Consider the following 288358-nt stretch of genomic DNA (forward strand, 5'->3'; position numbering starts at 1 on the left):
TCTTCTTGGTTTACAGTATTAAAAGTTATAATTGCGATCAGGATCTAATCCCTGAGTGACGTGAGCAGGGCTTCACAGCAAGTTGGTGGTAAAGCTGATTCCCAGTCCTGACTCCCCTTCTGGCATTCGTCTTGTGCTTGCTCATATTCAACAACAAACCAGTTTCATTCCGCAAATCTCACTGTCTAGCTAGCAAAATGTCAAGGTACAACACCAGTACTTCCCTTTTAGCCCACACTCTATAATGAGTACTGGACCCTGAAAATGAAATAATTGGTGATGAGATGCACCTTAGAAGAAAATAGGAATTTCCTTCAGATTTAACAAGCCACTGAGTAGCTGCAGTAAACAAAGGAACAAGTGCAGCTGGCAAATGTGCGTTGCTGTGTGGTTTATTATAATGAGGAGGAACAGCATACACAGCTGCTTTGGGCTGTAGTCTTTGTCCATTAACGCCTTTGGTACCTCAGCGAGTACCCAGTGGGACCATGGCGAGTCTGCAGTGCAGTAGCCTGCTTCTCTTCTTCTCTTCAGCATGCAAGGAAACCTTCCTGCCTTGTGCACCTGTGCTCTGAGCAAGCCAAAAGAGGGGCAGGCTCAGAAAAAAAAAAAAAAAAAAAAAAAGAGAGAAATAAAAAGAACCTTCCCTGCAGGTTTTTGCTTGTACTCTTGACATTTACAGAGTAGTACGTTCTGGTATTTATTTTAATATTAAAAAAGTTCTCCTGCAAAAGAGTCTTGTCATTGCTTGACAGACGTGTGCATCGCCAGTAGATAAGAATACATCTACAGAACTGATTTGAAATGCATCTTTGAAATATTTTAATAGCCTATTGATTTTTTCCACATTAACCTATCCTGAAAAGAGAGCGAAAAGTGTGGGGGCTGACTAAAGTCTGCTTGCTATGCAGAATTTAGAAGCAATTCAATGCCTTCAAGTTTCTTGCATTTCTGTTACCCTTTAAATGTGTCCTCCAAAGTTACCGTGACAGAAAGGTATTTGCATTTATACCCTATTTCAGCTTTTACACCATAGAAACTATCTGATATGTTTTCTGCTTTCTCCCAGCTGGCTTACATTTACATTCCCTGTGTTTCTTGAAATGTACCATTGTGGATCTCTATTTTTCATTATGACAGAGGGAAGGAAGCTGATCCCTCAAAGTCAGATTCTGCGTTTGAGCAAAAAGCTGGCAATTGTCACACTTCCTCAATTCACCAGGTCTTTGGCATGGTGGCAGAGCAATTCTGAGCACTGCCTCACAAACATACATTATTTCCCAGTGCCTCATCAGCTGCATCACACACAGAATACAAATTAATGGTAAATGCCAATCAATGCTGGTTTATGGTTCCCCATGCTGCCATTGTTGTTCCTCTGTGCTCTTATTGGATTTTCATGTCCAACTGCATGTTCACCCACATTTTGCCTCATTCCCTTTGCATGAATGAGTAATGAAGGCATTTCTATTTTTGAATCTGGCAGCTCTGCTACGCACTGACTCCTGTGTAAAAGTTCCATGGGAAAAATTGAAGAGTGGCTGTGTAAGTCTTTTTTTTTTTTTTTTTTTAATGATTACAGTTCTATCTGTGCAATATATAACTAGCTTATCCTATGGACAAAAAGTCATTTATTTATGCAGAGGTAATGCACTGAGTTGATTAAGTTTTGCCCCAAATCTATTACCATGAATTATATTTAAATTCTCATCGCTTCTTCCCCCCTCTTCAAGGTAACGAAGTAGAATCTATGAATACATAAAGGGAAGATATTAAAACAGGTTAGTCAGCAATTATTCAGGAAAAAAAATCTCTCAGCTAGTCTTATTCTTTTATAACCTTTCTATGCAACCATTGTTTGTTAAAAGTGATAAAAAGTAGCTGAGCTAAATTTATTTCATTCTGAGAACTGTATAAATCTTCTTTCATTATACAGCACGTCTCAAGTAGCAGGCAGGTACATAAAAAAAAAAAAAAAGTTATTTGCTGATTCCCTTTAATACCATTCTCTTAGATATTTGAGTTTATAGTCAATGGTACTTATCCTGACCCTTGACGATCTTACTGACACTTATGGCCTCCAGTGGACTGAATGTCAGTGCAAAACATAGATGTCCTATAGCTGTTTTCTAAGCACTGTACATGCACCCTCACTGTAAGGCTGAGCTCTGAGACCACACTTATCTGCAGTTTCACCAATCATAAAAATCTTTATTTTAAAACAAGTCAGACATCTGATGAGGTAAACATTATTTTATTTGGATTTTGATCAGGGTCTGGATCACATATTCATGAATCACCCACATTTAAGCTATTGAACTCATGAAAATTGCATGGAAGTCAATAAAAAAGAGGCAAGAAATCTTCACTTCTGAAGAACTGCTTTACATAGAAAAAGTTGTTTAAGGCTGGAACTTCTGTAGAGGGGGAGAAAACATTTCTTGTAATCAAAGGAACAGTCACAGAGATCTGTTTGTATCCAGTCTAGATTAATCCTGCCTGGACTCCACTGGCAGAAATGCAGATCAGTTGGACGGTGTGTTATGAAACTTTGTTGTTTCCTACGAAGAACAAAAGATTCTGTGCAAATCCTTAACCTGCCATTTCTGAAGGTGTGAAGGTAGTTCTTCTCAAACCAGTGCTGAGTGTCAGCAGAGTGAATTTGAGTTGCATTAAGAATAGAGAGAACTACTGTTCTTATTGAAAACAAGACCTCAAAGGTGACTCCCAGAAATACAATCACTCCAAGAGCAACTAGTTCAAACATCATAAAAAGTCAATGCACATTTTCAGTTGTGAAAAATTAAGTTTTTAAGCACCAGGAAAACAGCTTTCCTCAGGAACTGTTCTGGAAAAACTGCAACCAGAGAGATCCTCATTTACAACAACTGTTCAGGATGGAATGTATTTAAATTGCCCACACAGCAAATTTGCAGTCCTGGAGCTATACAAAATTATTCAGCCCTTTTAATCTTTAATTCTTTATCTCAAAGGGTTGCCTATTCTATTTTGAAATTATTTTTTGCAGCTAAGAAGGAAAGAAGCTTGTTGGGCTGAATCAGTAACTCAGATGATTTCTGCATGTAAATGTTCAACGTATATTTTTCTGATGCATGCTGCCCTAGCCATTTCCTGGAACTGTGGCTGGAAACAGCCCTTTTATTGCTCATTTCTCACTGCTAAAACTCAATGAAATTCAATTATCACAAAAACAGTCAGTAGGCTTCAGTTTTGCGTGTCCTGTTACTTTTTAAATTTGGAGTGCCTCCCGATTGCTGTCACAGCTATTGCATTGTCTAAATCAATTGCCATGGCATGCTCACTAAATTGAGAAATGTTGTTGAGAATGCATAAGAGGTCTCAAGCATCAACAGAACCAGGTACAAACAGGGAGAAAATAAAAGGTAGGGGAATTTTTCATCTGCTACAAAACTTTATTCCTCTGTCTGATTTCCTTTGAGGATTCACCAAGGGGCAAATAATAGTTCACCCCTTCTGCCTGCATGTTTGTTTCAAAACTTCTTAAGCAGACAAAAGTACTGCTAAAGCAGTGATTCAAAGAGAGATGGTTACAAGTGGAAATTCTATGGCTTTAGGCCTGCAATTTCTTTTTCAAACTCAAATATTGTGCTATTTTTTCCCCGAGTATATTTACAGAGAGATGTACTCAAGGCCAGATTGTGTCTTGCATATTCAGGTGTTTATGGAAAGGCAAAAACTACAAGAGGTTGGCCACGTGCTCAGGGACTATTTCCACTCTATTAAAGGGTTGGGATAGCTGGGCAAAAAGCTCCATTCTTTCAATATACTTTTATCTAAAGGTGGAGTAAAACATTTCAATTCACCGAAGACATTGCTCTTCAGCCTAGCAGCCATGGAAGTGCTCTCTGTTCCTTTATATGAGCAAGCCCAAAGAGGGCACAAACTGCCTGGCCAAAATCACAAGCTGTTGTTGCGATTTATCAACTTTAAGAGCATATAAGGGATTCCAAGAAGCCCAGGGCATTTGAAACTAGAATTCAGTTTCCACAGTTACACACACATATGACTTTGGCTCAGTCACACAGTGGAAAATGTACACAGATGTAATTAAGAGAATTTGTTAAAACCTACAAGAGATGGCGACCTTGTGTATCTTGGAGAGAAATGACCTAGGCTTCTTCTGTACAGCTGAGAGGAAAACAAACACAATTGCTCTCGTCTAAGAATATAAATCCAGTGTAAATCAGATGAATTGAACCCAAAGAAGGCTCATTTCTCTCCAGTGACTGTGAAGGGCAACTCTTCAACTAGCTCAGAAAAAAAATAAAGATGCAATGGCTATGCAGACCAGACAAAAAAAAAAAAAAAAAAAAGACATCCCCCCCTTGCCAATAAACAAAAAACCAACAACAGTGAATTACCTAACTGAAATCTTGTTAAATTGGAATTTAATTGAAATATTTCACAAGATTTCAAGATTATTGACTGTTCATCTATATCCTTCATGCTTGTCTGGAAAATCGCAAGTTTGGGTTTTGAGGTTTTATCATCACATATAAATATATAGATTGCAGGTGAATTTGTTCCTGTTAAAACTGAGTCCATATAGCACTTTATTCTCTGTAAGCAAATCCACAGCCCCATCTCTGAAGAGCAACAGGCCTCCCTCATACCCTCACATCTATGAATTCCTAACTGAGGTTTAACTAATGCTTTTCTTTGAAAAACTCCAGCTCCACCATGAGTTAGAGAAAGGATGTGGCTAGGAGGTGTAAGAGTGAAGAGGTGGTTATGTCAGGCAGAAGCCTTTTGTCTTCTATACTTTTGGTCATCTAGGTCCCCCCAAAGAAGACTAATCACTCTTGCTCAGTGTGTTTTTACCAGTTTTGCCTTTCTGTATCTAATAGATTCATTTACCTGAGCATGTTCCCTTCCTGACATTTCCAGAGTTTAGCAGGATTTTCAATGCAGTTGCAGCTGTGGGCTGCTGCAGGCAGGATGCAAGTAAGGGCAAGGACACCCTGTCCCTTATATTGTCAGCCTTTAGGGCTGTTGGCTTTAGGAGGATCCTGCCTGATTTAAATTCAGAGGGACATGAGTAGCACTTGAAGAGGGTAGATAGGGACAGGTATCTTAGATTGAGGGAGTAAGAAAGGAAGCTGGGACTGGCAACTGAGGTGGAGGGAGGAGTGTCCAAAAGAGTGGAGATATGGATCCCAGTTTGTAGGTGTGAAGCTGAGGCAGAGATCGACTGAGAAGTTGGAGTGGAAAGGTTGGAGTAGGAATCAGAGAGAATGACTGTTGATGTGTGGAAATAAAAAAAGCAGCAGGTGGAAATAAGATGAGGTAAGACATCCTTTATGAAGGAAAGGAGACTTAAAATGGTTACATGAGGAGAACAGGAACCGGACGCCATGGAGGACAAGTGACATGAGGAGTGTCAGAGGCAAAATGGCTTACACTGCAAGAAAATTGAAAGGAAGCTCTTGCTGACAAGACCATATTCCTCTGTCATAGTATGAAGCTTGCAATAGTCAAGTCTCACCTTTCCTCTTGTATCAGAACTTTAAATTTCCCCTTATTTTCTAGTTATGGTCTAAGAAGTCTGCTATAATACCCTGCGTTTGAAGAAGTGTCTCTGCAATAGATTTAATAATCCTAATGATGCTGGTGAGTTGATATATGATCACGCAAAGGACATGGAACACACAAAAATCTTAAAAGACCTTTATTTTGGTTGCAAAGTCAACTGCTCAGATTTTAGGAAACGTCAGGATTGAGATTGCCTGAGAAAGTCTCATTATTTTCAATTGACAAGGCAGTCTGGCCTTGATTACTAGTGATTTCTTCTGCAAGGTTCCTGCATAATATAGCATGCTGAGTAGATTTGCTCTGATATGGGTTAAGGTCATTCAAGGAAAGACAATTGTTTTCTCTAGGATTCCTTCTTTAGAAGATGAAATATTAGAATGTGGTAGTTTGTGAATTACACAAATGGTAAGAGGAAAAGCAAGAAGTTAGGCCTCAATTAAAGCAAATTAATTCTTCCAGGACAACTGGACTTGATCCCTGATTCTGAGGGACAGAGTTCCTGACTAAGTCTGGAAAATTCACGTAAAACAAAATTAGTCCTGGACCTTACTACCCATGATTTTCTGATATTGAATACTCAATATTAGTTAAAGGTTTTACTCTTAATACTTTCGTGTTTGTCTTCTCAGTTGCTAAAATATTGATAGCCTCAAACCTCACATGGCAGACCTTAGAAAATCATTCACAGCATAATTCACTCTCACAAACTATAACAGTAATTGCCCTTGAGAAGACCAAGATGAAAATAAGCTTAAGAAAAGGGTTTGAATCATGAGTGGTAAACAGAGTGCGGGTTGTAAAACACATGATGAAGAGAAAATATAAGATTGAATAGCCATCATTAAGCAGCATTTGTTTCAGAGGACTGAAAAATATTATATTAAAAATACAATTTGTGCAATATTAATTAATAATAAAAGAGGCTGATTTAAGGCTACACTGGAATTTCTTAACTTTTCCAAACTTGCAACCTTAGTAGTGAACTTTTAGCCTTGTTGTGTGTTCTTTGGAAACTTGGTATTTTTAATATTTAAAATATAAATTTTAAATTACACAAAATAATTTAGTCATGTATCCTATCTATTTTTTTTACCTTCCTGTGCCAAAATCACTTTTAATTTTGTAAAGAATAAAACAGCCAAAGCAGTTGTTGTGTTCCCAGGTGGGATTAATCCAATATCTGTGGATTAATTTGCTTTTTCAGTAAAATAGCTCAAGTATAGCCCCGAACCAATGTAGCTCTTCTGCTTTTTTATTTGTGCCCAGTGCATTCATTTCTAGATTGCGTTGTGCTGTACAGTATAGAAACAGGCTGAACACATAAATTCTGATTCTTAGACACTTTCTAGGAAAACGGGGAAAATAGCGCATTTCTAATTCTCCTTTATTCCAGGCTCAAGAGTCTCTAGTCTTGTGTTAACAGTAGCCATGTCTCTATCCTCACTAACCCTTATAGTGGGGTGGCCAAGTGAGGTGTGGGAGCTGGTGGGGAGAGTTGGACCAGAAATCAGCAAGAAATCTCAGGCAGGGAAGCTGCACCTCCCTGCTTCATCTCTGTAGTGAGGCAAAAGAGTCTTTGGGGTACAATCTGCCTGCTGGTGCGAGTGCAATCCTAGTGCACTGGTAGGGTGAAAGAAAAACCCACTGTTTCTAGATACTAGGAAGAATTCACTCTGACTGCTTAGGTTTTTAGCAGCAGTTTCTAAAACCAGTGGTAAGCCCTGGGGTTGGGAATGAACGCTAAGCTATTTCTGTGAGTACTTGTAAATAACCTTAGTGGGTGTCCATGTAATGCCTTGTGTAATCAACTGTGTAGAAGTCTCAAGTTTTGTCTTCCAGTCCTTCTGGCTTTACAGAGGTTCAGGTCTGGAGCAGTGTGTATAAACCTTCTCAGCAATCACACAGGGTGACAGATTTTCCCTGAGAGGCAGGTGGTGTAATGAGCATCACTAGTCTATCATCTCCCAGAGGGTCAAAAGGATAGAGATTCAGCAAAAATGTGCACTCTAGGACTTGTGGAGTTTAAAAAGATAGATACCCTATTTTTTGAGAAGTTAGATGTGTAAAGCTTACAGGCATGACTCTTATTAAAGCTTATTTCAATATCCATCTCTCTAACAACTTTCAGTCTAAGCCTAAATGCTGGTACTTTCTGCTACCTTCCCTTCCCTCTCCCCTGTTACCCTGGTGCTGTGTCTGCTCCACATCCCCCACCAGAGATGGAGCTGTAACACTGCAAGCCCCTCCTTGTACCTGCATGTAGCCCTGGTTCGTATCGGTTGCACATGATTTTCACAAAGTCAGAAGGAAAAGGACAAGGCTCAGAGTGATAGATGGGAAGGTTGTGAAGAAACAGAATTCCTTTAATGAACTGCAAGTCTTTATAGGCCAATTTCTCAAATAGGCTTGTGCACTGTTGCATGTACTGGTTGGAAAATGTGTCCTAATTAATTTTTTTCTGTGCCTGTTAGTGACTGCTTGTAATTAAAAGGGGAATAACTCACAGAGGTAGTCTTCTGGTGTGTGCATATATGCATTCCTGTTTGAATCACTATGCACAAGACCTGGCAACTAAAAGTGCCTGGAAGCCTAAAATGTCACGTCATGTTTGTTTTGTTAAGCGTAGTAAAAATGGTGGCAGACTTGGAAAGCAAAGGTTGTCGAGTGCTCAAAGTGAGCACCTTATTTTGTGAGGATATTTCCTATCTCTTTAAAACCCTATGAGTATTCAAAGTTGAGAGATTACTGCTGTAAAAAGATTTGATGTTTGTTAGTATTCTGACTAAGGGAAGATGTCTTTTATGGGGGCTTGTGTCTTTTTGATGATTTTACATCTTTATCTGCTGGAACCTAAATAGTGAAGTAGGTATTTTGGGAGAGCATGCCATTAGTATTGCCAGGGGTCTGCACTGTGGCAGCAGCTGCAGAAAAAACCTGTCTCGAATCCACATCGTATCAGCATCCAGTCCTAGGTAACAATGCGAATACAGCGCTTTCTTAACATCTGCACGTGGTCAAGAGCTTGTGACCTTTATTTCCAGACACAGATCTAGCCTCTACTATCCCTGCTTGAGATTAAATCATTTTTTGTTTACTCCATATGTTCAAAGACTAAAGCTCTACTCTTTAAATAGTACGGTTACAGTCATTGCTTTGCTAGCAGGTGCAAGAAGCACTGGGTCATTATTCTGAACATATCCTCCTGCACCTGCTTTGGGGCGTACGGCAGTCCTGGCTGCCCCTTACACAGCTGTGCAAAGGATATAGCACAAACTAGGCTATAGGATCCTTCTCAGTACTGGAGTTCGTATGCCTTAGTGAGAATGTACAGGTATAAGAAACGAATCTCACCACAAATGCACTGAATCTAAATAGGTCAGATACACTTAAATATTTCACAAATAATTGCTGTCATAAAAGTCTGCATCTGCTATGCTACTGTGTTTCTACTGTTTTACTTGGATTACAGGGAAAGACAAAGGAAAAAAAAATGAAGCAGTTTTATGTAGGTTTTTTTAAACTTTGCAAACAACCCCCAGAATGACCACATACAGGTAGCAGATTAATAATAAAGTTACTTATTTGGGTTAGCATGACTGTTTCTTCTATAGTTTAGCAAGCTGACAGCTGCATAATATGCAGAGGGGCCCTCCCTTATTTAGGAGTTTCCAGTGTTAATGGCTAGCTACAGTAACTGGGATGTAAATGACCCTGAATGATTACCATTAGGGTTTTGGAGAACCCTGGGCAAAGGAGCTCTTACCAGATGAGTTAACTTCTAGCATTTACAGGCACGTGGCACCTTGGGGAAAGTGAGTCCTTTTATCTGGCACGCTGGAGGGCAGCTGAAAGGAATCAGACCTCCTTTGTACAACTGCAAGTGCCCTGTTGTGCAAAGCCGATGAGCTGAAAGGAAGAGAGCAAGAAAGGGCTAACAAACACTGCAGAGAAGCTCCATTGTTAACTACTTGTCCATCCAGTGCTTTGAAAGGGCATCTACGTAGGGGAACTATATACACTACTCAGCCTTGAGGATTACATCACCCCACACTGCTTTCCTTTGTGTCCCAGCTGTATTTCTCACCTTCACGGCAATTCAGATCCTATTAGAAGGTGTATTTTGAACATTATTGCCCTCAGTCAGTGAGTGTCTGCTTGCTACTTGTTGGACAGCTTCAAGATGCATGTGTCAGTACTTACAATGGCATTTTTTTCTAGTAAATTGTCCTATACAAAGTGTTCTCATGCATCTAAATTACATATGCTTGTAAGGTACTCTTGGAAGGGATTAATTTTATGAATGGGGGATAATGGCATTTAACTTGTGTGTTATCCCAAGGGTCTCTAATGTAACAAGGAAACTGCTGATTGATGTAACTTGTCCTGGAGCAAAACAACTCAGTTATGTAGGTGTCTAGAGCTCAGCAAAATCACAAGAGATCCTAACGCTGCATATTTTGGCTTCAGTTCACAAGCAGTAAGCCTTTTTTTTTTTTTTTTTTGGCATGAAAAGTGCAAAAAAATCTATTTGATGCTTTTTATAGAATACTTTTCTTGAAACTTATGGTAGATACATGTCTCTTGTAGTTTATGTGTTGTCTAGTGACAACTGAATATGCATCTACTTAGTCAGGAGGTCAAGTCTCCTTCCTCTAGCTACCTAATACAGGTAACAATCAATGAGACTGCTAACACCTCCAAAAGTTACCAGTGTTTTCTCTACAAAAGGGTCATCCAGAAGTGCTAATTTAGGTGTAAATTAAAATTTCTGAATAAGAAGTAAGCATACGTGTTGCTTTTGGACCCTTTGAAAGAGGCAAATAGAGAGAGATGTGTGTGTCTCATTCCTGATGCGAAGATGTAAAGACCTGTCTTTGCGACCAGTCCTGTGCTATCATCTGTCTGTTCCCATCCCATCCAACACAGCGGCCTTCTGATGGCTGCTTCCTCCATGGTGTCAGGTACCGAGCCACTCAGTTTGTCACCCTATATTTGTAAAAAGTACATGAAATCTTTTTTTGATCCCAGTTCTTTCTTTGATTTGTCTACTCCACGCTCTACCGATAGATGCTTCAGTATACGCTTCTCCCTCAGTGTCCCCCTCCGTGAAGCTAATAAAAACTGAGGACTCTATTGCAGACTCCACAAGGAAGAAGTCTGCTGCAAGATCTCATGCGTGGTCAGAGAAACATTAAATGAGCAATGCATCCCTTGAATTCTCAGCACCTCGTTATGGCAGAGATTCCTGTACCTCCAGTTCTGCTTTTTGAATTCCCTTGTTTCAGCCCCAGGCTCCAGAGAGTGCTGGCAAAGCTAATGAAAGGAAGGGCAGAGGGATGTATGCTAAAGCATAGTAACACTCTATTCTGCAATTCTTTATAGACTACCCTGCAGCACTAGGGAAGCTAAGCAAGGACTAAAGTACCAAGTGATAGGAAAGTAAACTATAATAGGAATGGGTCTCTGATAACCAGAGTTTCAGCTAAGAAATCACTGCAGTATGCAGAATGGTCAATAACAGACAGAGAAACTTCTGTGCTTAAGAAAATTGCAACCAGCAGTTGCACAATGTTTAGATGGCTTCTGAAAATCAAAGAATAGTATTTATTTTTTCAGGATATAGTATCTAGTCCTTAACTGTTAGGCTAGTCAGTACATCTCTGCTGCTGCTAAAACTATGTTGGCTTTAGTTTCTGTTTTTCCTTTCCTAGAGTCACTAGTACCAGTGAGCTGGCATGCTAGTCAAACTGCCTCCATACCTAAACTGAAAGACAATTCCTTTGCGGTACCTTGCTGAATCTTTAAAGTTTAATTGACAGCTTCTCTTGCTGTAACATGTCTTTAGTTGCTAAACTGTGTGTGTTTCCTTGATCCATCTGGTTCTCAGACCTGACTCCCAACAGCCAATAAACCATGAAAAACAGAAAAAAACCCCAAAGGTTACAAATTCCTCATACTAGAGGGAGACAGACTCAATTAGATTGCACCTGCAGTCTGATCCTAGTGTTGCAACTAGCTTAATCTATTTTCTTCTTTTACAAAATCTTAGAGGGGTGAACAAATAGAAGTTTTGCTATCAACTAGTTAGTAATTCCCAATGAAAAACAATCTAATCAGTTTAATCTCTTTATCTTTCTTTATCAATTCTTTATCAACTTTTATCAATTAAAAGTTCCTGAGTGCTTTTGCTGGTAGAAATTATTTCCAAATATAATTCAGCTCTTGACAATGAATAGTCTTAACTCAGCTGTGTCAATAATGAATGGTAGATCAGCAAAATAATAGGCTACCACTATAGTATCTTGATTACCTAGGCATGCAAATCCTTCTTTTTCAAATATCTTGCTTAATTTTTGAAATTTTTATTTCTGGATATTTGTGGAAGTAAAGCCTGGTGAATTAAAAGTTAGCAAAAAAATAAGCAGAGAAAAAATCATAAGACTAGAAGAAATGAATTAATAACAAAACCAAGTTAATTTTTATTTTGTGTTCCTTCATCTGCTTTTCTAGATCCAGGTACCTGCATATCTGACAACAGCAGAGAAAATACAATGTTATGGGCTGGTACAGTTACTACTGTAATTGAAATATATACCTTAGGACCTGGAAGTCTTCATTCCAGTGACTAGTACATGCTAAATAGAGTATTGTTACATTTTTTCTGGCTTGCTATCCCAATTTTTTTAGCTAGAGATGCTAACAACTGCTACGTTTTCATTGTTTAAACAGGCTCAAAGAAGTGTATTTGCTCCTGTTAATAATATACAAGAAACCACACTGCAGACATTTTGGTACAGGCTGACCATCACTTTGGTGTTCATCGGGGCTTTAGCACAGAGGGACTCTGATCTGTGACTGGAGCTTCTAGGCACTCTTGTGAAGAGGAAATTCAGATGGTAACTGCTCAGCGATAATAATTTGGGACTGAAGAATGACCTGGTTTATCAAGCAAGGAAGTCTGACTGCAGAACCAGGTTAAACAGGCTGGAAGCAGGAATGCCAGAGGGGGAACAATTCTGTACAAGGGAGCATAAACTCCCTTGCAGGTAGGGTGGGAAATCAGTGCTGGTCATAATGATGTGATTGGTGCTGGTGCAAGTGTGCGTAAGGAATTGGCTCGTGCCGCATCTTTGCAGCCTGCCTGTAGAACCACGTATGACGGTGGGGCTCTGCCCAATGCATTGATCGTTAAATTTCTTTATACTCAAGCACAAACGTGTGCTTAGCTTACCTCAAGGGGTACAACGAAAGTTCCCCAACCATTTGATATCAGAAGTGGGATTGCTGCACACTGGCAACCAGACTGGAATCAGAGGGGACACCCAACATGGTGCCACCACAAGAGCTAAGAGATCCTTGCTTAAAAAACTCACTTGCCCATGGCCCTCTCCCCTACCGTGTTCCCTGACTGGCCATCACATTAGCAGTGAACAAACCCTATGTTACTTTAGTTTCTGTTTGCAATGTAAAGATCAGGGAGGAAATTAAGGGGATGAGTGTTTGATATTTTGTGAACTGAATTCTGGTAAGTTTTGTGTTCTGATCTCTGAGGATGTTTGAGCCTGCTGAAAGCTCTGATCACTCTCCAGAGTAATTTCTATGGGTTATGAAGAGTCCTTTGTGGGCCCAGGCTAATAGGAAAATGGCTTTTGTTTAGCCAAATGAGTCTAGGCCCTGAAAACGTTTTGCTTTGAGAGGATAAATTTGAAGCTCTATCTTCTCGAGGATGCCCAAACTTCTTCTATCCCTTTGCCATGAATAGGCCTTAGCTTTGTATTCCCTCACTGAAAACAAGTTTGCAAAGCAGGTCAAGGTTCCTCCTGTCTGAATCTGAAAGACCTCTAAGGTTTCATGTGCCACAATTATGGTGCATGACCACATATGGACCAACCTGCCCACCAGTGGAACGGCTGTATCTGTGCCAAACCAGAATGGCAATTTCCAAGTGAGGGAACCTTTGACTTGAATAAGTTAACTTAACCTTTACCATTGCCTAGAAGACAATAAACTGAAGCAAATGGATGCTTATTGTGTAGGACAAGGAGATGAACAATCACTGGCAGAAATCCATTATAGCTAGCTTACAGGATAATAACACAAAAATGGAAGAACAAATTGAAAAGATGAAATCAGGTGAAAATAAAAGTAAGGGTCCTTCTAAAACTTCAGCTGCAGCCCCTAAATTTCTGTACTCAAGCTTACCATCCAGTTCTACTACACCAGTCCTACCCCCATGTCCTGATTGTCCTGAAGATCTCTTGGACACTTGGAAGCCCCCAAATGCAATTCCTCCACCTGTAGCCCAACTGGCAGTTCCAGTTCAAAACCTAGCTGAGGCAGATATCCTCTTTGGAGGCCTGCCAAGAGGACACACTCCATCTACTGTGTGCCTCGGCCAACCAATAAAGGACACAAAGCATCCCAAAAGAAATTGCAATTCTGTAAGCAAGACATTGAGTATCTGTGTCATACAACTTCAGAAGGGAAATGCCAAGCAACTCCAGAATTTCTGCTGTTTTGTCAATTTGATCCAAACCTCACCCTCCTTACGGACAGCTCTTTCATGAGGCAAACTAGTTGCAGAATGTGTTGTTTGCTCCCAGTTCAAATGTTTTCCTTCTCTACAGTTTCAAATGCACAACATGCTGAACTTGTTTTTCCCTTGCAATGGGAAAAAGTGTAAATGTCGATACTGATTCATGGTATGCATTTACTGTTTGTCATTCTACAAGTCAGATCTGGAAACACTGAGGATTTATTACTTGCTCTGGAGCTTGCTTTTCTCATGGACCCCTCATCTTGGAGTTACTATGTGCTATTATGCTCGCTACTACTATCTCTGTGATGCATTGTTCTTCTCACACAGGTGCATTAGATGAAGTAAACCTTGGCAGTGCATATGCTGATGCTGCTGCCAAGCAAGTTGCCCTTGAAGGTTCTCCAGCAACATTTTAAATATTGCAGCTCTTAACCCTGACCTCTCTGTTTCTATCGCATTTCTGAACAAATTATAAGAGCTCGCTTCAGAAGGAAAGAGCTCGTGGTTTCACTCTGGCTGTGCGTTACGCTTGGATCATATGTGGAGATCTCATGATGGCAGACCCATAGCTCTCTTCTTTTTGATTCCTACACTTGCATGTGCAGCCCACTTGATTGGCCACTTGTCCAAACGGGGGTTCCATTCTGCAGTGTCTTCACAGGTCCAAGATTTGCTTGCTGTATCAACTGATGTGCTGTGCCATGACCTGAAACTTGGAGACTGGGTCCTGTTAAAGGACTTCAAATGAAACATGTTCTGTCACCACATTGGGCTGGTCCACTCCAAGTGCTTCGAACAAACCACACAGTGGTGAAGGCTGCAAAAAAAGAGTGCCTGGATCCATGTGTCCCATTGTTGTAGGACGATGTCACCCAAAGACCTCTGGGATTCTCTGAAACAACAGAGTCAGGCAAGGTCAGAAGCCGAACCACTGCTGAAGGGGTATCTCATCCTGACAAAAAACATCTCCATCAGAGAAGAGCAACAGAGCTGGAGAACTCTATGACAAGAACTGTGGTTACAGGAGAAAGCTCTGTGTGACAGTGCTGGTACCCTCTCTCCAGAATTACTGCAAACATTAGCAGTACCAAGGTACAATCTGAGACTGAGAAAGCTGAAAGTGAAGTCTGAGACAACGCAGCTTGGAACAGTTGCCTGCAGAGGCAAGTCAAACAATACTTGTGTGACTGTGTGTATACATGCACACATATGTATATGTATGGACCCTCTAGATCAAGAGGAGTTGTGTTGTACTATACTGCTTGCTATATTACTAATAGGAAGCATTTTGGTTCAGGTTTTAGAATCTATAACTCCTGTTAGACAAAATAGAGAGATGACAAGTTTAAAAGTTTTATGCATTTTCCTGCTGATTACTATAGCAAAGACTGGCTGGGAAAAAAATCACTTGTTAAATTATCCCAAGTCTGGGCAAATTCCACTAACCTTACAAACTGTTGGCTGTGTACTTATCTACCCTCCCAGGGAGCGTTGGCATTGCCTCTGTTTGCTTTCCTGCTGAGGACTCCCACTAAAGCTTCTTGGAATTGTAACTCGAGAAATCAATGGGCAGGGTTCCCATGAAGCCCTGAACCATTGACTGCTGGACACTTCCTGTATGTCCTAGTGGACTAAATGCATCACTTTGCATGAATATTGAAGGAGAAGGAGAAGACCTAGGAAAAGTTTATAGGTGTGAGAGAACATTCAGTTGCATATGGAATCCTGCATGTATAGATTTTACCATCTAAGGAGGGAGATTCAGGTGGAAGCATACATACGATTATTCACTGGAGTGTAATACTACTAATTGTGTAATTGGCATTCCTTATGATATTTCTGATTGCATGCCCATGTACCAGCATTATTATCTGCTGAAAGACATTGTATATTTCCCTGGGCTTGTAAATCATACAGGATTATACTGGATATGCAGCCATCGTGCCCGCAAAGACCTGCCACTAAAGAGCACAGGCACCTGCACCCTGGGATGGCTACTCACACATGTTGACGTACACTATCCTCTCTCTGCAGAGTTGGCTCACGACTTACTAAGGAGCACTTAACCCTTTAGTGTGTCAAGACCCAGGTGGAAGGTATTCCGAGCTCTATTTCCAACTCGACATAACTGAGCTTGAGGCTGCCATCATAAACATATCCCAGACTATAGAGTCTATCAGCAACACCACAATAAATGCAGTTTTGGCCTTACAAGAAGTAGTATCAGGAATATGGAAAGTAGCACTCCGGAATCAATTGGCATTAGTTGTGGTGTTGGCCTCATCAGATGATGTGTGTGTACTGATAAATGCCACCTGCTGTACTTATAGTGATTGATCTGGCCATATAGCCACTGACATTTCTGCTATAAGGAAAAAATTTGCAAGACCTCCACAAAGTAGAGGAATGGGAATGGAAAGGGGGCTGGTGACCACGGTTGCCAGACACTGGAGGATGGTTTGGGAATATTTTTAGGTTGATCTTGAAGTGAGCCATTATTCTATTACTAATCATTATAATAGTTTATGTACTGGTGCAATTGATTCTATGTTCCCTGAAAATGGACTGTAAACAAATGAAGAAGGGAACAAAAGGAATAACCCAAAGTGAGGCAAAACCAGTATTTATGTGAATGTAAATAGATATAGAAGCATAAGGAGGAATTTGAAAGAGTTGCAATAACGAATGTGTGTGAGTAATAACTACTCATAAAAGGGAGGAATGAAGGGGAAATTCAAACAGTAATAGCTCAGTCATAATAATTTAGGACTGAAGAACTACTCAGTTTAGCAGGCAAGAAGGTCTGAGTGCAGAACCAGGTTACACTGGCTGGAAGTGGCAATGCTGGAGGGGAAACAATTCTGTACAAGGGAGCTTAAATTCCCTTGTGGATAGGATGAGAAGTGCCGTAGTATTAACTTGTATCAGTATGATTGGTGCTGGTGCAAATGTACATAAGGAATTGGCTCATGCCACATCTTTGCAGCCTTCCAGTCGAACCATGTATGGCGGTGGGGCTCTGCCAAATGCATTGCTTGTTAAATCTCTTTATATTCAAGCATGAACATGTGTTTAATTTGCCTCAAGGGGTGTGACAAAAAAATCCCCGGCATTTGCAATAAAAATTAAAAAAACCCAAACCAACTCTATTATATATTGCTGATTGACCTGGAAATGATTCTTTGATAAGCTTTAGAGAGCTCCTTCCTCTGAATGATGGTGAAGTTTGATCAGTATCAAACTCTCTAAGACTAAGCTGATGTTGTCATAGGGCTGAGCACCAAGCAATACTTTTGGGGCCAAATTTCCAGATATCGCACTCAAAGCTGTAATGAGTATGGAAAGTTGTGATGAGAATGGTTTATTGAAAGGCTACAATAAAAGTCTGTTCCCAGGCCTTACAGAGCCACTGTCCACTGCACATCCTCAAGCTGTCTTGATAATTCTTTATCTGCTCTCATTGCTCTAAGTTTATCTTATTCCATATGGCAGAAAAGAAAGTCTGTGTAGTCTGTATGAGTCCTTAACACCACGCAGTCTCACTGCTTTGGCACATACAAGGTGCCATGTTCTGTCAGTTTTCTGGGGTGCACCCCCAAAAGAGTGATTGCTGAGGAAATCTTCCTGCACCACAGAAATATCACAGGCCGGGCTCTCAGTCTCACAATCTGAGTCTTCCCCATAACAGTGAATGGAGAGTCTTCTGGGTGGACTGTCATGACTGAAATGGCTGTACCCCCTTTCTACATCCTCCTCCAGTCTGTCTCATTGACTTTCAGATATTTTATCCCATTTCCTTTCTCTTGGAGCCTGTGCTCTATCAGTGCTGCTAAAAATCAAGTCTGGGACTATTAACCCAAATGTACCTAATATAACAAGCTGCATGCGTGCCTCAAGGCGACACTTTGAACAGCCTTCCATCCTCAACACACTTGTATGCCCCATTGTCCTTTACAGCTCACACCTACCCACAGTTTTTTACCTGTTTCATCATACTCCTATGCTTCTCATATTTTTATCCCAACAGTCATAAAGTTTGTTCTGTCCACCACCACTTTTCTGAACAGCTATAAAGATTGCTAGCACCTACTGTGCAAGAACACACAGTTACAGAAACCTCAAACAGAAAGGGCATGTATCAGGATTCAAAATACTCCCATGCTGCATAAATCTGCTGCCCATGCTGTTGTCTTCCTTCAACTCCCCACTCTTTTCTTCTCGTCCCCAGAGTCTTACTGATCAGCCACTTACTTGTGAACCTGGTCAGAGCACAGCTCTCAGAACCACATAAAAAGTTCATAGCAAATATGCTTGCTCTCTTCTTTTGCCCTGCTCTCATTGCTAGGCTCAAGCTGCTTTCATAAACTTTCTAGACAAGCACAGACAGGACATCATCTGTGAACTAAAAGAAAGCTAAAAAGACAGAGAAAAGGGCTCCATAGCTAGGAATTAGTTCTGCAGGCAGTTGGTCATGATTTAACCTCTCTTTCTCTTTCCTGAGAGACTATTCTCGCTGCTCTCTCTAAAAATGGCAGACAGGTTATTTTCCAGAATCCATTTCAATGTTCTCAATCCCAGGTCCAAAGAACCCTTAGATTCCCCATTGCATAAATTGCAGTAATTCTGAAGAGAGAAGCTCTTGTCTGTGTCAATAGCCATTCTTCCAAACAAATGCTTCCAAGACAAAAGAAACAGTGTAATCTTCAGAAGTGCTCTTGATCCTGTAAAGAGTCTGGGAGCATCTTCTTTTCTGCCTTGAATAGCTGGAGTTCAAAGGATCTGCAGATGATTCATTCACTGTGTTCAATACATGTATTTGTCTGAGAAAAAGCTGAGCTGGACCACCTCCAAATTAAGCTCTACAACAGGTCCAGCCTTCAGAAAGGAAGAGCCTTTGATGCTAGCTCTCTGTGGACAATTCTGTCTAGAACTGCCTAAATTCCTGGTCAGACAGTCCACTAATTTGATTTAGAGATCAAATTCGAAGGATTTTTCTTTTTAATTGGGTTCTGTATTTTTCAGCACAATTTCTGGTCTCAGAAGGACAACTACTATAGGGGCCTCTAACAAATGCAGAAAACCTTCTTAGACTTCACCTCTTCTTTTCTTTTTTTTTTTTTGTTTTTCTTTTGTTTGTTTGTTGGGGTATTCCAGGATGAGCCAGGAGACAGGTGCTTTGCAGTATCTTGTGTGACATCTGGAATGTTAGATGGAATTAATGTCAGGGGAGTAGTGCTTGGGGGTTGCTTTCTATTTTTGCCCATAGCTTTAATGTATTATAAGAAAAAGAAATTGTACTGGAAAGAGACAAGGTATCATGTTTGTTTACTCAAATGCAAGTCCAGATGGGGAGGTCTTCCTGATGTCTTGAACTGTATCTGTTACCTCCAACCGGATAGCCAGTAGCCCAGGTATGCTAAGTTAGCAAATGGTTCTCTATAACTATGTGTGGACAACTGAGCTGAGCCTGTAATATTAATAATGTATAAATACAAATGTGCCAATACTTTATAGATTATTTAAAAACATGTGGTTTAGCCATAATTTTAGTAATGGGTTACTCTCTTTATATGGTAAAAAGAGAAATCCCTACTTTCTATCCATGTCATGCACACTGACAACTACATACACATACTAATAATTTTCTCTTGTCTTTTATCCTCCAGCTCTCATCTTCAATGACTGCAAAAAAGTTCCGAGGCCTCAATGTGAATGAAGCTCATATAAGGTAAAGAATATTTTGCCAGTGTTACACTGGCTCCTGGGATGACAGTAATATTATTCTTCTCCCAGAATTATAGTGTATTCATTGTAGACTGTATCAGAATGGGAATGGCATGAAAAAAATATCACTATCCAACTTCTGCATGCCAGCAACAATTCCTACTCTGGACAAAGGTTAGAGGTTGACACAATGGTCAGATACCTCAGATTTCATACAATTTTTGAGATGTCTCTTCTGGTGATTTATATATCCAGACTGATTCTTTGACACAGGTTTTTAATTTTATCACTTTTATAATAGTTCTGATATCCATAGTTGAAGAGAAATCTTAAATCAAATTATTACTCAATGTTTTTAATTAATTTGCTGGTTCTACCTTTTTGGAATAAGTGCTTTTACTGAAGACATGGTGCTTGCAAGAATACAATTTAATCCATATGCTCATCTCCAGAGTGAGAATCACAAAAGTGAAAGCTCATCCTTCTTAATGACTGCTGTCTATTTAGCTCTTCATAGTGGTTAGTATTTAAACAATTTGAAATGCCTTCACATCCAAGGCAAGAACCATGGTCTAGAGCTTGCAGTCATGGTGCAAGTTCTGACAGTGACTTGCTTCATGACCTCACACAAGTCACTCTGGTTATGGCAGCAGGAGCAGCAGTGTTTCCCAGGCTCTGTACCTGCACGTGTTCACTAATTATGTTCTGGGTAAAAAACTGGAAAAAGATTTATATGTTTACATCCCTCTCACGCAGCCTCCTCTATCCCACACCTGTCTTCCACATGGTGCTGGTGTCCATTGAAAGGAACTTTTGTTAGACAGTCCAGATAAAATCAAGGTTGACCCTGGCCTTGTCCCAGCTGTGGACATAATACCAATATGCCATAAAGTGCTGTCATTCACACTTTGTTCAAGTGCAGCATTAAATTGGAATCAAACCTCTCGTCTGTAAAATGGTAATGATCTACATTGTCAGGATAACATGTGTTTGTCACAATTCAGGTTTTCTCCTTGTGTGTGTACAGCTATATACAGCATAGGACCACCAGTAAGTTTTACTAATTTGATATTAATTCCATTTTGATATTAATATCACTCATTTAAGAATATTAAGATTTTTTTGACATTTGATTCAAAAGAATACATTAAAAATTATGCACTTTTCTCAAAAACATCTCTATTATAAACAAAAAATTGCCAACTCAAAGTCGTTTAAAGAGGAAATTCCAAATTACGACTTTTTTCATCTCTCAAAGAAAGAAGATATTTTGCTCTTTTTTTTTCTTGTGGGCCTCTTAATAATTACACAGCATGAAGGTAAGAAAAACAGTTTTAAATAACTAAAAGCTATTCTTCCATTTCTATTATCCCGCCTTTTTCATATTCCATTTAGTGTTAACATGTTTCAGCATTGGATCTCACAACCATGAATAACCTCATTGCTTTTAATGTAACAGTACTCTCTACTTATAAATAAAAGAAAAGGTTTATTTTATTTACAAGTTACACAGAGGAAAATCCCATTTGATGAACAACATCTTAGAAACTCAAATGTAGACCACATATTCATATCCCTTAGTCCAAAAAATTCATGTCGTTTAGACCAGCAAATTATTTTTTCTTTCTCCTCTTCTTTGTTTTTCTTTAATAGGGATATATGTCCAATATGAGTAACCCACTATAAAGCATATTAAATTTTTGTTACTTCTTCATGTATCTCTCTTCACAGGTAGTGAATACACATCACACTAACTGAAGGTGTAATACAATTACCTTACTATTGTACATTTTCTATATATGCACATTGAATTTTTGTCCTAGATAGCTGTATTATGTATTACTGTTGAGCTATCTTTTGTCATTTTATTCAGAAATAATTGACATTTCCATTCAAAAAATCTTAAAAAAAACAACCCACAAAACATGACAGAAAATAGAGGTAAGCAATGAACAAACTGAACACAGGTATTCAGATACCTCATACTTTTGTCATTACATGCTTCACTGTTTTTTGTATTGAGATGTCATCGAATCATAGAATTGTTTAGGTTGGAAAAGACCATGAAGTTCAACTGTTAACCTAACATTGACAAGTCCACCACTAAACCATGTCCCTAAGCACCACATCTACACGTCTTTTAAATACCTCCAGGGATGGTGACTCAACAGCTTCCCTGGGCAGCCTGTTCCAATGATTGACAACCCTCTTGGTGAAGAATTTTTTCCTAATATCCAATCTAAACCTCCCCTGGCGCAACTTGAGGCTGTTTCGTCTTGTCCTATCACTTATTACTTGGGAGGAGAGACCAACACCCACCTCACCACAACCTCCTTTCAGGTAGTTGTAGAGAGCGATAAGGGTTCCCATCAGCCTCCTCTTCTCCAGGCTAAACAACCCCAGCTCCCTCAGCCGCTCCTCATAAGACTTGTGCTCTAGACCCTTCACCAGCTTCATTGCCCTTCTCTGGACATGCTCCAGCACCTCAATTTCTTTCTTGTAGTGAGGGGCCCAAAACTGAACACAGTACTTGAGGTACAGCCTCACCAGAGCTGAGTACAGGGGCACAATCACATCCCTACTCCTGCTGGCCACACCACCTGGGCGCACTGCTGGCTCATATTCAGCCAGCTGTAGACCAACACCCCTGGGTCCTTTTCCAGCAGGCAGATTTCCAGCCACTCTTCCCCAAGCCTGTAGCATTGCATGGGGTTGTTGTGACCCAAGTGCAGGACCCAGCGCTTGGCTTTGCTGAATCTCATGTAGTTGCCTCGGCTCATCGGTACAGCCTGTCCAGATCCCTCTGTAGACCCTTCCTACCCTCAAGCAGATCAACACTCCCACTCAACTTGGCGTTGCCTACAAACTTACTGAGGGTGCACTCGATCCCCTCATCCAGATCTTTGATAACGATATTAAACAGAACTGGCCCCAGTACTGAGCCCTGGGGAACACCACTTGTGACCGGCCACCAATTGGATTTAACTCCATTCACCACCACACTTTGGGCCCAGACATCCAGCCAGTTTTTAACCCAGCAAAGAGTCCATTAAGTGTGCTCCTCAGTCCCTGTCACCATATTAATAGAGTCTTAAACAAATACTTTCATGCAATATTGGTAGAAAATATTGTTCTTATTCAACAGATGGGTATTTCAATCAGTAGAACTCCTATTTCACAGCATAGAGAACCTTAAGGCTTAACCACGTAAGAGAGACCTAGACTTCTCAATGCCGATTTTGATACACAATCACATCATTTTCTTACCACTAGGACTGTCAAATCCCTTTTGAATATCTAGCTGTATTTTGTGGACATCTGAATAAGTCTCTAAAGGCCAAAATGCTTGGAGCATCCCTGAGAAGCATGTTCCCCAATCATCTTGCCTTTGGGTGAGATATGACAGGTATTCTTAGGGCATTTCTGCCACAATTAATCTTGTACGATAAAGATCTGGGGACTTACTTACAAAAAAGATGTCTCATTATGGCAAGTAGCCTGAGATGAGGATATTCAGCTGGTAAGGAAAGACCTGCGGTCAGATCTCTGGTCTTCTGAGTTTGGAACAGTATCCTGAACTCAAATTTCCCTCAAATAAGGGTGCATTTGTCACCAGGGGCTGTGGCCTGGTGTGGGTCCTGCTGCCTGAACCTCTTCTGCTTTGTATGAACAACTGCACACTCTTCAGGGCACAGGGTCTAGAACTTGTTTCACATAGTCACTATGGATGGGGCTGCCCATTTGGGAGGAAGGAAGAGATTTTAGCAGTATGGATATGAGGTGACCTGGGCCATGTCATTTTTCCCAGGGCCAGAGAACAGGCTCTGGTCCATTTTAGTAGAACAGATTTAATCATGACAAGTAGCATTGGAGGAAAATTGCTTTCCCTAATTTCAGGGCTATGAGTGCATGTTACAAATGGATAAAATAAAACCAAGCACTCAACACTGGTAATTTAATCGGGGCTTCCAAAAGCAACAAATGGAACTGGAAAACCAGTTGTTAATGTAAAAAGTAGACTTCAAAGTGAAAAGATGTGGGGAAGGCATTGGCTAAGAGGACTTGCAGTCTATTTTTAACCATGCCACTGATTTTCTGTCACATTTTTGGCAAGTCACCTATTCTTCCTGAAAAAATAACAAAAAGGAGTTAGTAGACCAATTTCAGTTGTATATCAGTGCTGATTTTCTGTAGAAATTGCATGCTTTATTAGAATTTCTACCTTTATTATTCTCCTCCTCACTGTTCCCAGTCCCAGTCTGCAAAATTGTGATACCACTTTAGTGTCCTGCAGGAATGTTGTGTTTCAAAATCCACTAATACTGTGCGGACATCAATTATTATGGTGATAAACAGGGAAAAAAATAATAAATACAACAATTTAAAAAGATGGTCTAGCCAAGAGGCTAGAGATAAAAAGCTTATGTCACTAAACATTTGCAGTACCAGACTGTCGTGTCTAGTAAGCTGTCATTTCTAGGAAAAAAACAGAAAGAAAAAGGGGTGAAAAGGACACATGCAGGAAATGCAACAGATCCCTTTGCCCTTCCCTTTGCTATCCATTTAACATGTGAAAGATGTGAATAAACTAACATGACTAGTAAAACAAGTACTGAAGTGACTTCAATATTAAAGGTAGCAAAACAGGTGGGATGTTCCAATAGAACAAAAAACTACAGAATAAAGAGTGGGGAGGGAATGCTTAAATTCACTAAAGTTTAAAATATTTTATTTTAATTAAAACAATAAGTACATTATTGCCAACCTTTTCTTTCGGTGAAACGTGTTGGTTTCTGGTTTTGATCCCAAATAAACTACGCTATATCAGAATCCTCAGAGAGATGAAATAGAATTTTTAGACTAAAAAAAGAATACGGAATCACATTTGTTTAAAACCCTATTGATCTCTAAATCAGCCCCATTTTAGAACTGAAAGGAGGAAAATCTGCACAGCAGCACATTCTGTTATGCCAAGTGTGTGTGTGCATTGCTCATATTTCTCCAGTTCACATCCTTTATCATTGAACAGCTAATACCTGAAAACCTCTCATAGTGCGAGAATACTCTTAACATAAATTTACTGACAGAGCATGGAAGTTGTGTGCGACTAAATGAGTTGCCAGTGTTCGCCCAGGCAGTGTGAAGTCACCTACTTAGCAGGAAATTGAATCCTGGTATTCAGATTTCCAAGCTAGTGGCCTAACCTAATACTGGGTCCCCTAATTCTGGAATTATCCTTCCTTATTTCATCTTATACAGGGAAACAGCATGCTTTCCTTTTCTCGTTTGTACTGCAAAGAAGAAGATCAGTTCTCTGCCTTTCCGTGTAGAGATGTGATGGATACAGAGCTCATCAATTCTAGTCTGTGTATTTTACACTATGTGTGAAAGGCAAACACTATGGATACAGAGCTCTTTAATTCTAGGATATATATTTCATATTATGTGTAAAGGATTTTTCTAATGAAGAATTAAAAACATATGTATTGTCCCACTCTAGCAGGGTCCCAATCAACTGCAGCATGTCTTAAGTAACTTTTACAGTAATGGAAATGTGCTGTCATACGGGGGACTTACATTTTGTGGTCTGCTGAATAACATGAAACCAGTGAGGAACCCTTACACAGTTGCAGTCTTGTCTTAATCAAGACACAGCAGGAAGATACTGAAATACAGCAAAATTTAACTAGAGGTTGTCACTGTTGCCCTCTTAGGAAGACAGACCACCCTAGAAAGAAGTCATAGCATCGAGAGAGGGGAGTTAGTTTGGAAACCTGTGTGCTTCTTAGGTATCAGTGATTTCTACTCTGGACTTGCTGAAAGTGGTGAAAGTGCTGACTCCGTGTCCACGTGGGTTAGCTGACTAGATTAGCTAACAGTGGCCTTATGCTTTGCAAATAATTAAGATAAAGTTGTGCTGATTTTACTGTTTATGACTCCTCTCGGTTCAAATCTATGTTCTAAAAATTGCTTACATTTTAAACAAAAAGAATTTGCTCAGGGAGGTTGGAGATACCCTTAGAGATATTCAAAAGCTATCTGCATATGGTCCTGGACAACTGGTTCCAGGTGTCCCTGCTGGAGCAGGGGATTAGATCAGATAACCTCCAGCAGCACCTTCTAACCTCAACCATTCTGTGATTCTGTGAATTACCAGAATAATTCTTAATCATGTCTCTGTATATATAGCTTCAATTCATCAAGCATTATGTATTCTTTGAGTCCAGAACCACATGAAAGCTTGAAGCTCAATAATAGAAAACATACAATATTTCCAGCGAGGCATTCAGCTAGGAGGGGTTTTCGATTGCTACTTAAATAAAGATGAAGAAATATCAATGTTTGCGATGGGTTGACCTTGGCTAGCTGCCAGATGACCATCAAGCTCCTCTATCACTTCCCCTTTTCAACAGGATAGGGGAAGAAAAATAGGATGAAAAGCTTGTGAGTCCAGATAAGGACAGTGGGATCACTCAGCAATTACCATCACGGGTAAAACAGACTCAACTTGGGGAAATTATTTTAATTTATTACCAATTAAACAGAGCAGGATAATGAGAAATAAAAACAAATCTAAAAAACACCTTCCTCTCACCCCTCCTTTCTTCCTGTGCTCAACTTCACTCCTGATTTTCTCTACCTCCTGCCTCTGAGTGGTGCAGGGGGATGTGGAATGGGGGTTGCAGTCAGTTCATCACAGATTGTTTCTGTTGTTCTTTCTGCCTCATGTTCTTCCCCTGCTTCATTGCGGGGTCCCTCCATGGGAAACAGTCCTTCTCAAACTCCAACCTGGGTCCTTCCACAAGCTGCAGTTCCTCAAGAACTGCTCCAGCAAGGGTCCTTTCTGTGGGGTGCAGTCCTTCAGGAGCAGACTGCTCCAGTGTGTGTCCCCCATGGGATCACAAGTCCTGACAGAAAACCTACTCTGGCACAAGCTTCCCACAGGGTCACAGCCTCCTTCAGGGCACATCCAACTGCCCTGGTGTGGGGTCCTCCACGGGCTGCAGGTGGATATCTGGTCCACCATGAACCTCCATGGGCTGCAGGGGGACAGCCTGCCTCACCATGGTCTTCTCCACGGGCTGCAGGGGAATCTCTGCTCCGGCGCCTGGAGCACCTCCTCCCCCTCCTTCTGCACTGACCTTGGTGTCTGCAGAGTTGTTCCTCTCACATCTTCTCACTCCTCTCTCACAGCTGCTGTTACACAGCTTTTTTTAACCCTTTCTTAAATATGTTATCACAGAGGTGCTACCAACATTGCTGATTGGCTCAACTTTGGCCAGCAGTGGGTCTGTCTAGGAGCTGGCTGGAACTGGCTCTGTCTGACATGGTGGCAGCTCCTGGCATATTCTCACAGAATCCACACCTGTAGCCCCTCCACTACCAAAACCTTGCCATGTGAACCCAATACAACATTGAAAATTAAATTTGATCAACAAGTTATGAAAACTATGCCAAAAATAATTGCTCAAAAGCTCAGCCAAGCAGCTGCCCATAAGGGTGGGAAAATTAGGTAAGAAAGATAAAGGCAAATCAACAGAAAAAGATGTCACATAAGCTTAGATCAGATGAAGTCAGTCATATGACAATGAAAAGGAAGGTACAAGAGAGGGAGACTGAGCATACTAACATGACATATAGAAAGACATGTTTAGACACAGTAAGTAACATGATCCAGTGAAGTCACAAAATTTTGTAGAATACTGAATACATCTATGATTTACCAATATTTTTTAAATTGACCTGCAGATGATTGACAACCATCATGTACACTCAACAAAAATAATATAGATATAGGTATTCTAAACAGAATAACTATAGAAAAATGGAGAAAAAAAAAATTGTATTAATAATTTTATTTGAACCACATTCTAAGTTCACATGGAACAACATGTCAGGGATTTATGATGCAATTACTTTTAACATTTGTCTGGGAGAAACATAGAATGTGAACTTTTACAGTTTGAAATATGTACAGAAGAAAAGTACATTTTTCTGGCTAGGTTTAGGGGTTTTTGTTTTGTTCGTTGGTTGGTTTTGTTGTTGGTTTTGTTTTGGTTTGGTTTTTTGAGCAAAACAAATTCCAGTATCAAAAGGTTCCCATTTACTGTGTAACGACTGCAGCAGTTTTTCATGCCATGTTTCTATAACTCATCTGCAATGTTACTGTTATCTAAAAGTGAGACCAAAACACAACTCTTAAAGCTATTTTGTGCTTTTAAAACTTGATATTTTTTGAAATGTAAATCCCTGTCCAAGCTAAGTTCTGCAAACTAATGTTAAGTAGGATAGATGTCCAAGATACTGAATACAGGAAATCTAAAATAGATTTTACATTCTAGGAATGAGTCCATCTCTTTTATACTATAAAATATTTCAGGATACTTTCAGTATTGCAATCTCTCTGTAGCAGCAAAATCCTTTCTATTCCACTCTGCAGGTCTAAAGTAGCTGGAGTTTTTCCTTATACTGCCTTATAAATCTCAGCATGAAAGAACAGGTGGATTAATTCAACTTAATGGAAATAAAATGACATCTTTCATGACACAGATACATTTTGAGACTTGTCACAGTTGGTCCTGGAAGGTAATGCAAAGATTAATATAATGGGGTGCCACATGAGATGCACTCTAAAAAGGAAGTTCTCCTTCTGCACAATGCATCTTTAAAAGTATGCATTCAAGGAACTTTTTTAAATCTCTGCTTTATGACTGCAGAGTTTCCTTTAGGTGGAACGGAGGCTTGGGACTTTTCTATGAACCCTTATCTCTTGTGCTGTGTACTGGGCTGCATGATGACACGTTGTCTGGAGGATAACTGTAGGACTTGTACTGCCATAATGGATCATAGTATGCAGTCAGATTGTTTAGCCTACTTGATAAGTGTGCGGTGTTCTTTGAAGTGTCTTAGCCGGGTTTGTCCCAGTTAACATCACATGCCAGATAAAATTTTACAGAGTGATGCAAGTAAACTGAAACTTACAGACTCTTTAAAAACTACATTTTAGTGCTTGTGGAGTGTGTTTCAAAAGCCTAAAATAGTCCCTGGGTAGTATCACTTTCCCTGAACTTTGCTTTCAGCATGTCTATTTTCTGAAGTCATTTCCATCAGGATATTCAGATTACACAGCATTAATCCATAAATGTCATTTAGCATTATACTCCACCCTGGTAAAACAGTAATTAAGAAAGATGATACTAGTTTGTTATCCTCAGCTTGTCTGCAAGACAAATGATAGTGTTGAGTATTAGTTACTGTTATCTGCTCAATAAGTAAAAATTTCAATGATTTGAACAAAAGCCACATATTAAGAATGTTAATTTACTTTTTAAGTCAAGGGGGAGAAAACAGACTCTACTATGAAAATACAAAAAGATACAATTATTAAAAACATTTTTTACTGAGGGTAAAGTATATAGTGCAGTACTTCTCTGACAATTTTACTAAATGAGCTAACCATTTTGTCTCTGAAGTGCTTTATAATTTCCATAGTTTGCAATTTTCTATTAAACTGCAAAATTTTTATGTTGATACCTGAATCAGTTTTATCTTTAAATACTATTTTAATACTCTTAAAATATCTATGGAAAAATGTGTATTATAATACACTAGTTTCTATTAAAGGAAAAGCTCTGCTTCGAGCCACTTTATGTCCTGGTTTGTATTTCAAGGACAAATCAAGCAATTTTAGCCACATTGCACCTATTTGCTGATAGTTTTGGTATTTTGATCCCTCTCTGAGTGAACATTTACAGTCTTACTATTCTCATCTAGGGCTCCAGTTTCAATGCTGCAGATATAACAGCTGCAGGTTTTTTATAACCATATTAACAAGAGAGGCCTTACTGTATTGTAGTCTCACCCAAAAAAAGAGAAACATATATAAATATAGTCCAGAAGCCTGTGACTAGCTGTTGGTCAAAACTGCTCTCAAACACTTATGTACGTGGAGTTACACAGACTATTTTATTAAAAGAGCTCCAAGGTTTCTGTTTTGAATGATAGCATTGGTGCTTCAGTTCTAGCAATCAGGAAATGCCTGGGCCTTTCTTGGTTTGTCCCCATTAGTACAGGGAAAAAGAGTAACACGAGTCACATATTTTGTGGGGGCCATTTCCATTCTGGAACTGATATTAATGTTCTTTCACTCCAAACTTTGGGGGCAAAGTACAACGTGTTTCTTTGCCCACAGTCCAGTCACCTCTTCCTTCCATCTCACCCCATGCTCCCAAGTGTTCATTGTCTCGGAAAATCACATGGTTCCTTTTCTCCTCTTCTTACGGCCTCTTCGTTTTCTGATTACTTTTCTGTCTCTGACAGATCTAACACACACATGTGGAAGTCTCTGGTACTAAGAATTAACAATGGCCTCTGGTGGCCAGCTACAAGCTAAGTGGACCCATCCAGAAATGAGTAACTGATTTCCATGCTGCAGCTTGTGGAGATGGTAATCCAAGGAAGAGATGGTCAGAGACACAGCAAACATAAACGGGACAGTCAGCAGAAGATGCTCATACTGGAAGGTACATGATACCTAAGCTTGTATTAGTAAATGAGTTTCTAGCTTATTGGTATTCTGTGGGCTGAGGGTACGCGCATGAGGCGTTGTCCATAGTGTTGCAGCGTTACCGCAGTCTCTGGCGTAGTTCTGGCTTAGGTCAAATTGCATTTTAGGCAGATGACACCTGGTGCCAAGTTATGGGATGGTGGGGAACAGACACCATTGCTAACTGGTAGTTTGGATGCTGGTTCGAGAGCTTGCTGGATGGATGTCACCTGTATCAAAAAGGAGTGTCTGAGCAGTTGTATTTACAGGCACAGATGTAGCTTATGACTCCCTGTGCAGTCAAGGTCCAATGCAATAAGTTGGCAGCTGTTCCGTCCTTCCAAGCAAAGGGCATACAAGCAGATATATAAGATGCAAAATCTGTAGAGACCTGAGATCAGCCCATAGCTGGGGAAAAAAAATAATAAAAAAAATTAAAAAAATAACTAGAACAGCCAAGACCTTGGGAAAAATGTCTGGAGATCTATTTCCTGCTCAGGAGTCTCCAGCTGACAACCAGCATATGAAGTATGCCTTGTTTTAAGGCATTGAATTGTAGCCTGCTGTTTCATGAGATATTGTGTTGTTACAGCTAATCAGTCAGTTCTCTAGCCTTTGTGTTTACCACCATCCTTGCCCATACAGCCCAGCATGGGTTAAGAGAGTAAGGAGGTATTAGCCTGCACTGCCTCAGCTGCTCCTATTTTTAATTTCTTCTCCACCTTGCCTAAATGAATTGTGAATCCCATGCTTGTCATTTTTAATGAGGTCTGTGATTGACCTTGTGATTGATAATAGTGATTAGCATTTTCTGACATAACAATACATTAAATCCTGGACAATTCATACAAGCCATACAACCTCAATCCTATTTAGTGTAGAATTTAACTCATTTTTCCACTTTAGAGACTGTTTTCTCATTTGCTATAAAATATATTATTGTTTCTTTTCTGATGCATTCCCTATCCTTATGTATAAAACTTAGCAAAATTTGTGTGGTTTTTAGTATGCAATTTACACTATAAGCTAAAATACACTATGTCTTTTGGCAAAACATTTTGCGCTCATTTGTTTTCCAATTAAGTGCTAAATAAATACTTTTGTATCATACAAAAAAAAAATCTTTTCGCTTTAAACATTTGCTCATGAATCATTTTTTTTAAACTATCAATCCTTTAAATGTCCCCTCCTGTCCATTTTCATAGCTACCAAGGATAGGATGCACTCTCTCTAGTTATCAAAAAGTAGTCTAAATCAAGCTTTGTCCATCCATAATCAGTGGAGAAAGACAGGCAACTCCAGAGGGTGATTCATTCTCTCCTAAAATAAAGGGGATGAATCACCCTCTGGAACTGCCTTCTCTTTACCCTTGATTGCAGAGGGAATCTTGATGACTGCTTTATAAAAAGACATGATTATGCAGTCATTTTAAATGAACATAAATTTAGGTTGTCAAAAGTGTGGTCCCACCTTGCTCCATTGTCTCTGCTTATTTCCGTATCCTTTTTGGTGTCATGGGAGTGAGAGCTGGTAAATGATTGGTTATAAAACTGGATATGGATATGGATAAGGATATGGATTTTTTTTTTTTTTTTTTCTGGACAAAGTTAGGTTTCATCCAGTTATATTCCCTGGTTTGGCTCCCATGGTGATTGCAAAGACTTAGAACTGTTTCTGAGAGCCATAACTGGTACTGCTCACTTCAAAGCTTTGGAAAACCACTGTCTTAGATTAAAGTGGCTATCTAACCAAAGTTTACACAAATACATTCAGGCGAAATGAATCTTTTAATTGAAACTCCATTCTGTTGCCTAAACATAGGTGCCTAGTGCCAGTCGAGACCATTTTTGATAACTTTAGAAACTTTATTTTAATTTAGGATTTAGACCTTAATTTACTTTTAAAGGTGGAATTGCAGCTACAGCTTCCACCAGGGAATCTGTGAGGGGAATGTGTCCCGAAAGCTGTAGACTTAAAATACAGGAAAAAAGCTGATGCCAATTTAATTTTCTTTAACATATCCCCCCAAGCAGTATGGACACAAAGGCTCCGATGAACCCTTCCATAATAAGTACTGCAGCCCTGACTCAGGGATCAATCTCTTTACACTTCTTACATGGCTCGAGGTTGCATATCATTTATTTTCCTTCCTGTCTGGTAACGCACTTGTTTTGGGTTTGTCTTCTGTCTCTTTCAATGATTAATGATAGCATCTTTTCAGTGTTTGACACAAAACAAATCCTCAAGAGGCAGACTGGAAGGAAGGAATTGCCACAAAGGACATCTGGAATCTCAGCCCATATCTACACATATAAATGCAGTGGTGCCTGGCCTCTTCCATACTTTTAAACTCGGTTTCCAAAACAGGATGGCTGCGGGCAGGGCTCTCCCGCTAGGAGTGATCCCTGGCTCCTACCACCTCTGAGGAGTGGTTTGTAAGTGCTGCCGTGGGGTCAAGAAAGAGGCCCAGGCATCAGGTACCTTTCCAGTAATTAAATGGTGTAGGTAATCAAGTTCCAGTTTCTGAACAGGACACTGAGTTAGCTGTACAGCCATAGCCTTAGAAATCTAGGGAAAAATCCTTGTCCATCATGGGGAAGCAGGAGAATGACTATTCAACTAGCAAGGGGAATTTGGTCTTTCATTTTTTCAGAAACTGGGAATGAGAAAACTTCAAGAACATTTAAGAATTTTTTTTTTTCTCAGAATCCATTTTTTTTAATACTACCTGCAACATGTTGCGTAAATACACTTCTTTTTTATCCCCTCAGATGAGTGCATTAAAAATGAAACTCCAGGTTGAAATTATTTGGGTTCTTTCTTAATATCTCTTTCAGACATACACACACTGAATCAGATGGATTTAATTCAAACTTTTCTGAGCGCTGAAAACCTTACACTAAATAATAAATATTTTATACTGTTAAAATAATGTGACGCTTCAAACATGGATTTTCTTTGGCTGAATAGGTTTGAGATACAGAAACTTAAAAAACATTTGGATGGTCCTCTCCTTATGTGACCAGCTATGCCTTCCTGAGGTGGAGGAGCTCACCCCAGTGCCACTGTAGCTATGTTCATTGATAAACTGCTGTCTGAAAGTACAAGCTGCAGGGTGATAGAGGCTCCTAACGCAACAAAAGGTGCTCCACTCCTTCCTCCCACCAAAACCTCTCCTGAAAAGAGCACATTTCTCTGGTAGCATCACTCTCTTCTTCCAAAACTGACAAGATCCGTGCTAAAGCAGAGCTGCAAAGACTTTCTCCTTTGTGCAATTAGCAGCAGAAAGCAAATCACCACACATGGTTCTGGAAGGAAAACACCCTTCCTTCCCCCCCCTTCTCCTCAACACCTCCATGGTGTTAGCTCTGTCTGCATTTGGGTTTTGACTCTTTCAGGTCTGAAAGGAAGAGGACCCAATAATAGAAACTTTCACCGGGAAGCTCAAGACATATAACGAAACAGCAAGTAAAGAGGCCAGGGCTGTAAGTGGGACTCGGGCACTTCTTCAGGTGCCTCATTCTGGCCCTCACTTGTCACATTCATTCACAAAATCCTGCTCTGCTGTTGTTGAATCTCACAGAGCATACAGTCCCTTGACTTCTAGCTTTGTGCTAGAAAAGTTCCCATGGCATTTACCTTTTGCTGCATAATCACCTAGTGCCTAATTGTGCGGCTTACACCTTTGCTGTTACAGGACTAATTAGATTTGCATCCCTCTGCCTGTCTCACCTATAAAACTTATGCAGTCCTTATGTTGTCAGCTGAGCTGAACACAGATCCTTTTTATTCCTAGAGCACAACTATTTTGTGCAAACCCACAGTAATAAAAAAAATTACAATGCCTATCTTTCCTCTAGAGACAAAGTTGGGAAACTTTCTGCTTAAAGCTGAAAACTTTAAAAGCAAACAAGCAAAAAATAAATTTGCAAAAAAGGAAAAAAGATTTTTTTTTTAAATTAAAACCCCAAAATACATAGAGAATGACAGCAAAAATTGTTTGCCTATTGGAAAAGTTAATTAGCTTCTGTTCAGAAAAATCTCTTCTATTTTTTCAAAGACGCAAGCACAATTCTTGGATTAGATAAGAACAATAGAGGAGTAAGCCCCCTCTCATCTATTCTTATCTGCAAAGACAGAGATTCTGATAGCTATTCCATCACATTTTAAAATATTATTGGCAGCAAGAATACAGAGAGCAGTTCTCAATGTAGCATCAGAAGTATGGTTTTGCCTGATGGAGCTGTGGAGGCGTGCCCTGTTCGATGAGACTTCATTTTTTGAAAAAAGTTGTCTGACAAGAAAATCCCATCAGAGCATATTCACCCGCAGGAGTCCTTCTTACAAAGCCTTCTTCTTGGGAGACGACAGGCAGAATTTCCCGTGGCCTGCAGAAATTAGCACATGAGGAGGGCAACGTGGCGCATGTAAGACCTTTCCCTTGCTGCCTGGGTGTAGGTACAGCTTAGCAGATTGTGCGAAGGTTTCCAGATTTGCAGCCTGAACTTTGCCGATTGTTCTGCAGCCTTAATCTAGATTTAAGCAAATAGTGCTCAGGAAAGGGAAGCTGACTTCCCACAAACCTGAGAGGCAGCATGAAGGATGTAAAAAAATCAATTTCTTATAGATTAAGTGGCAAGTACTGAATATATATTCTTATTCTGTGGAGAGTTTAGGAGCATGATGAACCAGGACCCTAAAAGTAGGCTTGGGGAAAAGCATCCCTAAACATGCTGACTGAAGAGTTGCTTGCAACTTGCACGTTGGGGATCAGAGACAGTCTCATAAGTAAAACTATCACCCTGTGTTGTTGGTTCAGGAAACTGTTCTCTACCAACCTACTACTGCTGTGACAAATTACAATCATCTTGATCAGCTTGAGGTTTTGAGGTTTTGGGGTTTTTTGTTTGTTTGTTTGTTTGTTTGTTTGTTTGTTTAATTAGCTCTGTTTAAGTAATAAGCTCTGGAACAGTGGCTGTTATTTACATATGTTTAAAGTTATCAGTCATAAACATACATATGGGTATCAAGAGTTGGGGTTTTTCATTTTATTTTTGATTTTTAATTTTGATAATATCAGAAGCTATTTCTAGGAAGGTTTTATCTGAACCTCTACAGGAAAAGAAAGAAAGAATAGTGTTACAAAAATATCTATTTCCCAGCTGGGTGAAAGATATCTAGAACAAGACCAAGACTTACATAATTGAAATATTTGAAGACCAAAAAAATCCTGGCAGGGATATAATAATTACTTTTCACTGAAGGGAACCCAGAGGGCTTGAGCAGATTTGGAAGGCTAAGTTTAGCAGCTATATGCATACATCTTACAGCAGGATCAAGACCTTTAGTACCAAAATCCTGAGAGCTTCGGCAAAGGGGAAATGTTAATGGCAGAAAAATTTTATAAAACCAGCAATACAGGTACAGTCTGTGAGTACTATAATGCTCTAGGTTCATCAATGTTGTGCCTTTTCAATAATTGCTTATGGAAAAAAGAATGCTGGAGCTCACTCAAAGCACATATATTAATTGTTCTGCTTTTAATTGTGATCTGAAAGTTAACACATACATTTATGTAAATCTCATCTCTGTTTCATGGATTTCACGTTTGCTCTTTGAATCTGTTCTCCACTGCTACAGCTCTGTTCAGCAGAGCCTCCCTGCCTCTTTCAGGGATGACACCAGCCTTTCTACCTAACAGCTACATAAAAAAGATTATATCACTTTAAATTAGCTTCTATAAAGTAATTATTTGATAACTGCAAAGCAGAAGAAATTAATTCCTTATCTTTGGCTATTTTGGATCTCCAGGTATTGTAAAAATAATCTTTGACTATTGTTCACTACTATTTCCAACCACACTTATCAGTAGAATTTCAGCTTTTAGCAGTCACTACTGGGGGATACAAAGGAAATAATATGATACAGTTAGAGGAAAGCAAACCTCTTACAGAAGAGAATGTGTGCTGCCACAAAGGCATCAGAGCTGTCTGCTAATCTCATAGTAAATGTGGCATGGGAAATAGAGCTTTCCTAAGTACGCTAGTCCCTACCACTTTGATGAAAGAAGACTTTCCATTAGCTGTCAGTAGATTAGATTTTCTGGAGGAAATGGCCAAAAGTCCATTGATGCCGGCAGAGCTAAATACAGCCCTTTAATACCAATACAGACTACATTGTCTTTCTAGTTTCCTACCTCATACATAATTCATACCATGGTTTGTAAACTGACCAACTCTTTTTACAACTATACTAGCAAGTATATATTTGCTTATTTGCTTAGGTCATTTTCATAAGGAAAAGAGACTTACTTACATACTTATGTGAGTAGTTATGCAAGTACTTACATAATTATAGGCTAATCTTTATGTGTTAGTGCCCTTAGAATACGTTTTTAATCATTTGGATGATTTTCACAAATTTCCAAGAGAAGAAGAGATTTCCAAGATAGTTATTTAGTGCAATTTTTGTGAAAAGCTAGGGAAGAACAAGGAGAAGTATGCCATAAACTTTTGTTTGGAGGTATACAGCTGCACCTAACATCAGCATGCACAGAAATCTAGACTAAGTATAGCATGCATTATGCCTTTCGCAGTAGGGTGTATTTGAACTTAGTGAAATACAGAGGAATTTTTGAAATTTTCTGAAATAGGAAAATCTGAGTGAATTCTACACCAGACTAAAAGCCCTGCACAATGTCATTGAAAAATAAATATTGTATCTGAATTTTATTTTTCTTTTGCCAGTTAGGAATAATCTTTTCAAATTACATATAATTTTTCAAAAAAAAAATTATCTTTTTTTAATATAAATTATTAAGCTACACCTATAAGACCTTTAACATGTCTCCTCAATCATTCAGAAGTGTCAAAATTGTTCACATCTTTATTAATCGAAGGAGACCAGTGAAATAATTAAAGAATCAGAAAGATAGTATTTCTTCCATAAAACAAGGGATAAACTCTTCTGGCAACATTAGCTAGCACTAGAGTTAGCTAAGATCACTGAAATAATATTTTTTCTTTTCCTTTTTCATCTGGTATCTTTGGGTTTTCTTGCATCTATCTGATTTTTAGTAAGTTCTGGAAAGTTGACAGAAAAACGTTCTGAAAAGTCTGTTGTTTTTTTTTAAAATGAGTGTGCAAAAGTTGTTTTGGCTTCATAGAAGGAAGCATGATGTGAAGTTTTTCTATGTTGCACAACTTTCAAGCTGCCACCTTTAAACAGTTTTTCATAAGATCATGCTTTGCAGAATTTGAAGGCTTTGAAGTCCTCTTAATAAACACCCATAACTTTATTAGTATTTGATTTTGAAACTTCAGTAATTGTATACTGTTCTTTTTTTGAAATTTTGAAACTTTTATTGCCCAGAATATCTATAGTGAGACCTTTTCTCTGCAGGAAGGAATGACAAAATTATCAGAAATAACTAATTTTTTTCTATAAGTATTTGCCATGTTTCCCTAGTGTATTACTATTCTTACAACTTTAGATATAAAATTAAAATCAAATTCATTCCCGATGGTTATCAAGGGACTCCTTAAACTGGACAGCATGTGAATGTCTTTTCTTGTCCCAATTCCTACTTGGAATTTAGAATTGCTTATACAGGTACAGCATTTGCATATGAAGTCATCATATAAGACAAATCTCAAGCTTGAATATTTCATAAATCTTAATTTGCATCAGATAAAAAGGGACCGGTATATCTACAATAACAAAGTTGAGGAAGTTTCTTGACATTTTGAAATCAAAACATCTATACTTAAGCTGAAAAAAGTGATGAAGGATACTATGAGCACCAAAGATTGAAGACTGAAGTGAACCTGATTTCATCACTGTCTCTTTCTTCATACTTTGGCAGATTGTTATTTCCATCACACAAATTTCCTAATTAACTTTCTGTATTTTAATGGCTTTATAACTTCATTTATTACATACATGAACTGCTTCTGAAATCAGGCGATGTGGGTGAGCATATACTTGGGTGTATAAATGCCACTTGGGCTTTTAAAGTAGGATTTAAGTGAAAGTTAGATGGCTTAGCCTAAGAAATAAATTCAGAAAGCTCGTGCTTGATGGGTTTTATCACACTGGAGATGACTGGATTCATATAATTCCCTCCCTTTGATCTGAGACTGAATTAGAGGCCTAATTATGAGACTCTCCAGAAGAGCATGGGCAGGTTGGTGCCTGGCTTCTTCCTAACTTCCAACATAATTCAGGAAGAAGTCCTAACCTCCTGAATGTCACCTAGCTGTCAGTCTGACCACACCTAGTGCAGCTGGGTGCCACTGCGCTCAGCACAAAGCAAGCTGACGAGAGAGGCAAAGGAGGCAATGTTTTCTGCTAATGGCCAATTGGTGTGAGTACTTTATACAGGAGTGAAACCTCACTTCATTATTCTATGATTCTAAAATGCAGAGTGGAGTCAAACTCATGTCTGTCATTTACTGGAGGATTATCTTGACCTTGAAACTGTGCCATAGTGTAGATAAATTTAAAACTGATCGCCTGTAAGATCACAGAATCATAGAATCATTTAGATTGGAAAAAACCTTTAAGATCATCAAGTCCAACCATTAATCTAACACTGCCAAGTCCACCACTAAACCATGTCCCTAAGCACCACATCTACAAGTCTTTTAAACACTTTCAGGGATGGTGACTCAACAGCTTCCCTGGGCAGCCTGTTCCAATGATTGACAACCCTCTTGGTGAAGAATTTTTTCCTAATATCCAATCTAAACCTCCCCTGGCGCAACTTGAGGCTGTTTCGTCTTGTCCTATCACTTGTTACTTGGGAGGAGAGACCAACACCCACCTCACCACAACCTCCTTTCAGGTAGTTGTAGAGAGCGATAAGGGTTCCCATCAGCCTCCTCTTCTCCAGGCTAAACAACCCCAGTTCCCTCAGCCGCTCCTCATAAGACTTGTGCTCTAGACCCTTCACCAGCTTCATTGCCCTTCTCTGGACACACTCCAGCACCTCAATTTCTTTCTTGTAGTGAGGGATCCAAAACTGAACACAGTACTTGAGGTGTGGTCTCACCAGTGCCGAGTACAGGGGGATTATCAGTTCCCTACTCCTGCTGGCCACACATACAAGCTATGATGCTGTTGGCCTTCTTGGCCACCTGGGCACACTACTGGCTCATATTCAGCCAGCTGTAGACCAACACCCCTGGGTCCTTTTCCAGCAGGCAGATTTCCAGCCATTCTTCCCCAAGCCTGTAGCTGAATCCCCACAACATGGGGTTGTTGTGACCCAAGTGCAGGACTTGGCACTTGGCCTTGCTGAATCTCATGTAGTTGCCTCGGCTCATCAGTACAGCCTGTCCAGATCCCTCTGTAGACCCTTCCTACCCTCAAGCAGATCAACACTCCCACTCAACTTGGCATTGCCTACAAACTTACTGAGGGTGCACTCGATCCCCTCATCCAGATCTTTGATAACGATATTAAACAGAACTGGCCCCAGTACTGAGCCCTGAGGAACACCACTTGTGACCGGCCACCAATTGGATTTAACTCCATTCACCACCACACTTTGGGCCCAGACATCCAGCCAGTTTTTAACCCAGTGAAGAATACAAGCCATGAGTAGCCAGTTTCTCCAAGAGAATGCTGTGGGAAAAGGTGTCAAAAGCTGTACTAAAGTCTAGGTAGACAATATCCACAGCCTTTCCCTCATCCACTAAGCAGGTCACCTTGTCATAGAAGGAGATCAGGTTAGTCAAGTAGGACCTACCTTCCATAAACCCATGCTGACTGGGCCTGATCACCTGGTTGTCCTATATGTGCCACCTGATGGCATTCAAGATGATCTGCTCCATAACCTTTCCCGGCATTGAGGTCAGACTGTAGTTTCCTGCATCCTCCTTCTGGCCCTTCTTGTAGATGGGCGTCACGTTTGCTAACCTCCAGTCAACTGGGACCCCCCTGTTTAGCCAGGACTCCTGATAAATGATTGAAAGTGGCTTGGTTAGCACTTCCACCAGATCCCTCAGTACCCTTGGGTGGATCCCATCTGGCCCCATAGACCTGTGTATGTTTAAGTGGTGTAGCAGGTCACTAACCATTTCCCCTTGGATTATGGAGGCTTCATTTGGCTCCTCATATTTATGTTCCAGCTCAGGGGGCTGGGTACCCGGAGAACAACTGGTCTTACTGCTAAAGACTGAGGCAAAGAAAGCATTAAGTACCTCAGCCTTTCCTCAGCCTTTGTCGTTGTGTTTCTCCCTGCATCCAATAAAGGATGGAGAACCTGCTTAGCCCTCCTTTTGGTGCTCATGTATTTATAGAAACTTTTAAAATTGTCTTTTATGGCAATAGCCAGATTAAGTTCTAGTTGGGCTTTGGCCCTTCTAATTTTCTCCCTGCATAACCTCACGACATCCTTGTAGTCCCCCTGAGTTGCCTGCCCTTTCTTCCAAAGGCCACAAACTCTCTTTTTTCTCCTGAGTTCCAGCCAAAGCTCTCTGTTCAACCAGGCTAGTCTTCTTCCCCACCAGCTTGTCTTTCGGCACATGGGGACGTCCTGTTCCTGTGTCTGTAAGATTTTCTTCTTGAAGATCATCCAGCCTTCCTGGACTACTTTGCCCTTCAGGACTGTCTCCCAAGGGACTGTGTCAACCAGTCTCCTAAACAGGCCAAAATCTGCCCTCCAGAAGTCCAAGGTAGCAGTTCTGCAGACCCCCCTCCTTACTTCTCTGAAAATCAAAAACTCTGTCATTTCATGCTCACTACGCCCAAGACGACCTCCAATCGTTGCATCACCCACAAGTCCTTCTCTGTTTGCAAGCAACAGGTACAGTGGAGCACCTTCCCTAGCTGGCTCGCTGACCAGCTGTGTCGGGAAGTTATCTTCCACACACTCCAGGAACCTCCTAGACTATTTCCTCTCTGATGTATTGTTTTTCCAGCAGACATCTGGTAAGTTGAAGTCCTGCATGAGAACAAGGGCTAGTGATCGTAAGACTTCTCCCTGCAGCTTATAGAATATTTCAGATGGTATTGGGAGAAGCACTCTGTAATTTAATGATGAGGACATTCAGAGGCAGAAAGAAGGAAAGGAGAGGAGGCAGCCCAGGAATCTGTTTCCTACATTCAGAAATATTTTTCCAATTTGATCCCTGCTAGTACAATATACCCCCGACCATCAGAACGTGGTGTAGAAAGTCTGACTGTGGTAGATGACCAATCTAGGCTCCAGGTTAATTGCCTTCACTATTGAAAAAAGTGTGTTTGATAGGTATGAATTTGTTTAGCTTCAGTTTCCAGCCATATATAATTCTACTGATAAATCAAGAAGCCTTTCAATGTCATTTTTTCCCCACATGCGTGCTTACACACGGTGGCTGTTAGTCATTATCTTTTTTGATAGGTTAAATAAACTGATCTCTGTGAGACTTTTACTGCATGACATGTTTTCAAATATTCTCATGGTACTTTACTAAACCCTGACCATTTCTCAACATTTGTCTTGAATTGTGGATGTTAGAAATGATCAATGTATGCCCATATTGGCCTATCCCATACAAATGTTAAGGTAGTATAACCCCTTTATTCCTATTCAGTATGTGTCCCTTTCTCTTGTTCTGTAGGCCAAACATCATGCTGTGAGTTAATATTTGCTGATTATTCACCATTACCACCAAATCTTCCAGGACCTAAAGATATAACTTGTGTGTTTTGACTTTAAATGTCTGAATTAGTAATTGTCCAGCTCACTAAAGGCACAATTTCAATGGGAATTATGTTTTTAACTTATCTTATTGCTTATTAAAATCTCACTTGGTGCTTATTGGCCCCCTTTTTACCAAAACCACTTTGAAACTCTGGCATATATTTCCATAATAGAGTTAATACCTTTTAATTTCCTTAAGTGAGATTTGAGGTGCATGTTGTAATAAAAAAAAAAAGGAGAAAATTATATTTAACATTTTTAAACCTGCTTTCTACATCCTCAATAAATCGAGGCTAGCAAGACTAATTCACAGGAGTGTTGTATCCAAATGTAATAGAAAATTCCCAGAACTCAGAAGCAGAAGCTGTTCATTCTTTTGTTTACTGCTCCTTGCAGATACTTATGCTCTTTGCTGTCAACAGGTTATTATGACCTTATTGAGTTGTGAATATCTGATAGAAGAGGACAACCTCATTCAGTACTAGAAGAAGCAATTTGAAACACAGTGTCCATTAAAATCAATAATTCATAAAAAATTAATGGTATTAAAAATCTAAATAAAAATCCAGAAAGTTTTTAATCATTAAGCCAAAGCAAAAACATTTGTTCATGTGCTATTGACAAAGTAAACTTTTAAGTGCTTTTGATGGCATTTTAAAATATTGATAGTATTATAGATTGAGGTGGTGTATGAGGAGCCTTACAGGAATAGACCAGTTTATTATCCTCAGGTTCTTTTGTTGTGGATAAGCTAATGGTATGAAAGAAAAAAATGTTTGCATTCTCTTAATATGGGTGGATATTGAATGTAGAAAGAACAAGTTGTACTGTCTCTGAGATAACCATCTAAAGGGATAAACATCTATATTCTGCGCTTTTTCAACTTTCCAAGTGGCTCTCAGTGGCATCCCAAAATACTGTATGGTGTTGTGGTCTTTGAGAGTATAAGAACTCTTTCCATTCAGGAGCGCCAAAAGGCAGAAAGTAGTGAAAGTACCATATCACCTTCTACCACTAATTCAGAGTTAATAAAAAGCTGCCGTGCTCTACAAATACCACTGTCTCTTGTTGAGTACAAGCTGGTAAGCACAGCCACAGACTTGATATGAGGAATGAATTGGTGAAACTTTTATTCAGAAGTTCTTTAAGGTTGAGGCAGAGAGAGAAGAAAAGGAAGGAGTGGAGGGAGTGACTCATTTAGTGATGCTTTCTGCAGTCAGTTGATTAAAAACCTCCCCTCAGAACTGGGAAACAAGGGGTCAGGTGCTTGCCTGAACTAAGTAAAGCATAGCTGAGGTTGGTCTTTTCAGCATATGTTATTACTATTAGCAATTGACTGTTTTGGAATAGATTTCTGATTTTTGAGAAAGAATCGCAGTCTTCATAATGTACCAGTCTGGAAAGGCAGCATTTTCTTGAAATTCATGAAGTTTAACGGATGAAACAACACTTCTAGCTCTGTAACCCATATTTCTGAGGTAGAAAGAAATCACTCTGTTCTTCAGAAATATATCCTCTGTCTCAGAGAATTCAGTCCTCCTGTATCTGTTCAGTCATATTAGCACCCACTATCCAGTAAAAGAAAAGACTGGTCTACATTCATTTTAGGGAGAAAAGAAGTATTATTGCTTTTATTGCGATATTTAATAAGAATATTTTTTATTAGAATGAATCAGAACTCTCAAATGGGCTAAAGCCAAATGAAAGTGATAAGCATGCTATTTATGAATTTTAAATATGGAAATATTGTTTAAATACTTAGTTCTTGTCTAAATAGTGTTAAAAACTTAATATTTTTGTGCAATAACATTGAATGGTCTTTGCTATTAAAGTTTAAAAGACAGATTGTCAAAAGCAATCAGCAACTCCTGGTTTGATATCAATATGAGAAGACAGATTGTCCAAAAAGTTCATTTCCATTTAAACATATAAATGAACCAGAGAGATATTCTTAAGTATTCAACTCTCAGCATGTCCCACTGAGAAGAATGGATCTGTTGAACACATGCTCTTAAGAACAGAACTGCTTCATTTAGGTGCCTAAATGGGAGCTGAATTCTTTTGACGGTTCTACAGGAATAAGAAAGTCTCACAGTCCAAAACATTGTCCTCTTATAAAGGAGACACATTCATGGTAAGATTCTCAGATCAGTATGTTAACTTACTTCACTCATAATTACTTGTATCCTGCTTATATAAAACTAGGTGATAAAATATGTAATAAAGAAAAAAAAAACCACCAAACATGGTTTTAGATTTTCCCAAAATGTTTTTTTCCATCTAAAGTGAATTTCCTCTACAGTGACCCAATCTGCTGGGCCCTGTGGTTGGATTTCTAAGGATATCTGCAATAGATTGAGTTATAATCTCAGGGATACAAAAATCTTTCTTTCTTCTTAAGAGTGCACCTTCTGAGATTTATAAATATGTATATGCAATTCCCTATTGAACCTCTGTGGATTTACTGGAAACTGTTTACCTCCTTGAATATACCTTTGTAGCTTCATAGATTTTTAGAGCAAAATGATCCTAGTCTAATGGCTTGTATATTACCCATAGAAACATTTCTCCAAGTCACTACTGCCTTGGACACATTTATTTGGAGTTTGTTCCAGGCAAGATCTCAGTGGCCCAGAGCTGTGTTACATCTTTGTGCCTTTAAAAGTATGAGTGGCAGGTCCTGTACAGGAACAGGGGTATTACATGTATGTGACTGACAGCAAAACAGCCATAAAACATTTCTCCCTCCTGAGTGGAGGGAGCAGGAGAGCCTCAGAGAGTTTTAAGGCTATGCACAGAAATGCTAGATTTCTTCTGTTTCCCCCATATTCCATCTTGGAAATACTGAAAACCTTCATTGTCTCAGAGAACTGTTTTTGTCTTCAGTTACTCACTAAAATCTGCCTTGAGGAAGGGGATGGAGAATTTGTCTTGAGCATCTGCATTTGGATTGCCCCAGCTGGTGAGGTAACTTGCAATAATGATACAAATGATTTCTACATGTCCATTTGCTTTGATTTTTCACATTACGCCCATCTTCCCATATCAGGAAGGCATCGCTAACAAGCACTAATTGGATTTGGCTCTGGACTGAATGGGAAGACAGACAAGTTATGTCAGTAATTCTAGCTTATTCTGAGCACTTCTTAACTGAGCTCAAAGAAAAAAATAGAAGTTCCCAACACAGTGTTCCATTTACCCAGATCACCTCTTGCTTAGCTTTTTCAAGCATAAATCTCTGTGGGTGAAAATGCATATTTTAAAATCACAGAGAACTACACAAACCTTTTTAGGAAATTATACATGAACCATTATGACAAATAAAATCATTATGAAAGTAAGGTTGAGGATATGCATTTTTAAAAGAACAGTAAAAAATTAAGAAAGAGAAATAAGGTTGATTGGGAAAGTCTCCGTTTGTGCATTAATTTAAAATAATTCCATGCGGCCTAACACTTTTTAGAAAATTTTCCCTATCTTCCCATTGCTTTATCAGGTAAAGGAGGAAAATAGTGGAGAAAATTTTCAAGATTAGACTGTATATTTCACAACTGTATAAATGAAATCTTTCTTTGATATTTTCTTTGACTTTTTTGGTGCTGCTAACATCAGATGTATATACCATGAACAGTCACGAAACACACAGACAACTGAATTAAAAATAATGAGACCTTAAAATTTTTTGATGTACCTTTCTTTGAGGTTTGGTTGGGGTTTTTTTACTTTTTCTATTTTATTGTTGTCACATCATTAAGATTTTACTCAGAACGTGGTGGACTAGAAATCTACGAAATGTTAACAGGTACTTGCCTGTGGGAGCTGTTGCGTAAGATAATATGAGAAGCACGCTGAATCAAAACATTTAAGATCACTCTTAATTGTTTCTAGAAATACCACTAATGCATTTTGCCTATGGAGCTGTCCACCAGTCTCTCTGATTTGTACAGGTTGACTAGGTCCCTTCTCACAAACCCAAATGCAGCCCGTGGCATTTGGATCCCCTGCCTCTCTCTCCTATGTCTACCTAAAGAGATGCCTGATTGATTGGGAAGGGAAAGGGTGGGTGAGCTAGCCTAGCTAAAGTCATACCACTGGATTTTTAAACCATGTGCAAATTGATTGATAAGAAGGTACAATGAAAAGGTAGTGGAGAGAAACGAGGGATGCCACAGGTAGTGGAGCACAGGCTGTCCTGAGCTAACATTAGCTGACATGGCAAACCCACACAGAGCAGCAGCGCAGGTGTGAGTATATACCACTCCAGGACAGGAGCTGGCTCACGCAGAACCAGCTTGGGTTATCAGCCCATGGAGCAAAATTAAACTACAGCCTAGCTTATCCACCCACAGACAACTGACAGTTGGCTATAGGTTTTCTGGTAAATATAATTATGGAAAGAAAAGGGAAAATCCTCAGGAAATGCATCCCGCGGGTTTCTTTCACAGCTGAGTGAAGCGGAGGCTGCCTTCTCTAAGCTCTCCCCGTTACAAGTGGAAAGCAAAAAATGGAAACCTGGATAGAGCTCTGAAATGTTATAGCTCAGCAAATCACGCTTTCTTCCAGGTGTGAAAAATCAGACCCAGTTTTTCTAAGAGACAGTTACAAATACTTATTGCATGATTTTTGATAGTGCTTGTTATCTACCAAATGATCATTTTCCAAGTCTCACTGGAGTGACTGGGATTTTTCAGGTTGTCTTCAGTGAGCTTCGGATCAGGACCATACAGAAAGGCCATAAAGAGAGAAGTTCATGAGTGTACAGATAACAGATGTGAAAAATACTTTTCAGTAATCTTCTTAGCAATCATTTTCAAACCCCTGAAGTTCTTTCATTTTTACCTTGTCATTGGCCTCTGTCTTCTCTCTCTCTCATCTTTTCCTTGGTTTTCCAGAGCTTAACCTCCAATATTTTAAGGATTTTCTATGTGAAACACCTTTCTCATGGAACTTGAAATTCAGCTTTATGCATGTTTAACAACGTTAAACCATTCAGTCAGCACCTGTGTACTTGTTTGCACAATCAATTACTTCATTTTTTAGTACTTTTCTACTGTTTCGTGGATAGACTACTTAGTTTTATAGGCAAAAAAATCAATTCACTCATGTGTGACTCACATCTCAATATGCATCAGCTTAAAAGTAATCTCTTGACCTCTTCCAAAAAAGACAGCACTTTTCACAGGTTAAACCTTTCTCAAAATTCTGGGTAGTTTATTTATTCTTAATAACAGCTAAATAAATTCCCAGACCTTTTATCATTCACTTTGGGTGACATTAATCCCTATGCAGAGTCTCAGGACCAGGATACACTGAAATTGCTCTAGTGCCAACGACACATGGACAAATGTGCAGTCTTTCACTTTCTCATCCACATATTCCTGTTCCTCAGAGCATATGGTCTTAAAACAACTTTATCTACTCAGTTCCCTCTGCTACTCTACTTCCATGTGCCAGGTCTCCTACCACGTGTTCCTAACTAACACTATATTGACTTTTCTTCCCTTTTGCAAACAAGAAAGAGCTGTGTTTAGGGTGGTTGAATGTGGTCTCATTAGTGTTCCTCACTTGCTGTTCAGTGCTACACAGTTTTGCTCTGATGTTGCTCCAGTGCCCCTGAAACAGTCCTGCTGAGCTAGGAAAAGACAAACCCCAAGACTACCAGTCTTCTTCAAGGATCTTGTCAAAGGAGAAAGCACTTCATCCCATCTTGCCTGTTTTTCTGGCAACAGCAACCATACCCTTTGCTTGCAAGTGGCCGTACCGCTGTTCTCTCTACCAATGTGATGATTTTTTTCTGCTGATTTGGGTAGCCTTAATCTGACCTCCCTTCTCTTTTCCCTCTGGTGCCAATTACTTCAAGCATTTTTGGAATGGACTCTGCTGGAAAACATATGCCAACTAGGAAAACAATGATGCTTCCAACTACTTTCCCCACATGCTTCTAATACAAGCAGGTATTTGTTCTGTTCTAGTTCCCGGGTTGATCTGTGCTTGGCACTGTTAGCATTGCCATTAGCACCTGCTTGACCACATGAGACATTCAGCTAGGTAATATCTGAGAGAGTCTGAGCTAATTTACATTGAAAACACCAGTTTCTTCTTTACTACTACTAGATTAAACACTGAATCATTTGCAAACCTATGGCCTAATTCTACACCATGGAACTCAGCGAAAGCTTTGTCATTGCAAGAAATAGGTCAAGCCCCATAGCCATCCCTTATAAAGTATTTATAGATGTATGGACTACATAAAGCATGTTTCTCCTATGTTTGCTTCCAAGTTCTTGCACAGCCATGTTTTTTATTGAGGGATTTTTCTTTTATTGTGTGTTCATCTTTCTGTTTCCTTTGTGGAACCATTACGTCCACTCTCTGCTTGTTGTCTATTGAATTTTTGTTTGAGATTTGTAAAAGTACTCAGACTGAGAATTTTTCTTTAAATATTGTATTCCAAGTCACTTCAGTATCTCTCTCAGCCATGGAAATGAACACAGAAAGCTGAAATATTTGCCAGTATGTGACTTAATCTTTTCAGGAATATGATATTTACTTAGTGTAATCTTTATTAAAGCGAGAGAGGTGGAAACACATGCGTTAGGCAGGTCAAGCCAAGTTACAGCTAAACTGTTTCTGCCTGCTTCTGCCTGCTTCTGCCTGCTTATGCTTTGTGAATGAATTCGTTTCTCACAGTCATATGTTCCAAGAAATCCTTAGATTCCAGGCACTCATACTTTTTGTGCAGGGCTACCTAAGTATTTATCTGAAAAGACAAATGCTGAGAACCTTTGGGATAGACTTGAAAAGTATGCTTGCCCTCCCTGTTCGGTAGAGAAATCGATTAGTGCAGCTTGATGTCTGTCAACTCTTCCCCTCCTGGTCTACTGCATCCTTCCAATTTATGCTATATTTTGAAAATATTTCCTGACTGATCATTTTCAGGAATAGCTTCAAAGCTTGGAACATTTAAGGGGCAATGTCTATGCTATGTATTTTTCTTCTAACACTGCATTTTCCTTTATTATACCCTTGTATATTGCTTTCATGTGTCTTCTGTTGCACAGAATCTAGCACCTATGTTCAGAATGGGCAGAGCCTCAGAAGATCTAGCTTTCAAATCCAAGCATGAATGAGAAAATGAAGGTTAGTATTAGACAAGATGTTAAGGTGAATCACATCTTCTTTAATTCACACTTTTCCTTCATCTAGACATTTATCTCTTGGGATCTGTAGTTGTGCTCACCTTGGATATCATAGCAAGGGAGAGATTTTACTGCTGCTGCCAGGCTTTTCATCACCAGTATGATTGCTCCAGCTCACCTGCATGTGTGGCCACAGGGGAGCTTTCAGCTCAGGCACAATACACTTATTTCATGATAAGAGGAAAAACTACATTGCACTTCAGCTCCTTACAGAATTATTCTTCTTCCATTATATTATCTGGTTAAAACATTGCACAGAAGAAGGTTTACACATTATAGTTTGAGGTACTAGTTGATGTAGTATATCTGGGTTCAGGACCTTACTGCTATGGTTAGGGAGTGGGGTGTGAGGGCAATATCTAAGGACAATACCCTAACTATCCAACCATAAGCTCTGATGTACTGTGAGGCACAGACTCTCCCTCCCTCCTTCTGAAGTCTGAGTGCCTGGTGACCAGGAAGGCTGGAATTATGAAGAGCGGTGGAGTCCCCACAACATCGAAATCTGAGTCACTGGTGACCAGGAAGGTGGTTTGTATCATCTCCACACTGAAGGTGGCCTTGAATCCTTGGTGAATGCTGTAACTGCAAGACTGTTATGTAGAAGATGGATATAACAATGTGATGTTTATCTTCATAGGATACTCAGTGGGATTTATGTATATTTTATTTACATTATATGACAATGCATTCAAAACAGCATTGTGAAAGAATAGTGGTCAGGACACATGTTTGTTTTCCCAGAAAAGGGACTTCTGAAAATGTGGGCATAAGTATAAATTCTGGTTAGAGAATTTCTGGATTGTGAAAGAAGGTGCCTTTCGAATTTATTGTGTCCAGGTTAGGCAGTTATGTAAAATAGGTAGACTGAGTAACATTCTGGGACGTATGAGGCTTTGGGTATCAGAATACCCCTTTTACTTCCAATTTCATAAACATAAATATAATTGCTGTTTTCTTACTAGCAATTTTTAGCTCTAATTTGAATTTATATGTCAAGAGAGTAATATTAGGAAAATCTGGCAAATATAGGACACTTTGATCCTTGATGCTGTCCTCTGAACATTTAAAATCTGTTGCAGGGTTTCTCACATAGACTGGAATTGCACACAGTGTTCAAGATATAGGAGAGCCATGGATTTATACAGTGATGTGATTATAGTCTTGTTTCAGCATGTTAAATTCCTCCTAAAAGCTCTTTGGCTTTGATATTTCAAATTCTAAGTAAGAATGTGGTGTGGAGAAGAGGTAGATTCTGTCGGATGAGTTGGCAAAACCCTTCAGATCTTCTTTTTTGAAAACATTTAGTATCGTTTTAGGAATGTATTTTGAAAATAATTTATTTTTGTGACAATGTCTTGTACTCTATGAAAAAGTAATAGGGTTTTAACAAAAATTTATTACCAAGCAACAATATTTATTCTACCATGAAAATGTTTATTGTATAAAACTCATCATGAAATGACAGAGCTTAGTATACTGATGATATGATATTAAAAAACATTAAAAAATTTAATTGGAATAATAGAATTTATTTGGAATCAAGAACATAATGGGATTCTTTTGTACGGCAGATACCAGATAAGAATTTAGATCTCCAGCTGGAGTGAGTGAAATTTTTGTCACTGACGAGTTCCTGATTATTGATTATTATAAGACATAATATGTGAGATCTGTTAATGGAAGAAAACACTGCAGAGAGAAACTCAAGCCAGGTAATCCCTTGTCCATAACCACTGTCTAAGAGGTGAAGCCCCCTCGTCGGAGAGGCAGGGAGTCACTTGGCTCAACCTTATTTAAACTTTCCTAACGCTGAAGTGAACAGAAGTTATAGCAAGTTTGTTTCTACTCTAAATCTGTTTTGATGCTTGTCCACTGCTTGTAACCCTCCGACCCAGATCGACAGTTGAGCTGGATACTCATCTGTTCTTGACTGATTACATTGCAAAGGTACCCAGGAGTGGATACCATCTATCGAATCTATTTATGGTATGCAGGAATGGTTGTCATCTATGCCCAAAAAAGCAGATTGTAACAGTAACCCTCAGGGATTGGGTTCTGCTACCAAATCCATGGGATCAGAGCACTGCAGAGGATTTGAGGAAAGGCTACACTTCCCTCTCAACAATGTCTATACCTAAGCAAAGTACACTTACATGTGTAGAAGCTTGCTGAATATCCAACAGAGGCATTGGGCAGTAGAATGTTAGTAGAAAAAGTACAAACTTTTTAAGAAATAAATTATCAATGGAAACTTGAAATTTGGGCTTAACCAAAATCAGTTGTAAACTGATGATGAGTTCAGCAAGCACTTTTGGCAGGCAAAAAAGGAAGAGAGAAAAAAATTTTGTGAAAGTTGCAACATTTAATTTTGACATTTTAACAAATATGTTGAAATTAATATACCAACATTTAATTCTAATAAGAGAGTAGAGGACAAAAAAATCAAATGGTTCATTTGGAATCTGATTTTAAAAAATTGTTCACCTTAAAGGAACAATAAAGAAGAAAAAAAGGCTTTATTTCTACAACAAAAACTAAAGAATTAAAAGGGCATGTTGGTCCCAAACAATTGTAATTTTTTCATTCAGCCACTGGGCTGCAAAATCAGTTATTCAGATCAGTTTATTTGCCAGTGTTCTGAGAACTTTCTAGCTGCCTGTTGGTTTTCATGTGAAAACTGCAATGTTGATTTTAACTTATAAAGCACCGAGAATTTTTTCTCTCTTCTCATGCTGTCAGCTTGAGCCACATTCCTGTCATTATCATGAAAGCTTGATCCTTCTCTTTGCAAAATATATGGGATGTAATATAAAAGGCCTTTTTTTTTTTTTTTCTTTAGGATGCTTTGTTCATTAGTGTTCTAAATCATTAATTTCTTTACCATCACGGCATGTTTCAAAGCCTGTCTGTCTGCATGAATGTTGGCATGGACGTAAGGCAGATGAAAATTAGATTTGTATGATTAGCAATTATAAAAAGAAGCTTTAAGATTTATTTGGTTGTAGCTCTTTTTATCAAATTATATCTGCAAAAAAAGAATCACTGTGTTATTATATTTTTTGCCTTATACTATTACCTTATACTTTCCTTTTAATTCTAACCAAAGTTTATGTAAACTTTGAATCATTCTTTTCAGTGAGTAATTTAGGCAAAAATCTGAGCTGGTAAAAGCAAATTCTAAAATTATCTGAGTACTGTTCAAAAAGTAATAATAAAGCCTTTGTATTTTGAGTATTTCTAATAAATGTTTTCCTCAGGACACGAGGTCTTGAATGTGCTCTCTATGGCAGAGAGGTGGACCTTCAAGAAGGCCATCAAACTAAGATGACTGAACTTTGAAATACTTGTTACATGACTCAATTCCAGAAGGATGACCAGAAAAAAAAACCACCAGTGGAAATGGGACAGCCATTGGCACAGGCACTGAGGACCAAGCTCTATCTGAGGACACTTGCCAAGTAAAGAAAGACTGCCTGTAAAGACATTGATCTTTCATCAAATGGAACAGACCAAGAGGTAGATGAAACATAGGGGTGTTAAGTGGAATAACATAATTTTTACTCTTTTTTTTCATCCTTTATCTGTCTCAGAGTCCAACGACAGAGCAAACATTGCTCTTCAGTCTATGGTGTTGTAAGTTGTTGTATCTGTCTATTACATGATCTCAGTCAACATTTTTGGCTGTAGATTCAGATGAAGAAAAAAATTAGTCTAATTTACAGCAGTGCTGGGTAACCATAGCTTCTGTTGAGAGCTTGAGGTGACATATTTTATCACTGTAAAACCAGGACAGAAGAGGACAACATATAAATGGAATGTGTTGCTCACCTTTCACTGTCTAGTGGCTACCTCAAAGTGTGAAATTATTGATGGTTGTCTTATCAGGAACTTAAGGGGATGTCATCATTTAGTTATGTTCCAGTAAAAAATTCTTAAACTCCCCTCAGAAACATCTCTGTGAAACTTCTCCTTTCATTTTTGAGGAAAATGAGTCATAGTTTTGAGAGAGTTTGATTAAGGTCACCTAGGTACCTTAAATAATGACTATAATTTAGAATTTCTTTCTCCCATCTTTATGTCAGTATTTTTCTAAATGTATTGTAGACTATGCATTTTAAAGATAGGTGTTTGATGTCCCTGTTCTGATCATATAGGGGAATGAGGTAAGTCTTAGGACAAATATATGCTCTCAGTTAAACCATTATGAATTGGACTGATTTGGGTAGAACTGCAAGTTTACATTGATGTAATTGAAAGGAGAACTTGTCAGTTTTGCACAGAATGGACTTCTGCATTGTATGTTATCAGTGACAAGGACTTGGCCTGGTTCATATTCCCATATCTGTAATGTAATGATGTTCAGAAACAGCCATAACTAACCAAGTGCAATTTTGTTAATCTAGTTATGAAAGCTAGGCATCTGAACATTCGTAATGAGATGGAGCATGGGAAAGAATGTCACATTGCTGTATTTTCAGTAATTCTGTTTCTCTTACTTAAAGTGTATAAATTATGGGAAGAAGAATGTTCAGGTCAAATAGCAGATATGCAGAATCCTAGAATCCTAGAATCCTAGAATCACAGAATGGTTTGGGTTGGAAGGGACCTCAGAGATCATCTAGTTCCAACCTCCATTGCCATGGGCAGGGACACCCTCCACTAGACCAGGCTGCCCAAAGCCCCATCCAACCTGGCCTTGAACACTTCCAGGGAGGGGGCATCCATGACTAACAAAAATAGAATAAACAATAGAATACAAGAAGTGTTTGTCCAGGTATATGGAGGGGTAATCTATGTAATTACATTCAGGATATTTTATTTAGATATTTTTTTCTCTTCTAAATAGATTTAAATTTCCTTTGGAGACAATATTTCTAATACTGATAACCACAGGAGTACATCCTTCAGACTATGTGGGTCATCATATTGATTGTGGCTATAATTGTAACTGGGAGAGACAGAAAAAACACAATAAAGAATATACTTCCTTAAGATAAAGGGATATTTTTCTGGTGTTGGGATGTAAATAATATTCTGATTATGTTCAGAATAAAAATAATTTAAATGAAAATTATTATTTGAGATGTTTTAAAGCTTTTACTCTAGGGTCCTCAATTACACAGCTATTGTTGATTTAAATTGCTTGGGTTTTTGTTTTTTTCATTTTGTTTCAGGGAAAGAGTGCTTATATTCCTCCATACTTTTAGCCTTTGGATAAATAATCACCTTTAAAATATATCTCAATTACATTTATTTAGGAAAGCTAATTAATTACGGAATCTCCAGAGTAAAAAATAAATGGGAACTAGGGGAAAAAAGAGCAATTAAAAATTACATGGTATTCTGTTTCTATAAACCATACGTGTGTAGAGAAATTTACTAAATGTGATGTGACACTCATCAATGTACCCTTCACATGTTGACCTCAATTGAAGAATGCCTGAAATTGGAGAAATGGTTCAAAAGCATGAAGGAAGCTATGGTGAAAATGTCATGCTGAATCCTTTCTGTAGAAGTCTTTCTTAAGCAGGAAAATGTTGATTGAAGAATATTGTTAGTTCTTGCATGAACTGATGATAAATCAAGTGAAAGGTTGTGCCCAACTTTAGACATTGACCAAAGGAAGGATCAGGGACAACTTCACAGACTCCACCTTCCTTGCTTTGTGGAACACTGTTACTTCACCTGTCTTCTAGGAGTACTACCTGTGCCCAGCCTGTCTTGTAGGAGTACTATCGGTGACCAGCCAGGCAGTGTGACAGCAATCATGGAAAATCACACAGAATGGTTGGGGTTGGAAGGGATGTCTAGGAAGGTCCAACCTTCCTGCTCAAGCAGGGCCACCTAGAACCAGTCGCCCAGGACCATGTCCAGCTAGGTTTTGAATATCTCCAATGACAGAGACTCTACAATCTCTCTGGGAATCTTCTGCTAGTGGCCAGTCACCTTCACAGTGAAAAAACTGTTTCCTGATGTTCAGACAGGACCTCCTGTGTTTTAGTTTGTGCCCATTGCCTCTTGTCATATCACTGAAAAGAGCCAAGCTCTGTCTGTTTTACACCCTTCCCTTCAGGTATTTATATACATTGATGTAATCCCCCCTGAGCCTTCTCTTCTCTAGGCTAAACGATCCCAACTCTCTCAGCCTTTCCTTATGAGAAATATTCCAGGAAGATGCAAGGAAATAAAAATCTAAGTTTTCTCCTTCTTTCTCTCTGATCCATCTTCTATCTTGTTGCTTGTGCACAAATTTATCAGGCATGTTGCTTCTTCTACATCATTTTTTTAAAAATCTAAACAGATTTTCTCTAAGCTGAAATTGTTGCAGAAGTGCTACTGACATGTCTTCCAAGTTCTTCACATCTGTAACCTCTACCCTTTCATCTAAAATCCCATTAAATTGTTCTTTCCTTTAAACATTGTTCTGTTTCTGATGGATGGCTTAAGGGTCTGTGGATTTCTGCAGTGTGTTACTAGTCTCTAGGAAATGTGTTATGATGATTCAACACTTCCAGGGAGAGATTCTTTTCTTCCCAGTGTCTCGTAACTGTGCATTCCCAATGCGTCATCAGTCCCTAACATCCAAAAGATGCCTTCCCTGCCATTCCATTTAATCCTGAATCACCTGAATTCTGCTGTGACTCTTTACTTGAGCATACTGTGTTAGGTACACATCAGTCCTCTGGTCATAGTTCTTGCCTGAGTGTCTTCCCCAGAGCCTGCTCCCACAAAATGCAATTATGAGGTACCATAATGTGGGTAGAATTAGTGAAACCAAATGTTGTATCAAGCCAAGAAAACATGAACATGCATGTGGAAGGAATCTTAGATGTTCAAAGACATTGAATGTTATATTGAGAAGGTTGTGGGAAAAGAAGAGCTTGACTGGTCAGTTTCTAAGGTTCCTAGGAAAATAAACTAAACACAACCATCTGCTGTTGTTGGGCAGACACTGAGAAAGCTATGATCATTTTTTTTCTTTGACAATTTGAACCTGTCATCTTTGCAATGCTTGGGAACTGTTAAAAGTGCTAAGCAATTTTTGTTTCACAGCTATGTTTCTTTCTGAAGACTCACCGCAATGGAGATCTAGGTACTCTGCTTAACTGCTCAGATCTGGGGTGTTACTTAGTTGTTCAACTTAGTTTGCCACAAATGCCATGCTGCATTATGCTATGATGATATTTTAAGGGTTTTGAGACTTCTGATAACTGTCTACCAAATATGAAAATACCTATTCATATCTTTTTGACTTGTATGTTTTGAATTGCTTTAGTTTCTGTCTGTATATTACTATGGCTCCTAAAAGGTAAACATACATAAACAAGGGATCACCTCTGATCAACTTCAACCTCTCTAAACTCAACTTAAAATCAACCTTCCAAAGTCTATTTATAATTTGTTGCAATGTAATAACGTGGTTCCAGACATATTTTTTCTTGGAATCTCTATCTTTTAAAACAACAGCAGCTTCAGGTACAACTGAGATGGCTGCCAATCCCTTTAGTGTTTGATCCAGTGTACTTTGGAAGATCTGTGTGACACTAATTATGTCTGCAAGCATAACCAACTACTGGCCTCTATGATAATGTGGCAACAGTTCCCAGGAGGGTCATTCATTTAATTCAATATTCTAGAACTGATTTTAATACAAGAAAAAGGAGGATATTTGCACTAGTATAATGAACTTTGCATTTCTCATGCCTATGGACTACCTAATTGGAGGAAGATGAGGCTATTTTGTAATCTTTGCATTCCTCGTTGTCTTCAGATTGCTGGAAGGAACCATCTCTGTCTGTATTTGAGGATGGTCTTGTTTTGTATTCTGACCAGTCGAGTGGTTTGTATCGCTCTGCTTCCCTACAGCGAGTGGTGCTTCTGTCTGTCAGCTACTCCAAACAGCATTGTCTCTTGGTTTATGGTGTCTTATTGACAGCCTGCGTTTTTCCGCTGGCCTCAGATGGTTTTAGCGTACAGCATTATAACACCGTCATATTTCTCTGCTTATCAGTGTTGCTAGGATTACATCAGGGCTGGCTCCACAATCCATCTGGAATCAAATTGGTCATTGATCTAATATTGCAGTTTATCAGTGTTTCTCGGATTACATTGCAGATGACTCTGTACACCAGCTGGAATTCAATTGGTCGTTAATCTAATAGCATCATTTCAAATGTGGCAGTTGAATGGTTGCCTCCTCCTGCAGTTTCTGTGCAATGGATGTCTCTGCATTTGCTAGAGTCAAACTGCAGATATCTTCTTCAAAGGAGATCTCTGTCTCCTTTTTTTGTTTGGTTGGTTTTTTCATTTCAGAAGTCACTTTAGGAAAAAAAGTGGTTTGGTTTCAAAAACTTAAGGTCATGACTCAAAGGCAAGACATTGTTCTGCCCCTTCTTTCCATGTTATTTCCCAGTGTAATAATTACACTGAGACAAACCTTTTATTTCATCTAATATTAATAATTCAGAAGTGACCTTCTAAAATAAAATTTTAAAACCTGTTGTCGGGGGAAGAGATAGGCATTTTTAGAAAACTGTTAGTTCCACTTGATTGAGATTGAAATGATTGACCAGTAGAGGAACCTGTTTTCTCCACTAACTAGAGATGACCAGTTTAGAGTATGCCTAATTTTTAGGTGGCTAAAATTTGATGCAATGAATTCTCTATTCTGTTTCCTTGGTTCGTTTCATTTATTGTAAATCACAAGCTGCTTTGGTTTGTTGCTCTTGCTGGACAGTTCAGTCTGCTCTGCTCTGGCAAAGCATTCTCTGTTTCTCAGGAATACCTTCCATCAGCTGGAGTCTCTTGTCCCACAAGAGAAAAACTATTTCTTAGAAAATAGATTTTTTTTAGTGAGTTATCTGTGGATGTCATAGATCTCCAATTTGTAATGTATCTACTCTGTCTTGTGCGTCTTGGTTTCAAGTAAAATCTTCCAGCTCTGCGGTTTTGCTCTGTCTGGGATCAGTTGTTATCTAATACCTTCATCAACTGTTTCAGTATCCCCTACATTATTTCAGACACCAGTTTCTCATGTTCTTCCACCCCACCCCCACTCCCCCTATAAAGGACCTTGCCTTCATTTTCTCATTTTTATTCGCTGCACTGAATTGTTTACACATTTGGGCATGGTATTCAGCATACAAAGTCGGCTTTTCTTGGAGCTCAGGTTGTGGCATTCTCTTTGCTTCCTCTGCTTCTGGACGCTGCCTTGTCTGTGTGTTTGTCGTAACGTCCTGTTGAGGCTGTCAGTACGACAAGTTCCACTGTGCTCCTAAAGCCGAACTAGTTCCTTTTTCAGACAAAGTGCTGGAGAACAGTTTAAACTGCGGCTGCCTTTGCCGCCCCATCCACACACTGTGTGCTTCCTCTAGACTCTTTCTTCCTGACAGCTGTGCTTCTGCATCAGCGCTCCAGACTACAGCTGAAATCTCTTGCCCTTGCGGGTAAGCAAAGGCTCTGGCACTCTGCTCTGCACTGGGGGAGAACAGAAACACAGGTCTAGTAATCTGTCGAACCATTCCAAGTATGTTCATGAGGCAAGAATACACAGCATAAAAACAAGGCTGAACACGGATTTATGTTGCATAGTTTCTATTTACAGGTGAAGCCTTATCAAAATGACATTATTTAGCCAATTAGTCCAATGGACTAGAATTTTGTATTTCCAAGTGAAATGGCAGATCTGTCTCCTTAATTTTTTCTGTGCTTAATTTCTCCTACTATAGGAATCCAGAAGAAAGAAAATGAACTAAAATTCTCTCCTCTGTCTTAGTAAAGGAACCGAAAACATACATTTTTTTTTGCATACGAAGATAATGTTTTACATCATCTCAGTATCTCAAGCCATCTCTTCCTCCGGCTGACAAAGCAGTGTCTTTTGGGAATGATATTGAATCTTTAAAAAATCTGGTGTTGCAATAAATAACAGTGGCATATATTCATTTACAGTCTTTACATTTTAATATTTTTTCTGTAGTTTAAGTTTGTTGCTGTGCTCAGGGAAAATGTTCTAATTATTAATAGATCACACTGACTTTCCCCTCTTATTCAAGTGCTTTTCTAACCTTTTCATAAGTGTATTATTGCCTAGTATAAAGTTTTAATATTAGCCAGACGGAGAGAAATATTTATCTTGGTCTTTTATGCCTCATCTATTTTTATTTTTCTATTTATTGTTCACTGTTCATTAGAAAGTGTTATTTATCTCTACTGTGGGAAACCTTCCCAGTACACCAATGGATATGGTAATCATCACTATTGGGAATCCACAGAAAAAAAATTAAGTCTAAAACTGTTAACATTTTCCATTTGATTTTTTTGGTTGTTGTTTTTAAACAATACCTTTAATTTATCTTCAATGATAATATACATTTGATACTGGAGGATTCAGACCTCCCTTCAAATACAAAAGCTTCAGAAGGGTAATGAGGATAATTCCACCTGTGTGAATCCAGTGTAATCTTCTTATTGCTAAAGTGGGTAAACAGGACTTGAATCAATATGAAAATTAGAGTCTGGCTACATCACTGTTTTCCTTGACTAGGAGACAAGTTAACAGGTGAGCTTGTTAAAAGATGAGTACCACTGTGGAACAGTAAGAATGAAATACTGATCCAATAATGGTAAAGTTAAAACTTTTAAAACCCACAGTGGTTTAAAGACATAAATTTTTAACCAAGCTGATAACTGTTCCAAAAAGGAACAGAGTCTAGTCTACACTGGGAGTTGGGTAAATGTATATATTTTGACAGATTTGGTCTCCTGTCACCAAAGACCATGCCGACAGCTGAACATCTCTTTCAGTATCCACAAATGACTCAGCACAGAGGTGGGAACTATCACCTCTGCTAAGCCAACACAAAAAGATAGAATAAATCAGCCTGGGCATTTTGAAATACATCACTACTTCACGAAGACTGCTTCAAAGTACAGGCGGAAGCTGAGTCAAGACCCTCCTGAAAAATTAGGTGCATGTGTTTCTGACTATCGTTTTCTCATTCTGTGTTGCTGCAAAGCACCCTCTGTCCTGTAGAAGAGGACCGGAGGAGGACAGGGAGGTAGGCAAGAGAGTCAGGTTTGTCCATTTTCTTTTGGAAACCTGAAAGGTAATCAGGGCTCCTGAAGAACTGCAATCCCTCCTCACCTGCCACCAGCAGCAGAGTGCTCAGACACATGTCCTAATGAGAATCTCATTCCTTTCAGAGAACCCCATCTCATTTGTTTGCTGGCTTCTTTATAGCACGTACCTGAACATAGAAGTTCACTGTGGAACACCACCACAATCCAGGGTAACTCCAAAACAAGTTATTGTCCTTAAAAATAGAACTATTTCAAAATAATCCAAGTGATGCATTGCATACAGTGGTGGAAGGAGCTCCATCTAAATGGCAAAGGAAGGGACTTACAAAGCTGCAACCTCACTGCATGGCAAGGAGAACAACCTCCACGTGTCTCTCTTCCCCTAGTCAGCCTTCCCTCGGCATGTGTTGCTGCCACATTATGCCGTGCAGATACTAAGGTAAAAATGGGCAAAGCTAAGCATGTTTGGAGATGTCTTTGAAAAGTAACTGGAAATGGGAATCTGTTTGCTTATTCATGTGCTTAATGTTGCATGGAGCTGCCACTTAGATCATGGCCTAATATCTTGGACCTTGTGTAACTGTTTAACTCAATAGAAGTAAAGTAGAGTCTGATTAACCCTTTATTCTCTTCTGAGCCTAGGACACTTCTTTATCAGCACAACTTATAGAAAGAAAATGAAAGAAACAATTTATTCCAATGGCAATTCTAGCTCTGGTGAAACTCCCTGATTTTTTTTTTTATTTAAAGGCAGCTATTTTGCTATGAGAGGGTTCCACTCTGTTATTTTCAAATGAAAAACATTCGAAACTGAAATAAATTAACATTGGCATATGAACAGCTTGGGGAACAAAAACAAACCAAATGAAAAAGACCAAGGCAGCCTGCTATGCGAAAAGAGGGGGGAAAAAAAAAAAATCAAGAAATCCATTTGCAGAAGTAAAAGCATTAAAGGCAGCAAAATAATCAGGCTAATGGAAAAAAACCAGATGAATGGAGTATTAGTGGATGATGAGGATGTAATTCACAAGTAAGATGAAATTGTTAAAAGAGTGGATCAATATACATAAACCCTAACATCGCAAAGTAGGCTAACCTCAAAATATTGAATATATCAAAAGAAACAGGAAACTGTCTAGAAGAAAAAAAAAAAAAAAAAAAGATGGAGGAGTTAACACAGCCAAAAGAGGATACTGTTAATGAGAAGACATAGTGAAAAAAATGCTGTTATTGTGAAAAGGACTAAGTTACGAAAGATTTCTTCTTTTTTTCTTTTTTTTTTTTTTTTTTTAGTTCATAATGCACAAATTTCAGCCTTTTCTTCTAAGATTAAAGCCTTCAGGACAACAGAAAGGAGCTACTTCCATGTCTACGGTGTGACTATTCCATTCAAACTAGTAAACTGGCAGCAACCTGTTGGCTGCTCTTAATTCCCTCTAAAACACCCACAGGCTGAGGCAGGAGGGCTGGGGCACTGCTCGGTACCCACGGAGGGGTCCTGTGCACTGGCCTCTGCCTTGGGGCAGGAGGATAACAACAGTTTGGGATGGTGAGGGAAAGGTCTCCATACCCAGGCCATTTAGACAGTCCGGGAAGGCAAAAAGCGGCGTAAAATGTTAATTGTGTGAAAAAAAAAAAAAAAAACAAACCATAATGAGCCAGCTTGCTTGTCACTTCAATTTTTAAGACAGCATTCATATGGTCTGATTGTTTCAGTGGGTGATTAATCATGATGTTTATGCTAGTTGTTCACTTCAGGCCTGGGATAAGTGGGCACAGATCACAGGTTTAGTGTATATTGGATTAATTTTCTTAGCTATGTACTGAACAAATATGTGATTATATGATATTACATTATATTATAATGTTTATTTCTGTATATTTCACACAAACTGAAGCAACAGAAGAATCAAGGTTTGGCAAAGCCCAGAATTAACTTAAACGAGTAGCCTTGGAGAAATCTGGTAACTGATGCCCTTAAAATAAATCAGTAAAATAAATCTAAATTTCTGTTCTGAAGAACTGCAATAGTCCTATGTTCAGAGAAACATTGGCACTGAGCGCTCACAGTTTATTCAGTTGAAGTCAGCGAGGGCTGCGAGTGCTCAGTACACTGTCTGGCACCACTGTGAACACAGTCCTCGCAACAAATTGATGCTGTGAGGAGTTAATGATTTCCCTTCATGACCAGCGAACTGCACCCCACTGTCACTACAGCAATAATTCACACTCCCCTCACATGTTCATAACTAGCCCAGCTAGCAAGAGTGCCACCACCTTATGTATCTATACAGTACAACTATTTTGTACATATACTTATTGGTATAGCATTTCCATTTAAAAATTTATTTTATTACATTAGATTGGGGCGGGGGGGGGGGGAAGGCAGAACAGCAATCTGCTTAAGAATTAATTATCTGTTCCATAACCTCACACGGAATATAGTCCCTTTGGTGACTCTCTCCCATTATTTCTGTCTCCTTACCTGATGTTAAAGGACTGTATACAGCTTTCGCCTGTCTTTTGGTCTCATGAGACACATGTTTACTATGTCGACCTCCACTGGATAAACTAATCTTAAGATTTCTGATTGCTGTGTGCATTGAAAAGTATTTGCTTTACTAGATTTCTGTACAATATGTGTATCTCTTCCTGAGGTCCTAATTTTACACTTAAGGCTATACTGTAGCATTTTATAGCTGTGTATGATATAATAAAGGTACCGATTGTCTGAGGAGTTATAAGTGATCACTTCAGTGATTTCTCAGGTGGGAAACTCCAGGAACTATATTCTGTGATGGTAACTGTGTATAGAAAGGAGAAGCTCCTAAAATGCATTCCCCAGGATTTGAGGGGTAAATAAAGTGAAAACCACAATGTTTTACCATATCAAACTTGTTGAGAAGAATGAATATGAAACTAACATAATTCCAATGTGGCACCAAAATTCCTTTTCCCTAAAGGAGTACATAGTTAAGGGTCTGTGTGAGTTTTTCTTCTTCCTTAGAGAGAAAGGACTTTGGATGAATCTTTCAAAAAAGAAATCTGATTTCTTACCAATTTTAATATAATAATAGAAGTTTACAGGTAGTTAATGATAATATAACTTTTGTTTGAAGGAGTACAGTGAAAAAAATCAATTAAAAAGAAATAAAATGGTCTCAGAGGAATTGTTGATTTTACATGGGAAAAATAGAAGCAGAGTTAATTTCAGTTACAGATGAATAAACTTTCCTTACAAGTAAAGATTCCTTTGGGACACCTGTAGTGCTAGCTGACAGCCTGTCAAGCTGTTCTACTACTTTGCCATTTTATGTGTTGATGGTGTCTCCATGTCCTCTTCAAGTAGGTCAGTCTTCCTTCTAGGTCAATGATTCTCAGGTACAGTAATTTATGTGTTTCCAAATTGTTCTTCATTTCTGGAGATCTTTTGGCTGGTTATACTGTAATCCCCAAATCAAATTAATCCATTAATCATTTGTTCTAAAATAAGTCACTGAAATCAACTTGAAATGTCCAAGGTTTCAGAGAAAGACAAGAATCAATGGCTCAGAAAATGTTTTCTCTGCTGTTCGCATATTATATCTGGTTGGCAGTAATTGCTTGCATGTTGTCTGCCAGAATTGGATGAATTTGTATAGGCAGGGTTTTTTTCTTTACCCAGTGACTTCATGCTCTTACTTTTTTCCTACAAGGACCCTCAAATAAAAATTACTTTAGGGGATAAATCAGTATGTGCTTTTTTGTTATGTAACATACACCGACATCAACAGCAGTTGAGATGGCATTATTTACTAAGGAGGAGACATTCAAAGCATGACGACTTCAAATGAAAGCTGAGTGCTTAAATAACCTTTGTGCTTATGAAAATCACCCCCCAAATCTGTTCATACTGAATAATTTATTTTCTGTGGCACTCTGACTTTAAAGTGGTTATAAAAATGTGATGCAGTTAATGTAATGCCTAATGAAAGACATAAATTGCAGAAACCAAAGTCAATTCATTATTTCATATGTGAATATTTCTTTTTCAGCATATTCAAATCTGAAAGAAATAACTCCATCTATTGGGCTGTTTAAATACTCCTTAACAGTATGATGTCCTCAAATTTCTTACAATGTAAATTAAGTTGGATAAGTGCAAGATGCAAAAATTAAAGTTAACTGAAGTAAGATATTGCAGTTTATTTCAAGCTACCAATTTAATCCATTTTAGGTAGCTGTGGAAAAATTAAATATGTGCAATAAAGATTCTGCAGAGCTAAAAGAGATCAGAATACAATTTATCAGTACAGTTTATTAGAACCATTTTTTTCTTCTGCTTCCACTGTTGTAGAGATGGAAAAGCTATGAAGAAAATGGCAAAACTTAGCAATATATTTGAACGATGAATACAAAAGCCTACTGGTATACCTAGTATTGGGCTTATAGAGCTTCAAGGCAGGTCTGCTTTTGTCCAGTCTATGGATGGTTGGCCTCCTGGAAATCTTAATTACTGTAGGCAAGAACAGAGGACTGGATCAACTCTACAAAGTACTTCTGTACTTGCTGAGTTAATGGATGAAAGAAAAGGGTAGAACGTGCAGAAAATCAAGGAGTGAAAAATGACTGCTGTTCAGGCACCATGAAAAGCACTAGCTAACAGTGTTGAAAAGTTGGAAGGTTAGAAAAGAAATCCTTCATTTTTTCACCACCTTGATGTCATCCTGAATTCTCAGAACACAAAGAGCCGGAAGCTTGAGCCTGTTATGCAAAAAACCCTAACAAACTCATGCAACTTCTTCAAAGTCATAGAGGAAATCAGAGACAGATAGATAGATAGATTGGATGATGAAAATAAAATGTTTTGACTATAATCTATGCTCTAGTTATTCTACTGTCTATGTATCAAGGTGATTCTGCTATGCATGTATTTGTCCAAGGTCTCTGTTTTTTACTTGCATTATTTTATTTTCTTTTATTCTCATTTTCAGAAACGAAACCTAAACAAGCAATAATGCTTATAGAGAAAGTGACCTTGTTCTGTAAGTATTTCAGAATATTTTTACCAACAGACACAGCATCAACTCTACAATTACTATAGTGAATGGGGAAACTTCTCTGAGTAAGCTCAAAACAACTGCAATTCTACTGATGGTTGAAAGAAAAAAACCCCTAGAAGTTTGCAAAAGACTTTAGAGAAACATTAAAGTGAGAAAGGGGGAATGGGATGACTTGAAAGGCGGCATCCTAAGGATCAATTGATCTGAATTTGTCTGAAGACTCAAAAGGAGCCATGTGAGTATTATCTGTTTTCTGTATCCTGGGAAGGCTTTCTTCTCTGTGTGAGATGCAATCAGGCTTTCTAGTTTTATTTATTTATTTATTTTAATTGATAATGGCCAGCAAGTTCTGGTTTTAAATTAATAAGTTGACGAAAATGTGATGTCTGTGTTCAAAATGGCAAACCTTTTTGGTTTTAGTGAATATTCATGGTCTTGAATTTTTCTTGTCAAGAAGACTGCAAGACTAACTTGCAAGAATCCTCTTTTAAGCAGGCCAACAGGGAATGATGTGATGCCCAGGCTGGCTGGAACATGCCTGACTAGCTGGTAGTCGTAAGTGCTGTGGAAGATGTTGCTGGAAGAGTGTTGTGCAGAGCCAAAAGAATCTGGAGTAAAAGATGGGCAAAAAGTGCTAATTTTCTGGTACGAATTTGCAAATACCGGCAAAGCAGATATTCGCAATGGCTGGAATCTCATAGGAAGCACTAGTACAAGCCCCCCTCCTGCTGAAAATCAAGAAAAATGCTTTAAGCTGTGTGTGTGAAGAAGCTAACCTCATGCAGAATCCTGGCAAGATTAAAAGCATACTACGTGTTACCAGGAGAATCTCTCTAATACTATTTACAACCCAAATTGTTCACTTTTCAGTCATTTAAAAGGAAATGTGTTTGGGGTTTTTTTTAACTAAACAGTGTTCTGCAAGAATACAAATTTTTGTGGGAGGCCATGTGTTTGTCCACACTTATTCAGCAGTCCTTGTGTGGATACTTGCTGCAGTTCCAGTTCAAGGGCAACTGCACCTGTCACATGATACTTAAATTTCTCATCATACACATGTAGCAGTTTATTTCACACTGAAGACTGGCAATTATATTGATCTGAACAAAAGTTTTTTGTTTATAACTCATATACATTCAAATGAATTCAAAAAGAAGGAAAGCCTCTATTTTGATGTTACATGCAGAGAACAGAGTTGCTAACATGTATTTGCATATTCCCCCCAAGACAGATTCTGACACAGTAGTTTTCCTGGCTGGTGTCAGCATGGTACATGCACAACGATTGGGAAAATGTCGTCAGTTCCCTTGCTTCATAAGATTCATCTGACACATCTGAAGCATAAGGAAACTTAAACACCTGCTCAAAGATGGGAAAAATCAAAGGGAAATCAATGCAACACTTTGTTTTGTACTTTCAACTCCTGAGAAAGCGTGTATTATTCAGAAAAAAAGGGAAGTGATTTCTCTGACCTGCAAAGCAAATGAGAGCATCTTGAGGAAAATAAACAGAAACATAGATGCAAATTATTGTTTTTCTGATGCTGAGACAACTGTAAAGGCAGTGTCATTTAAAAAACATAATATAGTAGAAATGAATAATTTCTGCTCGGCTTTGGAGACAAGTCTGATATAACCAGACCTAAAAATATTTCAGGAAAGCTGTTTGGAGATGGCTTTTTGTTTTGAAGTGCAAAGTGCTGGGTGTGAGGAAAAATTCAAATGTCAAAGATTTTTGTCACACTGCTAATGAAAATATATCAATGTGATGTCAGAAAATTATAAGCAAGTTTAATCTATACACAACAATAGGTGTGGAAAGCAGAAGTCATTTACTATTCAAAATATAAACAGCAACCATTTCCAAAGCTTAGTATCCTGGTATTTTGTGCCTGATCTATGCCTCCCACACCTATAAGCACTGTACATTCATTTAGTTCTGTTCAGAAAAATTCTAGGCAAAAGATAAATTTCAGCTTGAACATGAACATCTGAATTTGTTTTACTTCAGTAAAGACAACTGTGAAAATTACAGAAGTGATGCTTCTGGTTGTCGCAGAGACAAGAGTCTGATGAAACTGATTTCAGGAAAGACTTGGTGAATTCCACTGTTTATTTTCATAAATATTTTGTGCTTTTACAAATCTTAGAACTTTATTTTGAGGCTGAATTATGTAAATATGTATGAAAACTGTAATTAAAAGTTGATGTTTTTTTCTTCACAAGATTTGCAGCTAGGCGTATAGATAGGCAACACCAAATGATGCAAGGAAGTATGAAAACCAATGAAAAATTATCAGTAGCAATAAATGTCAGCATGAATAGCCCCAAATAAATGTCAATTTTAGATGTCAATTTTCATTAAAACTAAAGCTGAATGCTAGATATGATTGACAACTTCTATTATCAGTTCTAAAAATTCACATAACTTTATTTGATAGTCATCAGTATGAAAAGTAATGCATATTATGCTATTACTTGCATCTGAAATGCTATTCAGGGAGGTTCCAGAAATAAGGAGTAGGTAACTGGCGGACTCCCTGTGTGGACCCACGTGTTAGAGTCACACTCTCCCTCTGGTATAAATGCATTACAAACCTGAATGAAGATATATTAAAAAATGTGAAATTATTCTGTCTTCCAATTCATATTTGGAGAAATAGCAAGAGAAAAAGGTTGAGTGATGAGCTGCTAATACTCACATATGAAGGCCAAGACAAATTCTCTGGAAAAAAAGTCCAGAACTGATGCAATACTGTAATGGCACGTCCCAATTTCCTTTTAATTGCTGAGAATTTCTTATGACAGTTTTGCACTCTACTGTCAATGGTATCACCAAAATACACTGGAGAAGTATTTGAAGCTACTGTATGTAATTCAAAACAGCAAAGGAACAATCCCCCAGCATTCCCTGGCTATTTCCAACCTACCCTGATGTCGTGGTTTTACCCCAGCCGGCAGCTGAGCACCACAAAGCCACTCGCTCACTCCCCCGCATCAGAATGGGGGGAGAGAATTGGAAAAATTAAAGTGAGAAAACTCGTGTGTTGAGATAAAGACAGGTTAATAGGTAAAGTAAAAGCCGCGTGCACAAGCAAAGCAAAGCAAGGAATTCATTCACCACTTCCCATGGGCAGGCAGGTGTTCAGCCATCTCCAGGAAAGCAGGGCTCCATCACGTGTAACAGTGACTTGGGAAGACAAACGCCATCGCTCCGAACGCCGCCACCCCCCTCTCCCTCTTTCCCCAAGCTCCTTATAAACTGAGCATGACATCATATGGTATGGAATATCCCTTTGGTCAGTTTGGGTCACCTGTCCTGTCTGTGTCTCCTCCCAACTTCTTATGCACCCCCAGCCATCCCGCTGGCAGGGCAGTGCGAGAAGCAGAAAAGGCCTTGGCTCTGTGTAAACCCTGCTCAACAATAGGTCCACAGAACAAACACATCTCTCTATTATCAATGCTGTCTCCAGCACAAATCCAAAACATATCCCCACACTAGCTACTATGAAGAAAATCAACCCTCTCAGCTGAAACCAGGACACCTGATCAAGAAACGTGCTCTTTTCTGACCCTGTTATCTCTCAGATTTTGTTTTATAATGAGGAAAAGTGGATTGCAAAAAGGTTGAGTGAGTCCCCATGACAATATGGGAAGGGTTCATGCAGTTTTAATAGGTTCCAGAGGTCCTTATCAGACAGCTGCATGACTACTGATGTGACTGACATGTAACCTCACCAAAAAATACTCTGTCATGACTTACTGAAAGGGTTAAAAAGTATCTTTGCAATTACAGCTAAAATCGCTGCAGAGCTGAACAATGAAAGAGCACCACGGAGAACAGGAAAGCATGTTAGTACCAAATGCCAACTTAGTGTCTAGTATTAATGAACTACGCTCAGGGAATCGCATCATCCCTTCCTTTCTGCACTTCTTTAGAGGAACTCTCAAAAGGCTAGAAGTAGAGACAAGAGCTTAAAGAACTTGTGCCTTGGTTATATTTCAAACAAATGCAAAATTCTCTGTTCTGCTTACGTTTTATTCATAATTAAATCTGACCTTAAGGCATAGATGGAGGGAAGTAAGAGGAAAATTACTGTTGAGTAAATATTTCTAAGAAAATTGTTAAGAATTCTTCCTGTTTAAAATTAATTTCTGATGTGTTCATGTTCCTTGTGGGTTAGGTTTAAAAAAGAACTGTAGTTTACTAGAAAACAAGTTCAGAGAATCCTTTCATTTCAAAGGAATCTTGTAAAATACTGATAAAAAGTTCATTTTGAAGTAGCCAATGTGATGCTTTGCAAAAAAAAATTATTTTTACCAACTAGGGGACACATTACTGAATACTGTGCTTTTCACAAGCAAAGAATTGTCTTTTACTTTATGTTTAATTTTCAATAGTGAAAATAACTGAGAAAATTGAAAGCTATTCAAACATAATTCTGGAAGAGACATGAGATAGGTCATCATATTGCAAATGATTTTTTTTTTTTTTCCCCAAAAATTGAGTGACTCCGGGAGATAGGTAAGGAAGGATATGAATTTTGCAGTTAATTTTGAAGTTCAGTGAACATTTTCCACCCAACACCTAAAAAACCTGTAAATTTCTGGATTTAGCAGGATCTGTGAGAGAACCCAAATTAGAGACTTACCTTCCCTGTACAATCAATGAAGAGATGAAGGTCTTTGGTAAGGACCTACCGGCAGATGCTATACATGGGGATTTGAACTCTTTATCCTCAAGAGTTAAGACCCTCAGTTCACTTGATAAGACAAGTTCTTCTAAGGATGAAGTTTTTCAAAGAAGAGCTCATTTATTTTGAAAGAGCACCAGACACCTGTGATACACACCTTTTTGTCATATTCCACTGGTTCACGTGCTATCTGGCATCAGTGAGTAGAATTCTCCAAGAAAACTCTTCATTCCTGTATGGAAGAAGTATAAAGATTGTTAGAAATAACCTCTTGAAATTGGGCCTCAGAAGATGCTGATCCAACAAACTGAGGTGTTTTAAGAGAATCCATTTAACGAAAAATCTCAACTGAAAATTATTGAAGTGTTTTCTTCTTAAAAAGATTGGAATAGTTTGTTTATATTTTTATGATTAATATGGCAATAAAGGCACCTGTTGTCTATCAAATACAACATTAAACATCTGTTTTCCACATACATTGTGCATCATTGATGTGACATGTTAATAACAGGAAGCAAGCAAACATGCTTTAAATCAAGGTTTAAATAAAACTTTCATCTCTCTGCTACTGTATCAACTTTACAGCTAATTTAGCAATTTTCTACTCATTTGAAAATAGTATCCCTCTGTTCATTCTACAGTTATTTGAAGGAAAACTACCTACACTGTCTAGCTGCTATCTGCAGCTTAAGTATTAGGCTTTTATTGCTTTTCAAATCCAACTAAATTTAATAGCTAATTTAGCATTTGAAGTTTTTGGATCTCCGGAAAATTATCTAATACTCTGCTCTGCTTAGAGCATTTCTAACACTCAGCCAAGATTTTCTGAAGCTAATGATTTGCTCTAAGTTGTGAATGCACACTGGGGAAGTTTCTCTAATGTGGTTTGTTGTTTCAGGGGGTTTTTCCCCCCCTGAAAATCCCAATCATTTCTCCTCCTAATGTAATTCTGACACCTCTAGTAATGATGAGATTTCAGGTGTTTGCTGACCACTGGTGCTCTAACTTCCAGGACAGCTACCTCTTTCTAGGGGAGGTCTTAAATAACAAATATATTAAAAAATCAAAGTTGTGAGGCTTTGTTATTTCTAGACTCCTATCACTACATCTACTCTACAGTGTGAGGAGAAATAGACACAAGGCCAGAGTGATCTATCAGATAAATTGGGCATTACATCTCACTTTTAATGCTTACAAAGTTTCAACCTTTCACTTTAATTGAACTTTACAGTTCATTTAACAGTATAATTAAAATTAGATCCCAGCATTTCTACCCATTCTTTAGCATTTTCCTCTACACTCTAGCTGCTGTACCCTTTTCACTTTTCTTTTCCCATGATCTAGTAAGTTTTTATAATTTTTCTTCTCCCACCTTAATCTGATTTTTCCTTTCTCTGCAGTCACTCCATATCTTCTTCTGTCTGGAAATGACGTATTCTGAAATTTTCTTCTGCCTTCTTATGCTCCAATTCAGTGATAAAACCCTACTAAACCCTTTCTGTCAACTGCAACACCCACAGAGTCCACCTACATGAGAAGGCTCAACTCTTCATTCCTTTCCCATCACTCAAAAATTCCTGTTCCACCAATTTTGTAATCTTTCATGATCTTTCTCATTTTCTTCTTCTACTCACTTGCTTTCCCTTAAACCTTATCCTGTCTACCAACTGTTTGCCAATGATGTACTTAATTTGTGTCACCTCATTCTTTTGGTCCTGGTCGAGCCGTTAGTGTGGCTCATCCCATCCAGCCTCTCCTAAACTTTTTTTTTTTTTTAAATGTACAATCTCACCCCTTTTCTTCTGCAATTTTGATTCTTCTTCACTACTCAGATCTATCCTCTCTGGTTTCAAATATCTTGTCAACATATTTTTTTGCATTTATTGTCTGTTGCCTCCCTTTCCTTAGCACTGAACCTGAGCTGGATGTCGATGAGTACTTTGCCAGCACTGTGGCCTCTCTCCCTTAGGAGGTGGATTTTTCTCAGTTCTCTCTCTCTGTCTTTTTCTCCCTCACTCATCACACTCCTACAGCCACTTACTTTGCAATCCTCCCTCTCTACTCTGAGCTCTCTGGGAGTCCTGTAACGTTATTCTCTCTTCCTTTAGCTCACAGTTGTGTTGGCAAGAATCAGACAATTCACTGTCTTTTCTTTCTTTCCTCAGCAAGTCTACTATACTGTGACAGCAGGTAAAGGCAATGTAAAGCCAGAATTAGCCCCCTCAAGGAATGCTTTGAATGTTCTTTCTCTCAGCTGCTCAAACCAGCCTGACAAGGCAATGAGAATCAGCTGGTGGCAATGTGAAGTATGATTTTTTTTCCCGACTAGTAGTTGGAGCATTGAGGAGGGTAGAATACAAGATAGTGGTGACTTTGCTTAATTGACATCCCTTTAAGAAGTTATAGGACTTCAGGAATAACATGAAAAGAAGGTTACATTTACAGTTCTGTGCTAAAGTGACTTTAATTGTGAGGTGTTCCCTTACTGAGTAATTAGCATCAAAGAGATGTAAGCAAATTGTTAAGCACAATTTTGTAACAAAGACCTAAAATATTTACTATGGTAACAGATTCACTCTTTAATGTCTAAATCTTCCTTCGACTCCTGCTTCAGGTTGCCATTTCTAATGCAAATAATTTCCAGCAATAGAAATGAGAGTTTACCCAGCTCAAATGAATAATATAACTTTAGTATGAAAATGAATGCATCACTCAGAATGACGGACATTGCAAAGGTGTGCTGAGCAATAGAGAGAGATCCTGCTACCTTTGGTGTCAGCTGTTGCTGGGCAGAAGGGACATTGATCTGATAGCAAAAGCCAAGCTCAAATGGAAGGATTAAAGGTCCAGCCCTCTGACATTACCATGCAGATGTCTCAATGAGCCTTGGGCTACGTAGCACCAGCTTCTGATTCTTGAGGAGCAAGACTGAAGTCTTGGCTGGGTGTTATGAGTTTGTATTTAGTCAATAAACCAGCTAATGATGATTTCTCAAGACAGCTCAACAATATATCTTAGCTCTGTTCTGGATGAACCACTTCACAGATAACTTAGCTTCCACAGCCAGTTGATATTTACTCTTGGCAAACACTGTTAAATGCCCAAAAGGAAGTGCTAACTGCAACAGCATACTGCCAAATATTCATCAAGCTGTTATCACAAAAGTGTTCCTCCTTCCCTGAGCTGATAGATGTTTGCCTACCCATATAAATATAATGGTTTATTCCTTCTGAGGATCTGATAAGCATAAGCTGGCAAGACAACTTGCACTGATTGCATTCTGCTGAGAAATGTATATTTTCTTCTGATAAATTTAATGATACAACTTTGTTCATTAAGCATAATTTGAAGAAAGCAGGAGAAGCAAGTAGGCGTAGAGGAAAATCCAGTCAGTGATTTAATGCTCTCAGAAGGGATCTTAAAATATTAGGCAACATCTCTTATTCTCGGAGTCCTGTACCCGTGGTACGCTGGAGATTCATCCTCTCAGTGATTTGTGGCCTTGCACATCTCCCATTTCAAAAAGTGTTTTATCAAAAGTAAAGAGAGTCAACTCTGCTGTTTTTCAATAAATAGGAGGTAGGAAAATGCTATAGAAAAAATGCAGTTTCTGTGCACAGTTCATTCATAAACTACTATGGGAAAATAACAAGCCGTTGTTTCCATATTACACCCAGTAAGATTTGACTTACTGAGTGCAACTCTGATTATCAGAGCACTCCAGTGGGCAAAGGGTATTTCCTTCTAAGTGTCATAACAGGATAAGCATCTGTTTCCTCATCTTGGTTCCACCCACAAACTACTAAAAGAAGAAAGAATATGCAAATTATAGTTATTTTGAATTAGGTTCATGAAACAGATGCCTTCATTTAAAGAATCAAAGAAAAGGCTAAGAACACCTGCATGGCTTAAAAAAATGGAAAAAAAAAAAAGAAAGATTTTTTTCCCTCCCTCTGCCTCTCTGCTATAATAGACAGGTGCTTACCAATTTGCATTGAGTGTTGTTGTGAGATTATTCACCCCTTGATTGCTTCTTGACTTTTAAAGTGTTCCTCCCATGAGTGAAGCATTACAGGAGTGACACAGGAGATATGAATGATATTGCTTCCTAATACCCTGTTTCACATGCAGAAGTCACAAACTTTCCATGCCTTACACAGTTCCAGTCTCTCACTTTACTCTGCATTATTTACAATCAACATCAGGATTTAAAGAGAAAACTGTTTCACTGAGACATCTAGCAGTATTTCGGCCTTAATTATAATCACAAACTAACTGCCACAAAATATAGCCATATTTTCTGAGCAAGTACAATATGTATGAAGAAAAGAAAAGTCTTCAAAAGAAATAAGAAAATAGAAAAAATATAATTAAATAATATCATGGCCCTTTAGACTGTTCAAGTGTTGGGTCAGTTTGCTGACGATGCCTCTGTGCTTTGGGAGTCTCCCATTTATTTAGCAACATCTGGCATGCTTCTAAGCATTGCTTTTTACAACTTGAGTTATATTTCTACTTATCCTGGAAGTGCATGTAATATGTTTTTAGTAAATGAAGTAAGGATATTTTCTCCTTTTCAGCAAAGGTGAAAAAGGCTTATTTCCTTTTCCATTACTTTCCCCAAACTAACTAGAACAGGTAAATCAAATTAAGGCAATGAATGCAAAATTATTGAAGATGTGAAATGATATAGAAAAACAATAGATAAGATAGTTACACCAGATTACTTGCCATGTGTAACTAAAAATAAAAGTTAAAAGGGCATTTTCTTTCTTACCCCTATTACCTAAATGAGAGATAGGTACATTTGGTTTCTGGTTTATACTGGAAGAATCTTTTAAATAATTAATACTTAAACATTTTGGAACAGAAAGGGTGAAGACCAGTGTTTTCAGAGCACCAGTAAAAAGATAATTGGTTTATGGAGACATGTTGTCTCATTAGGATTCTTTTTTAAAATTATTATATAATATAAGGAACATAGCTCTTGCACTACCATTGCAAATTTTTACTAGTTTTTGAAGGATATCCCAGCTTCTGGCATTTTCTCACAGAACCAACCACTGCAGCCCTCACCTCCCCCCCACCCCCCGCCCTCGCTACCAAAACCTTGCAACGTAAACCAAATACAACAACCTACAATATTCGGCTCTCCATTGTCTATTATTAAGCAGAATGCTGAATGCAGCAGAAGAATATCAAGCAAAGCAATGATTCAGCAGAGAAAGTAAGCACATTTGTAAGTTACCGGGACTATTCAAGGACGTAAAAGACATATGTATGTGCAAATGCCATAAAGAGACAGGGCTAGACGTTCTTAAATATATGTTTCACCTTGGTTAAATGTAACGTAACTTATATAATGATTCCTGTGTGCATAAATTAGGAAAATCAGATTATTAGTACATTTTAATACCTTAGACTCATTTTACTGCTTATTGAGTTCCCAAAATATTATAGCCTGATTCGTATACAGAAAAATAAAATGAGAAAATAAAAAAGCACACAGTACTTTATTAAACTATTGGTAGTATGTAATTTTTTTAAAGAGAATTCTATTCTTAATTTAAATCACAATTACCTTTGCCAGTGCTGCACTCTCAACCTGAAAAAACTCTCTAGCTAAATTTTGGCAGTCATCCAGCTATTGGATCTTGTGACTTAAGTTAGTTGTGGAGTTCATTTATGTTCCAAGGGACTTATGCACAAATCTTTAATGAAACTTCTATGCCAAAACTGTACAGAATGTATTTATTTTTCTTACCATTTGTCAGGGTCAAAGAACAAGTTTCTGTAAAACTTGAGGCTTTCTAAAACGTTCAGGATGCCAAGTTCTTTGGCTTCAGAGTTGCACGAGTGAAGCCAGAAAATAGATGGATCTGGCACTTTCAAAATTGCTTAAAAATAGAAATATTGCAAAAGTTGCACACATGTGCAATAATAATACTTGTTCTGACAGCAGGAACAGCATGTACATTGTACTTTTTTTCCTTCCTTTTTCCCTCCTTTAAAGATATAAGCCCAGTCAACCCACCTAATTGTAGGTACCTAACTCAGCCAGCTCTTTCTTGCCTTCAGAACAGCAAACTGGATCAGCTTCTATACAATGAAATCTCACCGTGCTGAAAGTCACTTGTTGAAACAGCAGTGAACATTAACCTCTTGCTGCCTCCGATGCTTACACATCTATTGCTGTGACATGAATTTTCCCCAGTTTCCTTTGTTTTGTCACTGAAGTTACTCATTCCTCATGTCAGAAGCCAGATATCTAAGTAATGTGAACTTACATTAACAACTCCCTAGCTGCAGAAATGTTTGGAATGGTGAAATCTTTCTATCGTGAAGAAGGAAAAGTATCCTTGTTCTCCATAGAAATTTGTGGTCGGTCACTATTTAACACCCCGAGTTCATGGAAATGAGTTCTGGGCCTTTGATGGTATTAAGAGTGGCAACTTGACCAACTGGGGTTTTGAGTAGAAAGATAGATTCAAAGGTGCATTTTGATCTCCTTTATAAGCTCCACAGAGAAGAGAAATTATTTTTACACTTCATTACATACTTTTATTACTGTCTCAAGGATAAGTGCAGAGTTCTACCCAATGTTTTGTGTTGAATGAATGAAAGGAGTAGCAAAGCTATTTCTCTGGAGCAAAATTCATTAGAATGTGAAAGGCATGGTCAGTACGGCCACATCATTTTCCTCTTTCCTTTTACTATGCTGAAACATCTTTCCTTGAATGTTTGACTTCTGTGGTTTGGGAGAAACAGAGCGTGAGGAGGAGAATACTGAAGAGAGAGATTCTCCTCTGTGGCAAAATCTTTCTGGAATTCTTCAGCAAATCCAAATATTCCCATCTGTTTTCCTAATAAAGGATTGAAATCATTAACATAAATCATCTCACATAAATCATCTAACCTCTGAATTGCAAGCCCTTTAATCATTAAAAAACAGTTGTGTGATGTTCATGCAGTAATACAATGAACTGAGGCTGGACACTATGTCATGACACATCCAGTTCTGATTTTATCCATTGTTTCTTTACCTGTCCCTTCATAAATCTGTTAAACTACATGCTTCTAACCCTGCTTTTTGCTAGTTACCATTTGTATTACTGAAGCATCTAAATGTTTCAAAAAGTTTGGCTCCCTGTTGTGCTAGGTGCAGTATACATAACTGGTAAATAATAGCCTGCTCACAAAGAGATTATTACAAAATTGTATATTAGCATCCAGGAAGAGCTTTTCTGAAACTTTGGAAAAAAACAGAAGTGATAGGTGCCAGGAAAAATGAAAAAAGGTAACACGTAGTAATTGGTAATGGCTTTGCTCACAGAGTATTTTGGGGGCGGGGGGGGGGAAGAAAACTTTGACATGAATATATGGAAATATCAGCATTATACTTCATCATATATGACCAAACAGCTGCAATCAGGATGTCTAGTACTGGAATGAGAATAGTTCAGGGGTGAAGAAAAATTGGTTGAAGGTGAACAGCAAGGATGATGTACTACTGAAAAAAACAGAAGATGACATTTTGAAGAGTATGTAGAAATTGCACAGTTTGGGTTTTTTGAATGGTAAGGGTTAAAACTGCTGCACAGTAACAGCTGGGAGAGAGGAGTGAGAATACAAGAGAGAGAGGAGTGAGAATGCATGAGATATATAACTCTGCAGACACCAAGGTCAGTGCAGAAGGAGGGGGAGGAGGTGCTCCAGGCACCAGAGCAGAGATTCCCCTGCAGCCCGTGGGAAAGACCATGGTGAGGAAGGCTGTCCCCCTGCAGCCCATGGAGGACCCCATGTGGGAGCAGGCGGATTTGCCATGAAGGAAGCTGAAGCCCATGGAGCCCCCATGCTGGAGCAGGCTCCTGGCAGCACCTGTGGCCCTGTGGAGAGGAGCTCACTCAGGAGCAGGTTTTCTGGCAGGACTTGTGACCTTGCGGGGGACCCACACTGAAAAGTCTGTTCCTGAAGGACTGCACCCCGTGGAAGGGACCCACGCTGGAGCAGTTTGTGAAGAACTGCAGCCTGTGGAAGGACCCATGTTGGAGAAGTTCATGGAGGACTGTCTTCCATGAGAGGGACCCTATGCTGGAGCAGGGAAAGACTACACGGAGGAAGGAGCAGCGGAGACAACATGTGATGAACTGACCGCAACCTCCCTTCCCCATCCCCCTGTGCTGCTGGGGGGGGAGGAGGTAGAGAAGTCAGGAGTGAAGTTGAGCCCAGGAAGAAGGGAGGGGTGGGGGGAGAGTGTTTATAGGTTTGTTCTTATTTCTCATTATTCTACTCTGTTATTAACTGACAATAAATTTAATTAATTTCCCCACATCAAGTTTGTTTTGCCCATGATGGTTGCTGGTAAGTGACATCCCTGTCGATATCTTGACCTACAAGCTTTCCATTGTATTATTCTCCCCCTATCCTGTTGAGGAGGGGGAGTGATAGGGTGGCTTGGTGGGTACCTGGTGGCCAGCCAAAGTCAACCCTCTACACCTACAGTTAATCTTGAATTAGGTAACCAAGAACAACCCTCAGCAACGCTAGAATTGGCAATGCTGTGTGCTGGTTTTGGCTAGGGTATGGTTAACACAGCACATGCAGTTATGCTGTCCTTCTGGTGCAGCACTGCCTTTAGCTTGATTATTGCTGTCCTTCTTGTCAGATAACAACCTGATTTTAGTGATTCACACGTGCCACTTTTCATCTGGAGTATTGTAACTCCATAAAAGCGGACATAACATCTTAGGAAGTTCCAACTAGTGTAAAATACTCCAATACATTTTCTCCACAGCACAAGCAGTCACAAATGTTATCAACTTTATCCTTTCTGCCCTGTTTTGCCTCCGACAGATTATCGAATCAGTCCAAGGTCTTTGTTCTTATCATGAAAGATCTCCACGACCTGGGCGAAGGCTATCTAACACTGCAAGCAAAATCTCTGAGATAAATGCCATTTCTCTGGTACAGTGGAAATTTGTACAGTGAAGAGAATTATTTGTGTGGAAAGCAGAATTTTACACTGGCTGGTAGAACTGTGGAATAAACTCTCTAGAAACTTCAAATTTCACCATTCTCAGTGCCATCTGGACAACTTATACGTTAGTTGTACACCTAAACAATGTTTGTATATTCAAAACATCCGCTTCTATGTACAAACTGCTGAAAGATTGTCCTTGTGAGTGAAACACTTAAGGGAAAACGGCTGGATTTGACATATTTTTATGGGCAGGTAATGTTTGGATGAAATTTAAACATCCAACTTTAAAATTTGTACTAGTGCATCTAATATTCCTGGAGTATCTACAATATGCTGTCACTGAATAGTCATAGATATATATGTAACTGATCTGGTATTATGCACTATCAATGTTATAGATGTTTTTTAAAAAATCTTCTATTTGGATTTTAAAAATGTTAACACGAAAGTCATATCAGAAAACCATCGTATGATCGGTTCAGCTGGACATCAGAAACCATACATTTAGATTGATTCTAATGCTCTGGTTTTCTGAAGATCAGAGACCTGTGAGAATCCTAATTAAAAAACAAATTTACACTGTTACATTTTCTGTGCAAACAGTGAAGAAGTGTATCCCAAGAATTATTCTTTTAAGAGATTTTTTTTAAAAATCAAAGCATAAACTCTTTTGTCATTTTTAAAATAAACATATTCTACCACATATCTTCTAGATACCCAGATCCTTTTAGTGGTAGGATAATCAAAATAAAATCAGAGTATATGGCTTGATCAACACATCATTCTTCAGACCAAGTAAAGTTATGAGAGCTGAAGTAGAAATTATTTAATTCTAAAGATGACTGGTAAAAATATAACCAACCAGACTGAAAGGCAACAATCCAACACAGCAGTTAAGCACATGTTTAATGTTTATTTCAATGGATTTACCCACAGATTTGTTTTGTAATGCCCTGTGTATTCTGATCCTGATCCAGAAAAAACACCTATTTATATGCTTAGAAAATGTATATACTTAAAATATAAATGTGTTGAACTGAATACCTTGATGCTACATGTTCAGAATCAAGCATGTGCTTAACTCTTTTTGCCGCAGATGAATGACCTAATCTTTTTTAGCAGAGAATATTGGAATTTTTCACACAAACGAAAGCAACTAAATTTGTAATACTCTGATAAGCACCAATAAAATTACCTCACAAATTTGAAATTCAAAATGTTACGCTGATGAACGGGTTTGACTGCCAACGTTTTTTGGCATAGACTAAGATGTCAAAGTTTTTTTATTCACACGGGTATTATGTAAGTATTGTTTATTGTATTCATAAAAATATAATGTACATGAAGATTCAGTGACTGTAACAAACAATACAGAGCAGTTTTGTGACAAAGTATTGCTAATGGAAATCATCTACTAACAGTATTGTATACTATGAACCATTTTTAGTGAGTCCCAGCTGGTTTATTTAATCTCACAAAGACAGTGAAGATTGTTCATGAGCTTTTGGGAGGCTTGTTATCAGATAACGTATTTGAGGGATTTTATGGTCTGCTTCAATAATTCTACTGACAGGCCCAGCCTGGGAGGATAAGTGAACAAACTCACTTGAACGGTTATTGTTGTTCTTGTGTCTTTTGTTTCTGTAGAAACCACTTCCCCAAATTTACTGCATTAAATTTCTTATTTGATTTATTTATTATTGATAACATTTTTTCCTAAAAACATTTCTCCACAGTTTACCCTCAACCATAACCACTTTCAGCCTAATCATAAGGCTCTGTGGTATAACAATCACCATCTCCCCTACTATATGACAATTTGGCAGACTTTATAAATCCCTACAGAAAAGTTATATAAAAATATACAAAAATAAATTTTAAAAAAATATTTAGGATGCTTCAGAATGTGAATTGAAATAAAAAATACAGTCTGTCATAGGTAATAGGGGCCAGCAAATGGATCTTTGGCTAAGCATCTCCAGTTTCTCAACGAAATTATTTTCCACTTTTCACTTTGAACAGAGTCAACTTAAGGATAAGATGGTACACAAAGCCATGAGTCTCCATTTGACTCTTGCCTCCTTACAGCTATTTTCTGGGTCCTGGGGCACTGTGAATTATGTCTAGGAAGGACATAGAGACAGAGAAGTCTTCAGAGACAACAGCCACTCTCAATCAGAAAAACTTCATTTGGAGTATAAGCTGTAAGAGGTGTAGGAGGCCTCTGTCATCTTCTGTGGGCTATTCTTATCCTCTTCTGCTCCGCAGGAGCCACCTAAGGCAAACCCTGAAAGTTTCCAAGAGTGCCATGCTGTGCTTTCACTAAGAGAAGAAACTAAGCCACAGAAATGTGCCATTCACAGAATATTTCACAATCCATTAAATCTTAGACTGCACACAGTTCATAGATCATGTGAGTTGTTTGACCAAACACTTGGTTTAAAAGCAGATGAATTCAATCTTAGTACGCCCTTGCTCCTAAGACAGAGGTTATAGAGCATGTTATTTGCATGCAATTTCAGAACTGTTGGTATGTCAACTACCTTTTAATTTCTGTAAGCATGAGCCTGTTTCCACTGTTAAGTTTATTTTTGTTTTATGGTAAACAGGCCATAAAGACAGATGAGGAAAAGTCAACATATATGGTATGAGAAGAAGCAAACTACTTTTTCAGTAAAAAAAATTGACACACTTGTACCGCCAGTTTTGAAAGATCAGTGGTGAGAAACCTAATAAAAAGAGTAGTTAAGCAATGCTCCATGGATACAGTGCTGGCAGCAATACTGTACGCATTGGGGAAATTAATACAACTGATTTGGGATCCAAAAGTGATGCTGAAGAAAGTCATCAAGGTGACAAACAGCCTGCAGAGAGTAAGGAAGAGACTGACACAGCACGTATTTGAAAAGAGTGAAGAAGTCAAAAGCCTGGTGCAAAAGTCCCACCTGCACATTGTCTTACGGAGAGGGAGAAAAACCCCAAAGACATTATCACTTTGACCTTAAGAGATTATTTTTTTCTCTCAATAGAAAAGAATAAAACGAGTAGGTCTCTAATCTAACATGTTTGTACAAACATTAACCATTCCCTTAGACTGCAATAAGGTACAGATGCTTATGCACAGCTACTTTTTAAGTGGAAGGGGAGGTGTTTGAATTATTTTAGCTGTTGCTGTCCCCATACCTCTTGCACAGTATGGTGGTTTTCATGGTTAGCTGATGATAGTAGAATATATTCTACCCTTAATTCACAGCAAATATTGAATAAAAAATGCAAAGCTTCCTTAAGGAATGGAGAACTGAAATAACAGAGATGCTGCTACGCAGCTCCTGAGCTGTGAAAGACCTTCCTTGCCTTTCATACACCTATGTTATGAAGACAGAGGTTTCACCACGTCTACATAGGGAAGGAGCTGAATGTAAGAGACAGTGTCTGCTTTTGTAAGAAAGCTGCAGGCACGTGTAAGTCACACAACCAGAGAAAGATTCTCAGAAATATCCAGGGAAATACTTTGTGGAACAATCTGGTAAGAATCTCGGAAGTAAAAAATACTAGACCATTTTCTGGATAGAAAAAAGCCTTGAAATTATGAACAAATAAAGAGCCTCCTTCCATTTAATTCATTCTAACTTCAGGCTTTTCTTGATCTTTGTCAAAAGAGTTGGTAAAAGACATACCTGGTGATGTATTCTTCACTTGCTTCCAACTAACACGCAAACCAACAAACAGATTAACAAACTGATCAGTGAAAATCAGCCAAGCAGTCATTCCCCCCCACCCCACCCAGATGCAGAACTGAAAAGGAAAATTATTTCATGAAATTTAAGCAGCAGGAGAGCTACTTGCAGTCTCTCTCTGACTAGATACCCTTTTCCTGCCTTGGCAAGCATGGAACACAGGATTACAGAGGAAGAAGGCTCAGAGAAATCTTTCCGCTAGTATTATTCCACATCAAGAATGTCCTAATATGTAGGGGGTTTTGGTTTGTTTTTTTTTTTTTTAATTTTTATTTTCCCTTGAGAAAAATATTGGGAGTGAGGCGTGACAGGGGAAGAGAATGAGAGACTGCTAACTCAGAAAGGATTGGGGGTTTAAGATCTGTCAGAGATACCCAAAACAAAATCCTCTACTCTGATACAGAACAAGAATTTAAATTTTGTCTGAGGTGAATGTCTTGAGTGTAGGCTGTCATCAGTTATTGGGCTGAGAAGGAAGATATTACAGTGTGCATAAGTAATTGGCAATTTACTGGTTCACAGATGTAAGCAAGTTTTAAATGACAAATTTTCCAAAAAATGGTGAGAAATTTCTTTAATTAGAAAACATTTTTTAAAAATTTGATATTGTCTTGCTCTTCTAATGTCCGTATTTTGTCTATTATACTCAAACATTTCCTACAAAAGAAACCCTTAAAACAAAACTGTTTCCAGTTCGTTGTGTGTCTTGCAGGTTCTTTATCCTCACTTATCTTTAAATCTTTACCCTTATTTATCTTTATTCTCCTGTGTTTCCATTTCACTATATATACTTTGTGCAAAATCTTAACATTATTTTGTTAACTGAGGGTATTATTGTTTGCTATTGCTTAGTCTTGTGCACTGCCCTGAGGTGCTATGTGCATTTCTATACATGTCTTTGTAAAGCCAAATCTCATTATCTGTCAAGTGAACCATATAGCCACTGATAGTAAATAGGTAAATACTGTATGATAAGAAAGCAGATACTGTAGAGACAGCAATGATACTGTATTCTTGTAGATATATCTGCTTTTTTTACAATATTACAGATACACTTATAACTTTGGCATTTACTTCATTCTAAAAGTACTTTCTAAAGGTGACTATTTCAAAATACCCATTGAAATAAATCACCCCACCACTTCACAAAAACTCCCCACCAAATCCTCTCTGTAGCCCCTCCATTTTCAGGTAAAAGAACAAGTAAGTAGTCAGTAACCAGACAGCAGAGGTACACAAGTACAGATGCAGTATTTTGCTAAAGTCCACCACCTGGTTTTCCAACAGAGACTTGCCTGGAGTCATATCAGGGGACAGAAAAGTGCCGGCATTTTCTCAGACAAGACATTATACTCATTTACAATCCTTGGGCTGGGGTTTTTGCCTGAAATCTTATTTATTTGGAAGCTTTCAGAAGACTAGTCCTGATAGACTGGACATGGGCAAGGTGACATAGGACCATGGACAGGGTTCTTATGCCATTGCTGGTAGTGCTTCCAAATACTTGCAATGCAAGTTGGGAACTAATTTGCTCTGCAAAGTATTCCTTACACCAATGTACAGAGTGTTTAGGAGGAACAATCTGACTGTCATCAAACATACTGAATATTGGCAGTGGAATGGCAGATACATATTTACTGGAAGGACTGATATTCTCCATGAGTAGTCAAGCATGGACCTCAAATGATTCACTGAGGCAAGAATAGGTGTTGCATCCAACTCAAGTGTCTCTGAGAGTTTTTAATGTCTTGGGAACAAAATAATCACCTAGCTATATAGGGGAAAGAAGGTCCACAAGTCATATCCTAACTTGTAGGAATGACAGAGTGATAAATAGGCATGCAATACAAAACTGAGGCTCAAAGCCCCATCCAACCTGGCCTTGAACACTTCCAGGGAAGGGGCATCCACAACTTCTCTGGGCAACCTGTTCCAGTGCCTCACCATCCTCACAGTGAAGAATTTTTTCATTGTATCTAATCTAAATCTACTCTCCTTCACCTTAAGCCATTACCCCTCGTCCTATCACTATATGCCCTTGTAAACAGTCCCTCTCCAGCTTTCCTGTGGCCCCCCTTTAGGTACTGGAAGGCTTCTATAAGGTCTCCCCTGAGCCTTCTCTTCTCCAGGCTGAACGATCCCAACTCTCTCAGCCTGTCCTCATAGGAGAGGTGCTGCAACCTTCTGATCTTCTTTGTGGCCCTCTTCTGGACTCACTCCAACAGCTCCATGTCCTTCTTATGTTGGGGCCCCAGATCTGGATGCAGTACTCCAGGTGGGGTATCACAAGAGTGGAGTAAAGAAGGAGAATCATCTCCCTCGATCTGCTGGTCACGCTTCTTTTGATGCAGCCCAGGACACGTTTGGCTTTCTGGGCTGCATGCATACATTGCTGGGTCATGTTGAGCTTCTCATCCACCAACACCTCCAAGTCCTTCCTCTTCATCCGCCAGTTATTCAAATAAATTAATCAAACGCAAATATACACACACCCTAATGAGTAGTACATAATGGAGTCAGCAACAAAGATCAGACCTCTCCGATCACTGGCTGATGGGCCACTGAAGAAACCAGTCATATAGGTGAATGTCAACCAGAACTATGTATCTCATGAGAAGGAAACAGGGTTATCATGGATTTAACAGGAAAGAACAAACCTACTATGGATATTCAAGGAGGACTTTGTTGTGTGTAAAACTGCCCACTTATTGTGGGGATACGCAAATTTTATTACAAACTGTAGAGGAAGAGCCAAAGGCAGGGAAAGAGGAGCCTCACGGTAGATCAAGGAGGAACAAATATGGGAAATTGGAGGGAAAAGACAGAAGAGGCCATTTGTGTGCAAATGGGCTGAATGATACTCTTGTCTGACTAAGCCTTGAACCTGATCATCACAGTCTGTCCTACCTTCTATTAAACTCTTATTTTCTGTATGACTCTGCTTTCTATTCCATGATTGTGTGAGATTTGCTAGTGAACTTCAAGCTGTACTAGCCAGTGAGAGGGAGACCAGAGTCTGGGAAGACATAAGGTCAGAGCTGGAGATGGCACAGGAGACCTGGGGTCTGTGCATGGATTCTGGATGGACTCAAGGCCTGGGATAGGGTTTGAAAGATCCACAGATGTGTGTGTTTGCAAATCAAGGAAGTGCAAAGATGCAAACATCTTTCACTGAAGTATGAAGTGCCTCACTACTGGCTGGACCTGGGAGTTGAAAACAGTAACCTCCATTTAACAGATGAAGAAGGAGAAATCTCCTGGGTCTTAACAGAAAGACTTTTTCCTATTTACTCATCATGATTTTAAAGAATGGACCAAAGGACTTCAGCATTCCATAAATGAGGTTATATGGTAATGCAATAGATAAAAACAAAAGCATAATTTTTGTTAATATATATTTTTAGTATAAATAACATTTGCATCCTGCCATGCAAACTGATTTCAATGGCTCTGTTTTGCTTTGAGCCCAAGGCAATAACAGTTCTGCTTCAGAGAAGTAACCCCTCTGTGTGTCCAGCCACTGGGTTGCACGGCGTGTTATTGTACATTTGTTCTTTTTTCTTGTACTCCAGTGTGGTTCCTTGGAGGCTAATGTGGCACAGCTGTTTTCTGAACCTGCTTGTATTCCTCATCTCCAAACCTCAGAACTGGGAAAAATTTGAAAAATGCAAATCCCATCAAAAGGGAAGGAAAGTAAGTGCTAACAATCACACACCGGATTTTCTGTTTGCCTGTTTATTTATGGGAGATGTCTGTAACTGGAGATTGGCAGTGCCTGTCCACCAAAAAGCATTGCACCGCAATGTCTCAAATTTTGCCTCGTGCTGACTTTTCAAGTAACACATCAGACTTGATGTCTTTCTAATGAAAATAGAGTTTTGCCATTTACTTTAATCATAAAATGGGATAAATGTATATTAGCATATGTTTCCCTAAAGGACAGGAAGTATGTATTATCAGATCATCAAAGATGGGCTTACTAGACATGTGATTTGATATGCCTTAAAACATTCATTTAGATAGTGTAAATTGTGTAAATGAACACAATTATCACTGCAGCTAGCTAATGATAACACAGTAAAAGGTTATGCTGTTGTATAACAAGTTTCTTTTGACTAATAATAGTTATTGTTCTATTATTTGACTTAATTGAATTGAAAGGATTTGCTGATGTGATTTAATATCAGGCTTTTAATTTACATTTACTTTGCAAAACTGTCATGAAAATGTACCGGTAGAGGAAAAAAATCCATTAACACTACTCTTCACAATACTGACCGGTAAAAATGATAACACTTAAGTATTTTAATCAGCTGTCAAAGACAGCCTATTTAGTCTGAATGACTAGAATTTGAAAAGGCAGATTTAGACAATGCTTTGATTAAAGTCAAGGCAGGCTCCATCAGGAAAATTTCAGATGCAGATTTCAAGTACTGCAGTCATAAGCAGTTTTTGTTATGCATTTAAATTTGAGTATTTTTTTAAACTACACAAGACTGAAAGCAAACACTGGAAAATTAAGAAATAAATTAAAATAAGCTATAAAATGCATTGGATTTTAAGGTTCCCAAATGAAATTAAACAGTGTTTTGGCACCTAGGATTCTTAGGGACTCCTGCCACTACTGATTTCACTGTTTATGGCACTGTTTGTGCCAAACATATCTGCTAGATAAAGTGGAGGATCCCATGGCTGTAATTGCATACTTTGTAGTGCAGCTTGGCTTTATATGGTTTTGTATTTATACAAACAGCAAACTGTAAGAATGGGGTTCTCTGATAAAAAGGACTCTAGGGTTACAGTCACATGCCCTGGAAGAAATACATGACTGTTATATCATTTTGATAATTTGAGTTTCTTCCTAAATACACAATGGCTGGAGATGCAAAAGACCTCTTGAATTATCAGATCCATCTCTTGCCAAGCAGAGATGTTACCTGGAGGAGACATCCATTGCCTGCTCATACAAAATGAGAACTCATGCATACAATATATGCTGTTAGGCTGCATATATGTATATATATGTCTAGTCACATTGGTTAACCCCAACATACACACTCAGCTTTTGCACAGACACAGGCAGCACCAACAGCCTCCTCCAGTTTCTCCTCTCTGGTTGAGCAGGATGGAGGTCCACAGGTGGGAATACACCTTGTGCAGCGTGGTTCCCCCAGCAGCTGAGCTCAGACACCCAGTCTGCCCAGTAGCTGCCCCTGAATCCCAGCCTTCCTAGTTGCTGGCACCTGGTCATGTGAATCCCTGAGACCACAGCCCCACTCCACTTGCTGGTGCTCAGACCTACACACACATATATTCATGTACAGAGCTGACTGGGACTCCCCTGGTCCTCAGCAGACACCCCCCGTATAGTCTCGTCCTTGGAGAACCGCCCCCCCCCCCAGCTCCCTGTACCTGCTCACTACCTCATCTGGCCAGGCCTTTGCCAGCGCTTGCACACTCAGTCACTCACACACCCGCGCTGGCTCCCTGTGCTGCACCGCAGACACACGGGCTCTGGCCCTGGTCCCACCTGAGGCTGGCACTTGGTGTCACTCACGGGTGTCTCCCCAGTCACACGCACCCAGGCACACGCACCCTCTGGCCCATGGTCCAGCTCAGCTGCTGGCACCCTGACCTGCACTCGCCTCAGGCTGGCACCACCCACCCCTAGGACCCTACAACCCCTGTGGGGGCATGGCCAGACAGGCCACTATTTACACGCAACCAGCTCTGTTTGTCCCCTCCCTCCTCCATTTTCCCACAGTTGTTCATCTAAATCCCCTTCCCCACCTCTGGCTCCTCCCCTAAACGTTCCATAGTAAGTCTTATGCAATCCCAAAATGCTCTTCCCTGGCATCCCAGCACCACCCCTCCACCCCCCAGTCAGGAAGGGGATCTGAGGCTGCTCCTCTTGGACCATCATGGTGGGCTTCACACCTGGACACTGGGGCCGAGGCTGTCCTGGGGCAGCCATTGATTTGGGTTCCTGCCTGCCCTGGGGCCTCTGTGCTCCTCTGGGCTTGTGGAGATGGGGCTCCTCTGGGCTGATGGCTCCTGGGATGGGCCTGGGAGGACACTTTTTGAGCTGCCCCATCTGCCATTGTCTCTGTGCTCCTTTGTGGATGTGTAGACAAGTTTTTACACTGTATAACATGACATAATCAATGCAATATTGATACTCAAAACACCTATTAAAAGTAAATATTATATTTAGAAACTAAACATTTCACAGAAATGCAACTAGCAAAAGCCTCTTTCATTCAGTATCTTTTTTTTTATTAATGCTAGACAAAACACAACTTCAAAGGAAAGTCAGCCTGAAGAAGAAACAAGTCAAGATATTTTTTTATTTATTATGAAAATTGCAAACTTAATCACACAAATATCCTATAATTTTATTCAGCCATAAAATGTCCTATATTGAGCCTACTGAGATCCAAAACAGGGAATCTGTTTTAATTAGTTCTCTACATTCTCAGATGTTTTCTCTGCTGCTCTAGCACTAATGCCGCTTCTTTCAGAAAATGTGTGTGCCTGAGTCTCGCGCTGCCAACTTTTGAAAGATGTTTTGACGGCATGGTTCAAAGATGAGAATTAAGGAAAATTCCTATTCATTTCAAAGATATCAGCTAAAATGGCCGAAGTTAATCCAGCATCTGGCTGCAGACAGTGGGCTATAACATAGTAAGATCCCTTGAAAACACCTGAACTGTAGGAAAACTTGTTTGTGCCTGAGTCACAGCTGTGCTCACACATCACCCCAGAAGAAAAGTGTTGTGAGAGGCAAAATCCATATAGAGAGCAGTCATAGAGACAAAGAAGGATTTTCAAAGGCATCCATAATTTTTTTAGATGTGATTTTTCACTCAAAATGAAAACTCTGAGGGCAACTCCATGTGTCCAGCTAGCTGCAGACACAATATTACATTCTCACACAATAAAACCAGAATCTCTTTGAAAATTATTTTTTCCCTATCAGCCACCAGGAAGCCATGTTACTGAATCCAGTAAATCTACTGAGATTCTCTAGAGAGCTCTTCAGGGAAGCCAGCAAAATATAACCTTCAACAAACTTCTCCCTCTAAGCTTCCTTATGTCCCTGATGTACTTTTCCTTTGAGGCCAACATCAGGTAGCACATCCTCACTCTCTGGTGCTGAACCTTTTGAATCTTTCTTATTTTCATTGCCATCTTATAACCTTCTATCAATCTTATGATGACATTTTGAAATCCAGTAAAATAATTTTCTGAACTGTTGTAAGACTTCACACAAAACAAGGGCGGGGGCATTATTATTTTTATCTGTCCTTATTGCTGTTTGGTTGTTGGGGTTTTTTTGTAGACCTCAGTTTTGTCTCACCTGATTTGGTTTTCTTCCTTCACAGAAATGGATACTGAGGACAGCTAAAGAGGTTTATTGCTTTATCTGGTACTGATACTAAAAATCCTCCCAGAACCTATATACCTTTGACTGCTAACAGAAATGCAAAATATCCTCCTGGAGATGTTTCATCTCTGCATGAAACAGCATGGATGCTGCTAGCAGGAGAATCTCTGTTTTCAGGTGCATCAACAGAAATCTGGCAAATGTCTTCTCTGCCTGCTCTTTTCTAACAAGAGTTGTGCACACACTGTCATCCAAGCACACATGAATAAAAGGACTTATAAGTTCATGAATTAATAATAGCAACATAGAGAGGTATTTGTGAAAAAGGTATAAGTACAAGGTAGAGGAGAGGATAACTGATGAGTTTCACTCATATGGGACAAGTTTGATTATGCCATAGTTGCATGTATTTATCCCAGAATTTTAAGTGTTTATTTTTAAAAAATATACACATCCAAGATTTTACAAGACATTGAAGGCCTGTCACCTTAAATGTTTTTTCCCAAATCTTTCTTTCCCGGAAATTGTTTTAAGGATCTGTAATCTGGTTCTCTGGTTATGATGGCCCATGACTTCACCTTCAGTGCCAGTTGAGAGCTGGAGTATTGCTTTCTTCAACACTACTGTCACTTAATTCACATGAAAACCCATAGAGCTCCTTCAGTATTATTACACAGAAACAGTTGCCTGGATGAGTAGAAAGGATTTAAGTAGTATCTCACCTAAATTTAGATAGGTGTGATGTTTACCTGTAAAGGTTACAAAGTACTTAAATGCAGCAGCATTGAGTTGTATTTTATGCTATCAAGACATAGCCTCATATCATTAACATTGATTATATTCAACCTTATGAATAAGCTACAAAATGCAATCTATGTAATCAAAATCAGCTGGCTAATGTATCAGTCTGTGACAGAACACTAACTGGCAAGTAGAAAGCTTCAGGGAATATCCCACAGTTTCACAAGTGTGAATGGATGACAGTGAAAATTGAAAATACATTCTGTTAACGAGGTGTATGCCTTTAGGATGTAATTTGGCAAACCTTTTACTCTAGTCCTTCCTCTTTTTTTTTTCATTTTCATTTGACTCAACCCCATCCCCAATAAAGTCCACTTAATTCCATTCAGGTCACGTGGAAGAGTGCACTGAGTGTGAGATTTGAAGAAGTAAAAAGATTGCTTGAAATAAAGTACTACTCAGCTGTGCTACAAGTGAGAGCCAAAAAAATAAATAATCAGAAAAAGTCCTGTTTGTAATTCAGCAAGAAGTCTATATTAAAACAGTTAATATCTTAGGGAAAAAAATGAAGTCAAGAAATCCAGAAATAATATTCATGAATTTCCCATAAAGACAAATCTGAGCATTCATATTCCAAACTACTTCTAATATTCCCAATCCTTTTCTGGGCTTGCTTGTTCAAAGCCTCCTCATGTTCAATGTTGTCTCATATCAAAGATTATTCTGGAAAAAAGTTGGCAGATTCCACATTGGTTCATTTTAGAAGTATGAATACCATTCATTAAAATAGCTTTTGAAATTAATTGCTTGCAGCATTCGGGTGAATGGTGCATTTGTGGCTGATGTAAATCATTCATTCTTCACTCGCGTAGTTTCACATCCTTTTGGAGATGGCTGCAGTCCATGGCTCGAACCCCAAAATACAGTAATGGCAGTACGGTTAATAAAAGTAATACTGTGTGTTGGAATCCTAGTAATAGAAAACTCAACAGCTTGTGCTTCTTATCAATAAACTAGACAGAAAGTGCCTCCACGTTGGAAGAGAATTATGAGAGAATTGCATTGCACAGACAATCCTGAGCCACATGTTTGGCAGCCTATGATTAGTCAACAGCTCATGATCATCAGGCATACCCCAGAAGATAATATCCAGGAATTTGTAAAGGAAAGGGTAAAGCAAAGACTTCACATTTGCTAAAGAAGTTTAAAAACTGTTCTGTCAGCCTTCCTTTCCTCTCACCATAAACAACTGTTTGGTCCTGCACATTTTATGTCACTTCTATACTGAAAACTAATTAGAGCATCAGTCCAGATAATTTCACAATTTTTATTCCTAAAATATTATACAGGTGCAAGTGCTTGTGCATAGAATTATAATTCAAATGATGCTGCAAATATGTATGTGAACTCTCTATGGGCCAAATCAAACCTTCAAATGTAGCAAAGAGAACGTGGTCATATATGTTATAGTTTAAACGAAGCTAGTCTTTTCATTCTCAGGAACCTTGAAAATTCCAGAAATTGTAGATTTGGTCCCTCCTAAATGACTCATGTATGTAGAGTGAAGTCACTGGAAAAAAAACCAAAAACCAACACTGTTGCAGCAAAGCTGAAGTTAGGGCTATGTCTGCATTAGGAAGAAGTGCAGCCCAGTAGCTGTAGATTTGTAAAGAAAAACAGCACTCGGAACTTTACATTCATGCTCTATGTCTTCCAGGGGTTGCTACCTCAGACTAACATGTTTCTGACTCTGTGAACTGACATTCTGTTTGCAGCTGGATCACAGGTTTTGTATTTTGAGAGCACATCTGCCAGAGTATGTTTATCCAAAAGGAGCCTAGTTTGTGAGATCCTGGATCGCTCCCCATGTGACACTATGCACAGGAAGTGGAGGTGACTAGGAGAATCACTTAAAAAATGACTTCCTGAACTAAAAAAGCTTAATGTAAATGCACCCTGAATGTTTCAGAAGATAAATCCCACCAGAAGAAGGACATCTTGATTTGATTAACACCTTTGCCCGATCTGAATTGGTAACCCCCTTCAAGAAGATAGTCCAAACCACTAGTTCAAAGAGAAGATGGTTTAATTTTTGTTTACCAGGACAATTTCACTTTGCATACGTAATTAAACATGAACTGGACCAGGGATTGGATTTAAAATCCCTCACTTCTAAGGTGAGGGTGGTAAATTAAATATTCATTATGCAAGAACATTCATTGTTCATATGAATCAATCAGAAAGTAGGTCTCTCTTTTTTGGGTTTGTTTGGGTTTTGGGGTTTTTTTTTGTTTGGGGGTTTTTTAATGTTCTAACCAGACCACTGAATTACTCTCAGTAAATATTTAAGTATACTACACAAGGTGAATTATCTTGAACAGGATAGACTGAGAGCAACTCACTGCAGAACACCTGAAATTATGGTGTGTAGGCTCCTCAAGCTTCATCTACAGGAGAGAATTGCATTCCAAAATTCAGGTACAGATTATAGTTTAATGTCTCAACCACCTTACTGCCAGAATGGAGGTGGACTCAAATTGTCTTAAGCAGAAAAACATTTGAATCCAAGTGCCCTCTATAAATACCTTCCAAAAAGGGAGGTGGTTCCTGCTCCTCTACAGCTGCACACTCACAGTGCTCCATCTCCTTGGCTTTTTGCACACACTTCTCAGTAACTTGAATGTTAAAGTAAAAAAAAAACCAAAGTGAAGGTGATGTTTGTACCTCTACTGAGTCCTTACGAAATGGTGCTGGGTTTTTTTCTGATAATTACCATCAATTTCAAGGCAAGGAAGGCATGAGGGTGAAATGAATATTACAGCATATAATTTTACCTACCTCACTGGCAGGAGAGATGCCAATGAGGTACACAACAACCAAATTAAGTCATTGTGACCTTATACATTATGGATGGTATAATGGGTGCTTTATGAGATCATATTCAGTTCAATTATTATTGTACTTGCATTGCTGTTTTAATAAATAATCATTAAAATGTGTCGCAGTTATGTATCATTTTTATCTTAATATTTTAAATTTCACTATCTTTGTAGAAGCCTCAGAGCATTCTTAACTAAGAAGGTAAGTCTAATTTTGCATTTCTGCATAATAGGATGAATATTAACATAAAATACTAATACTCTGGGGTTGTAGAGCCTTCATACTTTCCTCAGCCTGTGCTTCTTACTCTTCATAAATATACGAAAAGCCATCTCACTGGTCTGTTTGAAATCTCGTCTTAACACTTTGTTCTTCTGAAAAGCCTTAAAAACCCTATGGAAATGACTAAGGAATAAGTGTGCTGTGACCTCGGTTTTTCATGGGAACTCTTGTAATTATCCTTACAGTGGGCATTTTATACTGTATCAAATCTTCTCATCTAACACAGCATTTAAGGAAACAGATTTTGCCTAGAGGGTTTTCAGAGCATAAAACCTCTTCGAGCACAGTGCAGCCACGGCAGACCAGCCCCACTGTGACCCGCAGGCAGGTGGTGAGCGCAGCCGTGCCCACGCTCATTTCCTCGCACGAAGCCAGAGCTCCTCCCTGCGTACCCTGACCTGGGCACGTCCTCTGCTGCTTCCATGAGTGTCTGAAGCTGGAGGTCAATCAAGCTACTCACAGGATAAGGAGCCAGTAGGAAGTTGTGGAGCTTCTCTGACAATTCAGGAGCACCAATGTTGTGGCAAGGCAGCACAAGGACTGTACTACAGGGCTACAACGTGCGCACTGGGTGTCTCTCCTCGTGTCTCCCTGTGACAATAACTCCCTCCCTCAAGTGCAGAATAATGCTTTCCCATTCCTAGTGTTCCTTTGTTCCTTACACATCTTGCGTCTCATACGACTGCTAAAAGCAGTATCCATGTTGTGAAAGGTGAATCTTATTCAGATTAGAGTTCCCATTAAAGGTACATATTGGTCAGATTTGTAGTGTATTTCATAAAAAGAAAAGAAATCTTACAAATATAGTATGTATAGTAAGGTTCATAGTTGTATCTGTTGAATGCAGGAACACTAGCACTGCTATATATGTTAACACATCCTTAATCCTTCGTTGAAAGTTCAAAGGAATTAGTTTAATTTATTGTGCTTTTTAACTAAAGAAATGCATTATTATATGTTTAAATATATGTCATAATCTCTAAGAAAGACTATCTCAGAGAACATCCAGTACTCAGTTTAAAATACAAAATGAAGACCTACAGAGTGCAAATAGTATGGATACAAGATTACAGTCCAGGTAAATGTAGAAGTATTGACATAATGTGTCCAAATAACAATAAACTCCAATTTATGCCATGAAATAGAAAGCAATCTCTTTTTTTTTTTTTCTTTCCAGATTTTTTCTTGTCATTGGCAAAGAATTTTTGTTGGTTAATTTTTCCTCCCAGAAGTGCAAACTTCTTCATGTCAGCGATTATGCTTGCTTTGCACAGCGCAGGACAGCATGCATTTTTTCTTTTACTGCTGACTCTATCCACATTTTGCCTGATATGCTTTTCAATCCCCACCTTCACCTTCTGCACCCTGTGAACATAAAAGATAAAAAATAGATTAAATGCAAGGGAGCTGAAGAAATTGATCACACACGTTTGCTTTCCTGTGCTCAAAGTAATATTGTCACTTTAACCAGTAAAAAGAATCTCTCATACACATATGGGGTTCAAATGAAAGTGTATCATTACATTACAAAATGCAAGGCCACATTTTTACTTAGTCCCTTATCATTAAAGTATACTAATTGCAATTAAAGGTAACATTTGACACAGATAAGAAGGGCAGAATCTGGCCCGAAAAATCTCAGGGAGATGCAAATTTTGTGTATTGACCATGACTGTTATTTGAACAGCTTGTCTTAAGATTCTCCTAAAATAATTGTATTCTGCAATTACCATTTTTAGTGCCTATTGCAAAGAAAACCTTTAATTTGCATAAGAGAAAATATTACTCTTCTGATTTCAATCAGTTTGATACCCTAAAGGATTTCTTTCTTCATATTTCAAAGTGCAAACAGAATTCCTTTTTTCTCCCTCCTAAAAAATACTTTCTTTCTCATCATAAAAGAAAGAGAGGTATCTATCAATATATGTTTTGGCATTGATTTGTACAGGAGTGTTGATTAATGTACTTCTGTTGCATAGATATTCTCATTGTGTCCATGTATGCGTGTTTGCATGTCTGAGAGAGATACCTTTTCTTTCTCTTCTCTCTCTTTCTGGCAAGCTGAGCAGAAGGATCTATTTTTTGACAAGCTGCCACTCTCAAGAGGGCATAAAATCTGCATTTCCTTTCATCTATCTGGATTAGTGGATTATCCTGCAGTCTGCTTGGTGACTGAGATACTTTATATCCTTCATCTTTGAGTTCTTAAAACTAATATAACAACAACAGGTGTGTTTCTAAGATTTGGCATGTGTTAGAGAGTGAGAGGTTTTATCACATGGCTGATCGGTATCTTAAAAATCACATTTTTTTTTCACAGAGACCTCATTTTGGCAACGAACGGTATCATAACAAGGAAGTCACACTTTTTATTTTTGCTTCATTTTGTGATAAAAGCACATCAAACAACAAAGTTGGAAGCCTGCCCCTATTATTTGATCCAGTTTCAGAAGGGAGGAGGAATGGGAGACAAGAGAAGAAAAGAAGGGAATTAATTAGAGCAACAAAAACTGTGTGTAAAGAGGAGGGTTGGTACGATGGTCTCAAGTGTAATGCTGGAATATGAAACAAAATTAATAATAATAAAAAAAACCCCAACACTTTAGAAGAAAGTGCTGTTCCAGTTAACTGCCTCCCAACTTCCAACTTCTAAATTCACTCTAACAGGTCTAACTAAAGGTCTCTACCTTGCTAAGACTCCCACCCCACAAACAGAAATACCAAAGCAAACGGAAAGAGCAGCTGAGGTATCCTGCCACTGCCCACTGCCAGGCATGCATCATCCACCCTCACCCTCACCTAGATAGCTTCCATCAACCTGGGCCCCATTTCCTGGGCCAGGCATGTGGTCGTGCTGTGGGTTTTCCTACAGGTATTTCAGGGAGGTACCACCAGCAAGTGGCCAGAGACAGTGAGCAAACAAACAAAAAACCCCAACCAAAGAGAAAAATGAAGATGAAAAAACGTCAATTCACTTACAGAATAGGATTGTACAGTAAGTGTTCTGTGCAGTTTTAGGTATGAACTTTCTTTCTCTAAGTCTTTCATTTTTAAATCAAACCCTTCCTCTATTTTTATATGCAGTTGCTAAGTTATTTTATCAATAATTAATTCTGCCATCTATCACAGAATGTATGAGTCAATTAATTTCTTATCTATGTTTCCTAAATACCTTATTCCTCCATTTTTTTTGTTTCCATATAACCTCTAATGATTCTTCATCTTTTCAAACTGCTCTGACACCTATTTAATCCTTTCTGTATGTTCTTCTCAATAAAGTTCTAGATACGCTTCATGCCCTGCATCTTGAGATCAACTGAGATTTACAGTGCATCTAATGTATGTCCTGGCCCTGTCCATAATTGTGAACTTCATTCATAATGTGATAAGCTGAAACTGTAAGACCTTTTTTGGATCTTGGTATTTGTTTCTCGTAGTACCAGCAATGTATGAAGACTTTTTAGACAGTCAAGACCATAAAGTCATTACCCAGAGGAGATAATACAGTCTAAAGGAAGAAGATCTCGGATGAGAAAAATAACAAAGGGATATTCGTACAAATCTTCTAGTTCTCTGCCTGAGTGAGTAGCCAAGTTGTAGTATTCTGTATTCTCAAGATAGGGATAAAATAAATAAGAAAAAAAATACTGTCTTATAATTATGCTCATTGTGTTTTCAAGTTTGTTTTTTGTTTCACTTTATATTTTTTATTCCTTAAAACAATTAAGTATTCATTTTTATTCTCTTTGTCAAATGGAAAAAGATATTAAATGCTTTGGAAATTGACTTAGATATTGATGTTAGAAGACACTTAATTGCGTGCTTAAATTTCAGAATGCTCTGAGCATAACTGAAACACGAATAAAGGTTGCAGTAGCAACACACTCAAGAATAAAGAGAATTTCTAGAGATGGTTGTTGTGCAAACCAAACTAAATAAAAGTGTTTGATGGGAATGAAAAACACATATTTTTTTTTTTTTTAAGTCTGGCAGGACCAGAAACAAAGACCATGAATTTTAAAGCTGAAAATACATTGCTATCGTATGGGCATACATAGTATGGACAGCAGCCTAGACAAGGAAACAAGATACAAGGTGCAAGCAAGTGAAATGAGGGAGAGCTAAATGTAGGTTCACTACACTTTACATTGATATCCCAGTCTGAAACCAGCAATAAGACATCTGAAGCAATGAGAAGGGGCAGGGGGGGAGCTAAGAAAAAGAAAGAACTAAAACATTCTGTGAGAATGAGAAAGAGGAGAGGACAGAAAGTCTTCATCAATACAGCGTGAGGTAGCAATTCAAGTAGGGAAAGAAAAGAGCTAGAAATTGTCTCCTTATTTCAAACAGTCCAGAAGCAAAGCAGTGAAAGATGCACTATGGTCACGTAGGCAAAGAAGAAAGAAAAGTCATCCACTGCACCTGTGAGATTTAATACTTGGCAAAGTCCTGTCACTCACAAGAAAATGGCTCAACCCGCAAGTCTGCACCTAGCAAGATGGTTTGTAAAGTAACTATTACATATTTGAACTAAAACAACATAGCCCAAATATTAGAAAGTGCATTCATTTGCTAGCATGCATTTCCTTCACATTGCTGCAATGTAGCCCTCATTCTGTGCAAAGATCAACAGTGGAACCTTGAGGACCCTGCAGTGCTGTGACACAGGTAACAATGAAAAGGTCCATTTAAAAATACAGAATACTCACTATTTTCCTTTTCTATCTATCAGCTTTATTTCTCTATTGTTATCATAATTTTGAATTATATGTATAATATAATTCCCAATTATAATAAATTCCTAATGTAAAATAAGCAGAAGGTATTAAATAGGAAAGTAGGAGCTCCCATGAGAGAACTGCATGGAAGATACAAGACACCTCATATTGTGGGAAAAGATAGCTGTTATTAGGCTAACAAATGCTTAGTCCTAGAAACTGCCAGCAGCTTTAGTCCAAGAGTGGGACCTACAAGATATGCTGCTTGGACTGACTATAGTTACTGACTGTTCCTCTTTTAATCTTCCTAGCTCAGCAGACAGAGCCTGACAACTAAGTGTAAGAAAGGTATCCTACATTCTTTAGACTTATGGAGGGCATCTCCTGGAAGGTAAAAGATTTTTCTTAGAAATAGCAGTTATTTAGAAAGCCAACTGATGTCTTTCAGTAACAGCCTAACACACAAGGCAGCATGTATTCATGCACAGGGCATGACTTGAATTTTAGAGAGACTTAACCATGGTGCTGGAAGATCCTGCAGCACGGTTTCAAGCATGAGTATGTCCACAGTGTTAATGTGTCCAGATTAATTCAGAGAAACTTTCAAGAGCAGCTAACAGAACAGCGTAATGTCTAAACTTTAGCCCATCTAGTTTCAAACTTGAAAAATTTAAAACATTTTGATTTTTCATAGAATCATAGAATGGTTTGGGTTGGAAGGGACCTCAGAGATCATCTAGTTCCAACCCCCCTGCCATGGGCAGGGACAACCTCCACGAGATCAGGTTGCCCAAAGCCCCATCCAACCTGGCCTTGAGCACTTCCAGGGAGGGGACATCCACAACCTCTCTGGGCAACCTGTTCCAGTGCCTCATCACCCTCACAGTCAAGAATTTCTTCCTAACATCTAAATCTACGCTCCTCCAGCTTAAGGCAATTACCCCTTGTCCTATCACTCCATGCCCTTGTAAACAGTCCCTCTGCAGATTTCCTGTAGGCCCCTTTAGATATTGGAAGGCTGCTGTAAGGTCTCCCTGGAGCCTTCTCTTCTCCAGGCTGAACAATCCCAACTCTTTCAGCCTGTCTTCATAGGAGAGGTGCTGCAACCCTCTGATCATTTTTGTGGCCAACCACTCCTGGTTGGGTGGCCTGTAGCAGACATCCACTATAATGTCCCCTGTCCCTGCCCTCCCTTTAATCCTGACCCATAAGCTCTTGGTCAGCTCCTCATCCATCCCCAGGTGGAGCTCCATGCACTCCAGATGGTCATTGACAGGGAGGGCAACACCCCCTCCTGGGCTCCCCTGCCTGTTCTTCCTAAAGAGCCTGTATCCTTCCGTTCCAACACTTCAGTCATAGGACCCATCCCACCACATCTCTGTGATGCCAATGAGATCACAGCCCTGCAGGCGTGTGCACATCTCTAACTCCTCTTGTTTATTCCCCGTGCTACGTACGTTTGCACAGAAGCATTGAAGTTGTGCCCCCGGTGAAGGTGACTTGCTGGCCGGAGTGGCTGGAATTCCTTTGTGCTGCACTTCAGGTGCTCTCCTGCTGACCTGTGATCCTTCTCCCAGCTCTGGGCATCTATTGCTGGTGCTGGCATCAAACTGGTGGGAGTGGGATGGATTGAGGTTCCCCTTCCCCAGCATCTTTAGTTTAAAGCCCTCTTCGCTAGCTTGGCATTAGTTTAAAATTTGTTTAAAAATAAAGTTTCATTCAAAACTTTCCTCTGACATGTTTAATACTTTTTATTTCCTTGAAACCAAACATTCTAATCAATTAAAAATCCCTTTTATTTCAAACTTGGGATTGAATTAACACTGAAAATATTTCAAATTAAATAATTTTATATCAATATATAGGTTAGGTATATAAAAAAATAACAAATTCACAAATCTATTTTCATTCAGTTTTACTCTAAGGCTTTTTCCAAGTCAAAGTTTTCCACATAACTATTTACCATCTATAAATATTATGTACATTACCTTTTTCTCATTATATGACCTTGTATATGTTCAAATTAACCTTACCATCTCTTTACCAAATGACGCATAGCAATCTTTATTACTAACCTGCCTTTACTATTATTTACTGCTCTACCAATGTTCATGTCACCCACAAATTTATCTGTATTGATTTTATATTTTCTTCTAGAACATTGATAAAGACATTGAACAACATTGGTCTCTGATGGATGCACATAGCAGGACAGTCTATAAACAATAAGCACTCTATAAGTACTTACAGTAAACTATAAACACTCAACTAATCAGTTCTTAATATATTGAATATGGGGTTTGTGAATTTTGTACAGTGCCATATTTATAGTAGTGTGCTATGGTATCTAAAGACAAATTTCTCTGTGTTCTCTCTCTAACTGTATTATAAAGTCCTAGTTACTATCCTAAGCCAAATGTAATCTCGTTAGAAAGAAACAATTTGTTTGATAAGAGGTATTTATTATAAAACTATACTAATTGCATTTATTACGCTACTATGCTTACTGATTTTATTCCATATTATTCTCTATCTGTGCCTAAGATGAAAACCAAGCTAGCCTATCAGTGCTTCCCAAGTTCACATTCTTAACCTTTCTTAAATTTTGATGCAACAAAAAAATACCAATTCTTCTGATACTTTGAACAAGTAAAGAGTGGAGGACTAGAAGGAATATCCTTGGCCACTTCCAGCTGTCACAGGCAATCAAACTATGCAGTGCTTCTGTGCATATATTGATCGCCAGCTTAAAACCAATTTGGGTCTTTGCTCTCATTACTTTTATTAGAGATTTGTGTCAAATTTTCCCCATAACCAGCTTGTGTATGCTTACTTTTAGGCCAAGATTATCATTTATTGTCAATGGTCAAACTCTTTCCCAAAGTATTTACCCTACTTTTCTCCTCTGAAGTATTTATACTGTTTTAAATACCACAGTCATATGTCCTTCATCTTTTCTTTTGCCAGGCTCAGCAAGGTACCATTTGATAATCTAATCAAAACTAATTTCCAGTTCTGCTGGTCATAGTATTAGCTTCTCTCTCCACCTGTTCCACTTTGCAGTATGTTTTCTTGTGTGTGACCAAGCTATACTCAGTATTTAGCAATGTGTGTGCTGTGTTGTATTTTTCATATTTTAACTGGAAATACATCAGTTGAAGATTAGATTATTTTTTTCCCCAAGACACACTGGATCACTGGCTCATAGGCATTCTGTGATTGAGTAATACACCCAGCTCTCTCTTTTTCTGTGTCATTTCAAATGAATGAGGCCAGTTAGTAGCTCTGATTCAAGATCAGTAGTTCACAGCCAATTCTATTCAAAGATCCAGTCCTGTGATTTAAAAATGTTTAACTTATTTAATGGTTGCTGTTAATCCTCCTCTTGAGCTACTAATAGAAGAGAATATATTTCATTTTCTCTGGATGATATGAACACATTACTCCACTTCTTTCCAAAGATGAAAAGGTGTTCAACCAAATGTTTCAGACTCTATATCACAGGAATGATCATACTTGTCAAGATCTTAAGTAGACTCCTCTCAAAAAGCATCAGGGATCTAATCCTCCTGATGATAAGCCTCCAAATATACTGTCAGGGAATTTTGTCATCTTTTTATTTGGGTGACAAGAAACACTGTGAAAAAAAGGTGGAAATGGAGGATTCACAGAACTGAAGAGTTAGTCAGTCATAATTACCTAATGCTTTAGCTTTAGACTCATCTTCTGTCTATCAAGAAAGATGAGGAATGTGAACTTTCAAGCCCCTTTTTTAAAAACAATCCCTGTTTTAGGTGTTTTGATGGAGTTTTTTTCTGAAATAAATGGAAGATACCTGAATCTATTTAACTTGCAACTAATTTAAAAAGCGTTCTGTGCTGGCTTTGGCTGGGATAGAGTCAATTTTCATCATAGTAGCTAGTATGGGGTTATGTTTTGGATTTGTGCTGAAAACAGTGTTGATAACACAGGGATGTTTTTGTTACTGCTGAGCAGTGCTTACACAGAGCCAAGGCCTTTGCTGCTTCTCACACCACCCCACCAACGAGTAGGCTGGGGGTGCACAAGAAGGTGGGACAGGACACAGCCAGGACAGATGACCCCAACTGACCAAAGGGATATTCTATATCATATGACATCATGCTCAGCATATAAGGGGCTAGGGGAAGAAGAAGGAAGGGGGGGAACAATTGGAGTGATGACGTTTCTCTTCCCAAGTAACCGTTATACATGAGGAGCCCTGCTTTCCTGGAGATGGCTGAACACCTGCCTGCCGATGGGAAGTGGTGAATGAATTCCTTGTCTTGCTTTACCTAATAAACTGTCTTTATCTCAACCCATGAGTTTTCTCATTTTCACTCTTCTGATTCTCTCCTCAATCTTGCCGAGGTGGGACTTTTTACACGGTGAAGAGGCTTTCCTACATACAAAAGAGAAGCACTGCAACAACTCTGGTAATGGAGGGTTCCCAGACTGGGTAATAAAACACTGCCTTGTATTTAGTACTGGGATTAAACAGTGAAACAGCAGTTCAAACATATGACTGTTTACTATGGAGAAGATGTTTTATAACTTTCATGTCTGTGAATAAAGACCATAACATGATACGTTAAGGTAAATTTGTTTCTGGTTCACAGTTGAATCACTTGGTTTTCAAATACAAAGCATCCCTACAGAGTAAGCTGTACCTACTTTCATTTAAGGATTTTGGTGCTAACTTTCTCTTACATGTGTGATAGTGTGTGAAATGCTCAGCTAGCTGAGCAAGCTAAGCGTGGGCCTTAGGAGAGGCTCCCAGTCCAAAAAAGGAGTGATCTCAACTAGGACTAATTAAGAAAGTACTTCATATCCCCTTCTTCTCCTACTTACCTGTTTTTAAGTGGTTTGGAGATAGCGACTTCTTTCTTCACATCATCCATTTACCTTCCTTCATTATAGTTTTGGCCATGGATGAAGGATGGTGGGAGAAGACACAAGATGCCTGAAAATAACACCTGAGGCTCAAGTGCTGCCATTGCTGTGCATAGCCTAATGAAGGTAATAAGCTTTTAGTGTGCTCACAGATCAGTTGGTGTCTTTTCCGTGTCCAGGAAGGTCTCACTGCCACATATATTCCTTCTTACAGTTTCATTTTCCAATCTAAAATTAATCAAAATTATCAGACAAAATAGTGATGCTCACCCTCTCTAGGCTGCTAATGGCACCATTATTTTCTCTGATATAACTGCCTTCTGCACACGTCTCATGATGTCTTGAACTTTTATGTGAAATGCATGCTCTTTCCAATCAGGCATGGATTGGAAACCCTGTTTCTTACCATAGAATCGCTGGTCCTTAAAATGGACATAGTATCTAATAGAAGTAGTCACTGGTACTTATAAAAAATAGCTAGAAAAATCTTGCAGGTGGTTTGGGTTTCACTACAGTTTGAAAACTACATTACAAGCAAGTTTCAGGCTCTTCATTTGAAGTGTTTGGCTATCATGATTTGCATACACTTCTCATTGGGATTTTAGGAAACATGCATTATTTCGGGGTACAACAGGAATTGTTAAGTTCTGCACTAGCTGGAACAGTCAGTAATAACCCTTTTGTGAACCATATCTTAACTGTGATACATCACTTAGACATACGGACATTAAAGAACTTCCCAGGATACATTTGCGAAGAGATGTGGACTTGTATTACGAAGCATTTCTTTTGGACAGCAAACAACTCTGAGATGGCAACCAGTGGCACCTAAAAAAGGCACAGCTGGGATTCACAGCCTTACCAACCATGCCAGAGCTGTCTGTGACCTAGACAGTTCAAAATGTCAGGAGAGAAGTGAAGGGCACTGAAGCGCTGTAGGCAGCAAGAAAGTACCTACATGGTACTCATAGCCAGGGGTCTCCTAGTGGTAGGTGTCTGATGAGGTCAGTCTTTTCTGATACAGCTGTAGACAAGGGGAAGACAGAAGTTGTTAATCTTCCTTAGCCCCACTGAGGCATCATTTACCCCAGGACCAGATCATTCACCAAGAATGTGAAAGACCTGGCTTCTTCCTTTGCCTGGTTTCATCTGAAAGTGGATGTTTTCATGTCTCATAGGAAGAGTGACATAATTACTGTCCTTTTGGTGAGGGTGGCTCTTAGGCTCCTGAGTGGAAGATGTTCCATTTCCTACAGATAAGTAGTATTTGGACCAATAAGTAATAAAAAGACCAAGTGGTTATCTCCAGTGCATGAGATAAGGTAACATCAACTCACTTGGGATGAAGCATCACTGAATTTGACTGTCTTCTGCAGTTTCTAGTCATTTACACGCACAAAAAAAGAATGCCTCCAACATAAGGATGAGTACAGTTTGTCTCAGTGTATTGAGTATTCTGACAGTTAGTAAAACTTTCCCAGCAAAGGACTAACTTCAAGAAATGAACAGATAGACGGATTGAATGTCAGTTCTTACTTCTCATTTTATTTTTGACTACAGTTACAGTGTGCAACTGTGGATAGGGACTAGGCAAGAAATAAAATGCCAAGGATTTTATCAAAAGACTGGTAAAACTGTTCTCAATTGTGTGAAAGGCTGTGTGAGACAGATGTTGAAAGCTGCCTGGACTTTGGTGGCACTGCTCAGCAGTGACATTTCAGAATCATGCAGCATCAAAAGAGGCATGACCAGCAGGTCAAGGGAGGCGATTCTTGCCCTCTACTTCACTCTCGTGAGACCCCACCTCTGTTCACTTCTGGGGGCCCCAACAGAGGAAGGACATGAACCTGTTGGAGCAAGTCCAGAGGAGGGCCACGAAGAAGATCAGAGGGCTGGAGCACCTCTCCTATGAGGACGGGCTGAGAGAGTTGGGATCGTTCAGCCTGGAGAAGAGAAGGCTCCAGGGAGACCTTATAGCAGCCTTCCAGTACCTAAAGGGGTCTACAAGAAATCTGGAGAGGGACTGTTTATCAGGGAGTGTAGTGATAGGACAAGTGGTAATGGGTTTAAGCTGAAGGAGGGTCGATTTAGATTAGCTATTAGGAAGAAATTCTTTACTGTGAGGGTGGTGAGGTACTAGAACAGGTTGCCCAGAGAGGTTGTGGATGCCCCCTTCCTGGAAGTGTTCAAGGCCAGGTTGGATGGGGCTTTGGGCAACCTGATCTCGTGGAGGGTGTCCCTGCCCGCGGCAGGGGTATGGAACTAGATGATCTTCCAACCCAAACCATTCTAGGATTCTATGATTTTACTATCTAGAAATGAGTTTGGGCTAGATGGCATCTGATTTAGAGTTCTGGTATTAAATCATTAGGAAGACCTTTTCCCATCCTTCCTTCTGCTATTCCCTTATTAACCTAGTTGCCCTCATTCATATGACTAATGGATTACCTATTAGAATAGGTATTAAATAGAATAGAATAGAATAGAATAGAATAGAATAGAATAGAATAGAATAGAATAGAATAGAATAGAATAGGGATATATTAGCTTTCTCTTTCTTTTTGTAATTTTATGTTTATCTTCTGACAGCCGGATAAACTCTAACTTGAAAAAAAGGTGAATCAACACTTCTGGAAGCATCCCTACCTGGACATGCTGTTTCAGAAAAGTTTGATTCAGCACTGTGGGGTTTTGAATGTCAGGATAAATATTTTATAAAATCTTTTTTTTTTCTCAAATATGGTTGCATCTAGAAAAAAAAAAGAAATTTCAGCACAATGTTAAACAGTTTTTTTATTGTATCTTGTGCATTGCTGTTCAAGAATTCAAGGCATGAGTAAAGTCAGTGGAAGCTGATGGTACTGCTTTGCAGGGCTAAGTGCATAATTAATTGCATGACTTTACATATTACCCTGTTATCACACACCCTTGTGTCACACAATTCTCAGTATAATTGTACACATTTCTAACATGAAGAAGTATAGGAATTACAACTGATATCAACTGGTATAGTTTCAGGGATAATGGATATTCTCAGAGGATCTCATAATATTTCACAGAAGCATTTGACAGAGGTATGTGCATTGTTGTAACAAAATTATCTCCGAGGTACTTGACGCAACAACAACAGAATATTCTGATTTATGTATGTTTAGGATCTCACTTCCCCTCCCCCTCTCCCCATTCCATTTATTTTCTGTTTTGTTTTTGGTGGTGGTGTTTATTTCTGTCCGGGTTTTTCTGATCACTTTAACTATTCTGTAATCCATCTTGTCCTCCTCCCTGGTATTTCCAGAATATTTTTTTTTCAAAATTTTCATGCTTTCTGAAGCATTGTCTCTACTAAAAAGAGTTTGGAAACTGAGAACCCATGTGGCCTTCACTCTCATGAAAAATTCATAGTGATTTAGACATAGTGAAAATTGGACCACAGAGATATGACAAATTTTTCTTACTATAGTTTTCTCTAGGACTAGAAATGATTGCTGCTACTTTTATACATCTTTGTTTAATTAAATTTCACAGAAGTCATATGAAGTAAAAATGGAAATAAGATGCAACTTTTTTGCAATCACAATAATTAAAAATGAAACAAGTGGTTCAAAGATGCAATGAGTAGAATAACCATTTAGAAAATATACTCTGTTTCAACCACAAATTAGTACATTTGCTAAAATAAATAATAGGTACTAGCCTATGAGTAATCCTGTGCTGATGGACAAGTTGATAGTGGGTTACATATTGTCCATTTTGGACAAAGAATCCGAGGCTTTCAGAAAATATACCTTTTACAAATATTACAGTGGTTGTGGGAATTTGTATAATTTATATTAAAACCATAGAAATACAAATAATATTAAAGAAAAATTCCTAGCAATATATGCATCCATAGTCATGCCCTAAAGCTGAGTTCTCCTCTTTCTACTTAAAAGCAGCCTGGAGAAATAGGTTGACGTCATAGTGTACCAGAAGTCACTCGTGGAATTTTGCTTTAAGAAAGGTCAGCACTTGAAAAGCTTTTTGTACTGATAATGGCTTGCTACTTAACAACTTCCAAACTATGCAAAGGTTGTAAAAGTGACTTCACTGGTTAGCTTCAGCTAAAGAAAAAAGCTTATGAAGAAACACATATTCACAGGGGCTTGGGGGTTTTGTTGTTGTTGTTTGTTTGTTTGTTTTCTTTAAAGGAGTTCTTGAAATGTTGAAGCAAATTTACTAATTCTGAAAATTTTTCCTAGGAATTCAAATGTTCCTAATTTTAGAACTATAAGAAAGGGAAAGCTCTGATTTTTAGATCTTTCACACATTAGCAAATGTATGACTCTAAACCAGTATATCTGTATTTGTAACACTTCCCATGCTAGAATGAAAACTCACTTGTTTCAGAATGGGAACCTCCACCCAACTAAACTAGTACAGTCAGTTCAAGTGACTGCAGTGTTAGTATCATCGTGTCGCTATAAGAGCGTCCTAGGCATACAAGCAGTTTCCTGGTTATATATAAAGTCTCCTTGCAGCAAATGCTTAACCTGTGACCTACCTAGTCCTCCAGAAACCACGTGAATTTGCAGAAGAGACTGTCACTGCAGGTTCCATTTGGCTGTAAGCGACCCTTTCACATTCACCACGGGGCAGGCTTTCTCCCACATCACTGGCGTGTGCGTTTGCTCTCGTCAGCTGAGGAATTTACAAAGCCAAGTTAATTCTATATGTTCACCCATAGTCTCCAGATGGAACAGCTTATTTATCAGCTTGTCTCTGCCATGCACGGACTATGGTGAATAGATCCCTGAGCTTGCAGAGATGCGACTCAGTAAATCCACATGGTGCGGATCAGCTCTACGGCTGACCTAACAAGCTCTGCTTCGCAGCTATCTTTATTAGCTTGAATGCACTGCTGCACAAATGGGGCTCAGCCTGCAGTCAGACCCAAGCTCATTCACATCCAGGCAGCTCAGGGAGCTCTGCACCATGCACCCGCTCCTTCTGGTTCTGCTATCGTTATCAGCCCTGGGTCAGATGTGTTCGCACCTATGCCGTAGACAGATTTATACGCCTATTTGGAATCTCACCTGAACAACACACTGTTGAAAAACTTTGTTTTCTAATGCAGATCTGGACCAACATTTCAGCTAGGTAAAGATTACTATTTCTTGGAAACTTTGATATTTGAAAAAGTTACCAGTAGTTTGTTTTTAATTAAATAAAAGTGATCAATTAATAGCAGGGGTTATTATGTAGCATTCATTTGTTTGTCTCTTCAGTGTAATATCTTTACCAGTAATCCACTGGTAGCCATTCCCCTAAAGAGAGAGAGCTTTTTTGGCACAGAACACAGAAAAATACAATACCAGCTGTTTCTCAGCATGATTTTAAAGTTGATTTTTAATGTGAACTTAAACTTATAATTTCTAGGAATCCTGGACAACAGAAGGTTAAAACTAGAAAGACCTACTATTTCTGCATAATTAAAGCCACCTATCCCTTTCCAATCTACATAATACCCATAATTACATGCAAATTATGTGATTTTCAACTGTTTGTAGAATCTGTTCCTATAATTAAATGCAGCATAACAATGTTTTTAAGAGCTCAGAGACATCACTATGAATCATACGTATCCTGCAGAGTCCCATTATCACAATCAGAACTCAGAGGACAACAATTTTGCAGTAAACGTTGTAGTTTGATACAATGGATCGGGCGTGAATAATTTAAGGAACCATGGCAAGACCTTGTTGATTGCTTCTCTTAACATTACAAAGACTAATGGTAACACAGGTTTTTGTTACAGGCCCATATCCCTGGAGAGATGGCATTTTATATGACTGGAAAGGAACGAGCTGGCGTTGGTCCAGCCTGTGAGTGTTCCTGCTTAAAACCCCTACAATTAAATTGGTTAATGAGAATCATGTTAAACACAAAGTAGTTCATACCATAAAGTTGAGAAAGAATCATCATGCTCCAAGTTAATAGGGGGGGAAAAGGGACAAATTAATCCAATTACCCCTTTTTTAGTTATTTCAGGGAAAAGCAAATTTATTCACAGTTTTCGATACATTTCCCTAATTAATGCAATTTGATAAAATGAAGCAAATTCATGATGTCATTAGCTGAGTTGTGCTTAATGAAGTTGGGCTGTATGAAACATTAACTGCAATATTGAATCCATTTCCTTGGACTGGCAAATATGCATTTATCATTTCAGTACATTTACTCTGGAAGTTCCAATCATGAGGCCTTATCACCGTAATCGTCATGTCCTGATAAATCTACATATATTAACATTTTGATCAATGTCATTGTTAAGCTCAGACTACGAAGAATTCTATCACTTGGCAGTCTGGGAGAAGTTAAATAGGCTCCTTCACAGCCTGGGCTCTTTCTTTACCAATCAATGGTAAGAAGTTGTCTGATGGACAACTGTCAAACGGTAAGTGGAAATAACAGTACTTACTTATTTTATCGGCTTTGGTTAGCTACTCTTTCTTCCACAGAGGACTGTACATCAAAGTGGTTTTCATAATGTTCCTGTTTGTTTGCACAACAAAAGGTATATAAATCTTCATTGATAATGAAGAATATTGCCAGAAGTTACATTTAAGAGAATGAAGTTTGATAGGGGCATCCATGTAGGAAGGAGTGACAAAAATTTAGCATTGTCTACTATTTTGTTTATGTGTTAGGGGTTTTTTTTATTGGGGCTATACTAGTCAAAATATGGAAAAGACTCAAGCCTGTTGCCTAACATTGAAACATTTGTCCATGTGAGGCATCTTTATTTATTAAAATCTGACAGGATACGGTATAAGAAAATATTATTTATATTGGAGGTCTTGGACCCAGAGAAAAGTTTCTGATGTTATAAACTTAAAAACTAAATCTGCTGAATTAAAGCAGAAAAATGTGCGTGATCCTTCCAATGAACACAGTGTCATTCTCTACTCAGAAAATTAAGTGTTATAATCAACCAAAAGGGAAACATCAGAATACTGGAAATTTTGCTCCTAATATTAGGCTATCCTGTACACCTAATGGAGCAGAAGAGATGGGAAAAATCATATTTGGAGCTTTGCAGAAAAGAGAGGAAGAAACACTTCCCAGAACTGGCCCACAAAGGGTGTTTAAAATTAAATGACTAGAGAGAAAAAGTTATATGTTTATGAGAGTGTTATTGCACTGATCAATGTTTGAATACTCCTGTATCTTCATTTCCTAAATTTTCACTGGTGTACAGCTGTAGAATTTTGGTCTAATGGTTTAATAAGACACCAACATATTAATATTTTTTCATACAGTAAAATTGGTCTGATGAAAGAAATTAGCATTCAGCTAAGGAATGAACTGCCAGTGTTCCAGTTATAAGCAAGCTCTATCAGGCTTTATAATGGGAGACTGCAAGTTTTATTTATTAATTGCTCTCATTTAAATTATTATCTTGTCTCAGTTTAATTTTCATTACAGTTTAATAATAACATTACAAGGAAGAGATCATTAAAACTAAAATTTGAAATGAGATGTTTGGCTTGAACAAATTATTGACAAGAGAAACAGCAGACCCTGATTAATCAAACATTTGCATATTCTTTATGGTAAAAGAATAGGGAGGCTGTAAGCAGCAATTCAAACTTCCTGCATTAATTCAATAGTTAGTGGCCTTTTGCTAAAATTATGTGTGGGATACAAAGTCACTCCCAGGGATAAAGCTGTGGATCAGAATTTAGAGACTCTAAATAATTCAGTCTGTCAGTGACACTTGTTTCAGGTTTGTGCATTGACCTGTAAGGAAAAAAAATGATTTGTAGGCAATTTTAATCTTAAAGTTCAGTTTGCCATGTAAACTTTTTGGATGCTAGGTGAGTCATACAAGAGGGAAAAATGTCTTTGCATCAGCCAATAAGGTTTAGTTAATTAAAAAATATCTAGGTAATTTTACAGTTTGTTGTTTTGGGGGTTTTTTTGTAATATTAAAAACTGAAAACAGAGGAAATTTTCAAATACAAGATCACCTCATTTTGGAAATGATTATAAAGTCACTTTTCAATTTTTCAATTTCAAATAAAATTTAAAGAAAAAATCTCTTAGTGCAAACTTATTTTCTAATCTGGAAAAAAAAAAACCAAAAACACCACAAACAAACCCCAAAAACCAACCAACCAAACAACAACAATAACAAAAAACCCCAACAAACAAAAAAAACCCAGCTTGCGTTATATGCAAACTTTCTTTTTCTCTGGAAAAAGAGAAATTCCAGTAACCACTGCCACAAAGTCAGGTTAGGGACAAAGACTTCCTGGAGGTCTGCTTTCCCTGATGGTGACTCCTTACTGCTCCAGCTGAGTTTTGTAACAGTTCTCCTAACAGCCTGCTAGTAACTGTAGAAAAACCAGTAGAAACAGTCACAACACAGTTGTTATGTCATTTAAAGATACTCCTTGAAATACAAATGTTTTTGCAGTTCTACTAGTAGTTTTTTCCATCTAGTTGTAGCTAAGCAACCAGCATTTTGACGAGATTCTGCTGTCGCTGTTAACGTCCCCAAACATATGGTTTTCCAAAGCTATAATTACAATTTAACAGTGGTAAAACAACATGGCAACTATCACCGGACACAGCCTTGCAGATCTTCATGCTACAAATTAAGGCAGTGGTAATTACATTAACATTGCCAGAAGCAACCAATCCATTTTCTTACACAAAATCAAATGTTGAACTATGCAGTTTTAGGATAACAATTTTAACAGTTATTTGCATAATGTATAATGAATTATATCAAGTTTTCGTAGCACTCCTACAGAAGTATTTTAAAAAATATTAATCATCATTTAATTACTGTAATCCTCATCATCTGTCTGTTTTATATTTTTAAAATCAGTAGCAAAACATGACTGGGTTCTATTCTATGTACAAAGCTGGGATCTGTAATACATATACTTCATGACACCTACTACTCTGCAATAAGTTATCACAAGTGGCCCTATTAATCTTTCTTACCTGAAGGCCCATGCTAACACTTAGTATAGTCATATTTTAAAGCATTCAATCTGTGTTCATTCCTCCTATATGAAAAGTAAAGTCTGCTGTCTAGAACCACAGGTCCGTTATCATTTTAGAGCAGATTGCTAGATAAAACATGCAAGGTGAGGGACAACTCCAGAAAACAGCAGTCAAACTTCGTTCAGATTTCTGTTCAGTGGAACCTGAGTGGAGCTGAACATTCTGCATATGTGGCTCATATATTATCATTAATAAGATTATTAATTTTAAAAGGCTGTTATCATAGAGCTGCAGGTTATCATGAGCTTAACTTGAAGCATATGATTAAATCCCAGTGACTTCAAAGCACACAACAGCAACAAAAAGAATCATTATCATGTTTAACTTCTATTACACTTTCTAAGGAAAAAATACTCTTGCAAATTTCCATATTGATGATAAAATATTTTATCTCTTGACAAGGACAAAGAAATAACAAGTACATTTGTTTTATTAGGTATATGATATCTACTCTGAGTAGTTTAGCTTTAAAGTTTCACAAAAAGTCTTCTGCAATTCTGCCTCTTTGAATATGATTAAAAACCAAAAATTATGTCAGTGCTTTATGTAGTAGTATTTCCAGAATATCAAATAAAGGATTAACTGAAATAATTGCAGGATTCTAAAGAGTTTATGCCTGGATTCCAGGCCTTACATCTGCCTCTAAATTCCTAGTGAATGTTTTGGCCTTACTAATGACACTTATGTTATGTGGAATAATATTACATTGCAATTTGTTCAAACTCCTTTGAAAATATTCTCTGCTAGTACACAAATGTTCAATTCAAAGTTTCTTGGTTATGACATTTTGATTTGTGCCTTTGTTCTGCTTTCAGTATGAAAAACTGATTTTATCCTTTCTCCTGCTTTTCCTTGCTTTGCAGCTGCTTCTTAATGTTTCTCATTCAGAATATAATAGCATAATATAGAAAATGGGGAAAACACATCTTTCATTGATTTAATTTTAATTAATTTAAGAACAGCTGTTCCTTCTCTAACATTCTCCCTTTTTAACCTTTCTTCTTGTTCGTTGGTAAAGGGGGGAAATAAAGAAGGGAGAAACCTTAACCTTTATATTAAACCTTCTAGGCTAAAAAGCCAGGTCAAAATGAGGTTAAAATAAAGCTGATATTTGAAATTGAAAAGGGTATTTTTTTGTTTCTTTTTCAAAATGTAATTTCTGTATGAAAGTTGAAGAAATGAAATTATATTAAGAATTAAATGTGGATAAGAATAACTTCGAAAACATGCATGGAAGAAAAGTCTCCCTGTGGCACAGAGCGAAATATTGCATGTTACAAGCATATAGTTTCCATTCCTCTGTTATTGTGCCAATAAAGGACAAATCTCATATGAGACTGCAGTATGAATTAGATTAAACTTCTGTTATCATTAATAATGATAATTCTATCATGATGAACTCAGTTTGGCCGTAGTTATTGCCAAATGCATGAAGCGGCACCCTCCAGCTGTCTTAAAAATCAGGGAGATGGAGGAGAGCAAAAAGAAAAGCAGCAGGAGAGGAAAGAGCTGCCCTAGTGAGAGGCCACCACCACTGCAACATTCCTTTGCGCTTCTGTGCTTCTGTGAAACATGCATTAAATTCTTACAACTTTCAATAGTAAAATACTTCCAAAGAGACAGAAAAGATTTAGGAAGAAGAAACTCTGCTAATGAGAGAAGCTACTGAGACATCAGTATCACTTGACACATTCACAGCTGTGGGAGATTTTTGCAAATAATACTCCTATAAACCTATAAAACGTGTACTGCATGTTCAGGGAGATACTCTGATGTTCAGGGCGATACTCATCTAACATTGCCCAGCTGACTTTTAGGTGTTTGGTCTAAGATAAGCAGATGGATTCCCCCTTTTAATGAAGAGAAATAAGCCTGTGTCAGTGGACAATGCAAACCATCCCAAAATAAGTATCTAAGATGTGTGCAGTGAATGCCTCGGTAGGTACTGTTTGCATCATCTACAGAAGAAATTAGTACCTAGTTTATAACAGATGCTTAACCTTACAGAGGTTGAAGACAAGTGAGATGTATCCTCTTCATATTGTGCCTATTGCATCAACATATTAACCATGGTTGAAATTCTGGAAAAATATAAAGTTGATTGTTATAAATGTTACGTATATATGGCCCAGTTCAATGAAAGGCTGACTTCTCTGTGTCTGTTGACACTTGTGAAGTTAAGCAGTTAAGTGTATAATAAAATAATTTGCCGCATCAGGACCGTGACATTGTTTGCTCTTTCTTTTAGGAAGTCAGATAAAGTAAAATCCCATCTGAAAAAGGCATAGTTCTTAGGGACACTAAGTGAAATAGAAGAAGAAATCTGGTTTCGAAATACCTGGGTTATACTGTAAGATCATTTTGCAATTGCAGGCTATGAGTTACGCTTTACACCTAGTTTGAACCCCTACATTTTAAATCTATAACCAAGGTGTGGAGCTCCGTACACATGCACACAAGCTTGCGTGTGTTTTCTAGATGTCTCCGAAGCCCATCTCACCACTGCTCAGTGTGTAGGTACCATACTGTGACCTAAGTGTTTATTTAAACAGCTACAACTGAGGCTCAATTCAACACAGACATAGCTGTTAAAAACAAACATTTAGATGTGAAAATAGCTCGGCGGCCTGTGCGGTGCTAGTGAGATGAGCAGGAGGAGGTAGCCGCAGAATGTTCTGTGCCTCTTTGAGGTACAGCCATTTGCAAGTATTGTTGTGAAAACATTGACTGAACTTGTAAAATGAAAATAGAGCCATGCTCCTGCTCTGGACTAGCTGTTTCCATTGAAGTTTTATTTTCCCTTACATATTATAGGAAAAACGTAACAAATCTTTACTTGGAATTTAGCCAAAGTACTAACTGCTCAAAAGAGACTGGTTGGAAATAGGTAACAGACACCACTTACATCATTTACACAGTTGCCTCTGTTGCTTCATTTCCAAGGTTAATGCGTAGCTCAGGAGCTCTCAGCTCTGTTTGTTTTTAACTGGCTACATCTGCAGTAAATTAAGCACATAGTCTTTTGTCCTTCTTAAATCTAGATTTCAGTGGAATAGCTCTATATTGCCCATGTAGATAGATGAACTTTGCAGATTTACCGTCTGTAAATGCTCATAACTCATTCTAAGTTCACTGTTTACTTCAAATTATTACTGTGACATTGCAACATGAAGGGTCTTTTGGTTTTTTGTTTTTTTGGTTTTTTTTCAGGGGCTAAGAATAACCGTTGTCAGATATTGTTACAGTCTTATTACACATTGATATCAATGAGCTTGTTTTGACAGAAAGGAATAAGGTTATAAAATTGCAAACATATTTATTGCGTATTTTACCATAATTTTATCTCTTCTTTGAGAAAAAAGACCGCTTAATTATTTTATAGATATATACTTTTTTATTTCTGGAGACTTTAAATTATTCCTGTGACAAAACAGTGCCTTAAGAACCCTGATGATTAAACTGGAGGTAAAAACTTCATTTTTATGGAATTTTAAAAGTCTAACTAAAATCTTTCTAGTTAAAGGATGTGAAACTTACGTGCTGATGAAAACTCTGGCAGTTTTTGGAAAAAACCCTTTTAATTATAAAGAGGCAAAAATGACTGATGCAAAAAAGCAAACTAATAGAATACTCTTTTAAAGTTAAGCACATGGGTTAATACTGAAAGAGGGACCTTTAAACGTTGGAAATGAAATAGTCAGAACCAAAATTTGGGAGATACTTTTACCTAGTAATAAATTGCTATGAAAAAGATCTTGTGAAAAGTCATTGGATGAAAAAATCTTTGTGGTTTAAATATATAGATTGTTTATAAATGCATATATTTTTCTATTATTCAGCTGAGAGAATCAGCTTTATAATTCCAGAGAAGAACAGACAATTTCTTAAAGCAACTAAGCCTGAAATCAGTTTTCTCTATGGCTTCATCTGAGACAAAGTAAATTCTACGAAAACCTCAGTATGAAACATTGAAGTTCCCCAGGCAACCCGACTATTTTTTCTACTCATGTCCAAATTCACTTTTTTTTCAGTGTTCCTCAGCAGAGTGGTTAAAACCAACCAAGCTCCACAAGACAGAACTCATTTGCTTGTCTCTTCCCAGAGGGCTGCTCTGGAAGGATTTTCTGGAGTGTATCTCACAGTCTGACACCACAGTAAATGCCGGTGATCACATCTACTTCCTATTGACACAAGCCTGGTGAAGGCTTGTGCCACAACTCTTCATTTATTCAATTATGCATAATTAGAAGGCTCATCCAAGAAAAAGGAATGCCAGATTCATTTTTTCTCCTGATGTGAAGTGACTGAAACACAGCCCTTGCTGTACTTTTACCTTAAGAACAACACTACCTGATAACCTCTACCTCTTCTTTAGGAGCTGCTCGTGTGGGCAAGCAGGCAAGAGGGAAGCAGACAAACCCACAAGCTCTTTATTAGAATTTGCACCTGGAAATGCTGACATAGGGGTTTGAATCCCTGAAAGAAAAGGTGAACATTTTCCACCAGACCGACTACCACCAGTGCCTCTGCCCTGCCTACACCTCATGGCAGAGGCTGATGGGAGAGCACTGCTGCACCACCGCATGAATGGTGTCATTTGGACTGGGGTTGCATCTGCTCAAAATGTAAATGAGTGCCCTGAGGAAGATGTGTTGTACCTTTCCATTGGCTTCATTCTTAGGGCTTTCCTTCACTTCCAGAGAGGGTTTTGGATTCTAGGTGGAGGAAGATGTTTCTGCATACCTTTGCATAATGCCTGAGATTGCAAAATTGCAGAATGTTTGAGGTTAGAACAGACCTCTGGAGATCATCTGGTCCAAACTCGCCTGCTCAAACAGAGCCACCTCGAGCCAGTTGAAGATGACCCTGTCCAGATACGTTTTTAATATCTCCAAGGAGAGGGAGACTCCACTCTGACAATCTGTGCCAGTTCAGTCACCCTCACAGTAAAAAAGTGTTTCCTGATGTTCAGAGGGAGCCTCCTGTTTGTGCCCGTTGCCTCTTGTCATATTACTGGGCACCACTGAAAAGAGCCTGGCTCCATTTGCTTTGTATACTCCCCGCAGGTATTTATATACATTGATAAGATCTCCTTGGAGCTTTCTCTTTCTATACTCTTCTCTTCTCTTCTCTTCTCTAGGCTAAATAATCTCAAAAGAAGATGAAGATGTACTTTATGGTATAGTTTTGTCCTCAGTGATCCCCAGGGTCTCCCTGTTCAATGAGCTGCTCTTTCTGGATACTTTTCTTATAGGACGACTACAACAAAAGTATAGGAAAAGACTGTACAGAGACTACAGGTACCTAGTTTTGAATTCTTTCACACAACTAGCTCTTAAAGACAAGCCACACTACACTGTATTAGGATCCAAAGCCTCTTTTTAAATCTATCCCTTCATGGTCGTTCATTTGTTTCAACTGAGAACCTAATAGAAGGTTAAGATATTCAAAGGGGTAGCCAAAATGTTGAAGTGCTAAGAAGGTCCAAGGTGATTATTTAAGGACAGCTCAGTAAAGGCTGAGACCAAATGTATAGTGGTTAACACAACTATGACAGAAGACTTTAAAAAGACTACTCCTCCACAGAGCCAAAGTCATTGTATTCTTAAGTAAAAGTGGTCTCTGATTGCAGTAAGCAGCAGTAAGCAGCAAGATAAAGGAAGCTATTAAATGTAAGAAGACATCCTTCAAAATATTGAAGTCATGTCCCATTGAAAAAAAAACAAACTCCATAACTGAAAAACAAACAGAAAAGGAAGCAAACACTGGTGAGTTAAATGTAAAAATACAATACAGCAGGTCATAATAGATTTTTATTAAAAACTCATGGAAGGCATAAAAACTAACATTAAATCCTTTTCAAAAACATTTGACAGAGGAAGCTTGCCAGACAATAAGTAGAGACAATAGGTGATCAAAGTGCAAAAGAACGCTAAAGAAGATAAGGCTGTAGCAGAAGAGCTAAATGACTTCCTTGCATCTATTTTCAGAATGGAGGACATAAAGGAGCTACCCAGGCCAGAAATCTTGTTTGTGAACAACTTACTGGAGGATCTGCCTCAAACTGAAATGTCGTTAGAAAAGATTCTGGAATAAACTAGTGAAATGAATAGTAACAACTTGACAGACCCAGATGGTATTCTTCGAAGTATGAAATAGCTGACCTATTTAACTGTGGTGTGTGTGTTGTCTCTTAAAATTGCTTCAGCAGAGGAGGAATGGAGGGTGACAAACATAAAGGCAATTAAAAAAACCCATAAATTCTAAAATAAATCTCCCAAACCTGCAAATTTAAATTCTATACTGGAAAAAACTGATGGAAAGTTTATTAGACAACAAACGGTACATACACAAACACACTCAATCACAGCATGTGATATTCTGGGGAGAACCAACCATTGGCTTTTGAATAAAGGAATCACATCTCACAAATCTACTAGAATTCTTTAAAGAAGTCATTTTGCACAAGAACAAGAGTCATCAAGTGGCTACAGGTTATTGCAGTCTCCAAAAAGCTTTTGACAAAGCTTTTACCAAAAACCCTGAAGAAAACTTGAGTTGGCATCAGATAAAAGAGAAGTTCATCAAAAGCATGAATGACCATTTAAAAGAGTAGAATTAAAAGCAGAAATAAGTGGTTGGTAAGTGTAAATGACTGAAGCCATTATCAGAATCCTATACCAATTAATGCTAAGATCTGATATTCAATTTCTTCATCAATGATTATTAAAAGGGTGTGAATGAGATCACACAGCTATCCAACAATACTAAGTTATCTGGGGTAGTAAAGATTAATATTGACCAAAAAAATGTCACAAATGAATCATCTGATGCCAAGTGGCTGAGAAAGAAAATAGCAAATGAAATTCTATGTTTATTAGAATAAAATGGTTTGTACGAGGAAAACTTAATTGCAAGCATACAATCATAGGATCTGAACTATGAAAAAGGTTTTGGATGCGAAGTAAATAATTTTTATGCAAACATCAGCTCAGTGCTCAGTAATTATCAAAGAAGCAAGTAAAATGTAATGTTATTAGGAAATAAATGCCTCACAGAACAAGAAACATCATTGTACCACTATACAATCCACAGCATGCCCATATCTTCATTACTGTTCTGGTCAGGCAATTTCAAAAAGGATGTAGTTGAACTGCAGGAGATGCAGAGAAGAGCAAGTGATTTTTTTATATGAGGAACAAATAAATAGATGAGGATTCTTCGGCTTGGAAAAGACATTAAAGAGGTCTTTAAGAACTGGAATAGCCTGGAGAAAGTAAATAGAAAACAATTATTTCCTGATCCTTATATTATAAGAATTAATGAAAATTAAATGAAATTATGAGGTAGTAGGTTTAAAACTAGGAAAAGAAGGTACATTTCCATAGCATGTATTATTAAACGTGGGAACTAATTCCTATCAGTTCTTGTAAACAGCAAAATTTTACATAGTTCAAAAAGTAATTGGACAAATTCATGAAAGTGACACTCATAAAGGATATTCAATACAAAGCTGTAACCACCAGTTCAGAAAATTAATGCTGAAGAAATCTTACTATATGCATGTTCATAGATTAGAATGAATCATAGACTCATAGAACCATTTAGGTTGGAAAAGATCTTTAAGATCACCGAGTCCAACTGTTAACCTAGCACTGCCAATTCCACCACTAAACCATGTCCCTAAGCACCACATCTACACGTCTTTCAAATGCCTCCAGGGATGGTGACTCAACAGCTTCCCTGGGCAGCCTGTTCCAATGATTGACAAACATTTTGGTGAAGAAATTTTTCCTCATATCCAATCTAAACCTCCCCTGGTGCAACTTGAGGCCATTTCCTCTCATCCTATCACTTGTTACTCAGGAGAAGAGACCAACACCCATGTAGCTACAACCTCCTTTCAGGTAGTTGGAGAGAGCAATAAGGTCTCCCCTCAGCCTCCTTTTCTCCAGGCTAAACAACCCCAGTTCCCTCAGCCACTCCTCACAAGACTTGTGCTCCAGACCCTTCACCAGTTTCGTTGCCCTTCTCTGGACATGCTCCAGCACCTCAATGTCCTTCTTGTAGCAAGGGGCCCAAAACTGAACACAGTACTCGAGGTGTGGCCTCACCAGTGCCAAGTACAGGGGGATGATCAGTTCCCTACTCCTGCTGGCCACATTATTCCTGATACAAGCCAGGATGCTGTTGGCCTTCTTGGCCACCTGGGCACACTGCTGGCTCATGTTCAGCCAGCTATTGACCAACACCCCTGGATCCTTTTCTGCCAGGCAGCTTTCCAGCCGCTCTTCCCCAAGCCTGTAGCGTCGCATGGGGTTGTTGTGACCCAAGTGCAGGACCCAGCACTTGACCTTGCTGAATCTCATACAGTTGGTCTTGGCCCATTGACCCAGCCTGTCCAGATCCCTCTGCAGAGCCTTCCTACACTCAAGCAGATCAACGCCTCCGCCCAGCTTGGTGTCATTTGCAAACTTACTGAGGGTGCACTCAATCTCCTTGTCCAGATCATTGATAAAGATACTATGTTGTGGTTTTTTCTTATACCCTTCCTTAGACATCTGTATGGGCTCCAGCTCTGGCTGGTTTCTGATTTTATGCAGCACAGCAGTTTCTACTTTGTTGTTCTTTTATGTTATTTGATAATCAGAAGCTGTCTCTTTCTTACATATTACATGAAGGTAATGAGTAGATGAAAGCATCAAAAAACCGAAAAGAAAAAAGAAAGATGGGTAGAGCAAAAAACTTAAGACCAGGACATCAACTTGACTTATAAATACTTTCTAAAATGACCACTTTGACAATTCAGAGTGAGCATAGCTTCTAAAGAGCTGAAAATAAACAATGCAATCCCTTCAGTATTTCAAAGTGGTATCTCTAAAGTACGATACTTTTTAAAGTATATTTCATCCCATATCTATTTTTCCCCTCTGTAGATTTCTTCTCATGTTCAGGAGCTTCATGGGCAATGTTGAAATAGTTATTGAAGTTCTTTTGATTTTGCTTGTCCCTTTTTTTTTCTCTCTCTTTTTCAATATTACCTTTACAATTGCCAAATAAATTTTCAATCAATATTGAAGTATGGATTCCACAGAGCTCTAGGAAACAACAGATTAAGAATATTCTCTTCTAGCAGGGAAACAAAATACACTATTTCTTGAGATACACTGAATTTATAACATCCTCAGCACTGATTTTTAGGCTTGTTATTTTCTTTCTAATAACACATTTTTTTCTCTCTAAAAACTAATCAAGCCTTTGTAAGAGTGAGCTACGTGTCCTGTAGCAGAGCTAAAGTCATATCAATGTCTCTCTCTGCATCTGATTCAAGAAAATGCAGCTTCAGTTCATAGCTCATTCTTTTTACACCTGTCTGCATCAGATTTCACTTGTACCTGGATATGACATTGGCTGAACTAACATCCTCTCTTCAGCTCACTTCTTGTTACTTAATGTCAAATACTATTATTCCAAAACTACCAGCTGACGGAAGGTTGAAGTGGTTTCCAAATGAAGATTTCAGATCACAGCAGAGACATACAAATTTTTCATACTTAGTGTGTTTTGACATAAACCCCAGGCCTTATGGGCAGTTAAGTACACCTACTCAGAGCAAGAGTTAATTAATTTAATTCTGCATTTCATGGGGTTCATATGGTGGAAATTTCATAAGCATTTTGAGATGTGTTGGTAAGAGAAATAAAACTCATACTGTCTAACATGACAGATTCCACCCATCCTTTGGCAATTTTGAGGTCTTATCTGTATTTATTGCTCTAGAAAGAGCGATTTCTATTTTTAAGATGCATTATGCCAACACAATCATTAGTAATACCACTATCCTCATGTGTCCAGGCATGAATGGGTAGAAGTTCTCCATTTCTTGTCTATTCATCTTCTGTATATAGCAGGATACTATAATTTATTTGATGTGTATAAGCACATGATTTTTAACTACTTTTCACTGAAAGATCATCAGCTCTCGGTCACTTGGGATTTCTGTGTACCGTGGAAGGTGCCTGACCTGGCTCATATTTGTATAGAGCTCTGAAAATGAAGAACACTTTCGGTATGTTACTTTGATCAATAAAATCTGTATTTGACTAGAATCTGCAATTTTAATCTACACTGGGGCCCTACAGCATTTTGTAGGGGCCCTACAGCACAGGCATTTATATAAACCAGGCACTGAGATGATCTGGCAAAATGATAGGCAAAAATGGCATCTCTGCTAAATGTGCAGTCTAGCAGAATTTTAGTACTTAGTTTAGTGACTAAGATTCAGGATGGAGTTCAGTCCACCTAATTTAGGCATTTCTTTGCCAAGGAGCATAACCTGTAGTCCATTTCTCCTAATGTAAGCACCTAAAGTCTCTATTCGGGGGAGAAGGAAAGGCCTCTAAAGATTCAATCTTTTCCTAAATATAGATCCTTAATTGGAAGATTAGAGACTGTGAGGATGGGTGGATTCCAGTATAGCAGAGCTGGTCTGAAGACATCTATACACTAGTGCCGTATTGGTCCTTTGAGCCTCTTATTTGCAATAAATGTATTTTTTTAAATTAGACCAATTAGACTCTTATTGGCTCATAAACAGAAAATGTCACTAATTCCTAAGCATGTTTAGAAGATAGTCTGGTTTACAGTCAGACTGTAAGATTGCTCCTAATAGTAATCAGGCTTCTCCAGAGACCTTCATAAAAGCTAAGGACTGTACAGCTAATTCTGGATTAATAGGGAGCTCAAGGCAGGAGATGTCTTCCAGAATAGTCACTTCTAATAAGCATGTGTAACTAAGTTTAGTCTCATAAATGTTGTCAACTAATTTAGGAGGCACCTAATTAATTTTGTAAGAGGTGTTAGGAAAACAAGTAGACTGGATTGCCATGTAGCTATTAGACATCTAAGTCCCAGTTTAGGGAAGGTTTGGTTAGGTTATATTCTTCTTCTGCGTGTCTGACAGCTGTCCATTGCTAAGCAATTGAGCAGTTTTGTGTATTACTCAAGTGGATTTATGTGCTTAAACTCCATTTTAGGCACCAAGACTAATTCTGGATATGGTTATCAGCAGATTGTGATCAGAAGAACAAGTAGTTTTCCAGCATTTTTGGACTAATGCATGAAATAGGTTTAAAGTGCTAAGATGGGAGCTCAGGGAGGGAAAAAAGTTCAGGGGACCTGATAGAAATTCAGAAAGAGTCTGTTGTACTGATACCCCAATACTCTGTTTGTGTTCAGACTGATGCAGCCTGAGAAACACTGGGAGTGAGTCATGTAGGAACCAGGGCAAGAATCATAAGTGACACAAACACAGGAAGGTGAGCAAGAGGGAGTTTGGTGGATGTCATTAAGCTGAACGTTAATCTTTCAACTTTTGCCTTGTTGTGAACTATTTTCAGCTGTTGCAGAATAGACACAGATCGTGCAGGATTACATGAAAAGAACTGCAGCTTGTCAGACCTGTGAAGACTGCTCTACCCAGAAATGGAAAAGCTTCAGCTGGCATGGTGTTTCCAGTTTTGGCAAAGGTATTTCAAGAAGGAGTTGGACCTTCTGAAAAGAATCTTGAGTAGATCAATGAATATGACCAGAGATCTCAAAAATAAAACCTGTGAGGAAATAGTGAATAAATGGGAATTATTTAGACCAAAGAAGAAAAGCTTTGGGAGAGATAATAGTCCCCAAGTATGTGAAAGACTGGGGTACTGAGGAAGAAAGTGTCCTCTTTTGCACATGGATGGTGAGTTATAGAAGAAACAATGGGCCTAATTTGCAGCAAGAGAGGCTGAGATGAAATTTTAGGAGAAACTTTTAACAACAGCAATATTGAGGCTATGGAACAGTGAGGAAACGAAAAGATTTCCAATACTGTAGGTCTTTGAGAAGAGATTAGAGAAATATCTGGTAAGAATGATATAAATGTAGCCAATTCTGCCTTGAGGTCAAGTTCAATTCAACCACCTTTTGGGGCCATTGCTTCTATTATCCATGAAGAAATTGAATTTGACTATCTAATTCCTTTTTTTATTTTTTCCCCATAAAGTTATAGGCACCCCATTGCTTTTAACTGCATGTATTGAATGGCTAGCTTTAGTAGTTTCTTTCACAGATTTTTAAGAGACTTGAGAATGGAAAAGAAATGGTTATTTACTGTGAGTATGTAAGTCTCTAAAAAAAGAATTATATGAGGAGATACAGACTGATAAACAAATAAGACTGAGTTATATAGTTAATGAAGAAGCATGCTGACAGCTTAACCACCTCTATCAGACAAAATGCTGTCTTTTGTCACCAGTATGTCCTGCACAGGCCATTGCAGTTTTCATATTTTTTCAGTACCTCACCCAGCAGGTTTCCCTGTATCTATCTTACTTACTGTTTATTGTTTCCATGTGTTTGGTTACATTTGCAAACACCAAACCAACACAGAAGATATCTGCGGAGGATAGTTACCTCACCTGATCTTTTTTTCTTAAGTTTCAACCACAGTAGCCATATTTAAGAATGTGATAGGGAATAGAACATTGCTGTAGCTTAAAACCTTCAAACAGAATTTTCTTCAAGAAGCTCTAGTTTGAAATTGGACTTTGGCAGCAGGAGAGTGGGGAAAGGAGTCTTTAGCACGACACGTTTTAGGCCATTCTGTTAATATCCAGCAAAGTCTGATCTAGCTAAAATTCTCTGAAGAAGAATTTTGCACACATCCTCAGTTAAGATTTGCTAAAAATTGGTGGCTACAGTTTCCATATAGTCCTGTGCCTTGTTCTTCTTCCTACATCTCTAAGGACTTTTTCTGTAATTGTCACTCTGGGCTGCTACAGACCATGTATAGGTGGGTACCTAAAATGAGTGGTTACTGAATGTTCTCAGTGATTCCTCCAGGACTCGTGAAAGAAGAATCTGCCTGACAAAAATTCAGATAGACTAACATAAATTCAGACAGCCTCATCAAAGTGTATGTGTTGAAGGAAGTCATCTTGTTCCAGGAAACTTGGAATAGGAATATAGGGACTGATGGTTAATCTTGGGGAGAGAAAGATGCATGGACTTAGCATTTGTCAGCAGTCTTGAAAGAAGACTAGGAATTGAGATTTGAGGAGAGAAATTGGAGACCTGAGATTCAGTGGAATTTTTTGTCGTCTTTTGCTGCATTTTGGTCACTTCCTGCTGGTTTTACAATAGGCATATGTTGATAAACTGTTTGGGATATCTTACCATCTGTCTGAAATGTCCTTGGAGGAGTCATACAAAGGACAGCTTCGTAAACGTCTCTTCTTGCCTCAGAAATTACTCTTTCTGTAATCAGACCCAGCAAAGAGCTCTCTGTACAGTTAATGATTTCATCCCTGCCAGAAAAGTAGAGAGTGCTGGTGGCTGTCAAAATGGATGCAGAAAAGGGACCAAAAAAAAAAATTCCCAATTATATTTGTGGTAAGGCATTGTGTCTGTTAAAATATTTTTGTATCTATCAGGTCAGAGAATGCACTACCCTCAAAGCTCAACATACATATGCTTTAAAATAAACTGAAAGAGAAGGAAGAACAAATCTAATTTCCAGCACAACAGTTTGGATTTCTACTTGTTTTTTTTTTTTCCCTAAGACTTCTGGACTTGGCTGAATTTTCCATTTTTTATTTTGCTTAACAATATACCTGACAGCAGTATAACATGAAGTACAGAGTAAATATTCTCTCTGTTCAGTGGTCAGAGATTTTCCATTGCATCCATCTTTTACAACTATAGCGATATCTCTGCAACATATTCATCAGCCCGTATTCCAACAACCTACAAAGGTTTTTATTTTTTGTGCATTTGAGACATACTAGGCACAAAACAGTGCATCACAAACAGGTTTTATACAAAGATACTCTATTTAGATTAGTTTTACTGTTTGAAGTGAGCTTTGGTAATGTAGGACATAGAATTTATAGCTCTATTAGAGAAGACTTTTTGACAGAGGAATGCAGGGGAAACGGGAAATGGAATTTTAATGACCCAGAGCACCTGCATGTTGTTTTGTATACAACAGGGCTATCACTCCTTAGTCTCATGATGTTTGATGGTTCTATTGAGTCTCCAGGTCTAGGAGGCATGGGAATATTAGAAAGAAACATATTTTGAACTGGAAAGATAAGTTTCTAGTATTTTAGAGAAAAGTCTTCAAATATTATGAAGAAAACTCCTAATGTGAATATCCCAAGCCAACACCAAACCAAATCCACAAAAACTCACTATTTTAAGGAAAGTCTCATGTTTTTAAGCCAGTCCTTGGATTCTGACTCATTATTTTGGGATCTTTGCTGTTATCAGTCCTGAAAAGGGCAGAATTTCAACTCATAAGAAATAAATTATGTCAAGAACAATTTAATAGCTGCATAATGGAATTATTTTTATATTACTTATTTTTGCCTGAAAAGTCTGTGTTGGATTTGCGTGGCAAGGTTTTGGTAGTGGGGCGGCTACAGGGGTGGCTTCTGTGAGAAGCTGCTAGAAGCTCCCCCTGTGTCTGACAGAGCCAATGCCAGCTGGCTCCAAGACGGGCCCACCGCTGGCCAAGGCCAAGCCAATCAGCGCCTCTGTGATAACATATTTAAGAAGGGAAAAAAAGTTAGAGAGAGCTTTTGCAGCCAGAGAGAGGAGTGAGAAGATGTGAGAAACTCTGCAGACACCAAGGTCAGTGCAGATGGAGGGGGAGGAGGAGCTCCAGGCGCCGGAGCAGAGATCCCCCTGCAGCCCGTGGTGAAGACCATGGTGAAGCAGGCTGTCCCCCTGCAGCCCATGGAGGAAGGATGAGGGGGTGTAGAGATTCCACCTGCAGCCCGTGGAGGACCCCACGCCGGAGCAGGTGGAGGCACCTGAAGGAGGCTGTGGCCCATGGGAAGTCCCACACTGGAGCAAGTTCCTGGCCGGACCGGTAGACCCATGATGAGGGGAGCCCACGCCAGGGCAGGTTTGCTGGCAGGACTTGTGACCTCGTGGGGGATCCCATGCTGGAGCAGTTTTCTCCTGAAGGTCTGCATCCCGTGGGAGAGACCCAGGCTGGAGCAGTTCATGAAGGACTGTAGCCCGTGGGAGGGACTCACATTGGAGAAGTTTGTGAAGGACTGTCTCCCGTGAGAGGGACTCCATGCTGGAGCAGGGGAACGATGAGAGGAGTCCTCCCCCTGAGGAGGAAGGAGCAGCAGAAACACCATGTGATGAACTGACCGTAACCCCCATTCCCCGTCCCCCTGTGCCGCTGAGCGGGGGAGGAGGTTGAAGCCGGGAGTGAAGTTGAGCCTGGGAAGATGGGAGGGGTGGGGGGAGGTGTTTTCAGATTTGATCTCTACTCTGTTTTGCTTAGTAATAAATTAGATGAATTCCCTCTCTATGTTCGGTCTTTTTTTGCTCGTGACGATAATTGGTGAGTGATCTCTCCCTGTCCTTATCTCGACCCATAAGCTTTTCGTTGTACTTTTTCTCCCCTGCCTTACTGAAGAGGGGAGTGAGAGAGCGGCTCTGGTGGGCACCTGGCCCCCAGCCAGGGTCAACCCATCACAAGTCAAAGCCTGGACATTCAGATAATGCAGTTCAATCTCTTGATTTCCATTTGGGAGAGTCTTAGTTCTATTCCCTGTTATAGGCAAAGTGACATTAATTCACAACAACTTTCTTTCATACTGGTCATTATCTCCAGTCACTACAGGAGAAGGCAATCCTTGATCTTGCTTATGGAATGGTTTGCTTGTATTTATTTCCTAAATCATTGTAAATCTGGCTAACTCTTTTTCTGCTTACCTAATTTGAAAGTAATCTGAACTATAATCTGCACTATACATACTAGGAGTTCTCCTATTGGCCCCACAGAAAGTAACATACATTACCAGAACAAAGTTGAAGCCTGTAGGACAAAAGGTATGGACAAATTAACATTTTTAAAAGTTTTTAAAAAAATTATAAGGAGTAATTCAGCTTCATACTTCTAGTTTCCGTAGCACTCCACTGACTTCCAGCCACAAAAGATCTCTTCTAACATTGGCATGAATATAATAACATTTCCTTTGGAGCAAATTCATAAGGTTATAACCCTCCATTTGAGGTAATGTCATTTCTAATACAACTGCTTTTAGAAAGGTGTTGAAATACCCTTTACAGACTGCTCAACCACCAAAGTTTGAACAGCTTAAAAAATCATTGCTGCCTTATTTATCTTGTACTAATGTAGTAATCTGTCCTTCCCATTAAAAATAATATAAATCAAATATTTTCATCATTAAATTTTTAAATTGTAATAAAAATCATTGCTTGTGTCATCACACAGAAAGTGATAACTGGGTCCATTCTTTTTTTTTTTTTTTTTTTAATGCCTAAAATGAAATATTAATGTTCTTTGTGAAGAAACCAAAAATAATTCACAGTTGCTGCATGGAAGGTGATTAGTGATTTGATCCTAACTGAGACATGCCAGGTTTAGATCCAAATAGATTTACAGCCTCACAGTTGAATGGTAAAAGCATGTTACACATGTGACACACAACGGTGCTCCTGACCCAAAGTCCTGACCCAAAGCTGTCTGTCTCATGAAGAAAAGCAAGTGCCATTAAAAAAAAAACCAAAACATGTAGATATTGTTGTAGACAGGTGTATATTTTTCCATATGGAATCCTAAATCAAACTTAAGTCTGTCTTCCTTGTTAAAAGTTTCTAATCAGATGGAAGTGCTGTTGATTTATATGAGTTTTTGTAAAAATATGTTACCTTTCTTTGGGACAGCAGATGCATGCAAAGTCAGACCAGTATACCTCTGCTTGCATCAAGTAGAAAATCAGCAGAGGTAGAAAACGGGGTTGTTTCCCTCTGAATGAAGACTTTGTACTATTGTGCAAATATAAGACCACTGCTGTACTTCCACTGCAAGAGCTTTAGCACCCATTAAAGCTGTGCCTCAAGTCTAATCTACAAGCTACAAATTTATTGTATCAGATGTTATTAACATAACCAAAAAAAGAAATAAATATGACTATGGGACCATAGTATGCTCACAGAGTGGTCTGGACTCAAATTACTTCCAGCATGATAAATAATTGGGTCAATAATATAATATTTTAAAGGATCAGGACTGTGTCTCATCTAGACAATTGTTCCAGCCCTAACAATGTCCAGAGTTAAATGTGGTATAAAATGCTGTTCATTGAAGATCTCATTCAAATTTCTAATAGCTAGATATTCGCTTAAATCAGAAACACAAGAATTGTTTTGCAGTTTTAGTATAAGCAGACTCTTACATGGGCTTTGAATCACCTCTTCAGCTTTTCCTTATCACCCCGCTGACACAGATTGCTGCTTCTGCAGCTGGGCTGGCAGAAGGGATGTATCTATACTCTTCTAAGATTACTAAGATTGTCCTAATGCAAATCCACCTTCACTGGTGATGCCAGCTTGTGTGCTCATCTGTGAACCTGATACCCAGTCCATGCTCCATTCTGCTGACTCTGCTGTACAGCTGTTATCTGCAGCAGATGCTTGAACCCTGACTTCGAGGAATCAATAACATCCTACAGCAAAAAGTTACACATTGAAATTGCATATCAAGTGAAAGATCACTACTTTTCATCAGTACGCTGAGAAGGACATAGAGTTTTTGAAAAATAAGCATGGCCCCTCTCAGGACAGATCAGCATGTCTGGCATAAATTATTGCATGAATAGCTACAGTTAAAATTAGCTTCAGTTTATCTACAAGTTTCACTGTGCAAGCAGGATTATCTTCTGAGGACGGCAATGGTTTGTAAGTCTTCTAATATGAAACTATGGCAGAGGTACGAGGTTCGATCTTTTTGGGTATTTACAAAACATCTGATTTTGTAGCTGTAGAGTGAACATGTGTAAGCTGCAGCTATTCTCAGAATTACACACTTAAAACCTGAGTATTAACTGGTTTCAGATTTTACTGGTCTTTATTCTCTAATCAAGCAATTAATCATATGTTTGCAACAGTGTCCAGGGATCACACTGGAAAAGATACAGGAGCCTGCTGGTCATTGCCTATGCCCTACTTTGAGCAAGTGCTGGAAGAGGAGCAGCTTTCCGGTACTGGTCAGAACAAATCCACCTCTCACCCTTCCTCACACTCTGTTCATTAACCTCTTCTTCCACTTCAGAGAATTTATTGGAGTCATTATCTCTGATCATAACTAAACTCTGCTCAGTGGTTCACACTATCCTTCCCTCCGAGAGAAGCTTGTATCCCATCCACCTACAGGGTTTGCTGCCCGGGCACAACGGTCTCCTGAGCTGCATCAATCAGAGCACACATACCACTTCTGACCGTGCTGCTGGTCCTTTCCTGCTCTAATCAGCCAGAAGGAGAGACCAGACACAGTTTGTGCTGACGGCTGGTGGATCCCTGGCTTCCTTGCCACAGGTGGGAGAAGCCTTTCTTACTTTACATCATGGAGTTGGAGAGCACCTATTTCTTGCACCAGTGAGTGGTGCTGCAGGAGGAGATATGGCAACAGCCTTTACAGGGCTCTTATATCTATGAATATGCCTAGGAGACTTTTTTTTTTTTCTTGGCAGAGCATTCAACAAGACTAGTTTTTATTGAAACATAGACTAGAAATTTTTTTCTTTTTTTAATTATTATTCTTTTAGTCTGGCATTTCAGCATATGCTTAGTTGAATATGCAGGCTGAAATATTGTGTTTTCTGGAATTGTAAATTGTGATGTTAATATAACTGACAGTCCTCATAACTGGCCACCCTGGGGACCTTAATAGGACTTGCATTTTTTCCTTTTGACAGAGGCACCTCCTTCCCACAAAATGTTAAGCTGAATAATATTATTGTGATAAGACCTAATAACTGTTTTTTTCTTTTTTGGAGATTATGCACTCATGAAATTTTTATAGCATACCCATAATTGTTGCAGATGAAAGATCAGCATCCAATTTATGACATACACATTGATGACACACGGTTTTAATTTAAAAAAATACAGTCTCACTACCTTGCATTCCAAGATCAGGCAGACATGTACCAGCAGTGGAAGTAGGAACATTCGGTTCTTCAAATCTAGATATTGTTTTGCCCTTTATAGGGCATCACAGGGACTGAGACAAGTTTGGTTCTCATAAAAGGTGTCAGAGTTCTCTATAAATAGGACTTTCCTTTTCCCTCGTCATTGATTTTCAACTAGATGGCAAAAAAGGCTAGAGTACAGCCAAATTTTAACTTTCACAGAAGTAATGTAAGCAATATATATGGTTAATAACTCAAGACATCTGTTTTTGTTGGGATGGAGTATAGTGTGTTTCTTTCATGCAGTGGTGATGTTAAAACGCATCCTTTCCTTTTGGAAAAATACATGCATTAAGGCAAGTAATTCAGGTAAAGTTGAAGTTGTATAACTCAAGAGAGGAAAAATCAGTATTAGATGTCTCTGCAGTAGGAAAGTACTAGCAAAGCGAAACCAAATTTGCAATGGAGAAAACTGGTCATTAAGGGAGACGTTGTAGAAGTGATAAAGATTGTTTCCCTTGTTTTGGCTTCTGTGAGAGCAAAGCTAATTTGTCATTACTTTATTATTTTCTCCATGAAATAGAAATTAAATGAAATTGTAAGATAATGAGCCTTGTCCCTCTGAAAAGAGACACTGAGTTCAGATAATAGCTGTAACACTATCTCTTGAAGACAGATTTTGCAGGTGAGTAACTCAAGAGCCATTATTGCCCCACCATGATTAATTACTGTTGTCTTGTGTCAATCAAGACCCACTAAAATGCAATTTGAACTAATCTAATTTATGTGAATCATGTATGTTTGTCATTTCACAGGTTATTATAAAATAAAATGTTCAGAATATGAGAAGACAAGTCGCATTGTAATATAGTCACTAAAGGTGTAGTATCATGATAAACCTTTGTCAGGCAACGTTCCCACTCTGTCATGCTTTGCTTTTCCTTCATGATGAGCCAGCTGTGCTCCAGAAGCTACATTATGGCTGGTGCTAAGCTAAATGCAAAGCCTGAGCTAATATATTTACTCCTGGGGAAGGTTTAGCCCAAGCTCACGGCAGGCAGAGCTAACTCTCTTACTAGCTGTCAGATAAGTTTTCTTATAGCTGGGCAGTGTGGGACATGCTTGCAGTGGAGAACTATCTAAATTCATAATTGTGTATGAGCCCCATGTTAATAAACTGTCCAAATGGCAAGGAGTGTATGCAACATTTCACCCTTTTCTATGAATGACTAAAATTTTCTGGCAGATTTTTGTCTTGCTTTTAAATAAATCTTGTATACATTTAAATTAGAAATTACATAATTGAATTTTAATAAATTGCTTAAAAAAAATCCGTCATGAATATACTATGGATTTTTCAAGACACAAGAGATTTATTTTGTTTTCCTCTTCACCAGCTTTAAATCTTCTAAGAAATCATGCAGTTCCATGCCAACAATTTCCAGAAAGTTCATAATTTCCAGTAGAGTTAGATCAAAGAAAATACTCTGGTGTTTCTATTTAAGAAACTGAGAGCACTGGGATGTGTCTGAAATTCCACTCCTCTCCTGCTGTTAAATCCAGAAATTAGGTAGGTCCACCTGGCAAACTCCATAGTTTTCATTCTTTACATCTTATCCTTTGAAATAATGGAATCACTGTTCTGCCTCTTTGTTTTTAAGAACACAGTTGGGACAAAAAGCTACTGCTTTTTTTGAGGACCAAACATGGAAAATAAGATACCTTTATCTGCTGTGTTCTTTGGCTTAAATATACCTTATCCTAAACCTAAATGGAAAACTTCTCTGGTCTGGAAAACACCCTAATTGCTAGGGTCTAGAGCAAGTTGAAAGGATGAACCCTCCTTCTTTCTGCTGCAACTGTATGGCTATCCAGAAATGAATCACAAGAATGGTAAGGAGAAGAGACTGAGAGACAGAAAAATCTGGGAATAATGAAAGTCTGAAGTCACACCATAGAGAGGGGAGGAGGTCTTCAGTTTTTGTTCCTAGTTCTAGGATCATATATGCATTTTTCATTAAATTGGTATTGGTGGGGGAAAAAGAAAGGAAGTAGGACACCCTCTCCTTACTCTAGACCTACTGTCTAACCTGTACTCACATTACCAGGAAGCTCAAGAGGGGAATGCAACTGAATCCTTCAAGCCTCCAGTTGAAACCTTCAGTTTCTTAGGCATATGCTCTAGTCATCAGGATACTTTTCCAGCAGATCTGTTTCAAAAAGAAAAGCCACAAGCAAAAATATGTGCTTTAAGTGGTCAGCCCTGTCATTCTTTCCTAAATCTGCTCAGAGCATATGCATTTTGGGATCTTAAGGGGAACAAGGCAGAACATGAAACAAAACTGAATTAGGACTGATCTGAGATGGAGCCTAGATGCTTCTGCTGAGACAGCTCTTGGACTGCAAAGGAAGAACTCTTCAGGCCTTCATGGAGCCAGGAGGCACAATGGATTTAGGAATTTAACCCCTCAGTGTTAAACTGTGGCTAATTCTGGATTTAAAGTCTGCATAAGACTTTTCTGTGATGTCTTTATAGGATCCAGCCTAGGTACATAGGATCAGCCTGCCTCATTAAGGTCATCCCAGGCGTTTCTCTTGATTTCACTGAGAGCAGGATAAATCTTAAGTAGGACTGGAAAGTGGTGTCATCTTAATGTAAAGCCACACCACTCTTACCACACAGATGTTACGTTAGATGTTTGTCCGAGGAACCTCACTAACCACAGACATAAGGGAAAAGGTTTGCTGATTTGCAACTGTTAGCATCAGTCACTACAAATATTCATACTTGAGTATTCTCATATCTTCAAAAGTGAAAGTTGCCTTCTTATTTTTTTCTGTATTGTAATTTAAACATGGATAAACCAAGCATGGTCTACCTTGAATATTGGTACAGACATTATGTAAACCACCTGATTAAGTGTTTGTACAGATTACCTTTTAATATCAAAAGTTTGCCATAGGTATTTTTCATGTTTATGTTGTTGCTTTTCATTTATACTTCTTTTTGCAGATGCATCAATCAGTCTTAATAAACAGAAGGTGGGCTGCCAAAAGTATCTACTATAAATCAGATTCATTGTGCAAGTGTCACATGCTTCTCTATAGATAAGGTAATAGTTTCTTGGTTCTATCATAGTTTCTAGTAGATCTTTGTTTTTCTTGTGCATTCAGTATTTCCCAATAAACATAAATAGGAATGAAAACAATTGGGGAAGGTTAACACCAACGATATCAGGAATTATTCTTTCTTGCATTAGCAGCTAATGAAACTCCTTGCATAAATTTATAACATAAGATTAATGAGGTAATAATGAAACAATTCTTATAATAGACTGTTGGACCATTTATGCAATTACGAAAATGTAGGTTTGATTTGACTGGAATACTGAGAGCACAAAAAAAAAATTTGGATGTTTTTAAAGTTAGAGATTTTGCCTACAGTATTTCAGGGTGAAATATTCTTTAAGTATTCTTGAAATTAAGAATTTATAATTGAAATGCATTGTACTCCTACATGTTGTATGTCAACATACTATCTCTGTGGTGTTGCAACACATACTGCAGTAATATTTTGTTCTTCATGTGTCAAATTTCTATGAAACATTCATCTTAGATTCTAGAGAATACTGAAGCTCCATGGTACTCACCAAAAATAGTATCTGAGTTCCTGAAGTAAACTATATGGGGTTCCAAGCTTTGAAATCCATGAGACTTATCCAACAGATTATGGCTGTGTCTATGTTCGTGAAGGTGCAGTTCATCACATACCCTGAATCTTGGTCTCCTGCGGTTTATGACATAGTGAAACATACCATAGTTGCCTATGAACATTCCAGTTTCCTTCTAAAGTCAGACCCTGGCCATGTATGTACCCACAGAAGAGGAATGTGGAACTTCAGACAAAATATGCATCCCATACACCATTGATTCAATTCATTTGTCTGGAGAAAATGCGATAGTGCTACCCACATCTAACATTACCACCAAGGCCTTACAAGATTAAAAAAACAGATGGCCTGTTCTCATGCTTGAGTAGCCTCCCCACAAGATGTCAATCTACTAGGTCAATCGACGCTCAGAAGCATTCGTAACAAATAGCAACAGACTTGACTTGCTCAAAGCACAAAGCACAGCATTCATTACTGTTTTCACTCAGAAAGGTTTTCATTCCCTTAGTAGCCGCATTGATCTCTACCTTATTCTTATTAAATTAGAAGTTCATGTCATTTCTTGCAAGGTATGATAACCTGGGTTCAGTTCCTTTTTGACTGACTCTATAACCTACTAATTATCATGTCAGTCCCTAGCAGCTAAAAAAAGTTACAACAATGGATTTCTGCATTTTAAATTATATAGTCATTGTATAAAAGCAATCATCTTTCCACACAGAGAGTATGGGTTGTGAATCCCGTTCTCTTCACTGGAGGTGCAGGGACTGTAAGTGGCTAATAGAGCACTGCAGAATCCACTTCAGTCATGCATGTCTGAGCTATACTCTACTTCCTTTTCACACTTTTGTTGTTGAATACCATAGTAAGAGATAATTCCTGCTGTGCTGAGCATTCTAACTTTAAAACACAAGGTATTTGCTATAGAGCAAAGAGTTTAAATTGCTTTCCATTTTGCCAAGCCAACCCTCAGTGCTTGGCTTGCAGAAAGCTGACCATGAAATAAGAACCTACACAACAACATTTCTTGACTTTTTATCCTCAAGACCATGGTAACTTTACAAAAGCCTTTTTTTTTTTTTTTTTTAGTTTAAAAATGCCAAAAGTGAACCAGCGTGCCAGTGTGCTAAGTGTGATAGAAATCCAGGGAAAAAAAAGTTTTCTGTCCCAGAGAGTTTGTAAACCAAGTGTAAGAGAAGAGGGGATCTATACTGGCAGGTGAAATTGATGAGACGCAAACATCACCTTACATCATCAGTTGAATCAATTAGTATCATAGTTGGGGAAGTAGTTCTGTTATTGAACTACATTAGAAATATGGACACAGTTACATGAAATCTTAACTAACAGATTTTACTATTTGATTAACTTTGTCACAAATACCCATCTGGACTAGTTCCAACAGAGCTGGGGGGCTGAGCAGACACTTAATTGTAACAGCTTTATACACTTTATAATGCCACACCAAACTGAGAGGAATTAATGGCAGAAAGAAAAAAAAAAGAAGAATCTAAAACCTCCAGAGCCCTCTCGGTAAATCTGAATCTCAGTCAGGCTAATATTTCCTTTTTGTCATCAGCAATTAGTACACAACAAATCCAAGAGAGGACAGGATCAATAAGTAATTGGTAAAGTAATAATCAAAAGCAAAGCTTTACAACCTTCTTCACGTTTTAAACTTTCATTCTTGTCAGCTGCTGAATCCACTGGGCTTAAGGATGTGCTTCCCACACTCCAAATACTTTAGTCAGTTTTGTAATAATATGTTTGACTCAGATTCACTGAAGAGGGTGCTGAATATATTGTTTCATGATAGTATGGTGCAGATGCACACAGTAAAAATTACAAGAATTCTTAATGTTGTCTTTTCAAAAGTCTTGATTTATCAATAATCAATACACATAAGGCAGAGTTTTAAAAAAATCACACACAGGGGCTGAAAATACTTGCAGAAGCAGGATTCATTAGGAGATAGGACAACAGAAAATGTCTCACTTCAAAGGAGAATGAAGAGAAAGTTACAGAGATTTGGTTCAAGAAAACAGGTGAGAATGAATCATCTATTTATGCCTAAGACTTTGTAGGTAAGCATTACAGCTTCCAAGTGTACTCTAACTTATACAGGAGATCATCCATATATGTATAAAGCACAAAAATTAGGTGCTATATCATATTTTGACATGTATTCAGTTATTCTATATCAAAAATATTGAATAGGAATGACAATTCCCAGGAAATGTTCCTTCCTTTGCTTCTGAAACACACTGTGAGCTCCATCAAGTCCTTCAGCTTAAATGATACTATTTTCCTATTTGTAACATAACATTCTTCACAGGATTATTCTGTATGAGAATTTAGATAATGTTTCTACAGCTTTCTGGTATTCTTTAATGAAAAATGAGGCACTAAAAAGCCAGATATCAGTAAACCCAATATAAGAGATTACCTCTGGCATGAAAAAATTTACTGGAAGTACATTTTATTTTAAATATTGACTCAAGTGTTTTTCTGAGCTGGTTCTGTAGCATCACATTTCTTTTATTATTCTGCAATTTAAGATACTGCTATTTTGAAGTTGTAGGAGATATGGAATATGTAGGCAACCACATTAGCATATTTTTCTTCATTTCTTTTCCTGGAAGACACTGGAAAGTCCTTTGGCAAGTAGATAGTCTATTAATTTCTTGTACGTAGAAGAAATAGACTTTAGCAAAGATTTTTTCTCAATAAGATTTTCCTTTCTTATTCATCATTCATAGGTCATAAAAATAATTCACAATTTCAGCTCATATCTTTAATATGAAGACTTAAAAAAGCCCAAAATAATCCAAATCACCCCACATTCTTCCTTCACAAAATATAAGACACATTGCCATGCATTTTATGATCACTGCACTAGAGCATCCCAACCTGTCTGGATAAATCCATGATATCTACAGAATAAAAAGTTAATAAGAACAGAATTGCTTTTTTTTTTGTTGTTGTTTTACAAAAGTTCTCCCATCTGCTTCAGCATACAGACATGGATTCGATTTTGTTATATCAAAAGCTCTACAGTTCTTTGAAAAATTGCACTATATTTGAGACTAAGAAAAATGAGTACTTTAAAACTAGTAAAAGTAACAGAAAAATGACACCTCACATAGTCCATAATCGCTGCTGGTCACCAAGATCCTAACAGGGAACTAACTGCTTGCGTGAGTTAGCATGAAATCTGATTTGCAGTAATCAGCCAGAAGCAAAGGGAGCATGAAGTGAAATATTGGTAGTAATTTCTTGGTTTATGATATATATTTACCCATAATACAACAAAAAAACCTCAGATCAGCTTAGAGGTTCAAGCAGTAGACTTGTGATGATTCCTACTCATTTGAAAAAGCTTCATTTTCTGCAGAATATGTTAAAATTTATTGCAGGGACAATCTGGAGTGCTCAGATGGCCTATCTAGTTCTAGGCTGGCTAGTTCAGACTTCACAGAAATTTTCATAAAAACATGACATGTACTGATGGGACCTTCTTCATGCATTTTGCTTTTCCTCACTTGTGCCTATGATTGACATATATGAAGCAGAGCAAGAAATTTTCATGGGCAGAGTTGCTAGGCTGAAAGAGTCCATTTAATGCAACGGCTGATACATTTTAGGAGGTTTTCCCACCAAATTATTTACCGGTGGTGCAGGTCAGTAGAAAATCTAGTTATCTGAGCAATATTTACATAAATTCATGGCCACAGACTTGATAATCAACATTAATAAAATCTAGATATTTGAGATGGGAATCTAACTGTTCTTTTGCTATTAAAGGTCTCAGGATTACATTTCTAGAAGTTAGATTGTCAGGACAAGCAAATTAATTCAGAGAATAAATATAAATTATTCCTTTTAAAATACACCAAATTGAATACACTCATCATTTCTCTTTAAGGATAAATGACTTAGGGTAAGCAGATCGCTGTTAATGTTTTTGTGATTATCTGTGCTAAGAATATTGATAATCTTGCAGCAACAACTATTAAAAGCTCACCAAAAAGGAATCACCTTCCCAAACTGATCATTTTCATTTTGCTTTGAGACTTTCTAAGTATTTCTGAAGACTCATCTACCCGACCCACAGCCATATGCTGTAGGACAGTTTCAGCATCAAACTATCTGAAAAACAGAAAACTGACAAAGGAAAAGCTGGACACAGCGAGCACTTAAAATTACAAAAGTACAGGTTTTACAGATTCTCCTGTTCATCAACCTAATCTGAGGTAGAAGTGTATACTATCACTTCAGCAGCTAGAGCTCTCTCCAATGTTACATTGGTACCATTTATCGAAAGAGCATCTCTTTTAAATAACAGATGAGTGTCACTTGCTGACTGCCAAGTACAGAAAACAGTTACGGTACTGAATAACACCAAAGCTCAATCTTCTTTCTCTTTTTCCTTTTCCACCACTACTAAGAAAAAGAATGCAATTAAAAGATCAAGAGCTCTTATAAGGATAGAGGAAGTGAATAGTCTGCAAATTAGCTTTAGAGAGCAATTTCAATACCTGTGTCTGTCTAATTCTACTTAAAACAAAAAATCTCAGCCTACTTGCAGCTCATGGAAGTTTAGTTTAAGGAAAAAGAGAAGGGTAAATGTTGAATTTGTCTAGATTTTTTACCATCATAAGCAACCAGTTAGATAGGAGTGGACAAAATATGAAACTTGGAGTAATTTTTCAATTTGTTTTCTATCAAATCTGGATTGAAATCGATCTTTTCCAAGCTTATTCCAAGATGGATATTTAAACCCCAAATCCCATATTTGGCAACACTGAAATAGAATACATCTCAATTTAAATAAGCTCTCATATATTTTCAACTCTAAAATCAAAAGTGGATCTTCCTTATATCACAGCAGTTATCTCCTGTCATAAGATTGAGGAAAGCAATTGCTTGATTTAATCAGTGATAATTGCTGAGTGCCTGCAGCTCTAGACCAGTTCCCCCGTGACCTGCACCCAGTAGGGAAAGGCCAGCTCAGACTTCTGGCACCAAGGCAGAGAGCCCTGCACCGCAGCTTCGGGCTTCATGTGGCAGAGCACAGAGCCAGGCTTGGATCCAAGACAAGACACTGAGGGTGCTAAATCTGGCAGCAAGGTCTGTGCTTTTGTGCAGCTTATTGCCCCAGAGCTGTAAGTCACCAAAGGATGAAGCTTCACGATCCCTAACATCCCTCATTATTACAGGTAGAGAAACTGTGAAAGGAATGAAGCAACTTAATCCAAGATCGCAGAAAAGTTCAGAGCCAAAACATAAATCCAGTCATCTCTCTGAGGCCTGTGGTGGTGACTAGACTATGGACACCACCCTGCCAGTTTGTCAGTGCAGGCGATTCCATGTCTGGAGCTTAACAGGTTTTCGCTCTTCTCAATAGTTCTGTCAAGCCCAGCAAAATGAAAGCTCTCTACTCCAGATCTGGCTGTCCAAGATCTGTCCTGATCTGTTCTGTTCAAGATCTGTCTTCTGTTCAACACTACTGGAAGAAGAAACGTGATATGCACATTCGGTAAAGAACCCGATATTGAAGTGCACACAATTCTGCCAAAATAATAAAGACACCAAGCCAGGTTGCATATTCATCTTTGAAACCTATGGAAAGCCACCCAACCAGCTCCCTTTCTAAGCAGTCATTGATGCCACATGACACTGTGCCAAGGAACTCATCAGTCTGGCCATTTTTTTCAATGACCTGGCATTTTCTGAGCTGTTTGAACCATGTGCTTACAGGTTCAGTCAAGGGCGAGAGGGTAGACATCTGAGACATCTGAGACATCAATTACGAACTGATATTTGAGGGGAAAATATTGTATCAAGTGGAAACAATCCATTCAACATAAGAAATGTAATACAGCCAGTCCCATTCACAGACCTGCAGCATTCAGAGTTTGTCTCCCAAGTCCTTGTCACGATGTTTTCAAATGGGTCGACATATAAGCAAAGCGCTGGAAAGTTTTTAAAATAACAGTGTCATCAGAGTTTGAAGGGTTTTAAAAGAAAGCAAGCCAACCACTGGCAAATTAAAAAGAGTCTTCTATTCAAAACATTTTTTAAGACTTGCTATATGGTTTTATATTCACAAATGAGCATATGTATAGTAGAGCCTCTATGCTGAAATAGAAACGTCACAACACATGGGTATTTCTTCAGCAGTAATAAATGTCAGGTGAACTTTGGCAGAATTTTAAAAACAAAGTAAAATAAACATATATGCACATATATATAAACTTAGATTAAAATAAATAGCGGTTATAATATTTTTCTGAAGCAAAGTTTATTTGAGTTGCCATTGTAAGAGACAATATACTTAATTCAGTTGGCTAGGGGTTCGAGAGAGCATATTAATGCTATTTAAAATTATTTGCTTTAGTATTCATATCAAGTTGAGTAAACTATCATATATAATATACAAAGATACAAAGATCTTTTCTACAATTATTATGCAAGCAGTGTTAGAAATTTTATGGTTTTAATGACCCCTAGATCTTTCACACACATACTTTAATCAACTTAGCTCCTGTGCCTGACTGTTTTCTAAATGGTGTTCGAAAAACCACGGAAAGAGAATATGACAGAAGTTTTTAAGTTAATACCTGAAGTTCTCATGCTATAATCTGGGACATCAATTTATTTCAGCTATATCTGATTTTTGAAACGATGGCTTCTGACAGTGTCATTTTCCATTTTATAACCAGCTTCTGTTGCAGGCAACTGAAACAGATATTATTTCTTCCTTACTTCCTGCTAAATTCAGTTAGCTTGCAAGCTTGAATTGCCTTTAAGTTTGTCTTCTCTGTTTCTTGTTCTCATATTAAAACAATACTTTTTTCCCTTGAGTGTTTCCTCTGCCTGGTATAAGACAATGTTTCTGCTCTGTAAAACCTAACACTAATATTATAATGTATCTGTTCATTTTCTCTTACCATTAACCTTTTCTCATCTTTTCAATACATATTTATGCACTAGACTTTGTATATTTTTAAGAATTACTGTTTTCTTTCTATTATCCTCCCAGTAATTAAATGTTAAATTAACTTTTTAGACTATCATTAAGCTAGCAGAAACACTATAATGTGCACTGCATTTAACAATAACATCTGCAGCTTGGCTATGCCTTTGTTTTTATACCAAAAGATGCATTCTGTAATGTGTAATGCATGAAAAACAAGCTAACTTTAGCAGATAAAACTAATGCAGAACACAGTGGTTTCCTACTAAAAAAAATATTGTTGGCCTTTTTTGCATCTGACAAGTTAGCCAGATTCAGGTTTTATATAGGCTTTTCCAATGAGGAAGAGAAACTGGTGATGGAAGTATTGGTTTCTTTCTTGGTGCTTACTTCCTATGAAGGTATAAACCCATTTTCCTGGAATATAGCAGAAATCAAATGAAGGGGCCATGTCTTTACATCGTGCCTCTCCAGTAGCATTCAGCATTCACCTCTGTCAGGAAAAATTTTTTGGGAGGACGGCCTCTTCCTGTCCCTCACCCTCTCTGCCCTGACTGTACCGACAGGGAGAGCACACTTGAATGCGAGATTCAGTTTTCACAACCAGAAGACATGTGCCTCTGTGTGGAGAAGCAGAACTCAGGTCTGAGCCAGTTGCCCCTTCCTGAAAAGCCCCTCTGTGCTCTCAGATGAGAGCCGGAGAGAGACCCAGGTCTATAGGTTAAGGGAGTTTGGACTCTACTAGTAACCTGTATGGTGAGATAACATGGTATGTGAACATTATGCGTGAAGCCTTGAGTGTCTCAGATTTGGCTACAAATGATTCACAGTGGCTGGTGCGTGAATTGAACTTGAGAGACTGAAGACACTGGTGTCCTCTTATCTCTTGTGCAAACGTTGTGGGTGGAGATCCACAAGGTCTGCACAAGAAGCAGTCAAAGGAAGGAGCCTTACGGCGGCAAGATGGTCCTGTTTTGGCTAAATAATGCAGAATAAACAGATAAATGATTTCAACACAGAATCTTGAAGGCCACGGTGCATGGAGTGAGACCTTTTGCATAATTATCTGTGTAATGAATATTTAAGTTGACACCCCTGAATATGATAATGAGCTAAAAGAAGTACATGCTAAACATATATGACTATACTACTCGACTCTCCACCCAAATCATGTTAAATGTCACCCCAGGGAGGGGAACAGCTAAGGCTGGTGTATAAAGGATATTGAGGAAAATACCCCTGGTGGGGAGAGAAGAGACTGAAGACCCAGAAGAGGCAGTCAATGGGCTCCTTCTCCTCCACCCAAGACAGGGATGCCTTCTTGGTAAGCATTGTGCGTTCACCTTTTGGTGAAGAATACCTGGGATAGCATTTTGCTAGCACTATCATAATATATTAGTGCTATTGCAGTAAGTGTACTTACCAAAGGCATTTCCAAACTTTTTGTATCTGTTGCCTTAATACATTACCTATCTTTTTTCAACTTTGCAAAACTGCCTCAGTGAAAGTCCTTTAGGGGGCTCTGACAGGCAAACATTGACTCTGATAAGTGGTTACACACATAATCCTTTAGAGATAAACTGTTGACCAAGTCTGGAAGTGAGACTGGACCTAGCTGCACCTAGGCTCCTCTCTGAGAAGGAGTTTAGAAAGCAAGGGGGTCCTTTCTGAACCTGATGACTCAAAGGGAGGGCCTCCCTCAGCCACGCATCAGACTCATAGCCTTTTACACAAAAATCGGGAATGTTCTTACAGGCATAAGCACCAGGTAATTAAAGTATATGCCTAATATTTGATGTGAGGGAGTGGGAGAGAGAAGTAAAGTCACAATGGTTATATTATTACTCTAAGCACTAGGCAGTATCTAAGCTTTGATAATTTATGCAGTTTAAGAAAAACAAGAAAATGTGCTATACATTGTTTAAACATGCATGTAAATCTAAGGTAATAGGTCATCCAGATTTATCTCTGTGTAGAAAAGAGTTGATCCTATTTTTTCTGAAAAATTTCTTACTAATTCTTGATAGAGTTGTAATTGTTAATATACTTTTTAAATGTATCTGTGCTTCAAGAACTAATCTTTTTTTTTCAGTTTCTTTGTGTTCGTACTAAAATAGTTCAATGAAGTAATAAAGACTGTTCCACATAATACTTCTCATTCCATAAAAATCTGTATTTGTATAGACAGTAGAAAACTAGAGCAGATATTTGGCCAACATCAATCATCATGCATTGCATCATTCATTAGATGAACCTACTAAATCCAGGAGCTTCTTCCGAATTCCTAGCTTTAAAAAAAAAAAAAAAGGGCTTAATAAGTCTGTGACTTTCGATCCTTTCAATTTTCATCAGTGATGTAAAATTAAATGGATGGTGAGTTGTTCACCCTAGGAGTTTTGATGAGGTATTACTCTTAGATATAAAGTATGGGCTGTGTTATTTTGAACATGTGATTTATTTCTAACTAAACATACAGGGTTTGTATTGGGGATCAGAAGCGCAGCTGTACTAAGGATACCTGTGCGGGATATTACTGATTTCTGTTCTAGCCTGTTTTCCTTCCTAAAGATCACTAACATAAGAAAGAGACCTTTGAAGACTGCATAGACTCAGAACTCCTATGTGCAAATACTGCATGGCTTAATGTCTTCATCAGGACCAAGTTTTCCCTGTTAGATAAGGTTTGAGGGAATACATTTTGTAAAAGGAATGCACCTATAGACTTCGGAATGTTTCAGCAAGATAAAAGCTAAATGATAGTGATATGAAATTGTATGCTGGGCAGTATCATTAACTTACCCTGTTCTCTTCTTAGACATCCACCACTTGCTGTTGTCTGATACAGAAAACCAGGAATATTTAATCTGCGTTTGTACTGCCATTCCTGTTCTTGGCTTAGTTAATGGTAATTAATGACACAATATTTTATTTATCATTACTTACAGCTATAGAGAAAGACAGTGGTGGAGTAGTGATTTAGAGATGAAGCAAAATATTGTTGTTGAATGAGCACTATGAACTATTACAGTTACAGGCAGCAATATTTTTGATTTTAAAAAAGAAATTAACACTCATGATAGATATCAATCCTTGATATTGTTTGACAACTGGACAGCTAATTGACTGATACATTATTGAATTTCCTTTTTTGGTAAACTATTTACTAAATTATAACAAAACCATCAATGGACAACCTAAATATGCTTACCTAAATAGCTCTAATAAACATAGAAATACAGAATTGGGACCTTACATGGCCATCTAGTCCATTTCACTGCTTCAGGGTAATGCAACACTTCAATATAAAGCAAAACAATAGGAAAAAAAAAAAAGAATTACACAGCATTAGTTTTTGCCGAATTTTCCTTGTGGGATGGCAGTGGTGATGCATCAGTAAGTACCTTTCTCAATAAATCTGGGGCTGAGAACCTGAATGCTATAGCTTGAATATAGCTCAGCAAAGACTAGGAATGTAAGGTAGAATCTCTCTTTCTTGGGATTACCAAAGTCTAGTTTCATGTATTCAATGGTCCTTGATGTAAGTTAGTTTTAAGTCACTGAAAAGTACTTGTTTCTCTGAAAAGGAGCCTTATCTTCAGCATGCATACAGCTTCCTTTAGCTGAGGCTTCTGTACCTAGACCCACCTTCTACCTTCTCATCCCAACGTGCTTAAGATATTCTACCTTAATATAGTGTAAGAATTCATTAGCACTTTTCTGCCTGCTTTTGTTATGCATACCAAAGGAATGGGTGGCATTTTGCTTTAAAGTGTCAACACATTTATACAGTTATAATAATGAACAATAAAGCCCTATAATATATTAAATGTTTTCAGCAAACTTGAAACTACAAGAACCAGACCAACTTCTCTATTTACAATTTTATTGTCTATAGGCTATACCAAAAGCATAAGTTACTTTTTTGTTTCAGAAATGCCTCAGGTCATGAAGCTTTACTGTGTTAAAGCTGGATGGCAGAAAGACACAACTTAGAAGACAATTAATACTTTAGTATCAGTCTTTCTACCTAAACAGAACAAAAAGTAGATTTGTATGTGCTTCAGGGTAGTGGAATATGAATTGCACAATAGCACAGATTTTTAGCATGATTGCTTATGACTGTAATGTAATAGGGGAAATGAAGATTTGGCATAAGTAATCATGTTCTCTAATTGCAAGCTCGATGACACCACTGAAAGATTTATGGAGTAGGCAAGGCATTAGGTGGATCAATACAATCCTCTAGGCCCAACAGTATTATCTTCTTTACTCTAGTTCCTTCTTCTAAGAGTGCTAATTGTAGCCCAATGCCTTATGGATTTCAGGCTTATATTCTACTGTGGAGTGGTCTATGAAAAAATATTGAAGAGAAAAACTTAATGAAGCATAATGAAACCTGGTTAGACTCACATTTGCTACTTGATTTTTATTTTAAACCTGATTTCAAACTCCAGCACGATGCCTACGGTGTTCAATTTCCATTACCAGAAATCTTTGAGTCTCACTATCAGCACCTGGCAGATAGCTGGAAATGTGCAAAGACAGAGATTTCAAAGTGTACATCAATTTCTCCTGGAAGAGTTAAAAATACATAGAGTACAAGGTGGACTGTTTACTCTGTACTTTATTCCATGCATTTGTGCAATAATTCCAAGACTTTAGCACCAGCCTTCTGTTTCCTGTAAGACAAGAGCTTTAACAGAGAACAGAAGATTGTTCCCTCTGTGGATAGTTCTATATTACTGAGAAATTAAAGAGCACTTCTGTGATATGAAAGAACTAAATTCCAGGCTAATGTCTGAATTAGCATAAAGTACCTCCCAAAGCTGTAACTTCTAACCTCTTTTTGACCTCCTTTTACTGAAGATGTACCTTTTTTTCTCCAAGAAAAAAGGTAGCTAAATATATTCTGTTCTTTTCAGCAGCATACAGATTTCAGGAAGATGAATTCCCAGTATACGGAAGGGCATGATTTTTCAAAGCACAGAACAGAGGTAGGCTTACTAAATACTTTCTTCTGACCATTTTTTGCAGTTGCACAAAGTTTTACAAGATCTTACCAAAAATTAGGTGGAACTTTTAATAAACCGTTATTTTAAAGGCATAACTCAGTTGGTATAAGACTACTTGTCCAGAAAAATCTTAAAGGCTTTTCAGCACAGCAGAACTAATAAGGTCCCTTTTGAACCCCTTCAGAGCATGGGGCCTCTTGAAATGATAGCCCTCACGACAATTTTTGAGACACTGTGTAGAGTGCAAGAAAATGCGTATCACTCCAAATAGAGTCAATATATCAGTACTTTGAAGGAGAAGAAGTATTTTGAAGAAAATCTGTTACAGTAAATGGGATTTATTTTGCAGACAGCTGTCTGTAAAAAAAAGTTACAATTGGAAAGTAAATTTAAAAAAAAACATTAAGAAAAAAGACCTGAGTTCAACACAGTATATTCTCATTACAACTTTTACTGCCTTGGGAAAGGATTTATATCAAGGCAATTAGGGTCTTTACTGGCTCACACTGGCATGAGTTAGTTAGCTAATAGCCCGATACTGTCATGCTCTTTTTTTTTTTTTTTTTTTTTCATTTCTGTAGTTGGTGTCTTTTTGCATCCTAAATGCCTGCTTCCCTATGGAAACCAATTAAGCTTTGGGGGTTTGTCTTGTTTCTGAAAAGCTAGAGTAGTTCTTTTAAGAAAGGCCTTGGAGAAAATCAAATGAATACTTCTCTTTTTTAAAGTAGTGATTTAGTTGTGGCAGTGAGGTCTAACATTAATGCAGCAGTGAGATCTGAATTTGAGTGGGATTAAATCTCTCAATTTAACCCGTTAAGAGGAAAAAATTAGTACACATTTAACTCAAGATGACCCTTGGGGACAGTGGAATTTTAAATATATATTTTGCATGTGAAATCCATCCTTTTGCTGAGGGAACAATTAAAAGTGATGTTTCAACTATTTTCTTTTCCTTACTATTTTTCAGAGTTCCTTGTGTTCATTTACTACCATCCTGTATGCTCCAAGCTTCAGACACAAAGACACATCCCAATATATTCTTAGATTCATGGCTCTTTGTTATAATTAATCTCACACAGTTAATCCCCTTAATCAGTTCACTATTTGGTTCTCTCCACGCAAGGATTAGCACACACAGTTCCCCAAATCAGCTAATTTCTCACTCCAGCACAGCCATGTGTCACCAGCTGCACTGTGCGTGGACTGTTGGACAGTTAAAGCTCATGTCAGAAAAATGGGACGCTGTGAAACTGTAACCAGGAAAACATGGCTTTAGAAAGGAGGAGAAGTCTGCTTCTGTTCTTTTCTACCTTCCCTGTAACCTCTCTACTGGGTTTCTGCATTTCAGAGATGAGCCTCTCTCCATGGAAGCATTTCCCAAACAAAGCTTTCTAGCTCTAGTAAGGAGCTGAGGAAGAATTTTAGGAAGAAGATTCATTGTCTCCTATTGTCATGTCTCATTCCTATGGTCTACTGAACCTGTTCTTCCCTCACATGAACCATTTCCAATAAGTTTACTCCTCATCACGTTTAACTTTCCTACTGAAACAAGTCAAATTCCTCAAGCATTTTATGCCTGAGAGCCACACGAGACTGGGAAACTGGTGAGAAGAGAGCAAGAAGCAGAAGAGCAGAGCCAGAGATCCTTGCAGCTGGGCCTCCAAGGTGGGAAAGGGGATTTCAGTGCACCCCAGGAGCTGGACAGGCCGTGCGTGGCGAAGGGCACACAGCCGGGCTGCCCGTGCTGAAGGGCACGTTACTCAGTGGTCTAGGAAATGTAGTCTTGCGAGGCAATATCCAGTCATAAATAAGCTACCTGACCTTGTAGTAGTACAAAAGCTTTAAGAGATTTAAGACTTCACAAGAAAAGCTGCAGTGTAATATCTCATCCTAAAATGATAGAATTTTCAGAAAGATTTCATAGGATACTCGTGCCTTCCACAGTAACAATGTTACAGTCTTGTTCTGTTTAATTACCAAGTGTCACTCCAGTGGTTAAATAGGTCTTTAATTACCTAATTATTTAATAAGAAAATAAAGAAAGAAATTTTGTTTGACTTCAGATTTCAAGGCGGGGGGGGGGGAATCAATTATTCGTAATTCAATGGTTATTTACTTAGTAATCATTTACCAGTTTTGGAAATGTTAAGCTTCAGAGTCAGCTTTGTTTGGGTTAATTGAATACTTTTAATTAAGACTGCTGAACCCAACCCTTATAACTTGAAACACAGCCCCAAAGGCAGCACTTGGTTAAAAAAAGTTCAAAGAAAATTAGTATTTGAAGTACAGCATATACTCTATTGGTTTGCCAGCTGAATTAGTACAGAGGTTAATAATCACACTTTAGAAAACATTGACATAAGTTTAATTCCCATTTTTGGATGAGGTTACTAGTCAAATTAATTGGTACCAGTCCCTAAGAAGGGCAAAAATAGTAACTTCATTATTTATAATAGCATTTCACAGAGATAACTAAATACATGCGAAGACTCTCAGAAAGTGTATGTTTTGCTACTGTAGCATGATAAAATTATGTTACACTTCTTCAGAAGACATGCAAGTATTATCTGTTTACAAATAAAAATGCTGTTTCCTACAGAAAAATTTCAATATGTGCCAAACAAGTAAAACTTCAAACATTTCCCAAAGATATTGAATCAATTACATTACCTTTTCCTCCTTATTTGATTTCCACAAATATGAGTCAAAATGAAAATCGTTTGCAAAAATGTTCAGGGAACCAAACTTCATGATGATTCATAAGAAAGTTGCTCAGAAGCCACATTGAAACATAGTGTGATTTTGAGTCTGAAAGGGAAAAGAGGCAGTATTTGGAATAGGAGCACTACAGAGATAACATGATAACATGATAAAGACTGAAGCTATGAAAATGCTGTTGTCTGGATATGTTCATTCTTTATGACAGTCCCTAACATGTTCATATTTGGCCCATCAGTACAGAATTTTCATAGAATCATAGGATCATAGAATCACAGAATCACAGAATCACAGAATCACAGAATCACAGAATGGTTTGGGTTGGAAGGCACCTCAAAGATCATCTAGTTCCAACCCCCCTGCCATGGGCAGGGACACCTTCCACTAGACCAGGTTGCTTTATTGCATGTCTCAAAGTCTCAGGCTTTCAAAAACACCCTTTGGAGACTAGGGGGATGGCGAAACAGGTCCTACCCACAAACCACCTCTGTTTTGTAAATAAAGTTTTTGTTTCCTCTGTGCAGAAAGGATCTTCTGATTTTCTTCTCTCGTGTCACACTAATATCGGTGCATACCCTTGGAAGTCCCGAGGATCACCGTATACCTGAATAGCACTCCACATGTTAATTGGGTTCCAAACTCTTGTACTCCTTATGTACTGATTCACACTCTGTTTAACAAAAAATTCTTTAGTCCTATAAACTCTGAAGGCAGAAGATACTCTTAGGTCACCTAATCTGTTCTACAGATTTAGAATAATAGAATTTACTGAATTGCGTGCGGGTATTTCCCTTTGAAACCTAATAGCTGGTGTTTGAGGCATGGGTATGCTGTGAATTCAGGAAAAATCCATTTCTGCTGTGAAAATATTAAGATACTTTGGTTCCACATTTTCCATGATGTTCTTTGTAACTACTGATCACCTTTACAATTTAAAATGTCTGACATTTTTCATTTTAATTCTATACCATGAATCTCCTTTTATCTTTGTATGTCAGATTAAAGATACACTTTGTATACAGGATTTTCTGCCTATGAAGATATTTAAGTAATAATCAGATCACTTCTCAGTCTTTTATTCACAACATATAAAGAATGAGTTTATATAATCCCTGAACTATATAAGAATTTAATTTGAAAGGAACCTCTGCAGCTCATTTAGTCCAACCACCTGCTCAAAACAAGGGTATCTTCAACAATGCTGATCAGATTGGTCAGAGCTTGTCCAGCCAAGATTTTTAATATCTTGAAGGACAAAGATTCTACAACCTCTCCTGGCAGCCTATTTCAATGTTTACTCATTCTTACAGTGAGAATATTTTTTATATCTATTTTGGAATTTCCTTTGCTGCAAGTGTGAAAGTTCTGCAACTCCCTCCTTTTAAGACATTCTCTCTAGCTCTGAAATCATGTTTCAGATTACTTTTTACACTTTCTCTGATTTCTCAAGAATTTTTTAAAAAATTCTGGTCACCAAAACATTAATGCTCTATTACTGAGATCATCGATGCTGTAGATGTTGCTAAATCACTGAACTGCCTGTATACTTCCTGTCTGCATCCTTCTTTTTGCCATTACGTCACCCTAGATGCATTTGCTGTGTTTCATGGCCACTATGATTGTCATATCCCATTTGAGTCATTGTTGTTCAGGGTACATAACCCATAACCCACAACAGTCGGCAGTCACTGGCCTTAGATGTATAGCTTTGACTGTTTGAAAACACATTTGGTTTGAAGGCTCACAGTTATTGAAAAATTCTGGGATGGTTCAATATGACCACATAGATTCATTGCTATTTGTCACTTTATCAAGTCTTATTTTGTCAACATTACTTTAAAATACATTTTATTTTCAACAACGGCAGCAATTTTATATTTACTTCCAGCTCATTCACAAAAACATTCAATAACATCTACCTTAGCACTGAGTCCTGAGAAACCTCAAATAGAAACATACCATTTGGTGGGAATTGTCAGAGAATCTGCTTTAATCCATTTAATGTACGTTCTGTTATAATTGTTAAGTGTTAATTTACTACTGTAATGTCACGGGATATCAAGTCAAATACCTTACAAAACCCCTTTACATCTGTGTAACTGCCATCATAACCATTACTATGACTGCAAAATACAATATCCAGGTTTTTCTAAGACCTGCTTTTACTAAAACCCTGTTGATTTATAGTACTGACATTCCTATAATTTCATTATTTATTGACTAAATCCTAAATCAACGTTTTCAATATTTTCCTTTGGTCTGATGCCAGACTAAGTAACCTATAGTAATAATTACAAGAGTTGTTTTTAAATAGTCATATTTGTACATACGATGCTGAATATAAATATTTTAACCAAATTCAGTTAAATAAAGGTATGTGCTTCAGTTTATCTGTCAGATGGCATAATTGTATGACACGTATTACACAGCTACCCATACTAACAGTAGGGTTATCTCTGTTATTGTTGAATACTTTATAAACTGGGCTGTGACACAATACTTTATAAACTGGATAGTGATGCAAGGCAGAATGTCGTTTTGCTTAGTTTATAATTTGATATCCATAGTCCATGTTCAGTTCTACAACTTGAAGTTACATTACTGATATTACTGAAGTATTAAGTAGTCAAAAACATTAGTTAAAATAATCTTCAGGGAAATAAATAAAATGGCTAATTTTTTTACATTAACTCTCTTTATATATATTCATTAATAATTATAATTATGCCACTTTTATTAAGGACTTCAATATAAAGACACAAAAGCTCAGAAGTCTAAATTTGAGTATCTGCAAGACACTAGTACTTCAGACAAGTTTTAATTGACAGGAAAATCCTAAAGACATGTTAATATTTCCCCAAGGTAGTTATTTCTTAAACAGTCTTTTGGTTGTTATAATCAGTGAAATCAAACCAGAACTGGGTGAAAAAGAGAAAATTATCTTTGTAGTGTCAATGCTTAGAGTTTTATCTTTACACGTCCTGTGGTTTCCTACTTTTTGGTGACATCTCTGGCATCATGAGAAGAACTGACAAGAACTCGTGGAATGAGTCTGGTTCATCTAAGAATGAAAAACAAAATGAGTGAGTAAAGGCAAATGGGAAAATCATATATTTGCAGAACTTACGAAGAGTTCTTCCCTTCTGCTCTTCCTAAAAGAATTTGATAACCAAATACTTCTGAATCACCATGCAAGCTTGGAAAACTGACTGGTTTTCAACCAAATTTGTTTTGCCAAAGAATGAAGATTTTTAGCTTTTCATTGTGACAGCCAACTAGACTGAAAAACAGAAACTGAAGGATGTAATATATTTGTGCTAATTTCCAGTGATTTCCAGGAATATTTTTTGTGACTGATAGCTGTGGCATGTTATTGCTTCATAACACCACTCTGTTGTTATTTGACTGTTGCCTGACCATCAGAACTATGAAAATGTAGAGACATTACACAGAGAAAAGAAAAATTATGCTATCCAGGCCTTGGTCCATTAGTACAGGATTGTTCCGACTTATTATTTCTGTAGTTCAGAAAGAGTAGGAAGAAGTTTTTTTGGCTAATTGTAGACTGCAGGGGTAGCTGGATATTCTGTAAAATGGAAAGTTAAATGGCTTACTTCTTACAAAAAAAAAGATGAGGCTGCTATATGAAAACCAAAGGATGGTCATAGGCTAAAAACTGCAGGAAAATAAAGGCTGTGTAAATGCCTTGAATATTCCAAGTCATTAGTCTGTTCAACTTCAATTATTTAATTTCTCAGTTGGGACCCATACTCAGAAAGAGTTAATACGTCTCTTTCTGAAAGTGAACGTTTTATAATTCAACAAAATGCAAACCTGTATTACAGTTCAAATGTGTCAAACTACCATTCACATCTAATTCAAATTAATAATTGTATAATTTATACAACCAGAGTATTTTTTAAGAATCAAGATGCTGGAACAAAATAAAATATTACTATCAAGATACTGGCAGAGTTGTGGCAGGTAGTGAGTTTGGAAGTTAGTTCCTTAGAATATTGGATGAGATATGTGCAATTAATCATCCTTTAATTGGCAAATTTATCATTAACATAAATTCATTATCCAAGGTAAGTTCTCACTACCTAGAAGTACTGCCATTTACTGAAAAATAAGGTTTGTCTTTCATCTGTCTACAAAAACAGTAGTTTGCGATTTATAGTAGAATATATAGTGTAGTGTAGTATAATAGAAAATGAATATTTCGATATAAAATAGGAGACATCCTTTATTGAAAATATTCTCATAAACAAATTATATATAATAAAGAATACAAATAACTGTTAGAATATAATGATAAATATAGATATATTTCTAATTTAATTGAAAGGAAATATTCAACTGGGACAGTGGTTGCAGAGTTAGTTCTTTTTTTACATATGTCTGAGCAACACCTGGCTTTTGATATTGATATATAGACATTCATGGCTCTACATATTCAGTAGAAACCATCAGCACATGATGTCGCATCTGAATGCTGAACAAAATCAGTATTCAGTCAACCAATAATGAAGGGATATTGCCAGATGGATCCTGCCAGGTGTTAGCAATTAATTATTGATATATTTGGGGGAATATTTAAAGTGATATTAAAATATAGTCTTCCTGCATGAGATTGCTGCATTATATTGATGGTTGCTGATTGTATGAGTTTTTCTTTTCTACCTTACACAAAATGTTCAAAATAGATCCTTCTGAAGAAATCAAAGGCATCCCCTCTGGCAGGTTATTATGTGGCCTGTTGAAATCAGGGTTTGGAAGAGATTATTTCAGAATGTATTTTAAAAAGGAATAATGATCACACAGAAATGTGTTTTCCATTCTTCCCAGCTCGTTTGCAAGTTTTTCTTTGCTCTCTTGTTTAAATGCATATTTCAATACCAGCCATAAGGCACTAATAAAAAATAACAATAAAAATAAGCACAACCTCTTGTTAATGGTCTGATTATGTTTTTGAAGTGCTGAAGGACAAGTAGAAATGCAATTTACCCAATCTATGATTTACACGATATGATGCAATAGTTCAGCTGACAACACTAAAGATTGATGCCCTCCGTCTCATAGAGTAGGGACAGCAGTAGAAAAGCCACCATAGAGGCTTATTCACGCTGTACCTGTAATGCAATGTTTATCAAGCCTGTCCTTGGCACCATAGCTCATTCTTTGCCAGCTCAATTTCAGTGTCTCAGCTGGATGGCAAACAGCAGCGACAGTGGTTTCTGTGATAGGAATATTTGTCTATAACATCTAACCTGTGGGAGCTGGGCAGAGACCACCTCAAGTTTCCAATACAGTTTAGAATTGATATAGTGATGTGACCAAAAGAACTTAAACACTACATTTTGTTTCTGTTTCTACTAAAAAAAAATGAATTTTATTTTTGCAATGCCTGAAAGTGGTCTTTGAGCCTATTTCTGCTCGAATGTACCTTTGAAAGAATGTTAAAACAGAGCTAGACAGAAAGTTCCCTGTCTGTAGGAAACAATCTTCTCAGATTGCCCTCTCATTGTATCTTGCTCTTCTTAAAGAAAAAGTAAAGGTGGGATTCATTTTACCTAACCTTGGCACCTAGAAATTGAGAAGGCTAGTGTAAGATAGTAAAATTTGTGTCCTTTTCCAATCAAGACAGAAAAGCAGGCACGTCCAGAGAGTAATTCATTTGGCCTAGTCAATAAACCTCTTTTACTGTGAAATGATTCTCCTTCTGCATCTACTTCTTTACATTGACTACAGAAGAAGATCATGATAGCTTGCTTAGTCTTAGAAAACTAACTATATTCTGTGTACGTTAGGTGATGAATTATTTTATCCCCAGATATCTTGAAAACATTGCTTCAAAAAGAGCTCACAAAACCTTTTGTCTAATGTCATGCTCCCCATGAAAGAAGGATTTTCTATCACCTCAAAATTTTAAACAGGTTCATATCTTGCTAGAATAATCACCACATTGCACAGAAAAGTAATGAGGCTGATGCTCAAATCATGTTCAAATTTGGTGGCTCATGTTATCAAGAAGGCCAGACAAGAAGAAAGATTCACTTCAGATTCAGCTGTCTACACACTGGCATCTGCATAGGTGTCTCCCACTAGACAGATCTGAGGATCACTGTGTTTGTCCAGTGAGATTTTACGTGCCTGAGGGTCTCCTGTGCCAACTGTTTCTACCTTTCTTGAAGGGGAGGAATCCCACATATGCCTTGTGTCACACCTACAGATGTGCCTTAGGGTATCTCAAATTACCATAGATGCCTGTGCAGTTAAATTAAGCCACTGGTTAATGTAATCAGTGGAACCTAAAGAGTAATTCAGCTAAATCAATCATAACCACTGTGCAATTTGTTTGTTTTAGCACAGGCATCCACTAGGATGTCCAATATTATCAGACATCTGCCGGGGGGGCAACAGATACAACAGAGGGTTTCGGGAGGGACTGTGACCTTCTGGTGCACAAAACAGACATGAGGCTGGATATGGTCAGCTGAACTGCTTTCAAGCCTTTTCTGGATTTATTAAGTTGGCTTCCATTGGCTGTAATGAGGTGATGAGCTACCCAGTGTGGCAGTAGTTAACCACACAAACTGATCCCTAAGTCTAAGTGTTTTAATCTTGAGCCAAATTCTACTACTGAAACTTCAGAATAGTCTCTCTAAATACCAGACTTCAGAGCTCATGTTCCACACTTCTGAAGTCATATCAAAACTGAGAAGGGAATGTACAGAATCAGAATTCGTATTGTCCTCTATCTGCTTGCTCTAGCTGGGAAAATGTTCACAGTGTTTCATGTTGGCATCTCAGAGAAAAGGGGTTAGAAAGCCACTGGGCATCGGGCAGCTCTTCAAGTGTAGGAATTTCTCTAGCAAATGCAGAGCATCAACACAACCGATTCCTCTGTCATCTTCCCATTTTCAGAACAGAAAGTTTGGCTGTGATAAAGAGGGCATGGGCAGCACACTGGGCGTGGGCAATCACTCCAGTGACTTCTTGGCAAGATTTTAGGGGGGCTCTACCTAGCTGGAGCAGCTCGACCAGTCCTGGAGTTCTGTTTTGTAATTCTGAAAGTTTAATTATAAGTGGAATGCATAGCAATGGCTGTTTTTAAAGCTCCCTGAATATTTGCATTCTAGAGGAGCATTCTGAGTTTCTTTAAAGTCTCAGTGAATGTATTTAGAGAGAAAAATTTCTCTCTTTCTATAAGAACCAACCACAGTGCTCTCTCTTTTTGATCAGCTAGGGACTCAAGGCTTCGAGGAAGAAGGAGTGAGATTTTACAGCTGAAAGGGGAAACAAACTTCTGAATCACTGCTTCATGTCTGGACTGTGTGTCATTGGCACCTCAGCTGATGTGTTGGGTTGCTGCCAGCAGATGCAGGGGTCTCACGATTTTTTCTTGTGAGGCTGGTTGACTCCCATAGCTATCCCAACACATCTCTTCAAACAGCTACTTCTTTGAAGAGCGGGCACCACATGATGCTGATGTCTAAAGTTGTGTCTTCTTAGACCATACAAGGAATGGGCAATGAGACACCTCTCTACATAAGGAAAACTTACATCTGATACAACCGACAGGTTTGAAAGCATATCTTCCTTCTGCCCGCTGTCCTTACAAGGTTGTCCCTTCTCTGCAGCACTGCTTTCCAGCACAGCAGCTCTTGCAGCCTCCTGCACAGCACAGACACCAGTCTGACTCCTCTCACTACCAGGATTGTCGCTTTCTTTCCCTCTCCTCTGAGTATTGGCTTTGACTTTGCTCCCCTCAGCCATAACACTTCTGTTTCCCTCCAGAGCCATGCTGTTTGGCTGCTGCCCAGCACCTTCCTCTTTGCTGCCTCTCCTCCTGCTGCCCTGCTCTGCTCGCCTGGAGCTTCTCCCTGCTGAATATGCTGAGCTGCTCCTGGGGTGAGACAATCTATCCCTTCCTCTTAGATTTTCCATATGAGTAGGGATGCAGCTGCTAGACCAAGGTAAAAACACGCACACACCCGCCTACCTCCACAAACATATTTTTTCCACAAAATCCTTTCAGTATTTTTGCAGTAATTTGCGGGGGGAGGGGAACAACAGTTAAATTATCCTACCGTATATCATAATGTTGACATAACCTAAATACAGCTACAAATGATGTCACACCAGCCACCTCTTTTCTGTAGTTGTCATGCTCAGGGTGCATGTCCAGCAGACTTGTTGGACTAGAATATTCTACACACTTCTTCTTTTGATATTTTCCCTGCAAATTTTCTGCTAATTCTGAAAGCTTTCAAGCTTGTGCTTAAGGTATTCCAAAGGTAAGAAACTTCCTCAAAACACAACTGCCCTACTGCACCAGTGTACTGGGGGATGAATTAATTGCGTGATCATAGTCTGAGTTTTTTCCTACTCTGGCTCACCCCGTATCATGTAGAAGTTAAACAGTAAGCAACAAATATCTGAAGCAGTAAAGTACAAATAGGACCATGTGAGATATATTTCCATCACATTTATAATTCGTTCAGTGTATGTACGTATTGAGGATAATGCCAGTGACGTGCAAATGCAGCAGAGATTTATTTAATGAATGATTAATAAACAATTAATCACAGCCTCTTTCATTACCTGCACTAAAATCCAAGGGAAAAGTATCATAGGTAGAAATACAGATATAGAGAGCAGGTTAGGAATATTAAATCAGTATGCACAAGACTAATGATTGAAAAGGCAATTTTAACATAGATATTCATTTACTTTTGAGTGTTTTGATCTGCAGCCATTCAGGTTTGTTGACACTGCTTTTCATCTCAAATCCACAAGAAACATTTTCCTACCTCTTATAATTTAACTCATACACATCCAGTGAAATATTTTGTATGCCTTTTGTGGTAGGATTAAAGCATATTTTAAAAATTGTAAAATCCATCTTGAATGATCCATGCTGTCATGGAAAAAAGAATGTATTTAGAAAGTCACATTTAAAACATATTTGATGTGAGGTAATAATAGCTGTTCAATATTTTTTCAGCTGAAATGACTTTGACTTGTATGATTCATAAAGTGATCAATTTTTAAAATTCTAAGACGGGGGAAAAAATAAGCTTTATTTATCTCAGACATATACAAATAGAAGAAACCATTTTTCCCAATGTTTTGCTTTGTCATTTTTTTTTTCAGAATGTAAAGCTCCAACTGCAAACACATCTTAATATACCGTGTATACCTTGAATATATTGTGTATGTATCAGTGTAGCTTTATCTATATTAAGGCAACTTCATTCACTTCTACCTGATGAAAATCAAGACTACTTCATGTAATTGTTTTGAAATGGCATATGTAGATTTTTATAAACCAAGAATATATGCTAATATGTTGTACTGAATGGAGGTCTTAATGCACAGTAGAATGAAAGAAATTATCTGAGTTTTGCTTTAAACAGTAGGACAAATTACTACACTTCTGCAAAGCAATATTAACAAAATTACTAGATAACAAGAAAAATTAGACTCTCAGATAGAATTGAAAATATGACAGTAAAACAAACGTGACATTAGAAGAGTTTGATTTGGATAGGCAAAGAGTTTCCAGACAAAAGACACATGAAACTACAGCAACATTACTCGGGAATCTTTGTGTCATCTACTGATTGAAATTAACGCAGACATTCATCTCATAGATAAAGGTAATTCACTAATATGAGAGGTTTATCAGGCTATATTAGTAAAGAAGGTTTGCCAAAAAAGCATGAAAACAATTATTTCATAAAAAGCCTGATCAAATGCCCACTAAAGCCAATAGGAATTTTTCCAGTAATTTCAGGGAGCTTTATCTCCAGTCTTGTAACAACACATCAAGGCATTCATAGAGAATAAATGCTGGTACCAGCATATTTTTTATTTATTTTTTTTATCAGGCAGCAGTTTTACACAGTAGGCTGACTCTGACACTAACTGCTCATTTGTTGACTGGCACTGCAGATTTCTGAGAAAAGGTTCTAATTATGCCAGTACAGTCATTTGTACCCTTACCACTGACTCACCCAAACCCGTTAGAGTGACACTAACGTCCTTGACTCTGAGGAACGCATGGTATCAATGACTTTAATAGCTGCCTGCCTCATTTTCTGTACTAAATGCATTGTTTAGGCTTATTTGTGTTTGGCAATTCAGCTGTTACCACAAGCAATCCACCCTTAAGGAACTCATGGTTGTCTTGCATACATGTTTGCATTTGATCACATGATTAGTGGAGCATGTAGAGAATGATGATTGAAAGTGAGTATAAAAGCATCAGATATTGACACTAAATGAAATATGCTGCACTAGAAAGAGCAAATCCACCAATACTTAAAAAAAAAAAGTTGTCACTGAAATGTCAAATTTTTGCTTTGTCTGATTTATTAAATTATCTAGTAAGGGCCAAAAAGTCACTTAATAAGTCAGTGTAACTGATGTGTGGAGCTGAGCCTGGGAAACTAAAGGAAACTAATTAATACATTGCTTGATTAGCTTCTTTTACTTCTTTTACTGCTTATTAATACATAGCCTTTTTCCTTTGGTAATAACAAAACCGCTGCTTCTTCATAGGTGAGTAAAAAATAGTCCTAAAATTGCAATTACTTACATCTCTATCAACTACACCTTGGTTTTCCCTCAGAATAACCAAGACATTTCAATTTTGCTTTTATTTGACCTTAACAGAATTGTTCTCTTAATTCTGCAAATTCTCCTTCACTGAGGTTTCTTAGGCAACATAATTTGCTTCAGTACACTTCTTACACATATTTTGACATTTGTCAGCTGATAAATCAGACCACCTAGTAAATGTAAATGAGCAATCATCACTGAAATACCTTCTTCCTTCCCTGTTGATCACTCCTGCATGGATATGATCTGTATTGTGACTCAGGTATCACCATTTTGCCTGTGACGTCATGTGTTTGAAAACAAAGCAGATGTGGACAGTGCAACACTCTATTTCACCATTTTCTTGTTTGTTTTTCTGATTTTCTTATTACAGACCAGCCTCTATTAGTCGTCACCAATGGAAGCAAGTTTGTTTACTGTTCACAGCAGTGTTGTCTCTCTGCTCATCTAAAATTCATTCACACTAACAGAGTGGTGTTAAAACAAGGCCTTTTACCTCCAAAAATTCTTTTGGCACTTCCACAGAAGTTAAGCTGTTTTCTTAAATAGCTTCCTGGGGTAAAAAGTGGCCTATCTTAATCCAGGGTTATTCCAGTTATTCTCAATAAGTTATTCTCAATAGCCAGGCAGAGACTGTAAGAAACTAAGTGGGAACCTCCAAACTGTAGCTTTATAATGATTTCAAACACCATCAACATGACATTGAGAACTAATATTAGCCAGAAAGAATCAGAGCTTTCTTTTGTTGCCAAGTTCAGTTAAAATCTTCCTGGAGTCAATGTTTCCTGTGGAGTTTGCAGTCTTGTGTATTATACTTGCCAAACTTTCAGGGAAAAGAAAAAAAAAAAAAAGAAAAATAAGGAAAAAAAGGAAAAAAAGGACAAGAAAAAAGCATACCTAAGAGAATTAGGCCAAATGTGGTATAAACTTCAAATATCAACATCTTAAAAGTATTCTGTATAGAAATCCAATATTCATAGCCAAAATTCATTGGTTAGAGGAGAGGGATAAATGATCCCTATATATATGCCTCTCTCCCTCTCTCTCCTTATTCTTGTCATTATGAGACAATACTGATATGCTGAAGAACATTTACAGCAATGGAAATTACAGTTTATAAATATTTCACACAACCAGATGATTATCCTTGATTAATTAGTTTTCAAGAAGCAAGTTAAAAACCATGAAAACATCAACAAACCTCTCTGAATAATTTCTCAAAGAGAATATCAGTAAGCAGAAATCCCTTTTATAGCATCAGTATTACAAATTGCCCAGGACACCTACCTCTAATACATATGTTAAAAAAGAAAAGAAAATTTCAGTATTACTTTGATGACTATTTTACATAACAGAAGATCTGTATTTACCCAGAGAGAAAAAAATACACATCTTTAACAGAATACAAACATGAATTATCAGCAGTTTTTGAGTTGAATCTTAATTTTAGTTCTAAATCATTTTTAAAACAGTATCTGCTACATAATAGGACCTGTCTTCTGTCTTAAACTCAGTCTGAAATCTCTTAAATCCACTTAATATGTATGATAAATATCGGTTAGAAATTAGTGTTTTCCCACATCCATCAGGATCACTCAATATCCAATGAACAATTTACTTGAAAATCTACCCCAAACCATTACAGTAAAGGTGTAAGGGACCTTTTTATCTCACTTAAAATAGAAATTTCAATAAATCATATACCAATTAAAACCAAGGTTAAGTTTACAGTGTTTTCGCTGCTGTGAGAAAGTTAGTTTTAATTAGACTTAGTGTATATGCACATGTTGAATGCACTTTAATCTCCAATTTTTGTTTCTTTATAGGAAAGGCTAAGGATTCTACAAATTTTCAAAGAGAATACAATTCCAAGGCAGCATTTTTGTATTCCCCTCGAGCCAGGAGCAGCAACATAGGAGGCAGGACCTTCAGCTGCACTAAAAGATTCAGCTTCCTAACTGAAAAAAAAAAAAAAAGTGAAAGAGGGCAAACCCCATTTTATCCTAATGCAGAGTAAGAGCTACACTCTTTTCCAATTAATGCGTAAAATGAATTTTAAATTTGCTAACAGTGAAATTAATTTCCTTCATGAGAGAGAAAGGAAAATGGAATACTTTGTGGTACATGCATATATGTAAAATCATTATTTTATTTTTAAGGAGGAAAAATTCTGGCATGGGAGCAAAATTCATGCTGGCTCGTGTAAGAGTTTGAATCTGGGGCGGGGCGGGGGGGAAGCTGCAGCTCTGATGGAACTGTGTTCTTGGGAAATAGTTACTTCTCTTTCAACAGCACTTTTTCATCCCCAGCTAATTCATAGAAATAAGTAGATAGTAGTCTTCAAAAATGGAGTAAATTATCCTAGCAGAAAGAAAAGAATGCAAAACAATAGTCAGAGGACATGGGCAGTTTCCCTCTTATACATTTTTATTGCCAAAAGAAGCAACGTTCATTAGATTTAAGCAAGACTTAGCAAAATGTAGTCAGATTTATTTATTTGTGTTTGCATAAATCCTCTCAGATAACAATGCCACTGTGTCTACCACTAAAAATAATCATTGCCAAAGTTGCAAGGCATTCCCCTGAAATGTTCCTGCAAGTCACAACATGGTCTTCTACTCTCCAAGGCTGTACAGTCTGAAGTTATCCCCGCACAGCTACTGCCTACTGCATATTCTACTCACATACTATGTAAATAATGTATTTTGATTTTCTATTACTCTCAGAATTTTACTTCCTTAGTTGAGGCCTGCATTTCATCCTTTGTTATCTAAATGGCTTCTGTCTCAGCATGGCTGCACCGCAATCCCTTTGGAAGACTTTGAAAGGTGCCAGTCTGGGAAATATTATTGAACTGATGCACTTACATAAGATAGATTGCTTCAGCAGGCACCGAAAACTTACAGACAAGCTAAGTGCTAAGTAAGGTAGATTGATCCAGACTTTATTGTTCCCAAACTGGAATCAAGAAGATAAATAAAAAATGAAAAGATAACAAACATATATCAGCATAATACAGCTGGTATTTCTTCTTTGGTCTGAGTCCCTGACAGTCCCAGAAACTGAGCTGTGATCCTGCCTATTGAACAGATGTCCTATTGCTGTAGGCTGGGGACTGTAGCTGTTATTGAACATGCATCGTCCATCAGTTATTATCTGGTCTCCCCTGCAAACATTAGCAGTCACATTTTAAGCTCAAATGTCATGCATTTATCCATTATAAATTATTTCTAATGTCACAAAGGAGAGGTTCACCACTGGCTTAACAAGATAAACTATGGAAGAAGTGGCATCTGGAGAAGCATCCAGTGGATGACTTTCATTGGACTGAGAACTGTAGTTTGAGAAGGGAATATGTTAGGAAGAAGAGTGCAAACCAGAAGGAAGGTGTACCTAAGCAGCAGCAAAAAAAGGGGTTGGAGCGTCAGAGCCACTAAAAAGCATTCAGACTAAAGCAAGGAAGAGCTGACTGGAAAATGGGGAAGGTGTTCCAAGTACCAACATTTCTAGTTATAATTCTGGTTCATTATTCTATCATTACTAAAGCTTTATTATTCTCTGGGATCATAGCGTAGGTGGGAGGAAAAAACAGCAAACAAATCTAAAACATAAGCAGTACAGTCAGCAACGTAGTGGTTGAAAATAACTTTCTATCTCTTCTCATCAGCCACCAATGTAAAACTCTTCCAGTGGACATAAATTCTGTAAGAGATCCATCAAATACACTATCTTCTCTCAATCAATGTACAAAAACATTTTAATGACAGGTACAAGGAGTTTTGCAACGTCAGTTATGAGGGCATTTAATGGTTAGACTTATGCCTTGAAAAATCAAAGTATCTCTCTATTACAATGTATTTTATATAAGGGGTAAATATTCTCAGTAATGTTAAAAATTGGCTTTACTTTTACCGAGTTCAGTAAAATAACTTATGTCAATTAATTTCACGTTAAAAGCAAGATGAACTTTTCTTTTTACCTGAGTTTCTTCTGGTACATTTTCCTGGTACTGAAATCTCTTTTTCTTGTATTATGAGAATGTAAACTGGGACACCCTACAATCCCAGTCTTTTCAGTCTCTCCTTGGATGGAAGCCTTTCCATGTCTCTATCTTAATTCATGCTTGAACTCTCCACATGACAATTTGATCCACTCTAAGTAGGTTACCATGCCAACCTCCTTAACACTAACCTTTGCAAGAAACCACAGAAAAATTGCCAAATAATACAGGGTAGCTGTTCTAAAATAAGAGCAACGTTTTCAAATGCTACCACCTGGTGGTAACCGAGTAGCAAAACCTTGACACATGCTAAAAACGGATGACCAAATTCTGCCTCTGACTAAATACAATTTCAAATCTTACAGGGGCTGCAAACTGGTAAATGGGAGCTAATGGTATTGTACTGTGTTGCAACTACAATGTTCTGTAGCTATGCTCAAGAGAGGAAATATGAGACACCAAATCTCCTACGATCTAGTGGCATGTATTGCGCACTGTTGCACGCTTCAGTTCACCTACGTATCTGTGGATAGCCAGCCAACATTAAAGTCTCCTAAACAAGATAGTTATGGAGGTGGTTCACTACTTGATATTGAATGAGTAACCTATTCACCCCAGTACTAAAAAAAAAAAAAAAAAAAAAAGATACAGTTGCACAAATAAAGGAAAAAGGTCTGAATTTTCTGCAAGTGCAAGTGCTCTGACTTCAGCAGAGCTACCGGCACAGGAAAACTCCATTTGGAGCTCCCTTTGGTGGCTGCATTATGTAACTTGGTATGCATTAGTCAGTAGCTAAGATAAGGTAAAGGAGACAAATGTGTGTTTCTACAAATATCCAGTGATAGCTATTAAAATCTTTACAGTTGCCACCTTCAAGTAATGAAATCCCTATTCTCTGGGCAGGGAAACTAGGAACAGCGAGTGCTTCGGTAAAGTCAGCTGGGCAAAAGTGAAGACTCTTATCACAGACACCACGGACCTGGGCCCAATCTCACACTGTGTCAGTACAAGGCTGACTTTGCTGGCTTCACCTGAATTATTTCTGATTCATATTGGACTGAGATCAAAACAAAGTCTTCCTCCAAGTCTAATTAATTTTGGTTTCATTCTCGCTTGCATCTGAATTAGCAGTGGACAGTTGACACATATGCATTAAAATTTCCCTGTTAACTCTGATGATAGAAGCATATGTGTGTTTCACGGAGTGCTGTGTGCCAGGGTACCTGGAGAATATGGTATTAGTTGGTACAGACAGATCATAAGGGAGGATACCCATAGGTATGAGAAAAATGCCTGATAATTTGCATAAGCAGCTGACAGTACGCTCAGAGGGACGAATGCTCCCACCACATCTGCAGATCACCATCAGATTGCTCTGCCCCCGCTTCTGAATGGCTTCTATATAGCATATATTTCACTACAGAAATTACAGTTTCCTTTCGTGTCTTTCAAATTATCCTGAAGCTTAGAGGTGAATGTGCAAGCTCTTCCCCTTCCCTCAGAAACAGGAAATTCTTCCCTATATGAGAAAATTTCTTTCCTTTTGAGGACATGGAGTTTTGTTTTTATCTTTGTAGTACCTTCACTTTCCTAATCCAGACTCATTACACTGATTGACAGATGCATAATAGCCAGAAATATACGGTAAACTTGAAAAAGAAAATAACCTTTGCTACAGTATAATATTTCATGTAAAAACCTATATAGTAGCAGTTGTGATACCTCAAATTTCCTATATTATTTCCTGTACTTATGATAGCATATAACTATGGTATCTATTTGCACTTACATTTTATGATGGTCATTGCAGAAACAGACTACTGCGAAGCTGAATAGCTTGTTCAAAGAAATAAGGAAACATATCAAATAAGAAGATCCTTGCCTTTTTTTTTTTCTGGAATAAGGACAGAATTTTAGCCACCCTTTTATGGCTATCCAATTGGTGCTGGTCTATGTCACTTCAGATGACACTAGAATGATTGTATCATGCACAAAAGCAACAGATCCTTTCAATTATTTAAGCACATGTTCAGTCTGAGTATTTGGCTGGGACTGAAATGGAAAGTGATTTGCACATCCATTTGTTCTTTATTGATTATAAGTAGCTGCTACTGAATTCATGTTGGTAATCAAAGACATTTTCCTGACTTTTTTGTTTGTTTGTTTGTTTGTTTTTATTCGTATTTCTGAGATATGATCAAGAAATAAGACCTAGATTTCTTTACAACGTCGGTTCCGTCTGAATCTCTAATTGTTACTGCTGTTCATTTGTACCTGCAGGATAAAAGACCATTTCTTTTCCACACTCATTTTTCTCTGGAAAATCACAAAATACTAAATATACTTAATATTCTCAGGTTGCACATCTTGTAAACCTGAGTATTGACCTGGCTTTCCCTCGGGTGACAATATGGTAGTGCTTTAAGAGCCTTGCTGAGTAACTAAGGTAGTGATAGATTGGAAAAACAAAGTCATTTCAGTCCCCCCCTACACACACACACACTTCAACCATTAATGTTAGATTGGGTATTTGCAGTTTGAAGTCTGGCTGGTAAAGGGTCTGATTGCCCAGCATTTTGTCAATGCCCATAAGCAGAAGGAAGTATGCATCCGGAGAGAGGCATGAAATCACCGGCAGGAGCTGCTGGTTCAGTCAGAAATCAGGAACTACTAGGTAAGTGCAGTGTGATTAAAATCAAGATAACATAGCTGGCACTAATAAACAAGAGCCTCAGGAGGGACAATCTAAAGCAGTGTGAAGAGCAAGGGAGATGAAAAGGATGAAGGAGAAAAGACTGCCACAATTTCAGCAAAAAAGACAGAATGTTACATTTAAATTCAAATTTCATGAACAAATGAAATTACTTCACAAACACTGATATACACATGCTTCTAGATAAATCTATGACAGGCATGAGATGAGAAAAAAGAATCTGCAAACAACCCTGTTTTCTCCAACAGGGAAGGGCTTAAGCAGAATTTAGGTCAGAGCACCAAGTAAGAGTGGTAGGGAGAATCAAGGGCATGCTAAAGCCAGTGAAAAACAGAAAGAATATTTGGGATGCGAAGCAAAAGTCTAAAACTAAAAGAGCCACACATACGAAATACAGCGCCAATCCTTAATATAGTCAAAGACAGAAATCAGCCAAGGATACAGCCGGACCATTATAAAAATAGATTGTAATATGAAATGTATTAAAAAACTCTTCAGAGGGGTGGTTCTAACCATAGATGTGTCTGTGTGTAGTATTTTAAAATGTTTCAGAGATGGCAGGTCTTTTGCAACTTCATTGCATACTTACTGAGATATCAGAATGCAGAAAAGCTACATAAGAAATTTTATAACAAAATTAAAAAGAGGAATCAAAGTGTTAGCTCCGTAGTTAAAGCAGTATTGAATTTGGCCTCACAAGCAAGCTGAAGAAATTTAATAAAGAAAAAGCAGAAATAAAGCTACTTAGAGAGGCTTCAACCTCAAGTACCAGAGACACTTTTCATGACTAGTGCTTCAAGGAACTAAATGCCAAATGCCATAGCTCAGCAAGCCCTTAACCCCCAACGCATATTGTTTTATAGAATGATCATGTAATGGTATCTTTTAAAATGGTGTTTCTCAGCAAGGGAGGTTTTTGTCTTGATTTGTCAGCCTGTTGCTTTGTACCTGATCTAGTAAAAGTAAACAGATCATAAGTGAGATGACAATTTAAAATGCTGGCCTATTCTTCAAAGGACTTGACTCCAGGGATTTCTATAAAAGAAGACAAAGGAGCTCCTGGAGGTGAAAATTCTATGACCAGATCCAAAAAGAGTGAGTTCCTATTATATTGTAGCCCATGACTCCCAGCAGTCATGACACAAACAACTAGGCAAGTAACCTGAAATGCTAAGCAACGTGGCCAGACTGATCCTTGGTGTAACTCCATTTATTTTGGGGAATTTGTATCCCAGACAACTGTTGTGTTGAGTCTAATTCAAACCTGATGTAAGCAGGCTCAACTCCCTTGATATCGATGCAATACGATCAGCTTAGTGTAGGAGGCCTGGATTTGGCATAACATGTCTCTTGTAGTGAATTGATTTTGCAAAACACCACAGTTTGTCAGCCCTTTTGATATCTCCAGTCTCAGGAGAACTGCCCCCTTCTAGTACTGCATTGATTCATTGCTGAGTTGACCTTTACAAATGGACCAGAATAGAATGGAATTTAGTTTATATAATGTCTTTCATTCAGGAGATGTCTCCAATCACTGATAAACCAATAATAATATGAAGATAATGTGTGGACAAATATAAAAACAGTTGTAAATTAGGCAGCAGTACATATATGACCTTGAATACAAGATGATTACAAATGAAAACCCAATTTTCACTTGTATTTGAGAGTTTTTCCCCTTCCCATTTAAAGCATAATGTTGCAGAATTCATTTTGTGGGCTAGGAATACACTGAACTGTAGCATAAATTCACATGTAACTCATTTCACTAGTTCATTCTTTTGGTTTTAAAACTATTCTGTTTCTTACAGATGAAATAAAACTATGTATTTTTAATTGATTTCCAGATTTAGTTTAAGGTGAATCTGTACAGTTATTTTTGAGATGTGTGAGACTGTGTTTTGTAGATCTTGAATATCTATCTCTACAAAGCTGCCCGTTGACCATAGCAAACCATTCTTTTCAGCTCCGTTACTTCCTTTCTATTTCCTGATACTTCTGTAGTACCATGGAGGTAAAGAATCATCATCACGGTCTTCATCTAAAAGCCTGAAAATGCTTTAAACAATACAGAAATGACATAGGAGTATGCTGATACATTAAAAATGTTTGTGAGCCTGCAAAGCCAATATCTCCCTTACATGCCTTTATATTCGCCCAGAATTGTATTATGCTTAATAGGACCCCTGGCAGCTGAATTGCTTGGTATGCTCATGATCTCAGGGAGCTATAGCAGAGTACGTGAAGCACTTGTTTTGCTAGAAATGCAAAGGGCAAACATGAGAAACAGCAGCCTATGAGCCTGAAAAGCAAGGAAACCATGGAATAAGGGAATGCAGGGAATTTGATTTCAGGAAGGCTAATTTGGAGAGGTTTAGAAATGCAGACTAACTTCTTCTCTGCCTTGTACCAGCTGTGGTTGCCTTTATGTCAGATGTTGCCATTCTGATCCATTTCTTTTTTTATATTTTCTTTCTACTCGTATAATGTAACCCCAAATTATTAATGCATCATAAAATATACCTTTGTGGGAGAATGTTGAAAGTCCTCAGAGATACCTGTCTTGTTTCTAAACACAGATTTGTAAATCCATTCCATCAGTCTCTGTGACTGGCAAAGGATTTCCCACTCCTCTGCACCAGCTAATGGATGGTTATGAAATGACAACAACTGGTGCAGTCAGACCATTCTGAGTTTAGGGAACTTTTCAAATGTAGGCTTTTTTTTGAAAGTGGATGCAGTAGATTGTAGCAGATGGCTCGTTCTGTCTGGTAAATCCTTCTTCATTCGTGGCTCATTGAACTAGCAGTGTCATTACTGTCTAGCATGTTAATTTGGAATCCATGTGCTAAACTTCATTGCAAAATTTTGTGATGAAAAGATTTGCTTTCTATGCACAATAGCTACTATTTCTTATTCAATATGGAAAAATAGTTAAAGTTCCCTCTAGATATCTTTTAAAGCTGGATTTTCAGCTATCCTCTACCATTTGATTGGAAAAGCAGATTTCATGAATCTGTGTCTAGTTGCTAGGAGGTTAATGCAAGAATATATTTCTTTCCTAGTGACTTAGAAACCAGAAGATTGAAAAAAATCCCCTTCTTAAAATAATTAATCTAACATTAAATATATTTTACATTTACAGCTGTATCTTTCAATTCTTTGCAACCTTTTTCTCGGCACAGGAGTTACTGAAGAACTTCATATTTCACATACGGCACTGTACATCTCTACAACATAAGGCAATTTGCACTGGAAGCACACGTTAGAAAAACTTAGAAATTAATCTTCAGCATTATGTAGTGGATTTCCACAGGACTTTTAGTGATTAAAATTTTAATCACCTGATGATTAAAGGTTTCATTACTAGGCAATTAGCACTTAAAGTTTAAGTGCCAGGCATTTAACTCCGTTTTGGAAGCGGAACCACCAGTGGTTGGGGATTGCAAAGTTGGATGGATCATAAGGCAGCACTGAAATAAGAGCAAAGGGGCCAGACAAGGTCAGAGGGAATGGGAAGCTTCAGGGTGCGAGTGCATGAACAGCGTAAGGATCCCTTTCAGCAGGTTTCAGCAGAAGAAGGCGATTTAGGACTAACGAAGGAGATATCAGGGCACAGCAGGAGCCAGGAGCTCCCTGGGTGCCCAGAGCAGGGCGGTGGGGGACAGTGGGGCAGCCCCAGCCCCAGGCATCAGGCACCTCCCTGGGGATGGGGACAGTTGTTCAGTCCTTGCATGATAATGTGGATCTTGAGGCAGAGTAAATCTTGCCCAGAAATTGGTCACAAAGAATATTTGTTTAATCTTTAGTGTGTTTTGAGATAGAAACCACCGTTGAAAATCTATTTATTGCAGTACATTTTAACACGTGAATAGTTATTGCTGTTGTTTTCCATAAAAAGATATATTTAGCTGGAAACCTTCACTCTATTACCCTAGGCAAACTGAACTGCAATTTAAGCAAGATGCATTTTTTGGGGGTTGTTTCAGAACTGTAGATTTTGCATATTGGCACTGTGTTGAAATGACGAGCTGGAAGCTGATTAGCTCTTGCTAGTTTTAGCTGCCTCTTAATCTTTTTTTTCCTCTTTTTTTTTTCTCACCAGCAGAAACGCGTTAGTCCTAGAAGAGTTACACAGTCTTTTCCCAGTATAAATATCTAGTATTGATTTATCTGAGAACAAACTCGATTTGTTATTTCATTATAAAATATGTACAGTAGACATTGGAGCTGGAGGATGTTAGAATTCTCTGATCTACCAGAATAATAATAATAAAAAAAAAGGACCAGATTTAAAAAAATACCTTGTTTTGACTCAGTTCCATAGCTCACTTTGATATTAGAGGAAGCTGCATTCATGTATCAGAGTCTAGACTATGGAGCTTAATATATTCCTTCAGAGTTGTCATGCTGTTTTAAGATAACATAGGGGTTTGAAACTAACCATTCAGAAGGATAGGAAGTTCACTCTTTTTTTTTTTTTTCTCTTTCTTTTTCTTCACCATTTGAGTACCATTCCAGTGACTGAAGTCATGCCATTGAGATGCTCGGCAAGTCAATCAGTAGCCTAAAGTCTATGGTGCTTGTGGCACATATTTAATAAATATGTGGGGGGAAAACCTCCAAACTCTCCCCCATGTATTGTCTAATTGGTTTTGTTTGGTAGAACACAAATGTAGTAAGCATTGGACTAAGTCCTGTCCTTAGTTCTGCTGAAAAGCCAGATACCAACTAAACAAGGAAGCTTCAGAATGAATCAGGCACTGAAGGAGCTGTATATGAGTAGGAATTAGATGGTGAGAGTGAGCTGAAATAGGTTTTTGCAGAGATAAAGTTAAGAAAAGCACAAAGCAATGTAAAAATAGTTAAAGAATGAATGCCTGATTTCAGTCTGGTGTTTTGGGAATAGTGAATACTACACTGAACTGTTCCATCACCTGAAGAAATTAACAAGCAAAATCCTCCTTGCAAAGCAGCTACTGAAGAGATATTCTAACCTGGGAATGTATATGTACTTTTTTTCCTTTTTGTGAATGATAAAAAAGCATGAAGACTGCACATGTCCTTATATACTTTTTATTTAAAAGGTGGCAATTACAATGGTCTTTGCTTACATGAATAATTGCATTGAGACAGACTGAATTCCACTACGGAAGTGAAGTCTGAATGCTGGTTTTGTTTATTTTTCATTATGATAAAGCCCTGCAAATTTACAGCAGAGAATTCTACAGATGCTATAGGCACAGCTGCAGCTTTTCAAAGATAGGTCTATACCGTCTATAGAGTGGGTGGGGTAGGATTTGTCTCATCTTTATTTTAGCCATCTGCAGAAATTCACCCGACTAATTTTACCTACCTACCTCAGGAGAAAAAAAGCTTATGTTCTTGTGGTGCTTATTTCTGTCCACTGATTGCCAAGCGGACTGATTCAGATATGTTTGCATTGTGGATATTTATGTCAATGAGAGGAATTTTATCCTCATAAAGTTCTTCCTTGGATGTTCATGGTCAGCTTTCATTTTTATAAACCTTAAATAAATCTGGATCATCAGCAACTTGTCGTATTACTGCTCAAATGAGATGAATCTTGCCCTGGAAGTGTTGTGGGGGATTTTTTGTGGGTTGGGTTTTTTTTGTTTGGTTGGTTGGTTGGGTTTTTTTGAACCCAGGCACATGAATATGCAGATTAAAAATCCTTAGACAAATGCTGTTGTAAACAAATTAGGTGGGATGAATTCAGCCCTGGGTATTTTCTCTTCTTTAACAGTCAGCCATTATGCTTCTGAGCTGGTAACATCACATCTCAGAATGAAATGAATTGTACGACATTAGCTGCAGCTACCAATAAGCCATCAGGTGGCAATTTAAGTGAAAGGAATTAACATAACAATTGCTGAACTGGCAAAACTGACCTCTGTACCTTAAGGGGAGATTTCTTTTTTTTCTTCCTTTTTGCTTTAAGTATAAGGGTACCACACAGCAGATAATTTTTTTGGTTTTTTTAATTCCATGCTTGTTTTTGTACTGGTTATAAAATGAAATCCTGATGAATTTTCAGTAATGATAATGATAGAAAGCACATATTCGTGAGTTATTGCAGTTGAATGGTGAGAGAAAATCTTGAGACACTTAAAAAGCATTATCAAGTTAACCTTTTTCTGGCTGACTTTTAAAGAAAAGATTTCTTGAGGAAACTGTTTGGAGACAGGCAGGACAATTTCTGAAGGAAAACACAAAGGCATGGTCATAGAAAAAGGCCCAACCAGTTAATTAGATATAAGGATGTAGTACCCAGTCAATTGGATGTAACCCTATGGTAAACTAAATTAACAGGAGATCAGACTTTTGTATGACTATGGTCTCTCTTTGTTAAAAAGACCTTGTTGAAAATTCTAAAAAGGAGATTGTCAAAAGCACTTTGAAAACAGAATTATTACTTTAATAAGCACAAGCATGTGGAATGGATAAGAGATATTTAGAGCCTACACATGCATTTATTTAATCTGTGAGAGTGCAATGAGTAGACCAAAAAGGAAATGTAAAATTATCTATGTACTTCTCACATTTACCATGAGATGCAAGAGAATTTAGTTCCACTTCATGCATTGGTCTATGAGATCACCTGCTTACAGAAAACTTGGTCTAGGAGATTTCATTTCCAGTAGTAATCAATCTCAATTCAGGAGATTAACTGATTATAGCAGTGTTGCAAGTGACTTCCTGTATAACTAACTGAGCATGATCTCTCAATGAATTAGAAATAAATCAGTGATCCCAGTTGCAGCAACATAAAGACACCTGTTTTAAACATTTAAATCCAGGGAAGATATTTAGTAACATTAGAGTTGACACACAGGGACCATATAAGAGCGAAGTGTCAACATTAGAACTGTCTTTGGTCCTTCCTTATCTTCTAGTAGCCCATGCTTGATTCTGAGCTATCTAAAGATGGGAAGACAACAGAACCATGGAGAAAAATCAAGACTGTAAAAGCCTGTGGGCTCTATGAAATACAAGTGCTACAAAATAGCAATTTCTCAACCTACTTTGTTCAGTTTTACTGAAGTCATATATAATGGATTAATACACTATATGAAACAAGTCACACCATCTTACTGCCTCTCATTTTTATTTCATATACTTCATGAAGTTTTTAAAGCTTTATGCAATCTTTTAAAAATGTAGACACTGGCTACACAACTTTGTTCCCATATCAGTCTGCCCATTGACATAGCATCTGCTTTGTTACTTATGCTGCTTACCGTCCCCGCTTTTAATGCATCCAAAAGCTTCCCTGTTCTTCCAATCAGCACGTTCCTCTATGTTGCACATCACTATGTTTTCATTTAATAGTATTCACATTAACTTCTTTGAATGGACTGTTTCACCATACTATCTAGATTACACTCTGTAACTGGCCTTGCTTAATCATCATCATTCTTCAGGTTTTTGAATCACTCACAGATCTTACCAGCTTTTTTTTTTTTGCCCCCACCCCATATCAAATTCTAGCTCATTTAGAAATATTGAATGATATCAATATTATTTATGGTCAACCCAGAACCCCACTAGAAACATGCTTATTCAGCAAGGAGTCCTCTTTTCCTTGAGATCTGCCACTCAGCTGTAATCCAATTGTTGATACTGCGTTATGCTACCATCAGCATGTGATGGGACACCAAAACAAAAATGTCATTAAAAAAAAAAAAAAGAAAGTGTACTGCAGGTCATATTGGGTTTATGTGGCAAGGTTTTGGTAGCAGGGGGGCTACAGGGGTGGCTTCTGCGGGAAGCCCCATGTCTGACAGAGCCAATGCCAGCTGGCTCCAAGACGGACCCGCCCCTGGCCAATGCCGAGCCCGTCAGCAACAGTGGTAGCACTTCTGGGGTGACATAGTTAATAAGGAAGAAAAAACCCCTAGGAACAGGGTTTTTTCAGCCAGAGAAAGGAGTGAGAAGATGTGAGAGGAACAACTCTGCAGACACCAAGGTCAGTGCAGAAGGAGGGGGAGGAGGTGCTCCAGGCACTGGATCAGAGATTCCCTTGCAGCCCATGGAGAAGATCATGGTGAGGCAGGCTGTCGCCCTGCAGCCCACGGAAGTCCATAGTGGACCAGATATCCACCTGCAGCCCATGGAGGACCCCACGCTGGAGCAGGTTTGCTGGCAGGACTTGTGACCCCATGGGGGACTCACATGGGAGCAGCCTAGTCCTGAATGTCTGCACCCCAAGGAAGGGACCCATGCTGGACAAGTTCATGAAGAACTGTAGCCTGTGAGAACAACTCATGTTGGAGAAGTTGGTGGAGGACTGTCTGCCATGGGAGGCACCCCACACTGAAGCAGAGGAAGAGTGTGAGGAGTCCTCCCCCTGAGGAGGAAGGAGCGGCAGACACAACATGTGATGAACTGACCACAATGCCCATTCCCCGTCCCGCTGTGCTGCTGGAAATATGGAGCAGGGAAAAATCCTGGAGGTAGAGAAAACTGGGAGTAAAATTCAGCTGAGGAAGAAGGCGGGGGGGGGGGGACGACGGACGACTATGATTTGTTTTGTAATAAATTAATTTAATTTTCTCAAGTTGAGTCTGTTTTTGGTTTGCCTGTGACAGTAATTGGTGAGTGATCTCTCCCTGTCCTTATCCCAACCCCCGAGCCTTTTGTTATATTTTCTCCCCCCATCCAGTTGAGTAGGGGAGTGATAGAGCGGCTTTGGTGGGCACCTGGCCTCCAGCCAGGGTCAACCCTCCACACATGTACATGTTTACCACCTTCTTGTTCAAGCTGCTCACAAGGAACACAATAGCAAGACAGAACTGTAGATCTGAATTTCATCAGAATATTTGACTTGGTTCCACTTGATGCTTGATTAAAAATCTTCATTATATGAAAATAAGACTAAAATAGGCTTTCCCAAATGTAGTTGCTAATGGAAATCCATCAATTTGTGGGGACATATCTCAAGGTTTTGGTACTTTGCCAAGTGCTATTCAATAATTTTATTAAGAATGTAGACAACAATATAAAATCTTTTCTGGCTGAGTTTACAACTGACACAATGATGAATAGGACAGTAAATAACTGGACAGGTTACCATTACAGAGTGATCTGAATTGTTCAGTTAAATGGCTGCTCTCAAACCAAGCATGTTTTCAAAGAGCTGAAGATAAGCTAATTCATCTGGGGACAAGGAGTGAATGTTCTAGGTAAAAGATGGGAACACTGTTTTGGAAAACAGTCATTCAGAAGGTACACTGGAATCATAGCGTATGAGTGTCTTAATATGCCAATACAACTTCTGTACACACAAAAAGGAGACTGTAGAGTAGGAATATGCCACTGCAGACACAGCTAGTCAGACTATTACTATAGCACTGGGACCATCCCCGTTGACTGCACTTAAAGAGGATGTTAGAAAAAGCGTGTGATAGCTGAAAAACAACCCTTAAAATCAGAGCCTTTGGGACTCAATTTATTCAACTAATCAAAGTGGAGGTTAAAAGGTGATTTGATTGCCATATAGAGATACTTACTTCTACTTTCAAATGAAATCTGATCATGGGAAAAAGGAAAAAATCAGTCTTACAGACAAAAGCATAAAAAGATATGCACATTCAACCTTGAAACAGAGACAGTAAATGTAATTAACAATTTATCAGGAAAGGCAATAGACGCACTCTGGCTCTGAGTCTGTAAAATGAGATTAGATATCTTTCTGGAAAACATGCTTTGACTCAGCATCTGAGAAAATTATATACATTATAGACCAAGTGACCATAATGGTCTGCACATAAAGACTATGAATCTATTTGTCAAATGAGAAGCATTGGCAAAGAAAAACAAGGGGTAACCTGCCAGAATTTAATCCTGTCATGGCATTTTGAAATGGCAATATTTTGCTCCCTTGTACCGGGAAAGAGTGTCTGAAATGATGTGGCAGATCTTCTCCAGCAGGCTGAAGACTATCTCGGTTTGGTATGACAAGAAAAATAACCTGCTTGCTTCAGTGGAAAATGGAGGAATGTTATCAGAACCAAGAGTGTCCAAGGACAGATGATATGTTGAAAGAAAACAGGGTTTGGGTGACTGAAGAGGGTTGGTGAAGAGATGACTTCACAGGTGGGTACTTCTGCCTGGAAATGACCCTAGAACTACCTGAAGGAGTCTCCTGTAAATGATGCAATCTGACCTGAGTGGCTCAATGAGCTTCCTGGGTACTGGCTAGCAATGTCAGTGCCATTTCAATGTAAATCAGCACACAGACCCTTCGAAATAAATCAGTATACATATACTAGCCATACAAGTAGAGAAATGCATGGAAACAGGTTGAACACCAGGCAATTAAAAGCTTTAATAGAGCTAAAACCAATTTTATACAAAATGGAATGAAATTAGTAAGTCAAATTAAATAAAATACTAAAGGATATGGTGTGGTACAAGATAAGAGGCTATTATATAAACTATTTGAAATATGAATTAAGGTAAAAACACTCATTAAACCAAATTACAGCTGAGAAGTATTTAAAGCATATCACTTTGACCTTGTTGTGTTCTTTTTTTTTCCCATCACATGGTCATATTAATTAGCATGACCCTTCTTAAGAAAGAAACACAAACATTTACCAAAGGTAGCTTGCAAGTGTGGTTAGCGGCTTTTAGTAGTCATTTGGTAAAAGCCTGAACAACCCTGTGAGAACTTCGGCAGCAGAACAGCTTGTCAAAATAAAACCTTAAGCAGATGGTTCTAAATCACTGGAACTCTACTGCATATGCTGAATGCTTGAGCAGTTCTATGAATAACAGAAAGCTGTCCACAAACACGGAGGAAAATAGCAGATGTGTGAGGCTGATGTTACCTGATCTCCATCACATGGAATCCTATCGCTGTCAAAAGTGCCGTCTCTTGCCTGTTTGAGGAAATGACTAAAAAGTCTGTGTTGATGAAGTTGTTCATAAGAAACACGTCCTTCTTTACATACTGTACCTCAGCCCGTTGCTGTGAAAAAGGGGAACTTTGGCTGGCATAGACAGAAGGCAGCTACAGCAACAGTTTCAAAGGAAATTTCAAAATTCTTAATCTCCAATTTACATGTCAACATGAAATGCGTATGTACTTTCTGCTACTTTCCCAAATGCATTTCACTTTCACCAAACAGAGCAAGTGCTAGTCACAGAGATTTTTGTTCATAAATCTCTGTTTTCCATGTCTCTGTAAGGTCTTACTCCAATGTAATGTTCTGAGGTAGCAATTGTCTTCTTGTTCTGCCTTCATTTAGCATCTCACTCTAGAGAGTCCTGATCTCCTCAGAGAAACAGTCAGATTTGGTCCCTATTCACAGTACTGTTCCTTCATTTTACAGCAAAGTATTTAGTATTAAAAACACTGGTGCACAGCAGAACTTCTTTCTGTGGTAAGTGCTACAGCCTTTGGCCTACAGAGCTCTACTTTCTGAGGGAGTTTGCTCCTCTGAGAAATAAGGGCCCCACAGCAATAAGAAGATTTGTTTCTGGTGAGTACTACAATATGGTGAGCAGAAAACAGTCTTTGGCTACTGATTTTTCATTGTCTACATAAATAAGGATCAGTCGTACTTGAAGACCTTCAAGCATGAATACATTTTTTCCCCGATGTGAACTGACTGTATCTGCAATCCCCAGTATTTGGTATTGGTGGAAGCTGCAGGCATCCCTCCACTGCATTCCTGACTTCTGTGTAGCATGATGGAAGTACTGGTGTTCCCAGAAACTGTTCTGGCTTGAATTATAACCTTAAAACTGCTTACAGTGATTTTCAAGAAAATATATAGCAGAATGCAGATCCTCTTCTGCATGAGGATGTATGTATGATACTATATGCATTATCTGTAATGATACTATATCGTTACATGAGACTATAGTGACACTTATATGATACTACAATGATACTGTATGGTACTCTAATGATACTATACTCTCTGCAAAAACTATATTTTCGACATATTTTCGACATATGCCAAGAATACATATAAAATGAGATATACTGTAATATTTTTAGCTTATATAATCTTACTTCTGTTTAAAGAGTGAGCCTATGCAAACTGAGAAGAAATAAAATTATTTTGGCTATGTTTGCCAGAGAGTTTTACTGCAATACCCTTCCAGGTAATTTTCGTATCTGCCTCTGATCCTAGAAATTGGCAGATTGACTAACACCTTTAGAGTCTAGAGTCCAAAGATGTCTTTTATTTGGATTTCAGAAGTCCAAGCCAAACATTAAGAACAAAGTGCATTTTTAGCATACCTGATGATTTAACGGCACTGACTAGGATGTCATTGGAGAGCTGCAAATTAGATCCTTCTGGGAAATAGTGTTTGGGGTATATTTTTTATTATTATTTGATTTTTGTGTGTGTGTGTGATTTAATAGAATATGTTGTGATGCTGAATGCTTCATCTGGGTCATAAGGGGTTTTCAAAGGTTTTGGGTCTCCAAGTAAAACATGAAGATCATATTTTTTCAATAAGATTTTTTTTAATGTAATCTGGAAAAAGTCTACTGAAACCTGCAGAGTTCTCCTCTGTAGTTCTAGAGATAGTAATTGCATTTTCCATTCTTTCTGACTGTATCAATAGAAAGTTTTGTTGTTTTTTTTTTTTTTTCATAAAATGGGAGCTACTATATTTTCTGGTGCTTGAGAATTTGGATAAATATTCTGAATACAACTGAAATTTTATTTTATTATTTTGAGTGCAATAGCCTCAGAGCACAAGAATAAATACAACGTAAGCTTCTGTTGGAAGTAAAAGCTTCAAACAGTATCATTAGCTTTCCAGAAGCTTTAGCCCATGATTTGCATAATGTTATGGTACCAAGAATAAGGCTCAGGGAAGATTGTCAGTTATTTGGATACTGGTATGCTCGTGTGTGCCATTTTTTCCCTCCTTTCTTATTTTGTAGAGGAAAATCCAAGGAAAGGGACAATTACCTTTTCCTCTTGACATTAAGAGAGCTAAATATAGGTGCCTTTGTATAGTTATCTGAAGAAGCACTATGTAGCTAAGCCCCCATTATAATCAATGGAGATTTGATCTCCATTTAATCAATGACTAACAAGGTTGGCCTTGACTACCACCCTAGGGCATCCAAAGAGGTTCATGATGCCCATGTGTGGGCAGCTGAATTGAGCTCCTAGCAACTATCCATCTGACTCATTCTCCAGGTTCCACTGATTTCATTGATCTATGGCCATGCCCACCTCTACCCTTCTGGGCTAGATTACCTCCCTCCTCAGTGGATTTCTGACCCTCCCTTGCTTTGGTGTTTCTCATAGTTTATATATGGTAGTTCCTCTGTTTGTTTAAATGGCCACAGGTTCATCGGTATTGTCCAGGTGCTTTGATGAGAATCTTGGTCATGTAATTCTGTATCTTATTGAGTTCATGAAAGGAAATTCTGCTCTGATACTTCTAAATCCAACAAGACATGATCTTACATTATATTCTGTGTACATATTCTTACACCAAGTTCCTCATCAAGCACTCTGAATGACTTCCAACATGTATTAAGCAGTGCCTAATATCTCAGTCGTGCCTTATCTCTCATCTTCTGCTCCCTATGTGCAGTGTGCAGGTTTTGTTTCAGTGAACATTGATTCCTATGGGGGTTTTTTCTCCGTTTTGTTTGTTTTTTCTTGTTTGTTTGTTTGTTTGTTTGTTTGTTTAAAATGAAATTACTGTTAGGAATTTATATTGAAAATGACTGTCAAAGGACCATACCTGGCAATTGCAGCAGAAAATAATCAGGTGTGATACTGTCATTAATCTCTGGAGAGAGTTCATTTCTAGTCCCACAGAAAGCATCTTTCTAACAGAGATGAGATTTTTCTAACGAGAAAATTCACTGTGCCAGTGGAATTAAATTGTTGTCCACCATTTCCAACCCACAGTTTAATCATCTTTTTAGATATTTTTGGCTCAGAAAAATAAAACCATTCTAAGTGGGAATTTGAACTTGGCTCATTATTCTAGAAAACAGGAACAGGAGAGGAGAGGAGAGGAGAGGAGAGGAGAGGAGAGGAGAGGAGAGGAGAGGAGAGGAGAGGAGAGGAGAGGAGAGGAGAGGAGAGGAGAGGAGAGGAGAGGAGAGGAGAGGAGAGGAGAGTGTGCAGCAGCTGAGAGTGTCAAATTGATCTATGACTCCACAGTCATGGATTAAAGGCTAGATGTGACTGCAGGTATTCTAGTCTAACTTCATTCATAATATAGGCCACATAATGTTCTTGTTGCCCTCTAGTGAGTTTGGTAACTGTTGCTTCCCTAAATTATATTTCCTAAAGCCTTTTGCCAGGAGGTTGAGGGACTACCCTGTCTTTCAGTGAATCAGATTCTATTTGCTTTACCGAGGCTCGTTTTTGTTCTGTAGGTGTATCAACTTTTCCTCTAATAACTATTGAACTTACTGGCTGCTGAAACTGAATTTGTCTGGAGGAGGAAACTCTCAAAGCTATTAACATAAAAATTGGCCTCTGGGTAGAGGAAGGAGACACTGTTAATGCTTCTAGAGAAGGAAAGCCTGCAATGTAAATTCATCCCTTTAGCTGGCAGTGAGGGACGACAAGGCAGAGGTCACGTCCACCAAACTACAGTGACCTAGTCTGGACTGTAGTCCTTTACAACTAACTTTCTCCACCTCTACAATCACCTCAGAAGATATCCATTTAGAATGGATATGAACCAAATGTAAATGCTTAATCTTTCTTGTAGACTCCATAAGGAAACACTTAAATGCATTGGCTTGTCCTGTGCAAGCCCTGACTTGTTAAGGGAAGACAGAGGCACTAAGTTAGGTGGACTGTGTCCCTCCGAAGGTCTCTTGGGGGACTTCCTTCTTTCTGTCAGCAGTGTAAGGACTGTAGGAGTTTACGCTGGCTGCATTCCCTTCTCTCCCTGCTTCATGATCTTGTATTTTCAATGAAGTAAGGTCTAAACTGGGCACATAAATCAGGTGCATTAAATTTCACCCCAAGGAATCCATTCAGGAGAGGGATTTTATGAAAGCTATAGAACAGAAATTTCAATCAAGCTTTAATTTTTTTAGGTATCTAATATATCAGCCTTGAGGAAATGGGAAAACCGGTTTCCTTACCATTAACTTCAGATTAAGTATTCTTAATTATCTTCTTTTTAGATCAGGATAATGACAAAGACTTTTGGGGTGATGTTTGGGGAGTGTTATACAAAAGCATTTCTTTTGTTTCTGTATCTTTCCTGACTTAATTACAATACAGATTCATTAGTCAATATTTGTTCGGTGTTTTGCAAATGTGACTGTATATATTGGAAAAAATCAGCAATCATTTGCACTCATCTGCAGTTCTATGTGAATGAAGACTACGCTAATGTAAATTTATGGTAAATTTTCCACTTACTGTGGAAATTTTTTATCCAGAATGCTAGGGCTAAAAAATACCTTTTCCTGGATACAATGAAGATTATGCCAGATAGTCAGAAAAGACTGAATTGACATATGCTGAGAAGAAATTTCCATTTATTTTTTGGATATGAATATTCAGATTTGGATTGAACCAGCTACTTCCATGGAAGCAGAGCTGTGCCTAGGGGTTAAATCCAATCTTCTCTACTTAAATTTCAGCCAATACCACCTGGTGAAGCCTGGGAGCTCTAGGGGTAGGTTCTGTCAGTCAGATGTATGCTTGATTTGCCTGCTGAGGAATAAGAAATAGTTACTACTTGGACAAGAGTGGTAGGCAAGCTTTGCTAAAAAAACTCCTTAAATTTGACAGTCTTTCAAACTGGGTTTTCATCATGTACCAAAAGCTTCCTTTTGCGGGCAGAGGGAATTAATCGTGGTAAATTGATTCCAGCACTGTTTGAAGTTTCCTGGGCTGTTTGGCTTAAAATGGCTTAGCAGTGTGTTTGGTACACTGTGCCTGAACTTGGTAATGGACAAAGATAAGATGCGTGACAATTCATAAAACACTAAAAAACTCCAGCGGGAGTAAAGTCATACTTGAACGATTTCATTCCTTTGCTTTTGAAAAACCTCTTTGAGGTCCGTAGAAGTGGCTGACTGGTCCTCTACCAATAAAGCTTTCTCATATAGAAGTTAAGGTACACGTGGCAGCAGCAGCAAGGTTTGTGAGTGAGTATAGGCAGCCGTGACGCCAGTATGTCAGTGACATTCAGATCTGTGCCATTATTCATTCTTCCCAATGCCTTTGAGCAGCTAACTTAGAGCCTAGCAGAAGGAGGGCTATTGACGATACCTAGCTTTGTCAGGCACTGCCTAAAGGGCACAAAAGCAGCTTCTACATCTTAAAAATTATGCCAACATCTTCCAGGGAAGAGCCCTTGTTTCCAGGTGCCATTACAAGGCAACAGCTAGCGGATCTTCATATGCTCGCATAGGAGTGCTTATAAGTAGCATCCAGCTTTAGCCCACTATCCAACAATAATGAACAATACCAGATAAGGAAAGGAGCATTAAAAATGGCAAATATACAGTGGTATTTGTCCATATGTTAATGGTTGCTATACATAAGTTTTAGCATGTATGTGTAGCATAATGCTTTTTTTTTTTTAAATGTTATTAGTTTTCCAGCCCCAGAATAAATTCATGCAATCTCCAGAGGCCACTTTATTCCTTTGGGAAGTTAGACATGATGATTCCACACTAATCACATTAAAAATCAGTAGCCTTCATCTATATAACTATAGCAGTGGAACTAAGCCGAGACACCCAAGCTAAAAGAGAAGAGGCTTATTCTTTCACTTCAAGAGTCATGTTTCTGATGAGAAATCATTGGCTTTGTAACAGATATTTTTTGTTTGGTCCACTGGAGTCCATATTTGGGAACTTTCAGTTTCTTCCTAGTCTTGACTGGTTTGGGACACTGAGCTGGTAGAAGACCATGGTAGAAAGAAACCTTTGAGGTCAGGAAGGGAATTTCCTGTAGTAGTAATATAGCCTTGAATTTTTTCTAGGTAAACCAAAATAAATATCTCATGATAAATAAATATGCATCAGCCTATAGCCTTCCTAGGAACACAAATGGCAATACATTAGATTGAAAATATAGACAAGAATTATGCTGCTATTAATGCGTATTCCAAAACGCCAGTGAAGTAAAGACTTTTGATTTGAAATATTTTGCATCTCCAGAAAGGTGATTTCTGAAGCCACCAAATTTAAGGAACATCTAGCATTCAAATAAAGCTAAATGGGAAATCAGTACTGAGATGCTCCAGAAAACATATTTAATATCTGTCCAGTAGATATTTCTATCAGTTTTGAAAAGAACTCTTTTATCCCTGTACTGCATGAGGCTACAGCCATGTTTATGTGCACACTTCAAGTCCTGTATTTAACAGGTGACCAAAAAGCTTTCTCTGTCAGGAGTTATAAAAACTCAGTAGGAGGGAATGGTTCTTTGTGATCTTCTCAGCTTCTCTTCAGTCCCATAACAAACAAAATACAAGTACTTACAGACAATACAATTTGTTTTCATAAATACCGCTTGAAGGTTTACATTATTGGATGAGATTTGTCCTGTTCAGTAGCTAGGTGGAATACAGCTCTGTGGGCTGAGTTCCAGCAGGTCACATGCTGGTTTTGTTCCCAAAATCAGTGCATTGGCAATAAGATACACCCTGTCCTGGTGCTGGTCTGACAGGAAAATCAGTAAATGAAGCAAATGCAAGCCTTCCTGTGCAGTATTTTTTCAGCTTCTTCTCTGACTCCCAATGCAGTTTCAGCATTCTTTATAATGTGAATATATGGACCTAGATCCATGAAAGGACCCACCGGATCTTCCAGGCTCAGCAGAAGAATGAATGGGAGTCGCAGGCACTTAGTCAAAGAAACTTAAGACATCTTCAGGGTGCAGTACAGCACTTGCTCTCAATTTTTTCCCCCTTCCTTTTCAAAACAATGGGATCTCCTAGTAGCTTGCAGAGTTATGTTCATCTTAGCTATTTGGTTTGATAGCTCTTCATACATGCCATGCAATGCCTGGACCAAAGTAAAGACGAGAGGTTGCGAGCATGTCTGCACTGGGAGAGGTGTACTCTGGAGGGTATAGGAACCTAAACTCGATTCCTTTCAAGAAGGAAAACTCTAGTGACCCATACTTTGGCTGGGAGTCTTAGTCACTGAAACACTGAACTTGCGAGGGTCCTGCTCTGCCTCCCTCTGACAGAAAGCAGTGGGAACTGCTGTATTTGTTCAGCAGGCATTTGTATGGACCCACTGATAGGCTTAAATCCTTAAGAAGACAGAGGGAAAGATATCTGGAGTTTCTGACAACTCTTACACATGAGGATCTTAGTGCTCCATATGACAAACTTCTGGCTGTTCCCAGAGCAGAACTGAAAACACAATTAAAATGAATGTAAAATCTGGGGTATCTCTGCAGCTTAGCTAGTTCCAGGGTAGACAACAGACAACAGCTGAGCAGAGATTTGGAAATTGAAAATTAGTCTCCAAAAGTGGGATCTAAGTGGGACTTTGGTGCATGGGTGGGTCATAAATCTTTTTTTGTGGATCTGGGCTTTCTTGGACTTATATTACCTTACCCTATCCAACATTAATCAGCTGGTAACAGCTTTCAGTTGTTAATGATCTATGAGGGATGAAAGGCTGTTTGATGTTTCCTGTTATTTATTTTTGTGTTTTTCCAAAGATCTGTCCTATGCTTATCAACGTGGCATCTGAGCATTAACTTCAAGTATTTTGAACCATCCACTCCCATCAGATTTTTATGTTTTGAAATTGCTCTTCAGATTGATTTGCATGTTGTTCACGGACAAAGGCATGGCTGTTTGAGATGACAAATGAACACACTGATTTCTTATGATCCAAAATGGATTGAAGCTCCCAGCCCTTTAAGCTGGATTTTGCCAGCTAGCACGTTGCATGGCACAGCACTGAAAATGATTTCTTGACTATGCCAGCTGCAAAAGAAATTCTCAAGAGCTGGGCAAATTATTTCTTTGGGTAACACTTTTTCTCAAAGAATATGAGTTCTGAGTAACAGACCTGTGTTTCAGGACCAAGTTTTCTCTTTGAAATGAGAATTTGGATAGATTAGGCAAGTGGATACTTGGCTGAATTATTAAGGTCCTTATTCTTGCTTCTGAGATGGTGTATGGTAGAGCAAAGATTCACTAAATATAGCACTCAACAAAATGCTGGCTTTGAATACTAGAATTGCAGTCTGCTCGGTCTCCCCCCGAGAATGCCATGGCCTTTGCTGAAACTAGGTGGAAGAGCTGACCAGCACCTTTGTGGGCATTCGGTTGTCATTTTCTACAGAGCACAAATGAAGCAATAAAGGCAAAAGTGAATCACTACTTGCAGAGTTACTTTTGTGGATTGCTCAGTAAGTGTGGGTGTTTAGATCTTAAACTTCAGATGAAGAAGTCAAGCAAGCAAGAACGCAGGAGCCACGGGAACAGCTGGCAGTAAATCTAAACGTATATTTTAAAAAGCTGCAGGTGGGCTTCGTGAGCAGGTGTAAAAATTATTACTGTGGGGCCAAAAATGTCTGCTCTGAGTAAGCAGTGAATGTTTTGATCTTATTCTGTGTGTATGAAGGGGAAATAACGATTCAGAGATAATAAACTATATTTAAGCAGGTGGAAAAATCTATTCCTAAAATTAAAAAAGGAGAAAGATCCAAACATATAATACAGATAGTAGATCTGTAACTTAACCAAGGCTTAGGACATAAAATGACTTAGATAAGGAAACATACCCATCAAGTTTTCAAATCCTAAACAGGCAGGCTTGGTTTTAACTGTGAAAGCTCCTTTGTATTAACGTTTTTCCTGTCCTATCCATTTGACCTACTCTATTTTTCAGTTTCTAGTAGTTTTCCTTTTTTTGTTTGTTTTTGTTTTGTTACTCATCTCTAGAGTAAAAGGTGTCAGTTATCCTAACAGTTGTTGAAATAATTGGGACCTCTGCAGAAGGTATTGTGGCTGATCCCAGGTGATCTTTTCCCCTTTTCCTTTTTGGGACATGTGATATGTGCACAAATATGAACTTTCTGGAACTAAAAAAGGGAAAAGTACCCCGGGTTAGTAAACTTAATAAAAGTATTTCTCTAACTTTTTTCTGCATATGTGACGCACTTTCAGGTAACTTAAGTTTCTCCATTGTAAACCAAAATGTCTTGGAATGATTTCTAGTAGGGGTTCATTGGGCTATGAAATGAACTTGGCGGTCTCAGTTACCAGGTGACAGGTGTCTACACCACACACAAACAAAAACCGCTGCACAGCTGGCACTGGCGTCCACCTTTGGCCACACTCCTGAAGCAGAGGCCAAGCACTGAATCAGATGCGGGCAATGAACTATCCTGATGGCTTATGCAGTTCAGGTTTCAGGCTTATTACCAGGAAAACTTTCACTGCTGCTGTTTGCACTTTTAAACTTTTCTTCAATAGAAAGGCCACTCCAGAAAGCAAAATATATTCTTTAAGGCCATGCAGCATAATCCCCAAGAGGCAGCCACCTAAGGGAATGGGAATCTCTTAAGCAGAATTTCAGCAGCTGATTGTTTCCTTGGAAAAAAAAAAAAGGAGGGATCTGAAGGAAGAACACAGAAGAAGACTGGACTTTGCTTGTATACAATGCAAGATTTATATTGACTTGAGAAGTAAATCCTTTTCTTCTGGGAAAAAAAAAAAGTTGCAATCTAGAAAGATTGTTTTTCTGCACTGAGAGAATACGTATTCCAAGACCCCAAGCTATTTTTCCTCTGTGTGCAAGACAAACAATCTTTAAAATTACTTTTATGGTCTCTCCTCTCCTCTGGAATCGATGTACATAACAAATTTGATGTTTGCTTTAGATGTTAAAAAACATACTACTTCTTTTCTACACTCCACAGCTCCACACATACTGACATCTTTATTTTTGTGGCCCACTACATCAGTAGTCTTAGTATTAAGCGGTGCAAATTTTATCTAATCTCTCTAGAGTGTTAAAACTAAGGGCATGATTGTCATTGTAATAGCAAACAACAGGCAAGTCATCAGTTGCAGAATTTGTCAAGAGAGGAGCAAACAGGGAAAATCCTAGATTCATCTTTTTTTTAGGATTCCCAAGACTAATGAATGCAAATATAACCATTTAGAGAAAGAACACCCTAACATTATCCCAATTTGCAAACAAAATTAATCATTAAAAGGGGAAACTAAATACAGTATAATTACAAGACCCTAGACACTGATATGTATACACTGATATGCCTTTACTAGACATCCCCAATGGATGAGACAAATTATTCACTGTAACAGTAGCCTTTGATGAAAGTATTTTGTGTCTCTCTAATGTGGCTGTGCTTGCCTTACTGTCTGAAAGAACCTCCATTTTCTCAGCACCACTTCTTCCCCTATTACACATCCTCATAACTTTGGAACCTGTGCAGCACCTCCTCATTTAAAAGCAAAAAAAACTCCATAAAAACAACAACAACAATAACAAAACATCCAACAACAAAAGACATCCAGAAACTGACGGCCAGCAGATTATTCATCTTGGCTGTGTAAATCCAAGCTTCAAGTCCCTCCTCTGACTATTTGCAGTCAAAGATCTGAATCCCATAGGGCAGGAGAATGACTAAGCTATCAGTCTGTTGTCTATTCAGTGTAGGATACATGATTAAATATTAATTTGACCATAATATTAGATTCACTCTTCCTCTGAACATTCTCTGAATCTACATGTATTTGAGCAAATTAAACTGAAGGGAACTGAATTTTGGCACCATCTACCCAATTATAGTTGTTTTCTATTCCTAAATGAAACATTGTTAGATAACTGTGACTGTAATAATATTGTATCTATTCCTGAAAAGTCAACAGTGTAGAAGCTCTCTCCATTACTTTATGTTTTTGCATCAAGTTTGGCTATTCTTCGAACAGACCTGTATTTCATGAGACAGAAAGTATCTCCTTATTACAGAAATTGAGGGAAAGTCTGGGGATGTTGTTTACCTAGACTTTAGTAAAGCTTTTGACACCATTTCCCACAGCATTCTCCTGGAGAAACTGGCTGCTCATGGCTTGGATGGGCGTACTCCTCAATGGGTAAAAAACTGGCTGGATGGCCGGGCCCAAAGGGTTGTGGTGAATGGAGTTAAATCCAGTTGGTGGCCGGTCACAAATGGTGTTTCCCAGGGCTCAGTATTGGGGCCAGTTCTGTTTAATATCTTTATCAAAGATCTGGATAAAGGGATCAAGTGCACCTTCAGTAAGTTTGCAGATGACACCAAGTTGGGCGGGAGTGTTGATCTATAATCTACAGAGGGATCTGGACAGGCTGGATCAATGGGCCAAGGCCAACTGTATGAGATGCAGGAAGATCAAGTGCTGGGTCCTGCACTTGGGTCACAACAACCCCATGCAACGCTACAGGCTTGGGGAAGAGCGGCTGGAAAGCTGCCTGGTGGAAAAGAACCTGGGGGTGTTGGTCAACAGCTGGCTGAATATGAGCCAGCAGTGTGCCCAGGTGGCCAAGAAGCATCCTGGCTTGTATCAGGAATAGTGTGGCCAGCAGGACTAGGGAAGTGATTGTCCTCCTGCACTTGGCAATGGTGAGGCTGCTCCTGGAGTACTATGTTCGGTTTTGGGCCCCTCACTACAAGAAAGACATTGAGGTGCTGCAGCATGTCCAGAGAAGGACAATGAAACTGGGGAAGGGTCTATGAGGAGCAGCTGAGGGAACTGGGGTTGTTTAGCCTGGAGAAAAGGAGGCTGAGGGGAGACCTTATTGCTCTCTACAACTACCTGAAAGGAGGTTGTAGTGAGGTGGGTGTTGGTCTCTTCTCCCAAGGAACAAGTGATAGGACAAGAAGAAATGGCCTCTAAGTTGCATTAGGGGAGGTTTAGGTTGGATATTAGGATAAAAGGTAAAAGAGTTGTCAATCATTGGAACTGGCTGCTGAGGGAAGTGGTTAAGTTACTGTGCCTGGAGGTATTTAGAAGACACATAGATGTGCTGCTCAGGGACATGGTTCAGTGGTGGAATTGGCAGTGTTAGGTTAAAGGTTGGACTTGATGATCTTAAAGGTCTTTTCCAACCTAAATGATTCTGTGAAATTAATGAATTTCTATTGCTATTAATATTCTTATAGTGTCTCTTACTATTTTCTCAAATAAATGTGAGAAAATCCAGCTTTATAATGATATTTGGATATTTTAAACAGTGATGGCAAACTTTCTGTAAGTCCTGTAATTGCACAGGCACCCATTAAACTCCATAGACATCTGTAACATTGAGGGTATCCACCCGTGTAGAAAAGCCTGCCGAATCCGAACCCTGAGTGTACCGTTATTTTTTCAGTTCTCTGTTGCTGTGATACAAGTTGCATGTCCAGTCAGTGGTGAAATGTGGGCTGGAAAGGTGACGGCCTTCAAGATTTTTCAAGTCTTATCAATAGATAGACAGATGGTAACTAAAAAGCAGACTATATTAGATAATGTTTAATGTTAAGTACAACAGATGCTCATAATACGACCATGTGAAACTTGGATCATTCATTAACTAATTAACTGTATTGTTTTCCACTTTAAAAAACAAAAACACAAACCCATATTACATTAGTGTCTATTTATATTTTCTTTTTAGACATTCTGTAATCTAAAAAGCTTTGGTTGATAAGTCTGTGACAGTAAACTTGACAAAGTTATTTGCTTTCTGTTTTAGGTTCTTTAAATTAAGAGACGGTTAAGTTGCAGAAAAAGTATGGCTGCATTATATCAGGATTATCTTGTAACCAAAACCTATACCATGGAACAGGCAGAAAGTAGTTAAAACATTTATGAACAAGTCTTCTTTTGCAGCTGTTCTGCCATGTGCCTTTTTCTCCTGCCCAAACCTAGATTTTAAAAGACTTTCCACTTTGAAGAGCATTCAGCCTGACATCCTGCACCAGCTACCATTTTTCTGGGTTGCTCTTTCTCCAGCCAGGCACAGGCTGGTGGCAGAGGAACTATACAGGTGACACAGGTCTAGTGCTCCCGTGGAAATGCTCCAAGTGCTGTGAATGCACAAAGGGACTGCTCTTCTGGGAAGGGACAGATTTCCTGTACCTGTGCAATAGCTCAGTCATATCGTCAGACTAGGGATGTGCTGAGCCCCTCTTTTGCTAAAGCAAGCCCTGCTTCTGCTAAAACTGGCCGTCCTGGTCATATGCTTCCCACAAGACGCTTGCTGCTGTATAACTGCTGATTTTTTTGTTAATTAGTGAGAATACGTATGACACTCTGGTTGAGGATTTAGTGGAGACAATCTGTGCAGAGATCTAAAATTTTACTTTTTTTTTTTCACCCCCTTTCCAAAAATGTTAGTTGAAGCAAGAAAATTTCATTTTGAACAATAGCATGTCAGCCCATTGGTTGCATTCAAATCTTGGTTTCTTTGTCATTGTTATGAAATCTTGAAAACAAAAATACATGCAGGAATATTAAATTAACACTGATGTGTCACACATTTTTTACTTGAGAAACTCAGGAACTTTCAGAAATATTTGATCATCTGCAGTAAAATTGGATTTGTATTCAACTTCACGTTATCTGTCTCTGCTGCCTGACAGGTCAAAAAAGAGAAATATTTTGAGGTGTCCAGAATTCCTTGTTTATATGTTCATGGTTTGCATAACTGGTATTTTTACTTTTTCTTGGTTTTGTCGACAAGTTTATAAAACATCCCACCAAATTTTAGTTATCTGAAATTGTCTTTGCCCTTTTTTTCCAAATTTCATGTTTCACTTGTGCGTTTTCTAGTTAGCTCTGTTGTCAAAGAAAATAGTCATTTCTCCCAGAGTGTTATGAATTTACCTTAAGACAAGATACAGTAAAATGGTAGTGCCAGAAAATGAAGGAGTCAAAGTAGAGATATTAATATACATAGCTAATTAGCACCTCATTTAGATCAATTATAGGCCTGAACTATGGTCTTAAGTCAATTCAGTGATTTCCATTAACTTCAAAGAACACCAGATGAAGCCCTATGTGACAGGTTCAAGTAGCTCTTAAAAGTATATCAATAAAAAGGAACATGAATGGTATTATATACTTTTTTCTGACCTCCAGCCTAGGCATTTCTATTTAAAAGAAGGATAATATCTAGTAATATCATCCTCAAGTCTGACATATTTAACTATTAATCTACTGCATGTTCTTCCCTAATATAGCAGTCCATGGCACAATTGGCCTTTTTACCTAAGGTTAAGGCCCCTTTCGTACTGAACAGATGCATTCGGCTTAATGCATCTGGAATGACCTCCTAAAAACTGTTCTTCTTGGCCATGTTTTACAGATGATGCTCAGTTTTTCATGTGCATAAAAATGGACATTTAAGAAGGAGCAAGAAGTACCCAATATATTAAAGTTCACTAAAATATAAACCAGTGAGTGCCTGTGTCTGATGCAGAATTCCAGAAACCACTCTGGAAAAGACTGAGCTTGATGCAGCTCCTAGGGGAGGTGCGGGGTAATATGAGCAACGATAAACTGATTGGATGTACCTGAAGCAGACTATGACATGATCTTTCTCAGCTTTTTCCTCTGTTCCTCTGCTAGAAGAAATCTCCCTCATAGCTGGGGCAGAGAAAGTAATGTGCAGCATCCTAGTGCAGAGCCCGGGATGTGAGTGCCAGGAATAAGACAAGTTTATTCCAGTCTGTCAACTGGGAAAGACCATGCATGTCTTGATAACCCTTCTGGGGAATGCAAGATGCTAATCTTGCTGTTGAAAAGAAGACGTGCCTCCTCCTGGCCTTTGCAGCTCCTATTTTCTGACAGACCTTGCGCATGAAGTGTTGCTGCCCACTTATTTCTTTGTTGAAAGAAGTCAGAGGGCCACCAGTTTTACAGTGAGAGGAGGGTAGCTGCCGCTGCTGCTGAATAGCCTCTAATGCTGGTCTGCCTCAATGCAGCACATCTGAGTCCTTTGAAATTAGTTTTGGTTGTCGTATGTGACGTCATATGCTATAGACAGTCTAATGATAAGGAGAATAGTGCAGAAAACAAAGGATCTGTGATTTTTTTAACGGGTTTACAGAACTAAACACAGACAATATTTTCTAGATAAACATGCATACTTCTAAACGTGTGTGCTGGTACTCAACTGATCATGCACGTAGAAGACAAAAATATTCAATGAAATTTTTAGACATGCTGTCACTGCGTCAGGATTTCCATTCACCAAATAGAGTTGTTTCTCTCAGTAGGAGCTGCCATTTTAATGATGCTATGCAGCAGAGATCTGCTTTGATGATGAAAAAAGGAATGAAAGGATCAACTTTGTTATCAGGAAAGAGGGAGAATGAGAAAATCTAAGCATTTTCAGAAGGTAAATTCTGTAATTTTAAAACATTTTTGATTAATTCAACATCTTATTTTTAGTTAAAGAACTTACCTTTCAGCAGTTAATTTTCTGACTGCTAATGCTTTCCAGAACTAAGACAGTCCTTTCCAACTTACTTTAATTAGCTTTTGCTTTCTCCATTTTTAAAGGAATAATATCCTTTTCTGGGTTAATCCCTTACCTACAATATCACCTTAGCCTAGTGGGATTAAACATTATCCCTGCTAATGCTGTAGATGTTCTTTCTTTCTCTGCTGGCCCTTGCAAAGGGCACCTCTTCATAACTGTCTCACTTTCTGGGTTATACACCGCTCGGTACAGCGATGTGCAGGAGTGCAGAAACAAGACCTCCCTGAAGGCCAACAGCAAACAGCAGGATGCCTTCATCCGTCTCTGAAACAGCAAAACAAGGCAGAGACAGCACACCCCGCTGTGGGATTCCCAGGCTCAGTGGTACATATTTGGACACAAAATGTGGTCACTCAGGAGATGTAGTGCAGGCTTCCTTTCCCAGTTTACAGTGGTGCCTTTGAGCAGCATGGAAATGTACTTCACCTTTCCATTATTTTTTTAAGCTCATGTTGTCTCTGAGTCTTCGACTACTGTGAAATTATTTTAAAACAGCAAATGTCAGTTGCTTTGGAAATCTCTGTAAGCATTAGGTGTGAGTATTTTACTCTGACACTTGAATCCATTGCATATGCTCAGTCATGAGAACCAGTCTGCTGGAGTAATGAATTCATGCATAACAAACTGCCTAACTGAGCTTACAAAGAACAATCTCTTCCTTAAGACTGCTAAAAATTATATTCAATCTTTGTTTTGTGCTATTACAGAGGAAGACTACATGTATGATTTATATAGTTTGATATCCAGCTTATTAGAAATTTATTAGCACTGAGGAATACATTTCAACATCTACCTAGAGTTTCATTTAATTTTAATTTAGAGTCTGATCAAAGACTATAGGCCAGAAATCTTTATCCTTTGAGTAGTATTACCCTTTGACGTGGAAAATCTCTGCAAGTTTCAACACGTAAACCTTCCTGCATATTTTCCTGGACTTTTTTTTTTCCCCTCTCCCTTTCCCTTGCTGGCTCCACTGAAGAAGCAAGCGGTTTGGTCCTTTAAGTATCCGGTCACAAAGGGCTGCCTGAGGCACACCACAGGCTACGGGAGGAGCTGAGGCTGCTCCCTCTGAGATTCTCCTCCTGTAAGCACAGCTCTGCAGCACTGCTGTGCACTTCACAATATGCATAAGTAAGTTCCACACCTTCTCCTGCTTTACAAGAGTATATATAGGGGAATAAACTTCAGCAATATAGGTCAATGTCCTGCTTTACCGTTGTCTGTCTGATACAGCACATACAACTCTAGCTAGTTCCAGAAACCTAGTAGGTGAGTAAGCACTGTACATTTTCCCCAGTTCCCCGGTTAAAGATCTACAGAGGATCACATGTTCTTAACCAGTGACTTGCATTCATTTTGAATAACATCTTTTTTTAATGTGCTGTTGGATCAATATAAGCAAATGTCATTAAATGCTCTGCCTCTGTAAGATTAAAAGCATGGGTTACTTCGTATTCACAGGCTTGTTTAATGAATTTAGAAACATCTGTTGCATTGCTACCAAACTCTGAAGCTGGTGCCAGTAGCCTGGGAACATCAGGGCAAGTTTTCCTTCTGACAAGATGAGAGTTAGAGATCTTGCTCTTAGTACTTAGGACAAAAAAAAGACTGTCCTTGAGTTTCTTATCTTCTTATGAATTTGAATACTACATAAAAGAAGAATAACTGAGCAATAAAAACAAATTCATACTCATGGCAATAGTGAAATAGTAGGCTTTTTTTGTACTACACATTACACACATTAACGTAATGTAGAATAATGAAAGCCTCCCGGTGTGAACGATAGAAGTACATTTGGTCTGAAGTATTTAAATATAGCTTGGTCAGAGGATTTGAAAATGCAGTGGGGAAACAATTCTTCATTAACCATGAGATGGACAAGATGACCTAATAGATTCCAAATGTATCATAAGAACTTTGTTACTGAAATATTACTAATAATTTTATAGTGTATATAGTGCATATAGAGGTCCCATGAGATAACCATGGACAAATTATGCATACACAGAATCAGAAATGCTCACCATGTCCAAGGAACATGAAAAGAGTTACAGAAGACTGTGTGCAAGCCTTCCATTGAAATAGAAAAGGAAATTTTGATTCTAATAGCTCCTATTTATACTACAAAAACATGTCATTTTAGTTTTTAATTCATGTTGCTGTATTTTAGAAGTGTTACCCAGCTGAGATGCACCAGCAATTTACTACACAAGACTTCAGACTGTATTCAGACTGTAATTCAGCCTGAACTGTAATATAACTGTTCTAAGTGAAGTCAAATGTAAATTTCCCTCAGCCTTAACAAGGATGCAATTACCCTGCAGTTCTCTTTGGTCTGCTCTGGCTCTCATATATCTCAAACCCAGCTCCATCTCATAGCAATATGCTAAAGATCAAACAAGTCGCTGCGTATTTCTGATGTAGTCAATGAGAAAAGAATATTAACAAGTATTATCCTTAATTTAGAACAAAAATGTTGCTTCAAAAAAGAATGAAGATCAATTTTCAAACAGTAACAATTAGGCATACTGCAGATACTTCATATTTTAACTGGGATTACTAAGCCTTTCCTTTTTTTTTTTTTTTTCCCCCTCCTTATTTTCACATTAGCCTTATGATTGGCACAACCTTCAGTTAACCAGATGAGACATCATACATTCCTCACAAGCAATTTACAAACCGAAATGGCAGTTGATCCTCTCAAAGAAAGTCCATTCCAGATTATAAAAAATGAACTAAACTAAAGGTAGTTCTGAAATGACGCAGCTCACACTTGCCCTCATTTGAAGAACTCTGTTATAATAGGCTGTCTTTAATACTGTGTGAGGGTAGTTGGTTCCTAACTGTGATAAATCTTCCTATAATCACTCCTTTTAACAAGATCAAACAGCTTAGAACATCCAAAATGCCTGATTCCTTCAGGTTGACTGCATTTATCATCAAAGAATACAAAGTGTATTACACGACATTTGAAAAATAGTTTTAATTGCCCTTTTATTCATTATTGGTCACAGAACATGAAGTGAACAGGAATATCATAGACCCTACTGTTTTTGATAAACAATAGCAGTATTTAGAGTTTGAACCAGATGTCCTCCAGGTATTCCTTCCACCCCAATTTATTCTGTGATTCTATGATCTTATGATTAACAACTATATATATATATATGAATTGCATGCCTGAGAAAGTGTCAGAAAATTCCTTCTTTATGGAAAGGCATGTGCTTGACAATGTAGACATCTTTCTCCATGAAGAAGCAGCACGGCTAGTAACATAGGATCAAATGGATTATGGTTTTGAGAAAGTGTAATTGGACAGGAAAGGCAAGAGGAAGAGGAACAGCACTTTCTGGAAGTGCTGTAGGAGGAATGCCTTACAAACTGGGAAGGAAAGCTCGGAAAACAATGGAAATCATAAGCTTGATGGGTTAGAAGTGGAATTATGCAACATATCATTATGAAAATGTCACAGTAAAAATAAGGGGAGGATTTGGAGAATCATGAAAGACACATTCAACAAATTGAGGAAGAGCAGCACAGACGCTAGTAGTGATTGAGACAGAGACTGTAGCAATGGGGTTCATTTCAGAAACAGTGTTTTGACATGAAAAAGACAACTCAAGCCACCTAATGTTGAGCTAACACTAAGGTGGAAGGCACAGCTGTGTGAAAAAAGAATGTGGTTGTTGCAGAATCATTGCCTTCAGATAAGTGGAAGAAATGGGAAGATTTGTATTGTTGAATGAAATATTCTTGCACCAGAGAGAGAAGTGCTGGAGTTAAATCCTGCAAAGTAGAGGGCACTGAATCAGCTCAACACTTAACCGTACATTGCAAGGATGTGTTGCAGAAGTCAGTGGGTCCATACGCGTGATTCTGTGGAACTGGAGTACCGCAGAATTTAATATGTTTTTCATGTCTCTTTTCTGAGTGAGTCTTCTTCTCTTCGGTTTGATTACAGATGGCCAGAAGTCATTTGATGGGGGAGGGAAGTGGTATGCAGTGAGTAATTATTCATGAATTGAGGTCAAATATGGCAAGTATCTCAAGCTGAAGAAAAATGGAAAACTTAGAAAAATCAATTTTTCTTTTTGACAAAAAAATCAATTTTTTCTTGTGACAAAAATCTTTACAGACTATTAGAATTAATTTAAGAAAAAACTTCAAGTTAAAGTAAAGCAAGTGTTCATTGTAGATTAAATATTTTTTAAAGTTTGTTTTGTTTGTTCTCCTAAGAAAAAGTAATTATTTACACTGCGTTAATCAGAAGGTCGCCATTGCTCAGTCAAATAAAAAATTGAAATCAAAAAACCATTTTCTTCCAGGTCCTTCCAACAGTCATTTGCATCCACAGAGTGGCTGCTGTATGCAGAACACTTGTAACTTCTACAGGGCCACGATGGGGGCTGAAGGAGCAGATGATGACAGAGGCATGTCTTTGCCGCTGCACTAAGACCAACCTGCCAAATACTCATCATATCATAGTGTCAGTCTGAATAACAGCTACGTGTGCCAGCGGACAATGTATGTGGCTGACTCACTAGCTGTAAACACATGCCAACTGGCACTGGCTGGGAATTTTTCAGCAAACTAATTTTGATGGAAAACATTGATTTGTCAAAACTAAAATACTGCAGTGGGAATGTACATACCAATTTCAGCATCCAGACACTTGTCTGCTGCAAGATAATCAGTATCACCATGGCAGGGTTCTCCCCTGAAACACCAAGGTCCTGCTCTGAATAAACCGCAAAGATAAAACTATGTTTTTCTGCATTGCTTATATAGGGAGCCTAGGAAAACTGGTCAGCTAGGTTATGTATCTACCCTTGGGGTATTTGAATACCTACCCACAGTTCAGTCTTTTCAACCCGATAACTTCTCACTCAAAGGGAAAACTGTTCATAATCTCCTCAATATAAATGAAATATCAAATGTTCATCAATGACACATCAATACACCAGGTGTCTTACAAGGCTGACAGCAAATGTTTGAAACATAAAAGGCCTATGAGGAATTAAGGAGTGAGATTTTTATTTGTGTTTTATGATTCATCAGTTGAGCTCTTTATTGGAGCTTCCATAAGGAATTAGCAGAAAACATATTTTTCACTGCTTGAAAGTCTTCAGAATCAAAATGGTTTCCTGTGCTCTTTCAGGATAAACCTGATACCTTACAAATGTGAAAAAGTGTGAGAGTAAGACCTCCAAGACTGAATTTAGCCCACATTCAGGATCTGGGAAATTCCAGTCCAAATCTCTGCCCATTTGACAATTGTTTGCACAAACTGAAAAAAAATCTCTGGAAGATATTCAGAGGTCCATAATTTTACAACAGTCAATATCCTATTCAATAGGTCAGAGAACTCACCTAAGCAGGGGTAAGTTTAATTTCTGGGATGAATCAAATAGAACAAGGAATACACATCTTTTTAAATGGTCCCCAAGTAATCCAGTTATGTCTCTACTGGTATTTCCCTAATAAGCAAGATTTTGTCCCTTTCCTGCCCATTTGACATTTTTTCTTACTGAGTTAAAAATATCCAATTCCTATAACTAATAATTTGAAAAAATAGCATCTTCCATCAACAGAATATATGCAAATTATTTCTTTTGACTGCTCCAGAACATTCTTGAATTCCTCCCTACTCTTACAGATAAACTGAATCCCAAGACAGCTCTGTGCACAAAGCTCATATCCCACCTCTACCTCCAGATTGCCCAAGTTTGCTGTATATATTATCCCACACCAAAAATAGGCTATTATTTGCTTCAACTCCAAGTAGAAAGGATGTCCTATCCCTTTTCCTACTCACTTGTGCTTGTATACTGTTAGAGCAGATGGCAGAAATTTGCTTTAGCAGTTAATCTCTTCAATTTGGGTCTCTGTGGGCAAACACCTTAAATTTCACTTCGAGCTTTAGTGAAAAGCAAATTAAAAACATGAAAATAATTCTCATTGAAATTCAGAGATTTTATCTGAAACTTCCTCTGTTGATTCTCATTCTTCCTGTGACTGTAAACCTTAATCTGAATATCTGGAATAAATTTAGACATTGCCATATTATAGGCATTCATTCTCATCTTGGCCCTTACTTTGATCAGATCCCTTTCTTTTTTTTTGCATTTGTTACATCACTGCCACCTTTGATGTATTCATAAGACAGAAGCAGAGCCTTCATTTTGCCAGAGTAATTTTATGAGGTTTACTTCCATCAGCCTGATTTCATCACTGCTCTATAAATCCCTACTTGAATCTATCTTTCTGATCAGACCTGTATACAGCATTAAAAATTAGTTGTCACCACGATATTGTGCCTTAACATCTATAACTTTCCTTTGTATGTTCACTAGAAATATATAGTACAATACTATTTACAAATACTTTTGTCCTCTTCAGAAATGTGTGTCGTTGGTCATTTGTAGTCTTTCCGTAACCTTACGTTAGTCAACTAACATAACCATGTCTTTCTCCTCTTTTGTCTGCCCAACTGGCAAGCAATCAGAAATTCTAGCTTCTATCCCCTATGTACATTATCTTGTACTTTATGCTTTGAAAACTTAACACATTGCTATTATTCCATTCCCCAAAGCCATTCACTTTACAGTATGGTATTATCAGTCCTACTGTGTATTGGCAATATTTTTTCGCTTTTAATAACGTCTGTTGTTCAGTAGCACATCTCCTTTTTTGGGCTTACACTATTAATTAAAATATTAAAAAAGATCATTAGCAAGATCAGTCATTTAGGAATACTTAACCTTTGCCTCAAAACTCCAGTTTTTGCACAATCCACTGTCTTTCCTTTCACCAGCTCCTAGCCCAACTTCAGTTCTTCTAATAAACCTCATCTTCTTCAACATCCTCATTTTTGTAATTTCCCATGTGGCCATACAAAGTACTTTCTGAATTCCAGACAGGGCAAACTTACCACATTTCTTCACCTTTAAAATAAGTTATCTTCAGAAAGAAAGATACAGCTGGATAAAATCGATCTTCGGTGAAATTTGTATGAACGGCTATTGGTTTTCTCTTTTTTTTGGTCCTTTTTTCCTTTTTTTTTTTTTTTAATCTTACATTCTACTCTGGTCTGAATAATGCTCCTGCACTTGCTTAGAGTACTTTTTCCCTTTTCAACATGCTTATTTCTTTCCCATCCTTGGGAAAAACTTGGTAGGTTTATTTAAAGGCATGAGACAGGACTTGTGATTTCATATGCAAGTTCTTTGCATACATTTGAGAGGCGGGCCCATGCGAACCACATGAAATTCAACAAGGCCAAGTGCAAGGTCCTGCACGTGGGTTGGGGCAATCGCAAGCACAACTGTAGGCTGGGCGAGGAATGGATTGAGAGCAGCCCCGAGGAGAAGGACTTGGGGGTATTGATTGAAGAGAAGCTCAACATGAGCCGGCAATGTGCGCTTGCAGCCCAGAAAGCCAACCGTGTCCTGGGCTGCATCAAAAGAGGTGTGACCAGCAGGTCGAGGGAGGTGATCCTGCCCCTCTACTCCGCTCTTGTGAGACCCCACCTGGAGTACTGCGTCCAGCTCTGGGGGCCCCAGTACAGGAGAGACATGGAGCTGTTGGAGCAAGTCCAGAGGAGGGCCAGGAAGATGATCAGAGGGCTGGAGCACCTCTCCTATGAAGACAGGCTGAGAGAGTTGGGATTGTTCAGCCTGGAGAAGAGAAGGCTCCGGGGAGATCTAATTGTGGCTTACCAGTATCTGAAGGGGGCCTACAGGAAAGATGGTGAGGGACTGTTTATCAGGGAATGTAGTGACAGGACAAGGGGTAATGACTTTAAGCTGAAGGAGGGTCGATTTAGAGTAGAAGTAAGGAAGAAGTTCTTTACTGTGAGGGTGGTGAGGCACTGGAACAGGTTGCCCAGAGAGGTTGTGGATGCCCCCTCCCTGGAAGTGTTCAAGGCCAGGTTGGATGGGGCTTTGGGCAACGTGGTCTAGTGGAGTGTGTCCCTGGCTGTGGCAGGGGGGTTGGAACTGGATGATCTTTGAGGTCCCTTCCAACTCTAACCATTCTATGATTCTATGATTCTATGATTCTTTCTGCGTTTGAGTTCTGAGGAATTTGATCTTGTTATTTGTAAGTCTTGTTTTGAACTTGAACTGAGCTAGTTTCACTAAACACCATGTCAGTCCCACCCAACTTAGTATTTTCCTGTAAATTTGCCAAGGATGTGTTCTGTGTCATCATCCAGGTTATTGACAAAGATATTGAACAATTCTGGCTTCAGTTTCAGCCACCAGGATATTCCATGTATCACTGGCCACCCACTGTATTTCAAACCATTGGTTACAATCCTTTGAGCTGGGCAGTCCAGTCAATTTTTAACTCATCTAACAGGATTAGCCTTTAGTCCCTCAACTTCCAAATGAAACAGCTGTAGGAAATGGTGTTAAAAGCCTTACTAAAGCCAAGTTACATTACATCCACCCCTCTTCCTCATCCACATAGCCAGGCATTTAATGTCAAAAAGCAATCCTGCTGATCAAACATGATACAGCCCTCATAAATCCATGTTTCCTGTTCCTGATTGCCGCCTTGTCTTTCACGTGTTTGGAAATGGTTTCTAATAGGATATGCTGTTGGTTTAGAGCCTAAGATGAAGCTGTTTCACAATTCTGCCTTTTTGTCTTTCTTAAAAGTGAATATAAGATTAACCTTTTGTTGAAACTCCCCTGACCACCATGACTTTGCATAGAGAATGACAGTGATCATTCTTGGGTGAAACCCACCTGGCCCCAAAGATCTGAATATATCCAGTTTTTGTCGATACTCCTAGTCTGCTGTCCATCTCTTTCCAAAATCATGCTGCTATGCACAGAGGTCTGAGAAGAAACTTATCCATGAACAATGAGACAAAACACGTGGTGAGTACTTCAGGCATTTCTATATCATACTCCCCTGGGTTTTTATTTTCTTGATATCTCTAAAGAGTTCTTAACTATCTCAGTTTTCTTCCAAGGCTGAAATCACCTTGATCTTTGACAGGTCTTGTCTATGCTTATATGTCTTGACCTGCTAAATGTAGTGTTCTTTGCTGATCTGGGTTTTTTTGCCATGTTTTTCCAGTTCTTTACTCCTAATATCTTTATTCCTCCCAATTAATAATTCATTTAACTAGTTCTGGAATCCTTCCATACAGGATTTTTACCCATTGCCTTGATGAAACAGAAAAGCTTCCATTACAGTTTTTAGTCTCCTTAGCCATGTAAATTTTGTTGATGTCTCTAGTTAGGTTTCTTTAATAGCTCAAAAATTGTTACAAAAAAACCTCTGCCTTATGGAGCAATTTTATTTAAATGACCCTCTAATGTACATAAACTTTTGATCTAAGGCTATTGCCTACAATTCCACATCTTCTGTCAATTAAAACTGATAAAATTACATCTAAAATGATATTAACTCTGATGACTTCAGATAAAAATATTTTGGTTATTACATCTAGGAACTAGCTATCATGTATGGGCTCTATCACTATTAGTAGCATTTTTATCTAATCTACCTCTGGGAAGTTTAAATGTTAATAAAACAGCTCCCAATAGTTTCTTTTTTATAAGTCTTGCAGAAACTTATCTATACAAATGCATTCTTTAGAAAGGCAGAAGCCTCTAGTAATATTCCTTTCTATTGTAGTTCATGCATTTTACTGGATTATAAAATCCTAAGTGATCCATGTATAAACACGTATACAGAGATCTATATATACCATACATGCCATATATACCATCCATGTTTTTCTTCACCTAACAAGAATATCTTCATCCTGATATTTGAGCATTATAAAGGAATATTTTTAAATATGATACCTTGTACTGAAATATTTTTTGTGCCGAATTACATCGTCTTTGAAGTTGCATTATGAAAAGTGAATGAAAATTAAACTAGCTTTCTCATATAACAGACTAAGTAATCTAGTGGTAAATTAACTTTTTCAAAACCAGGATTCTTTAGGTCCAGTTCTTTGCCCTTCTGTTGCTTCTGAGGTACATAGTAGAAAGGTATTCCTTTGTACATCCTTTAATCAATGGGCATTGAGAGTTGTCAGGAATATATTTGATTACTATGTGCAAAATTGCAAAATTTAGTAATTTTTTGGGTCCATAGTACTGGTTATTCATTATTTGTCGGTAGTCTGTTAATGAAATGTTTCCGACCTAGAGAACTGATGACAGGCCACAGATCAAATTTTGCTGGGAAAGGGGATTGGGAAGGATTAGTTGATTTAAATTTAAATTTAAAAACTTAAGTATATTAGTTGATCCTATTTACACTGAATCTCAGGTCTGAATGAGACATCCTTGGATATAATTTTTTTCTAAATATAAGCAATATCTCATTACTGTGTAGGACTCTCAAATATTTGCAGCTTCTAACAACTATAAAACATAGCATGAAAATAAAATTTATCTAATCATGATACATAGATTAAATTTAGTATACTAAAACAGATGCTGAAAGCAAACTCTCTCAATGTAGCTCTATATCATAATACAGTATTCTTTTAATCCATGCAGCTTTTAAAGCCACTAAAATTGAGTGGCATATATGAGTGATCCAGCTGAATAAACTAACTGCAGTGATGAGACCTGACTGAAGGAGATTTTTCAAGCTGCACTGATGCATATGGTATAAAATTCACTAGAATACAAACTGCGGGAGAGAATGCCCTTATTTGTATGTATTTAATAATAAAATATATTTCTTTTCAAAGTCTACATCTTGCAGCAACTTCAGGGGATGAATAAAAAGAGATATGGGTGATCTGACTGAATACACTTCTAAGAATAATGAAACTTGACTGAAAGCCACTGAAACAGAGAAGGGCTACATCGGATGCTAGGTAACAAGAAGTCAGGGCTCTTGTGAGTGAAGGTGACAAAATGCCTTGAACTGCATGCTGAATCCGCACCACCTAATGACAGATCAGGTCTCATTTTCAAAACCTGAAAGAAAAGGTTGTTTTTCCTTTTTTTTAAGAGTCTGAACTAGTTCTAGTTATAAAGCTAGGCATTTAGAGAGTAACATTTCCATCACAGGGACAAGCACATCCATATTTTTGAAGATGGAATTTGGAAATTGAGCCTCAGTCATGAATGTGAAATAAAGATCACTTCAGATGTTCAACTGGCAGGTGAAAACCAATGTCAGTATTGCAAAATAGGCTTCAAAGGTAGAGAAGATAGAAAATGAGGCAAAAGCAGCTCAGATCGGGAACAGGTAGCGTTGTAATTAAGCCACCTGGCTTCCCATCTGACACATTGTATTGAGGCTGCTGCTAAATATCATTGCTACTTTCAGCTTGAATTTCAGTTGACCCTTTTGGTCTATTCACTCCTCTCACGGCATACTAATCTTCAGCAGTTTTGTTCCCAAACTTTTATCGTGTGATCACTGGGATCTGCACTGCTGGAGAAATTAGGCCTTTCAGTTCCTTGCTTAGAATAAGCTGTCCATCATAGCTTTTCCATTCATTTATAAAGAAAAACAGAAATATAAAATAAATTTTCTGTCTTTAATACAAAATATTTTCATTTTCTGAATATATTCTTCACCTCAATACAAAGCAGGGGGCAACAGAACTGCTTGAATGCTTTGGTACAATCCAAATACGCTTGTGGCAGAGCCCTCTCTCTTTCTTCCCCTCTTTTGGATCTTTCTAGTCATTATTTACTCTCTCCTGCTAAATCCTTTCTGCAGCTACTTTTCCTGGTGGCAGCAGCAGCCTGCAAGTGTCAGGCACATTTATCCTCCTTCTATATTTACCCATAGTCTTTGGCAAATTGTGTAAAAAAGATACCTAAATGAGAGTGAAAGGTGTAAGGAAGAAGTGCAATTCAGAAGGAAAAGTAGCCCCTGAGGTAAGTGGATGTATTGTCAGGATCAAACACAAAGCTGGTAAAATTTTGTAGGGGATAAGAACAGATAATCTGTGAACACTTGGAAGAAAGAGAAGTTGAACCATGTCCAGGTTCCTAAGACAACCGGGACATCTGAACAACAGATTGATTAGGACTTCTTAATGAAACTGTACATCTCAGCTTAATTTTACCTAGCTATGCAGATATCCAGTAAAAATAGTCTTAGAGGACAGACTGTCTTTATCTCAGCTGCTAACTGTCCACAGCCCAAGCTACGTACTCTGACAATGGCCTTCCTCAGCAAGGATGAATTTGAAGTTCTGAAAGCATAAGAACACAATTTGCTAGGTTACTGCAATTGCCTTAACCTTTGCATTAATACTAGAAGGAGATGCATGGATCATATTCTTGTTTTAGACAAACAGACCAGCAAAAATGTATCCAATGCCACGATGAACAGAGTGTGTAAAGATGAATTTCTATGGCTTCAAATAAATTTTGTATCTTAAATTTCTATCTAAAAGAAGCCTTCTGATTGAAAGAAGGTAACACATTTTGCAAAGGCCCAGTTACTCTGAAGTAACTTTTTCATCAAAGCAGATGCTCATCAATATATGTATTCTTTTACCCATATCCACAAACAGTACTTGAAATAATACAAGGTGAGAGCTAGGAATCCATAAGAAGAGGGACTAGAATATTTTTCTACACTGTGGGAAGCTAAGTAAAACACACAGTGAAATCTGTGCAACTTTTCATTTTGGAACACCTTAAAGAAGCACAGGGGCTTCAGTTGTGGCCCACGTATTTGTGAATAACGTGTCAATTCTAGGCATTTCAATCATAAAGAAAAAGAGAAGTAAATTACAGGCTAATCCTGTTTGCATGAGTCATATCTAGTTATGACATGCCTTTAAAGGCTTATTGCTCTCTAAACAAGGAGGCTTTATACCTGTAAATTAAATAGTGTCAGGTCACAGACATGGGCCCTGAAGGTGAATTCCTTCTGCCCTTATACTGTTCAAATACTCTCTGAGGCGGAGGATTGGAAGAGTTTGATAGCTGGAACGTAGATAAAGTTTGCCAGAGGATATTCATTGGCACTGTTTAGCTTATACACACAAATATCACCTTAGTGTCCTACATACATCTCAGATGAGATGCTCGGCTTTCCCTGTGTTGGTTTGTTGTTTTTTTTTAAATGTGGTTTGGGAAAGGAAACAAGCAGCAAATGTGCAGAAATCCCACAGTGGATATTTATCTTGTATTTTTTAGGGAAAAATTGAGTAAGAAAAAGAGTTATGATGCACTTAACTGCTTTCAGTAGCAAGACAGGGTATGTGGGGGTGTCGGATGTATAAAATAATAAAGCATGAATGTGGAATTTTATGAAATTTGGAGGTTTAAATGAAAACGATGTTCCATGTCAAGCTCTGTGGAATAAAAACAACACTGAAATTCCCACGTTTCAATACATTATTTCTTAAGGTTTTGACAAGCTGTAGCTGAGAATCACTATGCTAAGTACAGAAATGTTATTCTTCAAGCACACAAGAGGGAAGATGCTTTCCAGCTCATTTGTAATAGGTGTTTTCCTACCAGCTAGAAGTATTCCCAGCCAACCTGCTCTGAACATCTCCCAAGCCTTCTCTCTAGCTTTTCCATCTTCCTTCACTTTCACAGTGCAACACAGAAAAAGCGTGGCACTTATCAGGTCTCAGAAGACCAGTTGAGTTTGAACAGTGCAAAAATGGTCTTAGACTCTGAGCTTATGTGTTGAGCATGGTAAGCAGACCACAGAAGTTCTGGCTTGCAGATAGCCGATAAGATTTCTTTTCTGCAATACTGTCAGCAACTGTGGCAAGGTTTCAACCATCTTTTTAGGGAGAGGGAGGGCTGTGGGAAGAGTGGCTTGTTAAATCTCCTAGCAAGCATGTAGAAAAGGCATGATTTGGAACCGTAAATTTTCTTGAAAAAAATCAAGGGCTCATAGTAATAAAATAACATTTACTGTCCACAGACAACATGGGAAATATACAAGGAACTAGAATACATATTTTTTTCTGGGGTTGGAATTTGGGTGGAGAGGTGGTTTTATTCTTTAATAGCAAACCACTGCAAGTAGCAGTTAGTGGGAAAGTACAGTTTTTGGCTTGGAGTTCAAGTGTCATTTAGTTGGGCTTCTGTATTACTCCAGTAATATAATGTCTAGACACCAATAACTAAAGTGCAATCAGTAAGGGACAATATAATGATTTATTTACTAGAGTCTTTGTGAAAGCACTTGAATTTTAAATGCTCAGCATCTGCAGAGACCTCCCACACTCAATACTTCAAATTACTCATTCCTTTCCCTAGACCAACCTCACGAATTAAACTTGTACTTATTCTATCTACCATTTTAAAAAATAATATTTCTTCCCACAACAGATCAACTACCTTAAATTTTAACTTCTTATATGATTAGGCTGAGCCACCCTTTCTGGAGATGCTTTGCATTTTTTATTGTGCAACAGTAACAATCAGCTACTGGAGAGTTCCATACGGCATCTGCTCTGCTTGCTTCCTTTGGGATGGACGTGAATATTTCTGTCTTAGTCTTTCAAAACTATGGTGCATGCTTCCTAAGAAATCATTCTAACAATAACTGCAGCAATCTGAGGAGAGGAGAGGAGAGGAGAGGAGAGGAGAGGAGAGGAGAGGAGAGGAGAGGAGAGGAGAGGAGAGGAGAGGAGAGGAGAGGAGAGGAGAGGAGAGGAGAGGAAAGGAAAGGAAAGGAAAGGAAAGGAAAGGAAAGGAAAGGAAAGGAAAGGAAAGGAAAGGAAAGGAAAGGAAAGGAAAGGAAAGGAAAGGAAAGGAAAGGAAAGGAAAGGAAAGGAAAGGAAAGGAAAGGAAAGGAAAGGAAAGGAAAGGAAAGGAAAGGAAAGGAAAGGAAAGGAAAGGAAAGGAAAGGAAAGGAAAGGAAAGGAAAGGAAAGGAAAGGAAAGGAAAGGAAAGGAAAGGAAAGGAAAGGAAATTTGGGAGGCAGAGATCCCAAATTCGCTTACTTTGACCAAAAGACCAGGACAGTACAGGATCTACTGCTTCTTCTGAATCTTGTGTGTATCCAGAAGGTAACTGGCAGATAGAATGAGCAACTGACAGCCATGATCTCATCCATTAATCTATCCAAATATCTGTCATAACAGAGTGGAGAGAGATATAAAATAGCAAGAGAGATATAAAATAACAAGACTATGAGAAATCTAAAGTTATACTTACTGTATTTTTAAACCAAAGATTGTTACTGCCTGAAGGAAAGACCCAATTACTAAGTGCCAGATGTTGCAACTCAGAAAACACATCTGTAGCATGGGAAAATAAGTAGGAAATCCTCTCAAAGATAAAAATGCCAGATGATAAGGCATTTCAAAATTGAATTAATTTTATAACATATGGTTATACTTTCAGAAACATTGAATGTGTTTTGAAGAACCTAAGTAGAGGGTGTTTACCAAAAATAAATTTGTTTTTAGAGGTAACTGTTTACCATATATATTTAAAGTAAAAAGTGTTTGTTTATTTGAAATAAAAAGATGGGAGAGGTTGTCTTTTTAATTAAATAAAACATGAGCAGGATCCATGTGCCTACTTGCTGTGCTTTGACAAAACCTAGGAGTATTTAAAAAAAAAAAGAGACATCTATCTAACATGCAATAGGCACCTATCCGATGATGTCTCTGCTAGTAGAGAAGGAAACCCACAAGCTTCAAATTCCTTCTGTTACACCTGGAATTCACACTAGAAATTTGTAGACTTCGTACCATTTTCAAATATATGAAGGAGGGGGGAATTATCCTGTCAGGGTCCCAGTCTGAATAATTAAATCAAACGTATGGTGAACCTAGACCGAGAATACATCTGAAGCCACAGAACAGAGTTCACAGGTGATGTTTTGCCCCTGTGCATTACTGTTTAGATTTAGCTGATGTTACTGCATATCTTAGTCATACTCATGAAGTATAGAATTGTTTTATCTTATCATTTTGCTGTGCTCTACTAAGTTCATTTTTATAAGCAATGTATGGTTTTAGACTAAGTCACTGATCTTTTTTCAAGGCTCTTTTCCTCTAATGTTCTAACTTTATCATTAGTCAGCTGATTCCATACACAGTGGTCATTTATATTATTTGGCAGGGCCAGGAATGGGATTTGCCTTAATCCATTATAATTAATTTTGAGAGCTTCTGTATGTCACATTTGCATTAATGAAGATATAGGGAGAAGAGGGTGAAAGAGAGATGATCTGTAGAAATTAACTTAATTTTTGAAACAGGTGCATTGAATATGACTAATAAACACAAACCCTACCCCTGGCTTCTGGCATTTTTCTGATCTTCAGGCTACAGGTACATAAACACATAAACACAAATAACTCTGATCTTAGTTCCACTTTAAATAACCAAATCCTTCAATATGGCTTTACCACAGGACAATTGTGCCTGACTAATCTGGTGGCCTTCTACAATGGAGTGACTGCATCAGTGGAGAAAGGAAGACTACAGATGTTATCTACCTAGACTTCTGTAAGGCCTTTGATATTATCCTCCACAACATTCTTACCTCTAAATTGCAGAGACGTAAGCTGGACGAGTAGATTGTTAGATGGATAAGGAATTGGCTGGATGGCTGCTTCCAAAGACTTGCAGTCAATGGCTCACAGTCCAAGTGGAAATCACTGAGTGGCATCCCTCAAGGGTCCATACTGGGACCAATACTATTTAATATCTACATGAATTACATAAACAGTGGGATTGAGTGCACCCTCAGCAAGTCTGCCAATGACACCAAGCTAAGTGGTACAGTTGATTCACTAGAGGAAAGGAATGCCATCCAGAGGGAGCTTGACAGGCTTGAGAAGTGGGCCCATGTAAACCTCATGAAGTTCAACAAGGCCAAGTGCAAGGTCCTGCATAATGGTCAGGGTAATCCCCAATATGAGTACAGATAGGGGTATGAACTGATTGAGAGCAGCCCTGAGGAGAAGGACTTGGGGATACTGGTGGATGAAAAATCGGACATGACCCAGCAATGTGCGCTTGTAGCCCAGAAAGCCAACTGTATCCTGGGCTGAATCAAAAGAAGCGTAACCAGCAGGTCAAGGGAGGTGATTCTCCCTCTCTGCTCCGCTCTCATGAGACCAAACCTGGAGTACTGCATCCAGTTCTGGGGTTCTCAGTACAAGAAAGACATTGACATGTTGGAGCAGGTCCAGAGGAGGGCCATGAAGATGATCAGAGGGCTGGAGCACCTCTCCTATGAAGGCAGGCTGAGAGAGTTGGGGTTATTCAGCTTGGAGAAGAGAAGGCTCCAAAGAGACCTTACTGTGGCCTTTCAATATATAAAGGGGGCTTACAAGCAAGAAAGAGGGAGACTTTTTACCAAGGCCTGTAGTGATAGAACAAGGAACAATGGTTTAAACTGAAAGAGGGTATATTTAGACTGGGCATAAGGAGGAAATTTTTTTATGATGAGGGTGGTGAGACACTGGAACAGGTTGCCCAGAGAGGTTGTGGATGCCTCATCATTGGAAGTGTTCGAGGTCGCTTGGATGGGGCTTTGAGCAACCTGATCTAGTGGAAAATGTCCCTGCCCACGGGTAGGGCTAGATGATCTTTAAAGATCCCTTCCAACCCAAACCATTCTGTGATTCCATGAATATCTTCTAGATGGCTAGCACACAGGAATGGTTTCCCCCAAGAAGTCCTTTCATTCTAAAAGGTCTCCGTATTCTAGCTAGAAGAGTTGGGATACTACTGGATATATAGATGATCATACAATGTTGCAACAGGGGGTATACACGATACCTGCTCTTTTATGGGGTAGTGGTGTCTCTTGAAATGACAAGTATTATGGCAAAACTCCACTACTGACATTGCTTGAAGTCCTTAATGAGACCAGGGCCACCACATTGTACTAGTTTCTGTGCAGAGGTGGGAGTGGAGGGTGGAGTGGTAGCCTTTGTCTCAAAAGACCTTATCATCTAAATAGATGGGAAGGATAACAAGAATATATAGAGTTAGAATTATTTGTATATGGAAATACAGAAGGAATGTGGCAGAGCCCAAAGTGAAAGCTGCAGCTCCTGGAAATATTTTGTCCATTGTACAAGACTGTACCTCAGGTTCCCAGTCATGTATAATGCTGGGCAGTGATGTCTGCCTGAAATACCCTTAGATTCTTATTTTCAAATTCAATTTTGTGAGCTGATGCTGATCCCTAAGTATGTACATAATCACCATCTATTAAACAGTGTTTCATAATGCCTAAAATTTCTCATCATCTTTTTTGATAAATCTGTGCATTTTGGTTAGAAACTACCATAACACTTTCTCTTTCCTGTGGTGTACTCAAGTTTACAATACCGTGCACTGGGTATTCACTGGCTATTCAATTTTGGTATAGTAAAGTTAATGTTGCATACATTTATCAAACAGACAATAAAACTATTTCAGATCATGACCATTAAGAACATTCTGTCTTCTGGAAAATTAAGAATATTTCTCCTGTGGTTTTAAGAAAAAAGAAGAAAAAAAGAAAAAAAAATCCAAAACATACTTTTCTCCTGTTCTTGCATTCAGTTCATCCATCCTTCAAAGATTTTCTGGTTAAAAGAAAAATGAGCTCACTCAGTTTCCAGTGTGCACATTTTCTTTCAGGAAAGTCCATGTACTGCTGCTTTAAAATTAACTCTCACCTTGTGGCAAATGGAAACCAATGAAGCAATCAGACTCCAGTAACTGCAGTGCAATAGCTTTCACCAACTTTTTATTAGGAACAGGAAAACAGTAATTAAAGTGCTGAAAATGTATTTATGGAAACTACAGAAAACACAGGGGTCTTTGATTGACATAAGAAAACTCAGAGTCCTTCTGCTTTTCGTTTGCTTAAAAGAAGTGGCTCACAGCATAAATAAAATTGATTGATTTAGGGTAGGATTTAGGAGCCTGAGTTCCACTGACAGTCAATGGGATTTATCCTAAGTCTCTTAGCTATTTCTGGGAATCTCAACCTTGAGAAAGATCTATTGTTAAACATACTGCTTTTTTTTTTTTTCTTTTTTTCACTGTGTATAGCAGAGACACACATTTTCATTATTAATCGATGGTTCATTCCCTACATCCTATACTCACATGGGTATTTTCATTGACTTTGAAATAAGTATCTTAAAGAACATGTTCTGTTTACAGATCAGGAGCTACTATAGAAACAACTTTTCAGACATAAACATATTACTTGCTACCAGCATCTATTCCAATTCTGTAGTATGCAGTAATGTAACAAAAATAAAAATGAATGCATTAACATAGCCTATAAAATGATAAATAGATACCAAGCTTGACTATATGCTGACAGTTGATGCTGAAGAAATACAGCTTGGCTATTTGGATTTTCTCAAAAATGTGAAATTTATTTATAGCTGTTGCTTTTTATATTGGAATAATGCTCCCTAAGCCTTATGGCAAGTCTTTAAAGTTTAGGGGTGCCTTTGAGAAGGAAATATAACTGACTGCAAATTATCAGGCTGTCACGGGGGAAGGAAAAAAATCTGTTCATTATGTCCTAGGACTACAGTAATCATTATGGAAGCCAAATAGATGGTCTGAGGGGAGAGAATAGCTGTCACGTTATGTGCAGCTCTTTGAGTGACAATTTTTGAATGGATAGGAGTGAGTGAAGGCACTGAAATTTTTCTGACTTTAGCTGTCTCCCTTATCTAATTTATCATCATTGGTTTTCATTCTTTCTTTTTTACCTCCAACTCTTTCTAATAATCTCTTTTCTTTTTTTTTTAAATTTCTTTTTTTCCCTTTTTTTTTTTTTAAATCTTCCACTGGCTTGGTTTCCAGTACAAGAGTTGTTTTGTAAGCAGAACTATTCAGATGGAAGTACATTGGGAAATCCTTCTAATGGAAATATGGCTGCCACCAGCAAAAGAAGTCTCTTTTTTTCCTGATATAGTTAACCCATCCATTGGAATGACAGAAAAAGGTCCTTTTGCTTCTGTAAACTTCACCTACATACTGGTGCTGAATAATTTAGGGTTGAGGTAGGCCTTTCATGTCATAGTTATTGTAGGACAAAGTACACATTTTTTAATTTCCTAATAAGAAAGTTTGACTAGAAACAGCTTCTGAGTTTCCTTCCTGTCGTGGTTTTACCCCAGCCGGCAGCTGAGCACCACGCAGCCGCTCACTCACCCCTTCCCATTGGGATGGGAGAGAGAATTGGAAGAGTAAAAGTGAGAAAACTTGTCGGCTGAGATAAAGACAGTTTAATAGGTAAAGCAAAAGCCGCGCGCAAAAGTAAAGTGAAGAATTCATTCGCCACTTCCCATGGGCAGGCAGGTGTTCAGCCATCTCCAGGAAAGCAGGGCTCTGTCACACGTAACGGTTACTTGGGAAGACAAACACCATCACTCCGAATGCCGCACCCCCCTCTTCCTCTTCCCCAAGCTCCTTATATGCTGAGTATGACGTCACATGGTATGGAATATCCCTTTGGTCAGTTGGGGTCAGCTGTCCCGGCTGTGTCCCCTCCCAACTTCTTGTGCACCCCCAGCCATCCCGCTGGCAGGACAGTGCGAGCAGCAGCAAAGGCCTTGGCTCTGTGTAGGCACTGCTCAGCAACAACAGGTCCGTAGAACAAACACATCTCTATATTATCTACACTGTTTCCAGCACAAATCCAAAACATAGCCCCATACTATGAAGAAAATTAACCCTCTCGGCTGAAACTAGGACACTTCCTAACAAAATTGTTCCTTATTTTGATTTCTAAGTATGTACCTCTGTCAAAATTCTCTCTTCTGTAACACTGCTGCCCAAATTTTGATACTTGCAATTGTCTCAGGAAGCATAACGCAGACCTGCTTTATTCTGAAAATATTCTGAAATTCAACAAACGTTAGAGGCAACATAATGATATAACCTAGATGGTTTATACAAAAACAAAAGGATAAAATGTGATCTGGAATATCTTTTGACAGCTGATAACTAACATTTTACTCTGCCTGACTGTTCCCAGCTTCCGGAGAAAACGTGTCGTTTACCACATTGCTAGGGAGAGTCAGCACAGGGAACCAAAGTGGCAGGTTTTAGCTTTGCTTTTCTGCCTTCCCTCTCAGCTCTTTCCCTCTAACTTTGTTTTAAAGGATACAAGTTTAGATTTCAAACTTAGCAATGACAGAGGCTCTGGCCCATCTGAACCAGCCTGTCCTTGGTTCCTCAAAAAGGACAAGTGATGCATCCAGCTTTACTGTGTTCTTCTTTTAATTTAGCCAAATGTTTCTTTATTTCACCCCTGTTTCTTTTGCAATAAATGTCCACAAAGACCTATTCCTCTGAAACCGACAAGAAGAAAAAGAGTAAAACTGCTTTATAAAGCAACCAGCTTTTCCATTTTCTCCAAAATAAGGGCTCTTTCCAGTGCTACACCCTGTATTTCTCTCTTGGCATGCAGAGATCTGATTCCTTAGAGGTGTTCTTAGAAACCTGCACCCAAATCAATGCCTTTGACTCCTGTGTTTTCAGTCAGCGTACCTATGTCTTCGACAAGCTTCTCTGTGCTCTGGGCTTTGATCTCTGTCATTACGAAAAGAGATTTTGTAATTGTTTACTTGTTTCTCCTGAATGAAAGGTGTGACTAACATACGTCCTCTCAGCAAGGCCAGACACTACCAACAACAAGCACAAGAACCCACAGCTACGACCTCTGATGTCCGTAAAACTTCGCTAAATAGAAGTCCTTCCTGTCTGTTATATACATTATGTGACTCTCCTGATTCAGAGCATAATGCCTTTAGGGGAAAGACCCCCTCATAATATTGGTATATACATTGGGCAGTGTGGCTTTAATCTCAAATGATATATTTATACCTCAATGCAAATAAACTACTAATGCAAAAGAAAGATTTTGAGTAAATACAGAAGCAATCCCAGCTTCTTGTGTAAAGCCATTCAGAGTTCTTCATAGTTTGTAGAGTAAGACCTTGAAGTATTTAATGCTTTTGTACAATAATTATTATTTTCCTTGTGTTTTTTTTCCTTAAGCTGTTATATAAAATATATGTGTTCTATTAAAAAAAGAAAAAAAAAAGAAAAAGAAAAAAGAGCACCTCAGAAAAGGATAACAGAACAAAATTAAGCAAAACAAGAGAAAAGAAAGACAAAAGTACGAATAAGGCATGCAGGTCTAGGAATTTGTAATGTTCCCCGGTTGCAGAATCTGTCATTGCCTGAAACACCAGGCTGATAGGTGAATTGCACCTTTTCAAGGTGAGAATACTTAAGGCACAAAATGAGGGTGGAGCGAAAGTGAGCAGAATTCACACCAGACAGATGTGTGAACTCACCTAGGGAGCAGTAGACACAAAGGTTCCTCTCAGAAACATTACAGCCAAGGCATAATAAAGCCATTAAAGACACAGAAAATGAAAGCATAGTTTAAGTTCAGTGCACATTAAATATTGAGACCTCAGACAACACTAAATTTTGAAGAGCCTTTCACAATTTCGGTACAGTACCAGCAGCCCTACATGTTTTTGACATTTTTTAATATGAGTTTGAGGTTGTGATGTAGAAAGAAAAATGTATGAATAACATTACAAACCATGAAATAGGGGGATCAATGCATTTTAGCATAGGCTTTCTTATTTAATTTCTAGCAAACATCTCTGTTCTCATTGCTGACAGCTTCATTTACGCTGGCTTGACTGAAAGACGAGCACCCAAAATTGCTGCAGCTCTGTACTGTACCTCACAGCAGAGAATGTAAAGCAGAAGTGGCAGCTTGAGCCAGGAGAAATCACGAGGATGGGAGAAGGGGGACATTTCTCAGAAATGTTTATCTTTCACCAACTTATTTTCAGGTAGAAATTGTATCTGGAAGTTTTAAAGCTTAGCCTCTACTGGAAAGAGAAACACCTTGTATGAAAAAAGTAAACGATTGCCTGCCCCACACACTCCTCTCATCCATCCGAATCCTTCTGCTCCATTCACCATTTCAGTTTAATATGTTCTCTGAGACAAATGCAGCAATTTCAAACCCCCTTTCTCCCAGTAAAAGACATTGGAAATGAAATTGTCAGTAATGAAAATGGTAGTGACTCCTATGTATTAAAATATTTGCTGAAATGAAGTGAGCCCTACTTTTCAGTCATCTACTATGTTCTGTAAGTAATCTGACTGTTTCTCATCCCTATGTAGAAAAGTAGAGCTCCTAAGATTAAGCTGCTGATGGCATTTGGAGTTTTTTGTACCTGCAACCTGATAAAAAAGTTCAGTCTAAAATTTTTTACAGGTTCTGTAATGTCAACCTATCAATATTGTATAAGGCAGTGGGGCTATTGACTATGGTCCAGCCTAGTTTCTGCTGCCACATTTTATTTATATGCAACACAAGCGTACACTGAAGGGCATTGTTGGTAGCAAGCCAGGTTGCTCCCTTAGTAGCACCTAGTGTTTAGCAATATATCGCTGATGAATAGGTCTTGGGGTTAATAGGTAGGTAAAGACTTCAGGCTTCACTGACAGCTCAGAGCCACCAGGATCAAGCATAAAGAGTTTTTGAAGTCAGCAATTTTAAAACATGTGAAATCCTGAATGGCAGCTGTTACTCTGAGCTGTGAGAGATTACAGGTAGGAGGAAAAGGGGGAAAAAAAAGAGCAGCCTCATGGTAGACTGCAGTAGTTTGGAGTTTCTTCTGTGGACAACAGTGGGTTGAATCAAGCTTAAATAGCCTTATGTCTCTCTGCCCCAGTAAAGCCACACACGTTGCCAAGGCTCCTCTGCTTGTGGAAACACTGCAAGAGTAGCACTTGCTTTTAACTCTATGTCCTCTGATCACAGGCTGAAAAAGCAAACCTACTCATACAGACACAGCAAAGACAAAGCTAGTCTGCACGATGAAGCCCTTTGGCAGATTAGTCCTGCTAAAAAGAATACCATATTTCCTAGCTGGCCTGTGGAGAAGCAGATCTCATCTGCTCAGTTTAGGTGGAAAAACTTTGATGGCCCGGATCTCCTCCTCAGGATTATCAAACACACTCACCTGCCGCGCTGCGCTGTAGAAGGAGCATGGGCACCCACCTCAGGCCCCAAACACAGTCTGATCAGGAGCAATCATCGCAGAAAAATAGCAGTCATCCTGTAGCTGAAAGACTGCTTACTCTAAAACCCTGCCATAAGCTGGCTGGCAGAGAGTATCTTGGAGGGGTTTTGTATTCACAGGATGCAGAGATAAATGAGGTCTTTCCCTTTAAAAGGTTATTGTCCTTCACCCTCCTCCCTGCAGGCAGACCTTTGCGCTCTGGAGAGCTCAACTGAAATCAGTATCGTTCAACAGGGGCAGAGGGCTTCACAGCTCATATAGAATCAGAGGATAATTAAGGACAAGACACAACAAGTGCATTACAGACACCGTGAGGCAATAAGAGAGAAGGGACAAGACTACAAGCAATCCTGCCATTATGTAGGCTAACAGTGTGCACAGTTTGAGAGGTCACTATATAGCTTATAAATTGTATACAATTTTATAGTTCAAAAAAATTATACTGAATCAGTACTTCAACAAATCCCACTAATCCTTGCCCTGGATCTAACAGTACACCCACAAAAGCATCGAACTGCCTTACTCCTTTTGAGGTGCCTGTCATTTTCTGAGTTCCAGGGCAGGCAAATTCTCTCACAGCAGTAACTCTTTCACATCCTAATCCGTATCTTATCCTTGTTCCACAAAAACAGATTCACACAGCTCCACAGCACTGCAGTGCAGATTCAGTGAGAGATTCCGGATCACATCTGCAAAGCCAGCTTCATCCCCTGTATGTCTTAGCTACCATTTAAATAAAGCAGAGCTGAATGTATGTGTGGCGGAGGTGGGGATAAGTTCTCCCATTGGGAATAGCAGAGGCTTGTGTATAAAAAGCCAACAAATAATAAGAATAACTTAGAAAAGGCATAACTTCAAGTTGTTGTATTGAAACTACCTATCACTGTCAAATACATCGAGCCAAATTACTTAGCATTTGCATGTAGTGAAAAATATCACTGTAGAAGTCTGACATTGACATGTTGCTATAGATTATCTGTTCCGTCTAGCTTGCTATAGAAAAAGTTATCTGGAGACAATGATGGACAGGAATGAGACCAGAAAGGAAACAAAAAGCCAAAGATGGTGAGTTAGAGATGCCATCAAACCACAGGCTTCTTGGTTTGGTGCTAAGCTTTTCTGCCACAGTCACCCCTTCCAGTATTTATCTTTTCTGGCCATTCCTGGCAGCTCCCTGGAATAACCTCACCCTCCTCCTGGACTCTGACAATGGTTGATGCAGCATCAAACAGGGCAGATGCACTCCTTTAGCCAAGGACTTCAACAAAGGAAAGTCCTATGCCTTGGAAACGCCTCAGCTTGTAGTTGTACTCTATTTTGCCAGAGTTTGCAAGTGAATAAGCAGGCAGAAAATGGAGGTTTCTACATAACCTACGACAGATTTCTTAAACAAAGCTGGGATGCATATGTTTCACTTTGCCTTCCTCCAATCCGTGGTCCTTGAGAAATGGAGGCCCAAAGAGAAATCCATATATTATGGATTATGTATCAGGTGTTGCAGAAGCTACCTAGAAGTATCAGGGTTGACAAATGACCAAAGAAAATGTCCATGTTGCTGAGGACCTAATATTTGGACTGAATTGAAGGAGATTATCATGAAAGCTGATGAAAAAGCTTCAAATTATAAACTTTCTTATAATCGTAATTGTATTTCATTCAAGATTTGTATGAATCTCTTTATATTCCTTGGGTATTTCAGCAAGCACAATTATCTCAAATATCTCAGTCACAATTTAATTCAAAATGCAAATAAATTATCCTACAACTTCAGAGAAGAGATCTCATTATTCAAATAAAGTCATTACTGGATAATCAGCGTCATTTTGTAGAGACGATGTGCAAAATCAAAGTGTGCATTTTAAAATCTGTGAGCGAAGCCCTGGCCCTAATAAATCAGTAGAAACTTGGAAGCTGATTTGAAGGGGAACAGGATTCCACAAACTATCATTATTTCAATAAAACCTATGAGTTCAAGTCATGATGACAAACATGAAATAATTTTAAATCTATCCAAAATCGGTTCATTCTCATTCTGGCAATAAAAAATATCCAGGATACTCACATTTGAATGCACAATAATTCTTTTATTTTAATAATATGAAAAAGAATAAAGATCCAGAGGACTCTCTTCTTCCTGTAACTCATTAGAATATAGGTGCTCTCTACCTTAAGATGAAGCGCTAGAAACGCACAGTTCACTCTCTGCTCATACAAAAAGCCATCTGTTGCACAACTTTTCTTTTTTCTCAATTTGAGATGATACCTTGGTGTTGGTTGTGTTGTATCAGCTCCTCTGGATATTGAAAGAGAATAAATCGATTTTGCAAGATGTCCAAATCATGTGTATTATTTTTCCTAGAGAATAGTAATCTCTTCATTCTCAGCAATATTTGTCACAGTAAGTTGGCATCCATTTGTAGTCAGCAGTAGGGTGAATATGGTGTAACAGTTCGCTGATAAATGCTCCCACCCAGATCTGGACACTCACCTGCTCTGCCGCAAGCATTGGATCAAAGACAAATATCTTAATATATCTTCAAGAAGATATACATTTTTATATCCAGCAGCTTTTCTAATCTCCCCCAGTGATTTATGGCATCACACAAAAAACCCCTTCATTCTAACTTGCAAATCCTCTTCCAGAATTTGCAATGTTGCTGAATGCAGAAATACCAGTAAGTCAAATGGATCAGTTTGATGGCTCCATGATGCTCATTTTCTCACTTTACTGCTGCTGGCTAGATCAGTTATAGGATTGTGCATTGGTTACTGTGTTAGCTATTTCTAAATTCATCTTCTTACCTAACTGACTCTATCAGACCTTCCTTAACGGAAGAATGTGCTCCTAAGAGATGTGGGACACTTTTGGTTTGCCAGTCCAATAAGTTTGATAATAGCCCAAAAAAGCACCCTAGATTCTTTTCTCTTGAGTTTCCTTCTCACTTGTATATTAGTTACATATAGTATTATATTACTATATAATATATAGCAAAAATACGTAGTCTCATTTTCATCTAAGGTACAGTGACTCAGAAGTTCTCCTTAATGACCACTAAGAAGCACTGTAGCTGGCACACAATGTCCACATTCTTTCACAAATGCCAGCAGGATTGCTAATATGAATGTCTCTTTGTATTCTGTCTCCCACAAAACAGCACTCTGCACAGAGGAGTCATTCAAAGTATACTAGTATAAGCAGAGTGGCTGATGCCAAAGGGAGGATGCACCCCCATCTTTCTCCCAAGGGCTCTAGGTGGGACAGAGCCAAAAGGGAAGCATTGATCTGTTGGCTTCTCTTGGAGAGAAAGAAAAAGAAAATGAGTCAATGGACAGGCCCGAGACATATTCAATTAATGTATGTTATTTTATAAGTGGGTTGTCTCTGTTAAGAGCAAGAAATCTTACAATGTTGAGAAAGTTTTAATAATTTTGTGAAGGCGTAGAACCGTGGGGCAGTTAACTGTATCTGACTGCGAATTGACTCTTTGCCCTCCGTTAAATCAATCGCCGCATTGCGCTGCAAATGCCACAGGTTTAGAAAAACAACTAGGTGAGAGAGTCTGCATAGGGGGTTTCTTATAGGTGAAAAACCTTGCGTACTTGTTGCACTCCTGTTCACAGTGCAGAAATCACGACGGAGCAGAACTTGTTAGCAAAGGTGCGGTGGGCGCTGGGAGGGCCTGTGAGCGCCGAGTGGGCTGCGCTGGCAAGGCAGCCGGTGCTGCAGGGCGGCTCTGCCTGCGGTGAAGCCTCTCTGCCCTGCAGGGTAAACACAAAACCCATGGGGCTTGACAGTCTCAAATTAGCAAGAAGGTGCTACTGCAGAAGCTGGGAAACAGTCAGGTGCCCTAACAGTTGTCTTACCACGGAGCTAGAGAGGAGAACTGTGAATAGTTACCTAAACTGTGGAGAAGGGACAGTCATGTACTTAATCACTCTCTTTTCTCCTTTCAGTAAAGGACTGTTCTTCAAGCCAATGATATCTTTGTGACTGAGGGAAGAGAATTAATTCGCTGAGCATCAGGCAGCTCAGATTTATGCTTGCAGACTTGTTGATTAGGGCTTGAGCTGATCTTTCTCAACGATCCCAAAAATTTAAATCCAGACTTAGGTAATGACCATCAAGCACAGGGGTTTCACTAGGACAACTAAGCAAAACCTTAGGGAATGAGGATCAGGGTTTGCATTTTGTCTGTTCAACTTAACTAAGTTAACCAGTCAACCAAGAAAATAAACTCTCTAATCAGAGCTTGTTTCTCTCAAGTCCAGGCACATCCACTGTGGATCTGTACGGAATTTGCCTAAACTTGCCATCATGGCTGTTTAACACAGGAGGTTTCCGGAGAAGTAAATACATCCGTTTTCCAGCTGGTTTATGGTCCCTTAACAGGAAAGCTTAGAAGATGGCCGATCATTTTCAGGCAAAAGTAACCTGAAAAAAATAGCATGATTAAAAAGAGGTTTTTACCACTCCATGTTGTAAGGAGTATGGAGTGGTATGTGACACATATGAATATGTACTGCACAGGCACACCACAATTCAAAGTGTAATTCTACTTTCAGGTGTTGTACTCTTTCATGAAGGCTCACAGATTTTATAAAGTAATCTCTCAAGAGATGAGGGCTCACAGTGTAGGGTTTGCTAAGGTTCTTCCAAAAATAAATAATCAATAGAGAGCTATCCTACTGAGTGAGAATATTGCAAGGAAACAGCATGTTATGGAAAACTACATCAACATTTTATACCTAAGCAACAACAAAAAAGAAAGGAAAGACTGTTAAAACTGCAAGATGTGCAGCAAGACTGTCGTCAGAGCAGGAACTGGTAAGTGAAACTGAAAAATATTAAATTGCCTTTCTTCAGATACAGAGTTATGGGGTCTGAACCGCTTCCTTTGCACACCCTCTGAAGGCATTAGGAGCGACACAAAGAATGCAAGAGCAGGAGCCTGCAGCAAAACCAGAGCTTAGCTCAGCCGCTCAGGGAATTTATGTTCTCTCTGCTAAGATAAATTAGAATAACAAATATTGGGAGAGACTAGACAGGGAGTTCACCTTGTTAAGTGGTTACCATTTGTGCCCCAAGTAGAAGCATAAAGAAACAAGATTATGTCTGATTTACAAACAGGCAATTCTGTACTCTGCTTGGAAGAAACAATGGTACATTTCTGTCTTCATGTGCACCTTCAAGTCTATACTCATGTAAGAGTTAGACTTTTTAAGCCAAAGCTTTCATTGTTTAATTCATTATTTATATTAGTTTCAGCATTAATATTTCATAGCTGTTGGCCATCTGTGAGATAAAAGAGAAACCCAAGTTTTAAAGTCAGAGAAGCAAATATATAAAACTGTATTTTCAAATATAAAATTGCTACATAAAAAAATTAATGCAGGAGAAATTCATATTCTCTGCATATAAACTTCATTAGTAATTCGAAAGCTAAGATAACAAATCCCAAAGGTCAAGTCTTCCAAGTGATCTGGCTGACCCTGGAATCGTTCTGTGGGCCTCTCTCAGTGCTCTTAAGCAGCGTCTCCTGGGCCTTAGTGATATTAGATCTTTTAAGCCTGGCAGCTCTCATCCTTCTCATTTCTCTCATGAATCATAGAGGAACTCTGCCAAGATACACTGGATATATCCACAGCTTCCTCTGCCCATTATGTAAAACTGTAAAACATCTCACACAACTACCGTTATGCAGTAGGTACTTATTCAAATTAATAATCTTTTTTTTTTTTTTTCAGTCAGAACAAGTAGACCACAGCAAACAGAACTGCTGTAATGCAACTTTCTGATCTGAGCATCGAGACATTTTCACAACAGACAGCATAGCCACAGAGCCATAGCAAAGAGCACACCAAAGCAGCAAATGTCTGCGACGCTTTGCTCGCTGGTGCTGCTGCAGCTCCTCAGTCTGGAGTGAGCAGGTCCAGAGGAGGTAGCTGCAGCAGCTGGCAGGAGGCAGAGGGCCAGCCGAAGCAGCATCCCAGATGCCAAAATGTTTCATTATGGTCCTGTACAGACATGCTTAGTTTAGCCCATACTCAGTATCACAACAGATAATTTTCTGCTTGCTTTAAATTTTATTATTGATATAGGACTCCAGATTCCTTCTTACTGTTTTATTCAGACAGTCTTTCAACTTTGCATCTTCTGAATCTAGCTACTTAATCGAGTGAGATGATAAAGCATAATTTCAGCTTTAAACAGTAGAACTGTGGATAGGTATTATTTCATAGAATCATAGAATCATAGAATGGTTTGGGTTGAAAGGGACCTCAAAGATCATCCAGTTCCAACCCCCCTGCCACAGCCAGGGACACACTCCACTAGACCACGTTGCCCAAAGCCCCATCCAACCTGGCCTTGAACACTTCCAGGGAGGGGGCATCCACAACCTCTCTGGGCAACCTGTTCCAGTGCCTCACCACCCTCACAGTAAAGAACTTCTTCCTTACTTCTACTCTAAATCGACCCTCCTTCAGCTTAAAGTCATTACCCCTTGTCCTGTCACTACACTCCCTGATAAACAGTCCCTCACCATCTTTCCTGTAGGCCCCCTTCAGATACTGGTAAGCTGCAATTAGATCTCCCCGGATCCTTCTCTTCTCCAGGCTGAACAATCCCAACTCTCTCAGCCTGTCCTCATAGGAGAGGTGCTCCAGCCCTCTGATCAGCTTCATGGCCCTCCTCTGGACTCGCTCCAACAGCTCCATGTCTCTCCTGTACTGGGGCCCCCAGAGCTGGACGCAGTACTCCAGGTGGGGTCTCACAAGAGCGGAGTAGAGGGGCAGGATCACCTCCCTCGACCTGCTGGTCACACCTCTTTTGATGCAGCCCAGGACACGGTTGGCTTTCTGGGCTGCAAGCGCACATTGCTGGCTCATGTTGAGCTTCTCATCAATCAATACCCCCAAGTCCTTCTCCTCGGGGCTGCTTTCAACCCATTAAAATTGTATTTGCACACAATCTCTCAAAAATTAATCCTGATTTTCAATTAAATCTCTACTAATATTTTCTTAGAATGCTGTGTAACACCAGCAAATGAGAAAACTAGTAATTGTTATCTGTAAATATGCATGTAATAGACCACTAGCTATGACATAACATTGATGGTTTTAGGTATTGTCTTTAAATATGAAAATCAAAAGAAAAACCTTTCAAAAATGTGAGTATGTGGATGGATTTTTTTTTTCCTCCTAATGTACAAATTCCTTATCCATGAGAAGGAGCTTTGCCATGAATGTTGTGTGCTATGTTTTGAAGATTTGAGTCCAACTTCTCAGAGCAATGTCTCATGATTACTTGTAAAAGGTTTTTTTTTCATTGGGCTTCCATTGGGTTTTGCTCTTATAGTACAGAGGTTTTTCCTGAAAGAAACTTACTTTTAAGTGGGACTAATAACTCTACATTTTCTTCAGTGTTCCAATTTATTTCGTGGGACATTCCTAATTTTACCTGCCATTCCCAATTAACCTTTTTCCTTGGACTTATTTAACTCTAACTCAAGCTTTTCTACCAAAATGTATAGGATTCACCTGACCAGGTATAGACATCTACTTCTTACTTAACCAGTCCTTAATTGCTCAGAAAAAACAGGCAATTCTAGAACATAATTAATCTCATTCTAATGCAGATATCAAAAATAATGGAGTAAACTGTATTCCCCAAAGTACCTTTTTCATTCACTACTGACAATAAAGGAAGTGGGAGATGGCAGGTTCAGTGAAGAAGTCTAGAACCTAGACCACTAGCCCGGGTGTGCAGATTTCTTTCAAAACCAAATTCTTTAAAGTGAAGTATTGTCTATTGCCTTCTGGGGCCTGCTTTTGTTAATTGCCTTGCATGGTCTCTTTTTCATGATGAACCAATAGCTGTTTAGGTGTGATCTTTGGTTAGGTGTTTGACCAGCTTTGCAGCATCACCTTCCCTATGCGTTGGAAAGTTCCCAATGGAAGAAGCTGTGAACCATTAACCTGGCTTCCCAAACTCGCCAACTTGCTCAGGTACAGATCTATGGTTGTTAGGTAGAAGTGTACATCGGAAAAGATGCCTTTTAAGTTATGTAACAGAGCATGCTGGAGGCTTATCGTTTTGCCCATCCCAGAGGCTGAATTGTAAAGTAGATCACTGCATTAAATTAGAAAATACAAGTAGAATTTCAAAGCTTAAAGACTCAGATGATCAATATAGTCTAAAAGCTCAAGGACAGGAATTAATATGTACTAAATTTATCTCAGCAATAATGATTTAGAATTAGAATATACAATAATGCAATGATACCTCAACAATGAGAGTATTCTTTCACCTTCAAAACAATGCTATTCTTTATATTATTTTTCATCTTTCTTTTTTTTTAACCAGTTCTGAAGTAAAAAGTAACCTGAAAGAATTATAAAATAAAATAACAACAGGAGATAATAAAAACTGCCTCTGCAAAGAAATATCTGATTGAGCACCCTGCATAAATACACATAGGTAGATCTGGATTCAAAATTGTTACTAAGAGCATGAAAAATAAATCTTGCTCTGAATCTTTTCATTCCTCTTGGTGTACTGTTTAAAGGCTTCTCTATTAAGGAGATATTTATATTTATTTGAGATGCCTTAACTACAAATCATTATTTTTCTCCCCTCTTAACCCCAAATTGTAAAAACATGATTTTCGCCTATTTTTAAAGTTAACAAACTAATTGGTTGATCTTTTAAGAAAATCATTGACAGGCTAGCAGCAATTCTGGGTTTGTTTTTCTCTTTCTAAATAATTCAACATCTTCAGATATGTTTATTTAATACATTTCTGTGACAGAAATAAATGGCAGTAGTATTATTTGTTTGATGCTATGTCAGCTGTCTCTTCCACTCAGCTGTTGAGAGAAGACATAATTTCTTTATAATGTCTGATAATGCTTGGAAAAGGAGTCATCCCCATGCTTTAGATAAGAATGTACTTCAGAAGGCAGTGAAGTACCGATTTACCTTGACAGTTAATTGACTAGCAGCAAAGCTAAATGAATGAGTTTATAGGATGAAATATAGCCCTAAGCAGTAGACTTGCCTAAGACCAACATTCTCCTTAGATCCCAGGTAAGCCTTACTTTACAAGCTTATGTGAGATTTAATTATGTATGGCAAAACTCTCAGATATGAAAAAGTCACCAGATACTTCAAAAGCACAATCTGCAAAGTTTAAACTGAAAATATGACTCTTAGAAATGAGAGTCATAAACCACTAGGATAGCTTATCAGAGAAGGTGATAAATTTTCCGTTACCTGGACTCCTTCTGGTCTTGTTTTAGCAAAGCTCTTAAACATCCATATCCATAAATTCCACTGTATAGGTATAGTCACAAACATTTGTGTCCAGGAAGATGGGTTTCGTGGACTATCCAGACAAGAATGTAAAATTGTCTCTGTAACATGCTCGAGGGACAGCTGCAGAATGGAAGCCTGAAGTTAACCGAAGAGCTAAATGGAGCTGAAGCCCTACTCCTTTAAGCAGTGTCTGGTATAGGAAAAGTGTCTGTGTGTCTCCTGAAATGGATATAACAGTGTCTGGGCATCCCATACATTCAAACTGGACTATGCACACAGCAGATGTAGACAAGCAGTAGGGTTACAAGGTGCAAGAAGACATAGAATCAAGGAAGAGTGGTGTGGAGCTGAATCTCCTTGGTTACTTAAATGGATGGACAGAAAGAAAAGTAGATTTATGCATGACTGTGTGGTAGTCCACTTCTCCCTGTACTTCAGCATAACCTTTTTTTTTTAAATACAAACCGCTACAGAGGCACAGATCTCTACTACAATTTCTCAGACTTTATGAGCATGACCACACTTTGTAGTGCAAGCCTTTCTGCAGAAAAAATAGCGTTTTAGCATTCTCCAGATAACTCTGCCAGCAAGCAATCATGGGAGCTACAAATGCTCTAGTTTTTGTGTTAATAATCAATTGGTGAAAGCAGAAATCCTCTGTCCGAAATGTTTCAAGAGATCAACATATAACACAACTCTTTCCTGGATCTCTGTAGAGATCTGATTCTGTAGGTTCCAGTTAAATCAGTTAAGAAAATGTCAAATCAACATGCAACCTCTGTTCTCCTTTTAGAAAGGACAGAATTGCAATTTAAAGCAGGTAGCTATGCTATCTGCAAATTCTACTGGTAGATTGTTTCTGGAGATGACAACCGCTCCTGTTTTATTTATCCTGCTGATTTCTGAATGCCTGTCTAAATCCTTCCCTCTGGGTCTTTCAAAAGTGTCATATCATAATAAGCTTCTCTTTTGGACAAATAAGCATTGACAGCACAGAGGCTGATAGAGAGATTCATTTGCCGTTACCACCAGTAAGTCTGCTCAATAAATTTTCCTTTACTTACATGTTTTGTGGTCTCTCAAAGCAGCAAACTTGTGTTCACCTAACAATCAATTGTGTATCAGGAGTCATTATTCCCAAAATGCTAATTTCCCATAAACAGAAATGCCGTGCAATTGAGTGTAGTACCTTAGTTCTCACAGCTCCATGACCAAAGCATCTTTGGCTTTGTCATTCTACGGCCACTCCATTAACATGAAGAAAAGCCATCAGTATATTTGCATTCATAAACAGGTACACCTGCCAGAAATCTACACCCTACTGCTAATCTGAGTTAAGAGGAAGTTTGGTCACTGCTTAGGGAGCCCATTAGAGTTTGAAATGCATAGCTGGTTTGCTGATGCGACACAGATCTTCTGCCTGGCTTTAGACAAATCTCCCAAGCTGTCTTTCCAGATTACTAGCTCTGTCAGTAGCAGACCCAGTTTAAGCTCCTCTGTCCAGACCCTTTTCCCTTCTACCTCTTCTCTATCAGAGCTTACTTCCCTCTCAGTCATGCCAATTCAGCTCTTTATATAACTGTGCTTCACAAAGGTTTTGAGAAAATATATTTTGCTTTTCCCATGTTGGAGTTTTCAGTTTCAAAATTTGGAGAGTTGCATAAACCTGGTTTAGAGACCGGTCATCTGAACAGGTACAACTGAGGGATGCCAATTTCTGATGGGAGATTGCAACAATGTGCAACACAGAGTATAAGGAAGAAGGGGGAGCTGACCTGCTGCCTACTAAATATTAGAGAGGAGCTGCAGTGCTAGTCTTTTCTCTGGCTCCAAATCCACATCTGTAAAAGAGAGTTAGCTAAGAACCTAATATATCAAAGATTGGATAAGGTTAACATATTAGAGTAATTATTCACCCAGATTGCATTTATGAACATACTGACCTTAGAATCTACTTACAACTCACCTTTGCACTGGTACTTGTTCAGGAGCTACATTTTGGGGAAAAAAAAAAAAGACGGTGTGAGAGTTACCGTATGATGTAGCTTTCCATGTGCCAGGTATATCTTATGGGATTTCTAATGTGTTCCCAAGGTCCTTTTTAGACAATGGAGAGAGAAAGGTGCTTCTGAAAGCTTCCAGTGGAAAAACCTGCCTGTGTCAGTTCAGGTGTGAACCTTGACAGACATGATTTGCCTACATATATGAAAGCTATCTTAAGTTAGACAGATTAGATACCACCCCAGGATATTTACATCTACTCAGACTATGTGGTGCTCTTTTTGCAACGAGAAGATGAAGTATTTTACTATTTTTATGTTATTATTATTATGCATTTCACATCCTTGCCATTTGTCATCATTTTCAACATACCCTCAGAAGCATAGCAGTGCCTATTAACCTGCAAACCTTCTTAGCAGGAATATTTTTCATTATTAATGGCTTCCTTTATACCGTATTTAAATAGATTGATGTACCTGTACATCAGCAAGGTTGGGGTTTTTTCCCTAATATTTGGATTAATATATATTACTTAACCTTAACAGATATTAAGAATCATTATATAAAAGCTACAAGCTCAGAGCTTGATTTACCAAGGAGTTCAAAAACTGTGAGGAGTGCTTACCAAAAGCTAGCTCTAGTGAGGGTACAAATACCTCCTCTGCTTTGATAAAATCCATCCTAATGAATGCAGTAAGTGGTAGCAACAGGACTCAGCACCACATGAGTTAGATCCCAACCTTATTGGCCCACAATATTAAATACTAGAGTGGATGTTAAGCATCTGTCCTCTTATTTAAACCTTATGGCAGTATACTCAGTAAACAAGTTATTTTAATCTCAAGACTTCAAGACTTTTTGGATACGCAGATCAATGCTCCAGTTTTCTTCAGAACTACCATGTACATTTATAATCAACTTTTAAATCAAAAAATAAAGTTCTGTGGACTAGATATTGCTTACTTTAGATGAGTCTTGTGGAGCACAATTTGGGAACACATGTTGTAAGATATTTTCTTGTTTCCACTGTCCTACAGATCACTGTTAACAGAGAAGATTGTCTGGGCAGGGGGTGTCAAGAAATTATCTCATGTACAAGAGTCATTACAAATTTTTTTAATACATTTCTTTTCACAAAATTGCAGTGTTGGTTAAAGGACCCCACAATGGGAAGGCTCTACAGAGTATATTTAGCATAACTGCTATTACTATGTTCACCATTTAATTATTTATGATATTTTACTCTGAATTAGAGGAATGAGACCATCAGAACTGACTTCAAATCAGAGTTCTGTGAAATTCAGATTTAATGCCCTGTGGAATCCCATGCATTTGCAGTATGATCTTACCTCCTTTCACATATTCCAAATGTTGTTTTAAGGAATATCTTCACAAATGGGAAATTTTCCATTGAAAGCAAGTCAAAAAGCACATACACCCAGCAAAGATGGTTCCTGCACACTATCTCTGTTGAAAAACAGACTTATTTTAACTCAGCTGTCTTTCTATCTTGTGTTATGCTATAGACACCACCTTGGTGACAAAGCTCTCAGTTAGTTAACCACTTTGTCTTCAGTCAGCTTTATGTAAACCAGGAGAGGGAATACCACATCTCAGTGAGAGGATTCTCTTTCACGTCGCTTTCTTGCTGAGGCTCTGCAAGAAGAGAAGGTTTTGGGCAGTGATTTTCATTTCAGTCCCAACCCTACCGTCAAATATGGTTTGTCAGCTCTGCCACAAGAAGTTGAAAGACTATTGCTGGAGTTAATTTGGCCACAGCTTTACCAACTGTTCTAGAAAAAACACTTTGAGATAAATTGTCTTGGGTGGTTTATCATTCTTTCCATGGTCATTCCCACATACTCTGACACTGTCTAAAAGGTCATGGCCATTGGTTTGATAAAGAGTTTTCTGTTTGGAAGGAACTTGCCTCTTCTGGTCAGCTGACGTCTAAAGTGAGAGCTTCCTCATCTTTCTCCTATCACCCCAAGAGCGGGGGTTTAGGGACCAGCCAAGCCTTTTGTTGTTACCAACAAGAAAATAGTCTATAACTTCCAGTCGGAGATTGCTGGTAGTGCCTCTCATGGCACGTGCTTTGCACTGCCAGTCTGATCTGATCTAATACCCTAGATTCATGAAAAAGTAAGTCCCCTACCTGAAATATCCCAGCAGTGTTGAGCAACAGCTTAGCAGCCAGGCGTTTATCACACCAGGAGTCTCTGCTGCTCTCAGTGCAAGTGCATACCTCTTTCCTCCTCTCAGCCATCCCCACAGAGGAGTCTCATGCATATGGAAGAGTTATAGCACATCGCACTCAAAAACCCAAGGGGCATCCCTGCAGCTGCAGGTTCTGTTGCTTGTCTGAACCAGCCTGCTGGATTGACACTCCTGGAGGCTGAAGCCCTCTTTACAGGCAGAACAGGTACACCGCTGGCAGCAGCCACGCAAGCCTCTCAATTAGTGGTTCAGATCTGAGCTGGATTTGAATCAATGATCTAAGTCACTGAACCTCTGCAAGGAAGTGCCTTGTATTTACTGTTCCTGGCAATAGATCACGTATAAGACATGATGTTAGTCCCTTCCTTCAAGTTGCTGAACTTTACACTTTGGTCCTTGGTGTCTGTCTGTGAAAAAAAGATCTAGTAGTTGTGGTCAAAAGCTCCATTATAACCAAAAGGACAAAGATGATGATTATGAGAAGAATCTGTCCTGGGTATGGTATTCCCACAAGCAGTCTACTTAACTCTTTCAGTCCAGCTGATGTAATCCACCACTTCAAGCAGCAGCAGTGAAATGAGAGGAATCTGCCTCACTGCTTCACAGTCGAGCACAGAGAGGCACGCAATCAAGTGTTACATGACATAAGTTTTCTGTGGTCTGAACGAAATCCATATATCTGTTAGCGGTATACTGGCCCTTCCCTCCAAGGAGCAGCTGGGAAAGCACTGTTCCTAGTGGCTACATTCTCGTTTGCCAAAGGGAAAATGAACATTGTATTTCTGCCTTGGGAAGCATTATGTTGTTCATTATTTTACCATTAGAGACAAAGTACAAAAAAAGTTGATTTGCAGCACAGCGGTGGAGTAGCAGGAAAAAAATGCCGATCAGCTCAAAAAGTGAGATATCACATTAAATGAGTTGACCAATGATTTTTTATGAAATTTTCCACAAGGTACCAGGCAAAATCATCTCAATTACATAAAAATGCACAATTTTGCAATGTCTGGCTCACGGAACAAAATGATACCACTGCAAGGGCTGTTCAAATTATCAAACCTCATAAGCATAAAGAAATAAAATACCAATTAAATGCAAAGCTATTATAAACTGTAGATACAAGAAGAAGAGGGAGGGGGATCAAACAGCAATTCTTCCTCCTTTTTATTTTTGCAAACCACTGGAATACATTATCATCTGATCAGCCCAGTTTTTTGTAAGCAGTAGATAAATGGCTGGGTTAAGTGCCATTCCTTGTAGCAGCAAGAATATTTTTTTTTTCCCTATAAACTTTATTACTACTATTTATCACATTTTGAAATACACAGTTATTTATACTGGAAAGAGACTAACCAGGCAATCACCTGACAGGCAAATTCAGATAATACCCTCTAGCAAATAAAAATGGTGACCGCCTGCCAACCTCCAATATAATTTTCTCAGCAGAGCAGCAATTCACAAGTAATTCAATCAGGTATTCAATAGAAAATTATTCCTGTTTTACAGACTGCCATCACTAACAGTGGGGCCTGATTTTGCTGCTTTACCACTTTGGCACGCAACCAAGGAGCGTGCAGTATTGGATTTTCTCCCACGCCGTTTCAGTAACAGCGATGTGAAAAGAATGAGACAATATCTAGAAATGTGGATAGAGGCCTCTGCATGTTACCATAATACAATCTGCAATTCCATAATAATTTTCAAAATATTCTTAAGTGGGAAAACATTCACAAAAATTAATAGCAGGTCTATAGCATATGAGGAGCATGGTGGTAACACATTTTAGCTGTGACAGGCTAACGGGTGCAGATATTCTGTGCTTCACAGAGATGTCCGAGAACAGACTGTGCAGCATGGCAGACATACTGCCTTTTAGAGGAGCACAGCATGACTAAAGCCTTCCAGGAGCCATCCTGATAGAAAACACACCTCAGCTCCCAATAGAGTCCCAGATCTTCCTTGCTGTAAGGGTAGATGCAAGGGGCTGCTCCCAGTGCAGGGTAATGCTCTGCCACCCACCCTCCCTCCTGAGCAGCCAGCAGTTAGGTCTGGTTGCCTCCATGGTGTTGGTGTCCTGCTAGCCCCTCTCCTGCCTGTGGCTGCTTCTCCCCACACACACTGCTTTGCTAACCTCCACTGTCTCACTCCTCTTATCTACAGCATGCATCGTACACGGACCTAAACTTTTACTGTCAGCTCCTTAAGCAGCCTCTTCTGTTTTCCTTTGCAGAGCAAATACTCTAAATACTTGTAATACCATGCCGTTTATGATATGCCTCCTTTCTTCATGGAAATGTTCCCACTCAAATGTAAAGAACAGCAAAAGATGCCTCCAAGCCTCCCCTGATTCCTCTCATCATCCCTTCTTCTCCAGTCCATGGCCAACAGAAGGCTCTTCCCCTTTGGTTCCCCTGCCTAATGAAACTCTCTGACTTGAACGTCAGTAGAAGAGCAATGTCCCAGTGCATATCCACTGTAATATATGGTGCATCACAGAGACCGAATGAGACTTGCTCCTTCAGTCTCACAGACAGAGAAGATTGCAAAGTAGGCCATTTCAGATATAACTGAAAGCCCCAAAAGGTCCTCTGAACATCTGCTCTGTTTAGCACAGGCTATAAAGCAACTCCATCTCCTTAGGGTAAAAAAAATGGGAACTCAAGCTTCACCAATTTAAATTGCAAAGGACATGCTCACTGATGTATATTTTTAAACATATGAGAACTTTCAAGCCATGTCCCAGGTCGAAGTACAGTCCATCTAGCCTAATAGGCTTACCCCAGCTTTGGAAAGGATCTGGAATATTTAAAGTGCTTATACACAGGACTCAAATTCTTTCCTGATTATTGCACCAAGAATTATAGCAAGAAGCATGAAACTTGATTCTCTTTCATATTCCCGCTTTAGCCTGCCTGAATTTCAGTTCAACTACCTCATTAATGGCTGGTATCTTATTCTCAGTAGTATCAACGTTTTTGTCCTCTAAGGTACTCTTCACTATGACAAACAACAACAGAACCTCATTCCAAATTATCATACCTATTTTTAAGTTCTAGAAAATTTTAAGATATTAGAAGTAATTTTGATCCGAAGTGTTCTAGCAGGATTTCACTGTCAGGGGAATGGACTGTCAGAAAGAATCACCCACTGGAAACAGTCAGAGAGCAGCCCCCGTCTAATCATGTCTTGTCATTTTTTAAAGTGCAAAGCCTATAGATGAATGATACTGACCTCCAGACATTAGCTGGGAAAGCAGGAGTTCAAGAAAGCCACCCCAAAGAGATTAGGCTTTCATGGTAACAGACAACAAGAATTTTACTTAACAACTTGTCGTGCAGTGTAGATATGACATGGCAAATTCATGTGTGACAATAGTACATAGGAGACATATGTAAATGCTGAATAATAATAAAAGGAATAAAGGAATTAGATTTGGAAAATCAGGAGTAAAAATTTGAAGAAATGCTAGTAGCAAAATTACCTCTTGGGACAGGTATCTCATCTGATTTTTTTTTTAAGTTTCAGGAAAGGTTTTGACTTGTGCAGACTGAAATATGTGCATAATGTCAGGGGCAGATGAATGCAGTTAGGGTGCCAGTAATGTAATATAAAATATCTTAAGATAATTGGACATCATGTAGCCCCTTTGTCTTAATCTAATAATGGTAAAATATGTTTATTAGCTGCTCATTCCTCAAGTTATTTCTTCTAAACTATTTTCTATGGGAAAAAAAACTTATGTCTTACATTTCTGATATTTCTGGTCATAAAACTTCTTAGCCTAAGAAAGCTACATTTGCATGAGCTATCCCAATAGATTCACATATGTACTCAATACCTAAAAGAATTAGGACTAAATAATATGTCTGAAAAGACAACTTTTGAAAGACCCTCTGAGGTAAGAGCCATTAAAAAAAATTTAGGACCACAGTTACTAAAGAACTATATTCTATTTTGGATACTTTTCAGCGATGAAGGATTTTAATTTGCAAATAGCAAATCTATATCAAGCCACCTTAAGTCAGTTCCATGCTGATCTCTAAGGCTGACAGAGTGAGAGGCTGATATCTCACCTGCAGTTCAGGAAATGTGAGGAGAGATTTCAATTCAAACCTCTGCAGGAGCAGAGAAGCCTTGTTTGGAAGGTTCTTTCTTGGTGGTCTGTACATAAAAGAAAACTCCTTAGAAGAGAATAGATTTTGATTTCTCATTGCAGAAGGGGTCCTTTTAGTCAGTTTTACATTGCAGAATGATGGCTCCATGCAAACCAACATCCACAAATAAAAAGTAAAGACTTTTCTTTCCATAAAACATGCTACTCATTAAAATTTACAGCTTTTACACATTTTTGACCAGTGCCACTGCTATACTGACGCAGTCTGCTTTGCTCCTGCAGCAAACGCTCCTTTTCCTTTATATCTACGATGGAGCTTTTACATTAAAAGTCTTAATTTTATCAGGCAGCACAGTGAGGGTTGTTATGGATTCATGGAGGTGGGAGAAAAAAGTGATGGTAAATGTATAAAAGCTGATCATCATATACATATAGAGATAGCATTGTGTTGGGTTTTGTGTGGCAAGGTTTTGGTAGCAGGGGGGCTACAGGGGTGGCTTCTGTGAGAAGCTGCTAGAAGCTCCCCCTGTGTCTGATAGAGCCAATGCCAGCCGGCTCCAAGACGGGCCCGCCGCTGGCCAAGGCCAAGCCAATCAGCGCCTCTGTGATAACATATTTAAGAAGGGAAACAAAACAGTTAAAAAAAAAAAAAAGCTTTTGCAGCCGGAGAGAGGAGTGAGAAGATGTAAGAAACTCTGCAGACACCAAGGTCAGTGCAGATGGAGGGGAGGAGGAGCTCCAGGCGCCAGAGCAGAGATCCCCCTGCAGCCCGTGGTGAAGGCCATGGTGAAGCAGGCTGTCCCCCTGCAGCCCATGGAGGAAGGATGAGGGGGTGTAGAGATTCCACCTGCAGCCTGTGGAGGACCCCACGCTGGAGCAGGTGGAGGCACCTGAAGGAGGCTGCGGCCCATGGGAAGCCCGCGCTGGAGCAAGCTCCTGGCAGGACCTGTGGACCCGTGGGGAGAGAAGCCCACGCCAGGGCAGGTTTGCTGGCAGGACTTGTGACCCCGTGGGGGACCCCACGCTGGAGCAGTCTGCTCCTGAAGGTCTGCACCCCGTGGGAGAGACCCACAGCGGAGCAGTTCGTGAAGGACTGTAGCCCGTGGGAGGGACTCCATGTTGGAGCAGGGGAACGATGAGAGGGGTCCTCCCCCTGAGGATGAAGAAGCGGCAGAGACAATGTATGCTGAACCGACCGCAACCCCCATTCCCTGCCCCCTTGTGCCGCTGAGGGGGGGGAAGGTTGAAGCCGGGAGTGAAGTTGAGCCCGGGAAGATGGGAGGGGTGGGGGGAGGTGTTTTAAGATTTGATTGTATTTTCTCATTCCTCTACTCTCTTTTGTTTAGTAATAAATGAGATGAATCTCCTCTCTATGTTCAGTCTGTTTTGCTCGTGACAGTAATTAGTGAGTGATCTCTCCCTGTCCTTATCTCGACCCAAGCCTTTCGTTATACTTCTCCCCATCCCGCTGGGAGAGGGGTGAGTGAGCGGCCGCGTGGCACCCAGCTACCGGCTGGGCCTAAACCACGACAAGCATAATTACTCAAAAAAGGATGGTTTCCTGCCAGAAACAGAAAGCAGTCAGTAATAGGAGCAGAAGAAAAATGCAAAATGCACTACAATTCCCAGAGAAGATTTACAAAAGTGGGAATAAACTCCTACAGATTTTACATTACATTGGGGCAACTTTTAAAGCTTCAGCATTGTAAAGAGAAGCTTGCAGGAGAAGAAATAAAAAGCATTCAAATTGCTTTGTGCATGTAGACATCTGCTTCTGATGAAAAGCACACTCTTTAATAGACTGTGGAGAGAGGTGTGGTAACAGGTCCCTGCGTGTTTCTGGAGGAAAAAGAGCTCTCATTTTGTATTTGCAGAACATTGCTGTGCTGGTGTTCTGTCAGGTGCCTGCTCCTGTGTAATTCTGAGTACTTCCAAACTTTGCAATGTTTTGACACGTTAAGATGGTCGAAAATGAAAAACCACTTTGGAAAAAATGAAGTGGAAAAGCCATTCTCCCTTCAAGAGTTGAAATGTATCTTTCTGTGATATTTCAAAATTTTATCAAGACCATTATCAAATATGTTTTCAAAATGTGTAACAACAGGGATTTTTATAGTTAATCCAAATTCATTTGAGGAAAGGGAGATAACTGAACAGTTCACATTTTCTAAAAAAAAAAAAAAGTTCATTTAAAAAACAACCATCTAGCCTTAGGTTTCAGAAAAGTAAAAGAATGCTTTTGACTGAGTCAACCTTCTAGGAAGCACTCCACCCATAAGTGATTTTTACTAAAGAACAATTCATATATTCAAATTGCTGATGTGCATAACTTTTAAATAAAATCTACAGTCAATAACCTACCATTTCTTCTGTTGTTAATCATTCATCTGATCAAATCCTGCAACACTTTCTGCAGTGGTAAGGTGCTCAGTCCTTTAGGAAAATACAATCTCGAGAACATTTTTTGGCCCCGAAAATCCTATCTGTTACAGCTTCTACACATGATTCACCCAACCTAACCTCAGGCCCATTTCTGGAAAGGGAAATAATGATTCTGTGTTTGCTGTGGTGACACCCCATTAGGTGTCCGATCCCGTGCAGTTCAGAGGAGCTGGTGTCCTCAGGTTTGGAGCCTCAACTTCCTGGCCCTTCCTCATTCATAGAGTCAACTCTGGCCATTTAGGATCTGTAACACTTCTGGAGGTATGACTGTTTTTCTGGTGTTTGTAAATAGAAACATGAGGAGACTGAGGTCCTAATTTACACTCCTCTGTTGAGTGCCAGAAGTTAGGAGGGATGAATCTTCATCTGAAGTCACACTGACTAGAATTTCAAACAGGCACTTCAAAAACTGTGAATTTGGTTCGGCTTTTAGTAAATCTGAATCTATATGGCTAGACTGACTTTCTGCAAGTCCCTCATCATTCATAGTTTTCTTTCCTATGTTTAGCAATGCACTTTTTTTCCTCTAAAGTTTGTCAGCACTAGATTAGTACACCACAGAGCATATTTATGACTCAGAGTACAGAGCCAGTGCAACAAGTCTGGCTTTACACTAAGTAATGCAAAGAATAAAATGGAATAAGGGGACATCTAAGTTCTTATTTTTAAAATGTACCAACACACCATAGGAGATAGAGCAGCTAGAATTTAATTTGCTATTTGTTTGTTGCTGGCTGAGAAAGTCTGGTTCCTATCAGTTCCCTGATGAGGCTGATGAATGTTATCCCATACTGTATCTGTAATTTGCCAGAGATCCTGTTTTTCTTTATGTTATGGATAATCCCTGCAGCTTCTTTTTCATGCCATTGGGTAACATCCTTTCCCTGAGCAACCAAGAACCAAGAATGCTGAAACTCTCCTTTCCAGCCTTGTGCGTCTCTCACTGGGACCTGGATAACAACCTTTTGTTCCACACTGTTCTCCATGGAGAGAAGAAACATTACTAAGAGTTCTAAAATTAAGCCTTTTATAAATCTTAAGATTGTAAAAATCTCATAGGATTTGTATTATAAGATGGCCTTTACTCTTTTTTGCAGTAACTTTCAATTACAGAAACATGCCAAGTAGCCCCAAAACCATTGGAATAGCTGGTGAGTCATTGTAACCAAGGGCCTATAAATAAATCATATAGTTCAGTGTTTGTATTATACTAGCCTACAGGGTCTATCCAGAGCAATCATTACTCAATGAGAGAATTGCTATTTCAGTTTTTTACTATCCACTGAAGGGTACTTTTGAGAGTATTCATTGACAATACACTGCCAAATACATTATTTGGCAGCTAGTAACAAAGTGATTGTGATTCTAAAAAAGTACAGTAACTTTTTGAGGGAGTTCATCATACTATATTAGTGAATTCTTCATTGCAGCAATTTTCCACCTGATAATACCACTAATTATTGTCTCTGGTACAGAGTGAATAGCTATTGAATAATATACTTGACATTTTCCTCTCCATCAAATGAATATTGGCGAACACTAGTATATTTAAATAACATATTTCAAAAAGATGATCATTTTACTACAAGAAAAAGGCCTCTCATACGATGAGATTGTGTTCTTGCAGCAAAATTATATACAGGGAGTCTGTCCAAGAATTAAATTTTAGATTATAGGTGTTAATAATACTTTGCATTTGTATAATATTATATACAGTTGGTCTGAAAGTGACTTACAGATACTGCTGAACAATCTTCATTCATATTAGTAGTACTATTCCACAGGTAGATAAAATGAGATACAATGCTGATTAGGCCAGCACTGTCAAATCACTATGCCTAATTTTATCAAGCTAAGCACTCGCATTTATCCTCCTAAATCAGTGGACTTGATTCCCAATGAAGCTGAGGGAATTCACTTCTCATTGAATTCCCTGTTTAATACATTCCTTATATTTAAACATTCAGACTTTAAAACATTGTCCTAATTGGCTTAAGAGTCAGAAACATTTACTGTAAGGGCTGTATTCTCTCAGGCCATGTTCTGGCTCCTGAGATTGTTTTCTAAACACTTAGAAAAAAGTTCCTATTTCTTTATTGCAAAATATAGTATTTCTTATTTTTTTCCCAAATTCCAAAAACCAATGTTAAAATTCAAGTTTTTATTGGATATATCACCAGTTTTGCCATCTCTTTATTAGATTTAATTGCACAGCCTTGCAAATAAATTCAAATTCATATGTGACACCAGAAATGAATAGATGTTGTGATGCTGGTTTTGATGTAACCATGTAAACAGGTTTATCATTCCACTTTTACTTGCCTAGTAATGGGCCAGTGATTTCAGAAAATCATTATCCTTTTACAACTCAAGATCCTTGTCATGGTTTTGCTCCAGCCAGCAGCTAAGCACCACACAGCAGTTCGCTTGCTCCCCTCCAGCAGGGTGGAGGAGAGAATTGGAAGAATGAGTGAGAAAACTTGTGGGCTGAGATAAAGACAGATTAACAGGTAAAGCAAAAGCCACACGCACAAGCAAAGCAAGACAAGGAATTCATGCACCACTTCCCATGGGCAGGCAGGTGTTCAGCCATCTCCAGGAAAGCAGGGCTCCATCACGTGTAACAGTGACTTGGGAAGACTAATGCCATGACTCCAAACATCTCCCAGCTTCTTATATGCTGAGTATGGCATCATATGGTATGGAATATCCCTCTGGTCAGTTGGGGTCAGCTGTCCCGGCTGTGTCACCTCCCAACTTCTTGTGCACCCCCAGCCTGCTCGCTGGTGGGGTGGTGTGAGAAGCAGAAAAGGCCTTGACGCTGTGTAAGCACTGCTCAGCAGTTACAAAAACATCTCTATATTATCAACACTGTTTTCAGCACAAATCCAAAACATAGCCTCATACTAGCTGCTATGAACAAAAGTAACTCTATCCCAGCCAAAACCAGCACAATCCTAAGTACCAGTTATCCATCCAAAAGCATATTGCTATAGACGCACACCTCCACACCAAGCACTGTCTTTTATCATCAACAGTAATGTTCTTACCTCCAATTTCTGCCAGTGAGCTTAACAGAAACTTTCTGTGCCCTTAGTACCTTGATTTGTTGGTCACACCTACACTGAGGGATGAATCCTTACACTGTGACGACGATGGCACATGTTTTGTTTGTGTGCACTGGGGTACCATAGTGCGGCTGAACGTGGTGCTCTAGGCATCACCCTGCATCGAGCTCGCGTGGCAATCCTCTGACAAGGCTGACTGGCAACCAAGCTTGGACTTCTCTGTACCTCACTCCACAAGGCAGTTGTGTCTTTATTCTCCTGGGTTTAGAAAGGCTGAATGGTTCCCAAATCTAGAGTACAGAGAGCTGTCTGGGCAGGGGCCTGTCTTACCGCAGCTGTGCTGGCAAGCGTCAGTCAATGTTAATTTCTGTCAGTTAACAAAAACCTTCCAGAAGGGCACCTAGAAAGCCAAAAATTCCTTTATGGCTCACTCGCTTCTTGAAAGCTTCGGGTCCTGAAATCCCATCAATCCTACCCCAACTTTTTTTTTCTTTATTTTCATCCCCATTTGGGAAACAAACTTTAACAATGTAGCTTTTTTCACCAAAATCACTTACTATTTTCTATCCAGCTCTGCTAATGAATGAATACATTTTTGACATATTTCTAGATATGAGTGAAGGGGGAAATTCTAACCCAAAAAATTTCAGCTGGCCTGGAAGATTCTTGGAATCCACATAATTTGCTCCTGCCCTGAGCACCAATGGTACAATGAGATGGATGCAAAATTCAATTAGGTTTGAAGGGCTCAGCTGGCCATCATTTTAGAACAGTATCAAAGGCATTGGGATCAGCATATTGCATTCCTTTTGACAGCTTCTGGAAAAGCAACCAATGAGAGAGTACAAAATGTCATCCTGGCACTCCTCATATGTCAGTGTGAGACGAGGACCCCAGGAAACCTCTTCTATGGAGTTGCTGAAGAGGAACAAAGGACTTTGAAGAAACATTGCAATCCAAAATTGAAAACTCATGTTCCTTTGTCAGAGGAAAGTTGAGAGCAACTACCATTAAAATGATGTAAGGTTATGTGGGAAATGTTTAAATGTTTCACAATCCTAGAAATAAATCAGAATCCTGAGATGGAAAAAGGCTTCAGAGTGGCTTTATGGGGTACTGCTGCAAACAAAATGTATGGTATGTAGAACACAGCTAGGTGCAAAATTAAGCCAAATTCCTGAAGACTACTGAAGGAAATAGCAGGGGGAGAAGAGATTAGGGATTTAACTGTGACAGCTGAGAATGGAATGGCTGCAGCAGTAAAAAAGTTGTCCAGTTGAACAAAAACAACAATGTCTGACTAATTCAGATTTCACAGAAACAAAAAAAAAACACCCAGGGCAAAAAGAGAGAAAGAAAATCAACCACAAAGGCAAAAAACTCCAGGAAAATTAGGGTGTTCATCAAATCAATTTTTGTTGGAAGAGTGAAAATGTCCTGTCAGAAAAAGGTGTTGTTATGAAAGTTTGATTAGCACCATATGTAATCTGTAAATTACTTTTTTTTTTTTTTTGCTTTCTGTTCTAGATGACCTATAATGACAGTCACTGTATTGGACTCTCCTGAAAAGATGGGCCAAGCTGAAATGGAGGTGCTATTATTCTTGGGACTGGCAGCTGCTATTCATTCAGAACATGTTAATGTTCAGAGCTTTAAAAACTGGATCTATTCCCCAAAATACCGGCTGCGGACATGGCTGATCAGAAACCATGCTGATTGAAGAGACTTTACTGTCTATTTTCTTGGTGGAAATTTCAGAGTTTGTGTGTACTAGGAACAGCCCAGGAACCTTCAGAAAAGACAGTGAATTCAGTCTGGAGCCAGAGAAGCACCTGCTGTGTGATGGAGAAAAAGCTTTGCAGATAAACTTCTAGCTGGGCAAGTGCCTTGGAGATACGGGAGGGAAGCCATATCCTGCCGGTTTATTTCTACTGTGTGTAGGAAAATGAGAGCTTGCATATATTTTCTGAACTTAAAATAACTTTTACCCAATTCCATATAGCCTTTTTTAATTTCTAGCTGGTGAAACCTTCAGCACGCACGTACTGGCAAATTACCGAAAGCATAAGGAACATCAATAACCGTAACTGATAACAAAATGTACTATTATAGGCAACTGATGCATAATGCAAGGGGCATTTAGGGACAGAAAGCAAAATCAGGAATTTAATTAATTAGGCCATTGTTAAAACTCACCTGTGTGTTTTTGAGAATGCCTGCTTAACCTGTCATTCTCCCCAACTAACCTAAAATATGCAAATCCTTCAGATCTAGACTTATTCACAGTCTAATCAGAGCTTGGGTTATATAGAAGTTTAAAATTTTATTTCTAATAATATAACTTTTTTTTTTTTTTTTTTTGCATTAACCACCTTAGGTAATTAATCATCCACTCCTAGAAAAGGTCACCATTAGCAATTCACCAGTCTGTTTACTGTGGCTGCCATTAGACTACATTCATGTACTCCTATATTTCCCTTGGTTATTATTAAACCTCGATTGAATAGATGGCAGCACCAGTCCTCTGTCATACTTCCTCAGGAAATGTTTCCGACTTGTTGGCCCGTAGCACAAACAGAACCTCAGAGCTCACATACCCTAAGCCCTCAGGGATAACATCACCCAAAGATAGGCACGTGAAGGATGCGCACTGCAATGTCTCAATTTCTGAAAGAAACTGAGCATCAGTCTAGTTCTTAAATAATGTATCCAGATTAGAAGACTGTGAATAAAATTGGCACTGTACTAGCCATGAATCAGCCCTTTTTAGCTTCTAAAGGGGTTTCTTACAGAACAGGCTTATTGAAGGATGATAGAATAGCATAATCTTTGTGCCACTCTTCCATGTGATGCTGGTGTTGGAATTGTAGTCAACACTCATTCTCTGAGAAGAAAAAGTGAAACTCAGTCATTTTTACTTCTGTTCAACTTACACTTTTCTACAATGACTATAACTCAAGTATTTTAGGAATAATTACCTTACATCAGTTAAATATTCCATTTCTTTATATTAGTATTTATTGATTTCAGACTACATGAGAGCTGTATTTTAAGAAATATATGTGTGCTTTAAAAAACAGAAGTTAAAATGGTAGTGTCAGCAGAGTCAAACATCTTGGTGTGACACTATGCTGGTTACACACCAATTGTATCAAGTGAGCATTGGAAAGATTGTAGTAGACACAATGCTCCAAAAGTGTCCAAAAGTGAAATGTCAAATCTACAAGGGCCACTGGGGAAGATTTCTGTTACACCTTCTCAGCCAGCTATTTTTTTCTGGAGCCTTCACTTGGAAGTATCATTGCAACTCTACAGTGTAGTAAATTTTAATCAGATTTATGAAAAAAATATAATCTGAATATTTCTCACCATGACCATGATGTCACTTCTACTGATCCTATTTGTAACTGTAAATAAAACTCCCCGTGCAAATTTGCAGGCGGTGCTGAAGAAAAGATTTACTGTTTGACTAATTTGTTAGGGACCCCATGTTTAACTGTATAACAATATTACATTAGCACAGGGATTACTCACATGACAAAGCTCTGACATGGCTCTAGCCACTAAACATTTGAAGTGATGTAGACCAACTTTTGCTACTAATTCATAATGCAGTATTTCCAGATGCAGAACAAGATGACACAGTTAAATACAGGATGCATGTCCACTTATTTTTCACTGAGGTGAAATAATATCTCAGCTCCAGGCAAGACGCCTTATTTATCCCCACAAACAAGGCAATAACTAAAGAACTGCATAAAATCAGATATTTTGTGGCATTAAAACCATTTCCGTAGCATACTTAGTAAGAAGGATTTTTTTATTTTATATCAAGAGACCTTAATTCTACAGTCAAGTACTTGTATAATGAAGGATCTTCAATTATAAGGTAGATTTTCGAACCACAAAGTTCTGCCTGAGTTGAGAACAACTCTGGGGTGCTAGATGAACAGTGGGCATATCTATGCAGCCGCAGTAGATCTGGATGACATTGTTTGCAGAAATTGAATAGATTTGGGTGATGGTCTCTTCTGGTGCAAGTAGACTGCTTCTACTATACTGAAATGCCTTTTGCTATACCAGAACTTTACAAGCTTAACAAACATCTCCCCTCCACACCACAGTTTACAACAGGTGCTGTAAGGAAATTCTTCCACATTGATCTGATCCTAAAATTGAATAGATTTATAGTTTTAGGGGCAGATTATTTCATCTTGCAGCCTATGTGACAAGACCGTATCATTCCACTCTCTAGTTTCTGAACCAAGACAGCAACTTCTGGTAGTGTTGGAGAGTACATCTTCTGAAAAAGAGCCAGGCTCAATGCAAATTCTTCTAGCAATGAAGAGCCTACCATAATTTATCTGTTTTAAAGTCATTCTAGTGGTTAATTACCTTCATTTCTAGACAAATGGGCCCTTTCCATAGTTTGAATTAGTTTACTATCAGCTTCCAGTCACTGAGGCTTACGATGATATTTCTAAATAAGAGGGTCTCTACTGTCTGATCGCTTCTGTCTATTTAAGTTCAAAAGAATCAAGTCATCTTATAACGTGAAGGTAAAACCATATTCTCTCTTGTTTGCTCTTCTTCTGCCCTACTGAGCTCTGTCTGCAGCCCTGACGTTGGCTTCTGCTAACTTTTATGCATTTCACGTGAACTGTAGAAGGTCAAGTGAATGTAAAAGGGCAGCCAAAGGTTTGGTGGAGCCTTACATACAGTTTAGGAAGTAGGAGATTGAAAAGAAAGTATATATGTTCCTTCTAGCTAGAAGTCTTAGATGTCGTCATACTTTTCAATTACAATGAAGTTGGGGTACACAGGGTTGTCTGCCTTAAAGGTCTCAATTTTCTATTTAATGGAAATTGGGAAGTAATAACGGAAGCAGAAATGCTTTGTGGCTTTCAGCAGAATAGCTTTTTTTAGCAGAGTTAACTCCATTAATCCACTCTTAAATCTAATCACATAACCAGAGAAAGAAAAAACATCAGATTTAGTTTGGAACAGGAGAACTATAAATACAGAAAACAATGAAATGGTCAGCCTATACCTCTTCAAACTATCTAGTGGCCTTTTTATTTAGATGTTACCCTTAAAAAGCAAACATTACATTATATTTTATATCAGTTGAGAACTGTAACTACAAGAAAATCAGAGTGTTAAGTGAACAGCCTTGTTACTGCAGATTCAAGAATGATATAGCATGCAATTATTGAAGTCACCAGTAGCAACTGCATAGTTCAGTTCACTAAAGGTATTATACTCTTACACTATATTCCCATCTCTTTTTTCTAAAATAAATCCTCCTGTATTTAAATTTGTCAATCTCAGTGTCAGCCAAAATTGAATTTATTTTGGAAAATGTGACTAACCTTCTATATCCAATAATTATATCTTTCATTAATTTTTAATGTTATTTCACAGAAATAGATTCTTTTGCACCTTGGTTAGGCTGCAATGTCACATCATACATTTCACTAATGAACTTTTTACCTTAAGAGTGATAGCTAAATTATTTTTTCTATTTAAAAGAAAAGTTAATTCCTTCATGTCCACAGTCAACAATTCTCAGTTCTTCATCTTCCTGCCAATAACAGGCTGTGCCAGAACTGCTAGGAGGAAGTATGTTTCTTCTGGTAAACAGACTGGATCAGGACTCAAGAGATCTGGCCCTGCTGCAGACTATCTGTATGACCTTTGGCAAGTCACTTGATAGATCTATGCTTTATAGCTATATCTGTAATCTGAAACTAATATCTGTCAGATGTGGTAGGGATACATTGTCCTTATATGTAGGGATATAGAAGTAGCTCTGAATGCTGAATTCTCCATGAAACAATGAATTTGAGTGTATGACAGAAATAAGAAACTAAAAAAAAAAAGAGTTCTGAATTGGAGAAACTATTAATATTCTGAAAAGATGATATAGCGAAAATACTATTCAAAACCAAATCCATTTCATGATATTGTGTAATATCAAGAAAAGAAACTTGTAACTACTAGTAATTTTGGCAAAAAGCCTCTCCAGGACCAATTAGAGATACAAATATTGTTCACAACTCTGTTTTTCTCCAGGCCCCATGTTTAATTACTGGCTATTCTTTTTAACTCTCCTTTCCTGCTGAAAACACTACAATGCAGTGTCATGCTTAAAAATGTGTGTCCCTCCATTCTTCCTCTAGGGAAAATTATTCCTAGTGCTTGACTGTGACTGCAAAGGGATACCTGGAGGGGAAGGGTAAAAAAGGAGGAAGCAAACTGTTACAGCGGTATTCCTGAGAGAAATTTTGTCTCGTAGCAGTCCTGGAGTATTGATGATCATAGGGAAAGAATAAATGTGGAGGGTTGACCCTGGCTGGGGGCCAGGTGCCCACCAGAGCCGCTCTCTCACTCCCCTTATTCACTAAACAGGGGAGAAAAGGCATAATGAAATGCTTGTAGGTCGAGATAAGGACAGGGAGAGATCACTCACTAATTGTTGTCACGAGCAAAACAGACCAAACTTAGAGAGGGAATTCATCTAATTTATTACTAGGCAAAACAGAGTAGAGGAATGAGAAAATAAAATCAACTCTTAAAACACTTCCCCCCACCCCTCCCATCTTCCCGGGCTCAACTTCACTCCCGGCTTCAACCTTCCCCCCCCCTCAGCGGCACAGGGGGACGGGGAATGGGGGTTACGGTCAGTTCATCTCACGGTGTTTCTGCCGCCTCTTCATCCTCAGGGGGAGGACTCCTCTCATCGTTCCCCTGCTCCAACATGGAGTCCCTCCCACGGGGTGCAGACCTTCAGGAGCAAACTGCTCCAGCGTGGGGTCCCCCACGGGGTCACAAGTCCTGCCAGCAAACCTGCCCTGGCGTGGGCTCCCCTCTTCACGGGTCCACCGGTCCGGCCTGGAACTTGCTCCAGCGTGGGCTTCCCATGGGCCGCAGCCTCCTTCAGGTGCCTCCACCTGCTCCGGCGTGGGGTCCTCCACGGGCTGCAGGTGGAATCGCTACACCCCCTCATCCTTCCTCCATGGGCTGCAGGGGGACAGCCTGCTTCACCATGGCCTTCACCACGGGCTGCAGGGGGATCTCTGCTCCGGTGCCTGGAGCTCCTCCTCCCCCTCCATCTGCACTGACCTTGGTGTCTGCAGAGTTTCTTACATCTTCTCACTCCTCTCTCCGGCTGCCAAAAGCTCTCTAAGTGTTTTTCTGCTTCTCAAATATGTTATCACAGAGGCACTGATTGGCTTGGCCTTGGCCAGAGGCGGGCCCATCTTAGAGCCGGTTGGCATTGGCTCTGTCAGACACAGGGGGAGCTTCTAGCAGCTTCTCACAGAAGCCACCCCTGTAGCCCCCCCCGCTACCAAAACCCTGCCACGCAAACCCAACACATACCTGCATCTGATTTGGCTGCCATGAAGCCGAGGGATGCAGCCAGCACCAAAAAAACTCTGCACAGAGCTGCTGTTCTCTTAAGCGTATTTACAGTCACTCCTAACATGGTAGAAAAGGGATAGGAAAATCATCTTTAACCACTGTGTAATATAACTGCAGCTAAGTTGGCAAGATTCTGGGAACAATGCCTTTTACAGAGCTCGGACAAGTTTAGGATACCTGCCGAAAAGAGCTCACACTCCATGGACAGCTTTCACTACACAGTCAATGGGCAAGAACAGGGAGAAACCACACTAATGAAAAAGTCAGCTGAATCATCTGGGATGGATCACCTGGCAACTAGAGGATGTTTTAAGTGCAGTGGTGCAGCAGAATTTAATGCATGAGAGAAGGGACTGTATACAAGGAGAAAAGGTGAGAGAAAATACAGAATGGTGAACGACAGCTGCAGAACAGACCTATGCCATGTTGCAAACAATGAAAAAGTAATCATCAATGCACTATAACCCTAATATACTAATTCATAAACTCTAATTAACTAACCCTAATAATAATTACAGTGACTGCTGTTGCTATTTCAGATTGATGTTCTGTCATTTCAGGATACCTACATCAACACTATTCAAGTGTTAGAACAAACACTTTGGGCCCTCAGAAAAGACAGGCACCACAAAAGTCTGAGGAGAGTTGTTTCATAGGAAGAAAGAAGGGGGGAAAAAAAAGTTCTCATTTTCATCACCTTTTTTTACCCAAGTCCTCTTCTTTTCTTCCCTGTCTCTGCTACCAGGCACATCGCTCATCTGCCAGTCCTCTCATCTCCTCTTCTTTTGGTCTCACTTTCACTCAGCTGGTAGAAAAGTAAGACAAAGGAAAAGCAAATACAATGCAAGGGTACTTGGTAGGCAGTGGGGAGAAGACAGAATTCCTTCATCACTGAGAGGAGGTAAGATAAGGTGGAAAACAGAGAGAAAAGTCTTCTTCAGAGGCAGTGAATGAGTGAAACGGCCAATTCTGACTGATAAATCTAGGCTGGTAACCATCCACTGCTTACTCAGAAAACTGCTTTGTATATACATACATGAAGAGGAAAAAAGGTTAGTTAAAGATCAAAAGTTCACAGCTATGCATGGAAATTCGTTAAAGCTACAGTAGCAAAAGCTGTTCAACTGCACTATCTTTTTGTTGTTGGTTAGGATCAAAGCCCTCAACTTTGCCAGTCTGGGGCATTCTTGCAGTAATGATGTTCAAATCACGTCCCGCAGCCCCTTGGCTGCTGACACAAACTGTGGTCAGCTATGGAAGTATTAATGCTATTAATATTGGTGAGACTGACTCTGAAATCCTGCATGTACTCACCAAAGCTCAATAAAGTTGATTCAGAAGGGATGAGAAAATGTCCATTAAAATGATCAGTATGATGTAGAAGTTATTTTGCCCGAGTAAAAAAAAAAAAAAAAAAAAAAAAATCTTCAGCCTAGCAGGGAAGAAGCAGCAAAAACAAGGCTGAGTGAGGATATCATTGTTTTCTATAAATACATCAAGAGAATAAACAGCAGAGAGGGGAGTTGAAGCAAGAAAAGCTATTGCTTAAAATGAGTAAAATAACATTTTATGGTAAAGGGCAATGCTGTTATAAGAACACATGAGTAAAACCTATCAGTGACTTAGTTTAGCCTATAATTTACAAGATTTTGAAACAGTGGAAGAATAAGGTTCTGTACAATATTCTAACAGAAATATTAAGCAAGAATCCATTTTGGAGGGGTCTTAAACAGAGCTTATTATAATCAGGAAGACATGACTACATGATACAAATTGTGATATATGATTGGGCATTATTATTCAAGGATTCTTCTGGTTCTACTGCAGATGTCCAGGACACGTAGCCAAAGATGGCTGCTAAAATTGCAGAACAAGGATTTATTTCAGCAACATTCATAACATTCTTCCCACATAAACTCCAAATTTAATGGTATTATTATTACTTCTCCAGTTTTTCTTGGTTTGTAAAGTTATCATCAGAACACGGCAGTACACAGCCTCATCGTCTTATTCACGTAGTCCCATTGCATCAGCACCTATATAGATACAGCAGATACAAATTGTTGATGTCTACCTGCATCTACTAGTTTCTCCTGTATGCATGTCTACAGTTAAAATACCTTTGTCCTAAGAGATGACTATTTGTGCCTGCCGATTTAGCATTCTCTGTACCAATTGCACAGCAAGGGGACAATGTATAACAACTTCACCTAATGGGATGGTAAACATTTCTTTAGCATGAATTCTGAAGCATAAGGATTGTGCACATTTCATTTTTTAATGTCATAGTAATGTTTAATGTTTTTTTTTAACTTGGATACTACCTTGATAACTGTGTGGTAAGAAAACTACGGATTAATTTATTTTGCTGGGGGGAAGACAACAGAGAATGGTGCTGCAGATGCCCTGTCCCAGTATAACATTGAGTAAGGCATAGCTACACATGTGGAGCTGCACACCATGAGCCTATAGCAACTTATAATTAAACTACTGGGTTAAATCCATCACACAAGTTCATTGCGTCACTCCTGTGGCACCAGTAAGCATGTTACCCTTAGTGAGGTTCTTTTGTTCTTCAGCAAAAACACCTCCAGAAACAAAGGGATATTAGAAGGTATATCCATAGCTATAGTTACAGTAGAGTAACAATATTGTAACAGCCTTATAGGTATGAAGGTATAACCTTTTTTCTGGTGTAGGGTCTTCAAAGCAAGCTATAATGGCAGGTCTATAACAGTATGTTTTTGCCACTATTGCTATACCAGTGAATTTCTGTGATCCTTGCTCAACTCTGTTTTGGAATGGGATGCCTGCAATCTCATTCTCTGTGGCTTCCTCCCCTGCCTCCCCCCACAAAAAAATAAAAAATACTGTGCAAATCAATTTGTCTATGTATACAAGCTGAAAAAGCCCTCAGGGTTTGGGAAAAAAAGGCCATACTCCATGGCAGTAAACCAGGGAATTTCTAACAGTCAACAGTCAACAAGCAGTAGTGCCTTTGAGAGAACATGGCAAGCAACTCAGGATACGATGTTTAAATTTGTTTGCATAGCATTTGTACTGCACAAGAGGTCAACACTGACAGATGCAAACACACCTGAACTAAAATTGTCCTGCCAAACCCAGAAAGGTACATCTAGAAGTGAGCTGGCAAATCTGTCTGTGCTTGCTGTACCAAGAGAACTTTCTCTCCTGGGTCTCAGCCAGGTAAGGGGTTTATGTACGTTGCATTTTTTATTAAGTACAGCATGCCCTGCTTATCGGAAAGTCATCTTGATCCCCATATCATCAATACAGGGAACGGCCAAGTCCTGAAGATCCACAACATGTCTATTATAAATTACAGCAGACTGATAGACACTCTAATGCGAAGGTGGCCTTCTGGACTGAATTCATAGAAAGGACCTCTGAAAAATATTTTATCTGCTCTCCTGCTGAACAAAAAGATCAGCTATAATTCCACAGAAAATTTCTTTGTTTGCCCTGTTCTTAGAAAGTCCTTTAATGGCTATTCCATAACCTTCTCTGAGACAGAAAAAGACATCCAGTTCACAACCTGTTTCCCTGCCAACTTCCTTCCCTATGACCCAGTGTTATCCTTCTCAATATGAAAAGAAAACATTCCTTTACGTGACACTTCCAGTCTCTTTAAGAGATTGCAAATGCCACTTGCTTGTACATCTTCACCTTCTGGTTGAGCATGGGCCTAGCAGGTATGGAAGGACCCTTGTGTTTTGATCATTCCTGGCACTTCATCTCCTACATTGCTGTATGCAAACAGGTGCCTATTCAATGCGCGTACACTTTCCATCAGATGATGAGAAGCTGTGGCATCATGTGAAGGCGACTGCCAGCATTTTGTTCTCATGATAGATGTTCATTCGTCTGTTGGCTGTGTGGCAGTGGCACAAATCCTTTAACTACATCCGAAGAAGTGGCCAGGTTTAGCTAAACCTTAGAGATGGCTCCTCTGATGTGAAGCAGCAGCAACATCCTGTGAAAGGTTGCTAGTCCAGCTGGAGCTTGCTGTGACCCTGTCATTGCAGTCTTTTTTTTTTTTCCCTGACTCTAAAAATACATCAATAATGGGTAATATTTGGAGTAGAGGGCACAAAGGAGAAAGAGAAGGGCTGTGGATCTGGCTGCTCTCTGCAGTCCTGCAAGTTCTAACCCACAATTACCTTTGCCTGTTGACCCTCCTGTTAACAAGATTGCCATTTTGGAAACAAGTCTAGCTAGGACATACTGTCTTGAGACTGTATTTTTTTTTCCACAACAAAATTTCCTTAATGTGCAAGTAAATTCTTGTAGCCATGTATTGTGCAAAGTGAGATTTCTTTTGTAAAAATTTGTGTGCGTATATAATTGAAGCTGTTGTTTTTTTCATTTATGGAGTGTTTTCTTCTTTTGCTTTGGTGAAGGATAATCAAGAGAGCCTGACTGACCTTCTCCACAGTAGAAACTATTATACGTGCCAGTTCTGTTATATCTTCTCTTGTGCTTATTCTTTCCATAATAATTAGCCCTCACTTCTTTAATCTCTCTTCATATGGAAACTCCCATCAAAGGCTTCCACAGAGAACCAGATTTGATTTTAGAAAAGAAAAGTTCTGTTAAACTAATCGAGAATCTCTTTGAGGAAAATGGAACAAGCATATCAAGATAAAGGGGGACAGTATAAAAAATTAAATGTAAGCTTTCTTTTCTTTGCATACTGGAAATACCTCAGGCTAAGAGCTTATTGAACAGGGCACATATATTATTATCTCCTTCTCAAGGGACTTGCTACCAAAGGCTTTTTGTCCTCACTATTAGTTATGTTGGCAGGTGTTCCTCGCAGCTCAGAACTTGGCCATTTGGAAATTGTGATTTAAGCTATATCAGAATCTCAGCCTCCTGACAGGTGCAATTTGATGTCATTCTGTGCTACACAAAAATATATTTCTTAAATGCAACACATTGGGCTGCTACTTTTTTCCTGGCATAGAGCAGAACTTTACTGAACACTACCATTTGATCTCAGCACATGGCTTGGAGCTCAACTGATTGATTGTTGCTAATGTTCATCTTATTCTTGTGAACCTGTCTCTACTATTATATGACTTTGGTTTAATCTCACTAATAAATCCACACTTTTAATTTTAGCAAGCTCACCACTGATCTTACAGAGTCAGATTTTGCATTCCCTGGAGCCTGAGTACTTGGGTGAAAAGAAAGCCCTGTACTGCATATTGAAGCTCATCAGAACACAGACATTGGGCTAGATTGTGTTATACACAATTTTGGTAAATGCTAAGTAAGTTTTTTGTTGCACAATGTATTTTCCATGAAAATTTCGAATGACGTGTTATGACCTTTCTGCCAGGCATGAAAAAGGACAAGGATGAACTCCCTGTGCTCCTGCTAAAAAGTAGTTAAATGTCACCAACTGGAACCTCCTCGAGGAGCCTGGGAAAATGCATCATGTCACCTGAGCACTCCAAAATGAGCAAGACTTCCCCATGTGAGGCCATGTCTTTAGATAAAGGATCTGAAGAGTTAGAGTTTTGTGGAGTGGGGGAGAATGAGAGAAACATATTAAGGCAATTTGGAAAAACTAAATAATTGAAAGAAAGGAACATTGTCACTCCCGGGCTTTGTTCATTATCAGCCCTGTCCTCTTCCTACAGCTGTCAGCATGTTGGCAGAGTGCCCTTCTCCTTCTTGGGCTGTTCACCACTCACAGTTTGTTGCCCGGCCTCGGAGAAATCCAACTGTTTGGCACAGTCATCTGCTGTTGTTCCTAAGTGATGTATAGTTTCCCGGGACTCTACTAGCAATATGATCTGAAGCATTGCTGAGTAAGGAGCACCAGACATCCTGTCCAAGGCTGCTGTTTTGAGGACCTCAGCCTCAACAGCTGTTGTTTTTGCCCCTTGCTCTCGATTGCTATTCTGAGCCATATGGAGGCATGTTCCTCGTCCCCTCTCAACTCCTCTGGCTACCTTTCACAACAAGCTCTGAAGTGAATCAGCTTTTGTTTAGGATTCCCAACTCAGAGACTTGGCAGACCTCTCATGCTAAGAGTACTGCACATGACTTTCTTGTCCATCCGTTGTGAACCAGGAATACAAATGTGTTCACCTCAACTTTACAGCGCAGTCTTCTTTTCCAAGCCATCATGTCCCGAAGCGTTAGCTCATATGCATGCAGATGATGTACGATGCTGCAGGGATCTCTGTGTGTGTGCCAACACATGCTGGCAGCACACCCCTTCCCTCAGAGGGATGTCTGTCTATCTGAAGTTCCCAGGACCTATAGATTGCCCCTCTCTCTGTTCCCCACCAGATGTCAACAATTGGATCTTGCCTTCAGGCTTACACCTGGGGTTGAGACATTTCCAAATTACATGAACAGGCCAGAAACACAGTAAAAATATAAGACAGCATTTTAACACAGCCACTGTCTGTGCTTATGTGTATATGTCATGCTTTCAATATGGAAGGTGTATCTCTGCGTAACAGAAGATCAAATCCACTTTTATTTTATCTTCTTTTAGATACAGTTTTAGAGTATCTTCCCTAAAGACAGTCAAGCTAATTTTGAAACAGTCACAGTATTTTAAAAAAACAAGCATCTCAGTGACTTTTTGGTGGAAACATTTCAGTATTTTGAAGTCAGAGATTTTCTCAGAAGTTAGGACACAACCCTGCAAAGGATTGACTGACTGGAAAATTAGATTTGCCAAATCAATTATGTCATTGATTTATCTACATGGGTAGCTCACCTCCTGCAGTAGCCAGGAAAAGCACTTCCTCAAAGGGTAATGCACCAATCCAATCAGCCATTAGCTATTTATGTTGGCTTTTTTGGCATGTTATCTATCAGAGACAAATATACACATTTCTTACCCAACCTCATCAGATGCTAGTCTTTTTCCTAAGGCAAAAGGCTGGATGTTTTATTCTCCTGTAAAAAGAACTTTTTTAGAGACCTAACTTGAAGAAGTCTGAAAATAGTTTTGAACGGTTCTGGGAAAGAAACTTGTTCAAAATTGCAATCTTCCATTTCCCAAAAATTGTACTGATCTCCACATTAAAGCAGACTTGTGCCTACATGTCAAATGGAATAAATCTCTGTCCTTGTATGAGCTTAATATGACCTAAGTAGGATTTGGTTACAGTGTTGACTGCACACTTCTCTGCTTGAGAGAAGTGCAGGATGTAAAAACTAAGTAAACCCATGGCCATAACCTCCCTTACCCAGTAGTCATCAGAGTTGAATCTTCTGAGGAGCTGGTGAAGGTTATTCTCGTTCAGTGGAGAAAAGGAGAATACCAGAAAAACTGTGTGTCAGAAGAATGTCTTTGGGGAATATTTGTTACTTCTCTTGGGATGATGCACCACTCATGACTCAGCTCTAAGAGTTTGGTGTACCCTAAATGTACATTAGCAATTAATAGATATAAAATGGTATCCTAGATTCCTTGAAAAAAAAAAATAGAAATAAACCCACACAAAATCAAGAAACAAAGAAAAAAAAACCCCACAGTGTTAGTAAGTAAAGTATTCCTCTGAAAGAATCAAGTAAAAATGGGGAGGGGAGGGATAAAAACTGTAGAAATGGGCAAGGTTGGAAGAGACATTTTCTTTTTGTAAGGTTCCTTGTGCTGTTTTATTTTCTTTAGTGATCTATAGTCCTTTATCACAGCTTGCTAGATTTACATACTATTGAGCATGATATTGAAAAAGATTCATGCTTTTGTTGCTGACTGGATTACTCCTATCTCATATAGCCTATCTCAAGCACACAGCAAGATATTCAGAAATCTGCAGTTCATACCCTTTTTCCAAGAATTATACATTCAGCAGCTACCATAGAAACTTATTTCCCATCTTTATTGTTTTGAATGCATTATAATTAGTCTACTGCGGGTTTTTTTAAATTTATTTATCATTTTATTTCTACTACATTCTCACAAAGTCTGTGTCCACAGAGTATTGTACTCTAACCACGGCCCTTTACTATTTTCAAGTTAGGAGTGACCATGCTTGGACTTCAGGTAGGTATGCAAGACAAACACAACAGAGAACTATAGAATTAAAGAATCATAGACTTATAAAAGAATTTAGGTTGGAAGTGATCTCCAGAGGTCATCTAGTCCAACCCCAGCCTCAAAGTAGACCACGTTGCTCAGGACTGTGTCCTGTCTGGTCCTGAACACCTCCGGCAACTTCTTCCAGTATTTGATCACTCTTACGGTTAAAAAAAAAAATCTGAATATTGAATTAAAACTTCACATGTTCCAACTTGTGCCCATTGCCTCTTGTTATGTTGCTGTGCACCTCCAAGAATAAGGCTCTGTCTCGTCTGTATCCTCCAGTCCTTCAACTGTAGGCAGCAATAAGGTGGCCCTTCCCTTTCCTGTCTCCACACCGAACAAACCCGGGTCTCAGCCTGTCCTTGTATGATTTGTATTTTATCCTCCCAGATTTGGGGCTCTTCCTCTGGACTCACTCCAATATGTCAATGTCTTTCTGGTATGTACTTACAAAAAAGGAAACACTTTTTTCAAATAGGATGGAATTTCTGCTTTGATCTAGACATGAGGGAGAAGGGACATCAGGAGAAAGACTTCAGTGTTTACAGCCCTGGTAGAAGTTTCCTTGACAGGGCACCAGATGACAGCAGTGTTGGGCCCAAACTTCAAGATCTATGCTTTTATTTGTCCTAAGCAGGCAATAGCATTACTTTTTTTTTTTTGCATTCCTTTTTTTTCCTTTCTTATATCTCCTTTGTCAGAATTTCATGAGTGGATCCCTACAAGCCAAAGATATTGGCCTGTAAAAGAACCAAAGAGTATTCACTCACCAATCCATTTCTGTCATAACTTCCTGGGAATCAAATCCTATGGATGCCTGGAATTGCTAGTTAATTATTATGGATTGTATGATAGCTGAAATACGTTCCACACTGATCTTTAAAAGTACGTAAAAATATATTGAATACAATGTATTAAAAAACAACAACAAAAAAACCCACCCAACAGACCCTTTATTTAACAATGTGAGAAATAGAGAAAACCAGACAAAATAATATATACTCTGTTTTCCACATTTCTCTAAATGTTATCTGGATTTATCTGGGTGTTTAGGATCTGTGGGGTGCACTGGAGCATTTATCATCCTTACACAATGCTTAGAGTGTCTTATGTTTCACAGAATCTCTCTTTCTTTGCTGCTCTAATGTTAGTCTCACTTTTATACACACTCTTTATCCTGCACTTCTGAAGTGTTTAAATATTCCTTAAAAATATCTTACTTACTTTGTTCCATCTCATGAAACTTCCAATCCACAAACTTTAGTCTTTCATGGGGTATTTTCTAAGTTCATTTTCAGAAAGACAAACAAAATTTTCAAGGCATATAATACTCCTCAACCTAGGTACAGAAGGGCCTCCCCATCCCAGGGTAAAGCCCTGGCCATAGGCTCTATTAATTGAGTTCTTTTCCCTTTCTCTTACCCTTTTTCCTTTCCCTCTTCTCAGATTTCACACACACACACACACAGAGGTATAAATTTCATATCATTTTGATTTTATGGACAAAATGTAGAGAATTTTTGGCTTTGATTATTTTTCCTAAATAGAATGTTCATATTCTGAGCAGACTGGAATCCACATGCCCACACCTCCTCACTTGAGATGCAGGCAAAATTCTTCTCCCAGGAGAGGGTACTGAGCAGGATCATTTAAATGTGACAGGAAGAAAGGGGACAAGGAATAGAACTTACTACCATTCAAAAGAAGCAGCAATGGAATTGGGTATCTTATGGTATAGGAGAAATTTTGTGTCCTAAGCTGTTTATAGGGAAGTACGCCTACATCCTGCCTATAACAGAAAGTTTCTTATAAGCTGTCATGCAATTTTACTTGAACTTTGTCTAAGTCATTCTTGACTTTCACCAGCATTACCTTCACCTTGGTCTTAGAGAAAATTGTCCATAGATTTTTCTCACTATTCATAGAATTTCTTGATGCAGAATTTCCATGAACCTGAATATGTATGCACATGCTAGCAGGAGACTGACTGGATATGACATGTCAAGTTGATATAATTGACAATTATAAGCCCTTGCTATTCAAACAATCATGAGAGTCCAGGAGCTTTTCAAACTGAATGTCTTACTGTGACCAAGGGTTGATCCATGTCATAGTTATAACTCCTTGTGCTTGAGCTAATTGTCTCTAGTGTAAGAAGAGAAAAATATTCTCCTTCTACAAGACGACAATACCATCCTCCTTTTAATGGCTACTTAAAACCTACTGGTGCTACAATACTAGTGGAATTGTTGACAGAAGTAGAACAGGCTGTATGCAGTTAATTCTACTTACTACACTAATCAGAACTGTCTCATTGTCGCTTTGGGCTTTCCCATGTTTGTTGCTGTGTACGCCTGCTATATCTTTTTTGGTTTACTCTAGCTGTTTAAAGGATGTCATTTTATGACATGCAAATACAGCATGTAGCAGAATGAGTCCTGGCTGGGAACTACAAGACGCTGCTTACTACAAAACACTTAATAAAGACATCACTAACAATGACAACAATCACAACAAAATCAACAACAACAAACAGTTACTATTTAACAATAGCAATGAACAGTGTTAATGGTCATGTTATTGTTATCACCACCACTACTACCTGTCTGTACTTTGGACAGTTTTTCTCAGATTCCTAGAAATGAGTAGGGACGTGGAGGCTCAGAGCTGTGCTTTGCTTGAATGCACTCTTTTTTTAGTAAAAAGTGAGAGGTTGAGATAGGCAATACACCAGATCTATTACCGTTGAAAACTGTCAACACTTACTTCCACGTCAATACAGTGACTGAAAGTGTAACAGAATACTTTTTTAGGTCCCTACCTGAGATATGTTGTCCAGGATTGATGATTTGCTGTTGTGGCTAAGATTAGCTTCATAAGGGAGAGAGTAAAAATATGGCTGAGCCTAAGTATTAGATGCCTTGCAAGTGACTAGGAACACACCCATGGATTAGGAAATTGGACTGTCCCGTAAAAGGGATGAACTAAAAAAAGGAATCCACTTTGCGGAAGGGAGCTGCCCAAGCTCATCTGCAGGAAATGTCAAAGAGAACGAGAGGATCAGTTACACGCTTAATTGCGGAAAGGAAGGATACGCTTCCCTCTGCTTGGGATCTGCAGCTAGAAACTGTCTCCTAGATTTGAGCATCTGACCTAGTCTTTTTTTTTTTTTTTCTTCTAAAGTAATAGTGATGTTGCTTTTCCCTTCAGTACGTATGCAGTTGTTGGAGTATTGTGGAGTGTGAGCAGACCAGGTTTAATTGTCTAATCTACAGTAACAATTTAAACCTGTGCCTATACAAATGCACAAAGCCCTGGCCTCTATGGGAGGGCCTTTTGCTTTTCAAGAGAGGAATTCTTCATTCATCCCTGTTGCAGTGCTGCTAACATGCAAAACAATTAAATTTTGGTGGAAACAGAGCAAGGCTGAGAACAACCTTACAGCCTGGATCTTGGCACTCCTTTGGGAGACTTAAGTGCAAATGAGCATTGTAACCTCCACTTAAAGTTTTGCAGAAAATGGAACACTCCAATGTCAGAATGATTTAAATCTGTCTTTTCTGCATTGCTGCACTGCATTGCCAGTTTCTTCTCACTGTTTTGGGAGGATTTCCAATGAGGTACCCTAAGAAATGCCCCACTTGTGCATTACACAAGTTTGGCTTACACACAGGACTGAGACAGACCCTGAGATACTCAAGTGTCCCAGTTCATTTAGTGATGTACAGATACAGCTGTTGAAATCTAAGCATTTGGACCAAGACTCACAGAGGTTTTTAAGGTCCTGAATCTGAAGCACTCACCATTTCTATTACTCTCAGTTAATTAAAAGCTGGCAGGATAAATCCCTTTGGGGATCAGCTTTCCAGCAGCTACAGACTTTTACAGGCTTAGGCACTGGCTGAGTAAGGTCTTATAAATGCTACTGGCACCTGAATTTTAGAAACCCTTAGGTGTTTGAAGTAAAGAGCTTAATTCAGCCCTGTCAATCTAGCTCCTTCTGTCTATCTTTAATCTCATTTCATCCTGTCAGAGCTGAAGTTTCCTCAAGGATAGATTTACCTTTGTACTCAGTCTATATTTGTTAGTAATAGTTACTTGGTGTTTGAGGACATACAACTGGTACTGAGAGTTGTGCTGTTTATGTTGACTAAGATTCTTTGGGTGATATACTTTGAAAAATATTTTTTTTTACAAACTATTGTATTATAATTAGTCTTTGTTAATGTGGCTTTATTATCTATGGCTTCATTCTTTGATGAAATTACAAGTCTGGATACTAAAAGGACTGTTTAGATAGAATAGATTTAGACTTGTGTAAGATATTTGTTTTAGAATCTTCATGACATTTTGATTAAAAAATAAGTACTATACAGTATCATCCAGGTACATGCTAAATGAATTAAGAAGCAGTTTGCTCACATATTTCAAATAGTATTTGCGGATGAGCAATCATTATCAAATAGATATAGTCCTGGTGGAGGTACACATGAATTGATATGTAGAACTAACATTTTCACCTGTATGCAGTTGTAAAACTACGTTTCACAACATATGTGGCTGACACACAGGTTGCAGAGTGGCAAACTAATAAGGACAAATCAATTATACAGAGGACCCAGAGCTTCTCAACAAGCCAAGCCCCCTCATGCTAAAGGTGGATGCAAAATATGTACTGAAGAACTAGGAATGCTGGCCATGCATACAGACTAAGACATTGTCACCTGGAAGATAAGACTTGTAACGTTTTGAGTCACTACAAATTAGTCCCTGAACATGAACCTCCATGCAACAGAGTAGCAGAAAAACCTCAAGTTTGAACTGGAATGAGGAATGATTTTATCACTGTATGATGCATTACTGGGACTAACTTGAGAAAACTATATGTGGTTCTGTTGTAACTGCTGAGATTGACTTCATAAAATATAGACATGATTCTGTTGTATTTCTTCTTTTAAAAAAAAGATACTGGGAAATCCGAAAGCATACAGAAAAGAGCTATTACAATTACTCAAGCTGAAGAAAAGGCCTTACCAAGAGACTTAAAAGAATCAGTGTAGCTTATAAAAAAAAGATTGAAAGGTGACTTAATTATAGTTTGTAAGTATCTTCCCAGGGAGAAAATATTGGGGTTTAATGGATTCTTTAATCTACTGGAGAAAGACATAATAAATCTCCTTAATATATATGGCAATCACTTCGCCCACCAGTGAAACACATATACTTCTGAATGAGAGTATGGAAGTTAGCAGTGTTCAAGAGCAACAGAGAATAATTAAGGGTAGAAATAAAGCAGAATGTTATGGGCAATTAAAACTACAGGAGTAATTTTGCTAGGGAGGATTTAATTTTTCCAAATGGATTTTCTCAGAATACAAGGCCACAAATTCCTATTCTTTGTAAAGTCACTTTATAAAGTATCACAGCTTCTTTAATGACTGAACTGGTCAGCACTTCCATTTTCTGCGACACCCAAAGCATATTCTTGCAAGTGAGGTGTATTACGTGTCACAATGAGAAAACAGAGCATTATCTTTTTCTCACATGGGTTTCTCTCAAGCTGTGCTCAGCTCCCAAGGCACCCATACTCTGTTCATACAACTGTGTAGCCACATCGGTAATGACTTCTCATGGCTGTGACAGGTTTTGCACAGAGGAAACTATTCCCAGTGGTACATTGCATCTCATTGTGCATGAACACCATGTCATCACATGCTCTTGGGGTGTGAAAAAAATATGAGTAGCTGCTCATATCTGTCATTTGCTGGAACAAAGACTAAGCTGCCAACTGATATAGTGGCTCGTGTTAATTTGACAATGTTCACTTGAGACTGAGACCAGAGCATTTATCTGTTATCTAAGCCAAACTCCTGTCATACAGATGAGCAGGTAGGGCATTCATTGTTTTTGTGTCACTTTGTCCCCTAAGCGTTGCAAAGACAAAAGAGCAGGAACTGTTTTATATCCACTTTCTGCCTCAAGCAATGTTCTGAGTTTGGCTCCAATTGCCTGGGAAACAGAGACCTTGCTTTTCTAATACAAAATCATTTTGTGATGAAGTTTAGAAAGTGACAAAAAATCTTGATGTCTACACACAGTGACTGCTATCACCGAATTAAAGCACAGTCCCAGGGGAGAGGAGAATGTGGAGCAAACAGCTATACAGGCAAAATCATGAAAGACAGAGAGCAGAGAAGCAAAATTTATAGAGACAGAATAAAAAAGGGAAGCTTGAACACTGTCGAAGGCGGCCTTTATGTCTATCTCAAACTGATGTGGAAGTGATGTCTCCCTACTCTGAGCTCCCAATTCTAGCAAAAGAATGGTACTATAAACAAATTAATTCTCCTAATCTTTCCCTACAGAGAAAAAATTTTGAAGAGAAACAAAAAAATTTCTCATCCCAGTAGTCCCACAGTCAATGTGTACGTGATGGCCTTATGCCAAGATTTCTCTAAATCACACAAACACTTAAAATCTCTCCATCTTTATGCTCAGTAAAGCAAACCTTTGATATATCCAGCACCATCTTTTCAAAGTCTTAGTATGAGTGTAAATTCATTAAACAGAACCACAAATACTTTGTGAACATGCCATTTACCATGTAGTTTTCTGAATGCTGAAAGTTTTCTCTAGCATTTTTTAGGGCTTGTTGTTGGTTTTTTCCCCCTGCAGTTCTGATGACTAGAACTTGTTTGTAAAAATGCACTTTAAGAAAAGCTGAGGGATTGCAGACAGCAAGACTCCTGAGATTGGGGGTTTTGAAAATTCACGATGGTTATGAAACACAGAAGAAAATCATGAGGCTTGCCAGCACAGAATGAATAAAGTGAGAAAATAATCTTCATGCTTGTGTCCCAGATACCTAGAATACCTACAAGCTTTTGCTTGTAGGCTCTGCATTTACAATCAGAAATTTTACTGACACATTTGAAATAACAGATTTCTGATTTGTTCATCTGAAGGTTGATGCAAGGATTTTCTCAACAAAGCAGCCTTGACTGTGGAGCTCACTTTGGACAAGAAATAAGCATTAAAGTTGTATGAGGAAAATGCATCAGAAAAAACTTGAGATTGAGTGGAAAGGAAGCTTTGGTGATGTAGAGAAAAGTCTTCCCTGATTTCTCTGGTTTTGTTGGGTTTTTTCTCTACTCTACTTTCTGGTCTCGGCCAAACATTTTTTGACTTCTCATTTAATCCAGTTAGTTTATTGCTTGCTTGTTCTTAGCATCCCCAGATTTCTTCAAGCTGTGTCCCACAATGTTATCAACCTCAGTATGTTTATATCCTTTCTACTGCTTGTCAAGAACTAATCACAAGCTACAAGCAGTGTTTTTTGTTTTGAAGTTATTATAAGAAATAGTTATGAAGCTTCATGTCATCAAATCCTTATATACCTGGGTTCACCAACTGATGCAAATCTTCTTTGTTTACCTTGCTGTGAGAAAAATGTGCATTCAAATTCTATAAACAAACAGGCTCATTTACAATTGAGAGGATCTGAAAAGACAGAAACATTTCTTTGGCAGAAGCCTTGGTTTAAGACAGGCCTTCTCTTCTTCCACTGCCCATATCACAGAGTTTGGTGCAATATGTCCTTGGTTGTACAATTTGAGTAGTTTGTGGCAAGATCTTATAAAGCTCTGAAAAAAAATGCTGAATGGAGGCCATACAGATACCACTGTGAAGCCAAATCAGAGTGTCATTGAATATTTCATGTTGGAGATAGCAAATGTTTAAAGCATGTTATTGTTTCCTTACTCTGCACCTTCTTTCTTGATCATTGCATTTCAGTAGTATAAAATAAATTTAGTTCTACCTTGAAGAGAGAGACTGCTGGCAAAATCCAGGCATTTTTACTGCTCAGAGAAAACCAGTCCTGAGACAGGGTTATTGCTCCTCTCTCACCATGCTAGTCAACCCAAAGAAGGGTCTCTCAAGAGTCAACAGGACTCTCCTTCACTGTCTTGTAAGAGCCTATTGGTTTCTGACCACATCTGACTATTCTTAGGAAAAGCAATCTCTAATTACAAGGACCAGAAGGGGATTGTGCCAAGAGATGGCCTATGCCTCAAAAATGAAATGAAGAAAAACAGTTTTCCTTATCACTTTCAAATCCTCATGTTTTTGAATGTCATTTTCTTTTATCTCTGCTCTTAGAAGAAAGTAGGCTGGAACATTAGAATGGGAAGGAAACTGTTGTATATGTATATCTCTTAACCAGTTTTTTCACATATGATGCCTCCTTCTTTCTTCCATCCATGGTCAAGAAAAGGTGCACATCACCCAGTGCTCACAAGGGAACGGGCCTGTCACAGCTACTATTGCTCACCCACTGTGATGCCGAGGGATTCGGAATCTAAAATTTGCTTTTGCCACCTTTGAGTACTTTTTCATTTCATGTTATAATGCTATAATGTCTGTAAAGTTCAAGAAGATTTGTAAAACTGTTTTCTCAGGCATTATTTTTCAAAATCTTTGTGAATGTTTCTTCTGCTGCCACGTGTTTTTCAGAGATATGAGCATTCAAAACACGCTGGACAGTTCAGCTTAAGCACTAGAGATCATAGAAATCATCTGATTTATTCTGAGTAGCTAGGAGAAAGCAATTTCAAAATATGGGGTCTATATTTTGCTGGTATGAAACCAGCTGTTACAGCTTATCTCATCTTTATTTTTAATTCCATTAGTAATAAAATTAAATATGTACATGTTAAATGGGAAAACATAGTCTAAAAGGTTTGCAGACATGAGTTCAGGTGGCTTCATTCTACCCTGTAGGTGAAGAAGGCCATGCTGGCTGAGACCTGATAAAATTGTTTATCGTTCTGCACTCTGAAAATGTTACACTTCACAGCAATAATTAAAAAAAAAAATAAAAATTAGGATCATTTTAGACAGCTTTTAAAAATGCCATTGGTGCTAGTTTTTCTCTCCATCTACTTTTAAAGCCTGGCATGTTTAATACATTTGTGACTGAAATCTTTGAAGGACGCATTGAACCAGAACAGGATAAGGTTGTCATATGTAGATACTATAGAAAAAGGGGTAGCACTTCACTTTTGTTATAGAAATGACTTAAACAACCCTCTAGGTGCATAAGGCAAATGTGACACACTGTGGAGCCAGAGCTGTACTTACAGTCATGCCAATGCAACAAATTCCCTTGGGGAACCATTTTGCTTCAAAAATTCTCCTGGATATCTTCCTGCATATATTGAAGAGAAGTTAGTCATTTTTTCTTCTGACTTTTCTGATACCAGCTCTCTGTATGGTCTCTGAAACTTCTCCTGCAACACTTTCTGTTGTACATCTAATACCTTGCAGAATATGCCTAGATTACCTTGAAGTAATAGATTCATAGATTCATAGGTTCATAGATTTACCATCCTTTATGAGAGTCTGTCTCTTGCTTTTGTCCAAATACTTCGAAATCATCCTTAATGTAAAACAGGTTAAATGCAAGTTGTTAGTTACCATATACAAAGTAGGCAATAGAGTTACAAATATTTACGAAATACCAGTGTGGAAATTAAAGAAATTTACTTAATTTGTGCTAGGATTAAACAGAAAAGGCTCCTGGGCTTTTTTCAGTCACTGTTGCCTTCCCTGACACGTGCCTCTGAGGTGTTACTCTTCAGGCCATGCTCATCACAGAGCATTACAGTGTCCAATAATTGAATTTTAAAAAAACTCACACACCCCTCCCAGATAAACCTGTTTTTTAAAAAGCCCAGGAAATTCTACACACATTCAAACCCTTAATTGTGGTTGGAGGCATAAGCATTCTGAATTTAGTAACTGCCGCAATGACAGCTGCCTGAATAAGAAGGCAGAATAAGAAGGAAAGTTGTTCTCCAAGCTCTATAGAGCTAAGAAATGCATTTTATTTCTTTGTCAAAATTTCTGTATGATAAATAAAACACTACAGCCACAGTTATCAGAGGAAATCAGTAAATATTTGATTCAATCTTCCTTAAATTTAGATATCTATTGTGGTTTAACCCCAGTCGGTAACTAAGCACCACGCAGCCACTCACTCATGCCTCCCCCCACAGGGGGATGTGGAGGAGAATGGAAAAAAACTCCTGGGTTGAGATAAAGACAATTTAATAGGATAACAAAGGAGAAGGAGAAGAAGGAGAAGAAGGAGAAGAGGATGAGGAAGAAGGACAAGAGGAAGAGGAAGAGGAAAAGGAAGAGGAAGAACAAGAAGAAGAAGAAGAAGAAGAAGAAGAAGAACAACGACAACAACAACAACAACAACAACAACAACAACAACAACAACAACAACAACACAAGTGATACACAAATGCAATTGCTCACTACATGTGAAAGGAAAATAAAACAATCTTGACAGACAGTCTGTTTCCGAGCAGTGATCCCACCTCCTGGCTAGCTTCCCCAGCTATATCCGGAGTGTGACGTTCCATGGCAGGGAATGTCCCTTTGGCCAGTCTGGGTCAGCTGTCCTGGCTGTGCTCTCCCACCTTCTGGTGCACCTGGCAGGGCACAGTGAGAAGCTGAAAAGTCCTTGACTTAGTGTAGGCACAACAACTACCTAGCAAAAACTAAACCCATTAGTGTGTTATCAACATTATTCTCACCCTAAATCCAAAACACAGCACTATACCAGCTACTAGAAAGCAAATTAACTCTATCTCAGCTGAAACCAGGACAGTGTCTAAAGTGTCTGTAGTCAACGGAGACAGGCATTTAGAATCATACAATGGTAGAATGGTTTGGGTTGGAAGGGACCTTCAAAGACCATCTAGTTCCAACTCCCCTGCCATGGACAGGGACACCTTCCACTAGACCACGTTGCCCAAAGCCCCATCCAACCTGGCCTTGAACACTTCCAGGGAGGGGGCATCCACAACCTCTCTGGGCAACCTGTTCCAGTGCCTCGCCACCCTCACAGTAAAGAATTTCTTTCTAACATCTAATCTAAATCGACCCTCCTTCACCTTGAACCCATTACCCCTTGTCCTGTCACTACACTCCCTGATAAACAGTCCCTCACCATCTTTCCTGTAGGCCCCCTTCAGAAACTGGTAAGCCACAATTAGATCTCCCCGGATCCTTCTCTTCTCCAGGCTGAACAACCCCAACTCTCTCAGCCTGTCCTCACAGGAGAGGTGCTCCAGCCCTCTGAGCATCTTTGTGGCCCTCCTCTGGACTCGCTCCAACAGCTCCATGTCTCTCCTGTACTGGGGCCCCCAGAGCTGGACGCAGTACTCCAGGTGGGGTCTCACAAGAGCGGAGTAGAGGGGCAGGATCACCTCCCTCGACCTGCTGGTCACACCTCTTTTGATGCGGCCCAGGACACGGTTGGCTTTCTGGGCTGCAAGCGCACACTGCTGGCTCATGTTGAGCTTCTCATCAATCAATACCCCCAAGTCCTTGTCCTCGGGGCTGCTTTCAATCCATTCCTCGCCCAGCCTATAGTTGTGCTTGCGATTGCCCCAACCCACGTGCAGGACTTGTTGAACTTCATGCAGTTCACACGGGCCCACCTCTCAAGCCTGTCAAAGTCCCTCTGGATGAGGGGTGGCTCTTCAAATCCCTTTTAGGAGGACTTTGAATGTCATGAATGACCCTCTGGAAGTTCTTATCACTCCTGATCACAGTGGACTACTTTAGACCAAACACCTAACTTTTAGACCTCTGACTTTTCCCTCACAGAGCGAGATCCATCTTACCTACCCTCGGTCTATGAGCAAGGCAGGTTTTCTCTGCCAGTGCAGAGAGGCACCTCCAGAAGGTAGTTCATCCTGTTCTAAAGCTCTTTTCTAACTGATCGAGGCAATGGCTCTCTTGAGCTGCCTGTCACTCCATTAACTGGAGAAAGAAGCAGTTTAGCTAGTTCAGATTAGATGCTGTAATATGAAATAGCTAAACTGAAATTAATTTCAACGCACATGTTTCTTCTTTCAGCTTGAGATTTGGATCCTCATTTGCTGAAGTTCTCAGTGCTAGTAGCTGCGCATTCAGTCAGCAGGAGGCACAGCACGCTCCGAGCAGGAGACACACCACAGCATACTCAGAACTCCAAAAAGTGAGCAAAGAGATAACGCAAAGTGGATCTGCTAAAATTAGTGGATAATCATTAGGATCAATATCACCATGCTTCAGTTCAGTACTTCTAAAATGAGATAATGCCAGCCTTTCACTATGGAGATGTTTTGTGAAAATAAAGCGACTGATGTCTGAACAGTCTAATAATGTGTGTCACAGAATGGCTCCTGAACAAATTAGTAACTATTGTTAGAGCAAGATTTTAATATTATGTAGTAAACAAGCCCTGAGAGAAATAATACAAAATATGAAACAGCCATTCACTGAGAGCATCAAGCATACCAGATGAGATAGCTCTCCTTCGGGCAAAAACTGAGTGATCCAGCTCTTAAAGGAGATCGCTTTAAGGCAATACTTCAGTTGCAGATTTACCTAAATTTGGATTTCCTTATTTTTTCTTGCTTCATTTGGTAATTTTAATAAAGTTTAAGTATTACTTTGTGTGCATTGTATTACACTTTTGCACACAGATATGCAAAATGCATGTATATATGTATGCATATATATATGCATACATAAATTTATATATACACATTTTTCTATATGTATGTATATAAATGTGCATACATATACAGTTGCGTTTGAAGCTGTGCTGACGTTTGGAAGGTTAGCTTAAGTCAGTGGAGATGATTTAGTGTACAGCTGGAAGGTGACATGGTAAAGGTGAGTGATAAATCACGTCTGGCATTAGCTATAACTTCCTGGCAGCTAGAATATCTAAATAAAAATATGGTTTAACATACCATTATTCAAACTACAGAAAAATTTCCAAAAATGCATGATTAAAGAATAAGCATAGAAGTGATTGCTGTATTAATAGTTGCTATAGTGTTCATAAAAGAAACTACAAGGCAATTTTAGACTCGTAGCAGATTTAAATTTGATATTTCTGTTGTTAATTGTTCATACAGTTTATATCTGTATAGATATTTGTATTGCTCTCTCTCTTGTGGTGCCTAAGTATGTACAAAATAAATAACACCATAAGATCCATTCAGTAAAGAGTCATGGAAAAAAAGAATTACATTCATACAAGAAGCTTCAACGTGTAATATTCACCTAAAAGGCAATATTATCTTCAAATGACAGCAGCCTTTTCAGAAAAGAATTGCAGAGGAGCTGTGCATATTCATATTTAAAGGGCTATTTATAACTTCAAAACAACTTGTTGCCAAATGGCTAGTTAAAAATCAACTTGTGTTTCTGCCATGAGAAAAACATGCTCTCTCCTCTACACCTGAGTGACAGTCTGATATAGGCAAAGTAGCTGCCTGCATTGGAAAAACGTAACTGATACGGACAGTGTATACACTGACCAGACATAAACCGATACTTGGATTAGCCCTCCCAGCTTTACGGTTCATCATGAAGCTCTTAAAAGAGACATTTGAATTAAAGCTCATTTTATCTATTGCAGTTGTCTACTATTCTCCGAATTAGGAGGATGATGATATCATGAGATTCCACTGACTAATTGACTCCCTGTCCAATTATATTTAAATAACAAAAAAGTAAGAACATGAAGTTGTAAAAATGACCATCACCCCGCTGTAGTCAAAGGTGTGACATTAACTTAAGAAAGCTGAAGGACCAGCCCATATTGTTCATATTGTAAACCAGTTGACTAATAAGCAGTGCAGCCAATAAAGCCCTCTTCCATGTCCGTTAACAAAAAAAAAAAAACAACCAAAAAACAAAAAACAAACCACAACAGTTTTTCCCATTGTATTTTCAGTGCTGTAGTTGCATGTGCACCCTCTCCTTTAAATCATCAGAAACTCGGGAGAAAAAGAAAAGTTATACTGGTTCAAATGTAGTGGAACACAGAAAACCATAAAGTCCCAGTAGTTTGACCTTACTCAAATTGAAATCAGTTAAAAATAGTCCCAGTGACTTCAGTACTGCAGAATCAGCCCCTAACCACTGAGAAGCCAACAGATTTTACTATCTCTGAATGCTGAATGCCTCATTTGGGATTTAAAGAAATATGTGATTAAAATCTAATTTTGTCACAAGATGTACTCAGACTGAAGCTGAGCAAATAATTGATCATGAATAATTTATCTGAGGAAGTTTATCTCTTTTCTTTGTCCCTGAATATCCATGAATAGATCATCATTTCTTCAAATTCACTTTTGCAGACTTTCTTGATTCTGAATCGACTGTGTGCAGTTTTCTTCACACATGGATTACTTGATCTTCACTCTTTCAGCTGTGTTAATTATTTATGATTAGTCAGAATTCTCGTGATGTATCCCTCTAATAGCATTTCTGGCACAGATACTCCTTTAAAACTGAATGCCATTAAAAAGAGAAAGCCACTTGCACAAGAGCTTAACAAAATCTCTTTCCATTTCTTACTTCAAAACGCAAATATAAAGAAGCATAAACATGAGCAAAGCAAAGTTGTTTTCTTTCGTTTAACAGAGTAATTAGTCACAGACTTTCCCTGTCCGACTTTCCAATAGATCTCTGTTTTAGAGATTGTGTTGCAGTAGAGGATTATATGGAAGTGAGTTGCCTCTCCCTGTGTATGTGTGAGGGCTGGAATCTTCCAATATGAAATGCTCTCTTTTCTCTCTCTAAAACTTTGTGAGGTGATTTTATCATCAATTCAGTTTATACAGATATGTTGGTGTTCACTTTTTAAATCACGTAGATCAGCTGTCTATTCCCTGTATCTATTTCCCTACTGGTAATAAAGTTGAATTCATGTTTGAACCATATTTATTAATGAATTTCCTATCCTCTTTTGAATTTCCCTGTAAGTTTCATCTGTGTGTATTATGTAAAAGTAAAGCATTACAAATTTGAAGGAAAAATCATATTGAGAAGCTGCAAAATGTGGATTTAATTGTTCAAAATCTAAATCACCTTGTGGGGGGAAAAAAAAAAAAAAAGTAACATTTCTTCCTTAACGTTTCGAAACCCGCACAGGGGAAACTCTGTATGGTGTATGAGAAGTCATGAAATTCCTGATGAATATTTACGTGACAAAAAGTAAATAAGCACTATTAAAGGACAAAATGTGTAAATAAGAAAAAGTTCCTACAAGTTTATAATTTGTACTGTCAAGAAATACATAAAAGTCATCCAAAGATAAGAATGAGTCATTACGTATTTACAAACTGTTCTCTGAAAGCATCCAGAATTGGTCAAGAAAAACCTGACACAGTAAGCAACTCTTCAGAAACTATGAATCTGAAAAAAATTTGATATTTTACAAATAGATATTAAATTAAAAACAATGGGGGTAGAGTGGCAAAATTGTCATATTAGACACTTAATTTTTAAGAATTTTGTCCTCCTGAAATTCAGTGTGAAAATGTGACAGTGAAGCTAAGAATATATTCTCACATGAAATTAGATTACATGAATCCAAATAAATAGTGTTTATTATTCTTAGACCTCTATTTGAAAAATAAGTTTAGTTTTATTAAAAATTAATCCACCATTAAACCAGACACAAACTGCAAGGAAGTTGACAATGGTCTACAATGTGTTTAAATAAAATTTAATTTAATTTTAAAATTATTCCTCAAGAAAATTACAAAGGAGGAGAATTCCTGGGCAGAAGGATTAGGAAAGGTCTTGGAAACTAATCAAGACAACTTATTAAATAAAGCAAGAGAGTTAATTAAAAGTAATTTTTCTGACTTTTTTAAGTCGGACACTGAAAGAAACACAAAGACTGCCTCAGTGTAACTGCAAACACCACTTAACTACGATCAGAAGGACAAGCTGAAGGATTTTATTACCACTTTTAGTAAAAAAACATGGAGCATCAAAAGTTAAACAGAGGCAGCTGATATAGTTTTGTAAACAATAAGTGTTACTTCTGTTGTTCCGATATGATCCTACTACTGCATTAAAAAGTGACCCTCCCACGGGAGTAAAGGAGGAGTTAAAGGCACTATAATTTGAAAAGGCATGCATTTGCACAATTGAAAATATACAGGAAGAAGAAATAAAACAGTGGAATTTTAAAACTTTTCCATTAAGATGGGGGGGGGAAAAGTAATTTCTCATAAAAATTTCTCATTCAGGTGGTGAAGAAACACTGCTATTGCAAACATGGAATGCTTATTTTGTCCTGATTTGTAACTGAATTAATTAGGGATATATTTTGCTCGGAATTGTTCAGTGCTGGTTTTTTTAATACAAATGCTAGTCTATCCAATTTGACTTTCTGGAGGAAAATATCAAGAAATATTTAATTAGGGAATATGTCTCAAAATGTAACTGTGTGAAAAAAAAGTGTTATAAAGACACAGACATCCCTCAAAACAGCAGCTGACTAGTAATATCACTTAGGTATTAGGCACATGTCCTTATTGTTTTGTTTTCTCTGATTTGAACCTGTATTTCAGCATCCCATGGGAACGCCCAACAACCATGCTAAGAATTCGCTTTCTCCAGACCAGAGAACATGCATTCATTTATATTTAGTTTAAGGATTAAGAAAGAGTGAGCAATTGAGAAAAAATCTGGATGAGCTTATTTGTTTTGTGTGTAACTAACAATGGAAGCTCACATTTAATTTCAGAAAGACAACTTAATTGTTTATCCAAAGAATGAGGAGGATTTAAGGTTGCTGGTTTCCCAGTAGCTAGTAGCCTGCTGAGGGTGCAAAGCAAGAATAAACAAATAGGTTGAAAACTGTGTGCCTTCCCTAATTCTTCATAATTACTTCCCTGGGTTTGTCCAGGGAAGACTGGGAAAATGTTCCGGCATCATGTTATCCTCACATGTTTTGCCAGGTGTGATTCCTCTAATGCAGCTGGTAAGAAAATGGAGGTCTAATCATTTGATAGTAGAGCCTGCAGTACTCAGTAATATCAGATGCTGAACTGGTGGTGCTGGCAACATATGTTCTGAGATCCTGCTCATCTAAATGCAGAGTGATTAATAAGAAAAATATTTGATTTTGATCAGAGAAGAGACCTGGATTCAGATCTTTACCCTGCTAGCCTTCACACATACCTGTAGAAATGTCAGTGTCCTGACTGGTAACATATCTTTTTTTTTATTTTATTTTTGCCTCAGTCTGTTATGAAAATAACCTTCAAAATTGCTAAAAACATTAATGTTTCAATTAACATGCTAGGTTATCCCCAGACGTACATATGCCACATACAGTGTTATAACCATCTGATGACCTACAAGGAGATGGTTTCTAATGCACACACTTAAATGCAATAGAGTGATTTTGTATTGTCTATAGATTCCTTGATGCTTTATCTTTCTCAATGCTTGAAACTTGACATTTTCCATTATAGATGTCTATTAAGGAAGCACACATCTTTAGTATAATTTGAAACAAAACAACAACAAAAACCCAAAGAAAACCAGAACAAGCTGTTTAGCTAACCCAGTTTTTGCCAGGCTCATATTAGGAAGCCTTCATGTTAACCACTCTCTTGCAAAATTGGGGGGGCAGCAACTTCCAGGAAAATGACAGTAGCAAACAGCACGGGGAGCAGCAATTACTTCATCCAGCACCAACATCTGAGGAGCGAGCAGTTGCCTGAAAGGTTGGACTTTGTGCCCTCCTGAGTTCTGACAAGTCTCAGAAGGTATGCTAGCTAAAAGAAATTACAACTGAATGAAGTTTTGCTCCTATTTCACACAACTCCAACAGAAGAAAGGAAAACCATTTTCACTCTGCTATTCACCTCCACTGGTCTGGAATCTATTTTTTAACCATTTCAGTGTGAGCTGTTTCACTGACTGAAGTAATTCAAACCTATAAGATCAAAGGGCCTTTTGGCAGTTTCCAATCTCTAAAACTTTCAGACACCCTGGAGACAAATACATTTTTAGAATATATTAAGGAAATATAAAACCTGAGACATGTTGCATGGTTAAAGTAAATCCATAAAAATTATTTTCCAGAATTCATCCCTTATGGCCCAGTGGTATTAATGAGAACCTAAATATAGCATAGTATCTTTTAAAATATTTTAAAAACATACAATAATGTTACAGAAATAATAAAAAGACATCTCCGTACATATCCTGATGTCTGTCATAAGGTCAGGTAGTAAAATCTAGGAAGAATAGACAATTTAATTATTTCTGTAGGTCAGCGAGCAGTTAACATTGGTATCCTGATATAAAACTAGATTTAACACAGATGGGATAGGTTAAACGTTTGAGTATATGTATGCCCAAGATCATAAATAACTGTCAGAGGCTTACAATAGATATAATTCTCAAAAGGACTTTTGTAAAACAGGAATGTGAGTCCCATTGAAAATCTCATTTAATTTCAAGGTGTGCTCTCAAGATTTATATTCCATTAAGTATTTACCATATGTGCTTCTCTGAATCAGATGGCTAGAATCCCCACTGAATTGCCAAAGGGGGAAATGAACACATTCGCTAACCTGTAAATGTCTCTTGTTGACTTGGAAGTCACGCGCTATGTGATCTATGGTTTGGAGGCTGCTAGTGGAATGGACATCGATCCATAACATCAAAATGAAGAGGGAAAAAATAACTTTTCTGTCAGTACCTTTGTCATTTCTGCTGTCAGCTGTTTCAGGACTGTCAAGAGAAAAAGAAAAATAAGGTCATTTCCCTAGATTGTAATGCAGAAAGAAAGGTAAGTTTCAGTGATTAGAGCTGGCTAAAAACTTTAAACAGAGCTTTTTCCACAAAAGAGTACCATGTAAGTGACTGGAAAGCCCATGGGATTTAATCAGCTTCACTCAAATTTAATAGAAATAATTAAATCAAAGCAAAGTTAAAATTAATTACCCACTTTAAAGTTTCATGCTTTGTCTTTCATATGATAATGTTCATCCTATATTGTATTCATCATACATTATACTTAATAATGTTATTTTTTAAAATATTATGAAATAAATTTTCAACATTGAAGAAAAATGTTTCAGCAATATCAGATCTGATTCCAGAATCAAAGTGGTTGGAATTTCCATTCCCCAATAAAGTGGACTTTTCGTCCTGTTTGGGAACAGTCCTGAATTCTGAAATTCCAGAGTATCCCACCAAATTGAAAATTCTGCTTTCTGAACATCTCAAAAATTTAATTTCTCTGTGGGATTATTAAGGTCTTAATTGTTCTCAGCATTCTTTTCCAAATAAGCAATAATGAAACATGAATGATGCCTAAAGGTAGCATATTCAGAGCATACAGAAACGCAGCAGAGTATGATGGCCACATCATGGAACAGCATCAGTAAAGTTTAGATTGAAGGCTAAAAAAATGTGATTTCAGAGGTTTAGTATTTTCCCTTTGTGCTTTTACCACATATGTGATATGTCATGCTTTCTGTATCAAGACTTACAGATCCTGCCTAATACAAAACCTATTCATGAAAAGGAAAGAGAAGTTAAGAGAAGTTTTCATGATATTATGGTATGTCATATTTGTTCTACATTCAGAAATGCTTTAGAAATAACAACAAAAAGAAGTATTTTCATGGTCAAAGACTAAATTTTCATACCTGTCTAGGCTAATTTACTTATCAAAACAGTACCATAAATCCTCACCTCTATTCACTGAGCTTTGATTCTACAATTTATTTCCCTGCAACCTGCTTTCTACAGTTCCAAACTCTTAGGCTGACTTTCCTCTTTTAATTTAAAAACATCTCTTTCCTTCTGTTACTCCCATATTAGCAAGGGGATGCCTTGGAAGCTACCTGGGATATGTTTTCCTCGCTGGCCAAGCATAGGTCTAAACCTTTTTGAGGAAGGCTTGAGATGATGACAGTGCTGGGGGAGCTCAGTCAAAGCTCCAGTGCCTGATGGTCCCCACACGCAGGACCAGGTTCTCCTGCCAATATTCGGAATATACTGTGCACAGATGGAATAGAACTCCCTACAGTTCAGTAGCAGATGACCAAAGGCTGGCACTTCACTGAGAGCAGTGGGGCAACTTGTGGGTGGAGATGAAGGAAGTTTAATAAGGAAAAGCAAAGGCCACACATGGAAGCAAAGGAAAATAAAAAGATTTATTCTCTACCTCCCATCAGCGGGCGATGTCCAGCCACTTCCTGGGAAGTAGGGCCTCAGAATGTATAATGTTAAGATTGCTTATAAGGAACCAAAACTTGTAACATGGGGTGCTACTTCTGCTCCCAGCCGAGAGCCACCTTTATTGCTGGCAATAAAAAAGGAGGTTTAGCTAGTACGTACTTCAGCTGCCTTCTTTCCAGTACCCACACACAAACTAAAGAAAAGAAAGATGCAAGCAAATCCATTTCAGTACCAATTTGGCAACCCAGGTGGGACTCTGCAGGTTCCCAACCTGGTGAGCGTGGCTACCGTGTACAACACAGCTGGTACTGGGTGCGTTCACCTGAATGATCTTGTGGGATCTGCATTCCCTGGGAAGGTACTAAACCCGGGGACGGCATAAGTCATGGGGGGTTGTCCTGTTTTGTGACTGGGATAGAGTTTCACAAGAAGCTGGGAGGAGACACAGCCAGGACAGTTGACTCAAACTAGCCAGAGAGGTATTCTGTATCATATGACGTCATGCTCAGTATATAAAGGCAGCTGGCCAGGGAGGAGGGGCCGCTGCTCAGGGACGGGCTGGACATCAGGTTGGGTAAACAAATTGCATTGTGTATCACCCACTTTGTATATTCTAAGTATTGTTGTTGTTATTTTCCTCTTCCTTTGCTGTCCCAGTAAACTGCCCTTATCCCAACCTACAAGTTTCACCTTTTTCTTCTGATTTTCCTCCCCAACCTACCAGGGGAGGAGTGAGCGAGCAGCCACGTGGTACCTAGCTGCCGGCTGGGGCTAAACCACGACAGGGGTTAAATAAGTAGGGTAAAATGGGGTGCCTGAGCACTCAATGGAGGGGTTGGGCAGTATGGCCTCTTAGCTTTTATTGTTGAGCACGATGTCATACAGTATGGAATATCCCTTTGGTCAGCTTGGGTCAACTGTCCTGACTATGTCCCCTCCCAACTTCTTGCCTACCCCCAGCCTACTGACATTTTGGAGGGAGGGTGGATTTGGAGGCACGGCCTTGATGCTGTGAGAGCACTGCTCAGCAGTAGCCAAAACACTGGTGTGTTATCAACACCCTTCTAGCTACAAATACAAACCACAGCACTATGAGGGGTGCTATCGGGAAAGTTAACTCCATCCCAGACAGACCCAATACAGGAGGGAATAAATATCTGCATGTGCTGTTTGCCTGGTCACTGTGCCTAGTCAAATTTCACCTAGCTGCTTTTTTTAGACTGTGCATCCTGTATCTGTACTAGTAGAAACAATTGCAGGCAATAACTTTGTTAGGACTGTATGCAGAGCTACAAGAGATCTTTGTTTTCCTCTGGGTCATAATTACTCACTTTTGTCATCACAGCTAATGTTAACGCTGTTACTAACCTTACTGCGTCTGTTAGCAGCACCTCTCAAGTTTTTCTGCTTTAGTTGATGATGGGTAGGGTAGCAAGAGATGAGCCCAGAGCGTCTTGAGTAGTGTGATAAAAAGGAGCCTTATTCCAGGCTGTAAGAACCTACACAGTGGCACAGCATCTGACTAAAGCATGGTCCCCCAGCCTTTGCTCCGCTCCCTGCTCCTCACACAACTGGCTAAGGGTGAGAAGGTCCAGGTCACCTAGCTGTGACATCAGGTCATGGAGTACAGAGACGACATTACTTTGCACTGCATAAAGGTGTAAAGTTCTCCCTTATCAGTGCATTACATAAGACTGTGCCTAATGGGAAACAAAGATTGCATGAGTACATGACTAACTTACCTGTTTGCTAATGGAGCTGTCATCCCTGGATACAGCTAAAGCTGTGACATGAGCCCAGCAGTTGGCCATGCAACACCTGTGCTCCATTCCTTTTCTGAGACAGCAACTTTCACCATTAAGCTCACTTTAAAACATCATATAAAATGAGCTCTCTAAGCTGCTGAATAGAACCTTACGCACCAACACTGTTTCTTTGATTAGTCACCATAACCTGATTTCTTGTGAGAAGTCAGACTGCGACAAATTATTTGAGCCAACAGACCTACCATGAGATACAGTGTGCATTGTTAGTAGTACTCACAGAAGAGGAAAACAGAGATAAAATATATTTTGATGAGACTTGTCTTTTGCATGGCATTTTGAACATAGTGCATTTGCTGTACAGCAAGGGAAAAGAAGCAAGTTTTCAGTAATTATCTGTGAATACCATAAAAGATCATATGTTTCTATTTCCCTTCACTAGAATATAGTACAGTTTTTTCTGTACAACTACTGTATGAAGTAGTTGTAATTCTAGTTGCCAGCTAATCTATGCTTGAGTGCATTATAGACAACCCAATCTCCTCCCAGACCTCACCCAGAGACAGATTATTATTTCAGGAGAATTGCTGTTTTATTTAATATAGTAATTACATATTTAATCTGGTTTATAATACTGTCTGTACAATTCTGTAGACAGATGTTTTACTCACTCTGGCCATAACCTCTACGGGGATCTATGATTAAATATTAACCATTTATATAAGGTACCATATATTCTTTATGGAATAAAAGAAGGGTTAGACTGCATTTGGCCCATATTTGAATTTATGAAACAAGTAATGATAATTTTCACCTTTAGTATATGTTCTGATGTAAGCACATGTCTGGGGCCAACAATCAGGGAGAAGGGACCTGGAGCAGGAGATCTTATAGAGAATAAAGAAAGAAGTAGTTAGTCATGGTGACTAGTGAAAGAATATAAGAATTGACTTCCTGAAACATATGAAAGGTGCCTCTAGTCCATATTCTGACTTAGCGGATAAATCAGTGGAATAGTTATTTGCTTGGAAAGCAAAAGGTGCAGAGTGATGTGATCAAGGGAATGATAAAACAAGGTGAAGAGACACCTGCCTCAAGTACACAAATGCATACAGCCTGGTGAAATGGGAAGTACTGCATATGGTCACAAAACTATGACATTGCAGGAATAACTGAGACATGATGGGTTAGCTCTCAGGGGAGAAGGGGAGTGTCCCTCTATGTGAAGCAGAAGCTCAGATGTGGGGAGCCCTTGTACGGGATGGACCACAGGCTGGGCAAAAGTTTGCAAGTCGAATCACAGAAGAGGTTGGTGAAGGTGACATCATGGTCGGCCTGTGCTACAGACCACACAATCCAGGTGAGAAAGTGGACAACATTTCTCATTAAAAAAAATAAAAATCTTTATTAACAGCTCAAAGAAGTCTCTGAGTCATAGACTCTATTCCTTAACAGGGGACTTTAACCTCCCTGATACCTGCTGAAGGACAAAATTGCAGGATGCAAGCAATCCAGGGAATTTCTGGAGGGTGTAAAGAATAGCTTCTTGATATAGGCACCACATGGGCCAACCCATGTTGTGCACAGCTGGATTTGTTATTCAGAAATGAAGAAAGGTGGTTGAGGATTTGAACCTCAATGGCAGCCTTGTCTGTAGTGGCCATGAAATAATGAAGCTGAAGTTCCTGTGGGGAGTGAGGAAGGCAAGTACCGGAGCACAGACCCTGGGCTTTAGGAGAGCTGACTTCAGGTTATTCAAGAGTTGGTAAGTGGGATCCCATGGGAGGCAGCTTGGAAGCACAAAGGAGCTCAGGAAAGCTGCCCCATCTGTGAGGACAACCTTCTGCAGGTGCCAGACTGTGCTGATATTCAGGAAGACAAGCAGACTTATCAGGACACCAACTTGACTAAGCAGGGAATTTGTAACTAAGCTGCAGTGCAAAATGACAACACAAGAGGTGGAAGCAGAGACAGACTACAAAAGAGCAATTTAGAGATAGTCTTAGGTGATATTAGGAAAGCCAAAGCTCACCTAGAGTTGACGTGCTTAAGGGACATCAGGGGCAACAAGAGCGTATATTGAAACTTTGGAAGTAAAAACTTCAGAAATAAAAAAAATTGGAACAAAGAATATTTGGGCCAATTGCTGAAAAAGGCAGGTGATTTAGTGACAGCAGGCACAGATAAAGTTGTAACCAATCAACAAACCCCTACACTGGAAAAAAGTCTCAGATGAGACAGGCACAGGCGATGTGCTCATGAAGCTCAAGAAAAAATGTAGGGAGTGACCATTTTTCCCCATTTTCTACTCCTCAGTCACCTCAAAGTTGAAGAATACTGATCCATTCAATAGCTTTGAGTATAACTCTGGCCCTTTTCTGAACCTTTTCTTAGCTGTCCTATACCTTTTTGGAAAAGGTGTTGATGAGGACAACCAGATCTGCACACAGCGTTCAGGATTTGGATGCACCATAAATGTACACAGCAATATAATCATGTTTCCTGATTTGTTCTCTATCCTTTATTAATAATTCCTAGCTTGCTTACTTGTCTGGTACAGAACACTATGTTATTGTGAGATATCTTCATAGAATTATCCATAACAGTGATTTCTCCTCTGAGTGGTAATAGCTAATTTAGAAGCTATTGCTGCGTATACATACTTAGGCTTGTTTTTCTCCAGGTGCATTACTTTGCATTTATCAACACTGGATTTCATCCACCACTTTATCACCCAGCTACTCAGTATCATGAGACTCTTCCCTAACTTTCTTCAGCTGGCTTTGAATTTTAATATCCAGAAAAATGTTAAGGTATCAGGAAACCTGTCACCTCATTGTGTATCTTCTTTTCCAGACAAATGAGTACATTGAACAGCACCGGTCCCAGCATAGCACACCGTTGTATTTCACTAGTAACTCCCCACCCCAGCCGCTCCCTTAATTTCTTTTTAACAGGACCCCTCATAATTATAATTCCTCTTTGTGAAGCTTGAATTCTTGCAGAAGTTCTGGGAGGATTTTTGCTCTTAGAAAAAAAGTTACATTTGAAGTCATGGTTGTCACCATCACAGTGGCTCTTAGAAAGGACCCCACAAAGCCAGTTTGTTTAACAGCACTTGTTTAACAGAACTTCACCCTGCATCAGTCTTTCCTCCTCTGTCATTTGTAAATCAGTTTTGCCCTGCTGTTAGGGTATTCTCTTGAGAGTGTTTCTCCCATCAAGTTTCTGATTCTCTTTATGCTAGTATCATTTTAGCCCCACCTTATTTTTAGACTTCTGGCATTTATCTAGAAATCTTGTCTTATTCTGGTTCCCTATTTTCATGTGTCCTGTTTACAAAGGCCTTTATTTGTTGAGACTGCACTTTGATTATATCTTACCTGAATTTTATTCACACCTGCCACAGATGTGGCAGGTGAGATGTATAGAGTTATCATAAGCCATAGGATACCGTGAGCATGCTTCTGTGTGCAGCTGGGGGTATCACACTTCTTGAAGCATAATCGCTGCCAGCTCTCTCCTTCCCCTGCCCCCTGAAAGTCTTGTCTCTGCATTGCTAATTCCTCGGAGTTGTCTTACCGGTGCAACTCACTTCGAAACACACAAAGTAAAATATAAATAACACAAATGTGTAGGTAGATTGATCAAAGAGTTTTTAAATTCTAGGGCCAAGTGAAATTCGCAGGCAATGGGGCGCACTGGGACTGTTAGACAATTTCTGGGAAGTGACTGGAGTTGCACAGGTTGGAAATTGCCTCATCTGTTAAAATATGGCATTATACTGCAGTATGCCTGATTTTCTTTCTCAGGATTACACTAAAATCTTTCTATATATAAAATCACTTTATGTTGTCATTCTCATAGTGTAGAGTCAAACATTGCAAGGACACCAGAACTTTTCTGTTTTGCTCTGGGGAAAAGGAGGTATAATGGGGAAAATGACCCTTAGAGCATGACAGGAACTGTCTTTATCTTCACCAGTCTGGGATCTTATCGACCTTTAGGAAGAGTAAAATTAGATTATTCTCTTCTGAGAGAAAAAAAAATTCATTCATTCGTGATCCAAACACCCAGCTTTCATCTGCAGCAGATTTAGAATTTTTGCCCCAATGTTGAATTATATTGAATTCATAAAACAAATGTTTAGAATGGAAGCCATCATTTTGTAATCGCATTTGGGAATACTCACTGCATTCAAGCCCACTCCTTTGGGAGCAAAAATGACAGTGAAACTGGCAGCTCAGTGCCTAATAAAATATCCTTTCCTCAACCTGATACTTCCTTCAGCTGCTATTAAAGAGAAAGTATCTAAGAGATACTGTCTCACAGCTCAAAATATTTTACATATTGTAAAGACTAAAATGAAGTACCATAAGTATTGTTATAATGTAGGAAAATCTCATGTAATTAAATGAAACAGGGAAAATAATCTCTACAGAATCTTGTTATATTTGGTCTCATGGAAGCTCAAGATTTTCCATGAAAATGCATAGAAAAATCTTCAGGAAAACTAAAGCAGATAATCTGCAATTGATAAGTGTTTATAAAGAGCAATATTTGTTTACAGGTCTTTATCTGAGTTCCCTCCTGGGCAATCTGTAAAATGTACCTAAAGATAAATTAGAAGCCAAACTCTGGAGTCAAAGAGAATTATTTATTTATTTTTTGTGGAGAGGAAGAATAGTCATTGTTATTATGACAGGGTAATATCTCAGATTAGATTTAGTTTACTGCTGCTTCCAATTTTGAGCAGCAATTGTTCATTTTAAAAAGAAGTACAAACAGAAAGAAAAGTATAGTCAGCACTTTACAGAATATATGTATTTGATGGGAGGATTTTAAATATACATGACAGAAGATAATCTCTGTTAAGTAATTACCATTGTAAAAATCCCCGGTTGATCTTTAAAATAGTACCCATGGAGAAGGGAAAAACTTTTACGTAGGAATTGGTTATGAAAATCTTGCCTGATGTGGCCTTTAAAACCCATGTGGAAAGAATGGGTTTCCTGGTCTTCAGCTATATAGAACACGAGTTGCCTTCTAGTTGTATGATTGGCAGAAATCACACACACTTTAAGAAAGGAGTCCAGAGACAAATTCTTTGTAAGAACTGTTTACATCAGTTTAGACAGTCAAAAATAATTACATCACAGTCACATTATATACTGTATTTTGTGCCTATAATTTGTAATACAATATAATCTGTAGAATTTTTTTTTCCCATCAAGAACTTAGTATTGGATATTCTTGTGACTATGCTTGAATGTGGATAAAATCACTGCATACAGGAATTATTAACATTAGTGATAACAATAAATATACATTCCATTCTAACAATGGGGAATAATTTGGGAAAATAAATTTCTCTACAGACAGATTTGATGGATGCTTACTTCTCAGATTATATGCCAAACTAAATAGACTAGACTAGACTAAACTAGACTAGACTATTTCAGTTGGAAGAGACCTACAATGATCATCTAGTCCAAATGCCTGACCCATTCAGGACTGACCAAAAGTTAAGGCATGTTATTAAAGGCATGGTCCAAATGCCTCTTAAACACTGACAGGCTTGGGGCATCGACCACCTCTCTAGGAAGCCTGTCCCAGTGTCTGACCACCCTCTTGATAAAGAAATGCTTCCCTAACGTCCAGTCTAACCCTCCCCTGGTGCAGTTTTGAACCATTCCCACGCGTCCTGTCACTGGATCCCAGGGAGAAGAGCTCAGCACCTCCCTCTCCACTTCCCCTCCTCTGTAAGCTGTAGAGAGCAATGAGGTCGCCCCTCAGCCTCCTTTTCTCCAAACTAGACAAACCCAAAGTCCTCAGCCACTCCTCACAGGACATGCCTTCCAGCCCTTTCACCAGTTTTGTTGCCCTCCTCTGGATGCATTCAGGGACCTTCACATCCTTCTTAATCTGTGGGTCCCAGAATTGCACACAGTGCTCAAGGTGAGGTTGCACCAACGCTGAATACAGCGGGATAATCCCCTCTCTTGACCAGCTGGTTATGCTGTGTCTGATGCACCCCGGGATGCAGGTTGCCCTCTTGGCTGCCAGGGTACACTGCTCAGACTGGCTGCTCAGAATTCCACTGAAAAACCTTTTCTCCTTTTAGTAGTCTTGTCGACACTTGGATGTGTTCCTTTCCAGCTGCCCTGCACTATAGCTCTCCCAGTAAGGGCTGACCCCTTACCACTAGTAATGCTGTACAAAGCACGTTGTACGTTTATAGTAATGCAGCAGTAGAAAATGCAGCATTTGTACTATTAGCAGAAACCAGTCAATTAAGAGACGATGTTGCTCACTGACAAATGTCTATGATTTTTTTTAAATGTAGATCCTTTTGCTGTCACCCCTGCACTTCTGCAGCCGCTGTTTTAAAAATCTGCCTGATAACATTAAATTATGGAAAATGATAGAAACGTTCTCTTAATTTCACTGTAAGTAAAACAGAGGCATAACTTAGCTGGTTGTCTTTGCCAGCATAAGCGTTTTTTGAATGTCTTGCTTGAAGTGCCACCAATAAGCAAGGAGCTAAGTTATTTTTTAGTCTGCATTGTGATCCAACCAAAATACCTCTGGGCTGTTTTCCCTGATATTTTGCAACTTGTAGCAAATGATCAAAGAAACAGCCTATTGGCATAAAAGGGAGTGCTGTGACTGATAAACACCTAAAACTGTGGACTCTGCCAGCCTTACAAATCAGGAAATGGCTTGCTTCAAAGAATCAGTAAGCAAAATGAACATTTCTAAATGTGCTTAGTGTGGATAATAATGTTGCTGTTTGTCTTCTCATATTTAGTCCTATTAGGCATATTGAATGATATATTATAAACAGAATTGCATTGGACAGGAGAAAACAAGCATGTGAAAATAAATATAAAATCACATCTTTGAAAAATCAAGATTTAAAATGATCTTGAGGAAACAACAACGGTGTGACCTGGTTAAAAAGGAAAACAGACATCAACATTCATCCCATGAGGGTAATAGAATATTTTATTTTCCACAAAAACGATCTCTTAAACTGTGAAAGAAGAAAACATGAGAGATGTTCCAAAGAAGCTGACATTAATACATTTGACAACAACTTCTTGTATGATAACACATTGTTGTAATGACCTCGGTCTCAGAGTTATGTTCTCTGAGTTCTCTTAACCTATGCTGTTATTCTGTGTGGCAGCCCCATTTCATACTAAGCAATAGACATCATGAAATTGCTACTTTTTTTCTCTTTTTTTGGTCTTCTAATGCTTCATCATAACAAAAGCACTCTAGAACATTCAGAGGAGACAACTCATTTGCTGTGTAGTAATCCCTGAGAGTCAAGAGTTGATCTGCTTCATTTGGTGCCTCTGCGGAAATGACCAGCGCTGCACTGACACAAACGTCTGCACGACTGTGCAAACAATCTCACTCCACTTCTGCCAGTCTGTTTAAGATTCAAAGTTCCTCTCTACATACCATTTATGGGCAATAAAAACCCAGAAATGCACTGTCTAAAAATAGTATTTGGCAACTACAAGTAATGTAACTTCTTCAGATTCCCCTTCAGATCCCTTGGTTGTTTACCAAGATGAGTATTCTACGGACGTCTTTCAATATCAATACAATAAAACTGATGGATTGGGTAAAGAGGAAGGCACAAATTTCTTTATGAGGTTCACTATTACAATATATTTCTGTACTCTTTTTCTGTCTGTCAAAGCATGCATTTGAGTGGTGACCACATCTTTGCTATCACAACCTCTCTCCTTCATACAGTTTCCTTTCACAGAAATTTCATTTTTGCTTATTTACCTTCACGTTATATTTTTTTCTGTTTCCTAAACTGCTCAAAACCTTTGATTGAGCTTGTTGTTGTTCTCCACCACCCCACTGTCACACACCCCCCCTCAAAAAAACCAAACCATTAAGAAGTATTGAGTATTCCTAAAGGCTTACAAGGAAGAACTGTAATCTATATTAAATAAATCCCAATTTGATATGTTGAAGTTATGAAGTTCTGACCTGGCTCTGAACGATCAAAACAAAAAAAAAACTTAAAAATAAATTAAAAAGCATATCCATATCAACAACTTGTGTAAACAGCTCATCTAATGGAAAGAAAGTGAATGTGTAATGCAAAATCATTTACAAAGAATTCAAGGGATTAAGGGGATTCACAACTATCAAGAAAATTGAGAGTTTATGCCAAGAGCCAGCTCAATCCCTCTAGCAAAGGCTTTATTTCTGTAAACAAAAGGAACTTAAAATACATCAAATTTAAGTTCTGGGTGTCATGTTTATGCACTGCAAATTAGCCATTTTACTGTAATTTTAACTCATCATCTGACATAGCAAATCCAAATGAGATGGTAATGGTCCTTCCATTATGGGCTTCGTTTCTAATTACCAAGATCATCTGATAAGCCCCAGCCTTAGTTTTCAGGGGACAAAATATTTGGAAGTAAAATAGCCTGGCTCAACTGGTTTGATATAAGACTGAGGGCAGAGGATTATAAGAATATAATTTACCATGATATGCGCAAACCCCAGAAAGGCAGAGCACTGTCATGAACATTTGTGAAGGTGTATGGGTTTTGATAGCGTTGGAAGTAGAAAGCAATGGGCAGGAAGCAGCTCAAGGGTGAAGTATATTCTAGCAACTTGAGAAAACTATTGAGCAATTGCAGAGAACTTGTAATGATTTTCAATATATCTCTCAAAGACAACAGGGAATGTCAATTTTCAAACTCTGCAGGAAAATTTCTGTAGCTAATCATTCTCGTTTAGAATCACACAGAAAACTTTTAGGTTTTTATCAGCTCCATGTTTCGTGTGGACTGAAAAACAGGATTGAGTATGTTTTTATTCTTTTCCCCTAGAAATAGAGATTACCATAATTCTTACATATTTCTGAAGAACAGAAAAAATATCAGAATATATTAAATTTTATATGATTCATATTTCTTCCAATGCAAATCACATACATAGGCTCCAAATTCCAGGTTTAAGCAACAAGTTGTATTGTAAATTATTTTTTAAGGGATGTTAGGAGCAGCCACCACCTCCAGCAGCCCTGGCCCAGGACTCCCCCCTGCCCAACCGCTGGAGCCCAGAAGGGTGCCCCGGGGACCTGGGGTCTCTGCCGAGGTTGAGGGACATGGCTGCTGCTTTCCCGCTTGCAGGTTCATCCAGCAGGGAAGCTGAGTCTATATCCCAGAGACACACACGCGGAGACACACACAGAACATGACACGGCGCTGCCTTCAGCTGCGCCTACATATAGGACTGATGTAAGAGGTAAGCACAGAGACTGCCGTCCCCTCCTCCTCTTGGGCTGGCAGAGGCAGGAGGTCACTCATGTGGACACACACACCCCACTCTCCTGCCCCATGGGTCCCTGTCTTACCGGCTGGTCCAGCTCAGTGCTTGGTGTAAACAGACATACACACTCACACACTCGTCCCATGGGCACCCCACACCCACAGGTCTCCCCAAATACCCATGCTGACCTTCCACCCACCTGATACTCCTATCCAGACCCAGCGCTTCCTACACACCAGCAAGTCCAGCTTGGAGTTTCCTGGTGAATGACACACGCACACCCCACGCACACCAGGACTGGGGCAGATACAGACACTCACCACCACCAGGCACATAAGCTGTGACCCGTGGTCACGCTCCAGCCACCGGCACTGAGCCCCTCACTCACTTCATTCATGTGTGTTCCTCCCAGAAACTGGTTTTTGGGTTTCACCCTTTTCCTTATCATCCAATTTGACAAGGTCCTTGAACACATGACCCTAAGGGAGC

This window comes from Grus americana, chromosome 3 (assembly GCF_028858705.1).
Source record: "Grus americana isolate bGruAme1 chromosome 3, bGruAme1.mat, whole genome shotgun sequence".
In the NCBI taxonomy this organism is placed as follows: domain Eukaryota; kingdom Metazoa; phylum Chordata; class Aves; order Gruiformes; family Gruidae; genus Grus; species Grus americana.